Consider the following 240,326-nt stretch of genomic DNA (forward strand, 5'->3'; position numbering starts at 1 on the left):
CACTCTAGAAATCAAGGGAAGGTTAGCAATTGGACGGAAGTTTGCAGGGTCAGCCGCGAAAGGTTAGGTTTTTTAGTAAGGGTTTTAGGATAGCTGTTTTGAGCTGTTCTGGAACTTTTCCTTGAGTTAGAGAGCAGTTAATGATGTCTGCTAACGCTTTGGAAATGGTGTTTGGAATGGAGAGTAGAAGATTGGAGGGTATGGCGTCCAAAGGGTGAGAGGAAGGTTTGAGCTTTTTGAGTATGATTTCGATTTCCTTGCCCTTAATGCTTCTAAAACTGAGATACTCATAATATCCAATCAACCTGAACTATCACTCCCCAATATCACATCCTCTCTCCACGTCCCACCACCAACTGTCAGAGACCTCGGTATCGAACTTGACCAACGCCTCGACTTCAAAGCTCACATTAAATCCATTCTTAAGGGAGGCTTTTACAAACTCCACATCATGAAAAAGCTAAAACCACTGCTCCACACACAAGATTTCCGTCTAGTCTTGCAGACCACTATCCTCTCCAAAGTGGATTACTGCAATTCCCTCCTCATTGGCCTTCCAGAGTCGACCATCAAACCTCTACAAATCCTGCAGAACGCGATGGCGAGAATCTTAACGAACACCCGAAAAAGAGACCACATCACCCCCATACTCAAGGACCTCCACTGGTTACCCATCTCTTTCCGTATACAGTATAAAACCCTCACTATACTACACAACCTCCTCTACAAATCCAACCCCTGGCTCAAGGACTCCCCGCACTTCTGCATAACCAATCGTCCTACCAGATCCTCCCACACAGGTATCCTACATACTCCCTCCCTCAAAATTGCTCATCTCACCTCCACGAGAGAAAGGGCCTTTACCATAGCAGGCCCTTCACTCTGGAACACTCTCCCCACCTTTCTCCGCCTTGAACCCTGCCTGGCCACCTTCAAAAAAGGCATAAAAACGTGGCTTTTCAGAAAGGCCTATCCGGAAACCAATCAAACCTAGTCACTCCTACCCTAGTTCCTCACTTACAGCCCCCAGCCTTAATCCCTAACACCCTGCCTGCCCTTCTAAGGCACCTCCTCATCGCCTTTCCTTTGCCCGCCCTCGTTCTGCGATTTTACAAAATTGCTCATTGTATCCGATGTAATTAATCTATTGCTAGTTGTAACTGCTGTAAATAGTCCCTTCTGTAAATAAGTTCCTCCTATTTCTTATTTTTGACGGTTGTTCCTTACTCTCTTTCACGCTACCTATCTTTCTCTCTCTTCTCCTGTCTCCCTTACCCCCCTCCTTTTTTTCTGGCCTGCTCCCATCCCCTGCCCCCTGTTCATTGTAATTTCCTCCTTTAATTGAGTTACTTGTAAACCGGCGTGATGTGCCATACGAATGTCGGTATATTAAAAGTTGTTAAATAAATAAATAATGATGAGGACTCGAAAGAAGTTAAGTTGAACTTCTTGGTGGATGAAGAGGAGCTAGTAGGCAGTACTGTCGGCTGAATGGTAGATATAGGCTTAAGGAGGTCGGTTATCTTCTTGTCAAAGTAGATGACTAATTCCGTGGCTTTGTTGAGTGCTTGCTCGTCAGGTATGGTCGGTGGCGAAGGTTTTGTAAGAGATGTTACAAAAGAGAATAAGGCTTTGGAGTCGAAAGAGAAGTTATGAATTTTTTTTGCGAAAAAGTCTTTTTTGGCTTTGTGGGTGGCAATCCTATATGTGTTGAGGTGGGCTTTGTAGTTTAGCGTTGTGACGGTGGAAGGAGACTTGCGCCATCTAATTTCTTTTTTCCGAAGTTCTTGTTTGATGATTTTAAGTTCCGGAGTGTACCACGGATGCCTATTTGCTTGAGGTGGTTTCAAGGATTTAGTGCTGGTTTGGCAAGATAGATCTGCGACTTCATTTGTTATCGAGAACCAAGAATTAATGGCTGAGGAAGTGTCAGTGAGATCCAGTCGTTCAAGCTCTTTGGTGAGCAGATTACTAAGCAGGTCCGAGGAACAAGGTTTCCTGTATTGTATTGTGGTAGCTGGGTAGCTAGGACGAGGCTGGTCGTTGGTTTGAAGTTCGGCAGAGATGATGTGATGGTCAGACCACGGGATAGGGACGCAAGTTGGGATAGTGGTCGAGGATAGGCATTCGTTGAGAAAAATCAGGCCAAGTGTGTGTCCCGCTTTGTGCGTGGGACCTTTGACGATCTGGCTGAAGCCTAAGTGATTGAGGGCTGTGAGTAAGATGTCACAGTTGTGGGATAGACGTGGGATGTTTACATGGAGGTTAAAATCTCCCATCAAGATAGCCGGTTTGTCCAGCTTGATATGTTTAGTTGTAAATTCAATTAATGGTGAGGGATCTGTGTCTAAGGTACCTGGTGTTGAGTAAACCAAAGCGATTTGAAGATGGTCCGAATTGAATAGAGCAAGTTCGATGTTGTTTATTTTGGTAGATAATTGCAGCGAGAGTCCTAGTTCCTTTTTAGTAGCTAGCAGGAGACCTCCACCTCTTTTTTTGAATCTGGGGATTGAATGTATGTCGTAAAGGTGGGTGGGGAGCTGGTTAAGTAAAACAGTGTCTGTAGGTTTCAGCCACGTTTCAGTAATGGCGCAAATGTCGGGGTTGTTGTCCGTCAGGTGGTCATTGAGCAGGTGAATTTTTTTGGTGATGGATTGAGCGTTGAACAGAGTTAGTGTGAATAGAGTGAGGCCAAGCTTTTGGGAGATAGGTGAGATCATGATGGGGATCAATCTCTGGTGTCGAATGCCTAGGATCCTGTGTTTGTTAGTCGTGAGCTTGGGAGTGTAAGGAATTGTAGGTATGGGGAGTGGTTGCATCTTGCTGTGTTGAATTGTATCCTTTCGTATTATAATGAGTTGTTGTTGGAGTTTCAGTGAAGCTGGAAGCCTGATGTAAAATAAGGTGAAGGCTGGCTTGTTCTATGATTATTAGAACCCGTGGCTTCTAATAGGCTCGAGAGTATAACCAATTTACCCCTGATCTGTACGGTACTCGAGGTACCGTACAGATTAGGGGTAAATTGTTCTGGTATGGCTAATTTAAGTTCCTAGTAAAATCTGGCCTGGCTCAAACTGCGATGGAGTGGGAATCTTTGGTTCCTTCCTCCTTATTCCTACAAGGATGCCTGAGCTCATGCCCTCCTTCAAGTGCAATCGCAAATGGTAAATTGAGGGCCGTGGTTTTGCATTGCCAGTCGTCAGAAGCACCTGGGGAGTTGTACAGAAGTGAGGTAGGGCCACTGTCTGCTGCTGGGTCTGTCCATCAGCTGCATTCCCATTTCAGTGATTCATCCACGTCCAGCAGAAAGTCTTATCAAGACTCCTATTAGCAGCACAGTGATTGCGGCTAACAGAGTCAGACCTCGGCGGAGCAGCAGCTCTTTCACTGGCAAGACGTTACCGGAGGCCGTGGCTGTGGCAGCGTGCTCAGGTGATACCTCCGGCTGATCCTTCAGGCTCTGGTTGTGTATATCGGTCAGCGCAGTGCCTTCCCGAGCCTCAGAATCTGCAGTGACAACAGCCAGTGTTAAGTTTACATTGGGTGCATCAGAAAGCCCACCCTCCCAGAATGTGCTAAGTAGGAAGCAGGTTGCTTTTGCTGCTCACTGGATACTGGAGAGACTCAGCTACTTAGAATCCTCATATTTGCTTCTTCTCTTCCTGAAATGATCTGTTTGTTATAATACAGCCATTATTCATCTTTAGTTTAAAACATCCTTCTTTGTGTACAAAGCATGCCTTTGCGTTATGTGCAAAGCTGCTTTTTAACTTCTAGCTTGTATAGGCCAGGGATGTGCATTCATTTTTAACGAATGCCAAAAATGCAATGAATGAGACCATTTTTCAGTTCATTCAAAAAATGGAGTGAACCAAAAATAGCCTCATGAAAATACCCCAAACCTTTCACAGTATTAAAAAAACAAAAAGGCCTCCGGCAGCCCTGGCTGGGCCTTCCTAGCCAAAAACTACCCGGGCCTAGCACTGAGGACTATGCCTGGGCTTGGCCGGGGAAGTGGCCTTCTTGCTGTGTAAAACTGCTGGGATGCTCCCACACCAGCCCCCACTTATCCCCTTCCTGGATCTTGCTTGTAAAAGGCATGAACCATACCAAGTCACTCCTGGCCAGGTCCCGTCATTTTAAAAATGGTGCTGTCTACCTCCAGTGCAGCCAGTGTCATTTTGGTGTTCAGCCATAGAAATGCGAGGCCATACATCAAAACGGCTCCTGCTGCACCAGTGGACAGCACCAAAGTGACATCACTTTGATGCCATTATCCAGGCAGATGGTGACATTTGTAAAGTGCTGGGACCCGGGCAGGAGCATTGCTCCTGCTCTTTTACAAGCAGGATAAGGGAAGGGGGTATATGGAGCCTGCGGTGGGAACTCCCTGGCCTGAGAAGCTTTACGCAGGGGAAGGGGCCCAGCTCCAGCCTAGATTAGGCCTCAGCTCTGCGCCTAGGTATTTTTTTTCCCCTGGGAAGGCCCAGCCAGGACCACCAGAGGCCCCTTTTTTAATGTCTTTTTTTGTTGTTTTGGGGGGAGGGGGTTAAACTTGTTTAATTTTTTTTTTTTTTTGGTTTGGCTGATGAACCTAACTGGAAACAAATCCCACATTAAACAAACCAAATAAAAATGAAAAAATAAAATATGAAATGAAAAAATTAAGCAAACCTAAAATTTTGGACATCAGTAATGGTTCAATTTTATGATTAAAATCCTCTCTTTAAACAGTTACAGTACAGTGCAAAATAAATCTAAAGCATAAGCTGTTTTTTTTTTTTACTGCAGCTGATATCTTAAGGTTGACATCAGTGGACTATTAACTATCTTACATATTGGACAGAATCAGCTGGAAAGAGAGCACACACTATGCTTTGCATTCCATTTTCTCCCTGCAGTAGTACAGTGTGTACAAAGCCCAATAATCTGAGAGTATCTAAAGTTGGAAATTGCACATAGAGTATACAGATTTTTACACAGCCAAGGAGTTAAGGAACGGGACAGCACGAAAGAAGCAGCCGTGACGCAGACTGTTCCCACCTGAAGAAACTGCACTCTGATAGTCGGCAGGACTGCAGTTCAACCCATTGGCCATCTTCTTTTTCCACAGAGCTCGAGCCTGCGCCTGAACAGGAAAGAGACCAGCGCTTAGCCTGGGAGTGAACACATGAAGAGGTAGGAGGAGGAGTAGCTGTAGCTCCCTATTTACCTCTCAGAGAGCATCTCACTTTCCTCCTCTTTATCACCTATAAAATAAGAACGACCACCCCCCATACTCCTGCTGTAGGCTTGTCCTGACTTTGGATAGGGCCCTAAGCCGAAGAATAACCACAGGAGCGAGAGCATTTTTTTTCTAATTTTATCAATGTTCCGCTAGAGTTGGAAAAACCATAATAATGGTAAGTAAAAACTTTAGAAAGTAATCCTAGAAATAACGCATCATTAGAATGCAGCCAATCAGAGAAGGGAGTGAATGTAACGTCAATATGGAATAAAACGTGTTTCCTGAGGAGAGAAGGTGGACAGGAGGAGATCAAAAAATCTGCCAGCACCCAGGAGTCAGGACAGGGAGAGGAGGTGTATTGGACCATTTGCTGCTTGTGAAAGAAGGACTTGATGAGAAAAGAATGATCTTCCCTTTCTGGGTTTATGGATGCACAGAACTTGTTAATGTACCCGGTGGTTTATTGTCTGGGTTCACTCTGCTGCTATTGGGACCAAGATCTGCAGGCAGCACCGGTAATAGATGAATGCTGGTAACTTCGAAAACAGAATAAAACTTTGGATTCTAAAGACCTGCGTCTGTGGGGGCATCTGTGCACATTTGCACTCCGAATTTCCCATAAAAAACCCAGGACCTCACAGCATCGCCTTGCAGCCATTCCAGGGAGTGAGGGACATTGCAGCCAGAAACCCTGCAACCCTTCCACTTCCTGGGAGCAGCTGCTCAAGATGATGAGACTGTAGCTCCCAAGAGCTGGTCAAGAAACGTATTTAGTCTGATAAAAATGGTTCGCCTTATATTTCTGTGCAAGTTACCAGCGACTGTGAAACAGCCGAGATGTGAGGCCAGCTGGTCTCTTCCAGCCACTGTTAGCATAAAAAAAAACTCAAAACAAGGTGGGCAGAGGCAAAGGCAGAGGCTGTAGGTCCTCTAACCCGCACACTCTGAACTGGGTCTCAAAGGGAAGGGACCAAAATTGCATGGGAAAGAAGCACCGGCAGGGATTTGCACCTGCCTTTTCCTGGGGGGGGGGGGGAGAGTGCATAGCTTTGAAAATGGAAACCTCTGTGCGTTGCCTCCCCTGGCCTTCCCCCACCCCCGAGAAATGCCTCTAGGAAAATGCTGGTAAGGATACAGGAGAAGCCGGCAAATTCTCAAATCATCCTTTCTCTGGGGGGTGGGAAATGGCTTTTGAAAGTTTCCCTCAGTGGTCTTGATTTTCGAGGTGACTTATGTGGATAAAACCCAGTTCTATTTATTTTTATTTATTTATTTTTTATATACCAACATTCGATCCGAGATAGCATGGAAGCAGCTGCTTTGCGAATCAGTCCGGGGGGCTGTGCATGCAAAAACCATCTCGCCCTTGCTTTTAGCCTCGATAGCAAGAGGCGTTCCAGGAAGGGGGTGGGGGACGAGCGTTTATGTGCGCGGCTCCCATTTTGCAAGGCGTGTGTGCAAATGTACAGGCAGAAAGTGACAGCAGCCGAGGAGTGGGGAGAACTCTTTGCGTGTGCGGGCACCGGGGACAGGCTTGAATGCATAATCCTGCTTTGAAAGTTCGGGCTAAAATTACCCTCCTTATGAAGGCTTCAACCAGCCTTTATGGGTCACTTTCCAATCTTTATTATGTTAATTTTTAGCGTGTTTTATATCAAGAAATCCATAAAGTATACAGCCCAATGCACACCAGTACTGGCTGCTCATATGGGTGTGGCTCAAAGACCCCTGAAGTGGGGGATATACTAATGTTAACCTCTGATGTCTGGCAAAGATGCAGCAGAACTTGTCATAAAGCCTCAGCCTGTGTGGCTGCTGAAGGGTGAAAGGTTTCCCAGCTCCCTTGTGTGATGAGTTTTTCATTCTCTGCACAGAGGGGAGGTGGCATCGATTTCTTTGCGCAAAATCTTGCTTTCTGGAGTTTTATTTTGAATAAGATTATAAAGCACCTATTAGTGAGGCGTTGGCAGGTGGTTTTTGAATACTGTGAGGGAGGTCTCAATTGAGATATCACTGCTCTGCTTTCATTTAGACATAACATGGAAAGATCAACAATATCTCTATTTATTTAAAATTTCTTCTATTTTTCATGTCATTTGTGGTGTTATGAATCCAAAATGACACAAACTGCAAAACAAAATTTTGTGTGATTTTTGGATGCTCTCCTTTAAAACAAATTCTGTCAGATCTAGGTCTGCCTTGCACTTTAAAAATAAAAATGCCAGCTGGTCCCGGCCTTTTGCCCACCCTCCCACTTGCTCCTGTCCCCCACCCAATCTGTCTAGAAAAGGTGGAGCTGGGAGCCTCCAGCCAGCTCTTCAACCCCTGAAGCTCCCTCCCCACCCCCACTCAGCTGATAGCAGAACTCGTAGCTGGGCCTGAGGACAGCAGGGTGAGCAGGGCCCAGACAGGACTGAATTTCTATGATAAAGAATGGGGAGGTGGGGGCCTGGATCTGACACCATTTGGCTTTTTTTATATAAAGAAATTCAACAACATCCACCCAGTAAAGGACAGAGAGCTTAAAAAACAGCAGGTAAGGACATGAAACACAGACTCGATGCCCGCTGACTCCTGCTGCTTTGCTGTCTTCTCTGGTGCTAGACTTAACCCCCGGGAGATGGCATTCCCTGGCAGCATTTAATGTCCACAGGATGCGCAGCGGCGTAGACCTGGCAGGCATTCGCTGAACAGGGGGGAGAGCTGAGCCTACCTCCTGGGATACCTTGTCCCAATCCAGTCTGAGAATGAAGATGAGGAAGGCGGGGAGCTGCAGGACAGCGCAAAGCAGCATTCCTGACCAGAGGCCTGTGGGTGGAGAAAAGAAATAATGACTTCTTGTTAACGGAAGTGACAAAAGTCTATTTCTTGGGCAACAATAGTTTAAAAAAAAAAATAATAATTTAAATGCAATGGTCACAGTGGTCGTGTAATTCCAAAATAAACCAGCAGGGGGGCACAGCCCTGAACTGTAAGCACACTTCAGGTGCAGAGGTACAGACACACACGAGGGTGGCAATAATACCGTCACAGTCCTCAAATATAAAACGTTTCCTGTTCAGAATATCTTTCTCTGGCCAAAACTCAGATTTGTAAAACAGTCAGTCCCAGTCCATGCCAGGTGCTCAGCACTTCAGCTGGCAACAGAAAGTTACAGCGGGGCTTGCTCAACACCGCTCTGATGATTTTGTAGGTGGTGTGATCACCTTGACCCACTAGATCTATGGATATTTGCCTGCCCATGATCCATTCCCACTGTTGATGGCTGGAATTCTGATTCCAAGAGGGCAAAGCAGGCCTCTGCGTGGAACTCAGGACAGCCCAGGGGGAAGGCTCCTCTGGGCTCTGCATGGTGCTTTGCTGCGGGACGGGAAAATGACAGCAGCAGGATCCCCGTGATATGTGTGTGTGCCTGCACTCGCGTGTGTTTTACAAGTAAAACCCGCTGTTGGATAACATCCCTGGAGCGTACCCATAATTCCAAGCTTGGCTGCAAACATCAGTGAGATTCCAACAGGCAGCGCGATGACGTAATAGCCCACGGCGTGAAAGATGGCGCCAATTTTCACTCTGCCCGCTCCTCGCAGGATGCCACCGGCGGTGCACTAGGGGTCATGCCAAAAAGAGACCAGAATGCAGTGAAGAAACACGGGAGGAGAACCAAGGAAAAGTGAGAAATGGCAAAAGACTGAGAGAACTTTTCAGAGAAAGCAGACAACTTCTCACTTCTGACAGCAGGTGAGCCCAGCAAGGGGCCTGCCACATCCCAAGCAATGCCACCCCATAATCTTCCACTTCTGCTCACTCTTCTGACCGAAGAAATAGATGCACTAAAGCTAGAGGCATGCCCGAATAATTACAGATACGGAGATGCCTCCCTCCAACAGGAACTTTGTAAATCGCTGGCCTCTTCATTTTTAATATTTTTCTATGCACAAAAAAGCAGATCGCAAAACCTTCTCAACAAATAATAATGTTATACTTTCCTGACGACATCATCTGTCAGAGGTCTGCTGAATTAGACCCACATGATCTGTGCTATGGACATATTGTGCCAGGGAGAAAGGCAAGCTACGTCCCATCTTCTTGTAACTTGATTCATTGACCTATAAACGTTTTATAACTAAGGATCACAGTTAGAAGAAGACGGGCTTGACCCTAACCCATTTCCATTCACCCTCGGCTTGTGCCCTCAGGATAGTTGGCATGTGCCTGCAGTGAAATGCCCTGATTTTTTGCCAGATATTCTCGTGACGGCCATGCTTTCGTCTCCTAGTAAGGAGAGCATGTCCAATCTGATTGGCAGAGTAATGTCAAAGGAAGGCCTTGTTCTGCTCTTTCACTTTTTTAATGTGTTTGGGTCATCTGCTTTGAGCTTCTTTTCTTTTAATAAATACTGAGGACAGAAAAGCCCTGAAGCTTCTCTTTAGCTTAGGTCCTTATTGTAGAGAGCGAGAGTGTGTGTGTGTGTTTTACAGGATGTATTGGGATGATTCATAACATCTGTCTCTTCTTGTTTCTGTGCATCAGTTTCTTTTACACAGATGCAAATTCTGTGATTTCTTATTGTCTTAAACTCCTCTATTTTCAAAACGTTCTCTGACTACACCTAAATTTATTTTCTTACTCCACACAACTTACCACAATGCCATCAAACAGGAGTGAAGCAGTGTACAAGGGGATAACTCTACTAACCAGGGCCACAATCTCTCTGTTGGGGAAGAAAAAAAAGGCATTTAACTGTTTTGGTTTTGTTGGGTTTTCTTTTTTTTGCAGTGGCTTCAGGTCTCTCATTCTGGTATTAAGGTAATCATGTCCCCATTCAGCTCTAGTGGCAGTGATCCTTACTCTCAACCCACAGTCCAAGAAGGGATGGATATCAGCTCGTGCATCACAGCGTGCCATACTGGGTCAGACCCAGGGTCTATCAAGCCCAGTATCCTGTTCCCAATCCAGGTCACAAGTACCTGGCAGGATCCCAAAGAACAGGTCCAATCCTCCTTGCTCATAACCAGTGGCTTCCCCAAAATCTACATGGCCGATAGTGGTTAATGGACTTTTCCTTACATTTGGTCTTAGTTAAAAGGCCAAAAGGAGACCCACGGATCAGTTAATAAACTGTAACACGGCACTAAAGTGAAGGATTTCATTCTGCAAGGTAACTTGTGGACACCACGACAAAGAAAGTGAAACCCCTGGAATGCTAAAAGCAGATTGAAAAGGGCGCAGCTTACGGGTAAAGAACATCCTAAGATCATCCTGTCCCCAGCTGACAACACAAACACACATTTAACAGCACAAAAACATCAGAAAGAGCTCGGCTCAAGGGCACCATAACCCACAGCAGTTTAAAAGCCATCATCTGTGATTTTTCAGCGATGAAACTCCCTGGCTTTCCCAACGTGGGGCCAATTTTATAGCTTCCCGCACTGGTGTGCGGACTGAGGGCAGCAGGGAGGCCAAGTCCTCGCGCACTTTCTCCCTCTGAAAGTGATCCCAGGAAAACCATCCACAGGCGTTTACGCCCTGCTCGTTTGTGTGGGTGAGGTTTTCCAAGAGAAATGATGCACGCGCTTTTCAAAATTCAAAAAAATGCCCCGTGTGTATGAGCACGAAGCCTGCCTCGCCCCTCCCCCCCCCGTGCCCCGCGGATGAAGTCACTCATGAGGCTGCGCTGCGCACTCGGGTAAGGTCACCCACGCAGAGGGAGAGCGGTGGTACAGGAGCGCCGCCCTAGCCACGGAGAGGACTTTGAGAACTGCCTTCCCTGCTCTTGTACGCCCACAGAAGCAGCAGGTGTAAAGTGCTTGGGCCACTTCTGTGCCCCGAGCAGCCGGGTACTTTTCCCTTTGATAATGAGGTACAAAGTGCCTCACGCAGGCGCTCTATTGAAAATTGCCCCCACTGTGTTCCGCGTCGCACTGCGCTGCACCGGCAGATACCTACTCGTCGGTGGTGAAAATGTAGGCCACCACGTTCTTTAAGCTTGCCAACAAGACACAGGAGCCGAAGGCGCAGAGCTCTGAAAACGAAGACAGCAAAAGGTTTAGGGAGGGCGGCAGGGGAGCGCAGGAAGACGAGCCACGGCTCCAAGAGCTACTGCTAGTGTACTCTATGGAAGCTTCAAAGGGGAGACAAATATGAGAACCTTAAAATAAAATAAATAGGTAAAGAGAGAAAAGCAGAGGATGGATAGAGAGAAAGAAGAACACCCAGAGACAAATCACACAGAAAGAAGAAAGACGAGTGTCTAAGAAGCATTCAGAGTGGGCTCCTCTAGCGTCCGGCACGTCACCGGTTTCCCCATGAACCTGGTCCCTACCCTTCATAAATCAATGCCACCAGCAGTGCCCTGGCATTAGCAAGGTCAGGAGTTCTGCCTTCAGTGTCCTCTGACAGTTTGCTATAAATAAGTGGCGGATTTTGTACCTGTGAATATTAAAGCCACCTTTGCAGACCTTTTAGCTTGCTCTATGTTTCCTGCTCCCAAGGCGTTACCCACTCGGACGCTGCAGGCCACTGTAAATCCAATGGGTATCTGAGACAAAGCGGGAAGAGAATGAAGACATTGGGCTGTTACGTGTGTGTGGCAAATGTGCTGGGCCAAGCCTAATTGTGGATTTCTTTTCTACAACTTTTTTTTTTTAAAATGCCCCATTGCAATGCAATCAAAATGATGTAGCGTGCAATAGATTAATCACGATCAAACCTTTATTTAACAGAACGAAATGTTTTCAACAATCCTCTGTCTCTCAAAGGGTTTCATACCTCTGAACGTGAATCCTGCTCTTATCTCACATTCAGTGATAGATTTCCAGGAAAGAGAGAACAGGACAGTGGAGCTTTAGAGCAACCGACAGGTTACAGACTAGAACCAGTGTTTGTGTGTCAGGCCGATACCGAAAAACGAGCGGGAGAGCTGGCGAGCGCCCGTTCTCCCGGCACATGATTCAGGAGGGTGGCCTATGCAAATTAGGGCCCGCAGTAAAAAGAGGCGCTAGGGACACTAGCGCGTCCCTAGCGCCTCCTTTTTGACAGGAGCGGCGGCTGTCAGCAGGTTTGACAGCCGACGCTCAATTTTGCCAGCGCCGGTTCTCAAACCCGTTGACAGCCACGGGTTCGGAAAACGGACGCCAGCATAATTTAGCATCCGTCTTCTGACCCGTGGGCCCGCGGGCCGATTTTTAATATTTTTTTTTTTTATTTTTACTTTTGGGGCCTCCGACTTAATATCGCCATGATATTAAGTGCCATGATATTAAGTGGGAGGGTGCACAGAAAAGCAGTTTTTTCTGCTTTTCTGTACACGTCCCCGGTGCTGGCAGAAATTAATGCCAGCTTTTGGGCAGGCATTAATTTCTGAAAGTAAAATGTGCGGTTTGGCTGCACATTTTACATTCTATATCGCGCGGGAATAACTAATAGGGCCATCAACATGCATTTGCACGTTGTGAGTGCTATTAGTTTCGGGGGGGTTGGACGCGCTATTATCCCTTATTGAATAAGGGGTAAAGCTAGCGTGTCAAAAACGCGCGTCCAAATGCGGGTTAACAGTGCGCTCCACCGGAGGGCACTGTACTGTATCGGCCTGTGTGTGTAGTGTGAGGGGGACATCTCCTGGTCAGTGCTCCTCATGCGTTTTCCAGCAAAGTATTTGATACCCCCCACATCACACTTGTCACGGCGTCACGTAGCCATAACTTTCATCCCATTAATGACTCTGGGATAACCTGCAGGGAGTGGCCATGGCTCCAAGCCTAACAGCAGCAGCAGCGTGGTTGCATCAGGCTTGGAAGGAGCCTGGGGTAACCAGCGCAGAGCAGCCCTGGCTATAACCCTAACAGGGGGAAGCTGGGCTGGGTTATGCCCATCTATCCAAACCGAAGGAGAGAACCAGCGCTGGGCAGACCTGATGGGCCACTTGGACGTTCTCTGCTCTTCTTTAGTGTCGCCCTGTGCGATCAGGAGGGGCGACGCCCCCATGCAGCCGGCCTCAGTGGGGCTCAGCCGGACACAAGACAAAGGCCAGGGAACACTCAAAACGCGAGAGAGGACCCCCTCCTGTCTAACAAGCAAAGCCCTTTCCTTCAGTACCACGGTGAGCGCAGCGCTCCTGGGAATTTCAGCCTTCTGACTCCAGTTAGCGCAAACGTTTAAGCAAGCTGTGTAATCTGGAAAAGTCAGGCAAAAGACCAAAAGAAACCATTTCTGTAACCTCCGTTATCAAAAATGCTCTTCCAGGCTTCCACTTTTCTCTGTCCTTTTTCTCTCAGGTCTCTCCTTTGACTTCTCTTTCTCTGTCCAGCTTCTCTCATCTTCTCTTCATTATTCTCCCCTCCATCTCTTTCTTCTATCCCCATTGTTCCTCTCCTCCTTCCTATCCCACCCCCCCCACCCTCCCATGGTTAGACAGCGACTGATCACTAAATATACAGTAAACCTGCCGGCTCTTACCATGTAGATAACAGAGGCTACTTCGTAAACTATAGACTGGGCTCCGAGTTCCACCATACTGATTGTGCCTGCAGATAACAAGAGACCCTTCACTGTACTGCTAGAAGCAACTCCTTTAAAAGAAAAAAACATCATTTTGAAAACTGCTATTCTGCAACTGACCTGCCAGGAAACTGCCAATTTCAAAGGCCCACCATTCGATGCACAACATAAGCATGCTGGGGACGGCTGTGCACAGGAAGGGACCCCACTCCTGGAAGCACTCGCTGGACCAGCCTGCACAAGGAGGAAGACAGACAACGGCAACACTGGAAAAGCTTCTCAACTCTTCACATTGCTAACTATGTTTGTTGGACTCTTTCAGAAGACATTCAGAGACTTGAGAATGGCGTCTAGAGAGCCGTGTGCTGGTTCTCCTCCCCAAAGCAAACCCCCATCATTTTAGAAGGGAAGAAAGCAAACGAATGAATCACATACAGATGTGTGAACTGATCTAGATGAAGGGATGCATGATGTATTGCACATAAGGAGGTCAATATTCAAAGGCATTTAGATGGATAACTCACAAGTCATCCATGTAACTCCATGTTATCCAAGTTATTCATCTAACTCCAAGTTAGCCATTTAAATGATTAGGTTTGAATATTGACCTCAGAGTAACTTATAACAACCGGCTAATACTGTACCTCCCCAGGTCTCAACATGTAGCCGCTTCCACAAAATATAGAAAAAGAGAAGACCCATCTGAGTGAACTGAGAGATGGTGTTGGCCCAAGCTGATCCTCTAAAGAAAAGAAAGAAGTGATCACCTCAGGTCTTCAATCATGCAAGCATCCCCTCTATATACAGAAGTGCGTGCAATCTTCCTAAGGGGATTCTTATCTTGAGGGTGCCAAGGAAAAGCTGTAAATGACTCAAACCGCTCTGTGACGAGCTTTGTACAATATTCCTGCCAAGGTTCAAGCGTCTCGTCCTCAGTAGTCTGGCGGGCAGAAGAGGCAGTGCTGAAGGGCTACAGCAAGAGATGGGGCATTGGGAACTCCTGCGCTCTTCTACCACACAGGAGTATCCACCTCAGAAGGGGCTGCAACTCTGCTTCTGGCACACTGACTATAAAGTGTAGATGACACAATGTTTTTACAATTCTTAGGGCCTTAAATGAAAAGGGCTCTCTCATATTCTTCATCCACGGGAAAAGTCTTTATTGACTTAAACCCCATACGCACCACCATTTCTGGTAAAGTGAAGTTGCTTACCTGTAACAGGTGTTCTGCTAGGACAGCAGGATGTTAGTCCTCACATGTGGGTGACATCATCCAATGGAGCCCGGCATGGAAAATTTATGTAAAAGTTTCACACTGAGCATGCCAATATCCACATGTCCATGCGAGGGTCTCTTTTCAGTCTCTTAAGTAGATCATGAAAAATAAGATAACAAACCAGGAGAACCCAACTCTGTGGGGTGGCGGGCGGGTTTCCTGAAGACTAACATCCTGCTGTCCCAGGAGAACACCTAGGGAAAGCAGGATGGTAGTCCTTACATGTGGGTGAATACCTAGCTACAGGCTGGACCCGAGACCAACAGACACCAAACTAGGTGCCAATGAGCACAAAAACAGAGGTGCTGTTGGTAACATCAGGAACAGCTTGAACCCAAACTAGGGCCATAGGTAGGAAGAGTTGGGTTCACAGCTGAAAGAAATTTCTGAGGACAGACTGGCCAAATCTTCTATCATAACAGCCATCCCTGTCCAGACAATAATGAGCCACGAAGGTGTGGAGAGAACTCCATGTCGCAGCCTTGCAGATCTCCCCCAAAGGAACTGCATGCAGGTGGGCCACAGTAGTGGCCATGGCCCTAACAGGATGAGCCCAATTGCAATCCCGCCTGGTCATAGCAGAAGGCGATCTATTCAGCTAGCCAGGTGGAAAGAGTCTGTTTAGCAACAGCCCTATCCAGCCTGTTGGAGTCATAAGAGACAAACAGCTGGGCGGATTGCCTATGGCTTGCTATCTGGTCCAGGTAGAAGGCCAAGGCCCTCTTACAATCCAGTGTGTGCAGCGCCCTTTCCCACAAGTTGGAATGAGGCCTAGGGAAAAAAGTGGGCAGGATAATGGACTGGTTAAAGTAAAATTCAGTAACCGCCTTTGGCAGGAACTTAGGGTGCGTGCACAGGACCACCCGGTCATGGAAGAACCTTGTGTAGGGCGGATAAGTCACCAGGGCATGCAACTTACTGACCCTGCGTGCAGACATGATTGTTATCATGAATATGATCTTCCAGGTCAAATGCTTGAGAGCAGAGGAGCACAGTGGCTCAAACGGCAGCTTCATCAACTGGGCCAACACCACATTTAGGTCCCAGGACACTGCAGGGCCCCTTAGGGGAGGCCACAGTTGACGCAAACCACGCATGAACTGCCCTACTAGGGGCTGCCCTGAGATGAGCAACCCATCCACCACATGGTGGTATGTGCCTATGGCACTCAGGTGCACCCAAAAGGAGTTGGTCTTTAGCCCAGTCTCCGAAAGGTACAGCAAGTAATTTAGGAGTTCCTGGATTGGACAGGAGAAGGGGGGTCCAAGGCCCTTCTCACACCACATTGTAAACCTTCTCCACTTCAAAACATAAGATTTCCTGGTGGAGGCTTTCTTGAGGCTACCTGGACCTGAGACACCTCCTCTAAGAGGTCAAACAGCTGCAGGATCAACTTTCAACATCCAGGCCGTGAGGGACAGGGCCTGGAAGTTGGGGTGGCACAATCTGCCCTGATCCTGTGTACTCCCCAGATGGATCAGGTCCCGCTGGGAGAGATCCCGCAGAAGCGGGAATCAGACTTGCTTTGGCCAATGGGGGGCTATGAAAATCATGGACCCCCGGTCCTGGCGAATCTTCAAGAGAGTCTTCACCACCAATGGAAGTGGAGGGTACGCATGCAGGAGGTCCTCTCCCCAATGGAGAGCAAAGGCATCTGTGGCTGGCTGGCCATCTGACCTGAACAGGGCACAGTACCGAGGAACTTTCCTGTTGCAGGGGGAGGCAAACAGATCCACGTCTGAGGTTCCCCAGAGATGGAAGATCCAGTTCGCCACCTCCTGCTTCAGGGACCACTCGTGAGGTCAAAAGCTGTGACTTAGCCTGTCTGCTAGGGTGTTTTCCACATCGGCCAAGTACACTGCCCAGAGTAACATCCCCCGAGTCAGGGCCCAACTCCAGATCTGCACTGCTTCCTGACAGAGGAGGAAGGACCTGGTGCCTCCCTGCTTTTTATGTACCACATCGCCACCTGGTTGTCTGTCTAAAAAGGCACCCCCCCCCCCCAATCCAGACTGGATGGGGACCTCCACCAAGCCAGGGCGGCCCTGGATGCGGACCTGAAGGCCCTGGGTGGCCTGCTGCCATTGGGAGCGTAGAGTCCACTGGGCTCGATGCATTTGCAGGTGGGCAAAGGAGGTGACATGGACCATCACTGCTATGTGCCCCAGGAGTTGCAGCATACACTGTGCAGAGACCTGCTAGCGATTCTGGACTCCTCCACCAGGGTTAGCAGTGCGTGTGCCCTGACACGGGGCAAAAAAGGCTTTTGCCTGTGTCGCATCTAACACGGCCCCTATGAAATCCAGCCATGATGACGGACAGGGATTAGATTTTGGGTAGTTGATTAGAAATCCGAGGTATTCCAACACCTGAATGGTCCGGCATAGAGACCGCGCTGGCCGCATTTGCATGCCACTCTTGATCAGCCTGTCATCCAGGTAAGGAAAGACCTGGATTCCAGCTGGCACAGACAGGTACCCACCACAGCAAAACACTTCGTGAAGACCCGGAGCTTGGAGGCCAGGCCGAACTGGAGCACACGGTACTGAAAATGTTGGTGGCCTACCACAAAGCGAAGATACCTCCTGTGACTGGGGAGGATTTCAATGTGGGAATACACGTCTTTGAGGTTGAGGGACCAAAGCCAGTCTTCTCTTTATAAGAGGGAATCAAAGTGCCCAAGGATACCATCTTGAACCTTTTTTTCATGAGAAATTTGTTCAAGCCTCACAAATCAAGAATGGGACAGAGGCCTCCTGTTTTCTTTGGAATCAGAAAATAATAGGAGCAAAACCCCCATCCCTGCTACTCCCGAGGGACAGGTTCTACTGCTCTGGCCACTAGAAGGGCTGAGAGCTCCCCTCGGAGCATTTCTGGGTGCGAGACAGGGACCCCACTGCGGGCACAGGGGAGAATCCGGTGGAACAGCTACAAAGTTCATCCTGTAGCCATGACGGATGATAGACAAGACCCACTGATCCGAAGTCATGGCCGGCCCGGTCTGCAAAGAAACGGAGTCTGCCCCAACTGGTGTGTCCTCCAGTACCAGAAGCGACAACTGGCTTATACTCTCTCGCATCCAGTTAAAACCCCATAGCGAGGATAGTCTGGGGCACTGGCTGAGGCTTAGAGCCCTGCTGTTGCTGAAATCTGCCCCTGGCACTGACCTGTTGTGGCTGAGAGCAAGGGCAGAAGGGTAATACTTCGGCTTGTAGAATGTCCTCCACGGTCCTGGCCGGGAAGACTTCTTAGAAGACGCCGGCAAAGCCAAGGCACCAGCTGACAACTGCTGAAGAGTCTCATGGTGGTCCTTCAGTAGTGCGACCGCCTCTTTGACCTTGTCACCAACCAGGTTATCGCAAGTGCAAGGCAAGTCAGCTAGCCGGTCCTGCACCTCTGGATGGTGGTCCGAAGCAAGATGCCAGTCACTGCAACTCGGCCTGCTATCTCAAAAACGTCATAGGTAGCACGTACTTCTGGTTCCCACACTTCAGGCCCTGCTGGACAAGCACTATAAGGGCCTCCTGAGGTTGCTGCCCCAGACCATCTGCAACCTCCTGGACTTACTTCCAGAGATTACAGGTATATTGGGTCATATACAAAAGTTAGGAGGCGAAACAGGCCACCAACATGGAGCCTTGAAACACTCTCCTCCCCGTAACATCCCATGACCTGTTGTCCTTGCCAGGAGGGGCTGAGGCATGGGTTTTTGACCTTTTTGCCTTCTTTAGCGCAGATTCAACTACCACCAATTGGTGGAGGAATTAACGCGTCTCAAACTCCACGGTCTGCTGCACAATGTACATCCCATCAGCCTTCCGGTTCACCAGGGCCACAGATAGGGGGTGCTCCCAGAGCCGAAGAAGCAGCTCTCTGAAAATCTCGTGAACAGGCACCACTACAACCTCCTTTGGGGCGTCCACAAACTGGAGGATCTCCAGCATCTTATGGCGGGCATCTTCCTCCATCATAAGTTGAAAGGGAATGGCTTCAGCCATCGCCCAGACGAACCCCGCAAAGGTTAAGACCTCTGGTGGAGAATGGCAGTGCTCCTCCGAGAGGAGAGGATCTGACAGAAGATCATCGGAATTCACTGATGAAGCATCAGAGGCGGGTTGTATGGGCCCTCAGGCTCATCTCAATCATCCAGAGATGGGGGCCGGGAAGCACTGGACATATCTGTAGGCGGAGGCCCTGAGGAACCCAAAGGCCGGGCCCAGGTTCCAGCAGCGCTGGACAGGGTGCACGAGGGCCCCGTTAAGCAGAGGGCATCGACGGGCCCTTGTCCTCAGATGAATCCCCCATGAGGACAAGCTCGGACGCCTTGCATTTCGGTGCTGATGGCCCACCGAGAAATCGCTGGGCGCCAAAGGTAACTGGGTCAGGAGGACACTAAGGAGAGCGTCAAGACAGTCCAACAATGGCTCCAGCCCTGGTACCATGGGCGGCATTGGCATAGGCACTAGCCTCGAGGGCGTCTGTGCCGGCACCGGCATCAGAGAAGGCACCAGCCCAGGTGCAGGGAGCACTGGCTCCCTGTCGCGCAAAGCACGTTCCACCGCCAGGCACACCCAATGTTCCAACTCCACCTCAAAAGCCTCAGATGAAAGGACAGGCTATGAGGGGAGGGATGAGGCCAACTTCTCCTCGGAGCCCCGAGGAGGATTGATGTCCGGCACCGGAACCGGTGTGGACGGCCTTGGGCCACTGGCATCAAGGGAGGATGGAGCTTCCTCTTGCCATGGCCACTTTGGGGCAAGGCGACAAGCACCGGAGCCAGCCTGAGCCCGGCCACATGTACAGACAGGGACCAGTGATGATGCTTCCAAGACCCCCCACGGTGCTCGGCCTGGTCGTTCCCCGGCACCGAGGAAAACGATTCTGAATTCCACGACTTGGAGGAGACGGAGATTGGGTGATCCCCAGAGCTTCCCCCCCCCCCCCCCACCAAGCCTTGGGGGAGGAGTGGTTACCAAGGGATCGAGGACGAACGGTTCCCCTCAGTCCTTAGGCATCAATGACATTGATGCTGAAGTGGAGGGTTTGGATTTACCCGACCAAAAACCTTCTCCATCTTATCCAACCTGGCCCGATGGCCTTTTGGGGTCATTTGAGCGCACAATTCACAGCCCCGAACATCGTGCGATGCCCCCAAACAGTGGATGCACACATCATGTGGATCCGTCAGGGACATAGTTCAAGGGCACTGGGGACACCGACGGAAGCCTGAGGCTGCTATGAGGCTCACCAGGGACCGCAAAAGGCACGATGACCGTCAGGTATGGGAGAAGTACAAAAAAATACTACTGACCGAGAAAGGAGTGGGAACTGAAGAGAGACCCATTACAGGAAGTAAAAGCAAAAAAAAATCACTTTTTTAGAGTTTCCTGAGAAAAGAGCACAAGTTCCACCTCCGCGAGATGGTAGCTCTGCGGAAAAGAAAGGTCTGAAGAGAGTCCCCGTGTGGACACGTGGATAGTTTTTCTTGCCGGGCTCCATCGGATGATGTCACCCACTTGTGAGGACTACCATCCTGCTTGACCTAGATGTCAGTGAACTGTACATTAATATTAATTCCCAAACCCATAACATGTACATTTCAAGAATCTCCATTTCTGAAAATGAAGAGCAAATTCAAAACTCAGTTTTCATGTTAAATATGAACTAGAATAAGAATAAAAGAAATACCATATTGAGTCAGACCAAAAGGTCCATCAAGCCCAGCATCCTGTTTCCAACAGTGGCCAAGCCAGGTCACAAGTGCTCAGCAGGCTCCCAAGGAGTAGATCCAAGCCTTGCTCACAACTAGGGATGAGCAGTGGCTTTCCCAAGTCTACATAGATAATATGTTTTATGGACTTTTCCTCCAGGAACTTCTCTAAACTCTTTAAACCCAACTACACTAACAGCTTTCACCACATTCTCTAGCAACAAATTTCACAATATAATTGTGCACTGAGTGAAAAAATAGTATGATGTTTTTTAAACGTGCTACCTATTAGTTTCATGGAGTGTCTCCTAGTCCTAGTACTATTTAAACAGGTAAATAACCGTTCTCTATTTACCTGTTCCACCCCATTCAGGACCTTTACAGATCTATCATATCTCCCCTTGGCCGTCTCTTCTCCAAGCTGAAGAGCCCTAACCTCTTTAGCCTTTCCTCATAAAAAAGAGCCATTCCATCCCCTTTAACATTTTGGTTGTCCTTTTACAGTTCTGCTATATCTTTCTTAAGATGGGGCAACCAGAACTGCACACAATACTCAAGATACAGATCACGAGGTTCAATACAGAGACAGTATGATCCCTTCTGTTTTATTTTCCATTCCTTATTATACCTAACATTCTGTTTGGTTTTTTTAACAGCTGCCACACACTGAGCCAAGGATTTTCACCTTCAATCCTCAGGCACTATAACCAATTTGAACGAGAAGTCAGATTACTGATAAGAAGTCTGCAAATTTATTGTATAGTTCTTTCAGAGCTCTAGGGTGAATACCATGCAATCCCAGTGACTTGTTACTCTTTAGTTTGTTAGTTTGCTCTTTTACATCTTCCTGGATCACCGCAATTTGTTTCTCTGAATCATCACCCTCAAAGAATGTGTCCAGCTAGGTATCTCTCTGATAGTCTCCTCCGTGAAAGTCAAATCACTCAGTAGGCAAGAGGAGTCAACTCTGGTCATCAAGACCCACACAGACCTAATTTTCACGATATTCACAATCAGTATGCATGAGATACATTTGCATAAAATGGAGGCAGTGCATGCAAATCTATCGCATGCACATTCATTGTGGATTTTCTGAAAATCAGGCCTGATTGTGGCTCTTGAGGACCAGAGTTGGTCATTCCTGGGCTAGGCCTTGTCTTTCTTGAGCTCCCCTTTTACCCCTTGGATATCTTCAGCCTACTCCCTCACAACTATATGCTTCAAATATAGTTGAAACATTTTTATTTTAGATTTTTGCCTCCCTGGCAAGCTTCTTTTCAAATTCTCATTTGTCCTGCCTTATTAATCTTGCCAGTGCTTATGTACTTTGTTATTTTTTCATTTGGACCCACTTTCCAGTTTTTGGCTTTAAAATTCTCTTTCAAATCACCATTTAACCATTCTGCAAGTCATTTGGTCTTTTTTCTACCTTTTCTGGAATACATCTGGTCTGGGCTTCCAAGATGGTGTTTCTAAATAGCACCTATGCCTTATGCAAACTTTTAACCTTTGTAACTGCTCCTTTTATTTTTTTCTAATTAATTACTTAATTTTATCAGAGTTGCCTTATTTAACTACTCAGTAGTTTCCTTTCATGTCCTCTCTTCAATGATTATATTAAATCTGATTACGTTATGATTACTATTGCCATGCGGCCTCATCATTGCTACTTCTTGCATCAGATCCAGATCAAAGTGAGGATTAGATGTAGAATATTCTCCTCTCTTGACGTGTCTAGGACCAGCTGCTCCATAAAGCAGTCATTTATGGCACCTAGAAACTTTACCTCCCTAGCATGTCATGACTAGACATTCACCCCATCAATATTAGGTTAATTGAAATTTCCCATTATTATTGCATTTCCTAATTTGTTAGCTTTTCTAATTTCTTTTAGCATTTCACCGAATCTCTTCATCCTGACCAGATGGACGGTAGTATATCCCCACTGCTATACTCTCCCCCATCACACATGGAATTTTTAGCCATACAGATTCCACAGTGCATTTTATTTCCTGCAGGACTTTTATCCTGTTTGACTCTGTACCATCCTCAACATATAGTGCCACCCCTTCACCAGTCTAACCTGATATCAATGCCCCATTGGTTATCCTCCTTCCAGCAGGTCTCTGAGATGCCTATTATATCTTTATTCAGTGACATACATTCTAATTCTCCAGTCTTATTTTTGAGACTTCTGGCATTCGCAAACCGACAATTCAAAGTCTCTTTTTTAATTGTATTTACAGCCTGCCTAGCAGTTGATATGGGTAGTCTGGCATCATTTATCTCCGTCTGCTCTTTATTTAAATGTGCCTGGGCGACTTCTGTCTTAATCACAACCTGTCTACTGGTATATTTTAACCCCTCATTATGAAGATACCTCACTCCTCAGTGGACTATCGGCTTTCTGCCATGATCTAGTTTAAAAGCTGCTCTAACTACGTTTTAAATGTTAGCGCCAACAACCTGGTTCCACCCTGGTTAAGGTGGAGCCCATCCTGTCTGAACAGGCTTCCCCATGTGCGTGTGTTGCCCAGAGGATTGTGCCGAAGCTGCTTGGCTATCTTGTGACACAAGCTTCTAATCCCTCCACCCGAACCATCCTGGCAAAAAAAACAGTGAAAGGAGACAGATGCTTAACAAATCTAAAGCCCTCTTCTCAGTGCCATTGCCTCGTGCACACATTGAGAGTCCAGAGCTCTGCCTGCCTCTGGGATGCATAATGCTGTTCACCAGAAAGCAGGGCATTCTTTATAAAAACACAGATAGCTGTCCTCATCCTTGTGAAAAACAACAACAACAACAACAACAACAAACAACAGATTCTAACAATGCAGATCAAATCAGGGAGGGTAATTTCAAGCAGTCCGACCAGCGGGAAAGTGCGCAGGTACGTTTTACTCTCAGACTTTACAGAGTAATTTCAAAGCAAACTCACATGCGTACGTTCATTTTGCAAATACTCAAGTTATTATTGGCCTGATATGTACCCAGATTCACTACTAGCATAAAGTTAAACTTCCTTCTTTTTTTTTTTTTTTTTAGAGAGTGTAACTTATATGTGGATACCTATATGCACAAAAATCAAAACTGTATGCATGCAAGTGCTGATTCCGCCCTGCTGGAACCCCTCAGTGCCTATAAAAGTGCACTTGAGACTGTGTAACGCTTGTTCTCAATCTAATCAGCCAAGGACCCCCCACCACCGGCTTTCTAAACTCCTGGAGACCTCTCCGATTTCTTGCTTGTGCATGGCTGGCTGTAAACCCAGGCCCCTTCATACTTACACCACACCCAGGCTCAGCACATAGAGGAGGAGGTAGTTTATAAGGGCATTAAGAACATTGGCTACAAGCCCGGTTAGAACCAGAGGGAGAATGATGCCCTACAAAACAGAAACCAGGTATCAAGCTGTGCAACACTTATAGATACTTGAAACAGAAATATATTAGCAGTCAAAAAAGCAGAGAATTCACAAGGGAAATCCTAAGGAGAACAGTCTGTTGTATATTATTTATTTATTTATTTATTTATTTATTTAAGGGTTTTTATATACCGCAGTACGTAAAGAAATACATCACCGCGGTTTACATTTAACAATAACTTAGCAACAGGCTTTACATTGACATTATTAATAGGTATTAAATAAACTAAATTCCATATAACAGTTTTGACGGAAAACAGGCTGAACAGACTGTAGACCATCCAATAAAGTATAACATACAATTAAAATATTGATGTAACTATTAAACCAACACAAAAACTAAGTAGTATCTAAAACAATACCGTTCTGAGTGTGGATACAATTTCTATATTGCACCAAAGACATTTCTGTTATTTAAAGCTACTTAAAATCATGATGGGTAAGGGTGGGCAGGTAAGGTGAAGAAGGAGATTGAGGAGGGAATGAGGTTAGGGTGGGAAACGGAGCAAGGGAGAGAGGGAAAAAAATAGAATGGCATTTCAGTTAAATGAATATCATTGTGTGAATGCTAGTTCAAATAACCACGTTTTGAGTCCTTGTTTGAACTTCTTATGGCAGGGCTCCAGACGTAGGTCAGTGGGCATCTTGTTCCATAATTTGATTCCCGCTATGGAGATAGAACTGTCTCTTGTGGTCACGTGTTTGATGTTTTTTGTTGGGGGGGCTGCCAATTTAGCTTGATGGATGTGTCTTATGGGTCTCTTGGAGGTATGGAACACAAACTGCTCCGAGAACCATTGCATCTCTTGGTTATAGATCGACTTATGTATGAGGGAGAGAACTTTAAAGGTAATTCTAGAAGCTACTGGGAGCCAATGCAAGAACATGAGAGCAGGTGTTATGTGATCATGGAGATGGGTATTGGTGATTAATCGAGCTGCTGCATTCTGTAACATCTGTAAAGGTTGAATTGAGCTTTTAGAGAGACCCAAGAGTATTGCGTTACAGTAGTCAATTTTTGGTAGTATGGTAGCTTGCAATACCGTCCGGAAATCTTGTGGATGTAGAAGAGGTTTAATTCTTTTTAGTGTGTGAAGTTTGAAAAATCCATTTTTTATTGTAGCTGAGATGAATTTCTTTAACGTGAAATGGTTGTCAATAATGACGCCAAGACTGCGGACTTGCTGTAGTAGGGGAAGAACTGAAGTAGAGTGGTGGGATGTGTTGGAGGGGATGTTATTGTGTGGTATGATGATGATGAGTTCAGTTTTGGTAGTGTTTATAGCTAAGAAGTTTTCTGTGAGAAGCTTTTTTATTTCTGCCAGGGCTGATTCCCAGGTTTTCAGAGCATTAGAAAGGGAATCATTAATAGGGATAAGAATCTGTACGTCATCGGCATATATGAAGTGGTGGAGTTTTAGTTTTGCTAGGAGTCGACAGAGAGGTGCTAAGTAAATGTTAAACAGTGTTGATGATAGCGAGGAGCCTTGTGGTACACCTTGTAGCAGATTTCTTGGTTTAGATATTTGGGATCCCAACTTGACACTGTATGTCCTGTCTGTCAGAAAAGATTGGATCCAGTTTAGTGCAGTGCCAGTGATGCCGATTTGAGAGAGGAGGGCTAGAAGGATATTATGATTGACCGTGTCAAATGCCGAAGAAATATCGAGTAGGGCAAGAATGTATGAATGACCAGAATCTAGTGTTTTTAGAATAGAGTCTGAGAGGGATACTAGCAGCGTTTCAGTACTATGGAACTTACGAAAACCGTATTGTGACGGAAATAATAATCGGTTATCATCTAGATAGTCCGTGAGTTGTTTGTTTATCACTTTTTCCATGATTTTTGACAAGAATGGGAGGTTTGAGACAGGACGATAATTGGCCGGTTCAGATGGATCCAGGTCTGGTTTTTTGAGAGTCGGCTTTATAATTGCATGCTTAAGTTGCATAGGAAAAATACCAGTCGATATAGATTTGTTGATGATGTTGGAGATGGGAGGGGCAATCCTCGTGGGGATGGAGAGGAGTGTTTTAGTAGGCATAATATCTATAGGGTGCAATGCAGGTTTTATCTTTTTTAGAATGGTTTCAATTTCTGAAGTGGTTGTGATTTCGAAATTAGTGAGTGATGGTGAGGTGATAATGGTGCTTCTGGGTAGAAGGGATACCGGTGGAGCATGTGCAGTAAAGCGTGCCATGATATTAGAGACCTTTTCATAAAAGTAGGTAGCTAGCTTCTCACATTTGTTTTTATCGTCATTTTCTGGATTGCTGTTTGAAGGTGGGGTAATAATGTTAGCAACATATTGGAATAAGGCACGCGGGTTGAACTGATACTGATGAATTTTTGTTGTGTAGTAATTTTATTAGTATTCAGAACGCATCTTTTACTGCAAAAGTTACCTCAACAGAGCGCCATGGATTTCTGTCCCTCAGCAAAAGCTGAACTGATTATAACAGACATATAACTAATCAAATATATTCACAGTAGATTTTCTTTAACTGGCTCACCTCCCATCACAGAGTGCCCCTGTGCTGAACTCAGTGAGGTTTGACCTTTGGCTAGGCTGCCTGGAAATGATGATGCAAGAAAGCCCCTCAGCACCAGGGTCCATGCAGACAGAATGCACATGCAGCATACCGTGTACCCTGAAGATCCATCAGAGCCAGCATTTATGCACATAGCGTACACATGAGGTATACTGTGCACCCTGAGGACCCAACAGAGCCAGCATTCATGCAGAGAGAGAGCATACATGCAGCATACTATGTACCCTGGGAGCCCCTCAGAGCCAGCATCCGTGCAGACAGAGCACAAGAACAATGCATCTAATATTTAGAGAATCTTGCAGCACTGCACTTTGGAAGAATTTTCAAATTTGCAGAGAATAATATTTTAATCCCTAAAACCTTGAGGTGCATTTAAAAGTATAGAGATTCCAGGAAAAGCTCCAAGGGACAATTTGAAAATGACCTGACTCAGAATAAATATGAGCTCTTACAATCCACTTTATCTGTTCTCCTTCAGTGCAAAGGACCATTGAGACTCGTAAAGTGCAGATAATAATAACAATCCTTAGCATTTTTATAGTGCTACTGGACATAAGCAGCACTATACCATGGTAGGAAGAATTCAGTTCCCTGACCCAAAGAGCTTACAAATCTAAAGGCCTGATTTACTAAGGCTCCTTCCCCTTTCTGTACCTGTGGAGAAAAAAAAGTTTTGCAAATTAAGCCCTAAGTGAAGTGAGGCCAAGGGAAAGAAAGTGACTTGCCCAAGTCACAATGAATGTCAGTGGGATTTGAACCTGTGCTTACTCTAAACATTAGGCCACGCCAGCTCCTCTACAACAGGCCATCCTCACAGCATAAAGAACAGTTTGGTGCCTGCTCGGGGGCAAGAATGGAGTCGTTACCTGGTTCTGTAAATATTTTGCCTGCAAATGATAGAGGAAAGTGGCCTGTATGCAAAAAAAAAAAAAAGAAAGAAAAGCTCATCAACAACATTATTAGAATAAACTGTCTGTGCATAAGAGCAGAATCTTCAAAATAGGGAAGATAATCCACAAATAATTAACTTGCATTGGTATAAAAGCACAAGCAACGCCCTGAATATCAGGTTAAAACAAGCAATGCTTTTTTTTTTTTTTTTTTTAAAGACAGCTTTTCTCTGAAGGCCTTCCAAACTGTGGCCATTGTGTCCGTGTGTGCGTATCCTTGCAGGATTTTCCTGAAACTGATTTCAGGAGAGGATCCAAAATCCAGACATGGCTGGAGCTGTAATAGATCCAACCCCCGACGTGGCCTGTCACTTCCCCTGGGACCAGGGATTTGCAGCTCATTTGTCAACCAGGGTATAATCAGTTTTAGGTCAGAACATGCTGTATCTTTGACTTAACTACTTGGCAAATGTCTCGGACGCACATTTAACTGTCATCTATTAACGCCTGCCTGGAGCAGGCGTTAATAGCTGAGCAGTACTTAATATCGTTGTGATATTAAAAAAAGTTTAAAAAAAGTTTTTAAAAAGTTAAAAAAAAAATACAGTTGGATTCAGGAAACGGCGCTCGACTGACAAGCGATCGCTTCCCGAACCCTCGGCATTGGTTTTCCTTACTGGCGGACAGCCATCACGAAAACCGACGCTGAGTTTATCGGCATCGGTTTTCCTTTCCGGCGGACCCATCACGAAAACTGATGCCGAGGGTTCAGGAAGCGAACGCTTGTCAGTCGAGCACCATTTTCTGAATCCAACTGTATTTTTTTTAAACTTTTTTGTTCCTTTTTTTTCTTCATCCTACTTAATATTACAACGTCTACTCCAGGCATTCGAGACATTTACTGTCAACCGAATCACGAAAACTGATCGGGTTTGCATTAGCAAGGAAGCACCTCCTTGCTAAACCAACCCCCTTGGGGGCACCTGGGGTACATTAAGAGAGCAGGCGCTGACTGTTCAGTGCCTGCTTTCTACGCGACTTTATTGCATCGGCCCCCTAGTGAGGCTCAGCAAAGCCCCTGTCCCTTTGTACCCTGGAAAAGTGATAGGAAATGTGATTTGGTTTCAGCTGCATAAACTATTCAAAGGCACACTCAAAGTGCATGCTGCAGACTCACAGGGAGAGCCGGAATGAAGACCATCACGTACATCTGCGTTAACCTGCAAGAGAGGAAGGAAGCAGAGAGCCCGTGAAAATCTGCAGCAGATGATTTCCCAAAGTGCTCTCTGCCTTTGCCTCTTTCTTATGTCTGAGCTGGCAGTTATCCTCCTGTCGGCTCAGTTGGGACCGGGACATGGACTAGGACCTGGTACCATGGGCCTATATTCGTAACTGCCCGGGGATTTTCCTATTTTACAGCCCTCACCACCTTACATTGGTAAGGATCATGGGAATGATCCGACCCGGGGTGGGGGGGAGTAATTCTAGGACCTTGCACTCAACAACTTCTAATGTCGGTGAATGGCCGTTGGACCTGGCTGCTGGTTGGTCATCATTAACAGTCCATTTTCTAATGATTCAGATTTATTTAGGAAATATTCAATAAAGAATTGTTTTGCATAGGCACAGAATGGGGAAAAATCCTTTTTGATCAAGGCCCTTAAAGTAATGAAGTTCTTTAGTAAAGAAAAGACCTGCTATATTCTGGCATGTTCCTCAGTCTTTATATAAAACTTTAGCCAGATATACACAGAAGACACCTGCACTGTACGCAACCCACTGAGAAGCAGATGTGGTACACACCTCCCTGAGCTTACTCCATTTTAAGAATGATAGAAACATGACGGCAGAAAAAAGACTGTATGGCTCATTCAGTCTGCCCATCTGTCCAATTAATTTAGCACTATAATTCCCATCACTTCCTTAGAGATGCCCTGTATTTATCCCAAGCTTTCTTGAATTCAGAATCTGTTTTTGTCTCCTCCACTTCCACTGGGAGTCCGTTCCACACATCCACCACCCTCTCTGTAAAGACATATTTCCTAAGATTATTCCTGAGTCAACATCATCTCATAACCCCTTGTTCTAGAGTCTCCTTTCCATTGAAAGAGGCTCACCTCCTGTGCATGGAAACCTTTGAGATATTTGAATGTCTCTATCATATCTCCCCTATCTCGCCTTTCCTTCAGGGTATACATGTTTAGATATTGAAATCTATCCCCATATGCTTTAGAACAAAGACCATTGACCATTTTAGTAGCCACCCTCTGACTCCATCCTATGTATATCCTTTTGAAGATGCGGTCTCCAGAATTGCAAGGTCTCACCAGGGACCTATACAGTCGCTTTATCCACCTACTTGGCCACCTTAAGATCATCAGATACAATCACCCCCAAATCCTGCTCTTCCTTTGTGCGTAGAAGATTTTCACCTTCAATGACATCTGTCACTAAAGACACAACCACATGTGTGGACTCTCTATCTAGGATTTGCTGCCACAGAAAAATTTAGCATTTGGAAGCTTGCACTCGGACCTGGCCACTTCGGGTTCCTGCCTGAAGAGCAGCAGGATGGATTCCGTGTTGATGAAGAGGGCCCAGCAGGGGAAGCAGGTGAGCAGCAGGATGAGGATCCCCCGCTGCAGGATGATCCCCACACGCTTCAGGTTCTTGCCACCGTAGGTCTGAGTGAGAAGACAAAGTAAGGTTAGGGATGCCTGGGCTCATCTTTTATCAGCGCCTCACTCATGAGCCACGACAGAAGCAGCACAGCAGAACAGAAATCCACTCACGCTAACATTTATTTTACTTTGAAAAAGGATTCTGTAGAGTCCCTGGTGAATAGACCTCCCAGCCTCGTTTCTTCATCCCCTATCTCGCCACCTAGCTCCCGTTCCACGTCAGGCCCTTTGGAAAAGCAGAAGCCCACATGATAAACAGCATCTGTGCCTTACCTGTGATATAAGCGTGTCACATGCTGATGCTAGGCCAGCTCCCACAGATATACCAAAGATATTGATCACCTGGAACACATACATCAACAGGTAAATGCAGAAGGAAGCAGACAAATGGCTGGAAGAGCACAGGAAAATCCCCACCACAGGATCATATCTCCGGGACCTGAGAACCAAGGGCTCTCAGTGCAGGAGAAGCATGCAGCTGAAAATTCAAAGCAACTTCCAACCACACAATGACACTTTGGTTCTGAACTAGGGTCTATATTGGAGGTTTTTGGAACCATCTACCTAGCAAACTCCGCTCAATCACCTGTTATTCCACCTTCAGGAAACAATCAAAAGCTTTTTATTTTTCACAGGCATTTAGTAGTTTAACATCTCATAAGTAGCAGGTTTTTGTTCTAGTTTGTTTATTTTTTAGTTCTATGATTTTTTATTATGTAACTGTTTTAACTTTATTTCATTTGTATTGTTTTTGAAAACGTATTTTTACTGTAATGCGCCAAGTACTTTGGATCATGCAGACTATCAATTTTTAAAAAGATAAATGAGAGGTCCCTGTGAGAGTGCTTTAAGGTTGCCAAATTGTTCTTTTTTGCTTTATACGATTGTTTACTTGGGGTTCAGAAATTAAATGGGAGACAGCGGAACTGTGCTTCCCTTAGTCCCAGAGCAATCCTGAACGGAACTGGCCCATCCTTGCGCCCAGAAGGGGAACCTGGAAAAGCCCTGGGTGTCCTTACAGAGAGAGGAAAATGGTAAAATTGAATTATACAAAGAAGCTGCAGTGCTGGCTGCGAGTCTCAGCTGCCCTCTCCTGGAGACAAAGGCACAGCAAATTAGCTGGAGAGGATCAACCTCAGGGCTCACTCACTTCAGTTCACGCTAAGTCATTCTTATCTTTTCAATATTTTGTAAGCAGCACTGGGCTGGCTGCCAGGAGGAGACCTTCAGCTGCCTGCCTCTTAAATCGTTACGTAATTACGATTTGCTAAACTAGTTTCTGCTTCTTTGTCAGCTGGGAAAGCTTTTCAGACCGTCTCAGGTAAACGCACAATGTGTACAGAAAAGATGTGGGAAACAGCATTGGCTAATCAGCGACTGCCCACTCCACAAACCTCCTCCAAGCTGCTTCTAATCTCTGGATTTTATCCTCAGATTGACTTGGATAATCAGAGCCCGCTTAGACCTGGTTCTGACTTTATTACCATTGGTTCAGATTTCCAGGTATCCTTCCAGAGTCAGCGTAGTTGATGCTGGTGTGAATCTTCGGATACCTTGAACATAAGTGTGAGTACACAAACATTCACATCTGACCCGCATCCTAGAGATCTAAACCAGCAAAACTCTCATCTAGGTCATGCAATAATAATAATGCTGTTTTGCATTTGTTCAGCACTACGAGATGTACACAGTGCTGTACGATGGTGATAAGTCCCTTCCCCAAAGAGCTTGCACGCTAAGTGGGCACCTGAGGCAATGAGAGATAAAAATGACTTGTCCAAGGTCAGTAGGAGAAATGGTCTGACCCTGTTCATCTCTAAGTATCTGGACTTCTGCTTCACATTGGTTTGAATTAAATTTGAAGGCAATTTGCCCAACCCCAGTTCATACCCTTCTTTCTGCAAGAAAACAATTGGTTTGTCCAGCACACGATTTATGGTTGCCAAGTCTGGCTGATAGAGAAGTTGCACTGAGAGCGCAATCAGCCTGCCTCCACCGAAAGGGACACGAATGGAAACAGAAATTCTCAGAGTGCAGGTGATCCCTTTTATCCTGCCAGCATCCCTGTGAATATCTCCTCATGGACCGTTCTCTAAGGGTGAGGGGAAAGAGAAGGTAAGGTACGGGGGTGGGGGGGACAGGACAGAGAAAGGGAATACGCACGGCAATGGCCAGTGAGACAGCATCCAGCTCCACTTTCCCCAGGTGACCGCAGAATACGGCGCCCACGAGACTGATCGAGAACAGCATAAGCTGAGACACAAACTAGAAGGATGGGGGAGGGGAAAAAAAAGAAAAGACATTCATCAGTACAAGATCGAGAGGAAGCGAGCCCCAGCTAAGGCACACTCAAGCAGGTACAGATACAGCAAGACTGCCACTGAGTGACCATGAGCAACCAGAAACTCAAACACTTTTCCATTCGGGCAGGAACCTTCTGTCCCGCTACCATTCAGACCTTAGTATCTTGAACAAGGCCTGATGAATAGTCCTAAGAGCACTTTACTGACAGTTTTGAAATAGTGTTATCCTTTGCCCAGGGATTTAATGTCCTGCAAATCAGTAAGGCTATATAATTAGGTTTATGATTGGGGGGCGGGCTCTGAGCCTTACCGAAGAATAATCCTGGAAAATCATAAGTATTTATGTACAATTAATAAGGATCTAGGACTTCTGATTAGCCAACCATTTGTGAGGGGAGCACTGAAAAGTATCCAGATATTCAGGACATGGAGTTTTGCTCTTCAGTAAGTGGTTTGAGAGAAGACACCAGATTGGTAGCGTAACAACCTACTTCTGACCCAAGCCTGGTAATAAGGGCCATCCTCCCCGCCTGTAGGCTAATTACAGCATCGCCCCCCTCCTCTCCAGGGCTTGGCTGCCAGCGTCCACCAGGCACAGAAATCCCAAACTGCGCTGGCATGAGGCGTGGGCCTTGAAAGCAGCACCAGAGTTTCCAGACGAGGAAAATGCTCTCCATGTGCACTCCTGTGAGCAGGGGGACGTGGACAAGGCATCCTGCCCTGGAGCCCTGACAGCTGCCACCTAATGTTTACCAGGACTTACAGTCAGGCCGATACAGTACAGTGTGCTCCGGCGGAGCGCACTGTTAGCCCGCGATTGGCCGCGTGTTTTCGATGCGCTACTCTTACCCCGTATTCAGTAAGGGGTAATAGCGTAGCCAACCCCTCCGAAACTAATAGCGCCCGCAACATGCAAATGCATGTTGATGGCCCTATTAGTTATTCCCGCGTGATACAGAAAGTAAAATGTGCAGCCAAGCTGCACATTTTACTTTCAGAAATTAACGCCTGCCCAAAGGCTGGCGTTAATTTCTGCCGGCACCGGAAAAGTGTACAGAAAAGCAGAAAACACTGCTTTTCTGTACACCCTCTGACTTAATAACATAGCGATATTAAGTCGGAGACCCCAAAATTAAAAAAAAATAAAAAATCGGCCTGTGGCCTGCAGATCGGAAGACGGATGCTCAATTATGCCGGTGTCCGTTTTCCGAACCTGTGGCTGTCAGCGGGTTTGACAACCGACACCAGCAAAATTGAGCGTCTGCTGTCAAACCCGCTGACAGCTGCCGCTCATGTCAAAAAGGAGGCGCTAGGGATGCGCTAGTGTCCCTAGCACCTCCTTTTACCGTGGGCCCTCATTTAAATACTTGATCGTGTGCCCAGATGAGTGGCCTGTGCGCGCGTTGGGAGAGCGGGTGCTCGCCTCGGAGCACCTGCTCTCCCGCTGATTTTACTGTATCGGCCTGAGTGTAACTGAGAGAAAGCAGCCTTTGATGGGCAGACCAGATAGGCCCTGTGGTCTTTTTCTGCCTTCACTTCACTTTTTCTGCCTTCACTTTTCTCTCTTTCCAACAGGCCGATACAGTAAAGCGCGGACGCAGTTACCCCGTTTCTAACCCGCTGTGTACTCACAATTTGGCTGCGTAAGTCTAACCCGCGATTCACTATCTGTTTTTACCGATCCGTACCGCTTCTTTTACTCGACGCGTATCCCTTTCCACCCGCGGCATGTATATGTATGTAAACGATCCGATTAGCTATTCCCTCCCGTACAATAACGTGCGCCCCGACTATCTCCTTTTTAACCTTCTATCTTGCCGTGTCTTTTACCTGCTAATTTACCGCCTACCCTGACCCTGGCGTTAGTGTGGTTTCACACTAACGCCAGGGTCAGGGTAGGCGGTAAATTTCGAAATTTCACACGAAAATTCACAATCCCAAACCAAACCAACCCAATCCAAGCGTCAGGCAAGCCCCAGCAGAGAGAGATGAAATTTCACAGTCCCAGACCAAACCAACCCAATCCAAGCCCGTCCGAAGGTCTCTCTTGCCTGTCCGAAGGAGGGTGCTTTGTTGCGCTCCCTGCCTCTGATCGCCGGCTGCTGGGGCTTGCTGGCGCCGGGCGCTCAAGGCAGCGGGGTCTGTAGGAGAACCATCCACTTCCTGGTACCTGTCATTTCAAATGTCATTTGAAATGACAGGTTCCAGCGTACCCAGGATACTGTATAGGCGCTGTATAGCGCTCTATACAGTAAAACAGATTGCGCTTCATGGACGCTTCTTGGACGCACTTTGGACGCGGCTTGCATTTGCATGCCATTTAAATACTGTATCGAGCGGTATGTGATCCGGACTGTGCGCGGGGCAAACGAGCGGGCGCCCGGCACTGCCGCACTTTTTCTTACGCGCCCTTACTGTATCGGCCTGCAAGTAAGTGTGAAAATGACATTGTATTCCAGGTGTCCTATCTTCCCATGTAGTTTCATTTTTCACAGAAAACTTTAGCCTCCTCTAAAAATCACACAAGCCTTTCTAAAGGTCACAAGGAAGTTATTGATTTTTTCTGTAATTAAAAACATGTGGCAGGGTGGACACATAGGTCTCTAAACGTCGGGCATGGCAAATCTTACATGTGACCTTGAGGTTCTTTTGTTCAAGGACATGTTTAACACTCTTACCTAGACTAACAATTGGCAGAATGTATCGGCTTTCAGCAGAGATGCCAGATCTCCAGGTGCATTTCCCCCTTCTCTTGGAACAAAGTGCAGTCCTCATACAATTGCACTGCCAACTGCCTTCCCATGCCACCCGCTTCTGCAACCAGAGAGGCTGGGGGAGGGGGGGGGTAGCTTTAATTAGAAATTGGCAGTCTCAGCCTCTAGCAGCAGCACTGCTCAATTGAAATGATAGTGACCCCAAATCGCCTCTGGAGGGCGTCCTCCGAGCTGATCCAGCGCCCCTTCTGGATGCTCCCCAGCCTGGAGATAACAACCCTTTCGGGGATCTGGGGCTTTTTGGAAACTCCAAACTCCGGCGCCAGCAGAAGTAACCCGAGCGCGGAGAAGTCTGAATGCAGAACCGAAGCGGGGAAGCCCCCGGTCGCTCTCTTACCGCTGGAGCCGCCAGGGCGAACAGCTCCCGGGCCTCCTGCCGGTACCCCCCCGCCGGCTCCATCCACAGCGGCTCCGCTCTCGGAAGAGGCCGAGCCTGTGCTGGGGGCGGGCAGGAGCCCGGAGCTGCCCACGTCCCTCCCTACAGAGCTGAGCTTGGCGGAGGGTGCAGGCGCGGTGCCCGGAGCGCGAGCCGAGCGGTCGGGACTTTCGCCGCTGGCTCCGCCTCTTTTTCGCCTTCTCTGGCTCGGTCTCGGTGCTTCTTTGTTTGTTCGCGCTTTCTCCTCTCCTTCAGAGGGCCTATTTTAATATGTTTCTTCCTTCTGCTACTTTCCTTTTCTTCCTCCTCGTCGCATCTTCCCGTTCCTCCTCTTCTTTCCTGGACTCCTTTTCCTCCTCCATTATCTTCCTGCATTTTTCCACCTCAATCCAGGGTCTCGTCTCCCCCCCCCCCCCCCCCCCCCTTTATCTAGGATTCCCAGCGACAGGTTTCTTAGGTTTGGTCTTCTCTCTCCTCACATTACATATCTCACATTTCACCCCAGAATAGTAAACTCCACTCCTAGACTGCTCTCCCTATATTTAGCTCTTCTCATACCTGCCACCAATCCCTAGAAAGTTCCCCCTGCACCCCTCTCACTCAATTAGATCTCTGGTATTCCCTTCCCTTCAGTCCTACCCCACCCCTCAGTACAGTATTGCAGGGGCGGCTCAAGGCAGTCTGCCTCCTGAGTCAAGGGATGAAATGGTGCCACCCCTGCCTCCCTCTCTCCCTTTTCCACACACACCCATACATGCACATACACTCATTCACTTCTCTTCCTCTTCCGTACACACATGCACTCTCATTGGTTCTTCTCACCTCCATTTGCTAAAGACACAAGTTCCTTTGAAGTAATGCCCAGAGATTTCCTACATCCAGTCTTGCAAGGACCCTGAAGAGGTGGCATTGACTCAGGGCAATGCCAAATTCGCAAACCAACAGGGTCGTTGACCAAGCATTTGCAAAGATTTCTCAGGACTATTCTTTGGGGGATCTCAGGACAGACAGGTGAGAGCCCTGTGAGAAGTCAAGAGTGCCCAACTATCCCACGAAGAACGAATCAGGTGGCCAAGTGCCCCCTTTCCAAAACTCAAAATGTTATTTCATGCAGCAGCAATGTTGCATACTAAGCTACTTTGCTTCCAGCTCGTTTCCGTGGGTCGTCCAAAGCATTAACAAGTACCACAATCGTTCCGCCATATATCACCTCCTTCTTCCTTTACACACATCTGTCTATATATGTATATAAAAATAAAGGATTTCAAATTTGCACAGGGTAATTATAAGTACATAAGAACATAAGAAATTGCCATGCTGGGTCAGACCAAGGGTCCATCAAGCCCAGCATCCTGTTTCCAACAGAGGCCAAACCAGGCCACAAGAACCTGGCAATTACCCAAACACTAAGAAGATCCCATGCCACTGATGCAATTAATAGCAGTGGCTATTCCCTAACTAAATTTAATTAATAGCCGTTAATAGACTTCTCCTCCAAGAAATTATCCAAACCTTTTTTTAACCCAGCTACACTAACCACATCCTCTGGCAACAAATTCCAGAGCTTTATTGTGCGTTGAGTGAAAAAGAATTTCCTACGATTAATCTTAAATGTGCTACTTGCTAACTTCATGGAATGCGCCCTAGTCCTTCCATTATTCGAAAGTGTAAATAACCGATTCACATCTACTCGTTCAAGACCTCTCATGATCTTAAAGACCTCTATCATATCCCCCCCTCAGCCGTCTCTTCTCCAAGCTGAACAGCCCTAACCTCTTCAGCCTTTCCTCATAGGGGAGCTGTTCCATCCCCTTTATCATTTTGGTTGCCCTTCTCTGTACCTTCTCCATCGCAACTATATCTTTTTTGAGATGCGGCGACCAGAATTGTACACAGTATTCCAGGTGTGGTCTCACCATGGAGCGATATAGAGGCATTATGACATTTTCCGTTTTATTAACCATTCCCTTCCTAATAATTCCTAACATTCTGTTTGCTTTTTTGACTGCTGCAGCACACTGAGCCGATGATTTTAAAGTATTATCCACTATGATGCCTACATCTTTTTCCTGGGTGGTAGCTCCTAAAATGGAACCTAACATCGTGTAACTACAGCAAGGGTTATTTTTCCCTTATGCAACACCTTGCACTTGTCCACATTAAATTTCATCTGCCATTTGGATGCCCAATCTTCCAGTCTTACAAGGTCCTCCTGTAATGTATCACAATCCGCTTGTGATTTAACTACTCTGAATAATTTTGTATCATCCGCAAATTTGATAACCTCACTCGTCGTATTCCTTTCCAGATCATTTATATATATATATTGAAAAGCACCGGTCCAAGTACAGATCCCTGAGGCACTCCACTGTTTACCCTTTTTTCCACTGAGGAAATTGACCATTTAATCCTACTCTCTGTTTCCTGTCTTTTAACCAGTTTGTAATCCACAAAAGGACATCACCTCCTATCCCATGACTTTTAGTTTTCTTAAAAGCCTCTCATGAGGGACTTTGTCAAACGCCTTTTGAAAATCCAAATACACCACATCTAATGGTTCACCTTTATCCACATGTTTATTAATCCCTTCAAAAAAATGAAGCAGATTTGTTAGGCAAGATTTCCCTTGGGTAAATCCATGTTGACTGTGTTCCATTAAACCATGTCTTTCTATATGCTCTACGATTTTGATCTTGAGAATTGTTTCCACTGTTTTTCCCAGCACTGAAGTCAGGCTCACTGGTCTATAGTTACCCGGATCGCCCCTGGAGCCTTTTTTAAATATTGGGGTTACATTGGCCACCCTCCAGTCTTCAGGTACAATGGATGATTTTAATGATAGGTTACAAATTTTAACTATAGATCAGAAATTTCATTTTTTAGTTCCTTTAGTACCCTAGGATGCATACCATCCAGTCCAGGTGATTTGCTACTCTTTAGTTTGTCAATCTGGCCTACTACATCTTCCAGGTTCACAGTGATTTCGTTCAGTTCATCTGACTCATCACCCCTGAAAACCATCTTTGGAACTGGTATCTCCCCAACATCCTCATTAGTAAACACAGAATCAAAGAATTCATTTAGTCTTTCTGCAATGGCCTTATCTTCCCTAAGAGCCCCTTTAACCCCTCTGTCATCTAATGGTCCAACCGACTCCCTCACAGGTTTCTTGCTTCGGATAAATTTTAAAAAGTTTTTACCTCTATGGCCAACTATGAGTTTTTGCCTCTATGGCCAACTTCAATTCAAATTCTCTCTTCGCCTGTCTTATCAATGTTTTACACTTAACTTGACAATGCTTATGTTTTATCCTATTTTCTTCAGATGGATCCTTCTTCCAATTTTGAAGGATGTTTTTTTGGCTAAAATAGCCTCTTTCACCTCATCTTTTAACCATGACGGTAATCGTTTTGCCTTCCTTCCACCTTTCTTAATGTGTGGAATACATATGGACTGTGCCTCTAGGATTGTATTTTTAAACAATGTCCATGCCTGTTGAACACTTTTAACCTTTGCAGCTGCACCATTCAGTTTTTTTCTATTTTCCTCATTTTATCAAAGTTTCCCTTTTGACAGTTTAGTATTAGAGCTGCATATTTACTTATTGTCCCCCTTCCAGTTATTAGTTTAAATGTGATCATGTTATGATCACTGTTGCCAAGTGGCCCCACCACCGTTACCGCTCTCACTAAATCCTGTGTTCCACTAAGAATTAAATCTAAAATAGCTCCCTCTCTCGTTGGTTCCTGAACCAATTGTTCCATGAAGCAGTCATTTATTACATTCAGGAACTTTTTGTCTCTAGCAAGTCCTGATGTTTCATTTACTCAGTCAATATTGGGGTAATTGAAATCTCCCATTATTATTTCACTGCCAAATTGGTTTGCTTCACTGATTTCTCTTAGCATGTCAACTTTCTGACCATTTTGTCCAGGTGGACGGTAGTATACTCCTATCACTATACTCTTACCCAACACACATGGGATTTCTACCCATATAGATTCTACTGAGCATTTAGCCTCTTGCATGATCTTTATCCTGTTGGACTCTATACCCTCCCGGACATAAAGTGCCACACCCCCACCAAGTTGATCCTCCCTATCATTGCGATATAATTTGTACCCTGATATAGCACTGTCCCATTGGTTATCCTCCTTCCACCAAGTCTCTGTGATGCCAATTATGTCAATCTCATCATTTGCTGCTATACACTTTAACTCTCCCATCTTATTTCTTAGACTTCTGGCATTGGCATACAGACATTTCAAAGTGTGTTTTTTGTTTGTATTAACAACCTGCTTTTCAGTTGTTAGGGATAATTCGGAATTCATTTGCTTCAGTGATTTTTTACATATAGGCACATGGACTATGTTTGCTTTTTTTTTATTTATTTATTTATTTATTTATTTATTTATTTATTTATTATATACCGACATTCATCTCAATTGAGATATCACACCGGTTTACATTCAGGTACTGTAGGTATTTCCCTATCCCCAGAGGGCTTACAATCTAAGTTTTAATGGAACCTCTCTGTTGGGATGCCCTAACTCTCCTGTTTCATTAGTATTCTTCAAGGATACATTTCTCCGAACCATGTACTGCTGAGTGACTGTCGGCTTTCCCCCTTGTTCTAGTTTAAAAGCTGCTCTATCTTCTTTTTGAAAGTTAGTGCCAGCAGCTTGGTTCCACTCTGGTTAAGGTGGAGCCCATCCTTTCGGAAAAGTCTCCCCTTTCCCCAAAAGATTCCCCAGTTCCTAATAAAGCTGAATCCCTCTTCCCTGCACCATCGTCTCATCCATGCATTGAAACTCTGGAGCTCTGCCTGCCTCTGGGGACCTGCATGTGGAACAGGAAGCATTTCAGAGAATGCCACCCTAGAGATTCTGGATTTCAGCTTCCTACCTAAAATCCTAAATTTGGCTTCCAGAATCTCTCTCCCATATTTTCCTATGTCGTTGGTGCCCACATGTACCACGACAACTGGCTCCTCCCCAGCACTGTCTGTAATCTTATCTAGGCGATGCGTGAGATCTGCCACTGTCGCACCAGGCAGGCAAGTTACCAGACAGTCCTCACGTCCACCGGCCACCCTGCTATCTACATTTCTAATAATCAAATCACCAACTATGATGGCCGGCCTAACCCTTCCCTCCTGGGCAGTAGCCCTGGGAGACTTGTCCTCAGTGCGAGAGGACAATACATCACCTGGAGAGCAGGTCCTTGCTACAGGATCACTTCCTGCTACACCAGGGTGATGTTCTCCTACTGGGAGACCTTTCTGATCCAAGGCAGCACTGGGACTGCCAGACTGGATTTGGGACTTGGCTACTATGTCCCTGAAGGTCTCATCAATGTATCTCTCTGTCTGCCTCAGCTCCTCCAAGTCTGCTACTCTAGCCTCCAGAGATCGGACTCGTTCCCTGAGAGCCAGGAGCTCTTTGCACCGAGTGCACACATACAATCTCTCACCGGCGGGTAAAAAATCATACATGTGACACTCAATGCAAAAGACTGGAAAGCCCCCCTCTTGCTGCTGGACTGCTGCCTTCAACTTAGTTTTATTGAGTTCCTAGTTAAGTTTAGGATATTAAGGGAGTTGGAATGAGAGTACTTTAAATTTACAGGTAAATTTACTAATTTATCATAGAAACATAGAAATGATGGCAGAAGAAGACCAAACGGCCCATCCAGTCTGCCCAGCAAGCTTCACACATTTTTTCTCTCATACTTATCTGTTTCTCTTAGCTCTTGGTTCTATTTCCCTTCCACCCCCACCATTAACGTAGAGAGCAGTGATGGAGCTGCATCCAAGTGAAATATCTAGCTTGATTAGTTAGGGGTAGTAGGGGTAGTGTCCTACAAGGGGATGATTAAACTTTCAATAAGGGCTGGTACAATTGTGTGGATGGTCCATATTTGTTTTTCTTCCTTCGTGTTTCTAATAATAATTAAAAAAAAAAAAAAAAGAACCACCAAGTTTCCTTCAAATCTCCTGGTGCCAGGGTGGAGGAGGGGACGAATACTGCCTCAGCAAGCAGCCCTCCCCTGCCGTCAACCCATGTGGTATGCACCCTGCGCTCCTAACCCCTTTGTGTGTGCATGACTGAGAGAGAGGGTATCTGCTTGCTTGCATGTGTGTGAGACAGAGTGCCTGCCTGTTCGCGTGTGTGAGTGTGAGAGGAAGCCTGAGCCTGCCTGTTTGTGCTTGTATATGAGGAAGAGTGGAAAATGTTTGTGCAACCTTCCCCGCCAACTGATCCATGACAAGCTCACAGTGACTGGAAATCAAACATTCACAGATATGTACAGCAGGGGATTTTTCCATCCTTATTAGTTTACATTATTGGGTGTCTGATGTTTCTATTTTTAAATATTTTATTGCTGTTTAGAAGAGTTTTACATTTTTATATGAGTTTTTAATTATTGAATATGATGTTAATTGACTATTTGGAAATATTATTTTTATTAATATGGTTTTAATATTATGATGTTTTATATTTATTTTATGATTTGATGTTTTATGAGGAATTGAGGTGTTTCTGTTTTTCCATTGTTGCGCTGCATACAAAGTCTGGTTTGTTGTGGTTCCCAGTTCAGTTTTTGTCTGCACATTTCTATTTATACTTTATGATTTCTTAATTCTGCAGTTGGTTAGGGTGTGTCTGTGTTCTGCATGCGTGACTGAGGTGAGGTATTCTGCCAGCAGCTAGCTTGTAGTTTTTGTGTAGGGATTTATAGCAGCCTGACTTGTTCTGTTTTCCTAATAAGAAGTCTATTGCTGTTTTAGGGCCTGGTGCGGAATTGGCAGTGTTGCCTTTTCATATGTAGGGTTGTTAAGTGGTGGCAGTTAGTACTGTTTTGTTAAGGGAGGTATATAATTGTATTTCAGTTTACTCGTTTTCTGAGGGCCAAACCCAACATGCCTTACAATAGGTTTAATACCATATGGACTTCAAATGTCTATTTTTGCAGGGTTTTCTGGTTGGCACCTTAGCAGTGCATGTACTTCTATACAACAAAATGATGTTGGCTACAGGGCCAGCTGGTGCTATTTTTACATTCCAACAGATAGGGCAGGAGCACCAGGGGATTGTTCTTGACCCATTTAGGTACTTTGGACTCATGGATGGGGTAAGATAGGTTCAGGGGAGTATGTCAATTTTGAAAGCTTGGCTCACCAGAGGGCTTTATTCGGTGGGGGTGTGGGGCCCAGTGCAGAGTGTGAGACTGAGTTTCTACTATGTTGGTTATTGGGAACAATAAAACAATTTAAGTGTTAAAAAAATAGAAGGGGGGGGGGGTGAAGAGAAGCACTGAAATTGTTTGCACAGGGTAGCAAAATTGCTAGTACCGGCCCTGACCTCAGCCTGTCTGGGGAGCAAAAGACCTGAGCCAGAATCAAACTGTCTCAACACCAATTTGTGTGGTAATAGAACTCAAAAAGCCTGTGTAGACAGCAGCTCCTGGGTGGGAAGAATTCCCAGAACGGATGGTCAATTTGAGCTACTCTAAGCACTTTTGCTTATGTCCACCAGATGTCGCAGTGGCCCACAGGTAAGCTACAAACCCATGGACCTGTTCAGAAAAGACTTTTATCCCCTTCAGACATCTGGAAAAGGGATTTGCACAGTCTCCGAAGCTGATATATTTCATCTTTATTGATCCTTTCAAAGGTATCACAGCCTCCAATGATTCTTCTCCCCTCAGAATCAATAGGGCTACTACAATTAGGAAATAAAGGTCGACAAACCTGTGGTAAGCACACTCCAAGAAGTACAGGGTAACTTGCAGGCAGCTGTTTCAGTCCTAACAGTAACCACACAGCCGCCTAGGGCTTCAAGGAGAGTCGGGTGACCTGTACGGAACCCTAACATCAAGGAGCATGGGGAAGGAGACTGGATGTTTCAGTCAACAGGCTTACTATTTTTTGGTAGCTGTATGGATTACTACAGATCTTGGAATCAAGTATAATAATCACAATGCCTAGAATAGCCATAGCGGTGGAGAGCACCACTGTAACAGAATTTATGGTAAATCTGTTTTTATTAATTTACATAGAACAATGAACATCACCAAAGCATAACATATGGTACATAATGTATCCTGTCACATACCATACAATTGTAAACCCCTATGGTCATAATTTCCTCCCCCAGAACCCCTAAGGGGGCAATCCCCTGCACCCCCCCCCCCCCTCCCTCCCTGCACCGAAGGGGACCCATACAAATTGTGCTTGGGACAGATAGAGATGGTCGTGGTAGGTAGAGGGTTCATTGGTTGGTCAAAGACACGAAAGGGGGTAGCTGAGATTGGTTTAAGTATCGGAATCTATTTGCTCATCTTCCCAAAGTGGAAGAGAACCAGAGAGGCAGACTGGGTGAGCTAATTGGGTTTCATTTCCTGGCACTTCTTAGTAAGTGCCCACTGCTTACCTGAAAGGTAAAGGCTAGGGCTGCAGATTTTCAGGACAGGCTGATGCGGTCCTGGTTTTATTCCATTGTGTGCTGGGACTTGAAGTTCTGATTTCCCTATTGCAATTCCTTAGAAGAGCAAGTAGCCTCCCTCGCAGATTTTTCGGAACAATACCTTGAAAAGGTCCTTAGATGAGCAAGACTACAAGTTTCTGCAATGGCCATGGGAGGGTAAAACGGTGCTAGCAAAGGCGACATTGGTTACAGGAGCTACTGGGTACCCGGGGGGCTGAGTCAGGGACGCCCCTGATTGACTTGGAACTAATGGGAGAGCGGAACGGGGAAGGCGCATGCCTTCACTGACTAGAGGAACTGTGGGCAGGAAGGGCTATGCCACTGAAGGCCTTTACTGGTCAGGAGCCAATGGGAGAGCTATCATTGGCCAGAGGAATAGCAGAGGGTAGGCGTTTGCCGCGGACGCCTCTCACTGGCTCAGATCCAATGGAGAAGCAGGGCGGGGCGAGACAGCACTCTCAGATGTATCCATTGGCTGAGAGGGCTACGCCAGGGACACGCCCTTCAGTGGCAGAAAGCCAATGGGAGGGGGCGGTGCCGTGCCGACGGATGCTATCATAGGCTTTGAGCAGCGGGGGCGTCGCCCCCGCCAGGGACGCCCCCTCACTGGCCGTGAGCCAGCGGGAGGGCGGGGCGGCGCCGGCGGCGGCACCACCCATTGGCCGGGGGAGGTGCGGCCACGAGAGCCTCCCCCGCGGGCGCAGAGAGCCGGCGGCGGCGGCCGGGCAGCAGCAGCATGTCGGGGCCAGTCTTCGTCCTGGAGGCGCTCGGGGAGAAGCTGGTGAACGGCGAGCGGGCAGAGGTGGACGTGCAGGCGCTGGCTTCGCGCCTCTCCCTGCTCGGCCTCTTCTTCGGCTGCAGCGCGAGTGCCCCGTGCCGCCAGCTCTGCGCCAGCCTGGCCGACTTCTACGGCCGCTTTCGCCAGTCGGAGCGCGGCCCGAAGCTGGAGGTGGTCTTCGTGTCGTCCGATCAGGACCTCAAGCAGTGGCAGGACTTCGTGCGGGACATGCCCTGGCTGGCGCTGCCCTTCAAAGAGAAACACCGCAAGGTGAGAGCCGGGGGCCGAGTGGAGGAAGATCAGTACACCTGCCCCCCCCCCCCCAGTGCAACCCCCCCCCCTCTAGTGAACGTGCTAGGCCGAGGGGGGAGGAGGCCTTTGCTCTGCTCTGCGCTGTTCCTCCTGGTGGTCGGTGATCCGGGGGAAGGGGTCGGGGGTCATTGCACTCTGTTGCCCCTCCCGGAGATGCAACTCTCTCTGGAGCTCGGTGATCCGGCTGCGGCGGGGGGGGGGTCACTGCACTCTGCTGCACCTCCTAGGGATGCAGCTTGGAGCGCGGAGGCAACGAGTTCATCTGTCAAACTGTGGCGGATTGTGGAGCAGCTATGAGCCCTCCCCAAGGTTGGGACGGGGGGGGGGGTTACAGGGCATGATCTCTGCTAGCCCCGGGACAAGTTTCTGCAGCATGCAACTCGTCTTCCTTCCGTTTGGGCTGAAATCAGCCGCCTTCTCGATTTTTGTGTTTCTGTGGCGTACTGCGCCAGGCTCCTGTACAGCCTTAGTGGCCCTCCTGCAAGTCTCCTTTCTTATAGATAGGTCTTTGAGGAAGATTACCCGAGGGCTAGTGATGTAGACAAACTCTAAAAGTCAGGATGTGCGTGTGTAAAATGAACGAAGAGACAGCAAGACTTTGTCTGCCACTGCCCAGAGATAAACAGTTGCAGAAATGCAGTGTAAAGAGTGGGTATGCAGCCTGTGCTTCTGTGACTGTGACATGTTTACATTACACAGCGATGCGCTGGGGTTACAGAGACAGGACTGGTTGTGCAGCAACCACCAAATACTCCTTGCACACACAGGAAGGCACTGCCCAAGGGGCACCATCTCATCCACTTCTAAAGCTGTGTGCATGGGTGGCTTTTTTTTTGCTGGTGTTTGTTCAGATGGGTTTGGTTTCCTTAATGCTTCGTTCCAGGCAGTTGATTTCTTTTGAGTTAGTTAAGTGCTCTATCATCGCCATGGGCTTGAAAACTTCAGATTTTTTTTAAAGCAGGCTTTCATGCACTCTCAGGTTGATTTGAGGTCTTCCAGGAGCTTGTAAGTCCTGCACCAGTTGTACATCCAAGGTGACAAATTCTCATAATGAACTGCTTTCTCTGAAATTCTTAGGGCATGGTTTTTGGTTTTTTTTGTGCTATGCACTGAAATCTTTTTCACACCAAAAGAGATGGTTCAGGGTAGGGACATCTCAGTTGGTTCTAGCCTCACTGAAATTTCAAATGACATTGCTCTTTCAAATAAAATATTTCTAGGTATCTAGAGAACAGAGGGAGTTAAGCATCACTCTTGACAGGGAGAAAGCATATTTGATTCTTCCAGTTTCACTAACAAAATTACATGAATGTTCATTCCCTCTGGCATTTTGCAAGCTTTAGCTGTTGGAATCTGTGAGGGTGCTGGCTCTGGTTTGCAGTTAGTGGCCTGTACAAGCCAAAAAAAGTCATAAAGTGGGGCTGAAACTCTTTTTAAGATTTTTCCATAGCAAACTGGTACTGCAGTGGAATAAGTTATTCAGTGGAAGAACCGGGTTTGCTTCCTGTTTCTCTACGCTACATGGCAAAGTAATTCAAGCTGAGGCTTAACAACAGTTGATGAAATGATATATTGTTCTGTTGAAAATTTCTTTTAATACACTTATGTAAATCTGTGGCAACAAATCCCATTTATGAAACATTGGACCAGACTTACACTTCAGTGGTGTGGTACTCCTCTATAAGGATATGTTCCCTGCTGCCTTTTAGTTTAATGAGCTTGTGTCTAGCTGTTTTCTGCAAGCACTACAAGAATAATTTTGACATAATAAAATTCACTCTTCAGAGCGCTGGTGTTTTCCCTTTGGCTCCCCCCCCAGCTACGCTGCTTGCATTAAACATGTTCACATTTGGAGGCTTCTTGCACTGGCCTTCAGTGGACACAGTCACAGAATGAAGACTGGTGGGGGGTGATGGAGCCTTTGAACCAAAGGTAACACTGGTTTCCATTCTTATTTTAGAATCTGTGAATGCATGTCTCTGTGGTGGTTGACCATTTTCTCAGTGCCCATGAATAAAAACAAGTTCCAGAGAGACATAGGTCTCTTGTGTTACTGAGTCTGGGAAGAGCCCTGCCACAGACTGGCCAAAGGCCCCTCCTGGCCTCTTCTCTTGCTCCCCTCTGTATCTGTACTACTAGTCAGACTGCTTAATGCCCCGGCCTGCTGCTTTCTCTCATGTGCTTGGCTTAGAAACTGGTTGGTGACAAAGGATAGTGGTAAATGGACTTCACGCTGAGGAAAGAGGGTTTGCCAGAGGCGTTCTGCAGGGACCACTCCTTGGTCTGCTGCTGTTTTGCTATTTTTTTTATAAGCAATATTGCAAAATGGCTATTGGGGGAAGGGTTTGCCTTTTTGCAGATATCAAAATCTGCAACAGGGTAGACCCTCTGGAAAGGGAGGAAAACATGAGAAGGGATCTGGCGAAGCTTGAGGAAATGTCTAAAGTCTGGCAGCTAAGCTTTAATGCTGAAAAATGCAGGGTTATGCCTTTTGGGCTTCAAAAACTCAAGGGAGTAGTCCAATATAGAAAGTGAAATATTTTAATGCATAAATTAAGAGATGGATATGGAAGTGGTCATACCTAATTATCTCAGGTTGCCAAAGTTAATGGTAAAAGCCAGGATGACACTTGGATACATAGGGAGAAGATTAGCCAGCAGAAAAAGGGAAGCGAGATTGGCTTTGTAGAAGCCTCTGAGATCTCATTTTGAGTACTGTGTACAGTTCTGGAGACCGCACCTTCAAAGGATATAAACCAGAAAGCAGCCATTAAAATGGTCAGCGGTGTTTGTCCATGTAAGCTTCATGCCAAACTTAAAGATCTAAACGTATATCCAGGAGGAAAGGGGAGAAATGAGACATTTTAATTACCTACAAGGAATAAATGCACAGGAGGCCCTGGAATGAGAACGAAAGAGTAAACTCGGGAGAAATCTTTACAGGATGGGCACATGGAGGACTCCGAGCATGGCACAAGCACATGGGATGGAGTCTGCCGCAATGTTCTGTGTTTCTCCCTGGGGGAGGTACATTCTCATTTGTCCTAGCACCGCTTCTTACATTATTTGGGGGGGTGGGATGAAGTTAAGGTCTGCTTCATTCATTATGGCCTTGTGTGGTATTTTTTTAAGGGGGCTGTGTGGTATTTTTTTGCATTTTGTCTTAGGCGCATAGGTCCAGCTATAAGGTTTTATGATCGCAGCCTTGAGTTGGGACTGGTTTTTTTTTGGTTGATTTGCATTCCCCTTTAAAGATGTTGGCTTGATTAAGAGCCTGAAGGAGGGCTGTTTTTTTTTTTTTTTTTTTCCCTCCCATGGGACATACTGTAATCTGCCTTGAACATGAAATGTCCTTTTCAAAGCGGAATAGAAATGTCCATTAAAATTAAATCAGTCTGCTGCCTGCAAAGGGACAAATCTTAGTGATGGGGCATGGCTACGTCTGAGAAGCTCTCAAAAGCTTGAAGGACTTTTTTTCTTTCAACAATGCAACAGAAATGCAAATGAAAGGGTGTGTGTGCATGTGGGGGTATTCAGTAGCCATGGAATTGTTAATATATATATATATATATATATATATATATATATATATATATATATATATATATATATTTTTTTTTTTTTTTATTTTTTTTTTATTATTTTTTTTTTAATGGTGGTGATAACACTGCTGTCAATGGTTGGGGCAGAGATGCTGCAGCCCTGCGTTGGTGCCTTTAATGCCTATTGTCTGAGCTGCGATGGACTTTCTGGAGAGAGCTGTAGTGCTGCCTTGTTCCTGCATGCAGGAGAGCAGATGGCCTTGTGTGCTTGCTTTAAAAATACTTCAAGAGGAGCGTGGCAGCCGCTGCCGCCTCGTTTCTAACCCCACATCACACACGCAGATTAAAGCTGCCTGGTTTTTAGCAGTTTCTTTGGCTCGTGGAGAAATTAAAGGATCCCTGTAGTTGGAGCATCTCAGGGTATGATTTTCCAGGGAAAGGCAGGAAACTTATAATTTATCGTGGTTTCCCCTTACTTGTGCAGCTACTTATTTCAACTGTTTTGCAAGTGCAGCTGCCAGATTACAAAGACCCCTGTGATGAACCTGATGCGCATCTCTCGGATGCGTTCGTGTCGCTGCCCTGGTCCAACTCTTATGAAGCTGTGATTCTGCCACACAGCTGGTCACAAATTCATGATGGGGGGGGGGGGGGGCACAAGAGGTGGGTCTGCCCATACGAAGGGGGGGGTGATGAATGTGCACAGACACCTGTATTCTCAGAGTCCTCCATGGCTTTCTCCTCAATTCTATCTTCTGTGTCCCTCCTCCGTAACCAGTTAAGCACTAAAAACTGTGCTGCTGCAAACCAGGCTTGGTTTTCAGGATATGCCCAGAGAAATGTGCATGAGAGATTTGCATGCACTGCCTCCACTGTATGCAAACACATGCATGAGATGTTCATTGCGGATATCCTAAAAACCAGGCCTGGAGTTGCCTGCCCTTGAGCTCTGTTTTTATTGCTCTGTTCAGCCTCCTAGATCTTTCCCAGAGAAGAGCATCTCACCCTTGGCGATGTGTAGAACGGGGTTTTTGTGTCCTGCTTCTTTGGCTTTTCAGCTGAGATCTGGTGCCACGAGCCTTCATTTGTAAGTTCCTGGGAATGTTTTTTCCTCTCCAAGCTCGTTTTTCCGTCTCTTCCGTGCATTGACAATCCCTGGCTAGGGGACACATCCAGTGCTCCTACCAGAGCCCTGCCCTGGGTCCCAAATCTGTGCAGGGACCCGCGCCCTTCTACTATGAGGGTGGGAGTTCTGCCTCTACACTATCTCCAGCCGACTCGGGGAGCGGAAGACCTAAGCTGGGAATGGATCCCACATCCTTTCACTGAGACTGATCCTGGAGCGGGATCTTGAGCTGGGCTTTGAACCCAGATGTAGTATGTGGAATTCATACTACTGAGTACTGGCTGGACAAATTAATTTAAACCTTGGAAACAATCGCTGGAACACGTTTTATTGTTTTCTCCAGTATCTGAACAAGAGTGATTTTTTTTTTTCTGGATAGTCGATGCCTGGACAGTGCTAGGTGTGCCTGGTTAGGGTTAATTCACACTGAAGCGCATCATTACATGTGCAGCAAGACTGTTTTGCATGAAATCTAATTGCGCTCTGGGATTAATTCTTCCTGCCCTCCCAGGGAAAGCCGAGGTCACTCAGCAGGGATCAGAAGTGCATTTCAGCAGAGCTCTCAGCCTGTTCATAGGGAAGGAAACACCCGTGTATGTGTGTGAATGTGCACTTCCTGGTCTCCAGGATACTGAAATCCTGGAATATTTTGGTATGGGGAGGGGTGGGGGTCACTAATCCTGTGGTCATGGACGTCCGTCTGCAGACAGATGGCCGTGGCAACCAATTCACACCCACTATAAAAACTGATTGCCTCAGTATTGAGGTTTGGCCAGTAATTAAGTGAGAATACAAGCTGTGTAATAAAGGCATAAGATTTCAGCTGTCTGTTGATTTTATTCCCCCTTTTTTGGGAAATTGTAGAATTTGCAGAAGTTTACACTTGTGAGTTTCAGTCTTTTCTGTTGTAACAAAGTTAAAGTTTCAATTCCTATGCTTGAGTGTTTTAAGGTTTTTCGGCGTGCCCTGCCATGAAGTGTCTGTCCCTGGCTTCGAATAGACCTAGAGCAGAAATCCAAGTTGTTGGGTATCATCCGGTCACAGAAGGCGCACAAGTGGAGTTGTGCAGTGCAAGCCCCCCTCAGGAGAACACGGCATAACGTTTTGGTTTTTGCACACATCTTTCCATGTTGTACCCAAGGCATAGAACCACAGAATAGTGTGTAGTAAAACATCCATTCATGAAATCAATACAAATACAGGACTATTTAATCACCCTCCAATATCATAAACATAAGACTGCAGGCTTGTGGTCTGCTGAAAATTGCTGTGTTCTGATTTTGAGTGTGGGAGATCCTTCCCTTGGACTGGGCCTAGTGGGTGCTGGATCAGATTTTTGTCAGATTGCATTTCTGTATCTGGTTTTCATCAGAAAGCCTCAAACTTTTTTGGGATAAGCTTGGGGCTGTCTGGGGGGGGGGGGGGGGCAGTCGGCTGTTGTCCAACAAATTCATGTGTTCTGTGGATGTGGGATGCGCATTGAAGCTGTCCTCGTCCACCTCTGTTTGGGTTACCGTGTTGCAGGCTCCTGACCCCTCGACTGCTAAACAAATGAAATGTTCTTGATTTGTTTTACTGCAGTAACTGTTTGTCTTCCAAGCCGTGTGCAGTTCTCTAAAAATATTCTGCTTGGCAGAATAATATGGGAAACATTTGTTTTGCACAGACTAAAATGCCTCAGGAAGTGGCCTTAGGTGTGTTTGTTTTGGTTTTTTTTCCTTTTAAAGTATTTTCTAAACCCCCAATTGTTTCCCTTTCAGACCATAGAAAGGTTAGGGCATGTAAGAGGTACAGAATCATTTCTGCGATCGGCGGGGCAGATCAGCTTGGATTTTTTTTTTTTTTTTTGCAATGATGTAACTGTTTCACTGCAGCTCTGTGCAGCATGGAGTGCGTGATCGTCATTGGTCCATGATGACAAATAGTGCAGATTGATCGTCGTTAGTCCATGATGACAAATAGTGCTGCTCTGTGCAGAATGATCGTCGTTAGTCCATGATGACAAATAGTGCAGAATGATCGTCGTTGGTCCATGATGACAAATAGTGCTGCTCTGTGCAGAATGATCGTCGTTAGTCCATGATGACAAATAGTGCAGCTCTGTGCAGAATGATCGTCGTTGGTCCATGATGACAAATAGTGCAGCTCTGTGCAGAATGATCGTCGTTAGTCCATGATGACAAATAGTGCAGCTCTGTGCAGAATGATCGTCGTTAGTCCATGATGACAAATAGTGCTGCTCTGTGCAGAATGATCGTCGTTGGTCCATGATGACAAATAGTGCAGAATGATCGTTGTTGGTCCATGATGACAAATAGTGCAGCTCTGTGCAGAATGATCGTTGTTGGTCCATGATGACAAATAGTGCAGCTCTGTGCAGAATGATCGTCGTTAGTCCATGATGACAAATAGTGCTGCTCTGTGCAGAATGATCGTCGTTAGTCCATGATGACAAATAGTGCTGCTCTGTGCAGAATGATCGTCGTTAGTCCATGATGACAAATAGTGCTGCTCTGTGCAGAATGATCGTTGTTGGTCCATGATGACAAATAGTGCAGAATGATCGTCGTTGGTCCATGATGACAAATAGTGCAGAATGATCGTCGTTGGTCCATGATGACAAATAGTGCAGAATGATCGTCGTCGGTCCATGATGACAAATAGTGCTGCTCTGTGCAGAATGATCGTCGTCGGTCCATGATGACAAATAGTGCTGCTCTGTGCAGATTGATCGTCGTCGGTCCATGATGACAAATAGTGCTGCTCTGTGCAGAATGATCGTCGTTAATCCATTATGACAAATAGTGCAGCTCTGTGCAGAATGATCGTCGTCGGTCCATGATGACAAATAGTGCTGCTCTCTTGGGGCATGTCTGTCACTACTCTTAATTTTGTCTGAGAGGGGAAATGTTATATAAATTATGTAATTGGACATTTCTGGCCAGTTATCCTTCTGTTCAAATGGTGTCTCTCTTTCTTCTCTGGTTTTCCTCTTTTGCATTGATAATTGTATTTAATTATTTAGGCATTTTATATACTGTCGTCCCAAAAAGAAGATCATAACGGTTTCAAAAGTAACATTCATACAACATCTAAACATGTTTACTAGAGTGTTAAAATAGTAATTTGTGATAAAGCTCCTTGTAAATAACCTTTGCAAGATAGTCTTTGAGTTGTCTTAATACTCGTTAGGTCTCTTAATTGTCACTCGTTCATCATCATTTCTGCAAGTTATTTTATGTTCTATTTGTCACATTTTTGTAAATTTCACTAAAGGTTTCTTGTTTGTCAGAACTGCAGTGACTGATTCCTTGTCCCATTACTAGGTTAGTGTAGAGGGGGCAGAAAAATGGGAATGATTTTTTTTTTCTGTAGGGTTCACTGCTGCTTTATTTCCATATAAACACCATTAATGAAGCCCTCCATTGCCAGAAGAGCATGATGCTGTATGGGATTCACAGCAGGGGGGGCTTTTAACAGAGGTTTTTCCCAAACTCCTCTTCAGAGCCTGTTAATAGAGCAGGCATATAATGGATTAGAGAGAATATAAGGAGTTGCTGACAACGTGTGCATTGAACGGCAGCCTGCGGTCTAATTGTACCTTTTGGGTGTGTGCAGAGGTAGTGAAGTGTTTTGTGAGGATTTTTTCCTCCTACACTTGTCAGTTTCTAGAAATAAAAAATGCCACAGTTCTGATCAAAAGGACATCAAAGTAATCCTCTGTTGCTTCCTGATGCACATCTAAAATGTGTGAAGAATTCTGTGGAATCTGTAGTGCTAATGTTTGTGTAAGCTGAACTCTTTCTTACAGGTGCATTGTTTAGATAAAGTGATCCAAGGTTTTAAAGAGACACCCCCAGCTCCCCCTGCCTTGGGACACTCTGGGCAGTTCTGGTCTTCTCCACTACAAAAATAAACTCGCTCATCACGCCCTCGACGCCCAGATTCCAGTGTGACCTGGGAAACCCGAAGAAGGGATTTAAAGAGGCCACAGGCTGCGTGAGAGGATATATTAAAAGAATACTAATGCCAGCTGTGGCTGTGGTATCTGCTGCTTTTCTTGGGAAGAGTTTCCAGCTTGACGTGAGCCGTCATGAAGTGCGCGAGTTGGGTTTTCAGGAGCTCTGCGTCGTGTCACTATATGTGAGCAGCACTTTGCCACGGAGGAATGAGAGTGCGAGTGCCAGGAATCTGGTGAGCTGCTCGGTCACCAGGAAAACACTACTGCAGGTTGGACCTTACTAACGGGCGCCGGAGCACACTGTTAACCCGCGATTGGATGCATGTTTTGGACGCGTCCAAAACATGCGTCCAATCCCCCCCGAACCTAATAGCACCCACAACATGCAAATGCATGTTTATGGCCCTATTAGTTATTCCCGCGCGATACAGAAAGCAAAATGTGCAGCCAAGCCGCACATTTTACTTTAAGAAATTAGCGCGTACCCAAAGGTAGGCGCTAATTTCTCCGAGCACCGGGAAAGTGCACAGAAAAGCAGTAAAAACTGCTTTTCTGTGCACCCTCCGACTTAATATCATGGCGATATTAAGTCTGAGGTCCCAAAAGATTAAAAAGGAAAAAAAAAATAGAAAAAAAAATTTGAAATAGGCCCGGGGGTCGAAAACCGGACGCTCAATTTTGAGCGTCTGCTGTTAAACCCACTGATAGACGCCGCTTCTGTCAAAAAAGAGGCGCTAGGGACGTGGCGCCGGCCCTAGCGCCGGCCCTAGCGCTCGCCCGCTATCCCGCGTTTTTACTGTATCGGCCCGTAAGAGAATCTTCTTTTCTGTTTACAGTGTAGAAAATGCAGTGACCTCTCCCAAAATCCTGAAAGGTTATCCAGTAAGTTTAACTGCACGCTTACGGCGTTCACTAAATGCTATTTGCACAAATGCCCTTCCGAAACAGCACTCGTAATGACATGATAGGCTGCCAGGAAGGTCAGTAATGTGGAATAGTGACTGACACAGGCTTGCACTGCTAAAAGCTGATGGCGGTTTGCTCTGAAGGGTCTGTATTTTCTCATCGTTTGAATGGGCTTGGATGGTTTTGTGTTCGTTTGAGAGCCATTGTAAAGTACACGCAAATAGAAAGTGTGTTGTTTTCCACCACTGCAGGAATTAGCAGCCTGATCTATAACTCTATCATTGATTGGGTAATAGTAGAGTTAGATCATGTGAACCCAAGTGCATGTGGCGGTGTTGTATGATGGAGGTTAGAGCAGTTCACGTGCCAGGGGAGAGGAGACCTTTCTGGTCTGGTGATTTGCTTCCTGATGTGCAGCAAGCTCGCATGTGAATTCTGGCAGGTCACAGCTGCTCCTTAGGTCTTACTTTAACCTGTATTTGGGTAATAACTTTTCCCTTTTGTTTTGTTTGCAAGATGTCGTGCAGATCAGACACCAAGAACTTTGTACATTGTTTGTACGTCTGTCTTTTGTGGTGGGGGTAATGGTTATTGTTATCCGTTTTTATTATTGTATTATTGCTCTTGTGGTTGTTTTTACTTGTAGGTTGCCTAAAGCATGTGTGGGAATGGGAGGGAGATAAATGCAACAAAATTGAAATATGCCGCCATCCCTCGTGCCCCCCAGCAGAGGTGTCTGCTTGCATGTTGTGGTTCAGATTGGATGCACGCTCTTACTCAATCTGTTCTTTTCTGTTTACGCTCCTCTGGCATTTGTTTATCTTTTCCTGTTTTTTTAATGCCACAGACTCTTCTCCTGAAGTATAAACTCCTGCACAATTAAGCAATTAAGGGATTTACTTAGCGGATTTATGTGCTCAGTGCTTGTAATGAGTTTTATTTGAATGACTATATCATAATCTTTGTCCTTGATTGCTTGTGCCACAGAAGCACAAGTGTGTACGCACTCCCACACACCTTAGCAAGGTTCGGTGCCCGCAGGAATGTGGTTACTAATTTGAGAGGGAGTCGTTTCTGGGATTTTTTTTTGTTTGTTTGTGGAAGGGGATAATTGCATTGGGATGTAAGCTTTGCACCTTGTTTCCTGAGTGTGTGAGAGCGCACTGCGTGTTCTCATTTGACATTGATCTGTAACCCTCCTTATTTGGCTAGCCGATGGGTGCTGCCACCCTTCCGGGGCTCCTCTCGGGAATGCCCGTGGCTTTAAAGCTTTAACCTGCTGCTTTGGGCAGATACAGTTCTCTTTTGCCATCTGGGCTAAGAAAGCACACCATAGCATTTTATCCTCTGTGTCCCATAATTAACCTGACGTATGTCCGTGTGTCCTGACATCAGCCAGCTTCATCCCGAGGCCTCTGGTCACCAGTAAAAGGGCAAGAACCTTACTGCTGATTTAATTCTGTTGATGCCCGTGGGCAAAAGATAGTATTCATAGTCATCCACATAACCAAAATTTCCCCTAAGCCATAAGGTCTGAGAGAGAGGAATCTTCTGCTTCTCTGTTCAGTCACATTCATGGACACATTTCAGATCCTAAAGCCCTGCCTCGGGTCTGGGTATTTTGACGCCCCCCCCCCCCCCTGACGATAAGACTGTTGGAGAACCGCACATCCTTGAGCTGGGAGTGTTTTGGCCCCGTTTGGTTCATGGTCATCGCAGTCCCGCTGGTTTATTCTCGGGGAGATGCAGCCTCTCTTGGTCTCCTGTCATCGTTACACAGTGACCGGAGGAAAGCGGCAGGTCCTTGGAACACTGCGCTGCGTTTTGGAGCCGCACGGCCCCGGCGTTGCTGGCATGGGATGGAGGATTAGGATGAGGCCCGTGTCGTGCCAGGTGACCTGAGGCGTGAACCCGGGCGAGCCAGCGTGGGGTGGCTTTGTGCGTCTGCTGATCCGGTTTCGTGGTTTTTTGGAAGGAAGGAAGCCGTCTTGGCTGGACTGCGCTCTTTTCCCAGTGTTGCCCCTTTCTGTGCTGACCTCTGATTCCATGGGTAGGTGGGAGTAGGCTCGCAGAGGGTTCGTCGTGGCACAGTCCGAGTGGTGCAACCAATATCTCGCCAGATTTTACTTTGACTACTTTCTGCCTTGTATAGTCAAGTGTTTTTTTTGTTTGTTTTTTTATATCAATCTCCGTTTCTTCTTATAAAGGGAATTTTGTTAACTCTGACAGACATTTTACGAAAAATCCCTTTCAGCGGAAGCCAGGGACAGCGGCTGCTGGAGTCTGCATCCAAGATTCAAGAGAAGCGTTGGGGAAACAGAGCTGTGCTGGGCTCCCACCATTGCTCTGCAGGTTTCTGCACCCGGGAACCGTTTTTCCTATTATTTCGTGACCCTGCCACGTTCTTTGACATCACAACAGAAACCTTTAGCATTGCACTTCGAGCCCAGAAGCCAGAGGCGCTGCAAGGGATGGTTTAGGTTTCTTTCTTTTTTTAATTAAATTGGCTCGGTCAGTGACAGTGGGACCAAACCCCCAGTGATTTAGGAGTCCGTGTTGCCTTTCCATTTTCTGTAATCACGTCTGCTAATAAAATACTGAAAGTTGCCGGCCCTCCTGCCAAGCTTTTGGATCCGAGAACACCGGAGCGCTGCCACGCGGTTCACCATCAGGAACACATTGAAAAGCAGTACTGCACCGCTTCAGAGGTGCTCCCGAGCTGCCTGTGCTCCATTACCCAAAGCGAGGACCGTGCACTCTGTAATAAGCCAAGGCTAATCACCATTTATAGTTTAATTCCAGGCACACGGTCACGCTAATCACTAGCTTTCTGCAGCAATGGTAATCCACTCATCACGGGAAAATGCTAATTATCCAACCTCTTAAAAAAGTTTTCCTGGCTGCTTTCTCCTTTGTCATCATTCAGTCTCGGAAATGCAACTTTTCTGTGTGTTGTTTTTTTTAAAGAGAAAATGAATTGGTTGTAGAGCTGCTTGTGTTCCCACTGGGCTGGCCCCGCATGGGGAAGAGCGTCTCTGCTATCGTCCAACGCTGACTGGACTCTGCATGTGCGCCGGGTCCCAGAGGGAGCTCGGCCTGCGGCTCCCGATCGTGGCTCGGCTACACGAGAGAGGGCTAAGAGGGGGCAAAATCCCGGGGCAGGCGTGAATGAAACCTCACGACAGCACGGTCCATTGGCAGCCGGTTCTGACTGAGCTGGAATAAACCGCTTAGCCCAAGAAGAAAAGAGGAAGGGGCGGGAAAGGTGGTGCTTTACCAAAGAAGGAGGTTAATTAAAGCCGGGGAAGGGTGGTGAAGTTTCTGAGGCACCATAGATGGATTTTTTAAAACGGCCATCGGTAGTAACTCCCGACAGAAAAGAGCAAAGAGGTATAAAAATGCTGTGATATCGCTCCAAGCTCCACCAGCCTGCACTGCAGGAGGAGCACGCCAGAGCGCACCCTTATTACCAAAAAGGTTGGCAGCCCGGCACATTGGCATCTAGACCTTGGGTATCCGTGCCCAGAACTCGGGGGAGGAGGTGGTAGTGTCTGGGGGCGGGGGAGCGATCGGTTCTTCCGATAAGCGTCTAAGAAGAAAAGAACAAGCACTGCATTAGTTAGGAATACAGTTACAAGAGAGGGCTTTTCTCCATTGCAAGGTGAAGGATCTCGGTGTATCCCTTGCGGGTCCGTCTCCAGCTGGTGACCGGTCGGACTCTTCTTTTGCACTGGCTCTGCGATCCCTGTGGCCAGTACTTCTGCTTAACGCTGAGGCTGTGCTGGCCTGGTGCGGAGCTTTGATCTGGAACTGGAGATTGACACCCGGGCAGAGAGATGCTGGTAGTATGTGCGTCCCGCACTTACTGGGCATCCTCTGCCTCCTGGTGGGAAAGATAGTATAAGGGTCTGCAGCAAGTCCTGCGGGCTGGACTTCCCTCCTTCCTTGCGGCCTGTGCTTTCCTGAGCAGACCACCTGGCCTCCTTGCTCACGCCTCAGCTCTGCGCCCTGAGCCTGGTCTAGCTCCGTTCCCTCTGGTGGCTGTGATCCTTCTCGTGTCGAGGTTTGGCCTGGCTTATTTAAATCTGTTGTGCTTAGGGGAGATTGCAGGCCTGTTGGGAGAGTAAGTGTAAATCACTGGGTCTGCACTGAGACCCAGATAAAGCTAGCCGAAGACCCGTTCCTCGATGTAATTCTCATGCTGCAGTGGTCACGTCAGATAATAGGTCATCCTTTCTGCCAGGTTTCTTGGCCCTGCAGCTTATTGTACATTCTTGGCCTGGAATTTGGTGATCTTCTGGTGGTTCCTGTATCTGATCACTGAAGCAACAGCTGAATATGCTAAACTGGGCCTTGGGGTGGTCTCCTGTCCTCTTCTGGCATGGTTATTGGATGCTGACGGGGACAGATCAGAAGCCAGCATGTGGAGGAAAGCCTGGAGCTGGGAGACGAGCTGATCCTGCAGAGTCTCGGGAATCTGTCGTCCTTCCCTGCTTCTGCTTAATTCAGAGTTGCTAGAAGGGAGCACCTTAGGAATGCTGCAGAGGGCATCTCCGGTTGTTTTGGAAGAAGCTTGGATTCCTTCCACATTCCTCCTGCCCGCCCAGCACAAGCTGACTTTTCAAGTCATAAAAGCCTCTCTTGAGCAGCCCCTGCTAACCTGCATCAAGAGTCCTTCCAACAATAAATAGCAGGAGCCCTCAGCTCCACCTTTCAGGTGCCTCCAGAGTGGATGGAACCAAAAAACAAAGCGGAAGCCGATCCAATATTGCTGAGTAGCGAAAAAACAAAGAAGATCGGTGTATAAATTGACTTTTATTAGAATTTGCCTGACTCTGGCCGAGTTTCGCTCACATAGGAGCTGCCTCGGGGCTATTAAGAACAAAATTAAAATTAAAATCAACACACACATATATAAAACATATTGACATAAATGTATGTAAATGCATGAAGATGAATTGTTACATGCTTATATGGTGAGATAACTGTGTGCACATAATTCAACAACATACAGAAATTCTGGATAAATTAAATAGAACACGCAATTGTTTATAAGAATGCATATAAATGAATGCTGTACCGAACATAACTATCTCATATCTGTATAAAAAAGGGAGTTGCTAATGTGCTTTATCAAAGTGGATTACATTCAGGTACTGCAGGTGTTTCCCTCTCCCCAAGGGGCTCACAGTCTAAGTTTGTACCTGAGACAATGGAGGGTGAAGTGATTTGCCCAAGGTCACAAGGAGCGGCAGCAGGATTTGAACCCTGTGCTAGTGACCTTTCTTAATGTTTGGATACTTCACACACAGAATGAATCTATTCTTGATTGTTGGCGGACTTCTTCATCAGATCATCCTGTTGTCTGTGAACCAGTTGCACGGCTGCTGATTGTGCTGTACCTGTTCATTGGTTGGGTAGTGGGGGGAGTGGGGTTTGTACTGTGGCGGAGAGGAAGCTTGCATTGCTGCAGTCTGTGCTGTACCTGTTGTGTGGGGGGAACCTGCACTGCTGCTGTCCATGCTGCACCTGTTCTGTGGTCAGGAAGCTTGCGCTGCTGTGGTCTGTGATGTACCTGTTCTGTGGGGGAGCAGTGAGTGTGTTTGAAGCTTGCACTGCTGTGGTCTGTGATGTACCTGTTCTGTGGGGGAGCAGTGAGTGTGTTTGAAACTTGCGCTGCTGTGGTCTGTGATGTACCTGTTCTGTGGGGGAGCAGTGAGTGTGTTTGAAACTTGCGCTGCTGTGGTCTGTGATGTACCTGTTCTGAGGGGGAGCAGTGAGTGTGTTTGAAGCTTGCGCTGCTGTGGTCTGTGATGTACCTGTTCTGTGGGGGAGCACTGAGTGTCTTTGAAGCTTGCGCTGCTGTGGTCTGTGATGTACCTGTTCTGTGGGGGAGCAGTGAGTGTGTTTGAAGCTTGCGCTGCTGTGGTCTGTGATGTACCTGTTCTGTGGGGGAGCAGTGAGTGTGTTTGAAGCTTGCGCTGCTGTGGTCTGTGATGTACCTGTTCTGTGGGGGAGCACTGAGTGTGTTTGAAGCTTGCGCTGCTGTGGTCTGTGATGTACCTGTTCTGTGGGGGAGCACTGAGTGTGTTTGAAGCTTGCGCTGCTGTGGTCTGTGATGTACCTGTTCTGTGGGGGAGCACTGAGTGTGTTTGAAGCTTGCGCTGCTGTGGTCTGTGATGTACCTGTTCTGTGGGGGAGCAGTGAGTGTGTTTGAAGCTTGCCCTGCTGCTGCCAATGCAGGTCCTGATCTGCGAGAGGCCTTTGCATCTGTTTGCATGCATGGATGGCATTTCCAGTTTTGTGCCTAGTCTCTAGATGGGGGACTTCAGATTCTCTGATACATTTCACCAGCTATAGTGTAAATTTAATTTTTGTTCACATCTTTTAATTATTTTCCAAGAACAACAAATAATGCAGCATGGTATGCATTTGTCCTTTTACATACCATGCTGATCCAATATAAAATAAGCAGACATGGTAAAGTGTGTCATAATGACCCAACACCTTCCCCCCACCGTCAATCTCAACTGCACCGTAACCTTAAGAATGATCAAATCCTGCTTTCAGATCAATTTTTCTTGAGCCTGAAGCTGTAGAAAAGAATTGGCCTCTTAATCTTTGTTCGCAGGCGAGCCAAGCAAAGCATCTGGCAGGGTCCCAATCTTTTCTGCCTCTCATCGGGCTCGTGTGATAAGAGGGGGTCGCACTGCTTGTGTGTCTGTTCTCCAATCCAGGCCTGTGGGTTAGCTGTGGAGGGCACAAAGACATAAAGGAAAACCCAGAGGCACAGGAGAGATTGTAGTATGTGTGGAACAGGGCAAAGCAGGAGACAAGTTGATGCTTTCTGATAAAACCTAAATAACACAGTGAGGAGCCTGAGAAAATAATTCAGCGGATTGCTAGGACAAATACAAGCGTTGTGCTTTGTATTTGTTCAGCTTCTGGCTTGGAAACTCATTCCCTCCATACTGAGTCTTCCTCCATCCTCCTTCCTGTGGGCACCCTGCAGAGCACCAAAAATTGGAGACATGGCAGGCCCGTGTGTACGAAGTATTTTCTCTTAGACACCAGTTTCCAGGCAGCCTGGTAAAGACAGTGCTGGATCTTGTGTGTAACACTTACAGGAAATGAGCAGAGAGCAGTGGACGGAGGCTCTTTAAAGCCATGCCAGTGCTTGGATTTTATTGGGTTGGGGTCCATTCTCTATGCTTGGCTGCTTAGGGAGAGGAGTGGCCGGCAGGAAAAAGGAGGCAGCATTGCGTCTGTAGAGGTCCCTGGTGAGACCTCCATTTGGAGTACTGTGGACGGTTCTGGAGACGGCAACTTCAAAAGATACAAACTGGAGTTCGTCCGGAAGATGATTACTGAAATGGTCAACAGTCTTCGTAATAAAGCATATGAGGACTGACTTAAAGGAGAGAGAGAGGGATGGAGGCATTTAAAATGTCTCTAATGGGGCAGCTGTCTTTCAGCAGAATGAGCAGGTCATGGGATGAGGTTGAACAGGAATAATCTAAGGAAAAGTTTCTTTTTGGAGAAGGGTGGTGGATGTATGGAACAGCCTTCCAGTGAAGGAGGTGGTGATACGGACTGTGTCGGAATTCAAGAGCAATAGGGATCCCGGAGGAAGGGATTGTAAAGCTTAGCGGGCTGTGTGGATGGGCCGTATGGTCTTTATCCGCCGTCACGCTCTCTGTTTCTTAATTCATGCTCGGTAGGGTGAATTCTGGATCTGTGGTCGACCTTCCTTCTCTGCCACCCCCCCCCCACCCAGGTTCCAACTGACTGGGCCTATTTTACAAAATTTATCTTGTCTCTAGACAGACAGATAAACAGACTGAGTCACCATATAAGGAATTTTCCAACGCGTGTTGGAAAAGGATAGAGATCTTCCATAGGGGACAGGAATGTTTCTGTCCCCAGCAGAATGGAGCATCGTCTGTTAGAGATGTAGTAGGTACTAGGCCAGTTCGACATGTGTAAACATTGGTCATCCCCTTGGTAGTCTCACAGCAGATAATATAAAGATGGTGTACACATAAGAATGTGTAGGCCTGTACATCTGTAGGCTCAAGGGTCAGGAGAGTCATTTCAGAGGCTTCATATGCCAAACCTGTATAAAATATCTTCATACAAAGAGCCATTAAGTCAGATAACCACCTGAATTTTTCAGGAGAACTCCCACCATCTTTTGAGTGACATAATTAGGAAAATTGTCCCTGGTTTCTTAGACACTCCAAGCTGTGGAGAGCTCTGCTGAGTTGAAAATCTGTGCTTGTGTGATAACCATCTGCTCTATACAGCTGTAACCTGCAAACGTGTCCTAACTTTCTCCTTTATGGATGCAGAAAGCACAAAGACTGAAAAAGAGAATCCTGCTTCTAGAAGTCTGTCACATTTCTGTGTTTCTATCTTTCGGATATCCTATTTATTATGGCTGTCTAAAGATCACTGAAACAAATTGGTTTCTTCCACTGTAATAATTGCTGGAGCATTATGTGGTGACATCACCTCACCACGGAGCAACGCCACACGTCCAGCCACAGCCACATCACCGGCTTCCGAAGGCTCTGCCAACGCTGCAGACAACTTGCATTCCCTCTCTCTCCTTTTCTCCAATTATGTTATGACTTGATCCAGCCACCAGGGCAAAGCAAAGCAGCCCTTTGGGGGTCCTGTGGCCCCTGTAATCAGATGAGAGGCTGAGAAGCAGGAGAGTTGGAAATATGAATTTGCCCTCCTTCCCTTGGCAGACCTGTTATGTGGTGCTAGCAGGACCAGTCCGCTTTGCCCTTAGCTGAATCCTCACTGGCAGCAGGCAGCTTGGTGCAGTGTTTCTGATGGTGAACGCTGATGCGAATTAAAGGTAATCTCGGGCTCGCAGCCTAAAACGCTTTCTTTTACCTCTTTGCGCCGCCATAAACAGGACCCGGATTCTGAAAACTGCTTTTAAACTTGCTTTGGTGGTACAGGACAAGATGAGTGAGTATTGCAGGGCAGGGGGGGGGGGGGGGGCCGCCCTTCCTGTGCTAGCACTGACAGGACTGGATTTAATCGTAGCCACGGGCCCCACCCCCAGCCCTCTTTCTGTGGGTGCTGCAATCTTAAATCCATCTCTGAGCACTGTCAGGGTGCTAAAGGCAGGAAACAGCTCATCCCCCATGTCCGTAATGGTAAAGTATTTGCAAGGGTGCAGGTTGCAGAAATGTTTAGGGTTGGAGTTTTGGAGCAAAAAGTGTGCCCAGAAGGTGGATTTGCTTGGACCATGTTCAAAATATGCAAACTATGTATAAAAATTATATTTTCTGGGGGAGGTGGCTGGGTAGGTTACTTGTGCTCTGAGTAGATTAAAGATGTTTTATTCTTATTTCTTGATCTGGACTTTGGGAGAGTTTTCTATTGCATTTTTTTTTTTTTTTTTACAAACTGGGAAGGAAGATCCTTTATTCTCAAGTGTGTTTGAAGCTGGCCTGATGCCTCGCCGCAGTGGGGGGGAGTGGGCATCGTATCTCGGGATGCTGCGAGCACTCTTGTTGTCCATAAAAATATTAACTTCCGAAGCAAGGGGGCAGGCTGGTGCAAGAGTATGTGGTCATGTGCCCCCACCCACCCCAACTTACCTAGGGGTGGCAGCTCTAGCACAGCGCACCCTTCTCTGGCAGCTCTGGCACTGCACTCGTGTGTGGGACTCAGGCTGGCAGGATTTTGCCGCCCCTGAAATCTGGTGCTCTAGGTGACGGCTTCATTTGCCCAGCGGAAGCACCAGCCCTGGAAGGAGGAGGAATGTTCCAGAAGAAATCTGAATGTGCATATTGATTAGTTTTCCATCCGGTTTGAGAAAGCTGAAGCCCAGTGCAGGTGGATGTAAGAGAACCTTGCTATCTAAATTAAGTGCATTCTTCCGCCATGGTGAGTACTGGCGCCATCCTCATCATACAAGGTACCAAGTTCTTGGGGAGGCTAACCCTCTGCCAGGAATAGGAGAGAGCTGGGCCATGCGCTTTAACCATTACGGATGCCCTCGCGTTTTGCCCCGGATTCTTCAGGGCTGCACCCCTCTCCGTGTAACGCACCAGTGCGGAGTTAATTTGAACCAATGGGACGAGGTGATGCAGAACGTTGCACTCGACACCTTGTGCAAGAAGACCAATACAGAAACGGTGCTGCCTTGATTGGGAGCAGTAACCTCCCCTCCTCCGGCTGTTCAGATCTGCTGCCCTGATGTGGGGGTGGGGGAGTGTCTGGAGCTGGTGACAAGGGGGGTGGCAGAGAGCAGCAGGAATTGGGGACCTGTAACCCCCGATCTCTTGGGAGCCACCTCCAGCACATCCCTGAGATGCAGCCTGGAGTAACTTGCGGTTCTAAAAACTCGCTGCGAAGGATTCTAAGTTAGAGCGACTGCTTTTGCACTAAATCCCCTGCAGCAGATGTCGGTGAGATGTGCCTGAGGCAGAGGACGCCTGGCTTTCTGTCCCTGGCAGGGGCCTGCTTCTGATGCCCGCTGCTTTCACGGGAGCTTGCTTCCAGTTGCCCGCTAGCGCCAGTTTATTTTCCAGATAATTTGATCTGTTCTGGTTTTCCCCGCCCCCGCAGGGGAATGCAGTTATTATGCTTCCCTGTTATTACTTAGTGGGATAAAACCCCCGCAGAGAGGGGCCAGGGTGACAAACGGAGAGAACAAGAGAGAGTTTAGCCCAGGCAGCCTAACGGAGGCCCATGGGGCAGCAGCACAAAAGAAAAAGGCTTGCTCTTTTTCCTTCTTTTTGCCGAGAAGAACTGGGTTAAGGTGCCTTCTGTTTATTTTTTTTTTGTTTCAATAACCACACAACTTTCTCTCGTCTCTCAGCATATTTTCCAGCTCTGGTTCTGATTTCTTCTGCTCCTGTAACTCTGCCAAGCCTTCCATGTTGATTTTTTTTTGATTTATCCCATTGTTTGGTGTTATAAATTACAGCGGATTAAGGAGCGTGGTGGTTCCAAATCTGCCAAAAACGGCTTTCTCATTGGGTGCCCTCCAGCGCACGATGAGGTGCAGCAGAGAAGCTCTTTCATTCAGCACGCCAGTTATTTATCTTGACTCTTGTAGTGGTGGGGCGTTTGCCCTCATGACTTGGGTTACCACCTAATAAAAACGCTCTGAGAACGTCGGCCTGGTTGTGGTTTGTGGACCAGGCTTGGGCAACCTGACCCCCGTGTGCGATGGATCCCCTTCGGTCTGATGGCGTCTGATATCCCATCGGCCAGAAGAGCCGAGCAGATGGCACCCACACAGGATCGCACGCAAACTTTATTTCAGAGCAGTCTCTCTCTGATTTGTGGGCTGAGACTATTTTTTTGTGCAGGGTGCTGTAGGTGATGCCCCTGCTGGGTCCGCACCAGATCCTTTGAATGCACTTTGCCAAGGATCTCGGGGTCCTCCGTGCTGGGAACGCAGACACAGTCCATCCCGTGTCTATGCTCCCTTACTGAACGGTTCCAGTCGCTGAAGACCATTCTGAGATTCAGAAGCAGAGCTGCACAGAGCTACCAATCTGCACCCACGGGCATCAGTCTCCCCTGTGTACCCCACACTGCTTTACAGAAAAAAAAAATGCTGCCATCATGCTTAACAGTGTGTTTGACAAGCTTTGTGTTAAGCAAATATCTCTGCTTCAGGGGTGTTTGGCACTGGCAGCAGCTTCTCTGTGACTTAATATAAATTGTGGTCTGTGCTCTGTTTAATTGTTGGATGACATGAGCTCTCCAGAGTGCATCTGTTTAGGATTTATCTGCTATGTGCTGGGACAGTTGTGCCGTGTGTCCACTGCATCCTTGTGCTGAATGAAGAGAGCAGACCATGAAGTCAGACTAATCCCGGAGTTAGAGGGTGAGAAAACAGTTTGCCCTTTAGCAGGCCAATACAGAAAAACGCGGGAGAGCGGGCGAGCACACAGGCCAGTGTCCTGTGCGCGCGATCCAGTAAATAAAAATATGCTAATTAGGACCCGCGGTAAAAGGAGGTGCTAGGGACACTAGCGCGTCCCTAGTGCCTCCTTTTTGACAGGAGCGGCGGCTGTCAGCGGGTTTGACAGCCGATGCTCAATTTTGCCGGCGTCTGTTCTCGGACCCGCTGACAGCCACGGGTTCGGAAACCGGACGCCGGCAAAATTGAGCGTCCGGTTTTCAAGCCGCGAGCTGATTTACATTTTTTTTTTATTTTTAATTATTTTTAACTTTTGAGACGTCCGACTTAATATCACCATGATATTAAGTCAAAGGGTGTACAGAAAAGCAGTTTTTTTACTGCTTTTCTGTGCACTTCCCTGGCGCCAGCAGAAATTAACGCCTACCTTTGGGTAGGCGCTAATTTCTGAAAGTAAATTGGGCAGCTTGGCTGCACATTTTACTTTCTGTATCGCGTGGGAATGACTAATAGGACCATCAACATGCATTTGCATGTTGCGGGCGCTATTAGTTTCGGGGGGGTTGGACGCGCGTTTTCGACGCGCCATTACCCCTTACTGAATAAGGGGTAAAGCTAGTGCGTCAAACGTGCGTCCAACCGCGGGTTAACAATGCGCTCTGCCGGAGTGCACTGTACTGTATCTGCCTGTAGGTTAGGCGAGATGGGGGTTGTCTTATTGAATGATCTGGTTTGTTTTGTGTGGTTTTTTTGGGTTTTTTTAAAATTTCCCTTCATTCTAGCTTCTTCCACCCTCTTTCATTACCGGTTGCTTTTCCTTTTTGTTCTTGGTTTGCAGCATGTGGATGCCTGTCTAGTTTTCTGAATCTGGATGTGGGCCTGGAATTTAACTGCTCTGACGGTGAAGTACCGCACAGCTGGACGTGTAATCGGCCTTAGCCTGAACCAGCAGCACTCTTCCTGAAATCAGATGCAGTCTTTGTTGCTCACCTCAGTCTAGCCCTCACCTCCAAACTGAAGTCTCTTGATCAACCAGTTCGCTGCTCTGTAAAACCTGTGGAATAGTTAAATGCTAGAACACCTTAAATCCAGGTACAGCCACTGAATATTTTCTTGGTGAAGTCTTGCCTGTCCCACTACAGAATGCTACTTGACGTAGCAAGGTGCAAACAGCCATGACTGGAGAGAGCCTAAATTGCCCAGTCCATCCACCTCTTTCTGATGTTGGCCTCATGTACCAATGTTGTTGGTCTCAGTCAGTCAAGTCCCACTACAGTGTTGGGAAGGATGAGTGTGACCAATGTCATCCTGCTGTGAAAGGGAGACCTTAATTAGCCTGAGCATTGATTATTTTTAATCCTGTTGGGGTTTGAAATTGCAAATGCCTGGAGCTCTCTAGGTTTCGATCCAGGTCAAAGAGGCAGTCCCTCTTCCTGAACAGAGTATGGATTTGTTTGAATAAAATATCAGATATAGCATTTTTGTATGTCATCAACACCGTTGCTGCAACATCAATATTTAGTGACATGGCAAGCAACAAACTTGTCCAGGGTAGGTTATGCACATAACTTGTCCCAGATATTCAGCGAGGCTTAAGTACATAAGGCTCCTGCCGAATATACTCGGATAAAGGTAAGAATGATAATGTTTGTTGGGAAATTTAGAAACCTTTGCACCCATCGTGACCCACAGTGTGTTCAATATTTGCACTCATTGGATAACATTAAGCCCCACCCTGGAACACTTCCATTGTTGCCCTTTCTGTGCATATTTGGTGGGGTAAAATATTCAAAGCTTGGTTTTTGTGCATGTGACTGAGTTACACGCATAAAAGCTTTCAATATTGACCTCTGTTATCTTTAGCTTTCCTACCAGTAGTTATGATTTAACTTAAAAAAAAAAAAAAAATAGCCTCCATGTCAGGGGACTGTAAAGTTCCTATTACATAAATGTTTAATTAAGCCCACTGGGCTTTCTTACTTGCCCAGGTAGAGTTACAATTCTCTTGTTTGTTCAGATGAGGCTTTTCAAGGTCTTAGTAAAATATGGAATGGCTCAAAGAGATGAACGCTGGGCATCTCAATGTCTCGCGAAAGCTAGTCTAAAAGTGTTGCAAAACAGAATGAAATTTTGGGGACCCCTTTCTTCCAGCTGTCAAGCTTGATGACCCTAAAGGTAACTTTAGGGCAAGGATTCCAAAAGGACCACTTAATAAGAGGAAGCGAGAGAAAATGCCTTCATTACAGTACATCTGGAGGGAGCTCTCCCCTCTCGACTCCTTAAAAGATGTTTTTCTGCTTGCACTTATCAAAATCAAGTATTGTATTTCACTTTATGTTGAATCTCCCGTCTTGAAGAAAGTCAGCTCTTGAAAATTACTTCAGAGCAGTGGTTGGCTGCCAAGGCATTTGTTTCAGCCACATGTCAAGTGATAGAGGCAAGACAAGTATGGAAGGGGTTGAATCTTTTCCAAGAAAAAGCAGTGTGCATCAGAAGTGAGGGCCAATGCCATGGCGTTCACTGAAAGAGCTGCTGAGACCGGCCCAACTGGAAGCCAAGAAGATGCTCTGCATAGAAGAAATCTCTTCCGGAAAGCTTTTGACTGTGATCTGAATTTCATATTTTTAATTATGGGTATACATCGCCTGATATATACCAGTGCGTTGCAGTCCCTCTCCCTGTTAAGGCAATGGGAAGCTGCACCCCTAACACCCACTCACATGCACTTACTAAAGTACTCTCTCTCGTTCTTCTTCCATTGTTATGAATGGAATCTGTACACTACCAAAGGACATAAACCAACTCAAGAGTCTTCACTGGCAGGCGCTCGGGGAGCTACGTGTTTCAGTAATTTCATCTTCATTTTGGTTCCAGAGACTGCTTTATTAACTGCTTCTAGGTGGTATTACTGGACAGAAATGTTTACATATTGATGTTTGTCAGAATGTAACTTGCCGTTTCCTTGAATGTCCATCACTGGGACCCTGGTTTTGGGTGGGACACTGATGAGCCTATTTCTTATTCTTCTCTCAGGATAGCAGGATGTTAGTCCTCACACATAGGTGACATCAGATGGAGCTCCAATGTGGAAAACTTAATGTCAAAGTTTCTAGAATTCTCTGACTGGCACACTGAGCATGCCCAGCATGCGCTACACCACGAGTCCACCTGGGGTCCCTCTCCAGACTCTTTTCCACGGAGCTGTAAGCCTTGCGGTGTGGGTGAGCTCACTTTGGCTGTTTGGCCTTGTGGAAAACGGTTTTTTCCATGCTGACCCGTCACTGGGTCCCTCTCACTGCCATTCCCATAGTGCTCCTAGACAAGGTTTTCGGCAGTTCGGGTAAGTTTTCCTTTTGTGGTTGATTCCCCGTTGCGATGGTGCATTGGTGGCCACCGGCCATCTGTGCCTCGCCAACTGGCCATTGATGCCAGACACAGGGAAGCACTAGCTTTTGCTGTGATGCCCCCAAAGCGACCGTGTGGTGAAGAGTGCCAGTCCTCCATCAGTGCCAGGGATCTGCGACTGTCTTCACCAGTCCTGATACCAGACACTGATCCACCTCGATGGTCCAAAGAAGATCTAGCCATCCATCCTTTCTGCCAGTCAGTGTTCACATTGGCAACATTCAAGGAGGAGCTGGAGTGCCGATTCCAGCTGGCGGTGGACCGGGCGCTGCAAGGTTTTGGTCCTGTGGCACTGACAGCACTTGACCTGCTTCTGGAGAAGCTCAATGTGCTCATTGGTGCGTTACTGACCTGGCTAGCATCTGTTCCTGGGACAGCATCAATGCCCAGCAGGGCACCAAGGCCTCCCTCTACTGGATATGGTTGTTATCGCCAGCTCCTATGAGGAGGAAACTCCATTGAGGCCGGCAGAGAAGCTAAGGCCTGCGCCCCCCCCCACACACACACCCCCCCCCCCCCGGTAGTTTACTGGGCTGCTGCTGAGGATATAGGAACACCCCCACACATTTCCTCCCGTTAATAAAAATAAATAAATAAATAGAAAGACAGTGTCTACCTCATCCCGAAGGCTGCCAGATTCGATAAGCGTCAGCTGCCCCACCAGTCGATGGTGGTTGAATCCACCCTCAAGAGGGCCTAGCGCTCTCGGACCCATTTCTTGGTGTCCCCGGGGAAGGACCATAGAGCAATGGACGCTCTTGGGAGGAAGTGTTTCATGGTGCCATGCTCATTGTCCACAACACCTCCTAGCAACTCTACATGAGCCAGTACCCACGGGACATCTGGAAGCAGGTGCAGGAGAGGTACCTCAACAGCAGCTGCTCAGTGCTTATGTCACTGGTGCCTTATGTCTCTGGTGCATAAGGGCCTGGGGTGCAGAAAACACGAGGTCCAAGCGACATATGATGTGTTTGAAATGGCATCAAAAGTCTCTGCAATGGGAATTGGTGCCCACAGAATGGCATGGCTGCGAGCCTTGGATCTCTGGCCAGAGGTACAGGAATGACTCTATGTACTGGGGAAAACCTCTTCAGAGTTAGGGTGAGGGACACTGTGGCCCAACTTTGGGACCACCATGAAACCCTCAAACAACTCTCTCCGCCAATACTCCGGATCCATCCTCCTCTTCTAGGAGGTTGGTGAGATTGGGGCCAAGGAAGTCTTTCTTTTGCCAAGGAAGTACTATCCTCCGTCCCCTCGCTCCTGTGGCCGCCACAGAGAGCCCCAAGTCCTAGCTGGCACATCAGTCAACTCCAGGGATGGGGTTTTGACTGGGTCATAGGAAGTGTAGGCCAGTCGCCCATACCTGGGACAGTGGACCCTGCGGCTCTTTGCAAACCAGTGGCCCAGTATAACCTCGGATGAGTGTGTTCTTTCCATTGTCCATCAAGGGTACCAATTGAATCTATTGGGGATCCAGCCAAATTGCCCTCTGTGCCCATTTTGAAGGCCAGCAGCACATCAGGAGGTACTACAAGCAGAGCTCCCCTCCCCCTTAATGGCCATGGTAAAGAGGGCTGGGATTCTACTCCAGGTACTTCCTGATTCCAAGGTGAACAAGAGGACTCCATCCCATCCTAGATTTAAGGGCCTTGAACAAGTTTCTAAAAAAAGAAAAGTTCAAGCTGGTTTTCCTGGGCACCTTGATTCCCCCCCCCCCCCTTTACAAAAAGGGGATTGGCTATGCTCCCTCGATCTAAAGGACAATATACTCGTATCGAGATCTTCCCGGGTCACAGGAAGTATCTCCAATTTGTAGTGGGGGGAAAAAGCACTTCCAGTATCATGTGTTGCCATTCGTGCTAGATCAGCCCCCCACGAGTCTTCACAAAGTGCCTGGCCCTGGTGGCAGTGCATCTTCGCAGGCTGGTAGTGCATGTTTTCCCTTATCTGAACGAATGGCTGGTCAAGAGCACATCTCGGGCAGGAGCTGCCAGGACTCTGTGCCTGACCATCTGGCTGTTGGAGTCACTAGGGTTCATTCTCAGCTACCAAAAGTCCCATCTTAGCCTGTCACTTTAATTGGACTTCATAGGAGCCCTACTAGACACGGCTCAGGCCAAGGCCTTCCTGCCTCGTCAAAGGGCCGTCACCTTGACGACCATCACAGCAGAGATTCAGCAGAACCAGCAGGTATCAGCTTGGCACATGTTGAGTTTGTTGGGCCATATGGCTGCAACCATCCATGTCACTCCCTTGGCACATCTACACATGCGCAGAGCCCAATGGATCCTAAGGTCACTGTGGCACTAGGCCATTCAGATCCTCCAGGATAGGATCAGTCACCCCATCTCTCCAGTATCTGGTGGCCGGTGCTTTCAAATGTGTAATGGGGATCTCATTTTGAAGGCCCCCTACCCAAATTGTACTAACCATGGATGTGTCCACCCTGGGTTGGAGAGCTCATATAGATGGCCTCAGCACCCAGGGTATCTGGTCTGCTCAGGTACGGTCTTGTCAAATCAACTTTGTGGAGCTTCGGGTGATCACATACACTGCTGTGGAAACAAAGTTGTCCTGATCCAAACTGACAGTCAGATAATCATGTGATATATCAACAAGTAGGGAGGTACGGGATTGTACCTTCTGTGTCAGAAAGCGGTTCAGATCTGGTTGTGGCCCTGTCCCAAGGGATGGTACTCAGGGCCATGTACCTGGTCAAGACTGAGAACATGGTAGTGGACAGGCTGAGTTGAGCCTCTGGAGGAACCCAGACATAGATCTGTTTGTTTCCCCTTTCAACAGGAAAGAGCCTCTCTTCTGCTCCCTGTAAATGTCCGATGGCAAACCGTCACTGGGGCATGAGAGTTCTGTAGGCATATCCTCCAGTTTCCTTAGTGGCGAAAACTCTTGAAACTTTGCGAGGACATCCATCCAGAGACCAATCAGTCTGGGGACTTCCCCATATCTCATCACGCAAGATCAAAGCAGGCTATGGCATCCCAACCCCCAGGGCCTGTCACTCACAGCCTGGATATTGAGGGGTTAATCCTGCAGTTGCTTGATCTTTCTGAGGATGTGTCTCAGGTCCTGGTAGCTTCCAATAAGCCTTCCACTAGAAAGTCCAATGGACTGAAGTGGAGGAGGTTTTCTGGGTGGTGTGAACAGAAGGCCCTAGATCCATTCTACTGCCCCACACAAAAACTGCTTGACTACCTTCTGCATCTTTCGGAAGCTGGCTTAAAGACCAGTTCTGTTTGGGTTTACCTGAGTATGATTGGCACGTACCACCAAGGTGTGGAAGGTGCGTCCATCTCTGTACAGCCTATATTTGAACATTTCATGTGGGGCTTGCTTTAGTTTATGCCTCCCCTATGCCTTCCTGCTCTATCTTGAGATCTCAACATGGTACTAGCTCAGTAGTTGAAAGCTCAGTTTGAGCTGCTGCGCACTTGTGATCTGAAGTACCTGACCTGGAAGGTCATATTTTTGTTGGCAGTCACTTCAGCTTGCAGAGTCAGTGAGCTCCAAGCCTTAGTGACTTATCCACCTTAAGTTTTATCATGTCAGGGTACGTGTGCAAGACCACCCTAAGTTCCTGCCTAAGGTGGTGACGGACTTCCATCTTAACCAGTCTATAGTCCTGACAACTTTCTTTCCCAGGCCCCATTCGCACTAAGGCGAACGAGCACTGCACAGTTTGGACTGCAAGCAAGCCTTAGCCTTCTGTCTGGAGCAGACACAAGCCCATAGACAGTCCACCCAACTTTGTATTTCTTTTGATAAGAATAGGTTGGGCATTGCCGTCGCTAAACAGACATTATCCAATTGGCTAGCAGATTACATCTCCTTATGTTATGCCCAGGCAGGACTGCATCTTTAGGGGTCATGTCAAGGCTCATTCTGTCAGAGCCATGGTAATGTCTGTGGCCCACTTGCGAGCAGTTCCCGTGGAGGAGATCTGCAAAGCTGCGATGTGGAGTTCTCTCCACATATTCACATCCCATTACTGTCTGGATAGGTATGGCTGACACAACAGTAGGTTCGTCCAGTCTGACCTTCGGAACCTGTTTGAGGTGTCAAACCCAACTCTCTCCGCCTAGGGCCCATTATTTGGGTTCAGGCTGTCTTTCCTCCTGTTACCAACAACACTGTTGTTGTGCCCGTTGACACCTGGTTGGTGCCTTTTTGTGTTGAGGAGCAGCCTGTAGCTAGGGATTCACCCATGTGTGAGGACTACCATTCTGCTTGTCCTTGGAGAAAGCAGAGTTGCTTACCTGTAACAGGTGTTCTCCAAGGACAGCAGGATATTTGTCCTCATGAAACCCGCCCGCCATCTCATGGCGTTGGGTTTCTTCACAATTTTTTTAAATTTTAATTATTCTATGTTACAAGACTGGAGAAGGGATCCCGTGTGGACGTGTGGTATAGGGCATACTGAGCATCATAGGCTTGCCTAGTCAGAGTTCTAGAAATTGCCATAGGTTTTCCACATTGAGCCTCCATCTGATGATGTCACCCATGTGTGAAGGCTAACATCCTGCTGTCCTCTGAGAACATCTGTTACAGGTAAGCAACTCTATTTATACAGTGCTTTATCCTTGCATAATACAAGTATACTATTAATCACTGTAATATGGAGCCTGGATGTTTGGGGCAATAGCCTGTCTGGAACAGTGATTCTCCCCCCCTCCTCAGGTTATTACAAAGCTTGGAGATGAGGCATGGCGGGGCTGGATGGTGGAATAAGTAGGGTGCCTTAATGCTCATCTACCCAGGATGGCTGAGAAGCAATGAGGAAGAAAACGAAAACAGACTTGGTTAAGGTGTGGTCAGGCTTCTGTGGCTGGCTGCTGGGATCTAGCCTTGCACTGTCCTGTGTCTCAGATTTAAGGCTTTGGTTCTGGTTTTCACAGTCCAGCACAAGTTAAGTCCCTCAATGTATCACAGCTACAGTTCAACAATACCAACCTAGGTGTTCACACCACTCAGCTTCTCAATTTCTCTCCTGGAAATCCCCTCTGTAAAAGATATGATTAGTCTAATCTAGAAACTGGATTTTCAGGGTCTCAAGTCCGACCCCGTGGTGCATCCTCCAGGAGGAAAGAAGAGCTGCGAGGGACCTCATTAAATTTCGGAAAACCCTTAAGACCTATTGTTTTCCTCATTGCCCTTCTCCTAGTAGAATGGCTGATGCCATCGCCTTGTGGCACAATGGCAGGGAGTACATGAACTAGTCCTGTAAGTAAGATGTTAAGGTCTGCTATTGATGTTCAATTCAGTGTGTAAAATGGTGCATCTGTAATTGTCTCAATTATCCGTGGATTTTAAAATAAGTAAACTCTAACAGACTCAGTGGGCCAGTTGGTCTTTTTCCAATGCTACCCTTCTTGTTTTTCATCGGCAGACGTTCCTGGTCCTATGAAGACTGAACCCGGCCTGGTTTCCATATGCAGTCTTCCTAGGACTTCTGGCAGACTTTGGACAGTGGGATACCTGTGGAGATTTTTGCTGCAAAGCGTACGGCAAAATAAGCATGGAGGAGTAGCCTAGTGGTTAGAGCACCGGGCTGTGGGGTTCAAAACCCACCTTGTGACCTTGAGCAAGTCACTTCACCCTGCATTGCCTCGGGCACAGGCTTCGATTGGGAGTAGGGAAATACCTGCAGGACCTGAATGGAGTCTGCCTTGAGGTGGCCGATCAGTTGCAAAAGGCAGAGTAGAAATCAAATAAATGGTCACCTCGTAATCTGGATGCACAAAAAGTAAGATCCAGAGGCGAAGTCTCTAAAAGGAGATTGCAAGAGCAGCTCAAGCAATCGGTCTTTCTGGATGGGGCTCTTTCGGTTTTATCTTGCTTTTCGGTGTGTTGTAGAGGATGGCAGCCTCTGACCGTTCTTGCTAGGGCTTCCTTTTGACTGGCAAGCTATTTTCTGCTGAAACGGTAATTCTTTATACAGTTCTAGGAGGCAGGTCCGGCTCGGTGAGGTCTGTCCTTGCTGCTGCTCATTTAGCTCGGTGGTAGAGTTCCTGGTGTGGAGCCGGGTCCACAGGTTCAAGTCCTGATGACCCCAGCCGGGGAACAGACGGACAGTGAAGAGCACTGCAGTGAATGCGTAACTCTCGTGTGCTGCCCGTTGCTTGAGAAAAGGGAAAAAAAAAAAAACTTTAGAATTATTTTCTCTGTTCTTAGTGCTGCTCCAGGCTTGGGCAGTAGGCAGCCAGGACACAGCCCTGAAATTACAAAGAAACTATTGATTTTTAAAAAGAAGTCAGAACTTTTTATCCACATAATTAAATATAATCTTTTTGAGATCGCTTAGCTAATTTTCTTTGGCCTCTTGTCCAGGCGTCTGCTTCGAATGAACCTTGGCCTCCCGCAGTCAGCGCTGGGTTTTGAATCCTGGTCCCTGATGGTGGAAATTCTCCTGGAATGCATTGTTCAGTAAATGCTCCTCCTCTGGTTTGTCTGCCAGAGAACAGACGGCATCCAAAACCCTTCCCAGCCACGAACGGCTCCAAAGGACCTCGCGTTTCTTGCTTTGTGAGTGACTCGTGGGTTAGTAATGCTCTCGCTGTCATTGGAGAGCACGCCGCTAAATTCTTGTGGTCGCCGCTGTGCTTTGTGGAGTGGGGATTTAAGAGACGACGAACGTAGAAAAAACATTTAACAAGGTGGCTTAATAAAGTACCTTCGTGGCCCATCAGAATCCCAGCGTATGTTAATAGTTGGCACTTCAAAAGCAGCCACCTCTGGGGTGAATGGGTTGGCAGTGGGGACTGGTTGACGTTTTTCCCAGGGGCGAGGGTAGAAAGGGCAATGGTGAGGGGCCACTGGCTGCTGACTGGCCCAGGGTCTTGCAGAACAGACTCTGAGGTTATGACTGTAGTGTGTCTTCCATGGCATGCATGCAGAACTCGGACCACTGGACCACACCTCCTTCACCTGTATTTTATCTTCTGCTCTGGTGGTCAGTCTGGCATCGTAATAGTGAAACAAGGTTGGGGCTGGTAGCAGTGAGTGATGACATTTTACTTCAACAGCTGGGCTTGTGACTGCAGACTGTGTTGGCCACACTGGGTTTTCATTTACTCTGGATAAGCTTTTGGATTTTGCTCTTGGATGGGGCTCCAGCTCTGATAAGTCTCTTTCGTGGACTGCATGGGACAGAGACACAAGCCTAGCTTGGTCATGAGAAGGGGGGGAGGAAGGAGCACACAGATCAGGTAAGGCCTGGGTCAGCTTCAGCGGGTAAACCAAGTGGTCTTTATCTGCTGATATCATCAGATTGCCCGGGGTCCTGTTCTTGGTGACCTGCTCGGACATATGTCACCCTTGAACAGTCAGGAGCCAGGGTAATCCTCTGTCCCAAGATCAGATGGGACCAAGCTTCATCTTGCAAGTCAACTACTATCTCAACAGGGCATGAAAAGTGGCAACGCCACAAATGTAAACTGACTACTACATAAATGGTGGTCATGCTTGGGCTCATGTAGGTGGCGTTATCCGTGGGCAAGGATAACCCCCTGAGAGACTTACATAAACCTGTACATGGTCCTGTTGCAGCAAAAAAACAGGCCTTGGAATTTAACGATTACAAGGGCTGGAAAGTGTGATGGATGACTGGTGATGTGGTGGACACGGTGACAAGAAAGCCTGGGTAAGCCAAGAGAATCCCTCGCTAGGCAGAGATAAGATGGGGGGGGTGTGGTGGTGGTGCTACTGGAATGGCTTTTTAAGGTCCTTGCCCTGCTCTCACATTCTCGGTTTCTGTTGAGATGGTGCTGTGGGCTCTGGAGGAGGGGTTGGCCAGCGTACTACGTCCTGAGAATGAGGTTTGTTCTTGTGAAGGAGTGTGTCTTCACAAGAGAAATCTTGGCAGGGCACGGTTTGGGCTCTGTGCCTGTCCTCGGGTATTGGAAGGATAGGGGGTTGTGTTTTGTGTCCAGTTGACAGCGCTCTCCTGGTTATGAAACCACCTTCGGTGAGATTTCCCCCAAACGCTTTGTGCTTTTTTTTTGCTTTTCCTTCATTTCTTTTGCAGTTGTTTAGTATTTCACATCATTCAGAGAAGCCTCCCTGTCCTTGGGGAGGGAGGTGGGGAGCTCCTGTGGTTTTTCCCATCTCCTGCAGAGACCTTGGGAGGCTCGGATTCTCTGAGAACAGAGCAAGCTCGAGCTCTCATTGCCTGACACCAAGAAAAAAACCTCTCTAGTTGTAGCCATACCACTAATTTATCCTTTTTAAATTATTAAAGAAAAACTAGGAATATTAAAGTCTGATCACCTTTTCTAGCCATCTTAGATAACAGAATGAAAGATGAGGGAAATATGAAGCCAGCGCATACCATATCTGTCTAACCTTGCAGGCAGTCTGAAGTGGCCTCGTTTGCTCTACACAGACTGAAGCATATTTTTGTGTTTCTGTTTTGAGGGTGCGTTGTGCAGACTTTGTATGTGGGGGGTGGGGGGAGACCCCCTCCGATTGCAAGCACAGCTCTTGATTCTCCATACTCGCAGATCACCACCCATCTATCGATCCTACCTCAGCCCTCCCCTTGCCCAGAGCTGCCCGTAAAACATGGGATGGATCGCATGACCTGGGCGCTGCATTATCCTTGACTGATGGATGCCGAGATGGCAACTCTTAAACCATCTCCCAGGAAGAGGGGGGGGGGGGGGGAGCCGTTTCTCAGCGGTTGCGTGGGAAGGGAAAGCCGTGGCTTTCCTGGCAGGGAGTAGCAGCAGCCTCTGTCGTGAAACGCCATCCCCTCCCCCCAAGGCTGGGCAGAATTGCGAATTAGCTACAGAGAGGGGGTGTGGAAGGAGGTGCCCACAGAGGAGACCTGAAGCTTTTATTATCCTTCCGCAATAACCCCACTCCTCCTCCTCTCCCCACTGGGTGCTGGTGTCTGTGGCAAGGGATGCTGGAGAGCTGCTGCAAGGAGCAGAACACCCTGGGATGGGAGTGAGGGAGAGGGAAGGAAGCCATGAAAGGTAATTTAACAGAGCAGTGAGAAAAGGTGACAAATCATCCAAGAATCCCTACAAGGTTTGAGGTATCATCCAGACTTTTTTTTTTTTCTAGTACAAATCTTGAGCTTTTTTTTTTTTGTCTATGAATGTAATAATTTATTCAAGTCTCTGCAGCACAGACGCTCGCATTTTGTCGCAGACGTATGTAATTGGCGCTGCGCAATCTACTGCCGTGCCCTCCACAAAGGTAATTGTTCAGAGCGAGAGATCTCGAGCACTTCCCGAGCGGACGCCATCCTTCCTTGGCAGATCAGGGTTACAGGAGCAGTCGGACCTTGCATAAGGAGGAGGCCGCCGTTGGATTTGTCTTGTGCACCGACAGGCCAGTGCAATATCTGTGGTAAACCCTTATGCAATAAGTGGATTAGCGCGTCCAACCCCCCCCCCCGCGAAGCGAATAGCGCTCATCGCATGCAGATGCATGTTGATGTGGCTATTAACTATTACCTCCGATGGGGGGGAAAAAAATGTGCATCCAACGCTCACATTTTTACCCTCTGAAATTTAACGCCTGCCCCGGAGCAGGTGTTAAGTTTTGAGGAGCAACCTAAAGTTTACAGAAAAGCAGAAAATACTGCTTTTTCTATAGCTCCTCTGACTTAATATCGTGGCGATTATTTAGGTAAAAAAAAAAAAAAAAAGCCATGGTCAGGCTAGGAAAAGGGACGCACAATTAACGAGCATCCATTTTCCTAACCTGTGCTTGTGCATAATCATGAGCGCCTGTTTTCCGGGCGCCGATACTGCATCAGCCTGTGAGTTTGTGAGGGGGGTTTCCTCGCTTGCCTGCAGTTTTACTAAGCCATTGTTTTTTTGGGGGGTTTTTTTTTTGGAGGGGGCAGCGGTGCTGCTGTCCTGATGACGATGCCCGGGGCCAGTCATGAAAGATGCGACTCCTACGACCCTCTCTCCAGGCATTTGCGCCGGGATGTGTCAAGAAATCTGTTTCTCCTTTCAGTGCCAATAACCCAAAGAACTTGCGAGCGGGAACACTGATTCTCTCCCTCCCCCAAAACCCAAATCCATGTTGTAACAGCTGTCAGAGGTGGACCTTCACTGCCTCTCTTTCTCTGCTTTAGGTGCTTCTGGCTACCTCGGGGGGGGGGGGGGGAATGTCCTGCCTCTTCACGTGAACGTTTCTCCCCTTTCCATCAGCTGCAGGAAGAGAATTACCTTGAGTACGAGATGCGTTATTTCTGAATTGTGCAGCAAACTGACTTGAAGGCTTTGTATGCACTTTTGCTTTTTTTTTTTTTTTTTACAGGAAACTTGAATCTGCTCCTGGGAAGACCCCCACCCTTCATCCCAAGTGGTGCGTGCAGTGCCTGTGAGGGACCTGTTCTTGAAGCCCGTCTGCTGGAGCTGAGCCCTGACAAGGCCGGGCAGCGGGTCCGGGGGGAGGGAGGAAGGACATGACTGGCTGTAACAGGGACCCTCGCCCTCCTTTTCTCCTTTCTGTAACTGACAGCAGGGATGGATTGCTTTGCACTTGTTGAGTTTTGAAAGTGAACAGAAAACCAGGGCCTGTCCCCTGCCACCGTCGCTGCTGTTTTCTCTTCCATCTCAGCTCCAGGGTGTCCAGTCGGACTCTGCAGGGCGATCGCGCTTTTGTTGTCCTCAGGCTCTCTGGCTCCTCCTCTTTCGGGGGTCCTTCCATGTGTCCGTAAAGTCCTTCTTATACTGATCCTTCTCCCGTTCCTTTCTGCCCTGAATTTCGCTGATGCTGAAGCTTCCAGCTGTTTCGGCTTCTTCTCCCCTCTTTGCTTACTCCTTCCTGACCCTTAACCATATTCTCTTGGCGCGTTTTCTGCCATAAAGCAGCTGCAGCGATGCCAAATGTCCTTATAAATAGCCGGTTCCGTTTATTTTTCATTGTTAGTCCTTTTGAATGAGGAGCTCTGCGTTATGTATAAACAGGAAACACCATTCAGCAGAGCTCCCAAGGCCTGTTCTCGCCTGGGACGTGGATCTTGGCACCTGTCTTACTTAGGTCCATTGAAGACTCCACGGAGGGGTGAGGAGACCCTTCCAGAGTGAGGAGCTGGTACCCTCCAGTGCAGTCGTTCAGGTTGGGACGTACTTTGGCTTTTTGTATTTTAGAAATAAGAGTTTTTTCTTTTACGGGAGTGACTTGATATATTTGTGAGCAGCTGTCAGGGACATGGCTCCCTTGTTCAGGTCAGTGCATTACAACAGTGACTTTTTTTTTTTTTTTTTTTTTTTGAGGTTTTCGAGATGTTTTGATCACGTCAAGCCTTCTGTTTGGGCTACAAATGTTGCCTCTTTCTCCTCCCAGGCAATGAGCCAAAGCCCCGGCAGTTGGTTTCGTGCACATTATTTCCATTCTCTTGCCGTTCCATAAAGGGCTTTTTAAGGCTGTTAACTTTGATTTGGGGACCCCCGAGACATGCCCTCCCCCCCCCCCCCCCCCTCCCGCTTGCATTCTTTCTTTGCCCGCGTCGCTGATGGGTGAACGCCTGACGGTGACTTCTTGTAGCTTGGCAACATGGATTATCGCAGCCCACCCTGACGGGAACCATCAAGCCGTGGACTTTTTTTTTTTTTCCCCCCCCCCCCAGCCATACGCAGGGGGAGGCGCATCCAACATGCTGTGCAGGGGCTCGGGTTAAAGTGAGCCTTTCAGCGATTCGCAGGTGGATTTGGGGCCCTTTTATTGCCACCTGGCCGCTGTGAGGGGGGAAGTCGATGCGGCCAGGGGCCCCCTCACTAAGCCTTGCTACAGAATCCATAAGGCAAGGCACTTGAAAACGAAGGCGCTGGACTCTCTTTGGTCCCGAAAGTGTTTTCCTTGCCCAGTGAGCGTTGCGCAGCTTTGGCTGAGCCTTCCAGCTCGGTACTTTTTACCCCGGGCATGTGACCGCCAGCTCCATTCAGCGTCCTTGTATGCAGATTCCTCTTGCGCGCAGGCTGCCAGGATTTATGGCAGTCGGGGGTCGGCGTTGTGTGCTCTGTAGCATTAATCAGAACAGATGCCGTTATTTTACAGCGTCGTCTCTTTGCAAAGTGAACAGAGGTCATCTTGGCGTTGTCTTCCCATGGCTGAAAGTGCCCATCTTGTGCAGAACTGCAGATTTTGGATGGCGTTGTGCTGTAGTGGGGGGTTTGAGAGAGTGTGTGTGTGTGTGTGTGTGTGTGTGAGCGCAGAGAGTCTGCAGTGCACATCTGAATTGCAAATGTTTAAGTGATGGGTTAATCCTGCCCAGTTACAACTCTTCTTTTCCTCCTTTAATTGTGTCCTTTTGAAATTGCCTCTGTTTGAGAATTCTTTTATGGTGAGGCTTCTCAGTGGGTGACAGTCCAACATGTCTCTTGAGACTCTGTGGCCTTGTTTGAAGTATGCAAGATGGCTCTTCCTTTCAGCATCTCCACTTCATTTCTGTATTTGCCTCCTTTCCCTGCCAGTTCCTATCCCCTTTGGTGGAACATTCAGGAATGCCTTTAAAAATAGATAAGTGTTAGGCCTTGGTTCTGGAGAAATCTCTTGGTATCAGTCATATGTGAGCAAAGAATGCCCTCGAACAAGGGGGTGACCATGAGAAACTCCAGGGGGTGAACTCAGTTGAGATCAGAAAACATTTCTTTACAGAAAGGATGGATGGATGCATGGAACAGCCTTCAGAGAAGGCATTAATGGAGTTCGGGAGAGCCTGGGATACACATGGAGGATCCTCAGGGGCAGAGAAGTGATTGGAAAGCCAGGGATCAAGTACAGACTCCAGCATTGGGCCAGGAAAGAAAGTGGGCAGCCTAGATAGGCCAGTGACCCCCATCTGCTGTTGTGGTCTGTGTGGGAGACGGATCATTGGAAGTCTGCCCGCATGCAGTGCTGAGAATCTCATATCTGTCCTCATGGGCCCTCTCCAGTAAGAGATTTTGCTGTAGGCAAACCCTTTTAGTTGACAAAGCCATGCCTTACAGTATGAGCACTGGGCAGCTGAGGTAGAGCTACAGGCAGAGGATTCCTCCTCAGCAGACTAGGAGTTGTGTACATCCTGCAGCCCTGGTAGAATGTTTCATTTACAGTCTTGCCTCAGCAGCAGCAACAGAAAGTCAAAATAGCTGCTGTTTCAGTGGCCAAATGTGCTTTACCAAGCTGCTGCCATTCCTCCTTGAAGTGGTCAGTGGGGCCCTTTGAGACATTGGTGGCACAAGGTGCCATAAGGCAGGCCCAAGGGGCGTGGCCAAATTTAAGTCTAATGCAAGGTGGGGAAAGATAGACAGAAAAGCACCGGTGCAGATGCAGCAGCAGCACGTGCCTGCTTCACATGGTTTAGGATGGTTAGATTTGCATAGGTTATAATAAATAGACATTAATAACGAAACTGTTCAATGGTATAAGTAGCTGCTTAATCAGTGGTTAGAGTAAAGGAGATTGGGGGGGATGGTGATCTCTTTTATAAGGTAGATTTCTCTGTACCAGGCCCCGTCTGGGAACATGCTTTTCTTCATTTGTTTTAGTTTGCGTGGACCAGAGTCCTCCCCGCAGGCCGGGGGTAAGGGGTTTCTTGGCTTCAGAGGTGGTGGTGTGTTTTGGCTGTCATTCAGTAGGGCTGGAGCCAGTGTGAGCGCAGTGCTTTTCAGCTTCTTGGATCCCCTCCCCCCCTTGAAGCCTGTTTTGTTTTGCCTCTCGATAAAGGTTAATCGAGTGGTAAGAGGCGGATCTCGTGTCCTCTCTGTAACTCCAGAGCAGCCGCTGTGCAGCCTAGCACCCCTCCCCTCCCCCAGCATCGCCTCTTACAGCCCTAAAGCATAGGCTGCTTCTTTTTCTGCCCACCCTGTCCTTATCTGCTGCGGCTGCCAGTCTGAGCCAGATGTGGATGCGTGTTTTTTGCTTCTCTAGAGCATTCTCCACCCTCGCCCCCTCCCCCCCTGCCATCCCCTCGAGACGACCTTGGCTAGCCCCGAAGTGATGATTAAGCAGTGGAAAAAGTCGCTGGGTTATGTTACCGGGCTGCTCGGCCGCGGGTTCCTCGCCGGTGATTACTTTCATGGCATGCGCCGAGCCGCAGATGCACCGCTCCTGGCAGCACCGTGGAGCCCCCCTCCCTCCGGATGAAGCGTTTGGCACGCCTGCTGGTTCATGCCTTGGCCGGTTGGGGGCGCTATCGGTGGCCTCTCGCTGCGGAGCACGCCGTTCACACTCCCCCCAGGGCACGTAGAGGCCGTTGTCCTCATTCTTCCCGAGGAATGCCCGTCTCCCCGGAGAGCCCGGCTCTTCTTTTCCAGTACATGGGAAGTGTTTGTTGGCAGCCAGTGACCCCGGCCTTTGTTGTTGCGGGCTCCGTGGAGCCCTGGTTGGGGAGGAACGAGAGGCTGCGTGCACTCTTGTTTTTGGTCCCGAGCTTACGGAGCAGAAGGTCTAGGCGAGGGGCACAGCCGGCAATAGGATTTGCTCCGAATTCTTGCCCACGGCAGAAGCATTCCTGTGAAATTAGGACCCTGGCGTTTCAGTGGAGACATAATGAGAACCTGAAACCAAACGTTTGCGCTGCATCCCACGCTGACGTTTATAAATGGTTTTCTCAGTTTCCCATGCAGCCTGGAAGCTGTAGTCCATTCGTCTCCTGGCCCCTTTCTGGTTAAAAGAGTCGCATCCATGGGGAGTGTTGCTCATCCTAAAGATTTGCCACTGCTTTTGGGTCATCTGAACAAATTTTTTTTTTTTCAATCTTTTATCCTTTACTTTGCTTTCAAACGACATTCCCAGGCTGCAGTTTTTAACCTAGAAACTGTAAGGCGAAACCTTCCCAGCCACAGACTGAAGATGTATTTATTTATATTCTGCCTTTTGGCACGTCAGAGCAGATTACATTCAGGTACTGCAGGTATTTCCCTGTCATCAGAAGGATCACAATCTAAGTTTGTACCCGATGCAGTGACTTGTCTAAGGTCACGAGCCGCAGCAAGGTTTGAACCCTGGGGGCTGATGTAATAATTTTTGCAGAAAGTGGGTGCTGACTTTTCAGCGCCTGCTTTCTTAATGCACGCTTGGTGCCCTTGTAATGCACGCTTGGTGCCCGCAAGGGGGCGCCATGCAATAGGCAAATTAGGGGGTCAAGCTACCAAGGAGGCGCTAGGGTTGCTTACGCGACCTTAGCGCTTCCTTGCTGACGCATATTTTTTTTTGTTGGTTTTTTACTGAAGTACAGAAAAGCAGTTTTTTCTGCTTTTCTGTACTTCTTTTACATGCGCTCAGCTATTAACGCCTGCTCCAGGCGTCCGAGACACACATTTATTTTTTTGAATGCGGAGTGAATGAGTAATAGCCTCATTCACGTGCATTTGCATGCGATGAGCGCTATCTCATTCACTCCACGTTAGACGCGGGTTAAATAGGCGCTAATCTCCCTACTGCATTAAGGGGTAGATTAGCGCCTATTTAACCCATGTCCGACAGCCGGTTAAACAGTGCACTCATGTAAACGCACTGCATTGTATCGGCCCCCTGGTTTGCAGCCTGCTAGATGGTAGGGTAGTCCTAGTTAGCACCAGTAGAAGCTGAGGGTGGGGTGTGTGCCAGTTTTATGGTCCCTCCTTATATCGCAGTTGTATGAAGAATATCTGCTGGTTTAAGGAGAAAGCTGCTTACTACGTGGTTTAAAATTTAAAAACAAGAACTTCTACGCAGAGCTAATGGTGCCCGCTTCACAGAACTTGCAGACCTGTACGGTAGTGTGAGATATAAATAAAGAAAAGAAATGGGGTACATTTTCTATTTCACCTAAAGTTTACATTTCAGGCACGGAGTGACAGTTGCTACCCTCAGCAGAAGCTTTCGGGTAACTTGCACACAGGTCGATCCAGTAACGTGCAGTTAAAGATTGCCCGTCTGTAACGTGCTGGGAGCGCACAATACAGACGAGTAAGGCCATCCAGCCATACAGTCTCCAGTTTCACGCGTCCTTAGCGCTTCCTAAAATAAACACCTAACCCTTTCCGCACCCAGCATGTAAATGAACGAAAAAGCTGTATAATGAAGGAATTAGCTATTCCCCTCCGTTACTGTAACGGGCGCTGATATTATCTCCTTAGGAATGCGCTGTTTTGCCGCGGCCTTAACCTGTTAGTTTACCGCCTCCCCCTAGTAGGAGTTAGGACTGTGTAACAAATCCATCGACACCGCTTAAGATACTCAAACACAATAAAACAATAAGCCTGGCACCTTCCTTGATGTAGTACGTCCCGGATGCCCCCCCCCCCCCCCCCCCCCAGCGTGCCCGCCACTACCCCTTTCATCAGCTGCATCCACCCATTATGCCCCTCACGGGCATGTCCCGCTTCACAGAGCGCTCCCACTCAAATCCGTTCATGGGTATATACCCTTTCGCCCCCCTCACAGCGCCATGCTACCACTGCGACCCGGAGGAGGTGAGGCACAGCGGCGAAGACAGACGGGAGAGGAGAAAAAGCAGAGCCGAGCAAAGCAAAAGCGTGCAGCAAGCCGGCGAAATAGACCTGCGAGCAGAGGCAATAGCAGCGGTTCGGTAAGCCTGGCACCCTCCTTGATGTAGTACGTCCCGGATGCCCCCCCCCTCCCCAGCGCGCCCGCCACTACCTCTTTCATCAGCTGCATCCACTGCGACCCGGCAGTCCCGTGAGGCCTACAAAAAAAAAAAAATCCCCGGCTCCCGCGCCCCCGCACTGGCCCGCCGACTCTACCCCCCCCCCCTCCTCCCGATCAGGCAGGTAGGCGGCGGCGACGAAAACCAAAGCAATTTTTTTTTTTTCAAAAAGCGACATCACACATTGCATAAAATAATTTCTCCAGCCTTAAAGCGACTTACTTTTGGGATCTGTCAAGATCCCAAAAGTAAGTCGCAAAAGTAACTTACTTTTCTGAAGCCATCAGGAACATGATCTTAGCTCCTCCGGACGAAGACGAAGATGGCCGCCTGCACGGGGAAAGCGTGCAATTGGCCGCTGAAGACGTGACGTCACGTCTTCAGCGGCCAATTGCACGCTTTCCCCGTGCAGGCGGCCATCTTCGTCTTGAGCTACGATCGTGATGGCTTCAGAAAAGTAAGTTACTTTTGCGACTTACTTGACAGATCCCAAAAGTAAGTCGCTTTAAGGCTGGAGAAATTATTTTATGCAATGTGTGATGTTGCTTTTTGAAAAAAAAAAAAATTGCTTTGGTTTTCGTCGCCGCCGCCTACCTGCCCAATCGGGAGGAGGGGGGGGGGGGGGGAGAGTCGGCGGGCCAGTGCGGGGGCGCGGGAGCCGGGGATTTTTTTTTTTTTTGTAGGCCTCACGGGACTGCCGGGTCGCAGTGGATGCAGCTGATGAAAGGGGTAGTGGCGGGCGCACTGGGGAGGGGGGGGGGGCATCCGGGACGTACTACATCAAGGAGGGTGCCAGGCTTACCGAACCGCTGCTATTGCCTCTGCTCGCAGGTCTATTTCGCCGGCTTGCTGCACGCTTTCGCTTTGCTCGGCTCTGCTTTTTCTCCTCTCCCATCTGTCTTCGCCGCTGTTCCTCACCTCCTCCCGGAGCAAGGCTGCTTTCGCGCCCTGCTCCGGGAGGAGAGACACAGCGACGAAGCAACAAAGACTTTTCGTGTTTTTTTACACTTCCTGGTTCCTGTCATTCCAAATGCCATTTGAAATGCCATTTGAAATGACAGGTACCAGCGCACCCAGGTTACTGTATAGGCGCTGTATTAAGCGCCTATACAGTAAAATGGGTTACGCGGCCATAACCCTTCCCTACCGCTTTAAAGCCGCGGTATGCATTTGCATGCGATTAGAGGAGAGTATCGGGGAGTTAGTGAAGAGAATTGTGGGTGCGGGGAGGAAGGGTGCGCCTGACACTGCCGCACTGTTTCTACCGCGGCCTTACTGGATCGACCTGACAGAGTGGTAATTACTACTATTCAAAAAAAAAACCAAAAAAACTTGCTGGGCAGACTAGATGGAACATTTTGGTCTTTATCGCATTATTTACTGTTACTATAATCCAAAGTTACTTCTCACAGTCCCCTTGGACCCCCGGCATGTACTGAAAATTTGATGTGGTCGGTCACTAAACACAAGTTACTCAGTTATTGGGAGGGGGGGGGGGGGGGAGAGAGACACACACACCTCTTCCCATAGGAAACTAAGGTATACCATGAACTCTCTATTGACGCTTGCTTGCTTGCAGGCGAGGAGCGTCTTCAGTAAAAGATTCAGAATCATCAGATGCGTCAAGCGCGGTGGTCTGTGACCTCTCTGGGTCAGCAGTGCAGAGTTCGTTGGCATCTCATTTGCATTATTTGGGCATTAATGTTCTGATTGTGGAGTCTAGGGGTTTAAATCCCACCACTGTGCCTCATTAATGGGCCGATACAGTACAGTGCGCTGTTAACCCGCCATTGGACGCGCGTTTTTGACGCGCTAGCGTTACCCCTTATTCAATAAGGGGCCGAAAACGTGCGTCCAACCCCCCAAACCTAATAGCACCCGCAACATGCAAATGCATGTTGTTGGCCTTATTAGGTATTCCCGTGCGATTCAGAAAACAAAACGTGCAGCCAAGCCGCACATTTTGCTTTCAGAAATTAGCGCCTTCCGAAAGGTAGGCGCTAATTTCTTCGGGTACCGGGAAAGTGCACAGAAAAGCAGTAAAAAACTGCTTTTCTGTGCACCCTCCGACTTAATATCATGGCGATATTAAGTCGGAGGTCCCGAAGTTTCCAACAGTAAAAAAAAAAAAAAAATTTGAAGTCTGCCCGCGGCTGTCAGGTCGAAAACCGGACGCTCAATTTTGCTGGCGTCCGGTTTCCGAGCCTGTGGCTGTCAGCGGGCTCGAGAACAGACACCGGCAAAATTGAGCATCGGCTGTCAAACCCACTGACAGCCGCCGCTCCGGTCCAAAAGGAGGCGCTAGGGACGCGCTAGTGTCCCTAGCGCCTCCTTTTGCCTGTTTTTACCGCCAGGCCTCATTTGAATAGAGAATAGCGCGCACAGGAGAGCAGGCGTTTGCCTGCTCTCCCGCGGACTTTACTGTATCGGCCCGTTTGTGTCAAGCTGCTCTGTCTACCCATACCCAGCCTGTAGGACCTTTTAGGCCCTAACACATTTATACTATGTGATATTTTTATCTGCTGTAGTTCGCGTGCACAGATGATGTGTACATCTTACAATGCCAGATTAGAAACCTTGCCCACATTCTTCAAACCCAAACAGATCTCTATCTATGGCCTGAACAACAGGCTGCTCTCTAAGGTAAACAATCGTTTCCCAAAACGGACGTCTGTTTTTTGCTTTAAGGCGTGATTAGCAGGCTGATTACGGTGTAAGAGGCCAGTAGAAGGAGCGTAACCCAGCTAAGGCACGGGGACTGGCTTGAAATGTGAATGCATGGTAGAGGAAGAGATTGCCCCTTTCTTATGAAAAGAAATATACAGTTAAACCAAGCTAAATGTTTATCAAGCAGCTTGCTCCTTTTAAAATTGGTTTGTGGCTAGCTGTTGGCACCGTGTTGCTGTTCCGTTTTGATTTTCAGCAGCATTATGTTTTGTATGGATTCGGGTTTGGGTTTTTTCCCCAAAGTATGAAGCTTGCTCGTTCTTTTTTTGAGCTCTCTTGAGATGTTTTAGGCAGGTTGCCTTGAGGCTTTGATGTTGCCTGCACAAAGATGCATGTGTAATGGTTTCGCATAGGCCTTAAACTCAAGAGAAATGAGATTGGCACTGTGTCCTGGTGCATCTACTGGGCCCTTCTATGAGCTTTCCAGCGCTTTCCCTGGGATTTCGGATCTTGCTGCTGCTGTTCTGATAGCTCAAGTTTTTTTGTGTTTTGCTCATAACGTGACTGTCCTTGGTAGATCTTGGCCCTCTGTTCTAGAGAGGATGTGTCGTTGTGCTCTGTGAACATAGTCTGGCAATATGGTAAAGGAACTTCCGCACTTATGCATCTCCTAATCCACGCAGAAGGTAATTATATTTTCAGATGTGCTATCCCCGATGAATGCCTGGACTTAGAATGAATGGGTTTTCTTTTACTGTAGTATTTATTGTAAAATCTACTGCTCTTTCCTTTGGCATGCGTCCCTTGGATGTGAGCTAACAAGTTTTTTCTATGCCTCTGTCTAACCAGAAAAGAAAAAGATGGGGGAAGAGTACAGATTTTGGAGGCAGAGGAAAGGAAGTTTTAACGCTTTCTTAAAGTCGTCTCTCTAAGAGGCACTTCTACCTCAAGTCTACATGTTTGGATCCCAAGCTCTGGGATTTCCAATCGGAGTCCGTCCAATCACCTTCCCATGAGATATTAAGGTTCACCTTGGATTAGCTGTTTAAAAAAAACCCCAAAAACCAGTAATAGCTCATATATAGAAACCTGCATTTTCCCTGTTGGACTTTTGTATTTTCTAGGAAGCCATGTGACATTTCCTGTGGCGCTGACCTTAAACTGTTGGCTGTTGACCCAAAGGATTGTCAGTCTTGGATTCTGTCCGGCTGCAGGTTAAGCATTACCAGTGAGCCTGGGAAAGAGGAAGTGAAGGCCATAATTCAGCAGCAATTTTGGCAGTTATGATGGATTAGATTTGTAACAGTTAAATCTTTAGGGTTTTGCTTGGTCAAATCATTCCTTTTGCTTTGTGCTTGTTATAACCTTGATGTTTATTACTTGCACAAAGCTATGGAGTGGTCTACAGTGCATCTTCCCTGGAGAGGTCTATAGTGTAAGTACCGGGAAAATACTTTGCAAATGGTCTTGTGTATCTCCTTTCTGGAAATGTAACCAGATGACACATGATCATAAAGCAGAAGAACCTTTTACTTGTACCAAGAGCAGGAGAACCGCCATGATAAGGGTCAAGAATTACTAGAGTGAGTTTTCTTTAAACTTATCCTCTTTGTGCCTGAACCAGAAATTTGAACAGAGCACAAAATGTATCCCGTACTGGGAGCAGAGAAGCAGTATGGGAGTGGTGAGAGGGCTGGGAAAAACCCACGAGCAGCAAAGTTCTGAAGAGATGGGCGAAGACAAATGGACAAATGCAAAGTGATGCACTTACAGAAGAGTAACTCAAATTATAGCTACACAAAGCAAGGTTCCACAATAGGAGTCACCACTCTGGAAAAAGATCTAGGTGTCATCGTTGAAAATATGTTGAAATCTTCTGCTCCGTGTGCGGCAGCAACCAAGAAAGCAAATAGAATGCTAGGGATTATTAGGAAGGGAATGGAGAAAAAAACAGAATTTCATAATGCCTCTGTATCACTCCATGGTGTGACCTCATCTTGAGTACTGTGTGCAGTTCTGGTCACCACATCTCAAGAAAGATATAGCAGAATTAGAAAAGGTACAGAGAAGGGTGACCAGGATGATAGAGGATGGAATAATTCCCCTATGAAGAAAGGCTAAAGAGGTTAGGACTCTTCCGCTTGGAGAAGAGACGGCTGAGGGGAGATAGCATAGAGGTCTATAAAATAATGAGTGGAGTGGTACAGGTATATGTTAATCAGTTGTTTTGTTCTTTCAAAAAGTACAAAAACCAGGGGACACACAATGAAATTACCAGGTAATACATTTAAAACTACTAAGAAAATTATTTATTTTTTTTCTCAATGCATAATTAAGCTCTGGAATTCGTTGCTAGAGGATGTGGTGAAAGCTATTAGTGTAGCTGGCTTTAAAAAAGGTTTGGACAAGTTCCTGGAGGAAAAGTCCATTAACCATTATTAAGATGGAGCTGCAGAAATTCATTGCTTATTCTTGTAATAAGCAGCTTGGAATCTCTCTACCCCTTGGGATCCTGCCAGGTACCTGTGACCTGACTTGGCCACTGTTGGAAACAGGATCCTGGGCTTGATGGACCTTTATGCTGACCCAGTATGGCAAGTCTAAGGACTGATTGGACAGACAGGGAGAAGATCAGGGAAATCGTCAGCCCAGTGTGTTGTGGCGATCAAAAAAGCAAACAATGTTAGGAATTAAGAAGGGAATGGTAAATAAAACGGAGCATGTCATAATGCCTCTGTATCTCTCTATGGTGAGACTGCACCTTGAATACTGTGTGCAGTTCTGGTCACCGCATCTCAAGGATACAGCTGCACTAGAGAAAGTGCAGAGAAGGGCGACCAAAATGATAAGGGGCATGAACGGCTGCCTTAGGAGGAAAGGCTAAAGAAGTTAGGGCTGTTCAGTTTGGACAAGAGTCAACCGAGTGGGGATATTTATTTATTTATTTATTTAGCACTTTTATATACCGACTTTCCAATAACAGAGTTACTGATCAATTCGGTTTACATTCTAAACAGAAACATTGACAAGTTAATGTCTTACAATGAACAGGTAGCAGGAACTTGGATACAGATATATGGGGTTAATAACATAACGTAAATGCTACGGAGCCAAATGTTGGCTAAGGAAATAGGTGATAGGTATAAGGCTGGGTATTTGATTTTTAAGACTGGGTTTATATAATCATGAAAGGACTTGAACAAGTTAATGTAAATCGGTTATTTACTCTTTCAGCTAATAGAAGGACCAGGGGGCACTCCATGAAGTTAGCAAGTAGCTCATTTAAAGCAAATCAAAATTCTTTTTCACTCCGTGCATAGTTAAGCTCTGGAATTCATTGCCAGAGATGTGGTTACAGCAGTTAGTGTAACTGGGTTTAAAAAAGGTTGGATTAGTTCCTAGAGGATAAATCCATAAACTGCTATGACGGTAATAAGCAATAGTACCTTGTGATCTATTTAATGTTTGGGTACTTGCCAGGTACTTGTGACTCGGATTGGCCACTGTTGGAAACAGGGTACTGGGCTTGATGGATCCTTGGTCTGACCCAGAATGACATATCTTATGTTCTTATGTAACCAACCCAGAATAAGCAAGTGAGAAAAGAGTAGAAGGGGGAGAATCTGGTGATCCACAGTGTCCGAGACAGCAGATAGGTCAAGATTGGTAAAGGAGCAAGGGAGAGCCTGGATGTAGGGCTGTCTGATAGGTGAAGAACAGTCTTGGTGGAATGTGGTGGTCTAAATCTAGGTTGGAAACATCTGCCCCAGAAGCAAAGAGCAAATAAAGGATTTGGTGATGAAGAGTGCTTAAGCAAACAGAATGTTGGGAATTATTAGAAAGGGAATGGTGAATAAAACGGAAAATGTCATAATGCCTCTGTATTGCTCCATGGTGAGACCACACCTTGAATACTGTGTACAATTCTGGTTGCCGCATCTCAAAAAAGATATAATTGCGATGGAGAAGGTACAGAGAAGGGCTACCAAAATGATAAGGGGAATGGAACAACTCCCCTATGAGGAAAGACTAAAGAGGTTAGGACTTTTCAGCTTGGAGAAGACGACTGAGGGGGGATATGATAGAGGTGTTTAAAATCATGAGAGGTCTAGAACGGGTAGATGTGAATCGGTTATTTACTCTTTCGGATAGTAGAAAGACTAGGGGGCACTCTATGAAGTTAGCATGGGGCACATTTGAAACTAATCGGAGAAAGTTCTTTTTTACTTAACGCACAATTAAACTCTGGAATTTGTTGCCAGAGGATGTGGTTGGAGCAGTTAGTATAGCTGTGTTTAAAAAAGGATTGGGTAAGTTCTTGGAGGAGAAGTCCATTACCTGCTATTAAGTTCACTTAGAGAATAGCCACTGCCATTAGCAACGGTAACATGGAATAGACTTAGTTTTTGGGTACTTGCCAGGTTTTTATGGCCTGGATTGACCACTGTTGGAAACAGGATGCTGGGCTTGATGGACCCTTGGTCTGACCCAGTATGGCATTTTCTTATGTTCTTAAGAACATCAGAAATTTTTGTTTGAATGTAAACCGATGTGATATGTAAAATCGAACACCGGAATATACAAATAAATAAATTTATTTATTTATTTTATTTTATTTATTTGGATTCTTTTATATACCGAAGTATAGCGTTTGCCTTCACTCCGGTTTACAGGATAACAACCTAATACATACAAATATCTTAGAACTGTATTTAACATTAGAACTGTATTTAATTAAATAATTAAATAATTATTTAATTAAATTGCCATGCTGGGTCAGACCAAGGGTCCATCAAGCCCAGCATCCTGTTTCCAACAGAGGCCAAACCAGGCCATAAGAACCTGGCAAGTACCCAAACACTAAAAAGATCCCATGCTACTGATGCTAGTAATAGCAGAGGCCATGCCCTAAGTCAACTTGATTAATAGCAGTTAATGGACTTCTCCAAGAACTTATTCAAACCTTTTTTAAACCCAACTGCACTAACCACATCCTCTGGCAACAAATTCCAGAGCTTAATTGTGCATTGAGTGAAAGAATTTTCTCCCTAGTCCTTCTGTTATCCGAAAGTGTAACTAACAGATTCACATTTACCCTTTATAGACGTCTATCATATCCCCCCTCAGCCGTCTCTTCTCCAAGCTGAACAGACCTAACCTCTTTAGTCTTTCCTCATAGGGGAGCTATTCCATCCCCTTTATCATTTTGGTTGCCCTTCTCTGTACCTTCTCCATCGCAACTACATCTTTTTTGCTTGTTTGAGTATATCTAGATAGAAAGAAGAGCAAGGAAATCGGATCCAGAGACAGTATCTGGGTCCAGAGGATTTTGCTTAAGGATGGGACAGATGGAAGGCAGAATTGAAACAGGATAAATTTAGGCTAGAAAGGCGGGGGGGGGGGGGGGGGGGGTGCAGGGAGGCCATGTAAAGACCAAAGGGGGTGTGGGGAGCTGGTGGGCTTAGAAAGCTGCACAGGGTCTGAGGGGGGTTTCAGATAGATTTAAGGGGGTGGAAGAAGGGCTGAGAGGGGAGTGGAGGAGTTATGGTGAATAACTTCTGGGCGACTCTGGGAGAGGCGTAGAGGGTAAGGATAGAGAAGAAAAAGACTGAGTGGGACATGAGAAAAGGCCAAAGTGGTAGAAATGTCTCTCATGCTTAGTGGTCAGTTGGCTACCTACTGATAAAAACTGTTGGCCAATCATCCTGGAAACTTTTGCAATGTGCTTTCGTAACCATATGGCCATTTTATGAGGAGCATTGGTGCCCTACGCCCATATTACCAGCAGGTCACTGGATTTCTCTCCTGCTGGTAATATGGGGGTAGGGCTGTAATAAGAGGTCATTTGGAGGGAGGCTCCCATACTGTGTCCCAGGTGCGGAGGGAGGAGTTGCAGGAACTCTCTGTTATAGAAATGAGCATGGAAATCCATTTTGCTTCCTGTGTCCTTCCCGTCCCGGTTATGCCAGTCTAACACAAATTGTAATCTATAGATTTGAAATAAAGAAACAGCTCCTCAGCGTGTTCACAATGCTTGCACGCCCGCCCCCACTGGCGTTTTCATCTTTCTAGTTTCGGCTCCCGTGGGTCTCTCTTGAGCTGCAGTGTTTTGCGTCCTGTGGAGGTTAAGGACCCCTGCTCCCTGAGCCTATGCAGATGCTCAGCTGCTTCTTGTCCTCTCCTTTCATGACCTGTAAAAAATAAAGGTCTAACGAGGGAGTCTTCCTAAAACTTAGGTAATGGACGGTCAGGACGAGACTGAAGAATCACGTTGCCCGTGAATCCAGCTAAAGGGTCTGAGACGCCCATGATGATGCTGGCTTTGGTGTTTTCTCAGTTTGGCTGGGGGCTTGCTTCTCACCACGATGGCACAACTTTGCTTTACTATGAATTTATTGGGGCGGGTAGTGGTGTTTCAAGGTAATTTTAGTTGGCAATTAAAAGCAAAATTAATTTCCTGCTTCAACATGCCGGCTTTCGTGGTGTTCCTGACGACTCATTGGCTTTTGAAAGCCTCACTGCCTTATTTAGCCCTGTCGCCAGGAAAGTAATTGTGAGGGGCTGCCGCTGTGCCGGTCGTTATATGCGAGCAGCTGAGAGAGGGGCAGGAGCGAAGGCGCCTCAAGTGCTGTCTCGTTGCGTGGATTTTAATTAGGAGTGCATTCTATGCTGCTTTTACTGATCATGTGGCATACAAATTTTATACAAGATCTTAAATGAAAATGCATGAGGTCGCTACAGAGAGAAGACCTCAGAAGAAGACCCAAGGAGCTGAGAACATGGTTAATATAAGTACTTTAAGGAGGGAATGCCTGACTTCCCCAGTATGGAGACGGAGCTGGTCAGGGCACGCCTGGACGGGTATTCGAGATCACGGATGGCTAAGCCCACTGTGATTCTGGCTGCTGGTGCTTTGGAAGGCTTTACGTATTGCACTGCAGGACCCCCCTGCCTTCTGTCCTCTCTGTAGGTAGCTCCTTAGCCGTGCGCTGAGCAGTCTGCATCCATTGCTCAGTACAGAGGCCTAGAAATACAGCTAATGAAGTTTATATCTTGGACAAATCAGCCAGTCACCTCGTCCTGAGTCAAACGTCCTCCAGTACCTGATGGCCATGTGCTGCTCCTTCTCCGGCATGTGGGTGGAGCTTATTGGTACAGCAAATTAGAGTGCAGAGCAATCAAGCACTTTTAGTTGACTTTAGCAATGGTTTCAGGCCCCAGAAATGTGCAGAGGAGAGTAGGAGCCTGAGAAACAGATGGGAAGGTTTGCACGCTGCAGTGTCTGAGCTAGGAAGGAAGTTAATGGTGTTGGGCACCATTAAGGGGGGTGGGGGGAGCGGGAAAGGGTCAGTCTGTATACAGAAACTGTGTTGGTGATCATAGGTGATGAAATATTAGGAAAATCACAGTGGAAGATGAATGACTGCAGTGTTTTCATATTCAAAGCATCTTGTGTCCAGTAATTGAGGCTCTGGTATTCACAGATCAATTCAGGATTGAATTTGTAACGTACAGAGGTCTCCAGGTCATCTGGCGGTCACCTTTATAGAGAGAATGCCAGATCGGCTTAGTGATTGGAGCAGGGAGCTGTGAAACTCAGGGTCCCACTGCCGCGCTGGCTAAGCAGGATATAATTTATTAGCTCTCTGGGGAAGAGGCTCGTAAACTCATGATTCCTTTGTACAGTGCTCAGTATAAACACTCGAACAATAATCTCCAAAGGCCTTTGTGTGCAGTGAACTGGGGCAGAACATGTGAGCTCGCATGTCAGCTGGAATAATGTGCCTGTGGTGTGCCTGCGCTCTCTGGCCCCTGGCTGCAGAAGGCCCAACGTTACTGCAGTGCTTCCAGCACACGGTACACCATAGTTCTGCTAGGGTGGGACGCTAACCCCATGGAGGACGGGGAGATGACCTGCCCGCTTCATCCTAAAGGATGGGTTTCCCTGGCCCTTCCCTGAGTGCAGCATCCGCCTGATTGTCAGTGACCAAGGATTTAATGCCTTGCATTACGGGTCTGAGCTTGGTGTTATAAATGTCAGGGTGTTTCAGCTGCAAGGCTGCTTGCTTTCCCCACACTGGTCTAAAACTGTTCCTTTTGTTGGTCTTATTCTGGGTCTCCTTCCTATTTTTCCTCCAAGTTTTTAATTTGTATAGGGTTTTTTTTTTGGTTTTTGTTTTTTTTTTTTGGTGGAATAAAAAGCATGGCACCTTTTTCATACTGCGACTCGCTAGCCTGAGCTCCCTCTTCAGCTAATTCTGCTTTTATCATGGTAATAACCAGTGCATGTGCTCCTTCTCGGGAGCGATGCAAGACTCTGCCCTTTAAAAAAAAAAAAAAAAGCTTGGTTTAGATTTCCTTTGTAAGCGCAGTCTGACTTAAGAAAAACATGTCTGGGGGTTGTTGCCTCTTCTGTGACAAACTCCTTGTCTCTGTGGGAAAAATCTTTTGTAAAGATCTGGAGATACATTTTATCAAGGAATTGAAAGTGCTTGCAGATGCTGTCCCCCACCTCCCCCACAGCCTGCAGCAGAGAGAAAAATCTTAAACCCACCAAGCTTTAAGCGTTTGCAATTGTCAAAAACTGGAATGCGAGGGCTCCCCTGGAGGGGATTTGCAGGGCTGTCTGGAGGAATTTCCCTGGGAAATGCTGTATTTAAATCCCATGTAACGGGAAGCAGGCGTAGCACAACGCTGTGGCTTCTCTGCTCTCATTCTGTTGCACGGCCGTGCATCTGGCCCTGGCGGAAAACCCTTCACCTGCTCGTTTTTTCTCTGGTTGCCCTGCGGTGCATCCTTCCAGCCTCGTGCTTAAGCCATTTTGGTGGGCCTGGGAGGCTCTGCACTGAGTGCTCTTTGGCGTACAGGCGACGCTGATCCCTCTGCAGGGCTCCAGGGCGAGCGGATTAAACTCCACACACAGGTCTTGAAATAGTTTGCTTTCTTTACATAGCTGTACGGTTCATTAGGTTGAAAGATGCTCAGAGGGGACCCTTCGCGTTTAAGGTGAAAGAATTCCTTCTCCACGCCCAGAAGCCTGGTGATTGCTTCGCATTTATTCCCACTAAACTGGCTGTGATACCCTTTTTTAAGGAATAATCCAGAAACGATGTAGCAAGCTAAGGTCTCTACTTCGGATGCCAGTCAGGGGGCCCTTGGGAAGTGGAAAGGTGCTGAGATGATTCTGCAAGAAAAGGAAGCAGAGCCTGCAACGAATGCAGTCTTTCTCCAGGGCACTTGCACTGGGGGGGGGGGGGGGGGGGGGATTTTTCTGACTCTTGTGCAGAAAATGTTAACTTAAGCGTGTATTTGTGCTACATTTTCTTGCTCCCCCTGTTCCACCAGCCGGACTGGTTTAGTTCCTCCTTTTTCTCCCTGTTCTGCAAGGCTGTCTGCCTCTGATTAACCCCACATCTGTGTTTGCTTTGGCTGACCTGGCAGATTCACAGCGGCGGGATCCCTGCTTTCCAAACTAGATGCACAATCTGATCAGCGGGGCAGTGTCCGCCTGCCCCCACCTTTCAGGGGAAGAAAACACTGTTCTGATTTTAATTTCAGCCCCGAGCATCACTTTACGTTAGTTGATCCATCTCTGTGCCAGGTGGAGTCCTGCAAATGTCCGGTTTTACAGCCTTATCCATTGAGCTCTTTGTGCACAAAAGCACTGTTTATGCGACCAAAGATGGAGAGGAACTTGGAGATTTCTCCAGTCTCTATGATGGAGATACAGCAAGTTCCTTCCTTATAAACCCCCTTTCCCTATAGTACCGACTCCTGGGTTTTGCCTCCCTGCCAGCAGGTGGAGACAAAACTTCATAACCCAGTGTGTCACTTGCAGTTCCTCAGTATCTCTCTGTCTCCAGCAGATTGTAGATGGTATAAAACCTGCAGTCTGGAATCTGTTCTTATGTTCTTAAAGGGGGGGGCCTGTTAGGGCCACCTCCCTTGGTTTGAAGCAGACAAGCAGGGAGTTGGTGACCCTTCTGATAGCTCGGTCTGGAGGTCCATGGGGTGGACATCTGGTGGTCCAGATCCCTCATCCCCTATTAGACAGCGGTGGAACCTGCTGGCAGTTCTGCAGTGCAAGCCCAGTGGAGCAGGGAAGGATCCCTTTTATATGGTTTGCCCTGGTCTGGGTCGTGAAAGGAGACCGATTATAGCCAGTGGTCTGGCTTTTTTTTTTTATTTACCATGCAGCCTGCACTCCTGGAACTGGAATCTCTGCACCAAAGGAAAATATTGGCTTCTATGTATCTTTATTTGTTTTCAGAGTTAAAAAAAAAAAACAAAAAAAAACTGGCTGCACCGGTAGAATGAGCCTCGCAGGGGATGGGGGTCTAGCACCTAGGCTTTCCCCGTCAGCATGGAAACGGTCATTTTCGATTCCCCAGGGGAATCCTCAACTATTGCTAGTGGTTCCCTGTCCCGTGGAGGTACAGAGAGACAATTGCACCGAGGAGGAGTCTCTTAGTTCTGGTAGAGGTCTTCTGCTGGTTTTAATTCGCTTATGCACAAACTTTGTTTAGCGGAACAAGCAGCGGGGGGATGCTGGCTCTCGGCCCCAGTCTCTGTGAATTCTCGGCTGGTCCAGAGGCCTGAGCTATTGAGAAGCTCTTCAGGCCTTCGATGATTTCGGTGTCGGATGTTTTAGGAATCTGGGGCTAAATGCTCTGAAGGTGCAGGCAGGCTTTGCTTAGCCGTCTGGTAGGCTGCAACAATGGTTCTTTTCCCCCCGTGCAGTCGCGTATGCCTGCATTCTTGCTGTGTGGCGGTTGCAAGAGCAGGAATCTGTGCATATAAGGCCGTGGTCTAGTTTTGAGTGCGTACATCTGCGACCTAGACTTGAGTGTGTATTTCTACAGCTACTTGAGCGCCTATTTGCATAGGACTTGTGAGTGTAAGGCCGCAACCTAGACTGGAGTGCATATTTGCGTGGGTAGTTGTTGGCATACGACCACGGCCTATTTGAGTGCGTATTTGTGCTTATACTTGTGCATGTACGACTATGGCCTATGCAAGTGCGTATTTGCGCATATACTTGTGCATGTACGACCATGGCCTATACGAGCGTGTATTTGCACGTATACTTGTGTGCTGATGACCACAAACTAGTTTTGAATGCATATTTGCGCATCCTGGAGGGGTGTGTGTGTGTGTGTATAAGTCCAGGTGGCATTAGTGTGTGTGCAGTCAGTGCAGGGCCAGTGATTGAAACAGGAGGCTTTATGGTCTATCAGTTGGTTAGAGACGAGAGTGGTGCATTTCCTGTTGCTTGCCTGTCTGACAAGGTTACACGGCCATCCAGTCCTGGATCCTATCAGATAATGCAACGTCTGTGGCCTCCATCAGGATGGAAACAAGAATCAGGCAGTGGCTCGAGAGGCCCAGGAGTTGATTCTCTGGGCAGATGAGCAGCTGGCAGCGTCTCACGTCGCCGGAGTGAACAATATTCAGGCGGATTTTCTCAGTCTATGAAAGTTAGGCCCCCGGTGAAGGGGAGCTGCAGAGGCAGCGATGACTTATTCTCAGAAGATGAGGGTATTCCGACCAAAGAGAATATCAAGGTGTTGCAGTTTTCAGCCACTGAACAGAACACACGGAAGGAATCGGAGCTCTGGTGCTGCCGTGGACTTGAGGATTCTTCTTTGTCTTCCCTCCATGGCCTCTGGTGGACAAAGGATTATGGTAAGTAGAGAAACATCTGGGCAACACGATCCTGGTAGCTCCAGAGTGGCCACATCGACTATGCTTCCCACATCTGATTAACATGGCCATAGATAGGCCCCTGAGGTTCAGACATTGGTCAGCTCTTTTCCACCAGGGCCCAATATTTTCAGCTCAGGCAGCTTACTTCTGTCTCGCGGCTTTGCTTCTGAGAGGAGATGACTGAGATGGAGGGGATATTTTGAAATGGTTATTTCCACCTTTTTGCAGACTAGGCGACCTTCTACATCGTTGACGTATGTGTGAATTTGGAGGATCTTCAAGTTCTGGTCTGCTGTTGACTGAGTTCAGCCTCAGTCTGTTCAGGCTATGGTGTCACATATTTTGGCTCTTCTACAGAAAGGTTCTGGTCAATGGACTTTTAACTCTGAGAGTCCAGGTAGCAACATTGAGTTGTCTCCGGTGTAAGGTGCAAGCGTATACTCTGTGCACACATCTGGGGAGCTGAGAACTTGCATTCTGTCTGACTTGGAATCTGAATCTGTCCTTAGAGGATTGTGTGAGGCTCGGTTTGAACCACTAAAGAGATTGTGGTTTGAACCACCAAAGAGAACTATGGTTAAGGACTTCTTAAAGTGGTTTCTTAGTGGCTATTTGTTCAGCCAAGAAAATTTTAGAGTGCCAGGTGTTGTCGTGTCGAGATCCCTTCCTACAGATGACTGATTCGGGGGTATCTTTATGCATGGTGCCTTCTTTTCTGCCTGAGGTAGTCTCGGCGTTCCATCTTACAGTGAAGCTTCCAGTTTTCCAGATTTGGATTCCTCTACGCCTCACATGGGGGATCTTAGGCTCTTTGATAGAAGGCATGCATTCGTGAGGTATCCAAAGGTCACTTGTGATTTCCGTAGATCATATCACTTTTTTTTTGTACTGTGGAGTGGTCCAAAGAAGGGGGAAGTAAGGCATCTGACAACAGTTGTATGGTGGCTGAAGGAAGCGATCGAGTCTACTTACATTTCTAAAGGGCGCCCACTGCTGGGGGGTTTAGGGGTGCACTTAATGCATTCTCAGGCGACTTCCTGGGCTGAGTCACAGCAGGTGTCTCTGTGAAATTTGCAGGGCGGCTACTGGGAAGTCGTCGTACACTTTTGCTAGGCATTATGACTTGGATGTCGGGGCTCCAGCTTCCATGTGCTTTAGTGAGTGTTCTACGAGCAGAACTCTCCAGGTCCCACCCGAGTTAAGGGCAGCTTAGGTACATCCCAGGAGTCTGGACTGATCTGAATAGATACAGGGAAAGGAAAATTGATTCTTACCTGCTAACTTTCATTCCTGTAGTACTACAGATCAGACCAGAGACCTGCCCATTTACTGCGGGGGGGGAATAGTCCGCCGCTCGTACTGTTGCTTTGTATATAGTGCAGAGTTGTTGGAGGTTTTCAGTGCTGATCGCTTATGTTAAATTTGGGAAGCAAGTTTTCCATTGTCTTTTTGGGCAATTTCTCCTTCTTCCGTCTTATTGGAGGGGAGGGAGTTTGCTAGAAGTTTATGGTTGTTGCTGGCATTCTTGGCTTGGGTACAGGTCAATACTGGGGGCCTGCAGGTGGCACACTGGGTTATATATAGTATCAGTGAAACACTGGGTATTGTATAGTGTCAGGAAAAATCCAAGGAGTCTGGACTGATCTGTGGTACTACAGGAAGGAAAATTAGCAGGTAAGAGCCAATTTTCCTTTCTTTACCCCCCTGAACTCGCGAGGCAGTCTGCGGTGATGTCCCCTCACTGGCACATTTTCAGGTGCCCAGGCTGTTATAATACAGAGCAACCATGTCAAATGTCGGGTTATGAACATAAGAGATGCCATCCTGAGTTAGATCAATGGTCCATTGAGCCCATGTATTACTGTCAAGAGTTTTTTCCTTTTTGTGCAAGTAAGCTTTTCTTTATTCTGTTTTAATATAGTGGAAAGAAGAGGCAGCCAGATGAGTTTTGAATCGCATGGGCAGCCTGGCAGGCAGAGTTGCTGAAGCCATATTTGCTGAGTTGGTTTTAGGTTTCTGATTGACCTTGGGGTGAGGTGAGTCTCTGGGCTTTACATACTTTGGGAAACAGAGCCTGCCTTGTAGACGTCACAGGCAAGGGACCAAAGAAGCATTCCTTGGCATGTCCTGTAGGACATGTGTTTCTCATTGCTAGACCCTCCGTTAGACAGGAGACCCAGCAAAGCCCACTCAGAATGTGTCTGTGCACTGTCTGAAGGGCACATCGGTTAGCAGTGGTGGTAGTGGTCATCCCAGCGTTATTGAAGTTGGGCTGCAAGTCAGATTCTCCTGAAATGCAAGTGCAGGTTGTGAGGGTAGAGTCCCTGGACTAGCAGCAGGCCTCAACTCTGCTCCAAAGCAAATTATTCAGCATTGGTGATTCACCTAAGCTTCAGGGGCACTTCTCGCCCATCCCCATTGGGGTTAAAGAGCGATGGTTGCCTCTGTATTTTGTTTCGGGACCTGGGAACATCTGACAGTGCAGGTGAAGTGGGTTTCCAGAGCTGGACTGCATGCAGCCGGTGTCCCACAGATCGATCAAGAGCTGTAACCCCTTTGTAAAATCAGGGGTTCAAATGCTGGCTTAGCTTTTCCGTGTTTTGCTGTAAATCTTTGCAGTATGTAGCAGGCATTGCTGGTTTAGCAGGCTCAGTCACGGATGTGCAGGCCAGGCTGTCCTGCTCAGCCTTTCTTGTTCATGCAAGCAGTTTCTTGTCAATATTCCATCTCCTTGTCGGCCATCGGCATCAAATCCAGCCTGTCCTCAGGTGCCATTTTTTTTGCCTTTTTTGGGGGGGAGTGGGGGAACTTCCTATCCCTGGAATATTTGTGCACAAAGAAAGAGGTGATGCCAGAATTAAAACAAACCGTCAGACTGTCTTGTTCTCCGCCCTGGGCACTTCTAAAGGGGAGAGGGGGCAGCTTTATTCGTGAGGGGTGCCAGTAACTGGTGGCTGGAGCTCCTACATTAAGTGCTGAAAAATGAACTTGGTTATATTTTAAGAAAGTAAGATGATGGAAAAACACATGCAGACTTCCCAAAAAGGAAACTGGGTTGCTCGTGCTTGACAGTGAGACGTTTCTTTTTCTTTCAGAATCTCTGAACGGTGCCAGTTTTCCTCTGGGTCTCCTGCCGTGCTCAGATAATGCAGCAGTTCTCATGGGCAGGCAAAAGCCATTCCCTTACTGAGAGGGTGGATCCGGATGACGTGCGCTTCCCAGGGCACTTCCTAACGCTGCCTGGCAGTCGCGCTTTGCCCCCATTCCCACTCTCTCCTACCAAAGCCAATGAAACTCAAAATCTCTTCCTTCAGTCAAAAACAGAAGCGGGCTGTTCTCCGTGAGAGCTTTTGTATGGAGATGGGGACAGGCTTGCCGAGCCAGCGTGGTGATGTTTTGGCCTTGGCGAGGAAAGAGGTTTTTTTTTTTTTCTTCTGGTGACACTGGTGCTGTGCAGTGCATTTTTATCACAGTAGGCCTCGGGACAAACAGCACCTCTGGGGCAGAAGCGAGGTGGGCACGAAGCCCTTCCGTCCTGTGGGGCTGCAGCCTTTGTAACCTCTGCTTGGGCATGCGGGGGTCTGTGCTTACGAGAAGCGGCCCTGAGGTCTGCCAACCAGCTGTGGGCCATGCTAGTTCCAGCCAGGCACCTGGAATTTGTTAAAGCAAACCATACAAGCTCGTGAAAAAAAAAAAAAAATGTTGGCAACCAGAAGGGGAAAGGGTTTTCTGCTGGTTTTGACGTGTTCCAGATGATGGAAGAGGTGCCGTCCATCCATCCTGTTACCGCACACCGTAGGATCTGAAAGACCCCAGGCAATGGCTGTGACCTCCTCCGCTGCCCGAGATTCTCCCATGCCTACATGGCATGAGGATGACTCCTGAGTGTGGCCGGCCCATGATTCAGGGGCATCATGCCCGACAAGTGAAATAAACACGTGTGTAGCGGTGACGTGAGGCTCCTCTTCTGAGCTTAAAGGATTAGGTGAGTATAGCCACATACCAGGAAGGATGTGACCCTCTCTTTAAAAAAAAAAACCCGCCACTATAAATCTACATAGGTGAGAGTCTCGCAAACGGACTCTGGTTCGGACCGCCCCCCCCCCTCCCCAGCAAAAGGAATAGCAAATGGCCTGGTTTGGCGTCCTGGCTTGACTTGTAAAACAGCAGCTCACTGCTGGAAGCTTTTGCACAAGATACTTCATGTCGAAAAACAGACTTAAATTAAATATGACGAAATCTGAAAAAAAAAAACCAGGTCAAGCCTCCGATCCAGTTCACTAAAGCTGAGTGCACTTCTGCAGCACGGGGCTCAGGTTTACTGGGAGGGATTCGGTTTATCCTCTGTGTTGGAGGGACTATGTGCATTTATTATTTTAAGGCAGGAATGTCCAAGGGAGGGTCCTGGGAAACCGTTATTCTTGCTCCGTTCACACACTTTCTCCCACTAATCAAGTGGCAAGCTCTGACATTGCCTGAGGAATGGGAGGCCAACAGCAGGAGTACCCAGAGAGAAGGGTGTGCCCCATGGGGGAGGGCGTTTCCGCCATCACACAACGGTGACGCCTAGTGGCCAGAATCAATGCGCTCGCACGTACCGGGTTCTGCGAGAAGCTGTGGCCCTTGGCTGGGGACCGTTGCCGAAAATGAAGTTCGGGGGTGGGGGGTGGGGAGAGTGCTGGGGTAGTAGTTGAGAATGAATGCTCATGGTGCCATAGCTCAGTGGAGCAGTATTTGCCAGCCCTGCCCTGGAGGCACACCTTGCCAGTCAGGTTATCAGGCACTGCCTCCGCTGTATGCGAAGGTCTCTTGCCTATTCATCGGGGCAGTCATGAAAACCCAGCTGGACAGGTGTGCCCCCCAGGAGAGGGCTGGCAAACGCTGCATTAGAGGGTTTGGGTGTTTCTGTTCATGGGCCGTGTGCTGCAGGTTCCTGCCTCTTGAGTCAGTTTTGATGCCACGTACCCTTACTCGGCTGTGCTGCTGCCCTCTGTGCAGAGTTTTGTGCCATTTGATGAAGGCCTGATCTCCTTTCTTGTGGTGGAAGTCGCTGGGAGGAGTGAGTGGGCAGCTTACAGCGTAGAGCAACAGGATGTGTGAGGAAAGGTGGCTGCTGCAGGGGGAGAGGGGGGTCGAACAGAAACCTCTCTACTCCTTGGGCTGTATCCAAGGCTTTCAATGGACCTCATTCTGGAGGTATTTAACACTTTAAAATCTGCATAAAACCCTCTTGAGTACTCAAGACCAACGTTAATGCTTCATTCCCTCTGAAGAGACGGCCTGTGCCCACCGAGCTGCCCACTCTCTCATCTGATGGTCCCCTAAATGTAAAGGTGGAGGGAGGGCTGCCCCCGTGCAAAACATTTCTAGCATTTAATGAGGGGGAAGAGGTGCGGGCACACTTGTGGTCAGATCACGTGCCGCCTGGATCACACAGGTCACCCCGATAGGTTTCTTTTTCCCCATGGCTTGCATGGAATGGAATCCTAGGTAGAGAAGTCAGAACCGGCAAACTCCATGCATGCAATGGGCTGAAACCAGGACTGGATGAGCACCGGTAAACTCCATGCATGCCATGGGCTGAAGCCAGGACTGGATGAGCACCGGTAAACTCCATGCATGCCATGGGCTGAAGCCAGGACTGGATAAGCACCGGTAAACTCCATGCATGCCATGGGCTGAAGCCAGGACTGGATGAGCCTCTTCCGGTTCTCCATGGGGACTGCAAGGGATGGTGGGATCCTGGTAGGATACCAGTGCTTTTGACCGTGGACCTTTTATAAGGGTGTGTGACCTTTTGTTTCTTCTCTTCTATCAGGTTTCTGTTTCACAAGATTTTAAATGCACTTTGGGAGTTTACAGTCGCCTTTTTTTTTTGTTTGTTTTTTTTGTTATTTTGCAGCTGAAGCTGTGGAACAAATACAGAATTTCCAACATTCCCTCTCTGATATTTCTAGATGCCTCCACGGGGAAGGTCGTGTGCAGGAACGGGCTCCTTGTCATCCGCGATGACCCAGAAGGTAAGGATCTGCAGTGGGAGCCTGAACGTGGACCGGCATGATGATATATTATCTCTCTCTCTCTCTCTTTTCCTTTCCTTTCCTGCAAGGTAGCCTAGGGCATGGCGATGTTGTCTAAACTCTGATCTGAAGCAGAAAGAAAATGATTTACTCTGGATCCTAGGTGCTAAGGAAATCTCCGGGCCAGCTCTGCGACTGTACGAATGATTGGAGGAAGTGCAGATGGTATTATGGAGGTTCACGCACCATCAGTCATGCTGCTTCATAAACATGTGAGCAGCCCGCTCTGAGGTGGATGGTCGGGACTGCTTTTTGAGCACACGTGGTATCTGGTGAATATACAAAATGTTTTTCTCTTGACGCTCATCCTAATCCACCTGCCTCAAAAATCTGGGAGTCTGCCCTTAGCTGCCCTACATGGAGAGCTTTCCTGAGAGCTGGTGCAGGAAGCTTGCAGCAGTTAAAGGGAAAAAGCACAAGGCTAAGATTTTATACGGGAGTACAAATACTGGCACATCGCATGCTCTGATGTGCTGGCATGGTTCCTTCTGCGAGGGTGAGGGCATTCCCAGCTGACAGCCCTTGGAACAGTGGAGGAGTATGAAATCCATGCGGGAAGATTAAAAATGAGAATCTCTATATCTTAATCCAGTGCCAGGATGGTGATTTGATTCACAGTTTTATTAGTCTGCAGCGGCCAGAAATTCTCTGCTTCTAAATAAGGCAACAGTTTTTTCCCCATGAGCCTGCAGCAGAACAGAGAAAAATGTATTAAATGGAGACTTTCCGTGTGAAGGGATTTCTGTCCTGCCTTTACAGTTTCAGAAAGAGAGATCAGCGACCGCGCATCACTTTTTAACTTAACAGCGATAAAGAGACGGAAGACCTCCCATCAGTAGTAGTCATTTTTCAAAGCACCGTCTGGAGACGCCACGCTGTTTAAAGTAATTTGCAGAGTTTCAGGTCTGAGCACAAAGAAGTGAAATGACTTGCGGAAGGTCGCAGCTCTGCGCGGTAACCACCAGCTACAGGTCAGGGCGGGCACGGCGCAGGCAGAGGCAGTGCAGGCCGTCCCACATGTACAGCGCTCAGGAAAAAGTGGGTGGAATAAGGAGAAGTACCGTGTCTAATTGAAATCAGCCTTACGTGTAAATTAATTCCGTGTTTCTTGGGACACAATAACATGCAAAGCAGAAACAATAAGACACATTCAGAATCAGTGTGTGTGGAAATAAGTGCGCCCCTAGTTTCCGTAGCACAAGTAATTAGAATCAGGTGCTTAAATAATTGAGGGAACCGCACGACTGAGTTTGGGCATCCTGTCCTATACAAAGGGTCCCCAAGGAGAGTGAGCAAAGATCCATACCATAGCAATCCAAAAGCATGTAAACGTAAACCAAAAAGATTATAACAAAGGGATATCAGCAAGCCGCAACTCTTTAAGGCTTATGCAGACCATCCTGTCTTCTCATTCGTGGATCCCAAAGGAACTATATTTCTCCTTATAGGGTCTCTTTCTTTCTTTCTTTTTTATGCTATTTTGTCAATTGCAGGTGAAAAACCCCAGCAGAGTCAGACAAATAGCACAGAGCAACAGCATAGTATATGTGTCATACATTCTAAACAAAAGAAAGCTCCCAGCGCCAGCTGCTATTTTGGCAATTCCTACATCTGGGGACAGCATTGAAATACAACCAGTCTCATCCATACAAAAGTCCAAAAGGTTTTGAGTTTGGTCTTCACCATAAAAGTTAGTGGGAACTCGTCATGCCATGGGTCACAGAGGACCTGCACAAAAGGGAGCTTCACGCTCCATCTGTCTGAACAGTGTTGCAAAGCCATTTGTAAACATATGGGACTGACAGTCTGCAGAGAGAAGAAAAGATGCAGACTACAGTGAATCTACCCAGGAGCACCATCCTGCCAAGATTACCCCACGCACAAACTAGAAAACCATCCACAAAGAACTTGGGACTAGCATGTACAGGTCTGCAGGCCTCGCTCTGTGAGGGTTCACGACTGATAGGATAGCTGGAAAGAGAGCACTGACTCAGGTTCACCAGGGGGCATCTGCATGACCCCACAGGACTCTGGAATAATGAACCTTGGACAGATAGGAGAAAAATTGAACTTCTTGATCACAATGGCAAACATTTTGTCTGAAAACCAAACACTGCCTTCCATAGTAAGACCTTCATCCCGAGTGTCAAGCATGGTGGTGGAGGTACTGGGTGTGGTGCAAGGAGATGCCACCAGTTACACAGGAATACTTATGGTTGAATGTATCAAAATATATCTTTTTGTCTGAGTTATTTATCCAGTGGAGTTATTTTTCTCTTACCAGAATTCAGATTAGAATAAAACATGCTTGGGTATAAACTGTGCTAAAGTATAAAGGGTTGCACATTTATTTATTTTTCTCAGCACTGTATACCCATGGGCCCACACACCACAGAACAGGTACAGTGCAAGCAGCAGTGCAAGCTTCCCCTCCACACACTGCTCCACCACAGGACAGGTACAGTGCATGCAGCAGCAGTGCAAGCTTCCCCTCCACACACTGCCTCACCACAGGACAGGTACAGTGCATGCAGCAGCAGTGCAAGCTTCCCCTCCACACACTGCTCCACCACAGGACAGGTACAGTGCATGCAGCAGCAGTGCAAGCTTCCCCTCCACACACTGCTCCACCACAGGACAGGTACAGTGCAAGATTCCCCTCTCCCCCCTCACCTCCACACACTGCTCCACCACAGGACAGGTACAGTGCAAGATTCCCCTCTCCCCCCTCACCTCCACACACTGCTCCACCACAGGACAGGTACAGTGCAAGATTCCCCTCTCCCCCCCTCCATACACTGCCTCACCACAGGACAGGTACAGTGCAGGCTTCCCCTCTCCCCCCTCACCTCCACACACTGCTCCACCACAGGACAGGTACAGTGCAAGATTCCCCTCTCCCCCCCGCCACACATTGCTCCACCACAGGACAGGTACAGTGCAGGCTTCCCCTCTCCCCCCTCACCTCCACACACTACTCCACTACAGGACAGGTACAGTGCAGGCTTCCCCTCTCCCCCCTCACCTCCACACACTGCTCCACCACAGGACAGGTACAGTGCAAGATTCCCCTCTCCCCCCTCCATACACTGCCTCACCACAGGACAGGTACAGTGCAGGCTTCCCTTCTCCCCCCTCACCTCCATACACTGCCTCACCACAGGACAGGTACAGTGCAGGCTTCCCTTCTCCCCCCTCACCTCCATACACTGCCTCACCACAGGACAGGTACAGTGCAGGCTTCCCCTCTCCCCCCTCCATATACTGCCTCACCACAGGACAGGTACAGTGCAGGCTTCCCTTCTCCCCCCTCACCTCCATACACTGCCTCACCACAGGACAGGTACAGTGCAGGCTTCCCCTCTCCCCCCTCCACACACTGCTCCACCACAGGACAGGTACAGTGCAAGATTCCCCTCTCTCACCCCCCTCCACACACTGCTCCACCACAGGACAGGTACAGTGCAGGCTTCCCCTCTCCCCCCTCACCTGCACACACTGCCCCACTACAGGACAGGTACAGTGCAGGCTTCCCCTCTCCCCCCTCCACACACTGCTCCACCACAGGACAGGTACAGTGCAAGATTCCCCTCTCTCACCCCCTCCACACACTGCCCCACTCTCACACCATGGGCCTGGACATTAATAGCTATCTCAGAGAAATGCTTGCAGGCTTTTTCCAAATTCCAGATCAGAGTGACTACTTCCACCTTCTTCCCATTTGACCCTAGGTTTGGAGTTCCCATGGGGCCCAAAGCCTTTCAGCGAGGTCATTGTAGGACCCCTGCTGAGGACCAACGGGCAGTCTCTGGACAGTAGCACCCTGGAAGGCGGTTACGTGGGAGTCTATTTCTCCGCTCATTGGGTGAGTGCACCTTCCCAACCTTGCAGTTCCTCCTCCCAGGACCACCTATGAAAAACACAGGGAGCTTTTGTTTTCCTGTAGTTTTGATCCAGGAACACAAGCGATGAGTTAATCTGACAACGGGCATGGTGGAAGGCCCCCTTCCAGCATTCGTGGGGTTAGAAAGGAAAGCCTGGGGCCTATTCCTTACAGGATAAGCACAGTTGGTGTTGACTGACTTTACGCCGCAAATTATGTGTAGGATGGCTTCTCACTGTTTATTTTTTGTAGTTTTCTTTAGAATTCAGTTCTATAGGAAGAAAGAATACCACACGTCCCTTTTCTTTGCCAGTTTTACCTGTTTTCATGTCATGAAAGGGTTTTCTGAATTTTTTTTAATTTTATTTTTTTCTTTCTGGATGAAGCAACAGAATTCACTGAGCTGTTCAGATTTTACAGAAGCTTTAAATCTGGATTTGTATTAAGTGTCTCATAACTGCCAGCTGAATCTCTCCTCCCCCAGCGCCCTGCTATGGAGGTCAGTCTGACTCATGCCCCTGATGGGGGGAACTGTGCCCCACAGGCCCTGCAAGTTCAGTGCAGCGTTAAACCCCTGCCTCCAACGCCCTCCTTAAAACCAGAATAGTGTACCCCAGTGCCCTCTAAGAGCATAAGTGCCGTGCCGGGTCCACTGAGCCCAGCATCGCTGTCAGCCCCACCTCGTGTGATGTCTGTCGTGCTTCTGTCAAACTCGAGAGGGAATTAAGCAGTTTTCTTTCTCGATTCTAGTGTCCCCCGTGCCGGAGCCTCACTCGGGTGCTCGTGGAGTCCTATCGAAAAGTCAAGGACTCTGGCCAGAGGTTTGAAATAGTCTTTGTCAGTGCTGACAGGTGAGTAACATAGGAGCAGCTTTGACTTGTACGGCACTGTTCATCCAAGCTAGATATCCCCCTCCCCCCCAGACTTTACAAGGCAATTCACTAAAAGCATGTGTGGCCACCTCTAGGGTGGCAGCTCTTGGCTGGCAAAAGAAAGGAAGCGTGCTAGTGTGTGGTATCAAATTATAGTTGAGTAAATGGAGTCACGTGGCCGATTCGCTGGCAGAGCTGGATTTGAACTCGGGGAATCCCTGGTGATTTCTCAGGTTCCATTTTCTCACCACCAGACTACCTCTTCCTCCTCCTCATCTCAGGCGCTGGTTTCAGTCCTAGCTAAGCTGTTGGAAATGGGCTCTGAAGCAGCGCTACAGATGTGTGCAGTTAACAGCTGGGTGAGGGCTTTGACATGAGGAATAAACTGTTTTAAAGTTTAGCTGTAGGTGTGAACGGCTGTGCAGTGGGTGCTGGAGGGCTCCCGGCAGGGATGATTCTTATGTAGCTGTTTTTGTAGGGGAGATTGGGTTTTTACAAGGATGCACTTAGGCCTAGGTGAGACAGTTTGGGATGGGTGAGGTAAGACAAGTGCCACAAGGTGCTGAAATAGGATGTTTAGCAATAAACCCCAGCCTCTGGGAGGCTGCGGAAGTTCAGGACACATCTAATGGCGCTCACTGAGTTTTATTTTTGTATCCGTGCCTAGGTCTGAGGACTCCTTTAAACAGTACTTCAGCGAGATGCCCTGGTTAGCTGTTCCCTACAGCGATGAAGCCAGACGATCACGATTAAACCGTCTCTATGGAATCCAAGGTAGTTATTGCCCTCCTGGCCCTGGCTGATCGTACCTAGACCTCATGCAGTGGCATGTAACTGAGTGCATGTGTGTATAGATGCCCTCATTTCTGTAATAGAAAATGTCATGGTAAGATATGGACTCTGGATCCAGCTGGTCTGCCCATGGTGCTGTGCCACAGACCCCAGTTTTGTTTTGTTTGCTAGTGGGAAGGTTTACATATAATCTGTGTTAGCACACACAAAGATAGATCCTATGTGCACCCTCCACAGCCAGGAGCTGAGTGCCTGGGGGGGGGGGGGGGCAGGCAGCTCCCTGCATTTGCCATGACTTCTATTGCAAGAATCCAAATGTGGCCTGCTCAGGTTAGAGTCGGACTTAATGCAGCCGAGAGGGGATAGAGAGCAATTACAGTGCAATCCTTCAAAGTCTCTTGTACGTCTAAAAATCCTATGAGACTAAATAAGGTGAATTGGATTTTTGTTCCCCCTACACTGGATTCTTGCCCTCCTCTGGCTCTCCTGGGTTATTGTAGGCTGCTGCATGCTATTTTGATAGGAACTTAGGCTGGTTCAGGGGTCCTGAGACAATTTTTTTTTTTTTTTTTTTATGGCCTCTACGTGTTTAGAGTTGAGACATTCTCCGAACTCCGTCGTGTGCCTTAAACATGAGCCCTGACTCTGCGTTTCTCAGAGCATAAAACCATGGTTCCCTCCCATAGATCTGACCTGTCAGACCCCTGGCTAAAAATACACATGGCTGCTGAAGGGAAAGGTCTTAAAGAGGTAACAGCAGTTTAGAGGCTTTTAAGGGGGCAATGCCCCAAGTTCTTTTAGAACTGGGGGAAGCCATGTGAAAGTCGTAGTAACCTCCCACCCCTTCCACATAGCTCAGAAACCTAAGTGGTCTTAACCAGCAGACAAGTACTTCTAGGCTGGGTTTGTTTTCCTCTTGTGAATTTTTTTTTTTTTTTTTTTAAGCTCTCTGAAAGTAAAAGCTGGTTTTGTCCTTAGTTTCTGCATTTATTTATTGCTCTTGTGGTTTATTACTGCAGTGAGCACCCTCAGCTTTACCAAAGGCTTATCGGGAGGAGTCAGTTTGCTAAGCCTGAGGGAAGTTCGGGCAGCAGCAGGCAGACAAGTGACCTCATGACACTGGTGGTGGGAGTAGGGTAGGGAAATCGCTGAGCTCTCGCACAACTTCAGACCTGTGCCCTGATAAAATTGCTAAAGCTGGTCATGGATGGATGGTTCTGCAGATTTATTGCCCTCTCCTCATTTCTTGTTGGTGCTTGGAGGATGAGCTTTCTGCAGCTCTTGTATTCTCTTGGCTGCCTGTTCTCAGGCTAATAACGGAATCTGAAGAGACCATTTATATCCTGGGTGGAATGGAAGCCATTAGGAACTGAATTCAAATTTAGTTTCCATCTCATAGTTCAGGGTTTGTGGTGTTCTCAATCTCCTTGGACGCCAGTTTAAACTTTTTTTTAATTTTTTTAAATGTGTAAGAGCCTGATAGAAATGATGAAGGGATGGGGAGACATTTGCATGCATCCACTCGCTCAGGGATGGCTCAAGGCAACCTGTTGCCTACGGCAAGGAATAAGATGTGCTCCCCCTCCTCCCACCCTGGTCTACAGCAGTCTCGCTCCCAAGACCCCCTCTCCCCTAGAGACAAAAGACACTTGGAACCCACTAGGCATTAGGCCTGTTGTAATATGTAATGGGTGTGGGCCTGGCCCTCAGAAAGCCATGAATAAATAATTACAATATTGTGAACCTCCCATACCAAAAACAGCACTAAATGCCATCATTCAGACTACAACCCTACCTGTGAAAAGTCAGGCTCTAAAAACACCAATATACCTCCTATTTAGAAAACAGAACAAGCCAGGGTTCCGAAGATACGTGTACCCAAAAATATTGTGCCAAAGCTTTTAAAACTACATAAGTCCCTTCTTCAGATGTCAGATTAGAGACATTCACATCTAAAGATGGGTTCCTATATTGTCTTAGTAACTCACAGTAGTTTTGCATAATACTTACATAGCTCCAATGAAAACTATCAAGGCCTGCCAAGACTGCCATATCAAATCAGCAACAACCCTACCCAGGAAAGAGCAGCACTGAATATATTACATCAGACCTTAGAAGACCAATACACACCGCCTACTGAAAACTAGGGATGTGCATTCGTGTGTCCATTTGTTTTGCCGCGTTTCACGGCTAAGCACGTATGTGGGCGCCCGTAGACGTAAGCGCATACCATTTGTTTTGTATGCCTAGCATCCATTCGTTAGATATGCGCTTAGCAGTGAAACAAATCAAACGAATGGACACACAAATGCACATCCCTACTAAAAACAGACTAAGACAGACTGGTATAGACTCCTACATAGAAACTAAACATCTTTGCCACACACACACAACATACAATCCTTTAGCCACTGCTGTTACTGGCATTAGTAGTATGGGATCTACTTAGTGTTTGGGCATTTGCCAGGTGATTGTAACTCAGATTGGCCACTTTTGGAAACAGGATGCTGGGCTTGATAGATCCTTGGTCTGACCCAGTATGACAACTTATGTTCTTATGTTACTAAAGACAGAATAAAAGACCAACAAACAACAAAATAAATATAAAACAATCATAAAATATTTCAAAACAACTGATGAATAGAACATCCAATAACCTTTTAAGAAACTTTTTAAAATAAAATTCCCAGAAAATCTGATACCATGGAAGAAAGCAACAGCAAAATGTTAAGAACATAAGAAAATGCCATACTTGGTCAGACCAAGGGTCCATCAAGCCCAGCATCCTGTTTCCAACAGTGGCCCATCCAGGCCATAAGAACCTGGCAAGTACCCAAAAACTAAGTCTATTCCATGTTACCGTTGCTAGTAATAGCAACGGTAACATGGAATAGTTATGAATATGAATAGTTATGAATTGTATATGCGTGTGGTATGTACAAGATGTTGTTATGCAACTGTTGACTTTATTGTACAACACTGTTATCTCAAAAATATATAAAAAAAAATTTCCCAGAACATCAGTATATAATATATGAAAACAGCAGACATATTAAATAACATCCAATAATGGAATTAATAAGGATTTAAAAAATCTCCTGCTCTTCATAGGTAGGATGTTTCAATTTGCAGCCACTCTGAGATTGTTGTGAATTGGGGGAGGGGGAGCTTTGCAGACTTGATCCTCGCAGACCCACACACAGACCCTCGCTCCCTCACACCCACACAAACGGCCTTTCAAACTCCCCCCTTCTCTACACACATACGCAGGATCTCACCCACCTACCCAGGTAGCCCTACACAGCCACTTATTGTTTTTTTTTTCTATGTTGAATCACAAGACAAAATGGGCAGGACAGCGTGCTCATGTCGAAGAAGCACAATTCATTGAGTGGTTCCTGCACCCAATATTACAATCCCTAAAGGCCAGAGTGATTGAGCCCAAAGATTCAGAGGTTCCTTTAGTTTCTCTGAGGACAGCAGGATGGTAGTCTTCACACATAGGTGACATCATCGGATGGAGCCCCGATTACAGAAAACATATGTCAAAGTGTCTCCAATTTTGACTGATCCTCTCTGGGCATGCCTAGCCTACATTATAGCATGCGTTCATGCAGGGTCCCCTCCAGTCTCTTCTTTTCTGCGGAGCCTGTTGTTCTTTGGGCCTACTTTTCAAAAACTTTTTTCATGATTTTTTTCACTTCTCTGCCTCACATGGTCAGCGCAGGGTCTTCCCAGTACTCCTTTTAATGACTTAAGTAGATTTTTCAATGTTTATCGGCAAACTTCTTCTTTTCATGGTCGACACCCCCGGGATGGTGGTGCGTTCGTTGCCTGGTGTCCCTTGCCTGCCTGGTGCTCCTTTTATTTCATGGTGACACCCGGGCAAAGAGGGTGGGGATTTTACTCCCGGTACTTCCTGATACCAAAGAGAACGGGGAGGGGGGGGGGGACGGGACACTCTGCCCCATCCTAGACCTGAGGGCCGTGAACAAGCTCATCAAAAAAGAAAAGTTCAGGATGGTTTCCCTGGGCACCTTGATTTCCCCCCCCCCCCCCCCCCCCCCTTTTTTTTTTTTTTTTGCTCCCTGGATCTCAAAGACGCTTACACCCATATCGAGATCTTCCCAGGTCACGAAGTGTCTCTGATTCGTGGTGGGAAAATAGCACTTCCTGTACCGGGTGTTGTCATTTGGGCTTATGTCAGCCCCATGTGTCTTTACAAAATACCTGGCCGTGGTGGTGGTGCACATTTGCAGACTGGGAGTTTGTTTTCCTGTATCTGGATGATTTGCTGGTCAAGAGCACCTCTCGGGCGGGGGCCGACGAGTCCATGCACTCAACCATCTGGGTGTTGGAAACACTAGGGTTTGTCATCAACTACCCAAAGTCCTATCTCAGCCCGTCACCTCAGTTGGACTTCATAGGAGCCCTGCTAGACACGGCTCAGGCTAAGGCCTTCCTGCCTCACCAGAGGGCCATCAATTTGATGACCATTGCGACAGGGATTCAGATGAGCCAGCAGGTGTCAGCTCGGCACATGTTGAAGCTGTTGGGCCATATGGCTGCGACAGTTCATGCCACTCCCTTGGCACGTTTACATATGAACCCTGAGAGTAGAGAAGGTCTTCCCATTCTGTTGATCCAGTTGGTACGAACTCATTAAAGATAAGTCCCCCTGATGCAGGTATCTGAAATGCCAGCTGATGTCGGGGTTTGATTTTTTTTTTACATTGGTATTCAAGCTTTCCTTGGGGATATAACTGCAATACGCTGCTATATGCCGCTAGCACATGCTGTGGTCTTATATTTATGGAGCGATATTTACCTCCTATGGGTGTTCTAATTGCAACAAAAAACTCTTCTAAAAAATTATTTTTTTTGGCATCTTGATTGGGCTGTGGATGAATGATTGAGGAGCCCGGGAAACCTGTCTTAAGTAAAGGTCTTAGGTGTTCACCCGGCTTGCTGACACCTGTTAGTTGCATTCCCTTAATGATTACTTTTTTATTGTAATTGTGCTGTTTTTGCTCATTACGATTCATCGCCTGTCTCTAGTTGTTACACTGTTCCTATCTTTTGCAGGTATTCTATATTTAGGACAGTATTTACAGGCTTTTTTGTTCTCAGATTATTTTATTTTTTTACGTTCCATTCATCATTTTCTTTCTAATAATTCCCAACATTCTGTTTGCTTTTTTGACTGCCGCAGCACACTGAACCGACGATTTCAATGTGTTATCCACTATGACACCTAGATCTCTTTCTTGGGTTGTAGCTCCTAATATGGAGCCCAACATTGTGTAACTATAGCATGGGTTATTTTTCCCTATATGCAGCACCTTGCAATAATCCACTTTTAAATTTCATCTGCCATTTGGATGCCCAATCTTCCAGTCTCACAAGGTCCTCCTGCAGTCTATCACAATCCACTTGTGATTTAACTACTCTGATAGTTGCGATGGAGAAGGTACAGAGAAGGGAGACCAAAATGATAAAGGGGATGGAACAGCTTCCCTATGAGGAAAGACTAAAGAGGTTGGGACTCTTCAGCTTGGAGAAGAGACGGCTGAGGTGGGATATGATAGAGGTGTTTAAAATCATGAGAGGTCTAGAACGGGTAAATGTGAATCAGTTAGCATGAAGTTAGCATGTGAATCAGTTAGCATGAAGTTAGCATGTAGCACATTTAAAACTAATCGGAGAAAGTTCTTTTTCACTCAACACACAATTAAATTCTTTTTCACTCAACACACAATTAAATTCTGGACTTTGTTGCCAGGGGATGTGGTTAGTGCAGTTAGTGTTGTTGGGTTTAAAAAAGGATTGGATAAGTTCTTGGAGAAGTCCATTACCTGCTATTAATCAAGTTGACTTACAAAATAGCCACTGCTATTACTGGCATCAGTAGCATGGGATCATCTTAGTTTTTGGGTACTTGCCAGGTACTTGTGACCTGGTTTGGCCACTGTTGGAAACAGGATGCTGGGCTTGATGGACCCTTTGTCTGATCCAGTATGGCATGTTCTTATGTTCTTATGGTTTATGTAAATCCTGTAATCGGGAGATTAAAAAAAAAAAAAGAAAACTTTCCTGGTCATGGATATGAAAGTGTTATGTCCTGGAGTCATGCACACCACCAATAAATGACTGCTGGGTGTTACTCTGTAAGCTGCGGAGGCAGAGGGACTACCATTACCTGTAGTGTTACAGAGCAGTACAAAACTCAGGAAGTTGTTGTGCTCGTGAAGGAAAGGGAAATCGTAAGCTTGCTACCGACCAAAAAGATGACCGAGAATGCGAGCTCTTGAGACAGTTTGTTAGGGTGAAGCGCAGCTTTCTGGTGTACCCAGCTCTCCCTTTGAATATCACACATCATGCTGTCTTCCCGGCACCCCCCCCTCCCCCCACTGCTCCTCTTACTGGAAGAGTTTCCTGTAATCTCTGGGCTCCAGCGCACCCTCTGCTAGGGACGGTGGGCTCGGTACAGAGGGCTCATGTGCTGTCGGCATTCACCGGAGATGACCCTCCCAGGGCACCCTGGTGCTGACCCGTCTTCTGTAACGATGGGCACGGGGCCGTGCGCCATCATGAAAAGAGGGTTAAGTGGGGGGCGCGTGCCATTGGGAAGAATTAACCCAAAATGGGTTTTTTTCTCTTATAACTTCCAGGTGGTTTCTCCAAGGACATACCGAATACCATCCGGGGCTGAATGAAGCCTTTGTGTTTAAATTTTGGCAGGCTGCTCCGGATTCCTGTCTCTGCCATCTTGCTTGCTTAATACCCTGCACTTACCCCCGCGAGCGCAGCCACGGCTCAAACAGGGCTTAGGAATTCCAGGCTGGGCTGGAATGTAGGGAGGGTCCTGACAAGCCAGGGCCACTGCAAGCACAGGTCTGAGGCTGCAGAGGGATTTCTGTTTTCTGCGTAACAGAGAAAAAAACCCAGTCATAGCTGAAGAAGAACCGATTATAATCTCCTGCTCTGGAACAGCTCCAGAGTTGTGCATGAGACCTCGGAGCAGCTTCTCTACCTCTGACTTGGAGTTTACATCCGGAAGCTGGAGCTGGGATTAGCCCAGAATTGGGACGAGAGAGAGATTTATTACTTGAATTCTGAAATGCCCAGTCCATGATGGGTGTTTGTTTTGGTTTTTTTAAATACCACAGACTTTGCAGTATCTGCTGGCTGTTGTTGGGGAGCCTGGTTCTGTTCTGTCAGATTTCAAAGTGGTGGTTCTGTGTGACAAATGTCAGGAGTGGCTGATGCTTACAGCCCCCGTCTGATCCAGCCATGCAGAATATCAATGTTCCAGTTACGACAGCTTATCTGCTAGCAGTTGGTTAGGGGCTTCAGGGCTTCCCCTGTGGACGCTGGGCTTCGATGGATCTCGTTGACCCTGAGGTTCTGTGGAGGTGACGGTGCAGCTGGCACCTCTGGTGTGAGCCTGGTTGTTGCTCTGCGATGGTGGCACACATGGGTCGTTGATGCACTGAACACTTGCGCTGCTGCTTCTGGTGTCTGTAGGATGGCGGTATTGGACTGAGGGAGAGTGGGAAAAGGACATTTCCCCCAGATGCAGGAAGTAAATTACAGTATTATGCAGGACAAACGCGCAACAAAACAGTAACTTTTTTCTTTATCAAATAAGTTGTAGCTGGCATCGGTCTTGTTGGTGTTCCTGGTTTTAAAATGACTACCAAGCAAAGCAACCTCTGTTGGGCTTTAACGTTGCTGTCCAGGATGTGGGAACTCCGTGTCTGTGCTGGGATTCTGGATTTTCTGTCGTCCAGCAGAATTCAACCTCCACTTTGCAGTGTTGGCTGGTCACAGCGCACGGCCGAGGGAGGCTGAAAGTAAAAACTGTCCCCCGTGTGCTCGTAAGGCAGGGTCTGTCCCACTTTGACAGCTGCAAGGTGCTCAGCTAGAACTCGGGGTAGAGTACTCGAAGCGGAAGGCCTGGGATGACTGCACTTGTCTGGCAGGAGGTGCTGGACCGCCCCATCCTTTCTCTGCAGTAGAGCAGGATCCTCTGTCGATTTTTAGTACTACTTTCTCCTGCTTGAGAATGGATCGAGTTACCCTTGCAGAGCTGACAGGACCAAGAGAATGTTCTGACTGCCCAGCACTAGTTCCAGATCTTGGGTTATCCTTTGCAAGGCCGGGCATGGTGAAGGCACCGCTTACACTATTGGGCTGAATAAACTATGCCCCCTTCCCAAAGTTTGGGTCATTCTTCAGGTTGTTGTTTTTTTTGTCCTGAGCTCACGTTTCAGATCTGGGGCTAATTTGACCCTGAGTTCTCATGCGTTACTGTGTGCAGAGCTTGCACGTGTGGACTCTCTTGGAAGTGACATTTTGTTTTGTGATTACTTAGGGAGTCTCCATCTGCCTTTGCCTGGGTTCTTAGGGGTAGGGGGGAAGAGGCCAGAAAAGGGATTGAGAAATGCACCTGCTTAGGGACTGGACTTTCAAAAAAACATGAAAGCAAAAACCCTTAAAATGTGATGGTAAAATAGGAAGAGGTGGAACGGGTTAGGTCTGCAGAGCTTTGTTTAAAAAAAAAAAAAAAAAAAATCCAATAAAAATTTAAATCAAATATGTCACACTTGGAAGAAACTCAGGCAGCTTCTCGGCTGCTGTATGCAGCCAAAAACCTCCCCAGGAATGTTTTCACCCATGACTCTTCTGACAGATTTGTCACCTTGTTCCCAACAATCCCGGCACCTGCACTCTGCTGCCATCTTGAAGCTGTGAGCCAAGGGATTGGAGGTTGATCCTGATTCTTGTGGACCTGCCTTTTTGCTGGAAACAGATCTGCTGTCTCTGGTGGATTAATGCCCTGGTATGGGGGGGGGGGGGGGGTGAAGGAATTCAGAACAGGGCCCTGTGTATTGTGGGTGAACCACGGGTGTCGCCTTGCACCCAGCTTTCCCATGTTAAGTTATGCGGTACCCTTGTGATAGGTCACTGCCTGCCAGGGCTGTCCCTTTCTAACCTTGAGCCCGTGCTGCCGGAGCTTTTCATCTCTAACCTCCCCAGGCCAAACAGTTCCACTATAATTTAAGAGCATTCAGCTTAGCCCCACTGCAGTTTTCTTGGACACCTGCCTTGTAGGTGAGGGATTTCGTTGGTACCTGTCTCATGGTCTTTAGATGTCTAGATAGGGAGGGGCTGGTGAGTTCTTGGCTTCTGACCCTGGGGAAGATAGAACCAGAAAGCTCGTATTTGTCTTGATTAGACTTGTAAGCTCCCTGGAGCAGGGACTGTCTTGTAAGAATGTCTGCACAGTGTTTGTATGTCTAGTAGTGCAACAGAGAGGATTAATAGTAGCTGCAAGCCTTGGGCATCTTGGTCACTCCCAGCTTCATAGGTAGCCCCTTTCAGCTCGGATAGATTAGGTACAGGAGCTCAGCCTTTGGAATATAACTGCTGTGAGGGATGTGGGCACAACTTGAGGTGTAATTGGAGAAGCTGAACCGAATGAAGAGAGTTTCTGGGTGCTGTCCTTGCTTTACCACCACTTCTGACCTTCACTTGGGAAAGGAGGACTGCCGTCAGCAGAGAGACAGATATCCCGTGCCCTCCGGCTGTACGTTTCGCTATCTCCTCCTGGCACTCTTTTATATACCATTGCTCTGTTCTTCAGTGGCTCGGCTCGTTTTTGTGGTGTTCTTTGCTCCCTTTGTTGCTCGGATTGGAACTGGGACGTTTCAGAAGCAGAATTGGACCATGGGCAGTTCTGATGGGAGCCTGCAGCCCGTTCGCTGCTCGTTACGGATATTTATTTATTTATTTATAACTTTTTTTTATACCGAAGTTCAGGTAACAGAATTACTTATCACTGCGGTTTACATTATAACAAGTAGAAAACAATGACAACATATGTCTTACAATGAATAAGGGAGTGAACAACTTGGATAATATAACATAACTAGGAACAGTAGCAGTATGCACTGTTAGAGCGAAACTAGCGCATGGGGGGGAGGTTTGCTAATGGGGGGGGAGGGGGAAGGAAGGTTGTTCGTGGAGGGGGGGAGGAGGGAGACATTTCTTATTGATGAGTAAAAACATGAGCATAGGTTCTGGACGTCAACAGTATGAAAACAGTCTATGGGAGCTGTGGAAGACTAAGTAAGTTAAGGGAATGCTTGACCGAATAGCCATGTCTTGAGTCTTTTTTTGAACGTGTTGGGGCAATGTATCAGCCTTAGCTCCGGAGGAAGCAGATTCCACTGTTTGGGGCCTGCTGTGGGTAGAGCTCTTTTACTTAAAGATGTTTTCATGGGAGGTGCATGTAGAGTTCCTCTTTGTGCTAATCTTAGCGGTCGGGAAGAGGTGTGAAGCTGAAGAGGGATTCTGAGGTCCAGTGGAGTGTTGTTGAATATGGCTTTGTGGGTGATTGATAGAAGTTTAAACAGGATTCGAGATTTGACTGGGAGCCAGTGGAGCTTCTTTAGAATTGGTGTTATATGATCTCTTTTGTTGGATTTAGTGAGACACCTTGCTGTAGCGTTCTGTAACAGTTGAAGAGGCTTTAGGGTGTAGACTGGGAGACCGTGAAGCAGTGAATTACAGTAGTCCATTTTCGAGAAGATGATGGATTGTAACACTGACCTGAAATCGTGAAAATGAAGGAGGGGTCGAAGCCTTTTTAGAACTTGGAGTTTGTAGTAGCACTCTTTAACCGTAGTGTTGATGAAATCAGAAAAGCTCAGATGGTTATCCATGACCACCCCAAGGTTTCTGACCCGTGGGGAGAGAACTGGGAGCGGCGTAAGGTGAGAGCTATTCAATGGAAGGGTGCCATCTTGAGTGATCAGGAGGAATTCTGTCTTGTCAGTGTTGAGTAACAGGTTAAGGTTATAGACAGGAGTTTAATGGAGAGGAGGCAGGAGTTCCAAAAAAGTACGGTCTTTTGAAGTGATTCGGTGATAGGAATAAGGATTTGGACGTCATCTGCATATAAGTAATGGGTTAACTTTAGATTGGAAAGGAGATGACAAAGCGGGAGAAGATAGATATTGAATAACTTTGATACTGATAGATATTGAAGATAGATATTGAATAACTTTGGATACTGTGCGTTGGAATAGATGCTGTGGGCCCATCAGCTGCACTGTTATAACAGCCCTGCACCCTACTGTACAGTACACCCAGCCATCCATCCAAGAGGTGGGCTGCCTGGAGGATGGCAATACACTGGCAGTGTGGGATCTTGTTTGTGTCACTAGCAAATAGAGAGTAAAGGTAATTTATCTGTAAAATCACTTAAATGCTGAGTGAGGTCAGATTATCTCATTTGCATTCAGCTCTTTGGGCGTTTTAACATGTTTAATAGTTCATAAATTACTGTCCAGAGGAGAGCATGATCCAGCCCCTGTTTTAAACCATTAATATTCTGCTTTTCCAAATGGTTGCTCATAGATTAGAGCCTGATATCTGTTTCAGGCTCTCTTAAAGGCACCCATTGATCACCAGCCTTGGGGAATAAATGACCCGAGGGCTGCAGGCAGCCGAAATGCCTACCAGTGGATCTTGTTTCCATGCCCACCGCTGACCCATAACAAGCAGAAGTGGTAAACCGCCAGCAAAGTGCCTGTCTGCCCACTGCTGAACGATTCCGGCAAATGCACCCAGAGCGGGAGAACAAGTGCCAAAGAAAATAGCTTTCCTGGAAGGTAAACAGCCATCAGTAAAGGAGAGAGTCAGGAGGACATGGTCTGTAAACTTGGTCTTTCCTTTCTGGATGCTGCACATCTGTTGCCTTTGCCAAGCCACGTCGGCTGGCATGGCCTGTCCTCCCGCTGTCAGAGGGCAGCGGTGGGCTTATAGCCAGCAGTTCCCTGGGAGCCCCCTGCCTCCTGGGGGTGCCACTCCAGCGTTATGTTCGCAGCTTTTAAATAACTGTCTTCAGCAGACGCCCCCCTCTGTCCCCTGCCTGTTTATGGGGGTGAGTTAGAGAAGAGCCTCTTCCAGGTTTCAGAGTTGCGTTACGCTGCAGCAAGGAACTAATCGAAGTCCATTAGTAAAGACTTCTGACAGCCAGAAACGTGCTTTCCCCTTTGATCCACGAATGCTGACGAGAGGATAGAAAGGCTGCATGTTGTAGGTTCACTGGCTAATGTGGTGCTGTTCCCGTTTGGATGTAAAAAATGTATTTTATTTTTTAATTTTATTTAGATTTATATTCCACTTTTCACACTTTTGACAGCGCTTCAAAGTGGATTACATTCAGGAACTGTAGGTATTTCCCTATCCCCAGAGGGCTTACAATCTAAGTTTGTACCTGAGGCAATAAGAGTACTAGACCAGGATTTTGAGTTCTAACTGTGTAAAATTCCTGTATTTTGTGCCATCCTTGTCCGATTAGCAGCATGTGAAGTTCTCTAACTCTGCAGGGTCACTGTAAGCCCGTTCATGCCTGCCACGGTTGTGAGGATCTGGGATGCAGGTTTACTATTTTTGGTCTCTCTCTGGTTACAGGCATTCCAACACTAATCGTGCTGGACCCTCAAGGGGAGGTCATCACACGACAGGGGCGGGTGGAAGTGCTCAATGACACGGAGTGCAAAGAATTCCCCTGGCACCCGAAACCCGTCCTGGAGCTGACCGATTCCAATGCCGTGCAGCTGAACGAGGGCCCCTGCCTGGTTCTCTTTGTAGGTATGGAGCACTGCCAGGCGAAGCTAAACCACCTTTTAAATATTACACTGTACCTCTGGTTAGACTTAGGTAGGTGGTCTTATCAGAAGAAGAGGAGATGGTAAATGTGGAAAACATGAAACCTGCATCCTCATTTTTTTAAAGAATATTTGTAATTGGGCAGCGATAAGACCTTTTATCAGGCTGATGATTGCAATCTTGCAAACAGATGAAATCCCCTTTTCGTATTCTCCCATCTGCTGGTGGTGGTGTGAGAACAGAGGGGGAGGATCCCTGTCCGGTGTTGGCTGTTGCCCCTCTGTTCCTTACAGCCCTGCTTCCAAGAGAGACAAACACAGCATAGGGGCTCCCCGCCATCATCCTCTTATAAAGATTTATACTGTGACTCCGATTATTTATTCAAGAGATCACAGCAGGATGTCTCTCCTGCGTAGCAGAGCTTTTTCATTTCCTTCCCTTTGCCGGCTTCCGTGGCTCGTGCAGGGGCAGTGGAATTCCGGTGGCAAATTCGTATAAACCATTTTACAGAGGCAGGTCCCTCTCAAGGTGGTGTGCATACAGACTACAAAACGCACTCCTACAATAAACAGTAAGTAGCAAATAAAATCAATAAAGCAGAATGAAAGTTTAATCTATCTGCACAATTCAGATGAAAGAGGCTAAAATACAAACACAGTCCTAAGGGCTATCACAGTTTTAAATTGCAGAAGTATACGGCCACCGTACCCCTTGCTGTGAATGTCTGTCATGAAAGTTCCCAAAGATAAGCAGTGATACTATTCCTGATGCCCACTTACCACTGGATAAACCAAAGTATAGAGAAACAGCATAAATTGGGTCAGACCGAGGATCCATCAAGCCCAGTGTCCTGTTTCCAACAGTGGCCAATCCAGGTCATAAGTACCTGGCAGGATTCCCAAGGGGTAGAGCGATTTCAAGCTGCTTATCCCATGGATGATAAGTGGATTTCTGCAACTCCACCTTAATAATGGTTAATGGACGTTTTCCTCCAGTAACTTGTCCAAATCTTTTTTAAACAGGGTTACAAAGACCAGGGGTCACACAATGAAGTTACTGCATAATTAAGCTCTGGCATTCATTGCCAGAGGATGTGGTGAAAGCTATTAGTGTAAAGGTTTGGACAAGCTCCTGGAGGAAAAGTGCTTTAACCATTATTAAGGTAGAGTTGCAGAAATCCACTGTTTATTCTTCAGATAAGTAGCTTGGAATCTCTCTACCCCTTAGAATCCTGCCAGGTACTTGTGACCTGGATTGGCCTCTGTTGGAAACAGGATGCTGGGCTCGATGGACCCTTGGCCTAACCCAGCATGGCAAGTCTTCTATTATGTTCTTATGATAAAGCTGGAATAAAAAGAAACTGGGAAGTAAAACTGATAATATAGGTGAGTCCTGAACTTGTAGTCTAGCAATTCTTCTGCTCCGAGTACAGCCAACCTTGTTCCTCTTGCCTCTGGGCAGAAATTTCCAGAGGGGCATATATTAGTCCAGTTCTGAAAAGTTTCATACCTAGACTAATTCCGATCAGATGCACTGCATTCGGTGACTGACTCGTTGTTAAACCTTTTCTTTCCGTGCTCTGCTCTTCAGATTCGGAGGACGATGGCGAATCAGAAGCAGCTAAACAACTGATCCAGCCCATTGCCGAGAAGCTCATTGCACAGCACAAAGCAAAGGATGAGGAGCCCCCATTGCTGTTCTTTGTGGCAGGAGAGGTGAGTACCAATTGCTCCGGCAGCTGTGAAGAGCTCTTTGTGAACATCTGGCCTCTGCTTCCTCCTGCGGTACAGCTCCATCCATCATACGTCCATCTGCTTGCGAGTAACCTTCTGTGCTTCTTCCGCTTCATCCTCTATGAGGGAAGAAAGGGCATACTTTTCATTTTCCTCTGAGGATTTTTCCTCCCTGTGTGTTTTTGAGGGCCATGGATGATGACCCAGAGGGTCCTAAATGGAAGATGCCTCCTGCCTACAAGGAAACTGAGCCTGCCTGTCTGCCTCCACAATGGACAAACTCCCAGATTGCCAAGAATTGGGAATTTGGTTTCCACTAGGCAAGTCCATGCAAAGAGCATATCCCAGAGCACACTAGGACTTGCAATATGCTGCAACAAAGAAACCCAGAATATTTATTTTATTTCCAAGCTTTTTTATACCCTACATGCAGAAATATTGGTCAGAGCGGTTCACAATATCATAAACACAACAATACAATCATAAAACAATATAAAAAATCAGCATCTTAACATTCAATAAAACAAACAATCCAAAAGGACTACCAGTCCTATTATGTTCTTGGGTAGAGCCGTGCCTTTATTTTCTTCCTAAATGACAGTTTCCAACTTGATGTCTAATGGCGCCAGGATCCACAATGTTGGCCCAAACACTGAAAACATTCTGTTTCGAAAAGCTACCCTTGTGATCTTTCACCTCTGGAACAACAACCAAGGTACCATGTGTAGACTGTAATATGACAGCAGACCCCTACTGCAAGGCCCATCTTGTCTGCCCATCCTGCGAGAGTATTGCAGATGAAGCAGAGGGTAGGAGCCTGCTACCCTGTGCTCTGTCTTTAATGCTCTTCCTCCAGCTCGGGCAATTCCCATGAGAAGCAACATTTCCACAGGGGGAACTGTGCGAGTTAAACTAGCATATGCTGTGCAGCCATCTGCGTACTTCAAAGCACTTTAAAGTGTGGAAAATGTTAAAAGCAGACTGTACTGCAAGTCTATTAGAAGGAAAAAAGCAGAGCAGTTAAGCAAGCAGTGAGGAAGTGAGCGTGCTGGAATTCAGAATGTGTGGCTGCTGTGTGCATTGCACTTATGTAAAGTCTGCTCTGCCAGGTACATTGAAATTGTGGGGGATGTTCTCTCTCAAGCAGCTTCTTGTAGAGAGGTGTATAAATAAAGCAGTAGATAGAGGGAATCCTTGAGATGCAGTGTCTTCCGTCTCCCTCTCCTTATCCACCCCACCGCCACATAGCCTCACCAGGGCAGCCAAGCAGAAATGCTATTCCTCACCACCTCCAAGCCAGAGGGCAGTTAGTGAGTGAGGGAGGGGCCAGAGAAGCACTTTAATTGGATGAATTAACGGATTGTTATAGCAAGAGAGCAGATAATTGCACTGTGCGACTTAATAATGCAGCATCCAGGCAGAAAATCTACAGATTAGGCAAAGCAAGAGTGAGTTTCCAAGAGTGGAATTCAATCCTTGTGGGCTGATGAGGACAGCTCCGAGCCTGCTTATTTCTAGGCAGAGTGAGCCTTTAAAAAAAAAAAAAAAAAAAAGGGTGGAACAGTCAACTGTGGCTGGCAGCCATGCTCGGAGTACACCGACCCGCCATGTTCCAGCCTGGCTGGCAGAAGTGTGACACAGAAATTCGAGAGACTGCTGCCAAACCTTAACCCCACTGCCTGCCAGCTCTGCATTGTAGAGGAAAAAGCAAAGCTATTGTATTATTGCTGTCAGTCTTCATTGTTTCGGGGGTGTATTTGTGTTGCTGGGGCCAGCAGTGGTTCTGATCAGTGCCTGGGTTGTGCAACTTGATAGCACTTTCTAGGTTCTGTGGTTCCTGTAGTGTCGCATTAACTTGACGAGAAACGGGAGAAAACATTTGTGTTTATATGATGAGAAATTAAATATCTGTTGCTATTTAAAGTGCAGAGTTCAGGAAGGCCCGTGTCAGTCCTGGAGATAACTGGATTCCCTGCCAACCTTGTTTTACTGGACGCTCGAGGCCCATTCAGAACATCTGGGTGACACTGCCTCGTGGTCTTTAAGCACTTCCTTTAGATTTTAAAACCTTTTTTGTGTGTTTGGGTCTTTTTTTATTTTAATGTCCCTTTAAAATAACAGATGATGACAGATTAAAGAAAAATTGGCTCATTTATTTATTTAAAACTATATACCTCATCCTGAATTTTGAGTGGTTTCCAATACAACACAGACAAAATTAACAGAAATAAACATAGGACAACCAAACGCAAAAAGATAAAGGATGTGTCTTAGTACTCACGCCTAACGTCCAGCCTACCTCAACGTTTCTAATTCTCGCTGATTACAAGTCTCTTCCGAAAGCTTGAGCAAACAAATGCGTTTTCAGAACTTAAAGTCTTCAGACAAGACTCGTTCCTGGGGACTCAACCAGCTGAATAGCTTGGATCGAAGGAAAATCCAGTCTGCTTAGTTATTCTGCCCTCGCTAAGGATACATCCCAGCTTTCAGTCGTGCGGTGTGGCCGCCTGCAAGATTTCTCCTTCTCAAAGACCGTCGTCTTGTCTGCTCAGCTGCCCAAGATGGAGGAAGACCAGATTCTTCGCACAGTTCATGCACAGCATTCCTCCCTTCCCAGCTCTGTTCAGAAAGATTGGTAATGATCTAAATAGCTCTCAGTAGCAGTGTGTCCATTGCCCGACCATGCGTCCTCCAAGGTCCCTTGCATGGCCTGCCAGGCAGACCTGGCAGCGTCAGTGCTTACGTTTCTGCACGGACTCCCAATTAGTGCTGTGCTTGCAGCCTGCCCGATCAGACCCAGCTGCTAATTAACTCCGCTATCGCAGCCCTTAAGTGGTTTCTTCTTTATAGCTTACAGTTCTTAGCAACCTTGTTTAAGGATAAACAGCTTTATCCTTAAACTTAAAACAGTTTTAAATAAACCTATAAATATTAAGGGCTTTCCTGTTCGTACCCCAGATCAGTCCAGGCAAGTGGGATCAGCTTCAAGTGCCCTTGTGGGCCATCCCTCAGGTGCAGCCGGCGCCGAAGGGGCCTGCCCACGATCGAGCCCAGCTTTGGCTCCAAAGGACTTTTTTTTTTTTTTTTTTTATTTAAAACGGACTACAAACAGGAGAAGCCCTCCGTGAGGATGAGGGAACTAGGACCCCTGGATATCATTCCCCCAGGAAAATGCGGATAGAACCAGCCAGGGATTACCAACCCCTTTGTCGCCCGGCTCCACCTGAGGAATGGCCCATAAAGCTACCTAACACCTCGGGGAACACTTGAAGCCAATCCCACTTGTCTGGACTGATCTGTGGTACTTTAGAAATGAAAACTAGCAGGTAAGAACCAATTTTTCTATCTAAGTTATCTGGATATAACTTATCCGGATAACTGAAGATGGGATATTTAGCAGCACGGCAATAATGCTGAGTATAACCAGATAAGTGGTATCTGGATACCTTTACACCCTCTATTGAGCAGGTCAAACTTGTTCGGTTAACTTAACTGGAAAACGCTGGATATAGGCACTTACTGGTTAAGATAACCAGATAAGTTGCCCTGCCTCGATCTGCCCATTGCCTACTCAAGATATTTGGCTATCTACTTAGAAGGATAAATACTTATCCGGCTAAGCAGCAGCCACTGAACATAGCTGGATATTAAGCAGCTGCTGGATAAGTTGCGTTTCAATATTAGCCTCCCTGTGTTTTACTCTAAAAGATTTTTTCATGTTTCCTTTTCTTTCTATAAAAGCAAGTCCTACATGCTTGGCAGCTGCCATATTGGCAAATATGTCATAGGTGACATCACATGGTGGCATCTGATTGGTGCATATAGTCTCGCCAAAATGGCCACTCCCAGAGCCAGGTGATATTTAATAAAAGAAATTGAAAAATACCAACTTTGAAGGAGATTTGAGAAAAGGTCTGTACCTAACACTCCTTCTGTGAGTATTTGAAATGTTGCTGAAGTCCTTGTGAATAAATTCTTATTAAAGTTACCATCCGCCGGAATCTCTGGGATGTAAAGCGTTACAACCTTAGAGGATAAGTTTTTAAAACTTATCTGTTACTGGATTTGCATATCTAAGTGGCTGCACAACAATTTATTTTAGTATTTTATAAACTGTGGGGTGGGTACAGGGTAGCTCAGCTCTGAAATTATGCACATTTCAGTACACGCCAATATTTGCAAAGCATTGAAGGCGTGTACTTTGTTTACATATTTTATAAACATACACGTGAAAAAAATAACATGCTCATAAAATCCTGATTTATACGTGGAAGTAGGAATATTTTAACACATGCGCACATACTTAAAATCACCAGGTTGCCAATTCTGCCGCCAGTTCACCTGTCCCAGCCAACAATAGTAAATGAGTCTGATATCAATTGCGCAGTTAATTAGCAGGTGTAAAATTGCACAACTAAGTTACCTAATGTATTCATACAAACTCCTATAAAATAGCAACCTGCACATGTACCTCCTGGCCCCACCCCTGTTTTGTACAGGTAAATATGCGTGTAAAACCCAAAATACGCAATCGTGTTTGTTTATAAAATTGTATCTATGCAAATACAAACTACCTGTAAATGTATAAGCTAATTTTCCGCACGTAAGCCCTCTGACAGTGTACTCATTGGGCTGGTTTTCACAGTGGCTTCGGCATTATCTTTCAGGACGATACAGTACAGTGCGCTGCGACGGAGCGCACTGTTAACCCGCGATTGGACGTGCGATTTCGACGTGCCAGCTTTACACCTTATTCAGTAAGGGGTAATAGCGCATCGAAAACGCGTGTCCAACCCCATCAAATCTAATAGCGCCTGCAACATGCAAATGCATGTTGATGGCCATATTAGGTATTCCAGCGCGATTCAGAAAGCAAAATGTGCAGCCAAGCCGCACATTTTACTTTCAGAAATTAGCGCCTACCCAAAGATAGGCGTTAATTTCTCCGGGCATCGGGAAAGTGCACAGAAAAGCAGTAAACACTGCTTTTCTGTGCACCCTCCGACTTAATATCATGGCAATATTAAGTCTGAGGTCCCGAAAGTTAAAAAAAAAAAAATAATAAATTTGAAATCGGCCCGCGGGTTGAAAACCGGATGCTCAATTTTGCTGGCGTTCGGTTTCAGAACCCGTGGCTGTCAGCGGGCTCGAGAACCGATGCCGGCAAAATTGAGCGTCGGCTGTCAAACTCGCTGACAACTGCCGCTCCTGTCCAAAAAGAGGTGCTAGTGTCCCTAGCACCTCTTTTTGCCGCGGGCCCTCATTTGAATATAGAATCGCGCGCATAGGAGAGCGGGGGTTCGCCCACTCTCCCGCGACTTTTACTGTATCTGCCCGTTTTTTAGGTGAAGTCAGTATTAGGGTGGATGGGGTCCAGATGGACTGAAGAAGCAACTTTGCTACCAAATGTTGTAGTAGTGAATGTTTGGAATGTTTAAGGTAAACATTCAGAGGAAACCTACAGGGAGGGGGACAGAACGTGATTGGATTTTGCGTATTGCATGCCGACCAAATTATTTATTTATTTAGTTCATTTCATGTACACTGGGACTGTTACAATCTGTCTATGGATGCCTCTGTTCCCCCCTCTCAGGTTGCTGCTGGAAGAGGGTGCTCTTCTAAGATTTCCTGTGGGGGTTTTTATTGGCAGGGTGGAGAAGCAGCGTGGGTGCTTTAGGTTATTAATACTTAAGTCTGTTCCATGGTGGGTTGGCAGCGGCCCAAAGCATTCGCTGCTGTGCCAGGAGAAGCTGGCATGGTAAATGCTGCTAGGCGGCCGGCTCAAGCCTATACTGTAGAGGCCGTCTGGCGAAGACTCCTGAAAGAAACCTTCCTGAGCTGCCTTTGCTGCATGTGAAGACTGCAGTGGGACGAGGGCGGCATGGACTTTATAGGCCATTATCGGTAAATGCCTCAGACTTGGTTTTAAAATATTTCAGCTGGCTGTGAAAGGATTAAAACTCTTCGTTTGATTTCATTTCTTCCCTTCATCCCTCTTTCTCCTTATCCTCTAAATCAGTGGTTCTCAACCTTTTTCCCATTGTGACACACCTGATAGACCACACTCACATCTGTGACACGCTGCTCATTACAATTCATGGTGGAAATAAAAAATAAAGGCCCAGTATTATTTTTATTGTTAAGAATGACACAAGGGAAAGATACATATTCCTTCTGAACAGAAATTGCATAAACATCCCATACCAAAACGGCGCCAATTTCCAGCACTCAAACTTACAAGGCAAAACTGAAAACATATTACACCCGGCCGTAAAACTCCAATGCTCCTCCTATTAGGAAAACGGACCAAGCCAGGCTGCTATAGAGCCCTACACAGAAACTACACGCCAGCAAAATACCTCACCTCAGTCACATGTTCAGATCCTCACCTAACAAAGAATAAAGAAACCATAAAGTATAAATAGAAACATGCCAATGAAAACTGAACTGGAAACCGCAACAAGCCAGAGATTCTGTGTGCAGTGTAACAAAGGAAAAAGAGGAACATCACCAGTCCTCATAAAACAAATCAAGAAATATAAAATTAATAGCAGTAAAACCAGCTGATGAATGAAATATCCAATAATTAAAAACTCATACCAAAAATTTCTAGAGACCAAGAAAATATTTCCAAATAGGCACAAAGACCCAATAATGAAAAATAATAATGATAAAAAAAAATGCTTTGCTCTGCATACCTGAGAACATTTGATATCCAGGTGCCCTGAGATTGTTTTGAGTTAGCAAGAGGAGGGATGGTTTGCTTGCAACTTTCTCTTCTCTCTGTCACACACAAGCTCTCACACTGGCTCTCAATCACACACATTTACACTTGCCTTTTCTCTCTCACTTATATACGCTCTTAATCACACATTTACACACATGCTGTCTTTTCACACATACACACAAACAGGCTTTCAATCACACACTTACATACATGCTCTCTCTTTCTCTCACACAGGCTCTCGATCACATACTCTCTCACACATACAGGTTCTCAGTCATACACTTACATTCATGTTATCTCTCTCACACACAAAGGATCTCAATCACACACACATTCTCTTTTACACAAACAGGTTTTCAATCACAAACTTACACATACAGGCTCTCAGTCACTCACATACATGTCTCTCTCTCTCTCTCACACACTCTCACACACACACACACAATCTCAAACACATATGCATGCTTGCTTGCTCACTCTCTCCCCCCACCTAACTAGCGGCAGCAACAGCCTCCTCCACTTCCAGTCCTCGCGGTCTCGAGAAAGGACTTCCATCGGCCGCGGGGGCTGACGTTGCTCTTCTTGTGCTCTGTGCCACGCTGCTTATTCTTAAGGCTGTGCCTTTCTTCTTCGGGCCACACTGCTAGCACTAGCATGGTTATTTTATTATTATTTATTATTTTTACTATACCGGCTTTCATGACATGGATCACATCAAACCGGTTTACATTTAACAAATTGTGCAAGGTAAGAGAGAACTCAAACAACTGGAACAAGAGCATTGTAAGGAGAGTGACAGTTACAATAAAACAGGGAAATAAATAACTGGGAGCTGGAGGAGAGAAGAGGGGAAGTTAACTGACAGCAAATTATTTACAAGGTAACAAGATTGAATCCGATAAAATGTGATTTGTATAGTAGATGACATTGATAACAATGTGAAGGTGATGACAGCGAAGGACATAGTTTGTTATTTAAATCCATTTTTGATAATGTGATTGAGATGTCGGGTGTAGGTCTCAGTCTCTTCTTCCCGCGTGCGCGGCCACTGCATTCCACTTCCTCTTCCGGACCACGGGGGAGTGGGAAGAAGAGACCATGCTGGTGCCGCTGACTCCAGCTCTCCTGCTGCATTCCGCCCGGGCTATCAGCATTTTAAGCCCGGGCGGAGGATGAGTTTCTATTTCGCTGGGGCAGGGGGAGCTCTGGGCCAGCAGGGGACCGGGAAGTGTAGCGACACCGGTTACGAATGCTCTAAATGGATTGTAAGGGGTATTGCGGTCCCCTGCTGGAAGCATATTAGAGAAGAAAATGCCCCTGCAGTCCCTCTCCTTGGCCAGCAGGGTGCGTCCTCTTTAGTGTGGAAAATGGACTCTTCTTATGCAGCACAGTGCAGGCATCTATTTATTTAAAAAAATTTACAGCTCACACTATGTAATCAGACTTGTTCTGAGCAAGTAACAGCATTAAGTGCAGTTATTCCACAGAAAACCCAACAAACTATATATATATATATATATATATATATATATACATATAGGGAAAAATAACCCATGCTATAATTACACAATGTTGGGTTCCACATTAGGTGCTACAACCCAAGAAAGAGATCTAGGTGTCATAGTGGATAACACATTGAAATTGTCGGTTCAGTGTGCTGCAGCAGTCAAAGCAAACAGAATGTTGGGAATTATTAGAAAAGGAATGATGAATAAAACGGAAAATGTCATAATGCCTCTGTATCGCTCCATGGTGAGACCGCACCTTGAATACTGTGTACAGTTCTGGTCGCCGCATCTCAAAAAAGATATAACTGCAATGGAGAAGGTACAGAGAAGGGCTACCAAAATAAGGGGAATGGAACATCTCCCCTATGAGGAAAGACTAAAGAGGTTAGGACTTTTCAGCTTGGAGAAGAGACGACTGAGGGGGGATATGATAGAGGTGTTTAAAATCATGAGAGGTCTAGAACGGGTAGATGTGAATCGGTTATTTACTCTTTTGGATAGTAGAAAGACTAGGGGACACTCCATGAAGTTAGCATGGGGCACATTTAAAACTAATCGGAGAAAGTTCTTTTTTACTCAACGCACAATTAAACTCTGGAATTTGTTGCCAGAGAATGTGGTTCGTGCAGTTAGTATAGCTGTGTTTAAAAAAGGATTGGATAAGTTCTTGGAGGAGAGGTCCATTACCTGCTATTAAGTTCACTTAAAGAATAGCCACTGCCATTAGCAATGGTTACATGGAATAGACTTAGTTTTTGGGTACTTGCCAGGTTCTTATGACCTGGATTGGCCACTGTTGGAAACAGGATGCTGGGCTTGATGGACCCTTGGTCTGACCCAGTATGGCATTTTCTTATGTTCTTATGTTCTTAAACTAAAACTTAGACCATAAAAATACGTAGCAAAATCACATGTGGAGACAAAACAGAAGAACTCTCTATTAGCCAGGGTAAGGAGGTAAAAGTCTGAAATCCTTTACATCTGGAAGAGAGATTGATCGGGAGGCTCTTTCTCCATGGCAGCAAGGCCCAAACGATGTTTCTTAAGAGATCGCAATGGGTGTAGGGGAACATATTTCGAAATCCAGATTAGACAGGTAACTGGGCCCTTTCCATCATCAACGGTTTTTAAAAAATTAAGTGAACATTTTTAAAATATATCCTAAAAACAACTGGCAATGGGTGGAGGTCTCGTAAGCTGGGAGTTTCATGTTGAGCCCTAGGCCGCAGGATTCTTTAGCATCTGCAGTGCACCCACGACAGAGCTCCGAGGAACCGATCACGAGAGACTGAAACGGTGAGCTCTAAAATCACCCATTGATTCGTCATGTAAAGTAGTTAGTATCAATCTGAACTTTGAAGAAAGTGGCCTTTGCCACTGCCTTAATCGGCAGATGCATGGACTATGTGGAAGGTCGTTCTGTGCAAGGAGCGTTTAACAGGAGTGAAGCCGGGCTAAGCCAGCACTTCTTCATTGTGTTTCTTCTTCAAGCAGTTGCAAAAACATGTGCCTCCGAGGACCTCCACAACCACCTAGTCTTAGAACTACCCCTCATGGACCTTTCCTCTCCAAATTCAGCCCTTCATTCATGGAATAATATTACAGAAACGGCAGCTAACAAACTATGTCCTCTGACAACTAAAAAACTAAAACACAACCTTCCAAAAAAACAACCTTGGTTTAATGAAGAACTACAAAATCTAAAACTTTCCCTCAGACGGAACGAAAGCAAATGGCGCAAATCTCCTTCAGCGTCCACCCTCTCTGCCTACAAACTTGCTCTCCACCACTACAAAAGTTGCTTGTTAAAAATCAAAAGAGACTTCTATGCTCATAAGATCCATCATATGATCTTTGATGCTAAAGCCCTATTCGCCTACGTCTCCAACTTAACTCAAATCCAAATACCGGACATACCATTTAACAAAGCCCAAGAAAAAGCAGAGGAGCTTGCCCTCTTCTTCAACAACAAAATAACCAACCTTCTATCAAAGAATTTGCCCAATACCTCTTCCCCTCACAGTTCCTTTCTACTCCATAACAAAAACATCTCACTCAACTCATTTGAACCCACTACAATTTCGGAGATCCTTAGAATACTGAAAAAAATGAAACCATCGACACACCCATTAGACCAAATCCCTTCCAAATTACTCCTCCTTATCCCGAACACTATATCCAAAGCTCTGGCAGACATAATCAACTGCTCTTTATCTCAAGGACTCTACCCTGATGACCTCAAAATGGCATCAATCAAACCGCTCTTGAAAAAACCAAAGTTAGACCCAGACGACCCCTCCAACTTTCGCCCTATCTCCAACCTCCCATTCATTGCTAAAGTCATGGAAAAACTGGTTAACTTTCAATTATCAGACTACCTGGAAGACCACAAAATTCTCTACCCTTCACAATATGGATTCAGGAAATCGTTAAGCACAGAATCTCTTCTAATTTCCTTAACAGATTACCTCATCCTAGGCCTAGACAAAGGCCAGTCCTACCTTTTGATTCTCTTGGACCTCTCAGCCGCCTTTGATACTGTTAACCACTCCATGCTCCTAAACCAATTATTGAACATCGGCATAACAGGCTCAGCACTGTCCTGGTTCCACTCATTCTTGAAAAACAGAGGCTTCAAGGTAAAAATACACAGCAAAGAATCTAAACGCTACCCTTCTTCTCAAGGAGTACCCCAAGGTTCATCCCTTTCACCTACCCTCTTTAATATCTACCTCCTCCCTCTCTGCCAGCTATTAACCAACTTGAACCTTAAACACTACCTTTATGCCGACGATGTCCAGATAGTGATACCAATCAAAGAATCCATAAAAAAAACCCTCGATCTTTGGGAATATTGTCTGCAAGAAATCAACTCCCTCCTCTCCAGTATGAACTTAATCCTAAATTCTTCAAAAACGGAACTCCTTCTCATATCCTCTGAGAACCGCCAAACCCCCACAATTCCTCCAGCTAATTTACAAACAACAAAAGTAAGAGATTTGGGCGCAATCATCGATAATAGGCTTAACTTAAAAGCTTTCATAAACCAAACCACTAAAGACTGCTTTCATAAACTGCATGTTCTAAAAAGAATAAGACCACTGTTCCACAACCATGACTACAGGACTATCCTACAAGCAATAATCTTCTCCAAGTTAGACTATTGCAATTCTTTATTATTAGGTATCCCATCAGCACATACTAAACCGCTACAAATGGTTCAAAATACGGCAGCCAGAATTCTAACAAACACAAGGAGAAGAGAGCACATCTCCCCAATCCTTAAAGATTTACACTGGCTGCCAATCCATTTCAGAATTCTTTATAAGTCAATCACCATAATCTACAAAACTATCCAACAAATCGCTCCTCTGTTCCACAACCATGACTACAGGACTATCCTACAAGCAATAATCTTCTCCAAGTTAGACTATTGCAATTCTTTATTATTAGGTATCCCATCAGCACATACTAAACCGCTACAAATGGTTCAAAATACGGCAGCCAGAATTCTAACAAACACAAGGAGAAGAGAGCACATCTCCCCAATCCTTAAAGATTTACACTGGCTGCCAATCCATTTCAGAATTCTTTATAAGTCAATCACCATAATCTACAAAACTATCCAACAAATCGCTCCTCTCAACCTACAAATCCCTTTCATAAAGCATACATCCTCCAGACCCATAAGAGAGTACTACAAAGAGTCTCTGCAGGTACCGCCTTCCAAAACTTCCCTCCACATAACTTACAGAGATAGGGCTTTCTCCACAGCAGGACCCACTCTTTGGAACTCCATACCAACGGATCTAAGACAGGAACCCTGCTTACTGACATTCAGAAAAAGACTCAAAACATGGCTTTTCAAACAAGCCTTCCCAGACTCAGGTTAAACCCAATTCTCTCCGACATTCAACCTCCAAGCAACAACTTTCTTTTTACAACCATCCTGGCAACCTACCCTAAGCATTATAAACATCCAGAATTTTCATTATTTCTGATCTCTTCCTTATTGTTAAAAACTACATTTATTTGAATTGATCAATTCATTGTAAATCACACACTTCCCTTTTTGGAAAGTCTACCATTTTACGGGTTAATATACTATGTTAAAGTTACTATCTTTTCTTCTTCTTGCTCCTAGTTGTTCAACTCCTTGTTTTATTGTAACTGCATCTATACTATGTTTAGTACATATTATCTCGTTCTCTGTTACGGTTATCACCCCATTGTTTATTGTAAACCGGCTTGATGTGACATTTTCATGAATGCCGGTATAGAAAAAATCTAAATAAATAAAATAAATAAATAAAGGGTTAAAGTCCCAGGTAGATCTGGAGAAGTGGAGGCAAGGAGCTGAATATCATCAGCATAAGCCTGGGAGTTTGCCTCAAAAGAGGATATGACAGGTCCTACAGGCTGCAGGAAAATATGGAAAAAAAAATTGCCGATGTTGAGCTCCGTGGTTTGTGGATTTTCAGCAGGAAACCGTGTCCCCTATCCTGACTTAGTAAAGTCTGTCTGTAAGAAAGAAACACAAATATTACAGCAGGCCCTATGGTCTTCCTATCCAGTCTGCCCATCCATGCCAGCTGCTCAGCTGTGCAATCCCAACCACTCACTGAGATCTCCTGTCCTCCAAAACATTGGAATGCATTACCAAGATTGGGAAAAACATCACGGGAAAGCAGATCAAATGCTGCCAGGACATCTAAAACGATTCTAAGAGCCACAGTGCCTTTATCAAACTCTGAAGTCTGGGTGTAGCTCTTCTGAAGAAATGCCCTTTATTAACAAGCGAGCCGAGCGCACTGTTAACCCTTGATTGGACGCGCGTTTGACGCGCTAGCGTTACCCCTTATTCAGTAAGGGGTCGAAAACGCACGTCCAACCCCCCCCCCCCCCCCCCCCCCGAACCTAATAGCGCCCGCAACATGCAAATGCATGTTGATGGCCCTATTAGGTATTCCCGCACAATTCAGTAAGTAAAATGTGCAGCCAAGCCGCACATTTTACTTTAAGAAAATAGCGCCTACCCAAAGGTAGGCGCTAATTTCTGCCGGCACCGGGGAAGTGCACAGGAAAGCAGTAAAAACTGCTTTTCTGTCACCCTCCGACTTAATATCATGGCGATATTAAGTCGGAGGTCCCGAAGGGTAAAAAAAAAAAAAATTTGAAGTAGGCTTAATTTTGCTGGCGTCCGGCTTCCAAACCCCTGGCTGTCAGCAGGCTCGAGAACCGATGCCGGCAAAATTGAGCATCGGCTGTCAAACCTGCTGACAGCCGCCGCACCTATCCAAAAAGAGGTGCTAGGGTCACGCTAGTGTCCCTAGCGCCTCTTTTTACCTGTTTCTACCGCCGGACCTAATTTGCATACTGTATCGCGCACACAGGAGAGTGTCCTGTGCGCACGTTGGGAAAGCCCGAAGGTGTGCTGAATCTACATAAACTTCTTTTAACTATTTAGCCACAAATTTGTATAATGTGTCTCTTCAGTATAATTAAACTGTGACACTTTAAGAACATTTTTTTCTTTTCCCAGTCAATTTATGATTAAGGAGTGGAATTTTTTTTTTTTTTTGCTAGAGGATGTGGTTCCAAGAATTGAGCATAGCTGGTTTTAAAATTTTGAACAAGTTTCTAGAGGGAGAGAGCTATTTAAAAATGAATCCCAAGCAGACATAGGCATCGCCACCCCCTGTGCCTGGGAATGAGCAACAGGAAAGGGATCACTCCCCCTAGAGATGCCACTGCCAGAGGAAGGATGATGGACTGAAAGGACCTTTGGTCTGATCCCGCACGGTGCTTCCCCCTACTGCCTGAGGGAAAGTGAGCGTAACCCAGTCCTGACAAAACAGCACATGCCCCCTTGGACTGTAACAGCTGCGCGACAGACACAACTTCAAGCATAGCTGGATCTTTTATTGATGAACCGTGTGCTGGTCTCCTTTAGCTAGCACAGCAAGCAGTGTCCAGTACCTTTGCACTCGAGCTTCAGCCCTGCCAGTCTACAGTGGGGCATATTTTATTAATGACACTTCGTGTACTTTTCCTTTGCTATACCCCAGCTCAGTGCTTACAAAGTGGGGGAACTCTGCTCCCCCAGTTCCAAGCTTTATAAAGGTGGGAATTGAGGACTGCTGAGATCTCCACACGTTAAGATTTAGGCACTGTGGAAATACGTCCTTTTCCTGGACTGCCAGGATTATGTCTGCAACTCGCCTTGAGCTACCCAGGAAAAGCCAGAAATTGTACAAATAGAAATTGGGATAGGAGGCCTGGGCTAATATCTGAACGCTGTAAAGGGCAGCTGGTTCCAAATTTAAAAAAAATATCTTTAAATGTACTTTGCCTTATCCCTTCCCCTTAATGTAAGCATCTCATGGGGTAGACGCAGGAACTAGAGTCCATGAGGAATATTTAGAGCCAGTGCTGTAGTTTAAGGCTTCCCTCTTTCCCTTGCATACAGAATAGGACCAGAATACTTGATCTGTATTTTTGCAACCAGTTTACAGAAAGGCTCATGGTGTCTATTGGTTCCACCCTCGTCATTTGTAGTGGCTTTTGGCTCTCATCCACCTTTCTGCTCTGTGGGGCTTGGGAAGCTTCTAACAAGAGCCTTGCTTGCCAGTGGGGTCTTTCCATGCTTGTTTAAAAAAAATCAATGCGATCTCTCTTCCCCCCTGTCCCCGTTTGGGTTAAGCTCATGCAGAGAGCTTTACATTGCCGTAAAGTGCTACCTTTTGCTTAATAGAATTAAGGAATTAGCCCAAACAGCTTAGCACTGCTAAATATTTGCTTCCACAGTTGTCCCTGATAGTAGCAGTTTGTTTAATGTTCTCTAGCGTTGTCTGCATGAATCTCTGCGTGCTACAGATCTATGAGCACGTGATTTACTTCTGTCCCTGAAACATTTCCTAACAAAAAAAAAAGCCGTTCTGTACTGAACTGACAAAATCCTGGCCCTACTGCTGAGCACCTATTGCTCTGTCTCTTCCTCAGAAGTGCAACCATTGTGTCTACAAAGCCTCAGTGACTGGGAGAACCATAGGGGGTTAATACTTCTCACTTACCAACCTGAGGACTTGAAAAGGGGCAGAGATCTGAAACTCCAGGCAACAAGGATTCCAAAGCACAAAGAACGTATTGTGCAGAAGGGCATTTAAAACGCACATACCTGCGTGGCACAGGAAGGTCGCATTGTAGGCCCAGCATTGGTAGCTTCTGATGCAAAAGGAAAGATGGTCGACAGCATCTTTACTTGTTTTTTGTTTTTGTTTTAATATAATTTATTTAGCTCATGCCATTTCAGCAGTAGCTCAAGGTAAGTTATGCTGACATATACAGTAGGTATTTCCCTCTCCCTAGAGTGCTTACAAGATCTGATTTATTAAGGCTTTTCTCCCATTCTGTGTCTATGAGAAGATAAGGCCATCGCGGAAAGATTAAACGATTTCATTGCTTCGGTGTTCACTGCAGAGGATGTTGGGGAGATACCTGTTCCGGTAAAGATTTTCATGGCTGATGATTCAGATGGACTGAACCAAATCACGGTGAATCTGGAAGATGTAGTAGGCCTGATTGACAAACTGAAGAGTAATAAATCACCTGGACCAGATGGTATGCACCCCAGGGTTCTAAAAGAACTAAAAAATGAAATCTCAGACTTATTTCAGTTAATTTATAGCCTATCATTAAAACCATCTGATGTACCTGAAGATTGGAAGATGGCCAATGTAACCCCGATATTTAAAAAGGGATCCAGGGGTGATTCAGGAAACTATAGACCGGTGAGCCTGACTTCAGTGCTGGGAAAAATCGTGGAAACTGTTATAAAGAATAAAATCATAAAACATTTAGATAGCATGGTTTCATGGGACACAGCCAACATGGATTTACTCAAGGGAAGTCTTGCCTCACAAATCTGCATTTTTTTGAAGGGGTGAATAAACACGTGGACAAAGGTGAACCAGTAGGTGTGGTGTATTAGGATTTTCAGAAGGCGTTCGACAAAGTCCCACATGAGAGGCTTCTAAGAAAATAAAAAGTCATGGGATTTTGTGGCTTGCAAGCTGGTTAAAAGACAGGAAACAGTAGGATTAAGTGGGCAGTTTTCACAGTGGAAAAAGGTAAACAATGGAGTGCCTCAGTGATCTGCACTTGGATCAGTGCTTTTTAATATACTTATAAATGATATGGGAAGGAGTACAGTGAGGGAGATGATCAAATTTCCGGATGATACAAAATTATGCAGAGTAGTTAAATCTCAAGTGAATTGTGATGAATTGCAGGAGGACTTTGCGACACTGGAAGATTGGGCTTCCAAATGGCAGATGAAATTTAACGTGGACAAGTGCAAGGTGTTGCATATAGGGAAAAATAACCCTTGCTGTAGTACATAATGTTAGGTTCTATCTTAGGAGTTACCACCCAGGAAAGAGATCTAGGTGTCATAGTGGATAATACATTAAAATTGTCAGCTCAGTGTGCTGTGGCAATCAAAAAAGCAGAATGTTAGGAATTATTAGGAAGGGAATGGCAAATAAAACGGAAAAATGTCACAGTGCCTCTGTATCACTTCACAGTGAGACCACAGCTTGAATACTGTGTGCAATTCTGGTCACCGCATTTCAAAAAGGATATAGGTGCACTGGAGAAAGCGCAGAGAAGGGCGACCAGAATTATAAGGGGCTTGGAATGGCTGCCCTAGGAGGAAAGGCTAAAGAAGTTAGGGCTGTTCAGTTTGGAGAAGAGACGACTGAGGGGGGATATGATAGAAGTCTATAAAATCATGAAATGACTTGAACACGTTTAATGTAAATTGGTTATTTACTCTCTCAGATAATAGAAGGACCAGGGGGCACTCCATGAAGTTAGCAAGTGGCTCATTTAAAACAAGTTGAAAAATTCTTTTTCACTCAGCACATAGTTAAGCTCTGGGATTCATTGCCAGAGGATATGATTAAAGAAGTTAGTGTAATTGGATTTAAAAAAGGTTTGGATAAATTCCTAGAGGAATAATTCATAAACTGCTATTACGGTAATTAATAGTCAATAGTACCTTGTGATCTATTTAATGTTTGGGTACTTGCCAGGTACTTGTGACTTGGATTGGCCACTTTTAGAAACAGGATACTGGGCTTGATGGACCCTTGGTCTGACCCAGTATGGCATGTTCTTATGTTCTTATGACCAACTGCTTAGAAAAATAAAAAGATCAGATAACAAAGGTAAAAGAAAATTGACTCTCTAGTGATTTGCAATATGCCATCTTTGGGAATTTCTAATTTTTGTATTTTGCTATTTCTTCAGTATTACCCTATTTAGAGTCTGTTTTATTGAGCTTTCTATCTTTGGTTTTCTCTATATGTATGTTTCTAATTTGTAATCCCTTATTTCTTATTAGGTAAGGGTCAGTTTGTGTCCTGTCTGTGTGTGACTTGAGGTGCAGTATTGCTGCTAGCGTGTAGTTTCTCTGTAGAGATTTGTAGCAGTCTGGCTTGTTCTGTTACCCTAGTAAGTGGTGTATTAGTCTTCTAGGGCCCGGTATAATATTTACATTACTGCCTTTTCATAGATAAGGCTGTTTGAGTCCTGAATAGTTACTGCTGTTATTGTATGGTATGGCAAGATTCTAGGGAATTTTTTTTGTTTTGTTTTTGCAGGGGTTTATTTCACAGAAAAATCAATATTCAGAAATAGCCGGTTAAGTAAGTTAGCCGGGATATTCAGTGCTGTGGTCATGCCGCTGATATACCTAGATAAATTTAAGCTTCCCTTGTACGTACCTGGATCAGTCCAGACAGTGGGTTATGTCCCCCTTCCGGCAGGTGGAGTCAGAGCAAAACTCAAAGGCTAGCCTCTTATAAGCTGGAGCGCCCTCTCTGTCCCTTCAGTATTTCTCTGACTCCAGCAGGTGAAAGGTAGTAGTGCCTTCGGTCCTCCATCTAGTTTACAAAAGGGAACTTTTCTTTTTTTCCTTCTTATTTCTCTTGAAGTATTTTTGTTGGATGGATCTGTTTATTAAAAAAAAAAAAAAGAAAGAACTTTATAACAAATTTTACTCTCAGCAAATTCTCAGGGATTCACTCCCTCAGCTCTAGGCTCCAACTTGCAAGCAGAGCTAGTGGTTCTTTTCTTTTCTTTCTGGGAGTAAGTGCTGTTCCTTTTTATTACTTTCAGGTGCAGCTTTTTCTTCTGGAGTGAGTTCAAGGGTTCAGGGGTGCACGCTGGTGGCCCTCCCCTGAGAGGTTGCCTCGGGGCAGTGTTTCCAGAGAAGCGTTATTCCTCTGATTTTTTTTCAAGCTCCTAAGCCTTCTTGTTGCTCTGCTAGCGGATGCCTGCTTCCCGCTCCAGTCAGCCTGCAGTCGGCGGCTCTGCCGAACAGCCATGCTGTGCCTGTCTCGTTGCTGCGCTTGTGGAGAGCCAGGTTTGCGGCTCTCCAGGGAGGATATTTGCGTGAGATGTCTCCCCGGCGGAGAGGGTTCCTCACGAGCAGCTGGGCGGCTTCATTCGTGCTCGCAGGCGCGTCTCGCAGCGAGGCCATTTTGGATTCCCTGCCGCCGGCAGCTCCCGCGCAGCCAGGCCCTGACTCAGACCTCGATTTCCCACCGGACCTCTCTCCAGTGTCCCCCGGAGCCACAGCCTCCTTCAACTCAGCCCGTGGGAACCCCACCCCCGGTGTTTGCTCCGTCGGGCCCTCCCCCTGGTCCTTTTTCCACTGATTTCATTTTATTGTTACACAGTGCATATTTGGCCAGCATAAGCCACCAGCTAAAGTAATTCGTTGGTCTAATCAGGATCCTAAAGTACCTCCTAAAGTAATTCGTTGGTCTGATCCAGGCTGTGGTCAGCTTTCTGGATCCCAGGATGACATGGGGATCTCCCAACCGGGGAGGTACGCTAGGAGCCAGTCAGCCCCCGGCCCCCTAGAGCAGGGGGACAGCAGCCAACTCCCAGGAGACGGGTAGTACCACCGGTATCCGCTCCGGATGATCCAGACATGGATGACCTTTCTTCTCCCGTGCAGGTGGAAGGAGGTGTCCCAAGGGTCCTGCGTCTCTTTCAAAAGTTCGAGTTGGACCCCCTGATTCCTCATGTCCTAGCCGAGCTGGACATAGATACCCCACCGGACCCTCCTGCTCCTGCATTATCCCGGAAGGGCGACCTGCTCCTTGCCGGTCTACGCCCTCGTTCTCGAACTTTCCCTTTCCATCCGATGCTACTGCAACTGTTGACTAGAGAATGTGATTTGCCGGAGTCTTCTCTCAAGGTGGGCAGAGCTATGGATAAGCTCTACCCTCTACCTGAAGGGTACCTGGAGCTCCTGAGGGTCCCTTAATTGGACACATCTGTGTCGGCGGTTACGAAACGCACCATGATTCCGGTTACTGGTGGAACGGCCCTAAGGATCTGTAGGACTGTAAGTTGGAAGTCTACCTCAAACGGATTTTTGAGGTGTCTGCTCTGGGAGTCCGGGCTGCCTTATGCAGCTCTCTCATGCAGCGAGCAGAGCTTCGTTGGCTACAGCAACTGCTCAGTGCCCAGGATTTGCCGCCCGAGGAAGCTCAGCAGGCTGAGCGCCTGGAAGCAGTCATGGCATATGGGGCGGATGCTCTTTACGATCTCCTCTGGGTCCTTGCCAGGTCCATGGTTTCAGTGGTCTCAGCCAGGCGGCTCCTTTGGCTTCTCAACTGGTCGGCGGATTCATCTTCCAAGGCACAATTGGGATCACTTCCTTTTAAAGGAAAATTGCTTTTCGGCGAGGACTTGGAACAGCTCATCAAGTCACTCGGGGAGAACAAAGTCCATAAGCTGCCTGAAGATCGGCCAAGGACCTTTTGGGCCTTCAGCTCTTCCAGATCTCGCTTCCGTGGGCAATGTCTGTTTCGTCAGACCAGGCCTCCAGCACAAAGGCCACCTTCCTCACGCTCTCAGTCCTGCTCTCATCCCTTTTGTGGCCGGAGAACAGTTCGAGACAATCTCCCCCACAGGGCTCCTGCCAAGCCTTCCCACTTGCTGCCTGTCTTTCTTCTACGAGGAGTGGGTCAAGATCACCTCAGATCAATGGGTCTTAAACATTCTACGAAACGGCTACGTTTTGGAGTTTGCTTGACCACTAAGTGACAGTTTCCTCTTCTCCCCCTGCGGAAGCCTTCAGAAGCAAGCCATGGTCCAACAGACGCTCGATTGCCTCTTGGCCCTCTGGGCCATCCTCCCGGTGCCACTGAGGGAACAAGGATTAGGCCATTATTCTGTCTACTTCGTGGTTCCCAAGAAAGAAGGCTCCTTTCGTCCCATCCTGGACCTCAAGCTGGTCAACAAGGCTTTCAAGGTGCCTCACTTTCGTATGGAGACCTTACGGTCAGTCGTGGTGGTGGTGCACCGTGGGGAGTTCCTGGCCTCCTTGGACCTGACATCCATGCTTCCTGCATTTCAAGGTCCTCGGCCAGCATTTCCAGCTCCAGGCCTTACCGTTCGGGTTGGCGACAGCTCCCCACACCTTCACCAAGATTATGGTAGTGGTGGCAGCTGCTATACGTTGGGATACCTGGACTGGCTCATTCGGGCGAAGTCAAAAGAACCATCGTCAAGCGGTGGAACAAGTCTTGCACCTTCTGCGTTCCCTCGGCTGGGTCGTAAATTTCCCCAAAAGCAACCTTACTCCTTCTCAGACCCTAGACTTCTTAGGAGCTCGCTTCGATACCAACGCCTGGAAAGTCTTCCTGCACCAGGATCGGACTCAGTCTCTTGTAATGCAGGTCCAGCGCTTCCGGAGCCTCCAACTTCCCACAGCATAGGATTACCTCCAAGTCCTAGGCACTATGGCTTCTACTATAGATTTAGTGCCGTGGACTTTTGCACATATGCGCCCTCTACAGAGGGCGTTACTCTCCCGCTGGAAGCCGGTATCTCAGGATTTTTAAGCCCTACTTCTGCTGTCCAACATAGCCAGCCGCAGCCTGGGCTGGTGGCTCAGCCTCGACCACTTGCTGAAGGGAGTGGATCTGGAGGTCCCACAGTGGGTGATCGTCACAACGGATGCAAGAGCAGTTGTTGGGGAGCAGTGTGCCAACAGCAGTCTGCTCAGGGACTTTGGACGTCACTCCAGGCCTCATGGCCAATCAGCCGGCTGGAGACCAGAGCGGTCCGTCTCGCCCTGCAGCGATTCCTCCCTTTGGTTCATCGTCAAGCGATGCGGATCCTCTCTGACAATGCAACCACGGTGGCATACATCAATCGCCAAGGAGGGATGAGGAGCCAACATGTCGTGCGGGAAGCAGACAAGCTGATGGCGTGGGCGGAGCTGCACCTTTCTCGCCTTGCCGCATCCCACATAGCCGGGGTCGACAACATTAAGGCGGACTTCCTAAGCTGACAACACATAGATCCAGGGGAGTGGGAGCGCTCTGAGGAAGCGGTGACGCTCCTCTTCAGCAGATGGGGAGCCCCACACCTGGACTTGATGGCGACGCTCTGGAACATGAAGGCTCCCCGCTTCTTCAGCCGCTGATGAGAACACAGCACATAGGGCGTGGATGCTCTCTTCCTTCCCTGGCCGCAAAATCTCCTCTATGTATTCCCGCCATGGCCCCTGGTGGGCAAGGTGCTGCGCAGAATAGAGCTTCATCAGGGGTCTATCATTCTGGTGGACCTGGAATGGCCTCAAAGACCATGGTTTGCAGACCTAGTCAACCTAGTGGTCCACGGTCCTCTCCGCCTCAGACACCTACCGAACCTGTGCCAAGGGCCAGTATTTTAGACCGGGCAGATCGCTTCTGTCTTGCGGCATGGCTTTTGAACGACGGAGATTGAGGAGACGTGGCTAACCAGAAGCAGTCATCTCCACGCTCCTCAAGGCGCGAAAAACGTCCACCTCCATTTCCTATGTCCGGATCTGGAAAGTGTTTGAGGCTTGGCGCGCTTCCATGGACATCTCTCTGCGCCGGACTTCCATTGCATATGTTTTGTCTTTCCTACAGCATGGCCTGGATGAGGGCTTGGCATACAATTCCCTGCGGATTCAGGTCGCAGCACTTGGGGCTCTGGTTCGTCATCAGGAGGTAGCTCCTCTTTCTGCTCATCCGGATATCGTCTGATTCTTGAAAGGAGTAAAGCATGTCAGGCCACCGATTCACCTCTGTCCTTCGGGTGCTCACTGGCCAGCCCTTTGAGCCCTTGTGGAGCGCATCCCTCAAGGAGCTCACCCTCAAGGCAGCCTTCCTTGTGTCCATTTGTGCTGCGTGCCGGATCTCGGAGTTGCAGGCTCTATCCTGCAGAGAACCTTATCTCCGTTTTACGGACTCAGGGGTGTCCCTGTCCACAGTGCCCTACTTCTTGCCTAAGCTGGTTTTGCCTTTTCATCTGAATCAGTCAGTGGAACTTCCTTCCTTTGCCGCCGAGGATCGGCTGGAACTTTGGAGACTGGATGTCAAGCGGGTTCTTATTCGTTTTCTGGAGGTCACCAATGAGTTTCGCTTATCGGAACACCTGTTTGTTCTCTGGAGCGGTCCCAGGTGCGGCCACCAGACATTCAAAACCACGATCACACGCTGGTTGAAGGATGCCATTGCCTCACCCTTGAAGGATGCCATTGCCGCCCTCCGAATGGCATCAAGGCTCATTCGCTCCGTGCTCAAGCAACCTCCTGGGCTGAGAGTCGATTTGTCTCGCCGCAGGAGATATGTAGAGCTGCTACATGGAAATCGTTGCATACCTTTGCACGGCACTATCGCTTGAATCTGAAACCTCCTGGGTTTGGGTTCTTTTGGCGACCAGGTCCTTCGAGCCGAGCTATCTGGGACCCACCCTACGTAGGGAAGCTTTGGTACATCCCACTGTCTGGACTGATCCGGGTATGTACAGGGAAAAAAAAATTATTCCTTGCCTGCTAATTTTCGTTCCTGTAGTACCACGGATCAGTCCAGACTCCCACCCTCAGAATCATGGGTTTGGGATAGTGGCTGTCCTTACCAGCATCTGTTTTCCTATCTGCTGTCTGCTGTTATTACTATTCTTACCGTTGGTTCACGTTGCAAGTTTTTTGCCTGTTCGCATGTTTCTTCCAAAATTTTGATGCGGTTCATATGTTGAGTATTTTATACCGATTTCCTTGATCCATCCAAACGTTTTTTCTCTTGCTTTGATATTCTTAATACTGAAGGGACAGAGAAGGCGCTCCAGCTTATAAGAGGCCAGCCTTTGAGTTTTGCTCTGACTCCACCTGCTGCAAGGGGACATAACCCACTGTCTGGACTGATCCATGGTACTACAGGAATGAAAATTAGCAGGTAAGGAATAATTTTCTTTTGGCCGGATAAGATAACCAGCTAACTTTATCCAGCTAAGTTAACCTGATCAGTAACTCCTCCCAGTTACTTCCCTAGAACACCTTTTTTTTTATCTGGCTAAATTCTAGACAAATAAGAGGCTGAATATACCAAAACTTGCCATTTAGATGGATAACTTTGTTTTTTCAATGTCTCCCTCTTTGTGTTTAGCTGTGGAGGGATTTTGTTTTGCTGAGGTGACACCAAAATTTGATTTGTATTGTAGTGGGAACTCTCCTAGTTCTGCTGTGCACCCATGCTTATGATTATTGCTGTTTTATTGTAGTTATTGTGTTCTCTTCCTTTCTGAAAAGAGGATTCCTGAAAGCATTATTCGCTTTATTACATGATAGATTGGATCTGATGTTTGTGTTCTTATTTGCTGTTTACATGATAATCTTCTTGTGTATTTGTAAATTGCAGTAAATATAAAATAGACTAAAATAAGTTTAAAACATTTTAAAGTTTCACGCGTGATGCATAACTGCTGTTGCAGACTACTTAGCATGCATCTGCAAGTGGATTTCTAGCAGTAGGAGTACAACTGGTAGGGTTCAGTCCTGTATACCTCTTGCTCACCATAAAAAAAAAAAAAAAATCAGGTCTGGCTTCCCCTCTATTACCACAAATTTGTCATCTACTGTACATGCACTTTAAATGTTAAATAGAGCCCTTCTATAAGCTATCAGTGGTGGTAAATATTATTGGGGAGTGAGCTAATCCTCAGGACTCCCATTATGATGCCCCACTAGTCTGACCTACTGTCAGCCACCTGCACCTGTACCTGAAGCTTAGATAAAAAGGAGCAGAACCAACCTTACACTATACCCCTAATGGCAACGTTTCATCTAATAAAACCTCCAGCCCACAGAACCAAAAGCTACCTATCCCCACCTCTACCTGCCTAATAGTTGTTAATAGACCTATCCTCCAGGCACTTGTTAAAACCTTCTTCAATGCAGCTATGCTATTAACTTTGATCATATGGCCTGGCAACAAATTTCACAGCTTAATTCTGCCCTGAGTGCAAAAAAAAAAATCCTCCACTTTGTTTTCAATCTACTATCAGCTGCTTTCGTGGAACACCCCTTACTCCTGCTACTACTTGAAAGGGTCTTTTTCTCACTTTCTGATTTTTACTTTTGCAGGATGATATGACAGACTCTCTACGGGACTTCACTAACCTGCCGGAGGCAGCACCACTGCTTACCATCCTGGACATGTCTGCACGAGCCAAGTACGTGATGGATGTGGAAGAAATCACACCTGCCGTCGTGGAGGCGTTTGTCAGCGATTTTCTAGCAGAAAAACTCAAACCAGAACCTATTTAAGAGGAGATAGGGTTGCATATTCTGCAGGAACAAACTTTATTTAAAATTAATTTGCTCTTTTTTTTTTTGTGTGTTTTTTTTTTTTTTTTTTAAAAGCAACTAACACATTCTAAATGCATTTTTGGCACAGAGTGCCTGGTTTTAAGCCTACTTCCTCCTCTTTTCCAAAGTTTTCACAGCTTGTTTAAAGGGCCCCTACCTCCAGAACGTACTCATGGCTGCTCTGACTGCAGCGAGAGCAGTAGGCTGCAGTATAGTTCTGTAGTGGTTGGACACTGTCCTCTGCCTAATCCATCACTGGTGCCATTTGGTGCTTGGAGGTCACATGCCCTTATCCAAGCGAAAGTTCACAGAGCTAAGCCGGCTGAAAATGCTATTCAGCACTACCGTGGCCACCATCTCCTCCTGGATTTGGAATTATGACTATTTGTAGGGGAATTTCAGCTGCTAAATTGTTCATAATGGAACTAATCCTCTGCTACAGCTTTTGGTTCTTGGGTTTTATTTATAGTGACATCACCAACGCTTTGACTTAGATTTAGCCAAACTGCACTCTGCAGAGGAGTGGCTGCACCAGTTTGTACCTTGCCTCTGCTCCCCCTATGCACACTTCCCCTTCACTGCTGTTTTCCCTGCCCTGAATAAAATATAAACATGAGCCTAGGCTTTTTCATGCTTTACCAGAGATTGCATTCACATATGATCTACTTATCAATGGGGAGGAAAAAAAAAAATCCCTCCCAGCATCTTGTCAACTGCTGAGATGCCCAGCGTGAAATGGTAAGAGGACAGTGCCTTCCTTCAAGAACATCTGCAGCTCAGCCCCTCTCTCGAAATTACTTTGTTGAGATGAGACAGGAAAATCGGTTCTTACCTGCTAATTTTCGTTCCTGTAATACATTAGATCATTCCAGACCAGTGGGTTGTGCATTCCTACCAGCAGATGGAAGCAGAGAACAAAAACTTTGGACACTGCTATATAAGCAAGAGTGCCACCTGCAGTCCCTCAGTATCGGCCTGTACCCAAGCTATTGAAACTAAACTTCAACTGAGGGCGACCGATCCCTCCCAACTAAGCAGAGGTCTAGGTCACCCGAAACCAATGAAACATTCACTGGTAAGCCTCGGGCCCTGCTGTTTAATAGCAAGCCAATCATTCCTTCAGAATACTAAAATTTCCACAGACTGTCTTTCGGAGTCAGAATGGGGTGGTCTCTGGAATGATCTGCTGTATTACAGGAACAAAAATTAGCAGATGAGAACCAATTTTCCTTTCCTGTACATACTTGGATCATTCCAGACCAGTGGGATGTACCCAAGCGACCTTATACTGGGCGGGCCTCCGAAAGACCCGCTCGCAGAACGCTCTTACCGAAGGATGCCGCCTCCTGCGCCCTGACATCCAAACAATAAAACTTGATGAAAGTATGAAGGGAAGACCAGGCAGCCGCCCTACAAATCTGCTGCGGAGAAAGAAGTTGACACTCTGCCCAGGAGGCTGCCTGTGCCCTTGGGGAGTGGGCCCTCAACCCCACAGGAGCCTGCTTTCCTTTAGAAATGTACGTGGAAGCGATAACTTCCTGAATCCATCTGGAAATGGTAGCTTTTGATGCTTTGTCTCCCTTCTTGCCCCCGGCAAATAAGACAAAAAGAGGTGGTCTGTTAGAAACATCCAGATAGCGGAGAAAGACACTCCGCACGTCCAACAAATGCAGCTCCCTCTCCCGGGAGGAATCACGGGACCAGTCCGGAAAAGCTGGTTCTACTGTCTGACATGGAAAGAAGAGACCACTTTGGGCACGAAGTAAGGAACTGTTCGCAAGGATACTCTGTCCCGGTAAATTCTCAGAAAAGGGTCTCTATGGGATAAGGCTTGCAGCTCCGAAATCCTCTGTGCCAAACAGCCACCAGGAACACCGTCTTCAGAGTCAAATCCTTCAATAACGCCCTCTTCAACGGTTCAAATGGTGCTTTGCATAGAGCATGGAGTACCAAATTTAAGCTCCACTCCGGGCATACTTTGCGCACTAGCGGACACAAAATGCTTCGCTCCTCTAAGAAACCTGATGATATCCGGATGCGTCATCAGTTTCTGACCCTGAGCAACATCTCTGAGGGCTCCCAAAGCAGCTACCTGAACTCGAAGCGAGTTAAAGGCTAAGCCTTTAACTAACCCCTGCTGCAGGAAATCCAAAATCTGGGACACCCCCACAGCCATGGGGCTCAGGTTCCTCTGCAAGCACCAATCTTCAAACACCTGCCAAACACCATCGAAGTAGCAGATCTCCTAGCCTGGAGAAGAGTGGAAATTACCAACTCTGAATACCCTTTCAGACGTAACATCTGCCTCTCAAAAGCCAAGCCGCGAGACAGAAGTGATCGACCCGATCCGAGAATATAGGCCCCTGATGCAGAAGTCGCGGAAGATGAACTAGAAGAAGAGGACCGTCCTCCGCCAGTTGTACCAGATTCGTGAACTAGGGACGCCTAGCCACTCTGGAGCCACGAGCTCCACGGACCTGCGATGCGACTCTCTCCGCCTCAGAACACGGCCTATGAGAGACTACAGGGGTAAGACATAGAGAAGAATTCCTGTGGCCCATGGACACACCAGAGCATCGAGTCCCACTGATCATGTTCTCTCCTTTGACTGAAAAACCAAACTGTTTTTCAAGTTGGCTCGAGTCGCCATCAGGTCCAGCTGCAGAGTGCCCCATCTAGCGCAAATGTGATTCCACGCCTCTAAGGACAACTCCCATGCTCTGGGGTCCAACCACTGTCGGCTGAGGAAGTCCACTTGCACGTTTTCCACTCCCGTGACATGCAACATGGCAATGCCTCCGAGATGAATCTCTGCCCAGGCAAACAAACGTCGCACTTCCAGTGCTACCACAGGGCTCCTGATTCCCCCTCTGCTTGTTGATATACGCCACTGTGGTCGTGATGTCGGACAAGACTCACACCATCTGCCCACTGACTAAGGAACACCTGAAGGGCCTGGCAAACCACCTAGGTTTCGAGTCTGTTGATGGACCAAGATTTCTTCAACATTCGCCACAGGCCTTGAGTGGTCTTGTCTTGACACACCGTTCCCCATCTGGAGAGACTGGCATCCATAGAGATGACCACCCAAGCTGGGGGGGAGGGGCCAACTCCCCCCCCCCCCCCTTTCTCCAGGTTACGACACAATAGCCACCAAGAGAGACTCGTCTGGGTTCCTGAAGAAGAGGCAACGTAATATGGAACTGCTCCGACACAGGGCACCACCTGGACAACAGCTCGTGCTGTAAAGGTCTCAAGTGTGCAAAAGCCCAAGGCACCAGTTCTAATGTGGATGCTATGGAGCCCAGGACTTGAAGATAATCCCAGGCTGTTGGCACTGTCAAGCAAAGAAGGCCTTTAAGCTGAGCCTGTAACTTTCGCACGCTGTCTGTCGCCAGGAAGACATTGCCCTTTTGCGTGTTGAATCGCACACCTAGGTACACCAGGCATTGAGTGGGCACCAACTGGCTCTTCTACAGATTGATGACCCAAACAAGAGACCGTAGGATGGTCATCACCCTCTGGAGAGATCTCTCACAGTCCTCCTGAGACTTCGCCCGGATGAGACAATCGTCCAAATATGGATGCACGAAGATACCTTCTTTCCGCAGAGCTGCTGCTACTACTACTATCACCTTGGTGAACATGCGAGGAGCCATGGCCAACCCAAAGGGAAGAGCCCAAAACTGGAAATGCTAACCCAGCACCTTGAACATCAGGAATCTTTGATGGTCCTGCCGGATCGGAATGTGCAGATAAGCTTCTGTTAGATCTAAGGACACAAGGAACTCCCCTTTGTGTACCACTGCAAGCACTGGTTGGAGCGTTTTCCAGATGGAACTTGGGAACTCGTAGGCACCGGTTCACCTTTTGCAGGTTGCGGATAGGACGAAAGGACCCTTCCTTCTTGGGAAACACAAAGTACACAGAGTACAGTGACTGGCCCTGCTCTGCAGGAGGGCCTGGACAAATGGCATTGGGATTGAGTAACCTCTGGACCATCGCTCACGTGGCCTCGCACCTGCCGCGAGAAATCACACGACACTCTACAAAGGTATTCTAAACTTGAAATGAAAGCTAGAGCGTAACCGTGCCAGACCCACCTGTCTGAGGTAATCTTCTCCCACTTCTCCCAGAAGCTGGATAATCTGCCTCCTATAGCTTCCACATGGGAGTGGGGCCCCTGGCCTCATTGGGGAGGCTTACCGCCTCCTGAGCCCTGACCTGTACCATCTCTGGGAGTCCAACAACCTTTACGAAAGGCCTACAGACGACCAGAGCCTTGCCTGGATGCAGGGAACTGAACAGGTTTACCAGAACGAAACTGAGGAGAATCCCTAAAACAAGCTTGTGAAGGAAAAACCTTCTTACTCGCCTTCCTATCTTGCAGCAACCTATTACCTTTAGTCTCCCCCAATAGCTTCACCAACTGGTCCAGATCCTCCCCAAACAAGAGTTTTCCCTTGAAGGGGAGATGACAGAGCTGCGCCTTAGAGGACAAGTCCACGAGTCGCCACAGAGGAAACCATACTACGCGCAGAGGTGCGAACCAAATCCGAGAGAGCATCAGCCACATAAGCCACTCCCACCTCAAGGTGGGCTGCTTGCAAGGGCAAAAAGTCACCTGCTACTACTGCCTCCACAACCTGGACCCAACACAAACAGGCACGCTGCATCAGGCTGAGACTTCAAACAAACGCTTCAGCTGAAGTTCCAGTTTGTGGTCCTGCATGTCTTTCAAAGCAGCCACCGGGCTTGTTGTCTTCTTGGTGACTGCCGAAACAGCCGCATCCACCCACGGCACTTTCAGAAGGTCCAAGGTCTCCAGAGTGAGAGGGTAAATTTTTGCCATCGCTTGGCCCACCTTCAAGCCGGAATCAGGAGAGTCCTAACACACACTCACCCCCCTCCCGTCACCAACTTCCTGATCTTCTTGGGCAGAGGAAAGGCAGTTGTCTGTCCTCGCAGACCATCGAGCACCGGATTGAATCCCCAACTCTTCTAAAACGTGGGGAATCAATGGGGGCAGCTCCTCCACCCTGAACAGCCGGACACCTTGAGGGTCATCCCCCTCTGGGAGTGGCAATTCATCCAAGGCCAGGTCATCCGTGTTGGGATCTCCCACGTCTGGGGAGTGATCAAATCCTGGGACAGTCCCCTGCATGTCTGGGGGGCCACCTTGCAGTGCCCCCAAAGCGTGCCTGACGGAGACCCAGGGGCCGCTGAGGATCCTGAGAAGAATGTTTGGATCCCCTGCTGGATGGGGCTGCCGACTGCTCCGTTATCCTTTTAATTCCGGATCTTTGATTGGTCAAAAAGGCCTGATGAAGAAGCAGCACAAATTCAGGAGAAATGTCCACAGGTTGCTCCCCCAGCCCCTGTGGGGGCTCTGGCTGTACAGCGTCGTCTGACCAGAGACATGCAAACCAGCTCCATAGGGGGAAGGGGAATCCCTCCCCGGCACCATGAGGTCAGAATCCTCGACTTCTGAGGTAGAGGCAGGAGGCCTGGCCGAACTGAGGCCTAGCCTGAGCGGCCCCCCTCTCCCGACCCGCAGATGACACAGAGAGAGAGCACGAATCCAACCTGCCCCGCCACATGCGTGGCAGGCAGCCATCTTGGATTTCAGCACCATGCGCCGAACTGCGGGAGAACTCTGACGAAAACGGCACCCACCGAAAAGGAGCTGCACTTGGCCACCCGCCAGTGGACCAAGGCATCGGGGCCCGCAACTGCCTGCCCCGAAAGCATCACTCACACCATGGGCCCCAAGAGTTGAGGGAGCCCCTTCCCTTCAGCAAGCGATCGCATCTGATGTTGCACCCGCCCAGAGCTGCCGACCCTCACGCCCCAGACACTGACCGGCTCTCCTCCTTGGGCTGTGGTCCCCACTGTCTCAGCTGGGCCCCGACTAAGATCAGAGGCCTACCTGAGGAACTTCTTAGGTTCTGATGAAATCAAATTATTTTTTTTTTTTAAATAAAAACTTTAGCCAACCTCAGCAGGACCAGAGGAAACCAGGAACAGCTTCGCAGGCCGAGGGAACCAGAAGCCTCTGGTTATCAGGCCCTCCGGCAGGGTGCACGCAAAACACAGTCAGGGGTATCTAACCTTCCCCCCCCCCCCCCCCCCCCCCCAAGACGCCTGGCTCCAGTGGAGGGATGGTGCGTAACACCTCAGGGAGCAAAATCTCAGCTCAGCTAATCTAAACTAACTACACTTTTTTTTTTTTTTTAAACTAAACCCTAGACTTCAGATTTGCATCTCTAAGATCTGCTGGAGTCAGAGAGATACTGAGGGACTGCAGGTGGCATTCTCTCTTATGTAGCAGTGTCCAAGGTTTTGTTTTCTCTGGTAGGGGGATACACAACTCACTGGTCTGGAATGATTTGAATATGTACAGGAATTTCAGGCTGCCTGCCTGTTCGCTGTGATTTAAGATGATAGCATCCCAAAATAATAGTAAAACTGTGGGAAGGCAGTTGTTTGTGAGATGGAGATGGGTGGTAGGAGGAGGGGTGAGAGACTGTGTCAAGGGAAATGAGAGGTAACCTTGTAATTCACTTGGAGTGTTGCTCACCTTTTGAATACTTAGTTTTTTTGGGGGGGACAATTACTGTCTTAAGCCTCACTGCTGCAGCGTGAGGTGGGTTAAGAGCCCAGGACTGGATTTGCAACTTATGGGCATATGGCATCAGCTGAGCAGTGGTACAGGTGCTGGGCATGTGCTCCTCTGTGCTTATTTTATATGAAATGCTAAGTCTGGCCTATTGATTGAAACAATATTAGAACTGAATTCTGAAAGGATGCATTTAGTGAAAAGCATCCCTAAGCAGAGGTTAGCAGTCACTGGCACATTTTATTACACAGAAAGCTATTTTTCAATTGTGACTAAGGTCTTTTTCTGGTACATTTCTGGAAAAACACAACAGCAAAAGGCCCCTATTGTGTTGGACAAAAAAAAAAAAAATCCCACTTTTTTTTTTGCTATTTTCTTGCTCATTTTGTATTTAAAATATTTCAGTAACAATAGTTAATGGTTCAGTTATTAAAAAAAAAAAAAAAAAGGCAATATCAACCAAGTTGGCTGCAAATAAAGGTTATTTGGGGGGTTTTTCCTCTCTTGGTGTTGGGTTCTTTGGACTGCACTACGTTTCTAAGTGCTGACACACCTTATTTATTTATTTATTTATTTTGAATTCTTATATACCGACATTCTTGTATAATATACAAATCATATTGGTTTACAATACAACAGAACAATCGCGGCAAAGGCGTTACATTAAAACATAGCGTCTAATAGAATATAATACAATAGAACATTCGCTACTAAGGCGTTACCTAAAACAGCAACAATAGAATATAAATATGCAAACATATGGACAAATACAAATGTAGCATAAAGGGGTCCTAAAGAACATAGGCACGATAAAACTTTAAAGCATTAATAGTAAACGTTCACATGATCCGTAAGTCTTAACTTTCATACCTAAGTAGAGTAGTTCGGGATACTTTGGCGTAGGTGACAACTGGTGTTAAGAGAGGGACAAGGGAAAGTGTAGAGAGAAAAAAGGGGGGGGATGAGAGGCAGAGCTGTTAGGACGAAAGGAGAGGACCAGGCTAAGATATATAATAAGGAGAGATCCTGGATCCCAATTATGACCTGTTATGTCCTTTAACCAGTGTCAGAATGGTTTGGGGGTTCCAGGAAGGCTTGTCTGAAAAGCCATGTTTTGAGGAGTTTCTTAAATGTTTGATGGCAAGGTTCTTGAAGGAGCTCCGGTGGCAGAGAGTTCCAAAGGGTAGGCCCTGCTGTCGAAATTGCACGTTTTCTTAGTGCGGATTTGACCGGTGGGGCGTATAATGTTCCTTTGTATGCGTTTCTGATTGGTCTGTCTGATGTATGCGGACGGAGTTGAGAGCTTAGTTTAAGATGGGCGATGCCATGAATGTCCTTGTGGATCATCATTAAGGCTTTAAAGGTGATCCTCTATTTTATGGGGAGCCAGTGAAGGAAATGAAGGATGGGCATGATATGGGCTCTCTTGTTTGAGTTAGTAAGTATCCTCGCCGCGGCATTCTGGACCATCTGTAGGGGTTTGATGGTTACACTGGGAGACCTAGCAGGAGGGAACTGCAGTAGTCTAACTTTGTGAGGATAATTGACTGGACTACTAGATGGAAGTCTCTAAAATGCAGGAGAGGTTTCAGATTTTTGAGAACTTGTAGTTTAAAAAAACATTCTTTAGTTGTGTTGAGGACGAATGATTTTAAGTTGAAGTGGTTACCGAACCCCTAGGTTCCTGACGGAAGGGGAATGGTTGATGAATGTTTTAGCGAATTGGGAGGCGCTTTGAGAGTTTAGGAGAACGTGGTTTTCGTCTGGCGAAATGATGAGGATCTCGGTCTTGTTTGTATTCAGGATAAGGTTAAGGCTGGTGAGCAGATTATTGATGGATTGTAGACAGCTGTTCCAGTGTGCCCAGGTTTTTTGTAAGGATTCAGTGATTGGTAGAAGAATCTGTACATCGTCAGCAAATATGTAATAAATTAGTTTGAGGTTGGAAAGTAATTGGCACAGTGGCAGCAGATAAATGTTAAAGAGTATGGGGGAGAGGGATGATCCTTGCGGGACTCCCAGGGTCGATTTGATTGGGTGTGATTCCTTGTTATTGATCCTGACCTTGTAGAATCTATTCTCAAGGAACGATTTGAACCAACTGTGTGCTTCTCCTTGAATACCGATATCAGATAAGCGCTCCAGTAGGATGGAGTGATTAACCTTATCGAAGGCGGCCGATAAGTCAAGAATTGCGAGAAGGTAAGGTTGTTTTCTTTCCAGCTTGAGAAGGATGGTGTCCGATAGTGAGGTTAATAAGGCTTCAGTATTTTGGGATTTTCTGAATCCGAACTGGAAGGAGGAGAGAATGTTGTTCTCCTCTAGGTATTCAGACAGTTGTTTATTAACAATTCTTTCCATGACTCTGGAGATCAAGGGTAAGTTTGCTATTGGACGGAAGTTCGCGGGGTCAGATATCTGAAGGTTAGGTTTTTTTAGTAAGGGTTTTAGAATGGCTAGTTTTAGTTGGTCTGGAACCCTTCCTTGTGTTAAGGAGCAATTAATGATGTTAGCTAACGATTTTGAAATGATGTTTGGGATGGAGAGAAGTAGATTTGAGGGTATTGCGTCCAGCGGGTGAGAAGCAGGTTTTAGCTTCTTGAGGATGATTTCAATTTCCAGTGATGATGGAGTCTCAAAGGATGTTAGTTTGACGTTCCAAATAGTTGTTGAAGTGCTGGAGGGGAGGGTTGTCGGTTGGGAAGTGGAGAGAGGCTTAAGGAGGTTAATTATCTTATTTTCAAAGAAGATGGCCAGCTCTGTGGCTTTATAGGATGCTTGCTCATCGGGAATGAGAGGGGGGCGAGGGTTTTGTGAGAGATGAGACAAAAGAGAATAAGGCTTTAGAGTCGAAGGAGAAGTTGTGGATTTTATTAGAGAAGTCTTTTTTGGCTTTGAGGATGGCATTCCTGTATGCGTTGAGGTGGGCTTTATAGTTGGAAAGGGTGGAGGAGGACGGGGTCTTGCGCCATCTGATCTTTTTACTATGCAATTCTTGCTTGAGGGCTTTAAGTTCCGGTGTGCACCAAGGATTCCTGTTACCCTGGGTGGGTGCATAGATTTGGTGATGGTTGGGCAGGATTGATCTGCGACCTCACTTATCTTGACCCATGAGTTGATAGCCAATGGAGCGTCTGTGAGGTCAAGTCGATTTAGCTCTTTTAAAAGCAGTTTGCTGAGTTGGTCTGTGGAGCAAGGTTTCCTGTATTGAATTGTAGTTTTATGGAAGACAGGCCGAGGATGATCTTTAATTTGAAGCTCAGATGAGATAATCTGATGGTCAGACCACGGGACTGAGACACAAGTTGGGTGAGTGGTGGATGTTAGACCATCGTTAAGGAAAATGAGGTCTAACGTGTGGCCTGCTTTATGCGTGGGACCTTTAACAATTTGTCTAAAGCCCAGATGGCTGAGTGTTGTAAGAAGGATTTCGCAATTGTGGGATAATGGGGATGTGCCCACGTGAAGATTAAAATCTCCCATCAGGATGGCTGGTTTATCCTTCTTGAAATGTTTGGCCATAAATTCGATCAATGGGGAGGGATCAGAGTCCAAGGTTCCTGGTGGTGAATAGACCAGAGCGATTTTGGAGATGTTCCGAGTTGAAGAGAGCTAATTCTAGGTTGCTTATTCTGGTGGATAATTGTAGGAAGAGCCCTAGCCCCTTTTTTGTGGCTAGCAATAGGCCGCCTCCTCTTTTTTTGAGTCTAGGGATTGAATGGATATCATATAGATGGTTGGGGAGATGGTTTAAAAGCACTGTGTCTGTTAGTTTCAGCCATGTTTCTGTAATAGCGCAAAGGTCAGGGTTGGCGTCTGTCAGGTGGTCGTTGAGAAGGTGAAATATTTTAGTGATGGACTGAGCGTTGAATAGGGTTAAAGTGAATAGAATGAAACCGAGCATGTGGGAGACTGGAGAGATCATAATTGGATCAGTCTTTGTTGTCTAATACCTAGTATCCTAGGTCTGTTAGTCTTGAGCTTGAGAGTGTAGGGAATAGTGGGTAAGGGGAGTAAGAGCATCTTGAAGGATGGATTACGTCCCTGCGCAATTTGGAAAATCAATATTCCAGGAGAGTGGTGTGAGCCAATTGCAAATAGTTGGAAGAATGGATGATTTAGGTAATAATTTGTAGTGTGGAACCCCCTGACCACTACTACTTTATTGCCTTGCTGCTGTAGGGTAAGACTGTTTTCTCAAGTGGGTGGACTATGGCAGGGAGGGGGAGGGGCCGTGGAAGCCTGGCGAGACCTCCTTTTGGTATAGCTTAGGCTGTGTATGGAAGCCAAGGGAAAGAGTTAACAATAACGATATGCAAGCGTGTAAGGATAGATGCTGTCGCGCTCGTTCTGCGCCTGCTACTTTTACTGGCAGAGGTAAATGTAGCTGAAGTGAATAAACGTAGCCTACCAGAGAGCGGTACGGTGTGCCTGTGGAAGGTACTGATGTGTAGAGCTGGTTTGAAGGTCGGGGTTGTTAGCTGGGGTAGCTGTGAGTCCCGTCTGTAAGCTTGATTGTCGGAAGAGAACGGAGGAAGAAGGAATCGAGGAAGAGAGGTCTGTCGAGATGAGGGACAGGGCCTGTCCTCAGGGGCTGCACGAAGGAGCGCGCCAAAGGGGCCGCGCGGCGCCTAGATGGGCTTTCAAATTTAAAGCCCTGCTGGTCCTCGGATGATTGGCTGCCTTGCAGCCATCGGGTGATAGGCTGGCTCTTGGGGGCGGGCTTTAGCGGCATGGATCGCTTGGGTAGGGAACAGGGCCTGGCTTTGCCTCGTGGTCGGCGGCAGTCCTGCCCGGGTGAGAGAGGGTAAACAGGCCTTACCGCGGTGGGACGCTGGCGCCGAATGCGCAGGCCTGATCGTCGTCCTCCGCTGTCTCCAGATGAAAGTAAGGCCGCTGCTTCAAGAGGTGAGTCGGCTGGAAAGGGAGCTTCACGGGCTGGTGCTTTAAATTTAAAGCCCCCCTGGTCCTCGGATGATTGTAAATAGCTTGATTGCAAGTTGAAGCCACCGAACCTATGGCTGAGCCAGGGTTTGGGTTCGAGATCATGTATGCAATCTTGGGAACTCCCTGGGAGTCAGGGATTTCAAGGATATCTCCCACTCTTCAGCTGCTGGCTGCCTGGGAGGGAGGGAGCACAGTAGCTCGTATTTGCTCTGCTCTCTCCTCTCCTGGTTCCTGCATGATAGCAGGAGAAGACTTGTACCTTACCAGGGTACAAGTCTTCTTGTGTGAGATAAAATGAAGTTATGCTGCTCCTCACCTCTGAGGCTCGTCCTCTCCCATGGTGGTGCTCTGACTTTACATTTCAAATATGGGCTGCTGGTAATGCCTTTGGCTTTTTTTTTTTTGACCTGTGCTGACTAGGACTCCCTCCCCTTGGTGCTCCCTCAGCATTCCCAGAAGGTTTGAACTTTTTGGTATCTCCTACCAGTCTGAATCTAAATAATTGGACTGCTCAGACAAAGCCACCACACTGTTACCTCTTAACAACGAATGAAAGAATAACAGCTGAAGTCTCTTCGCCAGAAGATTGGGGGTCCTGAAAAGAAAGACATTCATCTTGTTTTAAGTAGAAAATGGTAAAATACGAAGGAGACATTGCACTAAAATGCAGAGAAAAAGCTACAAAGGGGCAGGCAGATTGCTGCTTGACTCCATAAGCAGGGAAGGTCAATAACTCACTTAGGACCCTGAGCAAGCCTGGTTGCTTTCTCCCCTTTGTTTTTTTTTCTCCTCACTGCTAGGCTTTGTTGCCTGACGTATTCTGGTGGGTGGGGGGTGAGATTTCTTCCTTCTCAGTTGTGTCAGCCCCCTTGATAAATTGCCTTCCTGATCAGCAGTGAATCACAGGCTCTGGAATTACTTTTTTCTGGCACGCCACTGGAACACACAAACCTTTTTCTTCCTTTATTGTATTTACATATTTGGAGCTGGAACTGCAGTCTCAGACAGACCAGCTTCTTAAAACCATGGCAGTCACAAATTTAGTAACATTGTAGGTGATGGCAGAGAAAGACCATGCGGCTCTGGTGCACAGTGCTAAGAATGCATCCTGACTGCCACCTGCAAAAGCTTGCATGCTTGTAATATCTCAGACCTGATCCAAGTCTTTCTCTTCAGTTCACCACCATCCCAGGCAGATGCGCAAACTCCCATTCCAACCCCATCAACCTGCCCCTGTCATTCCACTCCCACCCAGCCTGATGCAGCTGCCCTACTGCTCTCTGACCACTGGTCTGTTTTCTCCCTTTTCCATCCTCTGCGAACAGTCAAGCCCCTTCGCCCCAGTCTCTGTCATCTGTTGCAGTTACCCTGGGTTTCCAGCTTAAGATGTGTGCTGCAATGACTTGTTTGCTTTTCAAAGGAGTCTTAACATTATAACCACTTAAAATTGCAACCTCCTCTTGCCATCTGAAATTTGTATAATGTATGGGTTTGATGGTCTTTGACTTGGTTTATAGAGTGGTTGTATGGCCTCAGCTTAGTTTACTTGAAATATTTTATCCCTATTAAATATCAAGCTCTCATGCCAAACACCATAAAACAGCCACAGTAGTAGTTTGCTTCTATACCCTCTTTATGTGGCAGGAATGTTAATAGCAATTGGAATTTGGATGTTTTAAATAAAGGACTCTAGTGTTTAGAAGGCGTTTATGGTAGAATTTACATCTGATCCACTGCTGTGCGTTACAGGGGGCTGCATGGTTGATTTGGAAGCGAAAAGAAAACCTAGGACCCAGCCTGCCACAATCAGATCCTCTGCAGGCAGGGGTAGAATTCTCTTGTAACACTGCACTTTGCCCACAGTGGCATATTTCCCAAAGCCTGCAGTGCATTTAGGGCTCCTAGGAAAATTGTGCAACTCCCCTCACTCTCATTCCATCACCCCACTACACTTTTGCTCGCGAGAGTACAGGCACTGTGCAGCCCAAAATTAGAAGCAGCTGCTGGAAGAGGCATGCAAATGTCTGATTAGGGATGGGAAGGCTTGAGAGCAGCATTCTGCCAGTGCGGATACCATGTACACATTATCTCTTTCAGAACTCAGTCATCGTGCTTTTATTCCCATCTGTTACTAAAGTGTATTTATTATAAAAAAAAAATTGTATACCATCTAAAGAATTTTTAGGTGGTTTATAATTAAAAAAAAATAATAATCATAAAAGATGAGATACTTTAGGTAATCAACTATACTATGAAACTGCATAGGCCAGCCCCCTCAATCATGAAATGTGATACTACTGTTATATTGTTTTAATGCAATTCTTCATTTACCACTTCACTACTAAAAGAAACCATGTAGGGCAGTGGTCCCCAACCCTGTCCTGGGGGCCCACCAGCCAGTCGGGTTTTCAGGATAGCCACATTGAATATGCATGACAGAAAATGTGCATGCACTGCCTCCATTACATGCAAATTTTCTCTCATGGTGGGCCCCCAGGACAGGTTTGGAGACCACTGATGTAGGGGAATAAAAACTCTGCAGCAACACCTCCCATAGGGGTTGATTTTAAAAGCAGTGCACGTGCATGCACACGGATGCACCGATTTTATATCATGCACGCGCATGTTATAAAACCCCGATGGCTGCGTGCACCAGATTTTAAAATCTGTGTGGGCAGCCTGCGACTCACGCAGGGGGAATTTTCCCAATTACGTGTGGTAATGCGATTGGCCTTTTTCCCAGTTCCTTACCTAACCTTCCTATCCCCCAACTTTTTATTTTGGTACTTACTGCTCCTCTGGAGCAGAAGTAATCTCTGCACACCGGCCAGCTGCCGGCACGTGCTTCCCCGGGACAGTGTCAAATGGCACTGTCCCAGCCTGCCCAGCCCTTCGGCGCGTACCGTGGTTTACACTTGTGGCCGGGCCCGTTGTAAAATGCACGCAGCCCATGCAAGGCCCATTTAAAATTTACTTTTGTGGCAAGATACAACACTGAACATGGACCCAACAGGTGCGCTCAGGATTACAGCACTGGGCCCTGCACTCAATCACTGCCAGTGAGTGACCTTTAGCAGACCTCACGGGATCAAGTAAAACCAAAAGGGTTTTACATAATCTGCTTTTTGAGGTCTGCATGTTTAAGAAGTGGATGCTCAAAGAGAAAAGCAGCTGGTGGAATGCTCTAGCAGCAATGTGCTGCCTCTCGCCCACAGCAGGCTCATATAATTAAGGCTAATTTTACCACACGGCAGTCCTTGCCTGGCTTCCTTCCGGTTGCATTTTAACAGCAACTAGTTTCTGCAGGGAGAGCATAGTACTGCCTGCTACCCTTCAGCTATAGTAGACCCCAGAAAATGCCAGGTTGAATATGAGCAATTCACCTCCTTGTCGTCTCCAGCCCCAGAAGCTCATGTCAAGAGAGGAAAGAACTCCCTCGCTTAACAAGTGGCAGACGTGCGGGTACAGAGAAGTTCTTCATTCCATTATTGCAAGCAGCACAGGATCAGTGAGAGCCTTACAGAAGAGGCTCAGCACTATAAAAGATCCCACTTGTATAAAAGGCAAACAGGAGCCACTGGCCAGCAGAACAATGGGGGGGGGGGGGAAAAAAAAAAGCACTGACTCAGGTCCTAGATGGGACAGTGGGGTTAGGAATAAGGTTCTGAGAATGTTGGGCCCGTGATGAGTGGCGTAGTCATAGGTGGCCAACTCTGGTCCTCAAGAGCCAAAGGAAAACTGGTCCCTACCTGCTAATTTTCCTTCCTGTAGTACCACGGATCAGTGCAGGCCCCTGGGTTTTGCCTCCCTTCCAGCAGATGGAGAAAGCGAAAGTTTTACGGACACTGCTACTTAACCACATGTGCCACCTGCAGTTCCTCAGTATTAATCTATAGCCAAGCCAATGACAACTTTGAAAAACTTGCCAACTTTCAAAAAATGAAAATATACTCTGCTATAAAAACTGAAAGAGTGGACGACTCTCCCCCTTACTAGACTGGGCGGGTTCTGGACTGATCCATAGTACTACATGAACAAAAATTAGCAGGTAAGAACCAATTTTCCTTTCCCCGTACATACTCAGATCAGTCCAGACTCCCGGGATGTACCAAAGCTCCCTACTCAGGGTGGGACCAGGAGAGTTCTGCTCGTAGAACACTTTCGCCAAAAGATGGGGAGACCGTGTGTCCCACATCCAGATGATAGTGTCTAGCAAAAGCATGTAGCGACTTCCAAGTTGCTGCCCTGCAAATCTATGGAGAAACAAGTTGTGCCTGAGAACGCGTAGAATGAGCACACAGTTCCTCCGGGACCGGACGACCTTGAATAATGTAAGTGGAACCAATAGCCTCCTTAAGCCAACGGGCAATAGTAGCCTTAGAAACCTGAAAGCCCCTCTTCGGACCGCTCCACAGAACAAAAGGGTGATCTGACCTCCTGAAATCATTCGTTACCTTGAGGTACCTCAATAAAGCTCTACTCACATCCAACAATTTGAGCTCTCTTGCATGCGGAACGGACACGTCCACCGTGGGAAAGGCTGGAAGCTCTACTGTCTGATTCACATGGAATGCCCACTGTCCTCGACGAGACTCCTGAATTTGAAATCTGAAGAAATGGATCACGACAAGACAAAGCCTGCAACTCAAACTCTCCTAGCTGAACATATGGCCACCAGAAAAACAACCTTGACAGTTAAGTCCTTCAACGTCACTCTCTGGAGAGGTTCAAAAGGAGCCTTCTATAGCCCCCTGAGGATAGATTAAGATACCAAGGCGGACAAACACTTTGAAACATAGGGGGACAAAGAATTTGCATCCTAAGGAACCGAATGCTGTCTGGATTTGCTGAAATAGAGGAACAATCTATCTTGCCACGAAGACAACCTAGAGCTACTGCTTGCACTTTAAGTGAGCTGAAACAAGCCTTTGGTGAAACCTTCTTGTAGAAAAGACAAAATGTCAGACTGATGACCTGAGAGGATGAACACCTTTGGTGAAGCACCAGGACTCAAAAACGTTTCATACACGTACATAGGAAATATTAGTGGACTTTCTCCTGGCTTGCAACATAGTAATAACCGCTTCTGGATAACCCCTACATCTCAACCGACGCCTTTCAAAAGCCATGCCGCTAGACAAAAGCGAGCAGCCTAGTCAGAAAATATGGGTCCCTAATGCAGAAGACAATCGGTCCGTCCACCACCAAGTTGACCAGATCCGCAAACCACAGATGGCATGGCCACTCCGGTACCACCAAGACTACTTCTCCCTGATGCTTTCCTATGCAACACAAAAACTTTCCCACAAGCGGCCAGGGAGGAAAGCAGAGTTGCTTACCTATAACAGGTGTTCTCCCAGGACAGCAGGATGTTAGTCCTCACAGATGGGTGACATCATCGGATGGAGCCCAATCACGGAACACTTTTGTCAAAGTTTCTAGAAGTTTGACTGGCACACTGAGCATGCCCAGCATGCCACCAACCCTGTGGCCACACGGGATCCCCCTTCAGTCTCATTTCATAGCAGAAAAGTACGAGCGAAAAATAAAAACAAAACATAGGCGAACCCAACTCAGCGGGGTGGTGGGCAGGTTTCGTGAGGACTAACATCCTGTTGTTGGGTAACGGATGAAACCTTGCCATTGCCCTTCCCACCTTTAAACTGGAATCGGGAGCACCCCATTCTGCTTCTACCATTTTCTGCACAGACTTGTGATACAGGAAGGCCGTGGAGGGACCCCGCATCCCATCAAGGACCAGATCCGCCCCATCCAAATCAGAGTCCTCCTGTGGGATCTTAACCCCAAGAACCTGGAAGGCCAGCGGCAGCAAGGCTTCAAGCTCTTCCTTCCTAAAAAGACGTACAACCTTCGGGGACCGGGACCACCCTACCATCCCCTGGATCCGCATCTCCGGCCACCGGAATGATCTGATCCGCCGGAACATCCTGACCCTGAGACTCCTCCGCCTCTATGGGAGCTCGACAGACTCAACGGAGTCACCTGCCCCAGAGTGACCTTTCACCCAGAGCGAACCGGTTTTGGGTCTAATATCCACCCCCCCCCGGGCTGTAAAGGACCACGGCTCCCTGGCTGCAAAAGCTGCCTGCTGTTTGGCCAGGTAAGCCTCATGCAGCAGCACAAAGTCAGCAGAAAAGGGCCTCACAGTTCCAGCCTTTGCAGGCAAGGAACTAGAAAGTGGCAGTTAAGATTTACTAACGTCTCAGAGTCCCCCCCGATCATGGCCTGAGAGAGAACGGGCCGGCGACAAACATGGAGGAGCATCCCCCACCCCCCGGCAGCACGGTAACGGCCGAATGCAAATCCAAAATGGCCGCCGTTCCCACGCTGATCTGGAAGGATTCAGCACCCCGATGCAATGTGGGGCGGTAGCAGAGGCCCCCCGATGCTGTTTCACGCCAGACAGACGGTTGGACAGGCCCTCCCCACCCTCAGAACACAAGGCACAAAGACAGGGTCTGCTGAGCCGCAACCGCATGGAGCCCGACCCGTGGCCCATCACTAAACACTCAGCGACTAAAAGGGAGGGAAAAAAAAGCTGCTGCTTAAAGCTGAGGAGAGAGTCGCTGAAAGATAAAAGTCCCCAGAGAAAATAAAACTTCTGCTTTAAAAGCTATGGGGGGAGTCACTCAGCCAGCAGAGCAGAAAACTGCTCCTTTTTTTCTTTTTTTAAACTTTACTGAAAACTACCCCGAGACAGAATCCTACAAAAAAGCATAGGCTGTCCCAGACAGAAAAACGTACCTGAAGCCTGCAGCCGCCTAGTAAAGAAGAGGGATCTGGACCACCAGGTTTATACCCCATGGCCACACAGGTTGAGCACTCACAAGGATCACCAACCCCTTGGCCCGCCCACCTCAAAAAAACCCAGAAGGCTCAAAAGAAAAAAAACTCTCAGTTGCAGAACTGCAAGTTTGCATCCATCTTCCATCTGCTGGAGACAGAGAAATACTGTAAATGTGGTAAAGTAGCAGTGTCAAAACTTTCTCTGTCTCCATCTGCTGCAAGGGAGGCAAAAACCAGAAGTCTGGACTGATCCGGGTATGTACAAGGAATAAGAGGCTGGGTTTTCAGGATATCTACAATGAATATGCATAAGAAATGTTCATACAATGGAGGAAGGGCTTGCAAAACTCTCTCATGCATATTCATTGTGGATATCCTGAAAACTTCACTGGCTAGGTCTATCATAAGGCCAGGGTTGATAACCACCAGGTTAAGGAAATGAAGTTTAATACACAGTTTATTACAGAGGTGGCCAACTCCGGTCCTTCAGTGCCACAAACAGACCAGATTTTCAGGATATCCACAATGAATATGCATGAGACAGCTTTGAATATAATGGAGGGAGTATGTGCAAACCTGTCTCCTGCATTTTCATTCTGGATATCCTGCCCTATTTGCGGCTCTCGAGGACCTGTGTTGGGCACCCCAGTCATAGATGAACCTCATACCCTAGGGTTCACTTGGATATGAGGCTTGAACTGTGCACTGCATCCAGACCTGCAGTATTTTTTTCTTTTTGAGTTCTAAGGTCATTGCATTTCTTACAGTTGTTCTTGCTGATCTCCAGAGGGACTACATATTGGTTTAGCTTTGGTACCTTCTTAGTTTTATTGCTTGTAGTATGGCATCTCAGAGTTTAGATTTGTTCAACTACAGAAGCAGTCTGTGGCAGCTCCTGGTCTGCAGCAGACACTGTTTATACTGGAGAACTTTTTAATCTATTTAATGAGGTTAGTTAGGGGCCACCAACAGTGATTTCTGCAGACCTGCTTGGGGGGAGTCTCAAAAAGGTTTACAGCAAATTGGTTCAGTGTGGGCTCGTGAAGTCACTGACCATGACTAGTGTCTGTTAAAAACCTCTATAAGATTATGCTCCAGCTGCACACCATAATCTTCTCCAGACCTATTATTATTGTTAGTGATTTATTACCCATTTTAACCCATGAGCACTAGCATTGTACATCTTAATCAGATCATGGAAATTTCTAGCCAGACCCTTTTTTCCATCTCTGTAGCTTGCTTTTTGAGTTAATTGGAGAAATTAATTGAATATTTTTGATGTTAGTGAATTTCTTGAAGGTGAGACGTGGCACCAGGACTCTTTTTTCAGACAACTGTATTTTAAAGCAGCAGTGCCACCTAGTGTCTGAAAATTAGCTCAAGATTTGCCGGTGGCTACTTAATTCTCCTGTACAATGGACCTATTTGTAATAAAAATTTGAGGCCCATCTAAAGTAGAGCAAGGGCCTTAGATTTTTAATAGCAGGGGTTTTACTACATTAAAAGATGCTACATTTTTTCTTTAAAAAAAAAAAAAAAAAAAGATACTTGTTAAATAAATATATATTAATTCTATGGCTTCTGATTTCGGATGTTTATTTTCCAGCTAAGTAGAGCTTTTTGGGGGTGCCAAAAATCTGTTTTTGTGGCGCAGGTATCTATTCCAGTTGAATCAAACACACATTTGTGCAGCTGAAGAATCATTAGCATGGAAAATACACAAAAAGTGGAGGTTCCAGGGTAAGCAAAGAAGTGGTGAGAGTGTGTTATGGAAGTGGTGTTTTTCCAGTATTTATATAATAAACACTTTTTTTTTTTTGCATTGGGGGTGTTATATTGGGGTTTATCAGTTAAAGCCTAAAGTCAGAAGCCCTAAATTTGATCAAAAGAAAAGGCAATGCAAGCTAGAACTACATTAAGCCAGCGCTACAACACTGCTGCGCAAAAGGCAAACTAAAATCCCACAATGGATCAAGACGTGACTTTAATGATTTCATATTAAAAGGGAGGTGTCTTGTATTGTTTTTTTTTTTTAACTTAAGTCTGGTGTAGCTTCTTTAGTTCAATGTCCTGTGTTTTACTAAGTTTCCTAACTCAGTGCTTGACTTCATTTCAGGCGGTGCTCATGCTGTCCTCTGAGGCTCCGATGGTGATTTAACCCCCCCCCCCCACCAATCTATGTTCCAGATTTCATTCTGTAGGAGTTTTGCATTTGGTTCTGCTCAGACAGAAAGAATCATTCACACCGTTAGTAGCCAGCTAGCGGAACTTGTGTGTTCATCCTCATTCCTGGCTCTAGTCAGTCATTCACATCCTAAGCCTTCGCTTTCTGCACTACCACTATTCAGGACTTAAAAGCTCTCTAGAGCTAGGGCAGAGATTCACACCTGCTGTCTCTGGCTGACTTTAGATCCCCATTCCATCATTGGGGATATATAACAAGGCTGCAAGGCTCTTGTCAAATGAGGCATTAGAGAATAATCAAAATGGGAAACTATAAAATGGAAGATATGTTTGTGTCATTCAGGTTTAACACTTCCTTTTAAGATACCTACAAGTGCATCCCCAAGTTGAGCTTAGGGCTGCCAGAGAGGCAGCGCTTAATGTCCCTGCGAGGGGAGCAAGAGTTCTAGCCCTTGTTAATGACCATGACATTATTTACTGAATTGACTTAAAATCCGCAATTGCAGGGTTCTGGAAAAAATGTTGGTCCCTGGCCGAGGCCTGCTATTGTAAAGAATGGATTAAAAGTAAAGGGAAGGGATATAAAATATGCAATAAAAATCCCTGGAGAGTTACAAATGAAGGCTCAAATGTTGGTAGGGTCCCAGTTCTGCTTCCGACTGAGGAGGCCCAAAGAAAAAGGAAGCTACCAGGTAAAAAAAAAAAAAAAAAAAGCTGCCTAAATGTAATACATTCCTAAGCTGTAGAGCCGGCTTTATTTCTGCCCTGCTCTCTCACTGCACTAGGACAGCACATATCTCTTGGAATTTGCAGTGCAAAGCCATGCTAAATTTTTCTGATTTCAGCTCTCTCGTTTCTCCTGAAATTCCAATTGTCTTTTTCCTTCAAACAATAAGATACTTGCTGCCATGGCTGAGTTTAAGCTGTCCACTCCTGGTACAATAGGAATCAAAAGTCTTGACCCTCCACTGCTTTCAGCCAGCTGCAGAGACTCTATGCTCAGCCCATGCGTCTCTCCTCCTATCACAATAGCAGTTGGAGCCTGAGCCCAAGGCTCAAAATAATTCTGCACATACAGTTCTGGAAGTGAGATCTTGCATGAACTCTCAGTTTCTTCCTCATCACTCTCCTCGTCATCACTGGAAGAGTCATTTTCCAAGTGCAGGGGACCTTTCCTCTGCGGATGACAAGAAACCCAGCCATAGTCACTGGCTTTCTCTGACACACATTCTGCAGTCTGTGTGATGGGTAAGTTGGAGTTGTCAGCCACACAGATCTTGGTATCAGCTGAGATGTAATTGGGAACAACTTCCCACTCCAGACTGGAGATGACTGGTATGCGGAAGTGAGCTCCCATCCCAGCCCGAATCACTTTTGGCTCCCAAGCATCAACACAACCTAGAAATGAAGAAAAAGAAGAACTACATAATTTATTATTACATGTCCCTACCACATTTCCAACTTGTATCTTCAACCAACCATGAGGTCCATGATGAGGGACTGTCCCCCACAGGGGTTGCATAAACACAGCCTACATCTTGGAAAATAATACTGGTTCACTAATTAAAGTCCATTTAGGAAGGGAAAAAGAAAAAAAAATCCCTGTTGCTGCCTGTTTAAATCTTGAGTAACTGTGCCCTACCTTTTGTAAGCAGGACTTTGCTGCAGCCTGCCCCAGCTGCTGATCTTAGAATAGTCCCCAGGTTGCCAGGATCACGGATATTGTCACAGATAAGAGACAGCGGCAGTGAATTTCTCTGCTGAACTACTGGATAATTTATTTTAGTGTGATCAGGTCTGGAAAAGATTCCTGGGGAAACAAACCAAGATAATTATAGACAGCTGATGTTTTCTATAAGTGGATAAACCTGATGAGAAAAAAATTAATGTATTTTAAATTGAAAAATATAACATTTTCAATCTTTTGTTTGCATTTCTTCAGATTGAAAGCACCCTTTCAGGACCAGATTTAAGATTTTGGCACCCATATGCAGAGTGTCACAGCAATGCCCCTTTAATGCTGTGCTGGCACGTGGCCCTAAGGCAAGCAGGAGCAGGTTCCTCTATGGTCTGGATATTTGGTGCCTTCAAAACTTGGCACCCTAGGCAGTTGCTTATGTTGCCTGTGCCTAAACCCAGGCCTGCCCCTTTGCAGCAAGAACTAGTAGCAAAAGTTTACCCTAGATCTTTGTGATATATTCTCACCACAATTCCTATTCTGATGATAAGAGCCCAAAGCTTAGGGAAACAATCATTTACTTTTATATCCAGTGTGCTTCATCTTACCTATTACTCCTTGAGGTGTTACAAGGTCGGTCCACATCCGTATATCTTCAAACTTTACTTTAACCAGATTCACTCCCTTCAGCTTTGCTGCTGGGAGCTCATTCAACCGCTCCACGGTATTGAAAAACAGAGTCTGCAGCACAGCTCCTGCTTCCAGAGCATCACAAATCAACCTCCGACCTTCCAGCAGAACCTTTCCATGCTGTTCCCGAAATTTCCGCGACTTTGCAATTGTAACCACTTTCCTTTAAAAAAAAAAAAAAAAAGACCTGTGCTATTTTGTTACATTCAGTTTCATTTTTCAAGTTCAACCAAATTACTAACTTAGCAAACAGTAAAAATAACTTATTTTATATTTATGAAGCACTGCATGAAAACTCTGTGGGTTAAGATGTTTTCATCCAGTTGCAGTTTATGGTAATGTTTGTATATACCAACAATATCTGAATTAAATAGAATTCATTGGATAAAACTCAAAATTTGGAAAAAAGAGTACAGACAGTTGAAAAAGCTTTAAAAAATGCAGAAACAGAGACTAAGGAAATTAAAGAGGTTCAAACTAACTTTATCAAATCAGAAATTATGCTTAACAACAGGATGGACTTTTTAGAAAATGAAGTAAGGAGAAATAATTTAAGATTTCTTTATTTTCCTAAAACAAAATGGGCAAATGCGAAAGATCTCCTTAAAAGTTATTTCATTAACATATTGGGACTGTCTGAAAATGCTATACCAGAAATTTCAAAAATTTACTATCTTCCTGGGAAAGAAGTCATAAAACAGCAAGAAGACCGGGATAATACTGTATTTGACAACCTTACAGATTTCCTGGAGAAATCCTATGAAGCTAAAATTGAAGCGAGAGCAACTCTGTTTGTGACTTTCCTTCAGATTTCTGATAAAGAAAATATATTGAGATTATCCTTTAGAAAACATCAATTTCTTTTTTACGGCTCTCAGGTGAGAGTGTTTCCTGACATTACTAAAAGGACATAGGAAAAAAGGAAGTTATTTCTTCAGATGAAAAATGAAGTGCTCTCTCGAGGAGCTAAATATTTCTTGCGATTTCCCTCTAGATGTCTTATTATACATCAGAATGATAGATATATTTTTTCGGATCCTCAACAGCTGCGTCTATACCTGGACTCACATTCTTAATGTCTTCATGTGGATCTAGGGCATGGAAGGAAAAGTAAATTGCTGTACTAGATGAAACTGCCAATTCCTAAAATTTTTCTTTTCTTATGAACCGCTTTTATATGGTTCTCCATTTATTCTTATAAATAAATATATGTCTATTTCTTGATTTGTAGAGTCGGAAGTAATATTACTCCAGTAATATTTGACTTAATTTAATTTTCTGTATTATTTAGATTGGAGATATATATTAATCCGTCTGTATTTCATGCTATTTTTTTTGTTTTCCTTAAATGTTGTTGTCATTATATGATAATGAAAATTCAATAAAAAACCAAATTAATAGAATTCATCTAAGATAAACATTTATGTTGTGTGTATTCTCATTTGTTCAAGCCTTTCACTTGATACCTCAAAGTGCATTACAATATTAATTGGGGCCATGTGACTGCTGAATATAGCTAGCTCTAAAATGAAAATTAAGATCCCTTTTCTGTTAATGCAGAATGGTTCATGTTCTAACAGTTTCGCAGCTTACTAACATTAGCATCTGAGCCAGAATTAGCAAGACAGGCAGAATCTGTCCTTTTCTCTTTCAAGTCGAATTGATTCACAAAGTCGCGTGCAGTGGAGTTTGTTAAAAAGAAAAAAAAAATCAGCATTGGATGATACCGACAGCAATGCGGAGAGTAAGGGATGCTTCCTCCACGTGAGCTTATTCCCTCCTTACTTTAGTCCCTTTGCTGGTGTCCTCTCCTAGATTTATCAGCCCTTAGGCGCAGGGTCTACTACAGCCTGCCCATGTACAGCGCTGCGAACATGGAAGAAGCAGCATGCACAAAGCCTTTCTTACGCTAGCCGCCGGTCTCCGGCCATGGCCTTGTCATAGCGCAGGCCCTGCGGGAGGGGGCCGGCCTGCTCCTCCCCGCCCGCCTGGGTCCTGGGGCTGTAAACCCGCCACTTGGGGTCTGCGCCACTCGGTCCCGGCCGGCGTTCCTCCGCCCCAGGATATAACACCTGGACAGGTCTCCTCCGTAGGGCCTGCATATGCCGTCGGACGGTGATCGATACGGCCCAGATCCCGCGGTCCAGGTATCCTCGTGAAAGCACACCACACCACAAAACCGCCATCGCGCCCTGGGTAGTAGCGTTAGGGGCCGGGCCACCATTGCATACCGCCTTCTGATCAGCGCTTAGGAATGACGTTTACAACCAATCCAAGCCACTGTCGCGTCCTACTTTCTGGCCGGCGCTGGATAATGACGTCAGGAGTTGGCATACCCTACTAGCGCATTCTGCTCCTCGACCCAGCGCTCGATAATTACGTCAGGGCAGGCTCTGGCCACCATCTTTTGTGCGGCGATCGAGCCAACAGGGCAAGCTGAGGTTCTATAGCCAGGTAACTCCTAACCAAATTTTTTGTCGTTTGAAAAATTGCATTCATTACAGCACTGGGTATGGAAATGGTAAAACAAGCTAAATAAATAGACATTAGTTGAGTATCCTGGGTAGGGAGAAATAACCACCGTTTATGGAGACCTCATGATAATCGCACTTCTTGGTCTGTCCTTCGAAGAAGCCGTTGACCAGTGTTGTCAGATCTTGGCAAGTTTTTTTAGTGCCCAATCAATCACGAAATCTAGCCCAAAAGTAGCAAAAATATTTATTATACAATATTATATACAAATCCCTGCATTGCATGTAAACTGATAAAATTAACAATATATATACAAATGTTTAAAAATGCTAGAAAAGCCTAAAAATTGAGGTTGTCATGTTCAGTTTTGCTATAAGATAAGGCTCATCGTTGAGCAGTGCAGAGCTAGCTGTGCCATTCAAAATATATTAGAAGTCCAGGTTGGGACCGGACCCGACATCCCCCGTATGGGTGCATGACCTAAGGTTCCCCTAGGGCATTGCACTGGCTCTGCTGACCCCTGCACATTCAATGCAAAATTTTAAACAAAAAGGCAAGATATAGTTAAAAGAAAATGTAAGCGTTATGCAGATGGGGAAATCTAGCGCTCAGCATGGGTTTGAAAAGTGTGCGGGCAAATATGGGGCATGCACACGACATGGGTGAGAGGCAGCAGTCAGTTCTCAAGGCTTCCGCACAGCTTTCCTAAATGTTCCGGCTCATGTTTATGGAAGCTGTGGATTTTCTTACCTCCCTCCCAATCTTTTTTCTTTCTTTCTAGTCACATTCCTCCTTCCCCAGTCTCCTCCGTTTTTGCCTCAGTCTTTTCTCCGTCCTCTTGTTCTAAAGGTTTCTCACTTCTCCTCTGCCACTCTAACCTGCTTACGGCTCTCTCCCTCCTGCTAACATGCAGGTCAATACAGTAAAGTGCGGCCGCGGTTACCCTGCTCCTAACCCGCTTTCTACCCATTTTTCGGCCGTGTTAGTCCAACCCGCGATACATTATCCCCTTTATCCTACTCTTACCGCGTCCTTAAATCACCGGGTAACCCCTTCCGCCCGCGGCATGTATATTACATGTAAACGATTGAATTAGCTATTCCCTCCCATACAATAACGCGCACCCTGACTATCGCTTTTTTACCCTGCCGTTTTGCCGCGCGTTTAACCTGCTAACTTACCGCCTACCCTTACCCCCTGCGTTAGAGGCAGGGGTAAGGGTAGGCGGCAAACTTTCCCCCAGCCCCCGCTCACCTGCCCTGGCTGCGTCCATTGGTGCTGGTATCCGGGGCAGCCCCAGTCCTCTCCCCTCCTCCCGAAGCAACGAAAGCGGAAAAAAGCGAAAAAAAAAAAGTTGCAAGAGAGAGAGGGGAGAGAGGACGGGCAATCCTACACTCGGGATTGCCAGTCCTCTCTCCCCTCCTCCCGAAGCAAGGCGCGAAAAGCAGCCTTGCTTCGGGAGGAGGGGAGAGAGGACTGGCAGTGTAAAGCAACGAAGCGACTTACTTTTTTTGCAGCCCCCCTCCGGAGACGGACATCGGCGAAGACAACCGCGGCTCCCCTGCCTCCAGCTGCCCGCAAAGATGGACGCCTGCACGGGCGAAAGCGGTCCCTGTGCGTGCAATTGGGCCGCTCAAGGCGTGACATCACGATGTTTGGCGTCACGGCATGTGACGTCACGTCTTGAGCAGTCCAATTGTATGCACAGGGGAGCTGGAGGCAGGGGAGCTTTTTCGATTTTTTTTCCGCTTTCGTTGCTTGCTTCGGGAGGAGGGGAGAGAGGACTGGCAATCCCGAGCGTCGGAGAACCGTCCACTTCCTGGTACCTGACATTTGAAATGACAGATACCAGCGTGTCCGTGAAGCGTTAGGCCAGCTCACCCAGGATACTGTATAGCGCTCTATACAGTAAAATGGGTTGCGCAGGCCTAACGCTTCACGGACGCTTCTTAGACGCAGCTTGCATTTGCAAGCTATTTACATACAGTATCGAGCGGTAGGTGAGCTGGACTGTGCGTGCGGCAACCGCGGGTGCGCCCGGCACTAACGCAGCTCTTCCTACCGCTCCTTACTGTATCGGCCTGATGGTGCTCTTGCGTTCTGTAAGCCAAGTGGTGCCTGCAGCAGGAGGGGACAACATCGCAGTAGCAGGGAGGCGGGGTAGCCCAGCAGCTGCTGGTGGAAGACAAGTGGTCTGCAGCACAGGAAGGAAGGAAGGAGTGAGGCTCCCTAGCAGCATGGGCGGAAGGGAGAGGTGTGGCTGGGCGTACACAAACAGCTACAGGGGGGAGGATGACAGAACTTCCCTGTTGCATCCAAAGGGGCAGAAGGGAAGGAATTGGCAGTTAGGTACCACCACACTAGATCACAGGGCATGTTGTCGTAATTCTGCAGACAGAACTAGAATTCAGTGGCAGCTGCAGGAAAAAGTTGCTTATATTGTAGAACTGGTGAGTGTGTGAGCTGATTAGATTTATATTTTTCAATGGTCAGGGGAAATATGAGAATCTTGAAAGGTGAGCTGAATTTATGCATCTGGTGGCCTGGTTTAGCTGATTTCTCAGACTCTGTTAGTGATTAATAGCCAATATTAGAGCTCCTCTGAATGTCTATAAACCCAACCAATTATATTCAGGGAGGGCCTGATTTAACCTGGTCTTTTCCCAAAGACACCGAGTAGGAGAAAAGCCTTAGTCATCCACTTGCTTAGTGGAAGTTCTCCAAAGGAGACTCAGTGAGAAGTGTTTTCTCATAAATGGGAAATTAAGGTCCAAATTCAAGAAAGAATAAAGTGAACGAGGATTGCATGGCAGAAAAATGTTTCAGTTGTTCATTGGCTGCTTTAAAATAGATTGTTTGTTGGTAAAGAAAACATTCTTTGGTCTAAATGGCTGCAGCCCCACCCACTCTGCACCCCTTCTGTCAAGATGCCCCCCCCAAAAATGTACATGCCAAAAAAATGAGCCCAAAATTCCACAACCAAAAAAACCTAAACATTTCTCACAGCCGTTCACAAAAAGAAGCCCAAATGGGCATGAAAACCACTGTCGCTGACTGGCCTAACTGGTTGTTACTGTAGCCCCACCTCTTTCTCCAGCTGAGCGGTGGCTGAAGCTGGGCAGCTTGGAGGTACAAGGTGACCGGGCAAGCTCGGAGCGCCCTCCTGGAAAATGGTTGTATCTCCATGTAGGGCCATTCGGGCTCCATTTACTGTAGATCCTGCAAGGGTTTAAAAACTTGCAAAATCCTCTCAACATATGTTTTCTCAAGTAATAGACTCGGGCATAGATGCTATTACAGTGTTGGATTATGCCCCGATTTGGTTACATTTATGATGGGGGGTGGAGACAATTCTTACCGCTGTTGGTAGAGGTGCAACCCTGCAGTCTGAGAGAGAGAGAAAAACATTATATTAAGAAGAGAAGGCTAGTAGAAGATTCAGAAGCTCCCTGAGGTGTTATTTCTTTATTATTATTTTTTATATACCGACATTCGATCTGAGATATCACATCAGTTTACATTCAGGGACTGTAGGTATTTCCCTATCCCCAGAGGGCTTACAATCTAAGTTTTGTAGCTGAGGCAATGGAGGGTAAAGTGACTTGTCCAAGGTCATAAGGAGCGACGGTAGGACTCGAACCCTGCCACTAGGCTATTTCTCCTTGGCGGACCATCCCTCAGGTTGAGCCGGGGGTTTGGGAACTCCTGCCTTGTGCTTGCCGCATCGTGCCGGGGGCCCTGAAAGCCAGGGATCTGGTTCCCTCAGGGCCTCTGAGATCTCTGCCTGCAAGGCCCTGGATTCAGGTAAGTACCCCTGGTGTGTGTGTTTTGTCTTTGTATCTGTGATTTTAAAGTTTAAAAAAAGAAAAAGAAAGCAGAAAGGCAAACAGCTGGTTACTGGGGGGCGGAAGGTACGGCCATGAGGCAGCGAGGGCTGCAGGCCTCGGCAGACAAAAGGTAACTATTGTGCAGGTCCACATGTGTGCTGGGGTCCCCAAGGGGAGCGGCATTAGCGGCCAGGCCTGTAGCGGAGGGGGCGCGGCCGCAGTTGGTGCGGCTGCGTTTATTTTCCCGCGCATCTCTGGGGGTTGTGCTGAGGCCAGAGAGCAGCATTCTTTTCCGTGGAAGGTGCGCGCCAGAGCGGCGATTGAGGCCGGCGGTGTTTGCAGGCCACGGGGCGGCCATTGGTGTGGGAGCACGTGGTATGGCGCCGGCACCGGGCAGAAAAGTGTGCCGTGCTTGTGGGCTGGAGTCTACATGCTTGAATTCTCGCTCCCTCTTTCCTGGTTGCGCTTTGGGAGAGGAGGGTTCCTCAGCGGGCGTGCACCAGTGGAAGTGGATTTCCCGCCCTTTGTGGGGGGGGGGGGATGTCGGTGTCTGTGGCCGAGGGGTCCATGGGGCCCCATGAGGCGGCAGGATACACAGAGGGCCGTGGGCAGGTGTCCTTTTTAACTAGAGAACCCAGAGATTCCTCTCCCCCGTTTTCTCCTGTGGTTCAGGGGGACTCTGAAGACGGCCTGGAGCAGGGGATGGATGGCCCTGAGGGATTTTTGCCAAAATGTATCCTCTTGATGCAAAAAACCTTCCTGGCAAGGAAAGGGGCAAAGGGGAAATGGGCGAGAGTCGGGCCTCCCCTATCCATGCTGAAGAAGCCTAAGAGGGCCACAGGTGGGACCGGGGACCTACTATATCATCTGGGACTGCGTTGGGCGGAGTTGGAGGTGGACCCTAAGGATGTGGGGGACTCCATGGATGATCCACAGGATGTTCCTTTGGACCACCAGGGGGTGGTTCCAGATACTGACGTGATTGTGGCACAGGTGTGGCCCCGGATGTAGCTAAGGAAGACCCGGATCTGGTTGAAATATCAGAGGGGGGTGATCCTCGAGTTGTCTGTTTATTTAAGAAAGTGGAACTATGCCCTCTTATTTGACAGGTCTTGGAGGAATTGGGGGTTAAAGTGACTCAGGAGGAGTCAGATAGCAAGGGGGTGAGTCCATTCCTGGATGGGCTGAAGGCCACCCCCCCCCCCCCCCCCGAGTGCCTTTAGTTTATCTAAGAAGATCAGGAAATTGGGAAGCTATATCCCCTGATGGAGGAGACTTTGGAGAAACTGCAGGTACCGAAGGTGGATGCTGTGGTGGGGGCAGTGTTCCTGGTGGCCTTCTGTTCAGACAGGTTTCGGAGTTACAGGCTCTGTCTTGCGAGAATCCCTTTCTGCAGATTTCCCATGATGGGGTTTCCTTGCAGACTGTCCCTTCTTTTTGGTCTAAGATGGTGTCCTACTTTCATATTAATCAATCGATATACCTTCCAGCTTTTCCGGAGTGGTTTAAGGATTCCCCTAGGGGCAGGGAGCTGCATCTTTTGGATGTGAGGAGAACTCTGTTGCGTTATCTGGAGCTGTCATATAGTTCTGGCGCTCTGATCACCTTTTTGTCCTGTATGGGGGCAGGAAGAAGGGAGAGAAGGCCTCTAAAGCTACTGTTTCCTGTTGGTTGAAAGCGGCTATTTGCACAGCCTATATTTGTAAGGGCTGTCGACTTCCAGCAGAACTGAAGTCGCACTCCACAAGATCGCTAGTCACTTCCTGGGCAGGATGTCAGTTGCTGTCGCCTCAGGAGATTTGTAGGGCTGCAGTGTGGGCCTCGTTGCATACTTTCACCAGACATTACCACATGACCATGAGGGCACAGGAAGATGCGTGTGGGTCTTTTGGGTTCCCGCCCAGTGTAAGAAGGCTTTGGTACATCCCACTTGTTTGGACTGATCTGGGTATGTTCAAGAAAGGAAAATTGGTTCTTACCTGCTAATTTTCGTTCCTGAAATACCACAGATTAGTCCAGAGACCCATCCCATCCCTGCTAAAAGACTATTTTTTTTGCCAACTGGTGGTTCAAGTTGGTTTGCCTTTCAGGGTATTTGGGCAGTTGTTCATGGTTTGGTTTTTTCATATTTAGTTTTTGGGAATGTTTTGGGCCTGGATGCTCTAGTGTGCCCTTAGCTGTTGGGAATCCTGTTGTACGTGTTTCCTCCTTGGCCTCTGGTCGGTCAAATTCTGAGGCGTATAGAGGCGTGAGAAAGGGTTTTGTGGTTACATCTTGGCTTGGGTACAGGTCAATACTGAGGGACTGCAGGTGGCACTCTCTGTTATGTAGCAGTGCCTCAAAGTTTTGTTTCTCTGTCTCCATCTGCTGGTAGGGAGGCAAAGTCCACTTGTCTGGACTGATCTGTGGTATTACAGGAATGAAAAATAGCAGGTAAGAACCAATTTTCCTGTCACAAAATGAAAGTTCTGAGGGATGACTCAGAACCAATGTCAGGAAATATTCACAGAGAGGGTGGTGGAGGCCTGGAATGCCCTTCCAGAAGAGGTTGTAAAGAAGAAAACAGTTAAAGAATTCAAAGGGGCTTGGGATAAACACTGTGAATCTGTAAAGTTACTACCCTTAATAGAAATATAGGATTACTACCCTTAACCAATTAGCTCTGATGCTTTTTTTTTTTTTTTATAAATGGTTTTTATTTTAATTATTAAACAGGTTTTAAAACTCAACAAATGAATTGTTGGAACATGCAGAATATATCATGACTTATCATTGCTTAACAGAACAGAAATATAGATATCGAAGAACTGCATACCTATAGATAGTTACATTTATCTATTGTACAAAACTAGAAATAACTGGATGTGCACCAAATGATCTCTGTTGTTTAAGTCATTTATACCAATGGTCTTCACCCACTACCTCCCTCCCACCTCCCACCCTATAGCCTTCTTTAACATGTTGTAAATAGACGCGTTGGCTAAATGCAAGTATACTAAGCAATACCTCTCATTTCTGCGCAATACTCGCCATTGAGGGCTCCTTAATATCTGTATTCTGAATTGTGGAGTTCCGCCACTGCACATAAGGCAACCACATTTTGTCAAATGTATGTACCCATTTATTTCTTACAACGGTTAAGTGGTTCAAATAATCGTTGTGTCACCGTATGTAGCTTCGGGGCTTGCGGCTCTTTCCACGACTATGCCAAAGCTCCCCTGGCCGCTATCAACACCTTTCTTCCTATGAATGGGACGGGGGCTCTGTTCCCTATCGGAGGAATACCCAAAAGCACATCAGCAGGATCTAGCTCCGTATTAGCACCTACCAATGATGTAATCAAATTCTTTACATTATCCCAAAATTCTGCCACTTTAGGGCATTCCCACCACATGTGGTAATAGTCGCCGGCAAGACCACGACCTCTCCAGCAGTTCCCCTTCCCTGATCTGGAGAATTTGGCAAGTCGGATGGGAGTTAGATGCCACCGAGATAATAGTTTATATCCTTGTTCAATAATGGCGGCAGAGATAGAACTTCTCCTAATGGCGGCATAACAGGCTTCCCAGTCACTTGTTGCAATTTGACGATGCAGGTCCCTTTCCCATGCTGTCATATATGGAAAGGGTACCCTTGGCTTTGCAAGTAACAGATTATAAATTTTGGAGATACCCTGGGTTTCGCAAAAGCCCTCAAACAGTGTTTTCCCCTTGCTTAAATCTGATCTAACCTCCTTACCATAAAGGAATTGTCTTAACTGCATGTAAAAGTAATAGTCAGTCCTATCAAAAGAAAACTCAGTCTCGAGATCTGCAAAATGTTTGGGGCGGAGCTCTTATGCTTTTGATGCAACTACAACATCGCTGTCTTGCCTCGAAGGATGGGGATGGAAGGAAAGAGGAATTTGGATTCAGGGGCAACCAACATGAGCCATGATTTTTTTACAGTCTGGGGTACTGATGCTCAGACATTAAGAAAAACCACAGGACTGCTTCTACAGCCAAGTCCATAAGCAAAGCACTTCAAGCAGCACATGGGGGTAACCGGTGCGGCAGATACCACCATGGGAAGCTTGCTGGGCGAACTGGATGGACCATTGGTCCTTTTCTGCCGTCATGTCTATGTTTCTATGTATAACTTGGCCTGATTGTTGCTCACGAGAGACTGTTTATATGACAATTCATTTTACGTGAATTTAATGGGGGGAAAGGCAGCGCTGAATCCTTTTTATATAGTCTATGCACTTCGTGCTGCCTATAGTAAATTGCCAAGTGGGTGGTCTAATAATGTGTTATCACCTCTGAAATGGGCCTAGGTCAAAATGACATCTCTATTTCACAAGTCACCTGCCAGCTCCCAGTTTTTGCCGATTCAGGGAAATCCAGATTTTTCGTATGGTAGCTCCATGTTAGATTTTCAGAAATGGAAGGAGAAGGGTGTAACCCAGGTACAGCATCTCATGGGGGAGGACAGGGCAAGATCCTGTCGTTTTTGGATTTGAAACAGCTATATGGGCCCTGACACCAGTTATTTTTCTTATATACAACCAAAGCGTTATCTAGCCTCTGTCTGCGAACGATCTGGACTCCGCTTTTCTAGATTTCATTGGACGAATTATTTCGACCTGACGCAGCAAAGAAGTTGTGTTTGTCTACATTGCGTACACTTTGAGTTTTACTTAATAGCTGGAGAAGAGATGGCAGTTTTGCTGTTTCAGAGAGAACATCAGCAGCTAGTTTTAAGTCCATAAAAGAGTTCTCATCTAATATGTAAATTAGTGAACTCCGTTTTAAGTTCTTGCGCAGGGCATAGATCTCATGTGCCCAGGCCTTCAGAAGGGTTTTTCTGCTTCTGATGTTTGTATACCGTGTGGTTCAGAAATGGATACTTTCTCGCATGCGTTTTTGGGCTTGTGTGCAGATTAGGCCCCTGTGGTCTCAGATATCCAACTATATGTCAAAGATTGTAGGATATGGAATTCCATTTCCCCCTGAAGCTTTATTATTTGGACACTTTCCTCCGTTCGTACTGAAAGCATGTTGTATTGGAAAGAAAACCATTCTGCTAGATTGGAGGAGCGAAAAGGCGCCTTCCTTCTGGCAGTGGCGGATGCTTTTGGAACATGTGGTGTCTAAGTATGCTTTCAAACGATGGACTTTTATTTTTGACAATTTGGGGGGGCATATATTCATACACTAGCCCCTAGAGCAAGAAGCCTAATCCTTAATAGTGGGCCATGAACAATTTTTCTGGTTAGTTCTCTGATCTGTAGGAATATATCTGCTGTGTTTAAAAAAAAAAATTAGCTTTATTTGGGCAGGGATGGGAGAAGAAAATGTAAATGTACAAGTGTTATTTGCCTTCTCGGTACTCAGGAAACACAATACCTGGAGGAGATGTTTGTCTGTGCTACCGGTTATTACGTTGAATAAAAAAGATGAAACATAGAAACTTGCAATATCCATAAAGGCAAATATGAAAACATGCCAGGCTTCCAGTTTACAAAGAGTTAACCATGATGTCACGGGAGATTTTTTTTCAGGACTCGGAGGGTTTCTCACTCCTTGATGCTAATTATGCCGTAATATTATCTATAGAGACTACAGGAGAAAGACAGAGGAAGTGTTTTGCCAAGCGATCCCTCCCAGTGTCTCCTGTAACGATGGTCACCAGAAGAGCGTTGCATTTTGTCTTTAAAGTTGGGGACCGACCTCAGACTGCCAGATTCTACAGGGATGTGCTGGGAATGAAAGTAAGAGCATTATGGGCTGGTGGCGCAGGTATGATGTAGTCCTAAGAAGGCAATGTGCAGTTCCCTGTACGTACCCGGATCAGTCCAGACTCCTGGGTTTATTCATCCCTGCCAGCAGATGGAGACAGAGAGAAGCCTCGCTGACACTGCTTGAAAAGCCCAGGTGCCATCTGCAGTAGCTCATTATTTCTCTGTCTCCAGCAGATGCATCACAAAATCTAGTAATGGATAGGGGGAACCTGCATTAATTGACTACTTAGCATATTGTAATTCATGTGTGTTGTAGGTGAGGGAATGCATAGTCAATTCTGAAACTAGGTCCAGTTACAGCACTGTAGCAGCTGTCACAAAACATCCAATCTGCTTTCAAATTAACTTGTAACTGTCCAGTAGCACCCCATTCCACCCCACCAGATCCCAGGCCTTCTGCTGACCCACTACATCTTTAAGACAGACTGAACTGGCCCTGAAAGATTTTTTACATTGAGGGTTACCAGATGGTTCCATTGATATTGGGAACTATCAAAGTCAGTCCTGGGTTTCCAGGTCCCCACTCTAATTGCATTATGGGTCTTGTAGGTTTAAGAGCAGGACTGGTGATTCTCTTTTCTTTCACTTCATGACCTGGCGCTTTCTGGGGCCATTCCTTTTAGGAGCATTACATGGACCATGTCACAAGGACATGCTTCTAGTTTCTTTCTTATGTGTTTCACAGATTCTGCGGCATGAAGAGTTCGAGGAAGGCTGCAAAGCATCGTGTAATGGGTATGATACAGAATGAACAGTACTGTTATCTTCTGGCGTGACAGCCCCTCCCCCCCCCACCCCATATAAACTGGCAGGCTGTGGTCAGAGCCCAAAAACTCTGCATCATTCACCTTATCCAGCCATGTGACCTTGAGTATGTCACTGACCTTCTTAATTTCCACTTGGATTGTAAGCTCTTTGGGGCAGAGTTTTATTTTTTGCACAGCGCTAATGCTATTATGTAAACATTAAACACAATCACAACTTCTTGGTATTAGTCCATAGATATAGCCTAAATGATTGGCTCTTGGGTTTTTGAGTATGACTTGTTGGTAAAAAAAAAAAAAAAACAACCCACTAACTCTGCTGTAGTACACCACCCCAACCCAGTCCTTTGCTGACCCACTACAGCTTTTAAAACAGACTGAACTAGCCCTGACATGAGCTGACTGGGATTGCCGGACTCGCTCATCATTGGCAGTGCGGTTCTCAAATGGTGACAGGCAGGGGTGTTGGAAAAATGTTCAGCGTGACATTGTGGAAAAACTCTTTCTAACCCGTGTATAACAGAAGCCCTCGTTCCAATATCTTTGTACACACTGCTGTCTCTTGCTGAAAACGTTCTTGTGTTCTTCCTGCAGGCCATACGATGGGAAGTGGAGTAAGACAATGGTGGGGTTTGGGCCCGAGGACCATCACTTTGTGGTAGAATTAACCTACAACTATGGAGTTGGAGACTATCGTCTAGGCAATGACTTCTTGGTAGGCAATGTTGGAAAGCCTTTCATTTTTAATAGCTTATTTATTGGGGAGGGGGGGGGTATGGAAAATAACTCCATGGGAGCTGCATCCTGCTCGGATACCCACAGGAGGAGGGTGCAGTATTAGGTCCAGATATGGATGGCGATATGGGAAAATACAGGAGGCCAGTGTGAGGAGTTTTCTGATGAAAGTTGGGGGGGGGGGGGGGTCAAGCTGTGTGTAAGGAGAGAGGCCCTGAAAGGTTAGAAAAGGTGAATTCTTCTGTTTTCCCTGGGATTCTGTGTCCACAATAAGCGCATTCTTGTTCCTTGCACTTTAATTCTCTTGGCACTGCTAGTTTAACTGCCCAGATGTTCCGTTGTCCCGTCACAGGACATCCCACTCATGGCAAATTTTTTTTCCTTGGCCTGCCAGGGTCTTTCACTCCGGTCCAGCCAGGCTGTCAGCAATGCCAGGGAGCAGGGATGGCCACTCACTGACATTAAAGGCGGCCTGTTTCAGACCACAGCTCCTGGCGGATATCCATTCTACCTGGAAAACGAAGAGCAGCCAGGAGCAGGTGAGGTTGGGGTCCTGGAACATCTCTTGCGTTTATGTGGTTGAATTACATCCTGGGGAAGGAAGCTTGTGTTAACCTGAAGAGGTCAGATTTAATTCAGAAGGAAAACCTGCAGGGGGTGCTGTTTGTTTCACAGCTACAAAAAGGTTTGCTTCATTCAAATAAGCTTGGAGCTGTGGACAAAAGAAAACTACAGCCAAATAGGAAAAGGGGACTGCAGGGCAGGAGTAAGGTACATCAGCAGAGGGGAAGGATGGTTTTGGGGAGCTCAGTACTAAAATAGCAGGGGAAGACTGTAACGCAGGCATGTAAGGTACATTGGCAGAGCTGTGTGCGTGTGATAGCAGCAGGAGTGAGGTGCACTGGCAGAGCTGTGTGTGTGTCTCAGTACTGGACTAGCAGGAGGTGATATATGGTCGACATGAGGTTCACTGGTACAGCAATGGCGAGAGGAGGGCCTTGGTACTGGCAAGCAGCAAGTACTGCGGGGCAGGAGTGAGATGCATTGGTAGAGCTGATGCAAGAAATGTTCTCCTAGCCATTCTATAATAAGCACTGAAATGTTTTTGAAACCTTGTATGCCTTATTTTTAAGAGTTTTGGTATCCACAGCAGATGATAGTATCAGTGTACTGGCTATAAATATAAGTCTCTTCTGTCTACTCCACATTTGCAATCTTCCTCATTAGTTATGAGAAAGTTATTGCCATTTTGCAGATCCTGTGCAAAAGGTAATGCTCGGTGTGTCTGACCTGGAGAAGTCCCTAAATTATTGGTCAAACCTCATTGGAATGAAAGTTTACAGTAAGGATGAAGAGAAGAAGAAAGCCGTGCTGGGGTTTGCAGATAACCAGGTTAGTTTGGTGACTTGGAGATTTGCTGATAGGTGTCTGATGCAGGTGGAGCCTGGGGTGTCAGAGTGCTACTCTCACCTGCTTTGTTTCAACCGTGCTAGAAAGATGCTATTTCTGGGAGCTGAAGGAGTTGTCATGGCATTTGAGAAAAATAGGCAGAAGTTAACAAGTAGCTCATTTAAAAACAAATCTTAAGAAAATTATTTTTCACTCAGCGCATAGTTAAGCTCTAGAATTCATTGCCAGAGGATGTGGTTGCAGCAGTTTGTTAATGGGTTTAAAAAAGATTTGGATAAGTTCCTAGAGGAAAAATCCATAAACTGCAATTATGGTAATAAATAAGCAGTAGTAGCTTGTGAGTTATCTAATGTTTGGGTACTTGCCAGGTACTTGTGACTTGGATTGGCCACTGTTGGAAACAGGATATTGGGCTTGATGGACCCTTGGTCTGACCCAGTATGGCATTTCTTATGTTCCTGTACATACTCAGATCATTCCAGACCAGTGGGTTGTGTATCCCTACCAGCAGATGGAGTCAAAGAACAAAAACTTTGGACACTGCTACATAAGAGAGAGTGGCACCTGCAGTCCCTCAGTATCTCTCTGACTCCAGCAGATGGTAGAGATGCAAACCTGCAGTCTAGGGTTTAGTTTAAAAAAAAAAAAAAAAGTGTAGTTAGTTTAGATTAGCTGAGCTGAGATTTTGCTCCCTGAGATATTAGGCACCGTTGCAGGCCATCCCTCCAGTGGAGCCAGGCATCCGGGGAGTTAGATACCCCTGACTGTGTTTTGCTCGCACCCTGCCGGAGGCTTCTGGTTCCCTCGGCCTCCAAAGCTGTTCTGGTTTCCTCTGGTCCTGCTGAGGTTGGCTAAAGTTTTTATTTAAAAAAAAAAAAAGAAAGAAAAGTGATTTCATAAGAAGTTCCTCAGGTAGGCCTCTGGTCTTAGTCGGGGCCCGGCCGGGACTGTGGGTACTGCGGCCCGAGGAGGAGACTGGTCGGTGTCTGGGGCGTCTCGATTGAGGCTGCTGAATATCCCTCATTAGAAGAATGATGTCTGTCTGTGAAGGACATGGAACTGTGGGGTGGATTAATTTCTTTCCTTTTTAATCTGAGCTGTGTCTCTGTGCTGTTACAGTGTAAGCTGGAGCTGCAGGACATCGGAGAAGCTGTTGATCACAGGACAGCTTTTGGACGGATTGCCTTCTCCTGTCCCAAGGAAGAGGTATGCTTTCGTTTGCTCTGACTCCAAAATCTTCATGCATCATCAGTTTCTCGGCTGAGTCCACTGTATCATGCTTGAAGTGTGTTTGCTAGGTATGCAATGTGTTTAAAAACTGACAAAAGAAATCCAGGCATCAGTAGAGATATTTAAGGTGCCTTTCATAAGAGAGAAAATACTATAGACTGGGACATGTATCCACTGAACCTAGAAACATGCAGGGCCATTACAAAGTTATCTAAAACCCTCTGCAAATGGAATGGGGTATTATATAGTGTGAAGGGAACATTTGGGCTTTTCCTGTATGGATTTGTATGGATTTGTACAGATCATCTCGTCTTACTCATAATTAGTGATTTGATTCAGGAGGGAGGGTGGGGGTTTCTGTGCTTTTCAGTTTTTTTTTCCAGATGGGGAAGATGATGTGGATGCGGCCTACAGAAACCAGAGATTTCCACCGTAAGGCATACTGAATAAACCTCTGCTTTTGTCCTTCTTTTGAAGCTGCCAGGCATTGAAGCACTGATGAAACAGCAGAACCAGAGGATTTTAACACCCCTGGTCAGCTTGGATACGCCAGGGAAGGCTACTGTGCAAGTCGTGATTCTGGCTGACCCAGTGAGTATACACGGAAAAACTCTTAACTTAAAACTCAGAGTAAAAAGTCTCACCATCGCCTCTTAATCACCAAAATTAATTACAACAGGTTATTAAAACAAAGCTGTAGCCTCCTTCTGCTCTGTAAGCTTCTGACAGCTGTTTATAGGTAAAACCATAGATGCATGTCATCTTTCAAGTGATTTCCTTAGTCTCCGAGAGCGGGCGCGTTTCACAGCATCACAAGTGACCTCACAAGGAATGAGATGTCTGTGTGAGCATTGTAGGGAACGGTCAGATCGGAGGAGTGTGAAATAATTCACAAGCAGGCAGAGGAGCCCGAGGGAGGGCAGCTTAAACATTGTCAAAAAACCTTCAGTGACTTTTTCAAATGTTTTGAGCAAAAGTAGGGCACGAAGGAGCAGCCTTAGGCTTGTGCCTGGAAAGGGTGCACGTGAGGATTACGCACAAGTTTTTCCTCCAGCATATTTTGCCTTCCTGAAATTGCAGGAAATAAAATCCTGGGGCAAAGGATTTTCTTTTCCAATAGTGTGCAGCTGACCGACTTGAAGACTTTTGGGATATTTTTGCCTGGAACATGATTCCTAACCCAAAGAGTACAGAGGGCTTGCAACTACATCACTCCACTGGCTTTTTGTAATGTGAACATTTTTAGGTCTAAGAATAAACCTTTTTTATCAATGAGTAAAAATCTACTTTTCCCAAAATGATGCTAAGTAAAAATGCAGTGTCGCAGGATGAGAAACAAAAGCCAAGAACTCTGTAATAATTGTTTTTCACATGTAGTTTTTATTGGAAGAGCTCTGTAATTTTTACAAAAACTAGCAAAAAGTGCCAGGCATTGCTCAGGTAGTCTGGTCTATAACAGCCTGTGCGTGTGCGCGCGCACTTGTATATGTCTCTGCTTGCCTGGACGCACTTTTTGCAAGCTTGTGCATACCTGTGCTTGCCTGTCCCTGTGTGTGGAAGCATGAGAGACAGGGCTTCAGACAGAGCATATTAGCAAACACTATCTGGTGTTAGGATTGTGTGGTCAATAACAGCAGGCGTACACGTGTGCCTGTGTGGGGGCCTGTCCATATATGGATGCATGTGCCTGTGTGTCTTTTTTTTTCAGGGGAGGGGGAGTGCCCATGGATGTCTGTGTGACGGTGTCCCTGTGTGTTTGGGACAGTATTTTGCAGACAGAGCATGTTGTCTTTGCACATTGCACCTTCCGCTATTCCAGGTGCCACCTGGTGGCCACAGACGGACACAAACAGTGTGACGACCTACTGAGTAACACAAGCCTTTTACAGTATTTTATATTAATTAGTTGATTAAATATGCCTCCTTCCCAATACTTTGATTGTAGACCGGAACCTTCATCCATGAACCAAAACGTCCATGACAATTGAATGAATTGATTTCTCACAGAAGTAACAGCAGACACAGCTTTTGGTTCTGATCTAACAGAACCTCTTTGCTTAGTAGCTGAATCTCCTGATGATATCATTTTTTTTTTTTCTCCTATTAACTCTGTGCTGTTATCTGAGTATCTTGTTCTTAATGCAGGATGGTCACGAGATTTGCTTTGTGGGAGATGAAGCTTTTCGGGAGCTTTCCCAGGTGGACCCCAACGGGAACCGACTGCTGGATGCCGTGAGTATGGTCCCCTTTCCTGCTGTTCTCATTAACTAAGGGGCTTACCATGGCGGAAGGGGAAGGAATATAAGGGCTCACGGATAAAGATAACTGTAAATCAGCAAGATCTGTCTCTTCTGCTGGAGGCCTGGCTCACTTTCAGTTGAAAGAGGTAGGGGGAAATGGGATTATTTTTGGGGGTTTTTTTTTGGTTCCATGAACAACATTTCAGTACCCAGTCAAACTCTGTGCACATCTTTTGGAAAAGGACTGGAGCCAAGAGCGCCTTATCCAGGCAATAAAACTCGGCTGCTGTGTCGCAGATTGACTGCACCGGAAATTTCAGTAGGCTCCTTTTTGTTTTTGCTGTTTTCCTGTTCATTGGAACCAGTGTGCGTCGGGTTAGGGCATTGCAGGCCTTCCTTTGCAGCCCCCTGGCCCCATTTCTTTCCCTTCTCTGGGGCCAGCCATTAGCAGGGAAAAGCCTGGCCACTAGGTGTCGCCACTAACCTGCGCTCTAGGATTTTTATTGTTAACACTTTAATCATCAGGGTAGGGACAAGATAGGAAGAGAGCGAGCCTTTGCACTTATTATTGTTATGAAGCTGGGAATTTACGGCCGGGCTCCAAAAGGACAATTTAAAGCACCAGTTGGAAGGTTCTCTTAAAACAACATTGCGTGTGTTTTCAGCTCTGTTCTTGCATCTTTCAGTGGCAAAGAGGCTGTGAATTTTTTTTTTTGATTTTTTTTTTTTTTTTTTAACTCCAGTTATTTGATTGCTTTTGGAGGTAGAGGGTGCCCTAACTTTAACGATCCTGTGTAGCCTGTTAATACATTGCTGACAAAAATCCCAAGGAGCTTTGGCACTGCCCATTTTTAATCTGGTCCTTTAATGGAACTGATTTTATACAAGTGATGCTGGTGCACGTCTCACCTTGGAGACAACTCGCGGTGTATTGTTAGGCTGCGTGCACGGATTCTGTGAGATGTCAAAGTTAGTGGTACGTTATGCACAAATCCAGCAGAGTAATGTAGCGCTTCTCTTTCCACAGGCAATGGCAGCCGACAAGAGTGACGAGTGGTTTAAAAAGCATAAAATGCAGAAGGCGTCGGCATAAGTTGATGGAAGAGATTGGTGCCTTTGCTTCAAGGCATCCTGAGTCCGTGGTTAATCCAATATTACGATGGTGTGCAAGCAGCCCGCCAGGCTTGCGGAATTCTTCCTCTGTTCTGTGCTTCAGTGCTTGCTTCGAAGGCCTTTTCCAAGCCTAGATGTGCTGTCCCAGTTATCGCAAGACCTCCGGCCCATTCTACGCAAACTCATCGGTCATTATAGGACAGAGATCAGACCTTCTGTGGAAATGAAGCTTACAAACAGATGTTTTTGTGACTTTAAGCGTTTTCTACTCCGGCTTGGGTAACCTTTCTCTCTCTGCATTGCAGAGGAATTGACTAGATCACACTGGGGTGGGGAATTTAACTTTTGCACATTTAACCATAACACAGAGAGAGGTCCATAATTTAATGTCACTTATGCTTTTTAGGAACTTTGAGACCATCTCGGGCAATTTAGTGGACAGAATTCCTGATTTGACTGGCAACTGTGAGGCTTCTGGTTTTGTTTTGGTTTTGGTTTTTTTTTAGTTCTGTGCAAATGTTAGATCCAGCAGAGACCCTTGTGATCTGCTAAGATTATGTTCAACATTGCCATATGATTGGGCCAATAAAAGAATTCAGAATATGCTGTGCAAATACTTCCTGTTGTCTCATTTGTTTTGTAAGGTGGTTTTGTACTCTGTGGGGGTGGAAGAGGCACGGGGTTATCCTGAAAACTGGCAGGCCGATGCAAAAAAAACCAACGTGGAAAGCGGGCACTGAAAAGTCAGCGCCCACTCTCTTAATGCGCGCATGGCGCCCACAAGGGGGGCGCCATGCGCCCCCCTTGTGGGCGCGACTCCCTAATTTGCTTATAGCATGGCGCCCCCCACAAGGGGGGCGCCATGCTATAAGCAAATTAGGGAGTCGCGCTAGCAAGGAGGTGCTAGGGTCGCGACGTTAGCCCCTCCTTGCTAACATGACACCGCCGCGGCTGCTGGTTATGAAAACAGACGCCAGTAAACTGTTTATCGGCGTCCGTTTTCATTACTGGCAGACGGCCGGTTATGAAAACCGATGCAGGGTTTACCGGCGGTGGTCTGCCGAGGTTTTTTTTTTTTTTTTTTTTAAGAAGTACAGAAAAGCAGTTTTTTTTCTTCTTTTCTGTACTTCTTTTGCATGTGCTCAGCTATTAACACCTGCTTCAAGCAGGCTTTAATATCTGAGAGCTAAATGTGCATCTGAGATGCACTTTTTTTTTTTTTTTTAATGTGGAGTGAATGAGTAATAGCTTCAATCACATGCATTTGCATGTGATGAGCACTATCGCATTCACTCTGTGTCAGACGCGTGTTAAATAGGCGCTAATCCCCCTATTGCATTAGGGGGTGGATTAGTGCCTATTTAACCCGCGTCCGAATGCAGGTTATACAGTGCACTCGGCTGAGCGCACTGTATTGCATCGGCCCCTGGGTGATTATAGTTCAGTCAGCATGGCTTTACCCAAGGCAAGTCTTGCCTCACAAATCTGCTTCACTTTTTTGAAGGATTTAATAAACATGTGGATAAAGGTGAACCAGTAGATGTAGTGTACTTGGATTTTCAGAAGGCTTTTGACAAAGTTCCTCATGAGAGGCTTCTAGGAAAAGTAAAAAGTCATGGGATAGGTGGCGATGTCCTTTCGTGGATTGCAAACTGGCTAAAAGACAGGAAACAGAGAGTAGGATTAAATGGACAATTTTCTCAGTGGAAGGGCGTGGACAGTGGAGTGCCTCAGGGATCTGTATTGGGACCCTTACTTTTCAATATATTTATAAATGATCTGGAAAGAAATACGACGAGTGAGGTAATCAAATTTGCAGATGATTTGCATTTAATGCAAGAATGTCGGTATATAAAAGTTAAAAATAAATAAATAAATGACACAAAATTGTTCAGAGTAGTTAAAACACAAGCAGATTGTGATAAATTGCAGGAAGACCTTGCGAGACTAGAAAATTCAGCATCGAAATAGCAGATGAAATTTAATGTGGATAAGTGCAAGGTGATGCATATAGGGAAAAATAACCCATGCTATAGTTACACAATGTTAGGTTCCATATTAGGTGCTACTACCCAAGAAAGAGATCTAGGTGTCATAGTGGATAACACATTGAAATCGTCGGTTCAGTGTGCTGCGGCAGTCAAAAAAGCAAACAGAATGTTGGGAATTATTAGAAAGGGAATGGTGAATAAAACGGAAAATGTCATAATGCCTCTGATTCGCTCCATGGTGATACCGCATCTTGAATACTGTACAATTCTGGTCGCCGCATCTCAAAAAGATATAGTTGCGATGGAGAAGGTACGGAGAAGGGCGACCAAAATGATAAAGGGGATGGAATAGCTCCCCTATGACGAAAGGCTGAAGAGGTTAGGACTTTTCAGCTTGGAGAGGAGACGGCTGAGGGGGAATATAATAGAGGTGTTCCCTGTACGTACCCGGATCAGTCCAGACAGTGGGTTGCGTCTCCTTTCCAGGAGATGGAGACAGAGAAAAACTCGAAGGGTATCCTGTATCAGGACAGTGCTCCCCCTGCGTCCCTTCAGTATTTCTCTGTCTCCAGCAGATGAAGGTGGCAGACCCTGCGGCTCCCACTTTTCTGGCTAATCTCTTTCTCTGAGGAAAATTTTTCCTTTCCTTTAACTTTCTCTCTCTCAGGATCAAGCAAGTATTTGGTATTAAAAAAAAAAAAAAACACCCTTCTAAATTTAAAAGTAAAAGTTTTGTCAGGAGATTTTATTTCTTTCTCCATGCTCTTATGTGGTCCTAAGGGGGGTTTTACCTCTTGATCTCTCAGCCTAGGACCCTTCCCGGTGTACCTTTGCCTGGCCTGGGGTGATTACTGGTGGTCCAGTCCCTCCCCCATCAGGACCCCTGAGATGACTCATGCCTCAGGTCCACCCCTTAACAGAGAAGTTTACATTCCTCTGTTTCTTTAAAAAAAAAAAAAAAAAAGGGACGTATTCCTGCCTAACAGAATTTTTCAGTCCTTAAAGCTAGCAGCTTGGGGGAAGGAGCAAAGTGCAGGGTTACTTTCCCTGCTCCCGCTCACAGCCAGGCACAACAGAAGCTTGTCGTTTTTGCAGCGCACATATGCGTCCTTTACAGAAAGCTTTGCTGTCCCGTTGGAAGCCGGTCTCGGAGGAGTTTCAAACACCACTTCCGCTCTCCGACTCTACTATCGCCAGCTTGCAATGGTGGCTTTCACTCGCTCACCTGTTGAAGGGGATGCCCCTGGAGACACCCCAGTGGATTATTGTTACGACCAGATGCCAGTCTTTCTGGCTGGGGAGCAGTATGTCCGAATCCGTCTACCTAGGGGCAATGGTCCCCAGTCCAATCTCAGTGGCACATCAATCGTCTAGAGGCCCGAGCGGTCCGCCTGGCACTCAAGACATTCCTGCCTTTGATCTGTCGCAAGGTGGTGCGAGTTCTCTCTGACAATGCCAATACAGCAGCTTACATCAATCGCCAGGGGGCACCTGGAGTCGTCTGGTAGCCCTGGAAGCCAGCAAGCTGTTCTCCTGGGCGGAGCACCATCTGGCTTGGCTGACAGACTCCCACATTGCGGGGAAGGAGAATGTTCAAGCAGACTTACTCAGTTGTCAACACCTAGACCCCGGAGAGTGGGAGTTGTCCGAAGAGGCGATGGATCTTGTGCGCAAGTGGGGAGCCCCCCACTTAGACCTGATGGCCACTCTGAGGAATGCCAAGGCTCCCAAATTCTTCAGTCGCAGATGGGAGCACTGCTCGGAAGGGGTGGATGCCCTAGTCCTGCCCTGGCCTTGTGATGTCGTCCTCTACGTGTTCTTGCCCTGGCCTCTGGTGGGAAAGGTACTCAGAAGAATAGAACTTCACAGGGGGCCGGTCATTCTCGTAGCGCCAGAATGGCCCCGGAGACCATGGTTCGCGCATCTGGTGAACCTCGCAGTGGACGGTCCTCTTCGCCTCGGTCATCTACCAAACCTGCTCCGGCAAGGTCCCGTATTTTTCGACCAGGCGGATCGTTTTTGTCTAGCGGCCTGGCTTTTGAGCGGTGGCGACTGAGGAAAAAGGGTTATAAGGAGGAAGTTTATATCTACTCTCTGGCATGCATGTAAGACTTCTATCTCTCTCGCTTACATTTGGGTATGGAGAGTGTTTGAAAATATGTGTGCCGATTCTGGAGTACCGGCACACAAGGCCCCGGTGTCCCAAGTCCTCTCCTTTCTCCAGAATGCTCTCTCCAAAGGTCTATCTTTTAATTCCTTGTGGGTACAGGTCTCTGCTCTCGGTTCCCTCTTGGGGGCGGGTCGATTGTTACGCGGTGGCAGCCCATCCAGATGTCGTTCATTTTCTCAAAGGGGCCAAGCATTTGAACCCGCCTGTCCAGTCTACTTGTTCGTCGTGGAGCCTTAATTTGGCCCTTCGAACCCCTCCGACGGGTCACGCTTAAGGACCTGACTCTTAAGACAGTATTTCTTGTCTCTGTATGTTCGGCCAGGAGAGTATCTGAGCTCCAAGCCTTGTCTTGTAGGGAGCCCTTACTTCGCTTCTCTGATTTGGGTGTTTCCCTTAAAACCGTTCCATTCTTTTTGCCAAAGGTCGTGTCCTCTTTTCATATAAATCAGTAAGTGGAGCTCCCTGCTTTTTCTCCAGAAGACGATGCGAGCACGCCTGGTGGTGACCTAAGGCATCTTGATATAAAACAAGTTCTACTGCAATACTTACAGGTTACAATTGAGTTTCGACTCTCTGATCATCTATTTGTCCTATGGAGCGGCCTAAGTAAGGGAAACAAGGCTTCTAAAGCTACCATCGCATGATGTCTAAAAAAGGTAATTGCGTCGGCATATATCTGTCGGGGCCGGACGGTTCTGGAGGGCTTAGAAGCCCATTCTTTGCATTCACAAGCTACTTTTTGGGCGGAGAGCCAGTTGGTATCTCCGCAAGAGATATGCAGAGCAGTTACTTGGAAATCTCTTCATACCTTTGCTCGTCATTATCACCTCGATGTACAGGCGCCAGTCTTTGGTTCCTTCAGCAGAAACGTACTTCGAGCGGGACTTTCTCGGTTCCACCCTACTTAGGGAAGCTTAAGTACATCCCACTGTCTGGACTGATCCGGGTATGTACAGGGAAAGGAAAATTGGTTCTTACCTGCTACTTTTCGTTCCTGTAGTACCACAGATCAGTCCAGATGCCCGCCCTTAAGTCTGTTTTCAATTGCTCAAAGTCATGTTACCGGTTACAAGGCTATAAGGATTTACAAGGCACCGGAAGTATCTATTGTGTATATATAAGAGCAACTACACCAATTTTACAAGTTCCATTTTGGATGTTATACGGTTTTGCTTGCATGATCCTATTTCTAGTTCAGTTTTTCATGTTTCTGCTTTGAGAATGTTTATTCTGAAGGGATGCAGGGGGAGCACTGTCCTGATACATAATACCTTCAAGTTTTTCTCTGTCTCCATCTGCTGGAAAGGAGGCTCAACCCAGTGTCTGGACTGATCCTTGGTACTACAGGAACAAAAATAAGCAGTTAAGAACCAATTTTCCTTTTAAAATCATGAGAGGTCTAGAACGGGTTAATGTGAATCAGTTATTTACTCTTTCGGATAATAGAAAGTCTAGGGGGCACTCCATGAAATTAGTATGTGGCACATTTGAAACTAATCAGGGAAAGTTCTTTTTCACTCAATGCACAATTAAACTCTGGAATTTGTTGCCAGAGGATGTGGTTAGTGCAGTTAGTGTAGCTGTGTTTATAAAAGGATTGGATAAGTTCTTGGAGGAGAAGTCCATTACCTGCTATTAATTATGTTGACTTAGAAAATAGCCACAGCTATTGCTAGCAACAGTAACATGGAATAGACTTAGTTTTTGGGTACTTGCCAGGTTGTTATGGCCTGGATTGGCCACTGTTGGAAACAGGATGCTGAGCTTGATGGACCCTTGGTCTGACTCAGTATGGCATATTCTTATGTTCTTAGTCTGCAGCCTTGGATGATGATATCTTTCTTGCTTTGGATTACTTGTTTCAGTAACAGAAAAGAATGGGCTATGTGATGGGCCCAGTAAATATTTAAATATGTTGCTAATGTGGTGTACCTACTGATAGTGCATGAGTTATTTCTCTGGGGGTTTTATACTGTTTTCTAAATAAAACAGTGTGGCTGCCTTGCTAGTCTACTTGTCTACCAAATATAAGGTGTACGTTTATTAACATTTTATTTCTGCCCAGGCCTGGATTTAGGCAGAGGCAAAATAGGCAGCTGCCTAGGGCACCAATCTGTGAAGGGGCCAAAGAGGAGCTCCTCTCCATTGCTTTTGGGCTGTGTGCTGGCACCGCTTCAGAAGGGCACTGGCATGGCATTTCATCGTCCCCCCCTCCTATTCCCCAGTCTCTAGGAGGTCGGGGGTCCATTTGTCTCCTGCCCTGTTCTCCGGTCCTGCCTATGGGCACCAAAATCTGAGATGGAGCCCCATCTCTAACTAAATAGGAAACTCATCGTAAAAACTTCGGGTCAGGCGGATGGTGCATTTCTCTCGGATACAGAATGGGGAAAGTCCTTTAGATTTATATTCCATCTTTTGCAAATGGGCGGCCACTTCAAAGTGGATTACGTTCAGGTAGCTCACACTCTAAATTTGTTCCTGAGGCAATGGAGGGTGAAGTGACTTGTCCAGGATCACAAGGAATGTCAATGGGAGAAAGAGGATTCAAACCTGGGTTTCCCTGTTTCAAAGCCTGCTGCTCTAACCACTAGGCTGCACTGTCTCTTTCTTGTCCTTGCTGGGATATCTGAGCCCCTTCTGGACTAAGTGGGGATTAGCCCTCAGAGCTTCCGCTCTGTCAGACTAGTACAGTCCTGCTGATGGGGGCCTCCTTCCCTCTATCGTTAGAGGTAATACTCTGCTGCTCACTCTGAGGCTTGCTGATATTCTTCTGGGTGATAGGGGGCATGGTGTTGTGATCGAGCAAAGTGGGTGCTGTGCCAGCTCTGGCTTGCACCCCAGATGTTCCATTCTTGACGTTCTGGTGGCCAACTCCTACCCTAGATACTCTCCTGCCTTAAGGATCGTTCTGCCCTAGGGTGCCCAGTTCTAGAGTAAGGAAGTGGGAGAGTGTAATTGAGTGCTTTTGTACTAGATTTGAATGCAAGGGGATGCAGAATTGTGATGGTTTCACTATCTTGTGTATAAGTGGTATAAAGTACCAAATATCTCTAACATTACTAAGATGATGGTTTCAAGTGATATTTCATTTGAAGCTGTGTTTGCATTTTATTTGTATTTATTAATCACTTATGCCTAGGTCCTAAGCAATTTATCTAATAACATACACAATCACAAAACTCCAAACTAAAACAAAATATTATAGAACTGAAACAATCAACCATTGGCAGAGTCCTCAACTATTCTGCAAACTCAAAAGTCCAAGCACATCAGATCAAGCAAAAGCTAGTCCCAGCGAAAAGGATTTCAGGAATGTTTTAAAAGGTTTTTCTACTTTCCAACAGTCTTAAGGCTTCAGGTATTGTATTCCAAATAGAAGGCGTGGCCACAGGGAAGGTAGTGTCTCTTGTCACAGATAAATGTGCTGCATTATGAATAAAGTGGCTAGGAGTGCACTTTTAAAACCTGTGCCACAGGTCTGCGGAACAGGATGTGCTGGCAGGCTGCAGTATCTGTGCTCTTTATAAAGTGCTGGTACAGCCACTGTTTCTTGCCTGTAGGTTAAATAACCCTACACCGCAGCCTTGGACGGTTGTCCTGTGCTTGGAATAGGAGAAGCCAAGTGATGGATTTAAGTCTGTTGGGACCTGTCTCTGCTGTTCACCTGCTAACATTAAGACTCCAGGCTAGGTTCCCACCTTGCCCGCCTTTGCCTCTGGCTGTAACAGAGCAGAAAGGCGCTTGGCATTTACTTGCCTTTCCTCTGTGCAATGAGACATAAATTATGACAGAGATAAGGAGCACAGAGCCCGTGCATCAGGGAAATCTCTCTCCCTTTCTCATCGGGGTCAGGGGTAACAAAAGTAGCATGCTTTTACAAAGGGGTGCCTGCAGCAGGGGAGATGGTTAAAGGAAGCAGTGCTGTCTCTTTAAATGAGATTCCCTGCAGCTCTCCGCTCCAACCCAAATTCTTAGTATCTCAGAAGGTCCAAGTGTACTTTATTTGGATTCAAGTCCATGCTGATCCCAGAAAGTAGGTGCCAGTGGTTGTGCATGTAACTTCTTGTTTTTAAATAGGTTTTTCTTTTTCTGAGACCCTGGAACATCTGTGAGCAAATGAGTGACCTGCAGGGTGAATTCCAGCTGGCCGAGGGAGAGGCCTGACTGCATCCTTGTTGTGAGCCTGTCACCGCTGCACATAAAGTGGAACTTGCAAGCGCCCCCTGCCACAGACCCAAGTATGGACAAGGAGAGCTATACCCAGCACTTTCGGGTCCAAAACCAATTTCATGGAACTGATCCCAAACGTTTGAACAGCTCACAACATAATATGGGTAGCCAGGACTGACTTTTCTCCCAGCACCCACCCCCTCACAAATTGATAACAAGCAATGCAATCCATAACATGAACGAGACTTAGGCAAGAGTGGGATCAAACAGGCCGCAACTTTATTGTACAACAATTAGGTGCCCGAGGCAGGACTTTACATCAGCTTCCCTGCGCACCTGCCACCAAGGTGCGCAGATATTAACATTGCACTATACCCACGACCCCCGCCACTATCAGCAAGGGGTTGTGACCACCAGCTCCCGCCACCTGCATCTAGGAGCCTTCCGCAGGACAACTGCACCAAATTGTCCTGCCCCTCAACACATTGCCTCTCAATTGGCTCGGGCAACCCCGCCACCGGCACAGGATGGACCCATCCTGTGACCCCCCAACGATGCGGCCTAGATCCCTACCACAGCAAAGCTTCCAAGGCATCCTGAAATGAATTTAGGAACAAGTCCTGTCCTATAAAGGATAGATGCACCCCATCTGGGTGAAATAGCCCTTTCCCGCATTCCCATGACCATTCATGACAAATGTGACGACCCCCAAATAGTGTAAGCCAGGAACCAATTTGCCTGTTTGCTTTGGCCCAGCAGCGTTTCCAAATCTTTCTATTCATTTTAGCAGGCCTTGGAATAATGTCTGACCAACAAATTATTGTAGACGGAAGCAAGGCCATGGCAGATGTCAAGTCCTTCCATACCATAGCGATAAACTTGCGTCCAGACATCGAACCCCAATCATTACCATGCAGGTGGATAATCAGAATCTGTGGTAGCCCGAATCACACTACGCTCCTCTGCAGGCAGGGAAGCAGTTCGTCCCAGCCCATGCCTCTGCGTCCCAGTCAACGGATTGTCACGTTGTACTGTGTTAAGTCCAAATGCACCCCGTAAGGACGCTCCTGGGCATGCTTGAAAGCCCACATGATGAATGAGTGTCCCACAATCCATATTCAGCAACCCCGACTTCTAGGACTTGAAAAGAGAGAAGTGTTAATATATTGCATTGTTTATAGGTGTCCCGGGCGTATGTAACCTTTGAAGGCGCCCAATTTCCAGCGCCTGATCCGCTGAATCACACCTCCCGATAATCCGGCTTGAGTGGCTGAGGTAGCAGCATCTATTCGGAAGGAATGTGTTCCAAAATGGGATGAGTCCTAACCGAGGTACTTTAAGCACTTGCGTAGCACCGCCTCAAATTGAAATTTGGTGAGTGATCTGCCATCTGAGTGAACCAAAAATCTGGATCCCTCAGATGGGCCGCTAGGACTTAGGAGAATCCTCTGGGCCAGTGACACCGGATACCTGAGGTGAGGAAGAAGCCGAAGTCGGAGTCCAGGAGCCAAGCCGGGTCAGAAGCCAGGAGTCGGAGATCCAAACCAAAGCCAGGGATGAAGCAGAAGACGAGTTGTGGACGGAGCCGGGTCAGAAGCCAGAAGTCAGAGGTCAATACCAAAACCAAAGGGCGGAAGCAGAAGACAGGTCAGGAAGCAAGCCGGGTCGGAAAACAGAAGCAATCCAAGGTATTCGCAGCAACTAGCAAGTCAGGAAACCTGAGGAACCTCGTTGCAAGGCCCCGTCCTGATGGAGCTGCAGGGTTTAAATACCCTGCAGCGTCTGACGTCATCCGTGGCGTCCCTAGTGGATTTCCCGCGCTGGCCCCTTTAAGGCTTCAGCCCCGGGGCGCGCGCACGTGCCTAGGGGGCAGGGCAAAGTGCGTCGGGCCGGCGGCGTCTCCCTTGCACAGGGAGAACTGAGGCAGGCCGCGAATCAAGCCTGCCTTGCCTCGGGAGCGTCCGTGCGGGCCGGGACGGCCCGGAGGTAGGAGGAGGGACCGGAGCACGGCCTGGTCCCGTAACAACATATGTTTGTTAAAATGTCCCACAGTCTCAGAGTGTAATGGGTAATGGGTAATGGGATGTTTCCCCTCTACCGCTCGTGTCCCCTCTACAGCTCGTGCTCCTTCTTTTGCCCAACCCAACAAAACACAACGTATCAAAAAATGTCCGCCTGGGAAACCCCAACCATGAGCTCTCATAAAGAAGGAAAAACCCGTTAAATCACAAGCAGATTTTGATAAATTGCAGGAAGACCTTGTGAGGCTGGAAAATTGGGCATCAAAATGGCAGATGAAATTTAATGTGGACAAGTGCAAGGTGATGCATATAGGGAAAAATAACCCATGCTATAATTACACAATATTAGGTTCCATATTAGGTGCTACTACCCAAGAAAGAGATCTAGGCGTCATAATGGATAACACATTGAAATCGTTGGTTCAGTATGCTGCGGCAGTCAAAAAAGCAAACAGTATGTTGGGAATTATTAGAAAGGGAATGGTGAATAAAACGGAAAATGTCATAATGCCTCTGTGTCGCTCCATGGTGAGACCACACCTTGAATACTGTGTACAATTCTGGTCGCCGCATCTCAAAAAAGATATAATTGCGATGGAGAAGGTACAGAGAAGAGCGACCAAAATGATAAGGGGAATGGAACAGCTCCCCTATGAGGAAAGACTAAAGAGGTTAGGACTTTTCAGCTTGCAGAAGAGACGGCTGAGAGGGGATATGATAAAGATGTTTAAAATCATGAGAGGTCTAGAACGGGTAGATGTGAATTGGTTTTTTACTCTTTCGGATAATAGAAAGACTAGGGGGCACTCCATGAAGTTAGCATGTGGCACATTTAAAACTAATCGGCGAAAGTTCTTTTTCACTCAACGCACAATTAAACTCTGGCATTTGTTGCCAGAAGATGTGGTTAGTGCAGTTAGTATAGCTGTGTTTAAAAAAGGATTGGATAAGTTCTTGGAGGAGAAGTCTATTACCTGCTATTAATTAAGTTGACTTAGATAATAACCACCGCTATTACTAGCAACAGTAACATGGAATAGACAGTTTTTGGGTACTTGCCAGGTTCCTCTGGCCTGGATTGGCCACTGTTGGAAACAGGATGCTGGGCTTGATGAACCCTTGGTCTGACCCAGTATGGCATGTTTTTATGTTAGTTGTCTCGCTACTGCTGCCCTTGATGTCCCTTCCACTTTTGCCGCCTCTATGTAGCGCATTATGCCCCACTCCGAAACTGGTCCCCCACACCACCCCCATTTGGAGAAAAAGGACACCACCTTCTCAGCCCCTTTTATGTATGCAGACCACGTGGAAGGGGCTAATGAAATTTGTAGCAACCTCCAGGCTTCAGGATACCAAACTGCTAAAGGAAAGCAGGCACTGAAGCTCCCTGTGGATCCGCTTCTGGCGCAAGTTTCTGGAACGTGTCCCACTTTGAACGAGAAAGAGAATCAGCCAAAGTGTTAGAATCTCCTGGCACGTGCCATGCCCACGCAGTCACATTTACTTCCATGCAGCGAAGAATGAAGTCGGGCAGTAAATCAGATACTAAACATGTTTTTTGCTGCTCTCTTGTTGATAACCTCGACTACACCCTGGTTATTGCACCAGAAAATCACTTTTTTGTTCCTGATCTGCTCGCCCCATAGTACAACCGCTACGACGATGGGGGAAAGCTCTTGGAAGGTGATATTCCTGGTAGTGCTGCAGTGCAACCACTCCTCAGGCCACTGTGCCGCGCACCATGTTCCTTGAAAATACGCACCAAACCCTACCGATGCTGCCGCATCGGTAAACAGTTCTAACTCATAATTTGAAACAGCTTCAGACTGCCACAACAACGCTCCAGTGAAGTTGGACAGGAATCTGTTCCAGATAACCAAATCCTCGCGTATTCTCTTTGAGATGCGGATATGGTGGAAACTTTTCTTGACTCCGGACATTGCGGCTGACAGCCGCCGCAAGAAGGCTCTTCCCATTGGGATAACCCTACAAGCAGTTTAGACTACCCACTAGTGATTGGACCTGCTTTAGCATCAATTTCTTTGCGCTCTGTGCTTGCGAGATCAGTCGTTTGAGTTCATTCAATTTTTCTTCTGGTAACCGTGACTGCATGGATATGGAGTCTATTTCGATGCCCAAGAAAACCAGCCGCGTGGAGGGCCCAACTGTTTTGTTATCTGCAATGGGTATACCAAACTTACCGGCGACCTTGTGAAAGCAATGCAATAGGTCTTCACAGTCTCTCGCATGAGGACGACCCACAACTAGGAAGTCGTCTAAGTCAGTGGTCCCCAACCCTGTCCTGGGGGCCCACCAGCCAGTTGGGTTTTCAGGATATCCACAATGAATATGCATGAGAGAAAATTTGCATGCACTGCCTCCATAACATGCGGAGGCCTGCCGTGGGGTAGAAAGGTCTGGGGTGACCGGCGCATAGGCCTGGCGGCGCTGGGTACTCTCGCGTCGGCGAAGGTAGATGCGAGCCCGGAGAGCATCGGCAGGCAAAGAGGGAGCTGCCGGCGCTCCCTGGGAACCTAATCGGCTGGGTTCCAGCAGATTGGCTCCCTTCTTCCCTGTGAGCCAATTAGGGCTCCCGGCCTGCCTCCCCGAGGACTGGATTTGTCCTTGGGGATGGGGGCCAATGAGCGGGCATGCTGGTGCGGACACGCACGCGCAGTGGCCCGCTTCCCCAGCTCCTACCCACCCCCTGGGTACCGGTGCAGCGGGTGCCTGGGTACCGCTGTGGCGGGTGCCACATTAAGCCAATACTCCGTCAGGGTGCCCTTCTCTAGAAGATGTGAATGATAGTTGTGGAGCTGCCAGTGGCACTGCCTGTAGCTCGCTGCTGTGCAGAGCTTGGAGTGTTTCGCCATCTTCTTGGGACATTTGCTGGGAAATCATGAAACAGCACAGTGGATTTAGCATTGCTGCAAATCGTTCCACCTCTTCTGATGAGTTCTGCCGGTCACCAAAAACGACTCTGGGCAAACCTTTCCATCCAGTGCTGGTCTCCTCCCGGTTTTGCTGGATGGATTAAAATGAAGGAAAGATAACGCAGCTTCAAAGCCGAAGTGTTTATGCTGTAGCCAGCCTGGCGGAAACGTTATCAGTGTGTGCTTTGCTAGATAAGGACTCGGGGCTTGTTAGCTTTTGCGATATATTTAGAGAAACTGGCGACAGCGGTTTCTGTTTGGAAGTCTGATAAGAAAACCCAATGTTATCAAGAGTGCTTAAGCCACTAATGTGAAAGAAGCCAAGAAGAATGTAGATGCCACAACAGGTCTGAAATGCTCTCAGGAAGCCACGTGCCTGGCCTTTCCAATTCCCAAGGCCTTGCACTGAACTTATAAGCGTGGTAAGCAGCAGTGAAGGAGGGTGGCCGCCCGAGCGAAGCTTCTCAGGGCGCCTGATGGTGTAGAGGAGTTAAGACAGTCTCCCACGCATCTTCCAGTGGAGGCAGCCTGGCTGCCTGGTTCAGGCACTGGAAAATACGTTGCCATTTTCTTTGCAAAGCAGCTGGACCTCTTTCCGTCATCTGGAAAGAGCGGAGCCCTCGTGCCAGAATCAGAATTTGTTTTAAAGTTTAGAAGCAGCAGTTATGGGTGCGCCCAAGCCCATTTGCAGTGGCTGCGCCCGCTGCAGAGCCTCAGAATTGATCTTGCTAATGTTTTAGTGAAGCTTTCCTAGGCTGCTAAGAATGGAGGTCTTTTGGTGGGGGGGGGGGGGGGGGGGGGGGGGGGGGCAGGCAATGGTGTCAGTTAAAAGTGGAAAAAGTCTTTCCCAAAAGCTAAAGAAGGTCAGGGTTGTCTCCTAAGAACGTAAAACACAGCTTTCAACCACCTTGAACACGGTACACTGGATCGAGGGTGCCAGGGAGACTTGACTTGCTTTGCTGAAGCCCAACTGAAACCAGCACATTTCTACCAGAGCTTTAAGGATAGGCAGCAGCCACTGGGTCAGGAGAAAGTTTCAAGGAGGCATGCTGGACAAATTGTCCTTATCTAGAGAAAAGAGCCAGCATTTCCTCCTGGAATCATCTGAAACATCAGCGTTCACTTCTTCAGCTGGTAGATGTGGCTACGGCATTTGATCTTCCATACTTGGTGGGTGGGGGACGTCATCAGTGGTGAGTTCTGAGTCAAGCCTGCAGCTGCTCCAAAGGCCTCTATCTATACAGAAATAGATGTGTATTTATATGTAGTTTATGCTCAGGCACTGTAGGTATTTCCCTGTCCGCAGAGGGGCTTACAATCTAAGGGTCTCGTTTCCTAAGCATTTTTCCCCATAGACACAGAATGGAATAAAAGCCTTAGTAAATCGGGCCCTAAATTTGTACCTGAGGCGACGGAGGGTGAAGTGACTTGCGCTGGCTTTTTGGTCAGGTCTCATCCCCATTCCTACTCATCCCTGGAAACACAAAGTACTGGCAACATTCACTAACGTTCGTATGGCATCCACCGCGCCCCCTCCTGCAGCTATGCGAGGTGCTGCTGCTGCTGCCGCCTTGTAGCACAAGCCTTCCCTGGAAACGCTCACCTAATCGCAGAAAGATGGAGCATGTACAGCGATTGCAATGCGACCCTCAGGCTGAAAGCGTGTTTTGGGGGTTCAGTTTTAAAAACAAGGTTCTTATATCAACAAGCTTTCAGAGGACAAGTGGACGTCCTTTCAGATTGGAGGATACGGAGCAGGCACCAGGCTATAAAGGTTTAGATTGGCTTGCTGTTGCAGATCTGCACTTATCTGTGTCCGTGGAAGACTAAATACTGTTGGGCCTTGTCGTCGGTCTCTTCATTACAGGCTCTGATGGACAGGTGTTGCTGGAGTAGTAAAAAGGCCTTTTCTAGAGAAAGTTCCTACACGCCTCCCACAGCTTGGAGCGGGTGCAGTTCACAGCTGCTGCTTAACCTTCGCTTTTCTGTGCTCTTGCTGTGAGGGTTTCCGCTGCTGCTGGAAAGATGGAAAGCTTGCTGCAAGACTGTTATTGCATCAGCATTGCGTGAGAGTAGCCTTCGGGCTCAGGACCTTCCAAACCACAGAAGGCAAGAGACTGGCTGCATGCAGCAAGCTGTTTATCCGCACCCACCTCTTATAATCACAGTGGTGACAGCTGGGAACCCCTTTGCTTGCCCTCTCTGGAGATCCTTGCGCTCTGTGAAGCAGCAGCTGGGGCAGATGCGTCTGTTAATAACTTGCTCTGGCAGGTCAAGGAACGCCATGTCTTACCGTCCCCTGCTGAGGAGCAGAGAAGCCACTGCTACAAAAAAATAACTGAGACAAAACCCTTCTGCTAGTATCTAGTTTAAGCTAGCTTCCCCATTGCTCATCTGCCTCTTAAATGTCTCTTTATTTTGTCTGCTGTCATCTCCCTGTTTCTTATCAGAAATAGACAAGAGCAAAGCTTGAAACAACAGGAGCTAATGAGAAATGTGAAAAGTCAACCCTCTAATCTCAGCAGATTAGACCCAGGTTAGGGAGAATTTAGACCTGTTGGGGGGAGGGGCTCTTGATCCCCCCCCCCCCCCCCCCACCTTCTAATGTATTTTGCTACTTTCACTTTTATTAAATAGAACTACAGTGACCACAATGCAATGGGATGGAAGTTCCCACCCACCCACCCAAGAAAGAGGGCATTGTATCTCTGTCTTTCGTTACCCTAACCCCCACCTGCCAGCCCCTTCCAGTGCTCTCGGTCTGGGGTGCAGAGTAGCTATCATTTTTCCTGCAGTACCAGTATGGAAAATAAAGGAGAAGCCCAGATCTGGGAAAGGTGCGGATAAAGCTGCTTTGTGTGTTTTCTTGAGAGGAAGGAGTCAGCATGCTCCTAAGAACGAAACCAAGCAAACTCTCACAGGACTCTGCTCTTCATATCCAAAAAACATTTATTAGTCATTTTTCACAAGGGAAAACCATGAGAGACAGGTACACATCTTATTAAATAAAGGATATTATTGCTTGTCGGCCATCAAGATTGTTTTAAAGAGTAGCACAGGAGTGGCTATTTTGTTAACAGCATAAGATGGTTCACACTTTTAAATACATGTTGTGCTTTACAAAGTTTTGTTACTGTTAATTAAAAAGTAGCAAAACTATACATTTTGTTTTTCAGATTTTTTTTTTACCTCAGCAAGTTCTCTTCTGCAAGATTTTAATATCAAAATGGTCATTTCTGTGATGGAGGTGAAGACATTTACTTAAACAGAAAAAAAAAATGAAAAAGTCATTTATATCTTTCAGGCGTCTCATTCCCAACATCAATAAATGCTGCACCCGTGATACTCGTCACTGAAACACATACGTGGTGTCAGTGGCACCACACCCCCCCTTCCAGCAGGCAGATGGTATGAGCTAGGCCAACGGCTTGGTTCGATTGGCACCCTGGATGAGACAGGTGGGGGGGGGATCTTATTAAGGGGACTCCTGCGGGTCAGATTTACAGCCCATGATACAGGCGTCTGCTGTCTTCATTCATAGGAGTGAGGAAGCAAAAAACATTTGCCTGCTCTTTGTCCAGTAGGAGCTGCTGTACCAGATGGTCCCACACAGGACGCAGTTGCAATGAAAGGGCGCCATAGTGACTTAAAAGGCATCTGCTCCAGCCACGTGGCCCTCTAGCTGATGGGCTGCTGTCACTCAGCTGCCCAGACAAGAGCAGGTACATTCTGGTCATAATGGAGATGGAGAGAAACCAAACAGTGAACCCCCAATGCACAATATGGAGCTTAGTAGGATTTCTACTCCAGGAGACCACAAAAGTAGGTAAGCGTGACATCTATCCCTCAACCTTGCAATCCACGGCCACTGCCATAGCACATGTCAGGTCCCTGCCTCCTTCCAAGGTTACAGTGAAATGGATGCTTAACTCTTATCTTACCAGGTAGGTAACAAGCAGGTCCTCCTGCGCAAAGACCAAGTCCAGGAGCAGGCACTTTCAATCCTGAAGAAAATCGGCTTCCTCCTGGGTGCGCCATCATGCTGATGAGTCTCAGGTAGCGACAGACACAAGAAAGTGCACTAGACCACCAACCCCGCCAGCTAAAAACATTGCTAACCAGTTAGGGCTGATGCAATCCAAAACATATCCAGCCAAGCCACTTTGCAGCTACGAATGAACAGACACCACTTTCTTTGGATGGAGTTTGCCAAACATTTAGCAGCAGAGCCCTTCGGATAAGTCCCTCTAGGTCAGCTGGATGAACATTCTGAGCATTTTATGAAAACTGACCCCAAACAGAGCAAAAAGAACAATCTGCTTATAAGCCTTGAGGTTGTTTGCTTTGATTCTTGCTCTATGGAAAATGAAAAGAAAAAAAAAATCCAACATCCTGACTGTGAGGTTAACACAAGAGTAAGCCAGGTCTTGCTCATGGGCAACACTACATTGCTTCCAAAGCAAAACCCATGGTGGCACCACCATAATGCTTGGCTGTTAGACAATCACCACTATCTTTCTTTTTTAAAGCAACAAAATTATTACAGTGCGAACCCGTGCACCATCTACTGGCAACGCTGAAGCCACGCATGCCTACAGCTCTGCCTTTTCGTTCACTCATGCTTCTCCAGATGTCCAGCTCTATTGGATCTGGTCTCTGCTAGGAGCCTTCAATTGCACTTAACTTGAGTTTTTCCTTGTTTTAAATCTCCCCTTCTCCACGTCATTCAATTCAGTCTCCCCAGGACTTCGTCTGGCACCCTGCCATCACAGGCCCTGAATCCTGGCAGTAGGTGTTGCCACTGAGCGATCACAGACTCCCCCCTCAGGTGCTCTGAGCACTGCATTCCCAGCCCTGGCTGGTTCAGGGAGAAGACCACCCAGGCTGGAGGTGGAACCCAGATGTTCTGCGTGGCCACACCATACTGCCACCGACCAGGTCATTGTTTTTACACTTCAAACTGGAGGGGAAAAAAAAAGTCCAGACATTCGATAGTTTCTATGCTTGTTCAGTATAAATCCTGTGATTGCCTCCGCTCTTTAGAAAGAAAGAAAGAAAAAAACAAACCACACCTCTGGAGATTTTCTCTCTGTCCTTGTGGTTGCCTCATTAGGTTGAAAGAAGGAACTTCACAGAGCCTAGAGCGCAGTATTATTTACCAGCTCTCGTGTAACAATCCAGTGAAAGGCCCGAAAAAAAACCCCGCAGCACCAAACACTGCATGAATCCAGCGACATAGCGCCAAAAATGATGATTCCTCTTTGACCCAAATAAAGTCCTTGGATCAGTACTCCTGCTTACCCTGTCTCTATTCTTCTCCAAACACGGACAGCTGCTGGATCTTCCTTTCTGTGCTGTTAAACCCTTGCTTGGGTGATGAGGCAGAACTGAAGTTGCTCTCCCAAAAACAAATAATTGTGCGAAACCTTTACCTTTGTGGTTTTGAAAAATACCAGGGCTATGAAAAACACTTTTGAGTTTGTTTCTGTAACAGCATGGTCCCTGATCCGTTACCAAGGTCAATACAAAAACACTTTAAATGACAAGTTACACTGCTTTAATAGCAGCGGCAGCCCCAGTTAGCACATTTTATTCCCAGTACATCAAACATTCATTCAAATTAGTGATCCACAGGTGCTGGTCCCATTCATCCTGGCCCAAGCATTATCTGACCTTCTTGGCTTGGGCACTGGAGTACAGACGCATAGCCTTTCGGCAAATCAGGCAGAACCAGTAGATCTGTGGCGCCATGATGGAGGCATTGGCAACGTTGCAGTGCAGGGGGATATGGAAAGGCACTTTGTACAGAGGGATCCCATACTGTCGCCCGTAGGCATGGTACATGAACGGGAACAGGAGGACGCGGCAGAGGAAGAACGTGAGCAGAACGAAGCCCCCGTTCACCTTGTGCAGGAGCGTGTTCTGCTGCTTTAGCTGTGAAATGAAACAGGAAGACGTGAGAGAGCCATATAGATTGGGAGGTGAATATCCCTTTTATGTAAAACGAAATGCAGTGCTGTGGAATTGCAGACGCATAAAAAAACCATACAGAGTAAAGCCAAGGCTGGAAAAAAAAAATACCCCAGCTATTGTATTCTAGTATTATAATCCCGTCTCAAGAGAGTAATAAGTCAACAAGGGCGGATTGGCCTATCGGGTGATCGGGCATCCCCCAGTTGGCCGGTCGCTCTAGTCACGTGGTCTGCCGAGCACGGCTGTGACAGAGCCCCGCTCGGCCGATCACGTGGTATCTCCTGGGCGGCGAATCCCCAGGCCGGTCGTCATGGGGAATCCGCCCCTGTAAGTCAATGCCAGCTTCTGCAATAAAAAAACTTTGCATTGATTTCTATCACCATTTTCTTAGCTTTCATGAATAGTTTCTTAGAAAAAGAGTGTTTTAATCCTCAACATGATCATCTCAAAATTTTAACAACAAGGCATTAACCAAACACTTAATTTAGATTTCATGTATTTATCACCCCTCTGTGTGGACAGACTGCCCAATAATTTTTACTACAAGGCAAGGCTAGAAAGACTATTTTTACTATCTCTTGCAATCTTTATAAATAAAGTTTATAGTGACACACCTAGCTTCCTACAATGCCTCTGATGCACTGTTAAGCTTTCAGATTTTATCATCTTGCAGCTGGGTGTTAACGCTATGAATGAGGAACAATTTAAATAAATAAGTCAATGAACAGGCCAATCCTATGTGCTTTTCTATGCCACCCAGGAAAGTTTGATGTCCAAACCAAGCTCCCCGCTCTGACCAGGGCTGGAAATACCAGTTATGCCCCTGGGAGAAAGTCTCAGAAACCATGGTCGACACCTACTTGGCCAGGAGCACATTTGTACAGGGCATCACATATGCAGCCAACACTGCTTCTCCTTGAAACGCCTCCGGCCCGTTCCAGACTTATACGGCTAGAATTTAGCCATGTACGGCTTTTAATATATCACCAGTTAGCCATTTTGACGGATAACGTTTGATAAATGGACCTCATGGTGCCTTGTCACTTGCCTAAATCAACACAAACCTGTCAAGTTTATCAAACTCAACAACAAATGTGCCGATCTTAAAACAATGAAGGTGCTACATTCAAACCTCTAGCAGTGGCAATTGTGCCCAGAGAGATATTTTATATGTGCCGTAAAATCAGAAACTCCAAACTTTTCCCATTGCTAAAGTCGCTCGTTGCAGAGGACACACAGCAATGCCATTGGGCGAGCGAGAGCAGTAAACCCTGATTTAGTAGGGCTGAATTTCAGAAGCTTGCCTTCTCTTTATTTACACTGCCCAAGCCCAAACACAGGCCCCAATATAATAAGGTGCGCTCCCAAGTCAATAGGGAGTTTCCTGCACACAGGAATGAGTAAAACATGTTAATCAAGGCATTAGCTACTGCTCCCAGTGCAGAGAGGTGCGGAGGCTTAACTCAGGTTTTCTTAACGTGTAACGTTAACTGCTGCTCAGAGGTGGACATGGTGCAGCAGGGCTCCTGTACTCAGGATTTGGGCATATTTTATGTGAAGGGAGCATGCCTTCTACACACATTTTCGGGTTAACACACTAAACGGAGGGGGAAAAAAAAAAATCAGTTCCCATTTGCTCATACATACCTGGATCAGAACTTTGCCCAGCGACACGAATGGCGTACTCAATTCTGCTACGAAGAGACAGCCAACGAAGAAATCCCCAAGATCTCGGCGAAAGAACTGTAGAAGAAAAAATGAGTACATGGACCCTTAAAGGAATCAACACAGCTCCTCTACCAGAAATGGGACGGCTAATGGGGGTAAACTGAAATCAGAAATTAGAGGAGCCTCCCTAAGCCTACAAGTCAGAGAGGAACTCTGTCTGTGAGAATATTGAAAACTAGATTAAATACTCAACTTCTTTACCTTTATTTTTGAAATTAAAAAAAAAAAACCCTGAATGCAGCATCAGAAGACATGCGCAAAGATTTAATCTACTGTCTCCAGCTACACAATGGGCCCCAAGCAGTATCAGATTGCAGCGCTATTGCTCAAATCATTTTACCAGTTCGGTTATCTAATGTTTCTCAACTGCATTTAATAATTTTATGCAAAACATTTTTTTCAAGAAAATCAGCATCTTCCCAAGAAACTTTTTACTTATCTTACTTGCACTGCAGTTCATCTATGAACTTTCTCCTATAGTGCTCATAGCTTGAGAGCCCCATGCAGTACTTATAAAAAACTCATGCACCCCCCAACAACGGCCACTGTTTCAGCGACCTCCTGTCACCTGTTTCAAGAGTTACATCGTCTCCAACAGATGTTAGCCCAGTCTCAATATGGCGCAAACACTCAAACAAGGATTATTTCTTCTGATACTGCGTTCAGTCTTTTTTTTTTCAAAAATAAAAGTTGAGTATTTAATCTAGTTTTATTTATTTATTTTTAACAGGGATATAGTTCCTCTCTAATTTTTTTTTTACTGCTAATTTGGGGGGGGGGGGGGGGGATGCCATGTTAGTATGTCGGCTACAGTAAATAGTGGCAGAAGAGCAGCTATGCCATGCGCTTCTACTAGGAATAAAACGGCAAGCCCTGGGAATGGCGGTTCCCTGACGCCTGGCACCCCCATTCATCCTGAGAGGAGAAGAACGGGTTACAGGAGGACGGACTCATGACAGGATATGTTCAGAGTGCACAGAAATCCTGAAATGTGCACCCTGGAGCCTTGTTACTGCACATAAAATTATCCTGCAATCAAAGAAAACCATACCAGGGTTTTAGTTAAATTTCAAAATGCAGATGGCCTAGAGCACATCATACTGTCTGACAGATCGCAGCATTTTTTCTTTAGTTATTTTATAAATATGTGTGTATGTACACACCTCTTACACTAATTTATCAAAGCATTTTAGATACCCAAACCAACTAATTATCATCATCAATTAATTATAGCAGGAACATATTTTGCCTTCTTGGTGGGATTTGAACTGGAATCCTCCAGGTTTACAGAGACTTTTCAGGTTACTCCTTTGCCCAGGAGAGCTTTAGAGGGACCAGGCCTGCCTGCAGAGCAGTGCTTCTCAACCCAGTTCTCAGGGCATACCTAGCCTGTCAGGTTTTCAGGATCTCCATAATGAATATGAATGAGATAGATTTGCAATCAATGAATGCAGCTCTCTCTCATTCATATTCATTATGGAGCTCCTGAGAACTTGACAGGTTGGATGTGCCCAGAGGCCTGGGGTAAGAAGCACTGCCTATAGCTCTACTTCTACTATACCACTGGCTGGTCAGAGTTTTCCCAAGACCATTTTGGTCTTTGACTGTTCTAATTATCTCCTCAAAACAGGAAACTCCCTAATAAAAACAAAGCCCTGATAAAAAATCAAATGTTATTACCAAAAACAGAAATGCACACAGTAAAGGAGGAAGGGTTGACAAACATCTTTTTCCTAAACATTAGTCCAGAACTACAGAGTTGCCCTTTCATCAACTGTATTCAAAACGAATGGGCAACGAAACATGGGTTTACCAGGCCGATGGGTATGAGGATGGTCAGTATCGCCATGTGATGCACAAACATCAAGAAATCCTTCTGCATGAAGCTCTTCACCACTCTCACAAACTGCCTCTTTCCGTCCATGTTCTCCTTCTCCAAGCTCTTGTACCAGTGGCAGAGATACATGATGTAGGTGTCATAAATCATGTACGGAATTACAAACCACTGATAAGCCGTGGCCAGCCAGTGCCTAGGAGGATGACAATGAACAAGAAATATTGTCTGATTTAGTCTGGCGGTCAGTGGATGAAGAAATACGCAATAAGCAGCCTAATGTCCAACAATAGAAAATTTATTATGTAGAATCAGAATATGCAATAGGCCCGACTCCAGCCGAGTTTCGCCCTCTTTCAATAGGGCTGCATCAGGGGCTAAAAACATACAATAAATGACATTAAATAATATAAAAATAAATTGTTAAAAACTGATAAAAACAAAATACACAGACATTCAGAATGAACATATAAAATGAATATATAAAAATATATATGTTCATTCTGAATGTCTGTGTATTTTATGTTTTTATCAGTTTTTAACAATTTATTTTTATATTATTTAATGTCATTTATTGTATGTTTTTAGCTGCTTATTGCGTATTTCTGCTTCCACGGCTTTATTAAGCAGCCTTCCTTGCTGTTTGGTCAGTGGATGAGACAGAACAGCATTCGGTATTCAAGCACTGAAAAGATACAGCAACTTCCACTTCAGAGGTGGCTGCAACACCATGGCCAGTATGCTGGGATCCTACTTGGCTGGAAGATGCTGTCTTGCTATTCTCTGAGATTTAAACAACATTACTGGGAACAGGCTCAAATCAGACCAAAAGTACTACTGTCTCAATCCCGTGTTTTCCTCTCAAGAAATAATAATAATAATAAACAAACAAAACAAAAACAAAAAAACTTCCTCAAGAGAGGGCCAGAGAGAATAAAGCCTGGGATTCAAACAGGGGGCATAAAAGAGGAATCCTTTGAGATTTCAAGAAGTGGGGGGGGGGGGGGGGGGGGGGGGGGAGGGTTTTCCTAGGAATGAAAACCAAATTCAGGAGCAAAGAAAGGGGGATGGGATGTGCTGTCAGGGGGGGGGGGGGGGTTAAGAACAGAAGCAAGCAAGCCTGGGGTTCAACGCTGCCACTCTGGTCCCAAGATTTGGTGATGCTAAAGAAATATCTGCAGTTTGCAGTCACTCTGGTCATAAGTTCAAGAACAAGCAGCATTTGTTTTATACACATTTCTATTTACTGAATTTATAACCTGCCTTTCTGAAACTTGTTTACAGTGGGGAGCAACAAAATAAATACATAATACATATAGACTGAAAACTGGGCAATTCCTGGGCTGTCAGGAGCCCAAAATCTATGGCTATATCTGGTTGAAGACAATTCAACTTGGATAATAAAGTCAGCAAAGACCAAATGCCCCTTATTCCCTCCTCCCGGGCGTGTACAGCATTAAGATACAGCAACTTTGGGCATGGCCTGCCCCCAAGACTCTCGGCAGGTCTTCGAGAACTCCCAGTGTGGATCCTCATCTCTTTTCACCAGATCAGTAGGGATGTGACTCGTGTGCCCGATCGTCTTAATGATCGGGTTCGGCTAGAGGGAGAAAAAAAAATCTTTACAGATGTCGGCGGCCAGCCAGTGCTCCTACCATGTGACAGGGGCCGGCCAATGGCACGGATACCCTGTCACATGGTAAGGGCAAAGGGCCATCGGCGCCATCTTTATGAGTGGCAGCCGACGGTCCGAGAACGGGAGATCGCTCCCGGGACCACCACTGGACCACCAGGTAATTTTAAAATGTTTTGGGGGGCTCGGGAGGGTGTGGGGAAGCTAAGGGGTCATTTTTAAAGGGTCGGGTGGGGTTTTTTTTGTTTTTTTTTTTTAATCGGGTCATCGCTGCCATTTTTGAGTGGAAGCCAAAATGGCGCCGATGGCCCGAGAGCGGGAGCTCGGTCTCCGCGCCTCCACTGGACCACCAGGTACTCGTAAAAAGTTTTGGGAGGGGTTCGGGAGGGTGGGGGAAGGTAAGGGATTAGTTTTATAGGGTCAGGGTGGGTTTAGGGGTTGTTTTTGTGTACCGGTTTTCCCACCCTCCCCCCAAATAACTCCCGTTAGTGGACACTAACGGGAGTAATGATTTTTCACGATAAATCAGGAAAATTGCTATTGTATCGCGCACTCTTACGATTTAAAAAATATCGGACGATTTTTTAAATTGTCAAAAAACGATTCACATCCCTACAGATCAGCCATTTCTGTTCGGTGGCTGCTTCCACGGGATGCTGAGCACACACTTCTGAGCAGAATTGTAAAATCGTTAAGAGTGTTTTCTCCTGTCCTCAGGGATCACATTTTATAGAAATCAGCCCTCAGGCTTTTGCTTATATGTCAGCAAGGCCTAAACTGCTTAGTATCATGTGACCAGGAAGTCCTGGATCCTTTCCTCAGCTGTCAGTCTGTACCAGGCATGGTGCTATCTTGAGCCAGATAAATATCCTCAATAGCTGGTAAATTGTGGCACTTTTTTGTGCACTATTAAGAAAAAAGCAAAGCAGACTGAAAGAAAGCACAGGATATGCTGGATGTATCCAGAGTCCCCGATTTCCAAGACTTAAATAGCAGCAATGCTGCACTAAGCACTAGGGCAGTAACACAGCACAAGATGAACAAGCTCAAAAGGCTGGGAGCAGATATACCAACAATTATGCCCATGGATGAAAACTAAGAGATGAGACACTGTCTGTGGACGCTAAGTCCAAGTCACAGACGACAGAATTTCCCAGTTCCTTAGGTGTGGATGCACAGCTGAAACCTTTGCAATCAGCTCCCAAAATAGCCACTTGCAGGTGTATTCTACCCTACGACGAAATAAAAGGTCAACAAAAATAATGAAGGCAAGACCTTGTTATTGGACTAACGATACGTTTTTGAGCAGTTTTCGGAAACTCTGATCCCTTTGTGGATTTGGTGCATAGCAATTTACAAATGATGCTGCCAGAAAATACAACTAGATTACAGAATGCATTAAGATGGTGGGATTTGCTTTCAAAGCTGTGAAGGGACTGGGGATATCACTGGCAGGGTGACATGTCTGCAGAGAAATTAGAAAGCTGAGGGAGACGGCAGGTGGATGAGGTCTGGCAAGGAAACCAGTCCCAGTGTAATCAGTAAGAGAACAGAGACAGTATTTTCCAATCCCCTGTGGTAATTAATACTGGGGTGAGTGAATGCCCAAGTTTTTTTTCAAGAAGGTGGCTGAATTATAAATGTTTTGCAAAGATCCACAAAATGTCCTTAGTTAATGTTCACAGCCTTGACAACTGGCACTGTTGCTTCATAAGTTCTGAACTTCACATCCAACCTGATGGTTAGAATAAAAGTCTGAAAACCAGAAGACCAAGGTTCAAATGCCATTTCCAAAGACACTCTTTGTGACCTGGGATAAGCAATTTATCGCTGGATGCCCCAGATACCTACTTAAGATTATAAACTCTTGAGAGAAGGGCCATGTAATTGAATGTAATTTGCTGTACAGCTATATATAGTCTATAAATGTACATCCTATAATTATTCCAAACTAGGTATCTGGGTAAAGAGATGCACACAGCAAGACACAATAACTATGAAAGAAGCAGCATAAAGGGCAGATAATGGGTGCAAGGCCTGGCCACTTTTTACAAGTATTCAAATTAGACTAAAATTTAGGGACTTTCTTCCTGATGATGGTTAAAGAGGCACAAATAGAAAACATTCACTTTCAGGCAAGCTAACCTGCTTTACAAAACCTAAATCCTCTACTTTCTAAAGTGTACGCTTTTAGAGATCTACATTCCCTTCATTTCGCAGTAAAGAATTAATGAGGAAAAACCCCACTTACAACTTTTCTGCTATTGACCTGAATGAGATAATATAATTTTTTTCCATAAATATATAAATACATTTCTGCTATTTTGTAAATACTTTTTAGCATAATGTTTGGAAAAGTGCTTCGCTCTAAGCTCTGGTGCATTACCTGTCATTCCTCACATCTCTGCAAGAAGATACAATCAGTAGTCCAGAGACGGTAGCCAGCACAGCTTGAACAGAGGATACAAACCTAAAATGCAAAAAAAACACGAAATGCATAACGGCACCATTCAACTTTTTACTATCGGATGAAAGAATGCAGATGTGCGAGCAGGAGGGAAGATGTGGGGTGGATGCAGTAGTGAATTGTCGGAGTGGAAGCTGTACTGCAGACGAAGGGCAAAACTTCGTGAATGCGGTGAAGAATTTCAGCTGTGGGCGCTCATGCAGAAGTGCAGCCCTAGTGAGTTCATGCGACGCTGTGATAGGCAGCAACAGGGGTGGATGCAGCAGTGCAGCCCCGGTGGGTTCGTGCAGCCGTCGGAGAGATGCTGCAGCCTGGGGTGGGTGCAGCAGTACAGCCCTGGTAGATTCATGCAGCCGTGGAAGAGATGCAGAAAGTCAGCCATGGGGGGTGGAAGCAGCAGCCCTGGGACAGGCAGAAGTTCAACAGAGGGAGGGATGCAGCAGTGCAGCCTGGTGACTTCATGCAGCCGTGGGAGAGATGCAGAACTTCAGCCTGGGACGGGTGAAGCAGTGCAGCCATGGTGGGTTCATGCAGCCCTGGGGGGGATGCAGAACTTCAGCCTGGGATGGGTGCAGCCCGGGTGGATTCGTGCAGCAAGCGGCTCCGGAGCCTCCCCGAAGCACGAGCACATTACCGGGCGCTGAGGAGGGCGCAGTCCCCCTCCGTCTGGCCAGGCAGCGCCCTACGAGCACATCTCTGAGCCAGCAGGAAGAGCCCCGGGAAGAAGAGGGCTCCGAGCCCCAGGACATGCAACATCGCTCCGCCGCTCCCGCTAGCAGCAGCCGCTAGAGGCGCAGGCGCAGCCGCAGCCACGACGTCACGGCACGACGAACCCTACTGAGCAAGCGCGCCTGGCCGGGCGGGGCCGCCGCGGCTCCGGGAAGGAAGCGCTGGCACGTGTCGGAATTACGCTGGGTGGAGCCCAGCCCAGGTGCTAGGCGCACATCCTGAGTCGGGTTTCCTGGACCTGGGGAACCAGCTGCCAGCCCTTCCTCCGGCGGGATTTATGAATTGAACGGAAGCAGGTCAGGAGGAGCCTGCTTCAGTTTGCTTACGAGTCATGTGCCCGAACAGTTTCAAAGGTGTGATGTTCTGGCACCCTGCCTATGGGCGCCCAAAGCTTAAATCCGGCCCTGGAGGGAAGGCTGCGCTTACAGGTGTGGCAGACGTGATCCTATAGCTAAGACTTACCCTCCAGGTACTCTGTCTTAGCCTCTTGCATGGAGGGAAGGGAAAGACAGTTGTTATTTGATCATTAGAAATGTGGGTGGCTCCTAGGTGTGAGGATCATTTAGTAACTTGCCTGCCTAGTGTGAAGGTGGCAGACCTCACAGTCCACCTACATAAGATTTTAGAGAGTGCTGGGGAGGAGCTGACTGTCATTGTACATGTGGGTACCAATGACATACAGGCCTATCCTGTAAAGTGCGGCCGCGTTTACCCTGCTCCTAAGCCGTTTGGCGTCACGGCAGCCAATTGAATGCACAGGGGCCGCTTTCCCCCGTGCTGGCAGCCATCTTCCCGGACGAGGCAGGGGAGCAACGATGCCGGACGAGGCGGGGGAGCAGCGATGCCGGACGGCTGCAAAAGTAGGTCGGGTCCCCTTTTGGTTTTTTCGCTTCGCCGCTGTCATCTCTTCTCCCCTCCTCCCGGAGCAGGGCGCGAAAAGCAGCCTTGCTCCTGCTTTTCGCGCCCTGCTCCAAGAGGAAGGGAAGACACTGACAGCGGCGAAGCAAAAAAACCAAAAGCAAGAAGTAAGTCGCTTCGCCGCTTCCCTCCTCCCGGAGCAAGGCTGCTTTTCGCGCCCTGCTCCGGGAGGAGGGAAGAGTGAAGCGGCAAAGCGACTTACTTTTTGCTTTTGGGTTTTTCGCTTCCTGGTATCTGTCATTTCAAATGACATTTGAAATGACAGATACCAGCGTGGTGTGAAGCCTTAGGCCCGCGCACCCAGGATACTGTATAGGCGCTCTATCCAGTAAAATGGGTTGCGCGGGTCTAAGGCTTTTCGGACGCGGTTTACATTTAAATAAAATTAGTGTTCAGGATCGAGCGGTAGGTGAGCTGCACTGTGCGGGCGGTAACTGCGGGTGCCGTAGGCACTAACGCAGCTCTTCCTACCGCTCGGTACTGGATAGACCTGATAGTAAGGTGCAGAAGAAAAATTGTGGAGGCTAAATTTAGGCTCATAAGTAGGAAACTGAAATCTAGAACTTCCAGGATTGCATTTTCAGAAATGCTCCTTTTTCCCCATGTAGGATCTCAGAGGCAGGCTGAGCTCCTGCATCAGTGCATTGATGAGATGATGGTGCAGGGAAGAGGGTTTCAGATTTGTTAGGAACTGGGGAAGGGGAAGCCTGTTTCAACAGGATGGGCTCCATTGTAACCAGAGCGGAATCAGGCTGTTGGCACTAACCTTTAAAAAGGAGGTAGAGCAGCTTTTAAACTGGACGATGAGTCAGAAGCACATGGTTCGGGGTAATTTAGCTTTGAAGGATACTAACAAAACAGGGAAGTTAGGGTATCCCAATAGAAAGGTTGCAATAAATGCTAAAGTAGCCCAGGTGCCTTTAATAAAGAGCAGATAGAGCAGAAAGATTCCAAATTTCCTGTCAATTGATAAGCAGGTTGTTAATACAAACAGAAAACATTCTTTGAAATGTCTGTATATAAATGCTAGAAGTCTAAAAAATAAAATGGGAGAGTTAGCGTATATATAACACTGGATGAACAGGTAGATCTAATTGGCATCTTAGAAACTTGGTGGAAGGAGGATAACTAATGGGATACTGTGATACCAGGGTATAAATTATATCTCAGTGATAGGATGGATCAAATTGGTGGAGTGGTGGCACTGTATGTTAAAGTGGGGATCAGTGTCAAACAGCTGTTATGCGTGCCGTCCGCGGCAGACCTACAGCACGGCCCCCTCACCTCTCTCCAGTGTCTCCTGTGCCTGGTCCCTCATCTCTGGTGGCAGTAGGTCGCCGGCTCCATCCTCGGGCCACCCCTGGTGCCTCCGGCTCAGCTACAGATGTTACGGGCCCGGGCTGTGCCCCACTACCCCCACTTACCTCGGGGCAGGCCCGGCCTGCACAAACTCCTCTTCGGCAATCTAGGCCCGACCAGGCTCCTGCCGCGGCTCTCCCTTCGTGAGGGAGACGCCGCTGACCTGACGCGCTTGGCTCTGCCCCCTAGGTGTGCCCGCTTGAACTTTAAAGGAGCCAGCACGGGAAAAGGGAAAGATGCCCTTGGATGACGTCAGACGCTGCAGGGTATTTAAACCCTGCAGCTTGCCCCAAACCGCGCCTTGCAATGAGGTTCATAAGAACATAAGAACATACCAGGGCTTCAGCTTCCGTCTCTGGTTTTGTCTTCGGCTTCTGACTTCTGGCTCCTGACCTTGCTTCGTCCATTGACTCCGGCTTCAGCTTCTGCTCCTGGTTTGTCTTTGGCATCTGACTTCTGGCTTCCGACCTTGGTTTGTCCCTGGACTCCGGCTTCAACCCTCTTCTCTTCTTCAGATATCCTGCGTTTCACTCGCGTGGAGGTTTTTGCCTAAGTCCCAGCGGCTCGGGTCCTCACGGACTCCTCCCGGGGGGACCGCGGGCTTCCGAGGGTGAAGTCTCTCCTGATGCTCTGCTGCAGAGGGTCACGCCTAAGTCCAAGAGGCCTGGAACTCTACGGGCTTCTCCTGCGGGGATCTCGGGCTTCCAGTGGTGAAGCCTTCTCAGGAATACCTCTCCTCCGCCGCCTCCTGGCTGCGACCTTCACCGTGGGCAGCCCACAGTGCAACACCATCCGTCTCAGCCAGCCCAAGGGTCCACCGCCCTAACAGTTTGCAAGGCCATGGACCCGGCGGAAGCCACGGGCGTGAAAGCCATTCCAGGTATTGCACAGTGCTTGCAACAGCAACAAATCTGCATTGACTCCCTGATGACGACCATGCAGAGATTAGCAAATCGGATTGACGGAGCCGCCGCACTCAGCCCCCCGGTCCCCGTAGCTGTGGCAGACATCGGACTGTCCACGCCCACACAAATACCGGCGCCCACACGGTACTCTGGGGGTGCCAAGTTATGCCGAGGATTTCTTAATCAGTGTTTCATAAGGTTCAATCTCCTGCCTGCTCAGTTTCCCATGGATCTGATTAAAACCAATTACATTATCATGTTGTTGGACAGGAAACCTCTGGCGTGGGCCTCATCCCTATGGGAGCGTCAGGACTCCCGCCTAGCTAACCTGGAGCAATTTGTCGCAGCCTTCCGGCAGGTTTTTGATGAGCCCTCTCGCAGGCCCACCGCCGCCTCAGAGTTACTTCAGCTACGTCAGGGCAACTGGCCCCTGTTCGAGTATGCCACAGAATTCCAGACACTAGCAGCTGAGCTGAACTGGGGGAATGACAGCCTTCACGGCATATTCCTGGAGGGTCTTTCCCCAAGTCTCCAAGATGAGCTGGCGGGCCGGGACATCCCGGACGACCTGAACAGCCTCATCGACCTGGCGGGTCGCGTGGACCGACACGTCCAATGCTGCTTCTGGGAGGGGAGGTCTGCTCGGAGCTTCGGGAACTCTGGAACCCCATTTTCCCGACCAGTACCCTCTTCTTCAGCCTCTCCAGGAAGTCAAGACTCAGAACCCATGCAGTTGGGCCGAGGTCCGATCTCTCAGGAGCAGAGAAGAAGACGCCGGTCCCAAGACCTGTGCCTGTATTGTGGGGGCAAGGGCCACTTCCTTGCTCAGTGTGATGAGCGGCCGGGAAACGCCTGGACCTAGGAATTGTCGGGGAGCTAACCTTAGGTAACACCACTTCAGCCTCCCCATGTACTGTTCCTATGACCATACTTCATCCCGAGGGAGACTTCGATACCCTAGCCTTGATCTTCTCTGGAGCTGGGGGCAATTTTATCCTCAAGGATTTAGTCCAACAACTCCAGATTGGGGTCCAACCCCAAAGACCTTCTGTCCGGGTGTCTTCCATTCATGGGACCCCCTCTTCCAGGGACTGTCTCCACTTGTACCAAGCCCATCACGCTACGTACGGGCCTCCTGCATGTGGAAGAAATCTCGTTCCTCATCTTGGAAAAATCCATGCATCCGGTCATCCCGCTGGTGGCTGAAGAGGAAGAGAGGGGGCAGGACTGTCGGCACAGCCCAACCCGCTGGTGGCTGAAGGGGAAGAGAGGGGGCAGGACTGTCGGCGGAGCCCAACCCGCTGGTGGTTGAAGAGGGAGAGAGGTGGCAGGACTGTCGGCGGAGCCCAACCCGCTGGTGGTTGAAGAGGGAGAGAGGTGGCAGGACTGTCGGCAGATCCCAACCCGCTGGCGGCTGAAGAGGAAGAGAGGTGGCAGGACTGTCGGCAGAGCCCAACCCGCTGGTGGCTGAAGAGGGAGAGAGGTGGCAGGACTGTCGGCAGAGCCCAACCCGCTGGCGGCTGAAGAGGAACAGAGGCCACGCGCCACCGGCATAGTTCAACCTGCTGGTGGCTGAAAATAAGGAAATACCATGCCACCGCAGTGTTCCTTGAGAGAGGCCGTGGGCATGCACAGCTTCAACTCCAAACCCTCCTCCCCCCAGAGCAGGAAGGCCAGTGGGTCATAGTGGGACTCATCCCACCACGGTCCAGAGAGAAGAGGAGCCCACAGGGCTGTGATGGAGCTCATCCTACCAGGCTGGAAGAGAACAGAAGGTCATGTATGTGTGTATCTGTGTGAGAGCTTTTGTATGTGTGTGTGTCTGTGTGAAAGCTTGTGTGTGTGAGTGTGACAGCCTATATGCATGTGTGTATGTGTGTGTGGGACTGTGTGAGAGCCTCTATGCTTGTGTGTGTGTCTGTGAGAGCCTATGTGCATGTATGTGTGTGTGTATGTGAGAGAGCCTGTGCATGTCTGTGTGAGAGCCTGTGTATATATGGATATGTGTGTGTGCTCCTGTGAGAGCCTATGTATCACATATAGGCTCTTACAGGCATACACACACACATGTGAGGGAGTATGTTTGAGAGCATAGGCATGTATATGAGACAGGAAGCGTGTGAGAGAATCAATATGTGTTCTTGTGAGACAGAGAAGGTAAAGTTTATGTGGCCCTACCTCCTTGAATCCAAGATAATCTCAGTCAGGGTGACTGGAAATCAAAAGATCCCAGGTATGGAGAGCAGATTTTTAAAATCCTTATTAGTTTTAATTATTGGGTGTAATTTGACTTTTTTTGCTGTTTCAAAATATTTTATTGTTTTTTTTGGGAAATATTAGAACATTTTTTAATTATTGGATTTTTAAAAATATGTTATTAGTGTTTGGGAAATTTTGAATTTTCTATTCATTAACTGGTTTGAAATATTTATTTTTTTTTATGAATATGATTTTACTATTATGATTAATGTTTATATTTCTGGATTTTATTATTTAATGTTCTATGAAAAATGGTAATGTTTCTGTTTTTCCATTGTTGCTCTGCATACAGAGGCTGGCTTTTGTGGGTTCCAGTTCAGTTCTTCTTAGCATGTTTCTGTTTATACTTTCTGGTCTCTCTATTCTGTATTTGGTCAGGGTCTGTCACTATTCCGCATATGTGACTGAGGTGAATTATTTTGCTGGCATATAGATCTACGCCAGCAAAATAATTGTGTAGGGATCTATAGCAGCTTGGCTTGTTCTGTTTTCCTAATAGAAAGTGTAATGATGTTCTAGGGCCTGGTGTAATATTTACAGTGTTGCTGTTTCATAGATAAGGTTGTTACTGTTTGAGTGCTGGCAGTTAGGATTGTTTTGGTATGGGAGGTTTACTCTATTGTAATTGTAATTACATTTTTTCATGACTTTCTGAGGGCCAAGCTCACACCCAGCACATATCACAAAAAGTCTAATTCCATAGGAGCTCCAAGAGTCTTTTTTGCAGAATTTTCTGGCTGGCACCACAGCAGTGCATATAAATATAATATATTTTGCCTCATAAGACTGTACTTTTGAATGTTCTTTTTAATATAAAATGTTTATGTGTGTAATTAAATTTTGTGTGACTGTAGAGGGTGTAGGAGTGTGTGTGTGTGCGCAAGGCTGTCAGGTTTCTCTAGTGTATTTAATACTTTTCCCTTGACCACGGGTTCTGCATGTGTGTGTGTGTGTGTTGGGGGGGGGGCGTGAATGTCAGTTTATAAAAATATAGATTGCTGGAGAGAGCTGGACTTTATTTTAAGGGCCTGGGACAGCGGCTGAATGAATCGGGGGGGGGGGGGGGGGGGAGGAGTACAGGAAAGTAATGGTTCGCACAAACCAGCAAAAAACCTAGCACCGGCCCTGCGTGGATAATATGTTGAAATCCTCTGGGTGTCAGCGGCCAAGAAAGCAAGTAGAAGGCTAGGAATTATTAGGAAAAGAATGGAGAATAAAACAGAGAATATCATAATGCCTCTGTATCGCTCCATGGTGCCACCTCATCTTGAGTATTATGTACAGTGCTGGTCACTGCATCTCAAAAAAAGATAGAAAAGGTACTGAGAAGGGCAAACAAAATGATAAAGGAGGTGGAACAATTCCCCTATGAGGAAAGGCTAAAAAGGTTAGGGCTCTTCGGCTTGGGGAAGAGACGGCTATGATAGAGGAGTGGAGTGGAACGAGTAACATGAATCTGTTGTTTACTCTTTCAAAAAGTACAAAGACTAGGGAACACGCAATGAAGTTACTAGGTAATACATTTAAAACTAGTAGGAAAACATATTTTTTTACTCGATGCATAATTAAACTCTGGAATTTGTTGCTGGAGGATGTGGTGGAAGCTGTTAATGAAGCTGGGTTTAAAAAATGTTTGGACAAGTTTCTGGAAGAAAAGTCCATAAACTATTATTAAGGTGGACTTGGGGAAAGATACTCCTTATCTCTGGGATAAGAGCATGGAATCTCTCGACCTTTTGGAATTCCTGGCCTGACTTGGATCGGCCACTGTTGGAAAAAAGGATAGAATTCTTATGTTCATGGTTTGTCTCTGTTAATTTACCTGATCACCGAGATCACACTGCAGCCAGAATGAATCCAAATGGAGCAGCACAGTAGCGATACTGCAAGTGGGTGCACGATTGCCCCGGGTAAGGCGGTGGATACAGAAAGGATAGTGTAATTGAAGGAGGCCTGAGATAAAGGGGAGGTGAGGAGTAAATCCTGGCACAGGCACAGAGAAGCTCTAGTTCTGAAGCAGTGAGGGAAAAGCCAGAGAGAATCTGCCATCTCTGGCATTGCACCAGGAAAGAAATTGGACCTCATAGTGCTTATGGGAGTGGAGGAGTAGCCCAGTGGTTAGTTAGAGCAGTGGCCTGAGAACCAGGGCAGCCACTTCTTGTGATCTTGGACAAGTCACGTCACCCTCCATTGCCTCAGGTACAAAGTTGGATTTTTAAGCTCTCCGAGATGAGGGGAATATCTTCAGTACCTAAATGTAATCTGCTTTGAAGTGTTATGAAAGGCAGACTATAAATAAAAAAAATCAATAAATTATCTGCCCTCATATGCTATGACGCTGGTAAGAACAGGGTCGGGAGGCAGGGATTGAGGTGTTAAGCCGAAAATGGATAAAGGGGACACAGCCTTGCAGTGCTGCAGGCTTGTGGAGTAGCCGAGTTGACACCAGCATTCAACAACTCCCGAGATACTGGTCAAGTGGGTGCCGGTGATGAACATTATCCAGCAAGACTATGGGGTCATGGAAGGCCAGATGTTCGGGCAGCAGCCTGACTGGTTTTAGTAAGCATTTGGATTGTTGCAGGACTTGACAGTGGGGCATGGGGGAGAGGGGTGCTGGGAGTGGTGGATTAAGGATGGGATCTTATATGGTCCACCTGTGCAGGATGGCAGAGATCCAGTGAGGAAGCCAACGGATAAGGCGCGATATCCTATGAGCAGCCAAGTGGCGGCTGGGATGTATGGCTAGGAGTAACTGGGCAGGCTGGATGGGCTAGTTGACCTTTTATCTGACGTGATCTATGGTGTGAGAAGATGTTACTGCAGGACTGAGCAGTGCCACAGTTTCAAATCAATCACTGGCTCGGCCAAGGTTTCCCCAAAGAACCCACCTGAACCTCTGTAGTGAATGTTGAATTCTCACTGCTCTGCCTGAGAGAAGAAAGGGTGTTGGCTGGCTTTTCATATTGCTTCATTGCCCATATCCTGTACTTGTCTTCATAAATCCTTATTTGTTTTGTGTGACGTTTTCCCGTGGCGCTTGCCTTCACTGTATGCAAATCCATCTGCAGAAAAGAATGCCTTTGTGCTAAATGATTTGACTCACTAGCAGGATTTTGTGAGGATTGTTTTTTATAATCACGTTTTGTGAAAAATCAGTGGCATTGATTGCAGAGGAGTGCCAAACTGTAACCTGGAAGAATCTTAGTTGTTCTGTCCAGCGCTGTGCAAGAGCACTTATTTGGTTGCAGTATCCCTTCCCCAGACGCGACTTAACCCTGTACAGCAGAGGGCAGGGAGGTTAAAGAATTACTCAGGTCACACAGTGACTGATGGGAAAGGAAAGCGGAATAGCATCTCCCCTTTTACAGATTTGTGCCCTAACCCCTCTACTGCACTGCTGGGAAGAAAAAGTGATGTGATAAGCACATCCACCAGTGCCTTTATAAAAGAATGCACATCTGTCCTGGTAGGCATGCCTGCATATAGCTGCCCATTTAGCCACAGATTAAATAGCAAGGCAGGACAAGCAGCACACAAGGCACAAGGATTGCATTTGGAACTTTCTTTGTACCCCTTTCCAAATACTGAACATGGTAACATAACATTGGTTAACAGGCAACCATGAAAGGAGCTGGGGAGAGCCCTTTTATAAGGTTAGCAACATGGGCGAAGCATCCATAGGGGCAGATTTAAAAAAGTAAGCGCGCGTGTACTTTTGTTCACGCACCCGGCGCAAACAAGAGTACGCCGGATTTTAATAGATACGCGCGTAGCCGCGCATATCTTTTAAAATCCGGGGTTGGCGTGTGCAAGGCTGCGCAAAATTGACAGGCTGTGCGCACCGAGCCGCGCAGCCTGCCTCCGTTCCCTCCGAGGCCGCTCCGATTTTGGAGCGGCCTCGGAGGGAACTTTCTTTCCGGCGCCCCCCACCTTCCCTTTCCTTCCCCTAATTCCCCCCCCTACCTTTATTTCAAAAGTTACTCCTGTGGGCCGGCTGCCGGCGCATCATGTTCCGGTCCGGGGGCTGGTCCGGAGGCCGTGGCTACGCCCCCAGAACGCCCCCCGATGACGCGCCGGCCCCAACATGTCCCCGATTCGCCCCCCAGGAAAGCCCCGGGACTTGGCGCATTCCGGGGCTTGGCGCGTCTCCGGGGCTTGCGCGCGCCGCCGAGCCTATGCAACATAGACTTGGCATGCGCAGGGGATAGAAGGGGCAGCTTTTTGGGGGTTACGCGCGTATCTTACTCGCGTACCACTTTGAAAATCTGCCCCATAGTGCACAGGCACCACCAACTTTAAAACGTGGTATGCCATGCATCACCAACTGCATGCACATCTAGGAAAGCGGCAATACAGAAAAGAAAGAGGCCCACGAAGCTGCCGGGGGGACCCCATCTTGCCTGCAGTTGAGAAGAGGAAGAGGCCTGGAAGGCCGCCAGCAGTCTCCATCTCACCATCAGCTGAAGAGAGAAGAGGTCTCGGAAGCCGCCAGTGGCCGAGAAGAGGAAGAAGCCTGTTCTCCTGCTTCTCTTAAGTATGCCTGCCTTTAAACCATGTGCAGCCAATGTGTTCTATGCTGATCTTGTGCATTGTGAGATCAGCATAGAGGAAGTGGTAGCCCCGCGAGTTTTGAATAGTGCAGGGCAGGAATACAAGGAGCAGCAGGAGAATGGGTTCTGAGTGTGTGTGTCTGAGAGAGAATGGTAAGCTGCCTAAGTGTGTGTGTGTGAGAGTGAATGGTAAACTGGGTGTGTGTGAATGGTAACCTGCCTGGGTGTGTGTGTAGTGTGAACATTGAATGGGAGCCTGTCTGGTGGTGTGTGTGTGTGTGTGTGTGTGAATGGGAACCTGCCTGGGAGGGTGTACATAAATGGGGCCTACTTGGGGGGGGGGGGGGATGTGAATGGGAGCCTGCCTCTGTGTGTGTGTGAGAGAGAGCATGTGTGTATGAGAGAGAGAGAGAACATGGAGTGAGAGCCTGTCTATGGTTGTGAGGGAGTGTATGGGTATGTGGGAGCCTGCATATGAGAATGAGAGCCTGTGTGTGAGTAAATATGTATGGGAGTGGGAGGCAAATTGTGAGAGAGAGCATGTGAGAGCCTTTCTGTTTGTATGGTAATATGAAGCAGTGTGAAAGAGAATGTATGTGTCTGGGGGGAGGGGGGGATTGGGGATGGGAGCCTGAGTGTGAGAGACAATATGTGAGAGTGAGAGCCTGTGTGTGTGTGAGAAAGTGGTAGCCTGCATGTGATAGTGAGAACCTGTGTATGTGTGTATATGGGAGTTGGAGCCTGTGTGTGAAAGCATGTAAGAGTGAGAGTGAGAGCTTGTATGTGAGTGAGAGTGAGAGCGGGAGCCTGTGTTTGTATGTGAGAGAGAGAGCATGCTAGAGTGGGATCCTGTGAGAGAGAAAGCTTGTGTGTGAGAGCGCACATGTGAGAGACAGCCTGTGTGTGTATATGGAGGAAGGAAAGAAAATAGGAGCCAAGAGAAGAAATAGAAAGAATAAAAGGGACCCTGAAAAAGGAATAAGGAAAAGACAGAAAAGGGGAAAAAAGAGACTAGGACCAACTGATTAGAAAAATAAGGTCAGACAACAAGGTAAAAAAAAATTATTTTGCCTTTCAGCGATTGGAATATTCCATCTTTGGGAATGTGCATTTCTTATAAAATTCTGTTTTGCTTTTTCTTCAGTTTTCCAGAGTTCACAGAATCTGGTTTCTCTGGCTTTCCATTTCAGTTGTGTCCTCATGTTTCTGTTTCTAATTTATAGTCCCTTATTCTGTATTAGGTAAGGGTCAGTCTGTGGCCTGTGAGTGACTGAGGTGCAGTATTGCTGCTAGCGTGCAGTTTCTCTTTAGGGATTTGTAGCAGTCCTGCTTGTTCTGGTTGCCCAGTAGGTGGTGTATTAGTGTTCTAGGGCCTGGTGTGTCACAGGCATGCACACAGGAGAGAGGGCCTGTGTGTGTGAGAGAGAGAGCCAGTGAGTGTGAGAGCATTGGCATGTGTATGAGAGAGGGAGTGTGGAAAGAATGAATGTGTGAGTGAATGAGAGATCTCCTACCTCCCCAATCTATGATAATCTCAGGGTGAATGGAAATTAAAAGGTCCCAGTTATGGAGAGCAGGAGATTTTTTAATCATTATTTTAATTATTGGGTATAATTTGATGTTTCTATTGTTTTGAAACATTTTATTGGGTTTTTTGGGGGGAAATATTAGAACATTTTTTAATTATTGGATGTTTTATTCATCAGATGTTTGAGAAATAGAACACATTTATGCAAGTTTTTTTAAATTATTGGATGTTCGTCAGCTGTTTGAAATCTATTCTTTGTATTAGCATGGTTTTAATATCATGAATGATGTTTTATATCTCTTGATTTTATTGCTTGATGTTTTGCAAGGAATAATAATACAGTCGGGTTTCTGGTTTCCAGTACAGTTTTTGTTGGCATGTTTCTGTTTTGTATTTGGTGAGGGTTTGTCTGTATTTCAAAGGTCCAGTTCTTATGTAACTTGAGAGGTCTAGAACGGGTAGATGTGAATCGGTTATTTACTGTTTCGGATAGTAGAAAGACTATGGGGCACTCCATGAAGTTAGCATGGGGCACATTTAAAACTAATCGGAGAAAGTTCTTTTTTACTCAACGCACAATTAAACTCTGGAATTTGTTGCCAGAGAATGTGGTTCGTGCAGTTAGTATAGCTGTGTTTAAAAAAGGATTGGATAAGTTCTTGGAGGAGAAGTCCATTACCTGCTATTAAGTTCACTTAGAGAATAGCCACTGCCATTAGCAATGGTTACATGGAATAGACTTAGTTTTTGGGTACTTGCCAGGTTCTTATGGCCTGGATTGGCCACTGTTGGAAACAGGATGCTGGGCTTGATGGACCCTTGGTCTGACCCAGTATGGCATTTTCTTATGTTCTTATGTTCTTATTCTTGCTGTGACAGTTATGGTACTTTTATTATCACTGGCTTTTACGGTATTATTGCGCTCTCGTCCTCATTTCTATTTTAAACAGAAGTTTCTCTTTAATAATTTCATTTGCAAGCAGAAAATGGTTTTGAATGTTCTTGCAGAAAATATGTCTTTCATTCACATATTTTATGGAAAATGCAGTTAGGAGATTAGGCGATTGTTGCGCCCGTCAGTCGGCGACCTCTACTGCTCACCTCTTTTCTCTCCTCTGCTTCTAGTCTGGGGAAGAAAGCCATCTCCGCTTCTCCACGCCGACCCTCAAGGCGTTCCCGGGACGGCGTGGGCGCTCCTGGCAGCCATCTTACTTCCGGGGTAACCTAGGGCATGCGCGTGCCTGGCCCCTTCTTGAGCGCATCATGGCGGGATCCTCGGGGGTGTTCCCCACCGCATGACGTCACCCGCTTCTTCTACTTAAGCTCAGCCGACCTTCAGTACGACGAGTTAGCAAGGATTCCAGTCCTGCTTATTCCGCCTTCCTGCGTCTCTGGTTGCTGTTCCTGTCTGAGTGTTTTCGGTACCCGCTCCTCGGGGGCCTCTCTCACTGCCTCTGCTCTCTTTCAGTGAGTCCTGCATCGTTTCCTTGGAAGACCTGGCCCTGCTCCGTTCCAGGTCTTCTCGGTGCCTACGCTTCAATCTACTTCTTCAGTGCCGAGTGAGGACAGTGCCTGCTCTCCACCTGTCTCTAACTTCACTGTGTGGATTCTCGGGTTACCCCGCTCTGCGGACCTCTACCGGATCCATACCATCTTGTGCAACTTGCCACTGGCGTCCGGCCTACCCCACGTTGCGGACCACTACCAGATATTGCCTGCACAGACACCAGCAAGATAAGGTATTCATCAGGTCACCCCGCGCTGCGGGTTACCACTGGCTCTCTATTACCTTTTGTGTACATCCATCTACTATCTCCGGCTTATTCGGCACTACGGGCCTCTACCAGAGATATCCTACACAAGTACCACTGAGAGGAAGTATTTCCAGGACCATCCCACACTGTGGGCTATCATTGTAAAAGACCTGCTTGCAGGTCCTACATCTTGGACTAAGTTCATTACCTGTTCCTCGGGTACCATTGCAGTATAATAAAGTTATTTCTCTGTTGTCCATCATCACTGAGACTCCGCCTGTCGTGGTGAGTCACCACAGGGCTCCTCTCTGTGGGTGGAGTCTACCCTTACCACGACCCAGGGGCTCACTGTCTAACTCTAGACACACAGAACATAACAGTGATTATTTTAAGGGATGGATTTAGATCATTTTCTCTCCAAGGACTGGGTTGCTGTGAGCATAAAATTGATAGGCTTTTTGGTTACTTACATACCCTATGCCCTAGGAACTACACTTAAACTATGGTCCCGTTGGAAAATCACCCTCATAGGCCCAGAACGGTACACGCCTCTGACCCACATCTTTGGTAATGCACTGCTTCCAGCTCTGCGGACCCCAGAAGCTTCCTACATGTGGCAGCAGGCGGGTATTGTCCGGCTGGAGAATATTCAGAAGCAGGGACTTCTAATGACTCAGGAGGAGATACGTTCTCAGTTTCACATAGAGTGGGTGGATTTCTTACTGTATGCCAGAATGTACCACACCATTAAAAGGGAATATATACAAGGTACTTTACATCTGACAGGTACATTGTTTGAAAACTATTGCATAAATGCGCATCGATTACGTGGGCTTATATCTAAAATATATAACTTACTTAGTGGGAAATTTGTGAAGCCACTAAGACAGCAAACAGCCTGGGCGGCAGATTTCACTCAGAGCTTATCCAATACTGATTGGGATCTCATATTCATGTCAGCACACAAATGCTCCATATCCACTAATATACAGGAGAACTGTTATAAAATGCTGTACCGCTGGCACTATACACCAGATAGAATTCACAAACTCGCGCCCAAGGTATCAGATTTATGCTGGCGGGATTGTGGTGCAGTGGACACGTATTACCATATCTGGTGGCAATGTCCGAAAGTGTCTATTTTTTGGACGGCAGTTCTCTCCTGGACTTCCACCGTTTTACGCTCCTCTCTAGAGGTTAAACCTTGGCATGTTCTTTTGAATCTACCACTCGACACAGCACACAAAGAGACACAAAGATTTCTCCAGCAGGTTTTTATTGCAGCTCATATAATGCTATCACAACATTGGAAAGATAGCAAGCCACCAAATGTCACTCAGGTTCAGCATAAACTTCACAGCATATGTCAATTGGCTCGCCTCACAGCTGTACATCGTGATTGTCTACCAGCCTTTCTTAAGGTCTGGGAACCATACTCGAGTTGGCTCGCAGCCCAGGAGTAACAGACCAGTCTGAAGTTACTTGACTAGTTTGAGACACCCTGCTACGTAGCACGACTATGTAACGACTCTTTTATATCCTCTGACATAGTGGTTGAAACACTGTCTGTAAAGTTTGAAGATATACCATCTCTGTTTCTTATCAATATTTTCTCTCTGCTCATCTGACTATTGATACGTACTGATTGGTTTCACCCTTGTTGTCTACGGGGGAGGGGGGAGGGTTGGGAGGGGGGGAATAATTGCTGTTGCTTGTATAATTTTTATTGAAGTGTACGGACACATATTTTGTTTGAGCTTGTATATAATGGTGGAGGTATATATGTATTTACCATGTACGGCTCCTATTGTTGTATAATTACTACTGACGTGCTTTCATAATAAAAAAGATTAAAACAAACAAAAAAAATTGATAGGCTTTTTGCATTAAAGAAAGTAGTGCTTACAAGGTAATGTAGGAGGGTTTACTGTACTTGTTGAGATCGGCCTCAAAGGCCTTGCATTCTGTTGAGATCGGGGGTGTTTCGTGTGCCCATGGGCCTCAGCCTGACCCAGACCTTCAGGGCCGAGCCAAGGGTTGACGGTGGCTCCGCATGGCTGAACAATCGTGCCCTCGGCCAGGCCGGCAAGCTCCCATGGCCAACATCCGAGGATGTTGGAAGGTGAATGGTCCTCCGACCATTCCGGGCCCTTTCGGACCTGCTGCAAGCAGCATGGAGCAGCAGGCATGGCCTGAGGTTGAGGGCAGACGGCTTTGGCACAAAGACATGACAGAGAGTGATGCGACGGCATCTAGACGAAGACAGAGGGTTGATGCAACGGCATCCATGGACGAAGACACATGGCTGATGCAACGGCATCCTTGGCGAAGACACATGGCTGATACAACGGCATCCATGACAAGACACTTGACATCCACATAGGCAACACAAGGCATGGACATTGGCACTGTCTCTCAGGGCGCCCTACTCAGGCCACCCGCGGGACTGAGTCACGGACCACCCTGTCCCATTACGCACCCTACACAGCCCCAAGAGGCTGGTCACGGACCACGACGGGAGCGGGACAGCACAGGAACGAGTCCAACCCAGGCAGAGCTTCGACGATGGAGCCATAAGTCGCCCGGAACTCCACATAGGCTGGCAGGCATGACGGCTCCAGAGCGCAGGGACAAATCCCTCCTGCAGGCTGCACCGTTCCCGGGCACGACATCCTCTGGAAACACAGCCAGACAGGACATGAAGGCTCAGGAGCATCAGACGAAGACACGGGACAGGACATCCAGGAAGGCAGGAACATCAGGACGAGGAAACCATAACGAGACATCTGGACGTGGACAGGGACCTCAGGCAAGACACCAAGATGAAGGCGGACGAGACGAGGAGCTCCACGAAAACAGAGGACCTTACAACTCTGGCAGGCAGGAGCCTCCAGATGGAAGTCATCACGATGCAAGGCCTGGAACAACTGACGGAGCAGCCCTGTATAGGGCTGGTACAGGAAACAGTCACAAAGGTGGGGCCAAGACACTTCCTGTGTCTGGCCCTTTAAATGTTAAGAGAAGATGCGGCCGCGTGCCTAGGGGAGAGCAGGAAGCTGTGCAGGACCGCGGACAGCGGCCTGCACCGTCATCATTGCGGCAGACGAAGAAGAAGCAGGGCAAGGCCTGAGAAGCAGGCCCTGACGTCGGCAGCGGCTCTAGCCGCTGCGGGGAGCCCCGGGGGCGGCAGCAGCCACTGAGCCAGCCCGGGGATGCGGCCTTAGCGCGCGAAGACGGAAGCGGCGATGGGGGCGGTCCCAGCCCCGAAGAAGGCCGCAGCTCCGACCGTGGAGAACAGGTGCCACACAGGCGTCCTCCGGGCCGCAGGAGAATCTTTAGGCCGCGTGAGAGGGCTGACGACGGCATCCTGCCGCGTCGGCTGAAGATCAGCATGGTGGTGACTGTGCCTGCTCGCAGGGAAACCCGCGGGCAGGAGGGTTCATAACAGTACTGAAAGCAGCAAATGTTTTGGTGCACCACCAGCTTCAGCAGTCACCCTAGGCACCTGGTTAGCAGGTGTTTAAAGAGCCACATTTTTGGGACCACAGATGCTAAAGATGAAAGAGATGTTCTTCACTGAGCTAAAAAAAAAAAAAATCCTGAACATTTTGTGTAATAATTTAAATAATTAAAAAAAGAGGCAGTAAGAAGTCCAATGGTAGATTGCATCAAGTACAGGATCACGGTGGGAGCAATTTTATAGTTATGACTGACCGCTGTTTTTACAGTATCACAGCGTTTTGGTTTTTCATTCTTAATTTTCAGTTTGCTTCAACTTATTTCTTTTTCGACTTGCATATAAATACAGGATCACGGTGTGAGCAAGTTTATAGTTATGACTGACCGCCATCTTCACGGTATCGCAGCGGTTTGGTTTTTCAATTTTTTTGCCGTGGCAGCAGGCTCTTAATTGGTTCTGTTTTTATTGTATTAAGTTTCAATATGTTTTTAGTTATTCTCAAAATTGAAATACAGGATCGTGTCGTGAAAATTCATATGCGCATGACTAACTTACTTTTCAAAAAGACCGCGGTGTTTAGGCTTCTTTTTGTCATTAATAACAGGTTTTTTTACATAAATCGCCGGGCTAAGCTCGTCTAATTAATACCCATCAAATGTAGTAATGTCTTTAAGAACTAAATCCCTAAACGTGCTGATTGAAGAATCAAGGGGTCCTGGAGGGTTCCATTTAGACTTGGGGCGCACCACTGAGAGCTGATCTACTGGGATCTCATTCATGTGACAATAAAGTTTGATGTGAAGTTTGCGGATAAATTTAGTTACAGAAATCCGACTCTGAAAAGGGTCATGTTTTTGATGGGGTAGAATCAGAAGGCTATGTTCATCTGACAGTGATTTTAAAACTCAAGCTGGCATTCTTGCTACAAGATTTTTCGCTCGGGGTTACCTGTTTTCAGTAGTACACAGAGCTTACAAGAGAGCATGGTACTCCCCCCGTCAAGCTCTCCTACAGTACAAGTCAAAAGATCCAATGACTAAAGACATATGTGTACTTACCCATACGGATAAGTCCTACTTGATCATGGAAAGTATCAAAAAACACTGGCACATCCTCCAACTTCATTCCATATTTTCTGATTACCCTATGTTCGCCTACAAGCGGAGCCAGAACCTTAAAGATCATGTAGTACGAGCAGACTCGAATCTTCAGATACAACAGAAGACAGCAGGGTATCACAAACAGTGTGAACAGTGCGACATGTGCACCACTACTATAGAAGGGACGGAATGGCAACATCCTACAACAGGATATAAATACTACAAAAGATCCATCA

The 240,326-nt window shown here is 46.9% G+C and overlaps 5 protein-coding genes across 7 annotated transcripts; 2 read left to right on the top strand and 3 right to left on the bottom strand.

Moving 5' to 3' along the window:
• Positions 1–3,265: 3,265 nt before the first annotated feature.
• On the bottom strand, positions 3,266–35,980 carry LOC115096750 (multidrug and toxin extrusion protein 1-like). Of its 2 annotated transcripts, none has more exons than XM_029611818.1 (17): positions 35,673–35,980; positions 32,422–32,523; positions 30,532–30,600; positions 30,113–30,261; positions 28,755–28,797; positions 27,554–27,598; positions 23,998–24,095; positions 14,368–14,465; positions 13,844–13,957; positions 13,682–13,749; positions 11,657–11,765; positions 11,174–11,249; positions 9,869–9,938; positions 8,700–8,832; positions 7,941–8,035; positions 5,044–5,128; positions 3,266–3,507 (listed from the first exon to the last, which is right to left on the bottom strand). In XM_029611818.1, the coding sequence occupies exons 1-17, from the start codon at positions 35,733–35,735 to the stop codon at positions 3,290–3,292; spliced, it is 1,635 nt and encodes a 544-aa protein (XP_029467678.1). In that variant the 5' UTR covers positions 35,736–35,980; the 3' UTR covers positions 3,266–3,289. The 2 variants fall into 2 exon arrangements, with proteins under 2 accessions (XP_029467678.1, XP_029467679.1); XM_029611819.1 differs by lacking the exon at positions 35,673–35,980 and adding an exon at positions 35,240–35,640.
• An 8,877-nt stretch (positions 35,981–44,857) lies between these two features.
• On the top strand, positions 44,858–159,221 carry NXN (nucleoredoxin). Its single transcript, XM_029611391.1, has 8 exons — positions 44,858–45,248; positions 107,029–107,146; positions 110,938–111,071; positions 111,840–111,940; positions 112,629–112,735; positions 125,240–125,419; positions 127,028–127,152; positions 151,883–159,221. The coding sequence occupies exons 1-8, from the start codon at positions 44,937–44,939 to the stop codon at positions 152,063–152,065; spliced, it is 1,260 nt and encodes a 419-aa protein (XP_029467251.1). The 5' UTR covers positions 44,858–44,936; the 3' UTR covers positions 152,066–159,221.
• A 9,997-nt stretch (positions 159,222–169,218) lies between these two features.
• On the bottom strand, positions 169,219–177,327 carry MRM3 (mitochondrial rRNA methyltransferase 3). Its single transcript, XM_029612093.1, has 4 exons — positions 176,941–177,327; positions 174,951–175,195; positions 174,307–174,474; positions 169,219–174,062 (listed from the first exon to the last, which is right to left on the bottom strand). The coding sequence occupies exons 1-4, from the start codon at positions 177,216–177,218 to the stop codon at positions 173,506–173,508; spliced, it is 1,248 nt and encodes a 415-aa protein (XP_029467953.1). The 5' UTR covers positions 177,219–177,327; the 3' UTR covers positions 169,219–173,505.
• A 16-nt stretch (positions 177,328–177,343) lies between these two features.
• On the top strand, positions 177,344–195,221 carry GLOD4 (glyoxalase domain containing 4). Of its 2 annotated transcripts, none has more exons than XM_029612095.1 (10): positions 177,344–177,486; positions 186,929–187,083; positions 187,799–187,848; positions 188,472–188,592; positions 189,007–189,151; positions 189,868–189,881; positions 191,142–191,228; positions 191,730–191,843; positions 193,398–193,484; positions 194,520–195,221. In XM_029612095.1, the coding sequence occupies exons 2-10, from the start codon at positions 186,994–186,996 to the stop codon at positions 194,583–194,585; spliced, it is 774 nt and encodes a 257-aa protein (XP_029467955.1). In that variant the 5' UTR covers positions 177,344–177,486; positions 186,929–186,993; the 3' UTR covers positions 194,586–195,221. The 2 variants fall into 2 exon arrangements, with proteins under 2 accessions (XP_029467955.1, XP_029467954.1); XM_029612094.1 differs by having other exon boundaries at positions 177,346–177,486; positions 189,868–190,004.
• A 15,600-nt stretch (positions 195,222–210,821) lies between these two features.
• On the bottom strand, positions 210,822–222,538 carry TLCD3A (TLC domain containing 3A). The gene is made up of 5 exons (XM_029613152.1): positions 222,160–222,538; positions 221,445–221,528; positions 217,405–217,621; positions 215,511–215,606; positions 210,822–213,824 (listed from the first exon to the last, which is right to left on the bottom strand). The coding sequence occupies exons 1-5, from the start codon at positions 222,279–222,281 to the stop codon at positions 213,555–213,557; spliced, it is 789 nt and encodes a 262-aa protein (XP_029469012.1). The 5' UTR covers positions 222,282–222,538; the 3' UTR covers positions 210,822–213,554.
• Positions 222,539–240,326: the final 17,788 nt, after the last annotated feature.

This window comes from Rhinatrema bivittatum, chromosome 8, assembly GCF_901001135.1.
Source record: "Rhinatrema bivittatum chromosome 8, aRhiBiv1.1, whole genome shotgun sequence".
Classification (NCBI taxonomy): domain Eukaryota; kingdom Metazoa; phylum Chordata; class Amphibia; order Gymnophiona; family Rhinatrematidae; genus Rhinatrema; species Rhinatrema bivittatum.

Coding starts and splice junctions, on each gene's coding strand:
- NXN (XM_029611391.1), top strand. CDS start 44,937: ATGTCGGGGCCAGTCTTCGTCCTGGAGGCGCTCGGGGAGAAGCTGGTG. Junction 107,147..110,937: donor CATCCGCGATGACCCAGAAG/GTAAGGATCTGC, acceptor ATTTGACCCTAG/GTTTGGAGTTCCCATGGGGC. Junction 112,736..125,239: donor CCGTCTCTATGGAATCCAAG/GTAGTTATTGCC, acceptor CTCTGGTTACAG/GCATTCCAACACTAATCGTG.
- GLOD4 (XM_029612094.1), top strand. CDS start 186,994: ATGGTCACCAGAAGAGCGTTGCATTTTGTCTTTAAAGTTGGGGACCGA. Junction 191,229..191,729: donor TCTCCTGTCCCAAGGAAGAG/GTATGCTTTCGT, acceptor CTTCTTTTGAAG/CTGCCAGGCATTGAAGCACT. Junction 193,485..194,519: donor GGAACCGACTGCTGGATGCC/GTGAGTATGGTC, acceptor CTCTTTCCACAG/GCAATGGCAGCCGACAAGAG.
- TLCD3A (XM_029613152.1), bottom strand. CDS start 222,281: ATGTTGCATGTCCTGGGGCTCGGAGCCCTCTTCTTCCCGGGGCTCTTC. Junction 217,622..221,444: donor AGAGATGTGAGGAATGACAG/GTAATGCACCAG, acceptor TCATCCTCCTAG/GCACTGGCTGGCCACGGCTT. Junction 213,825..215,510: donor TGGGCAAAGTTCTGATCCAG/GTATGTATGAGC, acceptor TTCATTTCACAG/CTAAAGCAGCAGAACACGCT.
- LOC115096750 (XM_029611818.1), bottom strand. CDS start 35,735: ATGGAGCCGGCGGGGGGGTACCGGCAGGAGGCCCGGGAGCTGTTCGCC. Junction 28,798..30,112: donor CAGGAACCCGAAGTGGCCAG/GTCCGAGTGCAA, acceptor CCTCTCTTGCAG/GTTAACGCAGATGTACGTGA. Junction 8,036..8,699: donor AGCCAAGCTTGGAATTATGG/GTACGCTCCAGG, acceptor CTCCACCCACAG/GCCTCTGGTCAGGAATGCTG.
- MRM3 (XM_029612093.1), bottom strand. CDS start 177,218: ATGGCGGTTTTGTGGTGTGGTGTGCTTTCACGAGGATACCTGGACCGC. Junction 175,196..176,940: donor GCCGGAGACCGGCGGCTAGC/GTAAGAAAGGCT, acceptor TTTTTTTTAAAG/GAAAGTGGTTACAATTGCAA. Junction 174,475..174,950: donor AACACCTCAAGGAGTAATAG/GTAAGATGAAGC, acceptor TTGTTTCCCCAG/GAATCTTTTCCAGACCTGAT.